The sequence below is a fragment of the Ranitomeya imitator genome, chromosome 4, assembly GCF_032444005.1.
Source record: "Ranitomeya imitator isolate aRanImi1 chromosome 4, aRanImi1.pri, whole genome shotgun sequence".
NCBI lineage: Eukaryota > Metazoa > Chordata > Amphibia > Anura > Dendrobatidae > Ranitomeya > Ranitomeya imitator.
In genome coordinates this window covers 247,592,800-247,868,205 of record NC_091285.1, presented here as the reverse complement: position 1 = coordinate 247,868,205, position 275,406 = coordinate 247,592,800, and the positions used below count along the sequence as shown (strand labels likewise).

The 275,406-nt window shown below is 43.6% G+C and overlaps 1 protein-coding gene and 1 long non-coding RNA gene across 3 annotated transcripts; one reads left to right on the top strand and one right to left on the bottom strand.

Moving 5' to 3' along the window:
* Positions 1-48,054: 48,054 nt before the first annotated feature.
* On the top strand, positions 48,055-255,959 carry SCAF11 (SR-related CTD associated factor 11). 2 transcript variants are annotated; one of them, XM_069764481.1, is made up of 15 exons: positions 48,055-48,160; positions 56,022-56,089; positions 56,729-56,883; positions 86,541-86,618; positions 96,865-96,953; positions 97,592-97,644; positions 97,859-97,893; positions 107,784-107,878; positions 140,047-140,142; positions 168,970-169,064; positions 189,290-192,205; positions 192,746-193,260; positions 245,386-245,607; positions 253,806-253,925; positions 255,239-255,959. In XM_069764481.1, exons 2-15 carry the CDS (start codon positions 56,029-56,031, stop codon positions 255,350-255,352), a joined length of 4,644 nt encoding a protein of 1,547 aa, XP_069620582.1. In that variant the 5' UTR covers positions 48,055-48,160; positions 56,022-56,028; the 3' UTR covers positions 255,353-255,959. The 2 variants fall into 2 exon arrangements, with proteins under 2 accessions (XP_069620582.1, XP_069620584.1); XM_069764483.1 differs by having other exon boundaries at positions 253,809-253,925; positions 255,239-255,499.
* On the bottom strand, positions 232,232-233,386 carry LOC138675877 (uncharacterized). The gene is made up of 3 exons (XR_011320725.1): positions 233,256-233,386; positions 233,095-233,172; positions 232,232-232,364 (listed from the first exon to the last, which is right to left on the bottom strand). It is a non-coding gene; the product is annotated as an uncharacterized lncRNA (long non-coding RNA).
* Positions 255,960-275,406: the final 19,447 nt, after the last annotated feature.

The following is a 275,406-nucleotide window of genomic DNA, read 5'->3' as shown; positions in this document are numbered from 1 at the left end:
AGCATTAATACACATCTGTTAGATGTGTTATTTCATCCTAATGTCCAGGAGACATGGTTGTATGGATTCAAATGATAAATAAGGCGCTAATCAGCAATCTCCCCAAGCAATGCCCGACGTGTTTCCCCCCCATGGATATGACGGGGGTTCATTAGGGGTTCAGCAGCCGCACATATAATAAGAGCACACAGCTATTGTTATTGTAGCTTTGCTCTCAGACTTTAGTAAACTACCAAAAAGGAGGGCACCATCCAATTTTATAATAGCAGTGCTCAACCTGCTGCATGTCAAACACAAGACATAAGAAACCAGAGGAAAAGAAACATGCAGAGAAGCAGGGATCACAAAAATATAACAAAATTTATTTTTAACATGTCACAAGCCACATATATAAGATTAAAAACACTTAAAAAGAAATTCACAAACAGAAATAATACACGTAAACCCAAGAAAAACCACACAGGATAATCTGCCCTCGCCTCCCTTTCCCACCGAGCAAAACCTTTCCTACTAATAATAAAGCGACAAATATCACCTAGTAATAGCTAACCCAAATGCATCCTAAGCCTCTATATATATGACAGAAACTAAATTTTAATCCAGGCAAAGTAGAGACAGAGCTATTACAGAGCTATCAATATAGGTGCTACATATGTAGGCCCCTAAACACAAAAGTGCAGTGTACCTATAATGGACAAGTTCATATCGCATACTCAAGGTTGAATCATACCGCTCAGGAGGCACCAAAGGGAGGGGAGGGCCAGTTCCCGTGGCCCTCCCCTCCCTTTGGTGCCTCCTGAGCGGTATGATTCAACCTTGAGTATGCGATATGAACTTGTCCATTATAGGTACACTGCACTTTTGTGTTTAGGGGCCTACATATGTAGCACCTATATTGATAGCTCTGTAATAGCTCTGTCTCTACTTTGCCTGGATTAAAATTTAGTTTCTGTCATATATATAGAGGCTTAGGATGCATTTGGGTTAGCTATTACTAGGTGATATTTGTCGCTTTATTATTAGTAGGAAAGGTTTTGCTCGGTGGGAAAGGGAGGCGAGGGCAGATTATCCTGTGTGGTTTTTCTTGGGTTTACGTGTATTATTTCTGTTTGTGAATTTCTTTTTAAGTGTTTTTAATCTTATATATGTGGCTTGTGACATGTTAAAAATAAATTTTGTTATATTTTTGTGATCCCTGCTTCTCTGCATGTTTCTTTTCCTCTGGTTTCTTTTGCTCTCAGACTTCACAGCTCTCCAGGCTATAAAATGGCTGCTGGTGGAGGAGCCTGTGATCAGACCAGTCCATCAGCCAATTCCAATAGAAAAGCAGCTTTCCCATGTGTATTCTTCAATTGGAGGAGGAAGATGGCCAGGTCTGGTCACATGCTCCTCCATTAGCTTCCATATTGTGAACAGGAGAGCAGAACTGTCTGAGGAAAGCTGCAGTAAGAAGACAAAAGAGGAAACCCTGTAATTCTTAACTATTCTTAGATACTAGTAGAAAGTGCCGCAAGTGTCCTGAATTAAATGGTTAAAATATAGATACATTTTTAATTTTCTATTTATAAATGAAAAATATAAAATATAATTAACAAAAATGTGAAATGTAAAAAAAAAAATCTTGAAAAATTATAATTGTTCTGAATGAAGCAAAGAAAACTAATGGTACAAAACAAAACATATAGAAATATACATAACTGTAGGTGGCTGGGTAAAACATTGATAGGAAATACGTAGTCTCTTTACATGGGATCTATTTCCATTTTTAGTAAAAATATACAGATAAGATATGAACATTAAATGGATTAATATAAATTTGTCCATAGATTGCACTCCAATAATACTGAATGCAGCTATCATGGTTATGGAGCACATATGTAGAAAGAAATTGTCTCTGCCCAATGTTTTATTAGACACACAAAGTAAATATTGCTCAGTTTCATTAACGTATTTCATTTATTTCTTGACTTTAAAAATGCTGTGGATATGTTGACCAATATTTTTGTGCTGTTAAGGATGGAGTATATGCTGCAGATTTTTCCAATTCTGATATTCAGCTGTTTGTACAGTGCTGCTATATTGTGTAGTATCTGAATGTTGACAAGTCCTCATCCGTAGTTTCATTGTTCTGACCAGGGCACATTCACAAAGCACAGTAGTTAGCACAAGTTCTTTTCTACGTGTATGTTATTTAAATATATTTATTATGAAATGAATGAAGAACTAAACATGAGCACAGGTTTGGGATTCAAGTGTGTACTAATCTTAGTAGTATAGTGAGCATATGTAGATATGATAATTAAGCAGTCTGGCACAAGATATCTTCAAATTCCCATATCAATAAATATTAGGAAATTCAATCACTTTACAGTAACAGGACATATAATTTAATATTCTGGCTCGCTTTACGAATAGAGTGGAGCAAAATAACGAGGACCTTAGTCTAGAGGTGCCACCAAATGTCCATAGTCACCGGACCAGAACTCTATGAACTCTCTACTAACTGCATCCAGGTGCCTCTCCTTTCTAGTAGATCTAGGAAGAACTCATGCATGCTGCAGAAATAATGCCATGTTGAGTCTAGTATCAGAAGAGGTGCCAGGGAATGACAGTAGGTAGGAGGAGGTTCACAGGGCTCTGGACTACTGACATGACTGCAGGACCAAAGTTCTTGGAACCTTTTTTGTTCAACTCCGTGTTTGCCCACAAATTTCTCCTAAGTATCATTTTGTCTTTAAGCGGACCTGCATTTCAACAGTGAAAATATTGAAATGCATTTCACCCAAAAGGCTTAGGTCTGCAATGGTCCCAACCCCTAATAATGAGCTTTCCCAGGAAAGTCTGACATCAGGAATAGATAAATGTTTGGAGGTCCCACCACCCCATTATTCCTCACTGCTTCCAGGATTATCAGCACTGCAGTGCCTTCATGCTCAGGAATCGTGGAGAAGCTAGAGGTCAGACCCACATTAAATGTTGGCATAGCCTAGTGATATGCCATCAGTTACTGAAACGAGAACACTCTTTCAAAGGAAGACTATCACCAAGACAGTGTCTTTGCAATTGATGCCCAAATAACAATAAACTAGAAGTTGCAATTTCATCAGCTAAACACCCTTCACAATGTGACATTCTGGAGATTGGACAACAGATTGCCACATGTATCTCACCTATTTCTAAAACGTCAAGGGCTGTGCTCACTCATTGTGGCCCGCATTATGCCACTTTTAGTTGCATTTAGTGAGAGCAGCTCAGTGAAAAACTTCAGGTTAATAGGGCATTATACCAAACAAATGTCCTGCTATAAAGTGACAGGTTCCCTTTAAAAAAAATTGAAATGCTATTAACAATTATTATTAGCTTGGTTCTAGCTTGTAGTAAAATATAGTATAAAATCATAGTGGGTGAAATAAATGGATTACTCCAATTTTGCCCTTATATCACTGTAATTTTTTATATCTTGGTGTCGTCTAATATATTTATGGTACTGTCATCATTATTCCTGTCTGTGAACAAGTTTTGCACTATGGTATATATATTAAAATGTCCTCCCTGGTACTTGCCCCTAGTTGTCAATAGACTTGGGGAAATACACTTTATTGATACAGAATACAAAATTTATTATATATCTGTGAAGGTTTGAAGTTTTAAAATATAAGTTTATTTGTATTCTCCTATGTGTAATGAAAAACATACAAGCTTGAATGAGGATATACCACCATTTTCTGAGTTATAATGATGAAAAGAATATCCAGGGATCCACCTTAGTACATTAGTGGCAGTTACTTTATAATTTCCCTTTTTTTCTGGTGGTTTTGTAGGCTGACAGTGATGCAGGGAAAAGGAGAAAGCATCCACCCAAACCAATATTAAAGGGAAGGTGTCACCAGGTTTGTCCCATATGAGATAAGGCCAACACCTTTCAGCCCTGATATACAGAATTCTAATATGCTATACGTTCCCCCAATATGGCCTACAAGACAAGAAAACACCTTTTATTATACTCCACTATGAGCGTCGCTGGTCATGGTCCGGTGCCTGGTCTCTTCTTGCGATGCTGCCCTCCTCCTTGCTCCGTTTGGATGATGCATCCTACGTCATGCGCATTGCAGTGCTTTACTCTGCCCAGTCAGCTCACAAAAGTACGCCTGCGCAGGAGCACAATGTCGGGGACACTGTATGGATGACGTAGGATGCGTCGTCCACATGAAGCAAGAAGGAGGACAACATAGCAAGAAGAGATGAGGCACCAGACTAAGACCAGTCATGCCCATTAGACCAGAACGCCCCGTAGGTGAGTATTATAAAATGTCTTTCTTGTCTGGCTGGCCCCATTAGGGGCATATATACGGCATATTAGAATGCTGTACAAGAGAGCTTACAGGTACTGGCCTTACCTCATATGGGAAAAACCTGGTGACAGGTTCCCTTTAAAGCAAGGTATGCATTTCAGACTGCCACAGATTCCCCATAGGCACTGTATGAAAGGTCACAGACCACAACTCAACCCTAATGAGGAAATAGAGAGGAGAAAAGCATGAGCCTTACAAATATAAAATGATAAACACACATCTGAACATGCACTTTATCATTTTAATAAAAAAAAAAAAAATAGGAGAATTTTGTTACTATAGACCCTTTCCAGGAATGTTATAAAAAGGCTTTGTTCAAATCTGCACCAGAAACCTTAGGAGAACTCAACAAACCTCATAAGTCAATAGGGTTCAACCGGAGCCTCTGACAAATCCAGCACAGAACAAAAGCCACAATGAAGTTGTAAATAGAACTTAATGTGGTTCTTATGAATTCCCATGCTGCCACCTTAAATATTTTTGAACAAAATCAACACTTAAAAATAAAAAAAGGCAAATGTGATGATCAATTCTCTATAAGTTCATGTAAGATAAATCTATGATGTTCAACATAGGGTGCAAGCATAACTAGATGCAAGGAACTATGTAAGCAGATGAATTCCAAGATAGAATTGTGTTTACTGTAACGTGATGACCCAAAAATTGTAACTCTATGCATAAGTCATTCTCTGTTGTTAATGTATTTATATGTACATATGCTGTAAATAGATAATATGCTATATATTTTTGCAATGGTTTCTTTTTAGTTGTCAATTTAAAATAACCATTTTAGGTATTTTCGTAGATGTAGTTAACGATGTAGTTGGAATTCATAGTAATACAAAATGGAATATAAAATTTGTACTTAAAATAGATGTTAAGAAAAACAATGCACAATGTGTAATCTTTAGTAAATGAACAATACCCACAGGCCTACCTGAGGTAGGAAAAAACCCTTTATTAACAGCTGCTATACATGTATGGCAAAGCAAGCAGTGTAGTTGACACCCGGTTGCAATTCCTGGGATCATAGTTGACTTAGATTCTGGCCACTATACCGCACAGATACCAAGGTCAATGGCAATGCAGAGGGACCCGCACTGTCAACTTTATATCCCTTGGATAACATTGCAGGGTATTGATGGTTGGTATGGCATTTAGGACCTCACAATGACCTTTACAGATATAATTTTAGTACTTTTTTTACATTGACGTTTACACTGCAGTACAACAAACCCTATTTTCCCCAGTGGTACTACAACCCCTGGCAAAAATTATGGAATCATCGGCCTTGGAGGATGTTCATTCAGTTGTTTAATTTTGTAGAAAAAAGCAGATCACAGACATGGCACAAAACTAAAGTCATTTCAAATGGAAACTTTCTGGCTTTAGAAACAGTAAAAGAAATCAAGAACAAAAATGTGGTAGTCAGTAATGGTTACCTTTTTTAACCAAGCATAGGGGAAAAATTATGGAATCACTCAATTCTGAGGAGAAAATTATGGAATCATGAAAAACAAACAAACAAAAAAACACTCCAAAACATCACTAGTATTTTGTTGCACCACCTCTGGCTTTCATAACAGCTTGCAGTCTCTGTGGCATGGACTTAATGACTGTCAAACAGTACTCTTCATCAATCTGGCTCCAACGTTCTCTGATTGCTGTTGCCAGATCAGCTTTGCAGGTTGGAGCCTTGTCATGGACCATTTTCTTCAACTTCCACCAAAGATTTTCAATTGGATTGAGATCCGAACTATTTGCAGGCCATGACATTGACCTTATGTGTCTTTTTTCAAGGAATGTTTGCACAGTTTTTGCTCTATGGCAGGATGCATCATCATCTTGAAAAATGATTTCATTATCCCCAAACATCCTTTCAATTGATGGGATAAGAAAAGTGTCCAAAATATCAACATAAACTTGTGCATTTATTGAACATGTAATGACAGCCATCTCCCCAGTGCCTTTACCTGACATGGAACCTCATATCATCAATGACTGGAAATTTGCATGTTCTCTTCAGGCAGTCATCATTATAAATCTCATTGGAACGGCACTAAACAAAAGTTCCAGCATCATCATCTTGCCCAATGCAGATTCGCGATTCATCAATGAATATGGCTTTCATCCAGTCATCCACAGTCCAGGATTGCTGTTCCATAGCCCATTGTAACCTTGTTTTTTTTCTGTTTAGGTGTTAATGATGGCTTTCGTTTAGCTTTTCTGTATGTAAATCCCATTTCCTTTAGGCAGTTTCTTACAGTTCGGTCACAGACGTTGACTCCAGTTTCCACCCATTTGTTCCTCATTTGTTTTGTTGTGCATTTCCTGTTTTGGAGACATATTGCTTTAAGTTTCCAGTCTTGATGCTTTGATGTCTTCCTTGGTCTACCAGTATGTTTGCCTTTAACAACCTTCCCATGTTGTTTGTATTTGGTCCAGATTTTAGACACAGCTGTGAACAACCAACATCTTTTACATCATTGCGTGATGATTTACCATCTTTTGAGAATTTGATAATCCTCTCCTTTGTTTCAATTGACAACAATTGACATCTCTGGTGTTGGAGCCATGATTCATGTCAGTCCACTTGGTGCAACAGCTCTCCAAGGTGTGATCACTCCTTTTTAGATGCAGAGTAACGAGCAGATCTAATTTGATGCAGGTGTTATTTTTGGGTATGAAAATTTACAGGGTGATTCCATAACTTTCTCCTCAGAATTGAGGGATTCCATAATTTTTTCCCTATGCTTGGTTAAAAAAAAGTAACCATTACTGACTGCCACATTTTTTGTTCTTGATTTCTTTTACTATTTCTAAAAGCCAGAAAGTTGCCATTTGAAATAACTTTAGTTTTGTACCATGTCTGTGATCTGCTTTTTTTTCTACAAAATTAAACAACTGAATGAACATCCTACAAGGCCGTGATTCCATAAGTGATTCCATAATTTTTGCCAGGGGTTGTACAACAAAATGTAAAAAAAAATAAATAACTAAAATAAAAAATGTAAAAAAATGCAAAAAAAAAAAACAAATAACATTTTTATGCTGTAAAAGATTTAAATGAGTTGTCCACGACTGGACAGCCTGTTTTTAATGCTCTACGTGTGCTAAATAAAATAAGAAAAAAAAAATACTTTGCTCGCAGACCAGCACCACCCCGCACTCGAAACACTGTGGCCCCAGGATAATTAAGCTGTTAAGTCACATGATCTCTGCTCTATATTAGCAGATGCATTCGGAGTGAATGAGCGGCATTGGTCGGACAGGTATATATGATTTTTTTTACTTCATTTAGCATATTAGTTGCAATATTTAAAAACCTTTCAGTAAAATAAAAATAATCAACGAATAAAACGACAGTGTCTTCTCTAAGGTTTTTCTCTTAATTGAGCTGCTTTTAATATCACTGTTCAATTAAATTGAACTTTAACCATTAGAAGCAGCCAGCAACTGTAACGAGATCTCCTTCATCCACATTGAAAAGATCACAAAGCATAATAGACAACCCACATATGGGTTTCAGTTAAAAAAGTCTGGAATGGATATTCCATTTTCAGCTTATACTTGAGAAAATATTTTCATTGCAGGGTTCAGACTAATAAATAAAAAAATTAAATGCCTCAAAATATTATGCTACTAAATTATATTTTTTACCTAAAAACAGACTACAATTTATGATTGTAATGTACTTGTAGGGTTGCATTCTTAAAATAAAAATCATGTTAACCCTAGAACTGCCATAATTGTAAGATGTTTTCTGATCCAAACTTGATTGATCAGTATTGATATTAGCGGTCACATGTGAACTCTGTATTTTCTACCTTTTTTCTCATATGGTAAAGAAGAAAAGTTGGGAGTTATTTCATTACAGAGAGAACATGATGTGTGGCATCAAGCTTTTGACTTTTCACAAAAGTTTTAAAAATTAATTACATTAATTGAAAAATGTTTGTAAAGTGTCTTTTTGTCTTCAGAACACCCCTTTTCTGTGCGTGCAGGGTTTTTTTTTTTTTTTTTTTAAAGCAAACTGAGTTTTAATCACAATTCTCAGGTTCAGCGCTGAGTCTCCACCTTCTGTTATTGTCTGCAGCACTGACATTACTCATCAGGAGTGATCAGCTAGGAACTAAGCTCATGGGCTCTGCCCAAGTTGACGGCAAAAGCTTAGTATTCGGCTGCGGCGCTGTCGAGACGACGTCTGTGCTGCAGACTATAACAGAAATCAGGAGCAGCAGAGGAGACTCAGCCCTAAAATCTGGGAGAATGAATAAAGTAGAGTTGTTTTTAAAAAAAAACACTTTGCAGTCATAGAGAGGAGTTTTCCAAAGCAAAAAAAAACCCTTTAAAGGGAACCTGACATGTCCTCCCTGCCCTCAACCCACCAAACTTTGTAAATATATTGCTCAATTCCCTGCCTAATAAGCCCTTTATACCCTTAGTCACCTGAATGCATATTTGAAAAAAAAGTATTTAGAAACTCAGTTTTTCTTATACAAATGGACCTTTTAACTAGTCAATGGGGCACTGTTTTCCCCGAGCTAGTCGTCCTTGTGGTCATGACAACATGATTTGCAATAACCACCGTCATCGCCGAATCTCTGCAGATCTTACACATGCATGCGGCTTATTTCAATCGTCCTTACAGATAGCTCCTCCTGGTCTGCTGATCTTTGGGTCTTCAGTGTACGTGAGCCATCTTCTGGACTTCTGATCATGCTTAGTGTGCCTCTGAAGCCTGAAGAGTACCCCCAGCTTCAGAGGCCCAATGACGTGGCTGAAGAAAGCCATAGCCATGCATGAGATTGGCAGAGAGCTGGCTATGACTTCGGCTCTTGCAAATCATGTTATCATGCCCACAGGGATAACATGCAGAAAAGGATGACTAGTCTGTGAAAGTAACCCCCATCGACAAGTCAAAGGTTCATTTGCATAAGAAAAACAGAGTTTAGGTGACTAAGGGTACCGTCACACACTGCCATTTCGATCGCTACGACGGTACGATTCGTGACGTTCCAGCGATATCGTTACGATATCGCTGTGTCTGACACGCAGCAGCGATCAGGGATCCTGCTGAGAATCGTACTTCGTAGCAGATCGTTTGGAACTTTGTTTCGTCGCTGGATCTCCCGCTGTCATCGCTGGATCGGTGTGTGTGACACCGATCTAGCGATGCGATCCAGCGATGCGTTCGCTTGTAACCAGGGTAAACATCGGGTAACTAAGCGCAGGGCCGCGCTTAGTAACCCGATGTTTACCCTGGTTACCAGCGTAAATGTAAAAAAAAAAAAACAGCACATACTTACATTCCGGTGTCCGTCAGGTCCCTTGCCGTCTGCTTCCCGCACTGTGACTGCCGGCCGTAAAGTGAAAGCAGAGCAGAGCGGTGACGTCACCGCTGTGCTGTGCTTTCACTTTACGGCCGGCAGTCACAGTGCGGGAAGCAGACGGCAAGGGACCTGACGGACACCGGAATGTAAGTATGTGCTGTTTGTTTGTTTTTTACGCTGGTAACCAGGGTAAACATCGGGTTACTAAGCGCGGTCCTGCGCTTAGTAACCCGATGTTTACCCTGGTTACCCGGAGACCTCGGCATCGTTGGTCGCTGGAGAGCTGTCTGTGTGACAGCTCCCCAGCGACCACACTACGATTTACCTACGATCACGGCCAGGTCGTATCGCTGGTCGTGATCGTAGGTAAATCGTATAGTGTGACGGTATCCTTAGGGTACATAGGGCTTGTTAAGCCGGGAATTTAGCAATAAATACACCAATGCTGGTGGATTGTAGCGCATGAGGGACTCGCTATGCTCCTTTTAAGGTGTAATTTCGTATGCTTATTTTGAAATATTTCAATATTATTATTATTTTTACAGTACCGGTGCCATTGTCCTGTTTTGATATGAGTTTTATAGATAAAGTGTCAGAAAAAAATGTCATATAGTTCAAATTAGGCTTTTATTTTAAATGTATTTTTAAATAAAGTTTTTTTTTAATTTTCATATCACTAGTCACTATCTATAGAAAAAAAATTAAATCTTGCAATTTTCACACTTGACATTAAGGATAATGTTGGATTGTTCTGAACAGATGACTTTATCATTACTAAATGAGTACAATGAAAGGAAACACCTCTATTTATGAAAAATTCAGCATGCACAATAGGTGATGTTACAGCTCCCCTCCTTCTCTTAACAATCACTTTTTCTCGGATTAGAGCATACCCAGTTTAAATTTCGTTAAAATAGGGTCTGAGTCAGTCCCTTGTTGCAAAAGTCCACGTGAAGAACAGGAGTTAGAGGTCTAATATTACGCCTGATCCCCAGAGTGAAAATTGCATCTTTTTTTTTGCTAGTTATTTGAAAAATGAAAATATTAGCAACAATTTGTAAGAAATACATTTAACCTAAAAACCTGATATAAAGAACAGATTATTTTCTGATGGCACATTCCCACTTCGAGGAAAAAATATTACATTAATGTTAATTATAAAACTCGACGAGTTATCCTAGATATCACAACTTGAATATAAATTGTTTCATTGGTGAAAATTGGATAGATTATGTATTAGTTATCTGATGTAAACATTAAATGTGATGCTTCTAAAACTGACACATTCTAATGTTTTTAATAAAGATAATTAACTAGTTCTTCAGTGTTTTATTTCATTTTCATTACATTTGTTTTTTTGTTCAAATGACTGTAGAATGGTTAAGGTAAATAAACATGGGGCAGATATGCTGCAGATTTTCCTTATTGATTTGCTTCTAGAAACTCTACAGCAGAATACAATAGTAGCCCATGTATACATTGCAAAAACCTTCTATTATAAAATCACATTTTAGGCCTCATTCAAACATCTGTGTTTCAATGCATACGCAAGTTCATAAGTGTTTGGGATGTGTTTGGTCCATGTGTCCATTTTACCATCAATGTTTTTCACAGATGGATACAAAAAAATAAATTACAAAGTCTCTCCTATCCTTTGCAATGTTAAGTATGGATAGTCCGCAGATGACACACGGATGTCATCCATGTACTGTACTTGTTTATCATGGACCTGTAGACTTGTATTTACACTTTTCATCTGTGACATCGACATATCTCCATGAGTTTTGCATGACCATAAAATCTGTGAAAAAACGCAGAGATGTGAAAAGCACTATAAATTATAATGGGTACATGCTCTATCCGTGTCAACAGATACAATAAGTACGTACAACACAGACATCTGAATGAGGCTGTTATGGACTGACCTGGGTTGGAGCAGTGGTATTGCAACCACTTGCGGTAGCATCGGCAGGTAGCGTAGCCAGGAATAGCCAGGGGTCGGTACACAGGAGCAGCAATATAGTTAAAGGATCGACAGGTTGAGTAGTCAGGAATAGCCATGAGTCAGTTCACGGTAGCAGCAGTACAATCTTGGCAAGAATCAGCAGGTGAAAGGAAAGCTTTATTAAAGGCTTTATTAAGGAGGGTGTTCAATCAGGGTGGTGCTAGTCAGGGACTCAGGGTGGAGACAATCAGAAGCAATGCAATACTAGTATCTGGGTTAGCAAGGAACTGTCCGGGAAGCTGATTAGCTCAGAGGGAAGAGCTGCAGCCTGGTGCACAAGAGCTGCTGACAGCACTCACCTCCATCCAGGATGGCCTCTGGACATCTCAGGCGCTGGCTTCTCTGGATGTCACTGATTATAAGCTCTTGTAAGCCTGGGTGCATGTATGTTACCCTCCAGCTCCCATGAATTATCTTCTGGTCCATAACCCCTACTTAAAAACGGTAATTTTTTAAATTTTAGAGTTAGGACTGTCCAAAATACGGTCACCGTGAAGTAGTGGGATGCATTTTTTTCATCAAAAACACGGGTATTACATACCTGGTAATGTGTTTTTTCATGAGACATGATGGCACCACGAGAGAGGGGATCCGCCCATCAAGGACAGGAAACCTTCAAGATAAAAGGGGCGGCTCCTCTCTCTACATCAGTTGTTTTACAGAGTACGAGAGGAACTCCGCTCGTTAGTGTACACATAAATAATACATCCTATACAGTTCTATTCACCGATACCCCAGGGAGTGTATAATACAAATAATGCTAATAATGCACCCAACTAATGACGTGATCAAAAGGGTGGGAATATAAGGGTGCCGTCATGTCTCATGAAAAAACACATTACCAGGTATGTAATACCCGTGTTTTTCCATCATACATGACGGCACCACGAGAGAGTTACAGAGATTTGTATTCTCTTCTAGGGAGGGATCACTGCTTGTAACACTCTTCTCCCAAAAGTGAGATCAGAGGTAGCAGATAGGTCTAGTCTATAATGTTTAAAAAATGTAGACGGAGAGGACCAAGTGGCCGCCTTACAGATTTGGTCGATGGTAGCATCTGCTCTCTCCGCCCACGACGTCGCCATGACCCTCGTGGAGTGGGCTTTCAGACCCTGTGGAACAACCCTGCCTGCACTACTATATGCTAGAATAATGGCCTCTCTCACCCATCTAGCTATAGTCTGTTTTGAGGCTTTAAGGCCCTTCCTTGACCCCTGGAATGAAACAAATAAAGCCCTCTGTTTCCTCCAGGATTTAGTCACCTCTAGATACTGTAGGATACATCTCCTAACGTCTAGGCAATGGAGTCTCTCCTCTTTTTTGTTACTGGGATTGGGACAGAAAGAGGGTAGGGTTATATCCTGAGCTCTATGGAATCTCGATACCACTTTGGGGAGATATGCCGGATCTAATTTTAATACAACCCTATCGTCCATAATTTGTGTGTAAGGGGGGTCAGCTGACAACGCGTGTAAATCCCCCACCCTACGGGCCGACGTAAGTGCCACTAACAAAGCTGTTTTTAATGTTAGTATTTTATCAGAAGTTGTATTTAACGGCTCAAAGGGGCTTTCCGTCAGGGCAGTTAACACTAGATTTAGATCCCATGGTGGAGGAGTAGGAGATGGGACAGAGTCAGCTCTACTACAGGCTCGGATAAACCTCACCACCCACCTATTACTTGCCAGGTCACAGTTGAATAGGGCTGCTAAGGCTGAAATGTGTACTTTGAGGGTACTAACAGCTAACCCCAGATCTAAGCCCTTCTGCAGGAACTCCAGTATTGCCACTATCGGGACCTCCCCTTCCCGTATTGGCCCTGAGCTGGACAGGAATTTCTTCCATATCCTCCCATAGATCTTGGTCGTTACTGGTTTTCTGCTGCTGAGTAAGGTGGATATTAACCCAGCTGAGAACCCTTCTTTCTCTAGTAACGACCGCTCAAATGCCAGGCTGTCAAATGAAGCCCGGAGTTCTGCGGGTGGTTGAAGGGACCCCGAGTTAGAAGGTCCTGGTCTTCCGGGAGAACCCACGGGTCCGTCACTGACATCACTCTCAGCCAGTAGAACCACGGTCTTTTCGGCCAGAAGGGCGCTATCACGATCACTCTGGCCTTGTCTTCCCTGATCTTCCTCAGAACCACTGGGATTAGACATATCGGTGGGAAGGCATACAGGAGTCCAGATGTCCATTTTATGCTGAAGGCGTCTACTGCCAACGGCCTGTCTGTAGGGTTCAGGGAGCAGAATTTTTGGACTTTCTTGTTCACTCACCACTCGGACGTTTTCAAAGTACGGGTATCGGATCCGGAGGTTGGCTGGTTTTCTCCGTGTCTCCCAATGAGACTAGGGACCCCTCCTTGTTACACCGATCCGTCCGTATACTGTCCGAGCGGCTTTTGCTGCTGACATGGCGGGTCTGGCTCTTTTCGCTTGAGCGAGACCGCCTCTCCTGCACCTCCTGCTGTGGCATCAAATGCTCTGGCGAGAAACTCTCCATTATACACACCAGCACACAACAAGAGTAGTCACCTTCAACCTGACCTGGTTTTAGTGACACAGGGCAGCACTTCTAGCTCGTTTAAATAGATTCACTTTTTTTTTTTTAATGAATCACCTGGTTGATCCTGCCTTTATTGGCTGCTCAGCACCAGGTGTATTTAATCCAATTAACTACCTGGCTGATCGTGCCTGCACCACCTCCGTGCATGTAATCAATCAAACACCTGGTTGATCCTCCATCTGCCACCGCTAGCGCAATGCTGCTGTATAAACAAAGCGTGCCCCTGGCACCACTTCCGGGGCGCGCTCTTAATCATTCACCTGGTTGATCCTGCCTCTGACCCAAGTGCCACCGCTGGGTTCTGCGCGCGCACCCTGCACTTACTTCCGGTGCGCGCTGCTCTGTCGCCCTCCAGCGTCCATGCACTCACCTTCCAGGCGCGCATCCGGCCCTTACTTCCGGTGCGCGCTGAAGATTCCTGTCCTCCTGCCCCAGTACACTGCACAAACGTTCCGAGCGCTGCTGCCCAGCGATGTGCGCACGCGCGGCCGCCTCCTGGAATCATGGCACCGGCCAGGCAGGAAACTCTGCAGTGTCCCCTCCGTCCGACACGCCACGCTCACCTCCAGATCCATGCTGTCAGATACCGCTCCACACCTCTCCGCTTGTCTCAGGTACCGATCCAGGAAGGAAGGAGAGGGGGGAAGGGGAGGGGGTGTTCTGGGGGGACCATCTGCAGTGCTCAACAGGGATGGCATAAAACCTCCAAGGAGCCTTACCTAGCCTGGGCACCGATGTGTCTCACAGGCTGCATGGCAACCATAGTCAACAGGGAGGGAGCACCTTTGTGACCTCCGAGGACAATTGGCAGGTGGATTTTTTTTTTTTTTTGGTAAAAGGGAAGGCCTCCGAGGCTCCAACTTCACCCGGGCATTCGCTTCGCGGGCTGTGGCCATGCTTCGCTCAGGGGGGGCATGGTATACATTGACCCCCGAGGCGACTACGGGTACCTGGTGACGGGTGCAGCAGACAGCGCCTGCCCAAATCCACCCGACCCAGATCCCGGCATCCTCTTCAATCTTCATCAGATGTCTTCCATCTTGAGGGTTCCCCGTCAAGGACAGGAAACCAACTGATGTGGAGAGAGGAGCCGCCCCTTTTATCTTGAAGGTTTCCTGTCCTTGATGGGCGGATCCCCTCTCGTGGTGCCGTCATGTATGATGGAAAAAATATGTTAACTAAGTACCTTATATTATTTTAATGCACTATGCTCTTTATTTATTGACTGCAGGCTATGTAATCATTATGTTTCTGTCTTTGTTTTTTGCTGCTAAGTGGCCAGTGTGAATGTGCGCTTTCACGCTACATGAACACCAGTTTATATTCCAGTTCATACCTTTGGGTTTTTTCAGTCTGTTTGTGTAACAAGGGGCACTGGGGTGGTAGTCCGGACCGAGCTCACCCACTAAACACAGTCTGCAGACACCCCAGCCCCTTGTACATGCAATTTGGGATGGATTCAGTCTTTCCCCCAAACAAAGTTACCTTCTCTCCTCGGGCCACAGCAGTCCAGGCAATTAAGAGTCCAGAGATACAGCTGTATTTTAACAGGGAAAATAACTTGTCTAATGTAACAGGATATAAGGAGTTAAAGGACAAAAATACATCACTGGATTCCTGATCTCTCCCTGACGCTGCCTACATCCGTACCCACAATGGCTGCAGAAGCCAGAGATCACAAAAGTCCACCTGCTTGAATCTGGGCACTTATAACCCCTTCAGCGTGGGGCCCACCTGAAGTCCTGGAGACCCATGGTGCAGTCCTTATTTTGTAGTCCTTCAGAGTCCAGGGCAACAGTCCCCTCCTTTCCGGAGGCCTGGCAGTGCCCTGTGTATAATGTCCGTCTGCCGTGGCCAGCGATCTGGGCAGAACTGAGGAAGCAGCAGCTTCCTCTCTCCTCGTTGCTGTAAATCCAGCCCCCTTATTTAACTTCTTCTGTCCCTAACGAGACAGGCATTAAAGGGAAAACACCCACATTGTATTACAGTGTACTACAGAGCATGAAACACATATATAACATTACTGACACATATGTACATAAGAAGTGCACAGGGAGTCACATGGCAAAAGGAGAGGGCGCAACTGAGGGGACTTGCTACCCCCTTACACTCCCCCCTCCTTAAACATGGCCATCCCCAGCTATGGCAACGTTGGCAAAACGCATAAATATAACAGAGTCCCAGTGTCTCTGTAAATGGGTCCATAGAAAAAACAGTTCCTTCCAAGAACCTCCTCCTTCCTCCTTTTAGCGGATCACAGGCCCTTTGGCAGTGGTGGGCTGCGTTTAAACATGGGGCCAGTCCAAGGGTAAGAATGGGGACAAAGTTCAGGAGCAGGCAGTCCGACAACCACAACCGGAGTCCACCGTCATTAACCCCCATGGGGTCTTGGTCCCGTTATCCAATAAGGGAGGCACGAACGGGTGCAAATAAAACTGGGAGGAGGGGACAACAAAACAAGTGTGGCCACTAACATGGGGCCACGTCAGGTGCCATTATCTTTCCTGCGCCATGCAGGGCTGACTGCCCTCTTGAGGACGCAGAACAGTCCCTAACAATATGTTGGACGAGGACCCACTAGAGGAGGAGGACTCTCCTCTATTCCTCCAGCTCCGCACTCCCTCCAGTGGTGGTCTTGTAGCTCCTTGAACCTCTGGCTCTGTTGACACATCTGCGGCCGCCTCACTGTTCTGAGGCAGCCGCAGATGAGTCTGGGAGGCTGCACTGACATCACTGATGCTGACGCTGGCAGCTTCTCATTCATTCCTCAGTGGTTTACAGCCGGGGCAGTAGCATTAGCACCGCTCCCGGTTGTAAACTATATATCCCCCAGATATGGATTACGCTGTGGGATTGACTGTACGCCAGATAGGTATGGGTATATTGTTAGTTTTTTATTTTTTAATTATTACAGGAGATCAAGGGCATTGTTTGTTTTGGCAGAAGAATAAAGATGGCAAAGCTGTGTGTTCAATCTTTCATTTCATTAAAATACTTTATTCTGCATGTCTGTATGTTTATTTAACCCTTACAAACTGTAGTATTAGTAATGGATAGGTGTCTTATTGACACCTCTCCATAGATAAGCCAGGCTTAATGTCACCTTACAATACATAGGTGACATTATCCCCTTATTACCCCATATGCCTCCACTACAGGGCAGTGGGAAGAGAGAGGCTTACAGATGCTCCTTTTCTGTGGTGGCTGGGGGCAGATGTTTTTACCTGGGGTGGGGGGGGGGGGGTAATAACCATGGTCACTTTCTAGGCTATTAATATCTGCCCTCAGTCACAGGCATTCCCTCTCTGGGGCAAAAAATTGCATTCCATGAAAACATTTTTTTGTTAAATACATACAGGTCCCAAATTTTACACACACACATACTACTAACAGTATAACAGTATAGTTACAGTCACTGACATAGAGGCTAACTGTTCTGTAATGGTTTACTGTATGTAAACTATGTCTCCTATCCTGTCGGCTTCTGCAATGATTTTACAGAAGCCGACAAATGAATTAACGGCTATTCTGCTATCTCTCTATGAAATATAAACATATATATATATATGTCTGTCATATATATGTGTATATCTGTTCTATTCTAACTTATTCTATACTGTACGTGGCATCTGCCAAATTTTAATCTATCTATATATATGTTTTGAAGATGATTTAGTTTTAAAACGATGAGTACAGTTGTATTTTACAATGCAATTTTAACATGAGCTTTTACATACAGAGAACTGCAAAACCTCATGTTAAAATCTCATTGCATACGGATTGAATACGCATGTCATACAGATGTTCCGTGGAAAAATCGCACGGAAATCGCATTACACTCGCATAGCACTCGCCCGTTTTTTCAGTCCGGAAATCTAACAGCTCCGATCCTAGGCAGGTCACAGCTAGGTCACCAGCAGTTGCAAGGGTGACCAGGAAAGATCTGATTGGTGGGATCGATGTTATGGTCGATCCCACCAATGACAGGTCACAGCAGCGGTATGACCGCTCTGTGACCTGTCGGTCCCCTGCCTGACCTGTGTATGACTGCTCTGCAGGGGTCCTCACTCTAGCTGAGGATTCCTACAGAGCGGCCATACTGCTGGATCTCCTCCCTGGTGGATCTTGTGCCTGGATCTCCCTGCTGGATCTCCCTGCTGTGCTGGGTATTGTGGTGCCACAGCAGCCTGTAGCACCACAATCCCTGCTAAAGAAATAAGACAACTAAACGTAAGTTTTATCCCTGACCCCTGCCCAATCCCCCTTCATCCACCCCAATCCCCACATCCACCCCAATCCCCCCCTTCCCCCTCTTTTTACCTCCCTCCATCCCCATTTGCGCCGCCTCCGTGCGCACATTTCGTAGCCGCCGAGCGTTAATTGGTGACGCAGTTCACCGATCAACGCTCATGCTCGCTTTTTTCCTCAGCCCCCTTTGCGCCAACTCCATACACACATCCCGCAGCCGCCAAACTTTGATAAGTGACGCAGTTCACTTATCAGAGTTTGTGCCTGCCGTTTTCCTTTTTTTTTTTTACCCCCCTTTACGCCACCTGACTATAACCGTACGTTTTGATCACTGATTCCTGCCAAATCCCCACATCCACCCCATCCCCCTTCCCCCTCTTTTTACCCTCCTCCACCCTCTTTGCACCACCTTCCGTGTGCCCATCTAACAGCCGCCGAGCATTTATTGGTGACGTAGTTCACCGACCAACTCTTGCGCTCGCTTTTTTTCACTCAGCCCCTTTGCGCAACCTCCGTACACACATCCCACAGCTGCCAAACTTTGATAAGTGACGCAGTTCACTTATCAGAGTTTGTGCCTGCGGTTTTCTTTTTTTTTTCCAACCCCCTTCCCTCTTGCGCACATCAAGCAGCCGCCAAACTTTGATAAGTGAAGCAGTTCACTTATCAGAGCTGGGCCTGCTGTTTTAGACACTTATTTTTGTCATCTCCGTGCGCACACCCAGCAGCCGCCGAATTTTGATAAGTGACGCAAGTTCACTTATCAGAGCTAGGGCCTGCTGTTTTAGACTTTTCTTTTCACAGGTATTTTTTTCTCCTTTTAGCGGTTTTTTTTTTCAGATAATAGTTTGCACAAAACACTATCCCCCCCACACATACACATACAGTTATCAATAAAGTACACCCAAGCACCATATTCACACAAAAATGTCCCGCTCGTCCCAACAGCGCTATTCATTGGAGGAGGCATATGCTTTCCTTGCCGCTGACACTGATAGCGAGGGAGAGGATCCCACTTTGTTTACTTTTCCGATTCTTCATCCTCATCCTCTTCTTCCTCCTCCTCCTCATCTACCTCTTCGGGTCCTGCGGAACTGCCACACAGACGCCCCAGGACAGAAGATGAGGCAGCACCCACCATTCCTGAACCAGCGCTCCCCACTGCGGACCCCATATGGACCTCGCCCCCCAAAAATTACGAGCCACTGATTCCTGATTTTGTGGCAGAATCAGGAATCAAGTTTGACACCCGCCGGCCTCACAGAAACAGACTTTTTCTCTGAGGATTTTATTAACCTCATGGTGGAGCAAACTAATTTGTATGCTTGTCAATTTTTGGAGCAAAACCCCTGTTCATCATTTTCCAACTGGTCTCCAGTAGATGCAGTTGAAATGATGCAGTTTTGGGGCCTGGTCCTCCACATGGGGATCATGAAGAAGCCAGAAATTCGGCAATATTGGAGTGTAGATATTTTATATAACACTCCAGTATTCTGAATGGTCATGGTTCGGAAACATTTTGAGGCCATCAATAAGTTCCTGCATTATTCCGATAATGCACAGTGTCCCGCACGAGATGACCCCAACTTTGACCGTTTGTTCAAAGTTCGGCCGGTCATCGAACACTTCAACAAAAAGTTTTCTGAAGTGTACGTGCCAAAAACGGACATCTGTGTGGATGAGTCCTTGGTCCATTTCAAGGGGCGGCTCGGATTCCGCCAGTAACTGCCCAGCAAGAGGGCCAGGTACGGAATCAAACTCTACAAGCTGTGTGAGAGTACCTCAGGGTACATCCACAGTTTTAGAGTCTACTAAGGGAAGGACATCAGAATTGAACCCCCTGAGTGTCCTCCTGTCCTGGGAGTGAGTGGGAAGATTGTGTGGGATTTGGTGCACCCACTGCTGGATAACTTTTATACCAGCATCCCACTCTATAAATCCCTCTCTACGCGAGGTACTGCAGCCTTCGGTACTGTCCGCAAAAATCAGAGAGGCCTCCCGAAGGCGCTACTTGGGCAGATGCTCAGAAAAGGTGAGAGCAGAGCCCAATGTAGTGACCACCTGCTGGTGGTAAAGTATAAGGACAAGAGGGATGTCCTTCTCTTGATCACCATACACGGTGATGGCAGCGCCCTCAGCACTGTACGGGGTACCTCTACACAGGTTAGCAAACCGAACTGTGAACTGGGGTACAACGAAAGCATGGGGGGCGTTGATCTCTCTGATCAACTTCTCCAACCGTACAATGCTTTGAGAAAGGCCAAGTTGTGGTACAAAAAGCTGGCCGTGCACATTGTACAAATGGCAATGCTCAACGCTTTCCTGCTGTCACGATGTGCACGCCACACCGATACGTTGTACCTTCAGTTCCAGGAGGTAGTGGTTAAGACCCTGATATTTGGCACTCCGGAAGGAGCAGACCCAGTACTTCTGGAACTGAAGGTGCTCGTATCGTACCAGGCCAGTATTTTCCGGGGGTGGTCCTGCCAACTGGAAGAAAGGGTAAGCCGCAAAAATGGTGCTGAGTGTGTTACAAAAGGGGAATATGCAAGGACACCATTTATCAATGTGACACCTGCCCCGACAAACCTGGCCTGTGTATGAAGGATTGCTTCAAATTGTACCACACATCCATGCACTACTAATTTACTTTACAGGAAACAGTACATTAGTTCCAAAAAGGGGGCACATCTAGATAAGTTCCTTGGGGGTCTAGGTTCCAAAATGGGGTCACATGTGGGGGGTTTCTGCTGGTTAAGCACATCAGGGGCTCTGCAAACTGAACATGATGCCCGCAGAATATTCCATCAAAGTCTGCATTCCAAAACATCACTACTTCCCTTTCGGGCCCCAACGTGTGCCCAAACATTAGTTTTCTTCCACATGTGGGTGCCAGCATACTCAGGACAAACAGGACAATAGCTTTTGGGGTACAACGTCAAGATCTGTTGAAGCGTTCCAGAGTTATTACCTCATAAAGGGACAATGGTCAGAATTGCAAAAATTGGCCTAGTCATTAATGTGCAAACTACCCTCGGGGGGGTAAAGGGGTTAAAAAGAATTTTGTCAGCACAGAATGACTATTTCCTTCTTAAACTAAATGTTCTTCCCCGAAAAAATAATAAACCTATACTTACCTCCCACACCGGCTCAATTCCAGTGGTGTTGGCAATCACGGTCTCGGGGCTGTGATGCGGTGGAATGACACGTGATGCCCGACGCCCAATCAGCACTGGCATCACTGTCTCCACCTTTGGACATACTGAACATGAAGAACCAGTCCGGGCTGCAGCTGATCCCGGTCTTCCTTTTCATGTTCAGCTTGTCCAAAGGCAGAGACACTGATGCCAACGCTGATTGGGTGCCGGCATCACATGTCACAACACGCATCACAGCCACGGGGAGAGCGAGTGCTGACAACTCAGGATTGGGACCGAACATTACTTTTAAAGGGAACCTGTCACCCCGTTTTTTGAGATTGAGATATAAATACTGTTAAATAGGGCCTGTGCTGTGCGTTACTATGGTGTATGTAGTGTACCCTGATTCCCCATGTATGCCGAGAAATACATTACCAAAGTCGGCGTTTTCGCCTGTCAATCAGGCTGGTCTGGTCAGGTGGGCGTGTTCACAGCGTTCTTTTCTTCCCCAGGTTTCCGTTGGTGGCGTAGTGGTGTGCGCATGTCCAAGGTCCGGATTCCCTGTGCCCACGTGAAGACACAGCGCGCGATCTGCGCTGTCATTCCTTTCATCGGTGCGGGCGGCCATCTTCCTGGGGCCGCGCGTGCGCAGATGTAGTGCTCTGCTGCACGGGGCTTCAGGAAAATGGCTGCGGGATGCCGCGCGTGCGCAGAAGAGATCGCGGCGGCCATTTTCCCAAAGCCGAGATGCAAACTCGGCTTTGGGAAAATGGCCGCCGCGATCTCTTCTGCGCACGCGCGGCATCCCGCGGCCATTTTCCTGAAGCCCCGTGCAGCAGAGCACTACATCTGCGCACGCGCGGCCCCAGGAAGATGGCCGCCCGCACCGATGAAAGGAATGACAGCGCAGATCGCGCGCTGTGTCTTCATGTGGGCACAGGGAATCCGGACCTTGGACATGCGCACACCACTACGCCACCAACGGAAACCTGGGGAAGAAAAGAACGCTGTGAACACGCCCACCTGACCAGACCAGCCTGATTGACAGGCGAAAACGCCGACTTTGGTAATGTATTTCTCGGCATACATGGGGAATCAGGGTACACTACATACACTATAGTAACGCACAGCGCAGGCCCTATTTAACAGTATTTATATCTCAATCTCAAAAAACGGGGTGACAGGTTCCCTTTAAGTAGAAGTTGTCCTAGTAATAGACAACCCCTTTAATGGCTCTTTCCCATTGACTTGCTTTCCTCTATTTTGATTGACAGCTCTGCTTTTATAGAGCCAGAGAAGGTCGGAGCTAGATGGGAAAACAAGTAATAATAATAAATAATAATCTTTATTTTTATATAGCGCTAACATATTCCGCAGCGCTTTGCAGGTTGCACACATTATCATCGCTGTCCCCATTGGGGCTCACAATCTAAATTCCCTATCAGTATGTCTTTGGAATCAAAAATGAAGAGAGACGTGGCAACACTCACCGATCCTGTGAAGAGGGCTTAACCTTTTATTTAAAGCAAACGTGAGACCATCTTCATGGCACGGGGGAGACAAAATAGAGGAGGTGAGCGGGGGAGAGGACAACAGCCGTTTCGCGCCCACACCGGCGCTTCTACGGGTCCACACTGGACGGGAACAACGTCAGGTGAGATAAGCACAAAGGCTCCGCCCCCTGCAACGTGTATCCCGTCCAGAGCAGGCAGAAAACAGGTGCATATCAAGGGAACAATCAAAACAGTGAGTATTAAAATCAGTTACAAAAACATAAATATAAAGATATTGAACATGCACATATATGATCACAAAATCTCTATGGAAAACGACATAACAAATACGTAAATCGTACGCAGTGTGGAAACTGTGCACAATGAGCCTTTATAGTAACACCCAAATTGCTATCCTATACAAATTTTTCCTTGTCCATCAACACTATCATTATAGAGATGTTATACTATTGGAAAAAATAAAGCATAGGGAGAGGCATATTTTAAGTGCCGAATTATATCATAAATATGACACTAGGTTGGCAATATATAAGATGCAAATATCATAAAAAAACGGACATATCAATTTTTTCATTGAGGCTAGCTGGTCCTGTGGCCTTAGTTTTCATTATCCACAGTGCCTCTCGTTGCAACAATAATTTATGAAGATCTCCTCCTTGTCTGGGTAAAAAAACCTTTTCTATTCCTGCGAATGTCAGTACATCAGGATTTCCTGCATGGCTCTCTCTGACATGTTGAATGAGTCTAGGAACACCTTTACCTGTCTCAATAGATTTTTGATGTTCTCTGAAACGTGTGAAAAGTTTTCTGATGGTCTTCCCTATATAAAATCTCCTGCACGGACAAAAAATAATGTAAACTACATAATTAGTCCTACAGGTGATAAGTTGTTTAACTTGGTGTGTATAGGGACCAATATGTAAGGTAGGGGTCTGTATATGAAAACGGCAATATTTACATTGTCCACATTTATGATTCCCTTTTGGGGTCAACTGCTCTAGCCAGGTATTCTTATCGCTAGTTATGCGGTTACGGACTAGCATATCTCTAACTCTTTTCCCCCTTCTATTGGTGATAAGAGGGCCCCCAGCAGCTATATCAGTTAATTCTCTGTCTCCCTCTAGAATATGCCAATGCTTCCTTATGGTCGATCTAATTTCCCTATCCATGGAACTATACTGGAAGCAGAAGGTGAATTGACGAGGGGGACTATCGGTAGAATTCATTAGCTGTGAGCGGGTATTAACCCTTTTGATGGCATCACCTAGAATGTCTTCAGGGTACCCTCTGTCCCGCAATCGTTCACATAAATTCTCTGACTGTTCTTTAAACCCTCTGACTGTGTTGTTAATCTTTTTTGTCCTCAACAACTGACTGTAAGGTAGTGATTTTTTGACATGGGGAGGGTGAAAACTATTGAAATGTAATAAAGAGTTAACGGCAATGGATTTACGAAACACTGAGGTACAACATTTTTCTTCTTGGATGTGGACAGCAACATCCAAAAATTCTAATTTGTCACCGCCAAAATTGGAAGTGAAAGACATCCCCATAGTGTTTTTAGTATTTAGGAAGTCGACAAACTGATTGAAAGTGTCCTCAGTGCCGTCCCAAATAAGGAATACGTTGTCTATATATCTAAGATAAACTCTAATATGTTTCAAAAAAGTGTTCAATTGCGAATATACATAGTCCTCTTCGAACACAGCCATATACAGATTGGCAAAAGTACATGCAGCCGGGGTCCCCATGGCAGTCCCGGTGATCTGCCTGTACCATTCATCCTGAAAAGTAAAAGTATTGTGGGTGAGAATAAAAAGAAGACTCTCACATACAAAATCTATATAATATTTGCTCTTATCTGTAGTCTCAAGAATTCTCCTGATAGAATGAATACCTAAATCATGAGGGATGTTAGTGTACAGGCTGATCACATCTAGGGATGCCAGGGAGAACCCCGGCTGCCAATCCAAATTCTGAACACATTTCAGAAAGGAGTCCGTATCCTTAATATATGAGGGGACGTCTTTCAATAGGGGGCGTAGGAGCCAATCGATGTATTGGGAAAGGGGTTCAGTCAGCGCTCCAATCCCTGACACAATTGGTCTCCCAGGAGGCGACGTGACTGATTTATGTACTTTAGGGAGATAGTACCAGTGAGGTTTAATGGGGAATTGTGGTAGTAGTTTTTCCGCCTTGTTCTGTGTGATGACTCTGTTTTCTACTGCTCGTCTGAGCAGAGAGCGGAGTTCCTCTTTAAATTTAGATGTACAATCCTTCTTTAACGGGAGGTAGGTGGAAGTATCTGATAACTGTCGCTGTGCTTCAGCGATATAAGCTTCTCTCGGTATAAGAACGATTTTGCCTCCTTTATCCGCTGGACGTATTATAACATCCGTCCAGCTAGTCATCTCTTTCAACGCCTCATTTTCTGCTATAGATAAGTTCGTCGATGCCTTTTTGTACAGTATGGCTTCCATATCCTTCAACACTAATGTCTCGAAAAGATCCACCACATTCCCGGGAGAAGAAGGAGGCATGTAAGTGGACGGAACACCACCTAAAAAGGGGCCATGGGATTCAGAGATACTAATGTTCTGATCAGGTGTAGTACCCGTAATACCTAAAAGAAGGGCAGCATCCTCTCGTATATCTGCCAAAGTTTCACCTGTGCCACCGGCCATGAAACCCAATGTTCCCACCTGGCACGGTTGTTCACCTTCCCATGTTACAGTGTCAGTAGTTCTAGAGGAGAAGAATTTATGTAGGTGAACCTTCCTTATGGCTTTAAACAGATCGATCTGGAAGGCAGAGAAGTCAAACGGCTCGGGTATACAATAGTTCAAACCCTTTGAGAGCAGTGATAGATGTGCCGGCCCCAATATACGTGAGGTTAAATTAACTACATAATCACTGGGGTTAGATGTAGAAGTTGTTCCTATCTCCAAGAGACGGATTTTCTCTTGTTCCGCCATCTTGGAGCGGTATTTGCGCTGGCTCCTTCGTGTCTTCCTTCTAAAGGGATAGCAGAGGTAGTTGCAATTTCTGGTGTGGCTTCCTCAGAAGAATCAATAGTATTGGGACCGTTTTCGCTCAGGCTCGAGTCTGATTCCGTGGTGAGATAATCTCTCCTCGTGTCTTGATTCCGTTTTTGGAATTTCCTTTTTTTACGTTTCATTTGAGTAAAACCTCTTTCTTGGTTTCGTGTTTCTCTGTTTTCTCTAATTTTATTTTGGGTTTTATTCCAGGTAAAAATTTTTCCTGATTCATAATCGTTTTTATCCCGCAGGAATTTGTCACGTTTCTTAGCTTTAACCCCTTAATCCCATATGACGTACTATCCCGTCCAGGTGACCTGGGACTTAATTCCCATGGACGGGATAGTACGTCATATGCGATCGGCCGCGCTCACGGGGGGAGCGCGGCCGATCGCGGCCGGGTGTCAGCTGCCTATCGCAGCTGACATCCGGCACTATGTGCCAGGAGCGGTCACGGACCGCTCCCGGCACATTAACCCCCGGCACACCGCGATCAAAGATGATCGCGGTGTGCCGGCGGTGCAGGGAAGCATCGCGCAGGGAGGGGGCTCCCTGCGGGCTTCCCTGAGACGATCGGTACACGGTGATGTGCTCACCGTGTACCGAGCGTCTTCTCCCTGCAGTCCCCGGATCCAAAATGGCCGCCGGGCTGCATCCGGGTCCTGCAGGGAGCACTTCCGGGTCAGGATCAGGCTGCAGCTGCAGCTCTAATCCTGCCCGGCTGTATGTCAGATCACCGATCTGACAGAGTGCTGTGCACACTGTCAGATCGGTGATCTGTGATGTCCCCCCCTGGGACAAAGTGAAAAAGTAAAAAAAAAAATTTCCACACTTGTAAAAAAAAAAATAAAAAAAAAATTCCTAAATAAAGCAGAAAAAAAAAAATATTATTCCCATAAATACATTTCTTTACATAAAAAAAAAACAAAAAAACAATAAAAGTACACATATTTAGTATCGCCGCGTCCGTAACGACCCGACCTATAAAACTGGCCCACTAGTTAACCCCTTCAGTGAACACCGTAAGAAAAAAAAAAAAAAAACGAGCCAAAAAACAACGCTTTATTATCATAACGCTGAACAAAGAGTGGAATAACACGCGATCAAAAAGACGGATATAAATAACCATGTTACCTCTGAAAACGTCATCTTGTCCCGCAAAAAACGAGCCGCCATATAGCATCATAACCAAAAAAATAAAAAAGTTATAGTCCTCTGAATAAAGCGATGCCAAAATAATTATTTTTTCTATAAAATAGCTTTTATCGTATAAAAGCGCCAAAACATAAAAAAAATGATATAAATGAGGTGTCGCTGTAATCGTACTGACCCGAAGAATAAAACTGCTTCATCAATTTTACCAAACGCGGAACGGTATAAACGCCTCCCCCAAAAGAAATTCATGAATAGCTGGTTTTTGGTCATTCTGCCTCACAAAAAAATTGGAATAAAAAGCGATCAAAAACTGTCACGTGTCCGAAAATGTAACCGATAAAAACGTCAACTCGTCCCGCAAAAAACAAGACCTCACATGACTCTGTGGACCAAAATATGGAAAAATTATAGGTCTCAAAATGTGGAGACGCAAAAACTTTTTTGCTATAAAAAGCGTCTTTTAGTGTGTGACGGCTGCCAATCATAAAAATCCGCTAAAAAACTCGCTATAAAAGTAAATCAAACCCCCCTTCATCACCCCCTTAGTTAGGCTAGGTTCACATTGCGTTAATGGGTTAACGCTAACGGACAGCGTTGCACGGCGAAAATGTCACAATTAACGCCGTGCAACGGGTCCGTTAGCACAACCATTGACAGCAATGTGATTTTCAGGTGTAGCGCATCGCTAGAGCGTGCCATTTTCGGCTCGCGCTAGCAAGGTGCCATTCTTTTGTGGCGCGCCTCAGACGCTGCTTGCAGCGTCCGCGGCGCGCCCGAGGTCCGATCCCCGATCTTCCAGAGCGGGGACGTTAACGCGACCACTAAACACGACACCTAAAAAGACATTGTGTTAGCGCAATCCGCTAGTGCTAAACGGATTTCCCTAACGCAATGTGAACCTAGCCTTAGGGAAAAATAATAAAATTAAAAAAAATGTATTTATTTCCATTTTCCGGTTAGGGTTAGGGTTAGGGCTAGGGTTGGGGCTAGGGTTAGGGTTTGGATTACATTTACGGTTGGGATTAGGGTTGGGATTAGAATTAGGGGTGTGTCTGGGTTAGGTGTGTGGTTAGGGTTACAGTTGGGATTAGGGTTAGTGGTGCGTTTGGATTAGGGTTTCATTTATAATTGGGGGGTTTCCACTGTTTAGACACATCAGGGGCTCTCCAAACGCGACATGGCGTCCGATCTCAATTCCAGCCAATTCTGCATTGAAAAAGTAAAACAGTGCTCCTTCACTTCCGAGCTCTCCCGTGCGCCCAAACAGGGGTTTACCCCAACATATGGGGTATCAGCGTACTCGAGACAAATTGGACAACAACTTTTTGGGTCCAAGTTCTCTTGTTATCCTTGGGAAAATAAAAATTTGGGGGGCTAAAAATCATTTTTGTGGGAAAAAAAAGGATTTTTATTTTCACGGCTCTGCGTTGTAAACTGTAGTGAAACACTTGGGGGTTCAAAGTTTTCACAACACATCTAGATAAGTTCCATGGGAGGTCTAGTTTCCAATATGGGGTCACTTGTGGGTGGTTTCTACTGTTTGGGTACATCAGGGGCTCTGCAAATGCAACGTGACGCCTGCAGACCAATCCATCTAAGTCTGCATTCCAAATGGCGCTCCTTCCCTTCCGAGCTCTGCCATGAGCCCAAACAGTGGTTCCCCCCCACATATGGGGTATCAGCGTACTCAGGACAAATTGAACAACAACTTTGGGGTCCAATTTATTCTGTTACCCTTGTAAAAATACAAAGCTGGGGGCTAAAAAATCATTTTTGTGAAAAAAAAAAGAATTTTTATTTTCACGGGTCTGCGTTATAAACTGTAGTGAAACACTTAGGGGTTCAAAGTTCTCACAACACATCTAGATAAGTTCCATGGGAGGTCTAGTTTCTAATATGGGGTCACTTGTGGGGGGTTTGTACTGTTTGGGTACATCAGGGGCTCTGCAAATGCAACGTGACTCCTGCAGACCAATCCATCTAAGTCTGCATTCCAAATGGCGCTCCTTCCCTTCCGAGCTCTGCCATGCGCCCAAACAGTGGTTCCCCCCCACATATGGGGTATCAGCGTACTCAGGACAAATTGGACAACAACTTTTGGGGTCCAATTTATTATGTTACCCTTGTGAAAATACAAAACTGGGGGCTAAAAAATTTTTGCGAAAAAAAAATAAATTTATTTTAACGGCTCTGCGTTATAAACTGTAGTGAAACACTTGGGGGTTCAAAGCTCTCAAAACACATCTAGATAAGTTCCTTAGAGGGTCTAGTTTCCAAAATGGTGTCACTTGTGGGGGTTTTTAATGTTTAGGCACATCAGGGGCTCTCCAAACCAACATGGCGTCCCATCTTAATTCCAGTCAATTTTGCATTGAAAAGTCAAATGGCGCTCCTTCCCTTCCGAGCTCTGCTATGCACCCAAAAAGTGGTTTACCCCCACATATGGGGTATCGTCGCACTCAGGACAAATTGCACAACAACTTTTGTGGTCTAATTTCTTCTCTTACCCTTGGGAAAATAAAAAATTGGGGGCGAAAAGATCATTTTTGTGAAAAAATAAGATTTTTTATTTTTACGGCTCTGCATTATAAACTTCTGTGAAGCACTTGTTGGGTCAAAGTGCTCACCACACATCTAGATAAGTTCCTTAAGGGGTCTACTTTTCAAAATGGTGTCACTTGTGAGGGGTTCCAATGTTTAGGCACATCAGGGGCTCTCCAAACGCAACATGGCGTCCCATCTCAATTCCAGTCAATTTTGCATTGAAAAGTCAAATGGCGCTCCTTTCCTTCCGAGCTCTGCCATGCGCCCAAACAGTGGTTTACCCCCACATATGGGGTATCGTCGCACTCAGGACAAATTGCACAACAACTTTTGTGGTCTAATTTCTTCTCTTACCCTTGGGAAAATAAAAAATTGGTGGCGAAAAGATTATTTTTGTGAAAAAATATGATTTTTTATTTTTACGGCTCTGCATTATAAACTTCTGTGAAGCACTTGTTGGGTCAAAGTGCTCACCACACCTCTAGATAAGTTCCTTAAGGGGTCTACTTTCCAAAATGGTGTCACTTGTGGGGATTTCAATGTTTAGGCACATCAGGGGCTCTCCAAACGCAACATGGCATCCCATCTCAATTCCAGTCAATTTTGCATTGAAAAGTAAAATGGCGCTCCTTCCCTTCCGAGCTCTGCCATACGCCCAAACAATGGTTTACACCCATATACGAGGTATCAGCGTACTCAGGACAAATTGGCCAACAATTTTTGAGGTTCAATTTCTTCTCTTACTCTTGGGAAAATAAAAAATTGGGGGCGAAAAGATCATTTTTGTGAAAAAATATGATTTTTTATTTTTACGGCTCTGCATTATAAACTTCTGTGAAGCAATTGGTGGGTCAAAGTGGTCACCACACATCTAGATAAGTTCCTTAGGGTGTCTACTTTCCAAAATGGTGTCACTTGTGGGGGGTTTCAATGTTTAGGCACATCAGTGGCTCTCCAAACGCAACATGGTGTCCCATCTCAATTCCTGTCAATTTTGCATTTAAAAGTCAAATGGCGCTCCTTCCCTTCCGAGCTCTGCCATGCGCCCAAACAGTGGTTTACCCCCACATATGGGGTATCAGCGTACTCAGTACAGATTGTACAACAATGTTTGGCATCCATTTTATCCTGTTACCCTTGGTAAAATAAAACAAATTGGAGCTGAAATAAATTTTGTGTGAAAAAAAGTTAAATATTCATTTTTATTTAAACATTCCAAAAATTCCTGTGAAACCCCTGAAGGGTTAATGAACTTCTTGAATGTGGTTTTGAGCACCTTGAGGGGTGCAGTTTTTAGAATGGTGTCACACTTGGGTATTTTCTATCATATAGACCCCTCAAAATGACATCAAATGAGATGTGGTCCCTAAAAAAAATGGTGTTGTAAAAATGAGAAATTGCTGGTCAACTTTGAACCCTTATAACTCCCTAACAAAAAAAAATTTTGGTTCCAAAATTGTGCTGATGTAAAGGAGACATGTGGGAAATGTTACTTATTAAGTATTTTGCGTGACATATCTCTGTGATTTAAGGGCATAAAAATTTAAAGTTGGAAAATTGCGAAATTTTCAAAATTTTCGCCAAATTTCCGTTTTTTTCACAAATAAACGCAAGTTATATCGAATAAATGTTACTACTAAAATGAAGTACAATATGTCACGAGAAAACAATGTCAGAATCGCCAAGATCCGTTGAAGCGTTCCAGAGTTATAACCTCATAAAGGGACAGTGGTCAGAATTGTAAAAATTGGCCCGGTCATTAACGTGCAAACCACCCTCGGGGCTTAAGGGGTTAATATCGACTTGCATCAGTGTCAATTTTGTGTCTAATTTTTTATTGAATGCTGTCCATTGATTCTCAGTCAATCTGCTTTTTAATTCAGATTGTGTTTTCAAGATCTCAGCGTTCACAGTCTCATAATTTTGTATATTGGATTTCAAGACTAATTTTAACAAATCCTGGGAGCATTGAATCATAATATTCTCCCATTCCAGTTTCAAAGCAGCATCGTTGTTAAAATGCAACATTTCTTTCCAGATGCGTAGTCCCCTAGGGACTCGTCCATTGTCTACGTACCATTGTAAAGAGTTGTTAGTCCAGAATAACCTAATCTCCCTTTCGGAGAGATTGGTTAACTTAAATTCCAAGGATTTCGTGCTCAGCATCTGCACCTCATCCACCCGCTCACACTCATTAAAGTAATTACTGGCGTCCTCCCGGCCGGCTTGTAGGCTTGACCGCACAGGAATTGGCTCAGATTCCATCATGAAGTATCATTAGAAATATACTTCTAACTCAAAGTCCGTGAACACCATACACTCACATCAAGGCGTGCATGCTAAAAAGGCAACAAGTCCAATATGTAAAAGAAGGTAGAAAGCAGCACAGCCCGATAAGGAGTAACCATATGGAGTCACCGCAGGAACTACTGAGCCCAGCGTGTACAGCGAGGTGCTCACGTCTAAGACACAGCAAACATCTAGATCAAAAATGAAGAGAGACGTGGCAACACTCACCGATCCTGTGAAGAGGGCTTAACCTTTTATTTAAAGCAAACGTGAGACCATCTTCATGGCACGGGGGAGACAAAATAGAGGAGGTGAGCGGGGGAGAGGACAACAGCCGTTTCGCGCCCACACCGGCGCTTCTACGGGTCCACACTGGACGGGAACAACGTCAGGTGAGATAAGCACAAAGGCTCCGCCCCCTGCAACGTGTATCCCGTCCAGAGCAGGCAGAAAACAGGTGCATATCAAGGGAACAATCAAAACAGTGAGTATTAAAATCAGTTACAAAAACATAAATATAAAGATATTGAACATGCACATATATGATCACAAAATCTCTATGGAAAACGACATAACAAATACGTAAATCGTACGCAGTGTGGAAACTGTGCACAATGAGCCTTTATAGTAACACCCAAATTGCTATCCTATACAAATTTTTCCTTGTCCATCAACACTATCATTATAGAGATGTTATACTATTGGAAAAAATAAAGCATAGGGAGAAGCATAATAATAATAATAATAATAATAATTTTATTTATATAGCGCCAACATATTCCGCAGCGCTTTACAAATTATAGAGGGGACTTGTACAGACAATAAACATTACAGCATAACAGAAATACAGTTCAAAACAGATACCAGGAGGAGTGAGGGCCCTGCTCGCAAGCTTACAAACTATGGGATATTTTAAGTGCCGAATTATATCATAAATATGACACTAGGTTGGCAATATATAAGATGCAAATATCATAAAAAAACGGACATATCAATTTTTTCATTGAGGCCAGCTGGTCCTGTGGCCTTAGTTTTCATTATCCACAGTGCCTCTCGTTGCAACAATAATTTATGAAGATCTCCTCCTTGTCTGGGTAAAAAAACCTTTTCTATTCCTGCGAATGTCAGTACATCAGGATTTCCTGCATGGCTCTCTCTGACATGTTGAATGAGTCTAGGAACACCTTTACCTGTCTCAATAGATTCAACATGTCAGACTCATTCAACATGTCAGAGAGAGCCATGCAGGAAATCCTGATGTACTGACATTCGCAGGAATAGAAAAGGTTTTTTTACCCAGACAAGGAGGAGATCTTCATAAATTATTGTTGCAACGAGAGGCACTGTGGATAATGAAAACTAAGGCCACAGGACCACCTGGCCTCAATGAAAAAATTGATATGTCCGTTTTTTTATGATATTTGCATCTTATATATTGCCAACCTAGTGTCATATTTATGATATAATTCGGCACTTAAAATATGCTTCTCCCTATGCTTTATTTTTTCCAATAGTATAACATCTCTATAATGATAGTGTTGATGGACAAGGAAAAATTTGTATAGGATAGCAATTTGGGTGTTACTATAAAGGCTCATTGTGCACAGTTTCCACACTGCGTACGATTTACGTATTTGTTATGTCGTTTTCCATAGAGATTTTGTGATCATATATGTGCATGTTCAATATCTTTATATTTATGTTTTTGTAACTGATTTTAATACTCACTGTTTTGATTGTTCCCTTGATATGCACCTGTTTTCTGCCTGCTCTGGACGGGATACACGTTGCATGGGGCGGAGCCTTTGTGCTTATCTCACCTGACGTTGTTCCCGTCCAGTGTGGACCCGTAGAAGCGCCGGTGTGGGCGCGAAATGGCTGTTGTCCTCTCCCCCGCTCACCTCCTCTATTTTGTCTCCCCCGTGCCATGAAGATGGTCTCACGTTTGCTTTAAATAAAAGGTTAAGCCCTCTTCACAGGATCGGTGAGTGTTGCCACGTCTCTCTTCATTTTTGATCTAGATGTTTGCTGTGTCTTAGACGTGAGCACCTCGCTGTACACGCTGGGCTCAGTAGTTCCTGCGGTGACTCCATATGGTTACTCCTTATCGGGCTGTGCTGCTTTCTACCCTCTTTTACATATTGGACTTGATGTCTTTGGAATGTGGGAGGAAACCGGAGTACCCGGAGGAAACCCACACAAACACGGAGAGAACATACAAACTCTTTGCAGATGTTGTCCTTATGTTGTGCTTGAACCCAGGACTCCAGCGCTGCAAGGCTGCTGTGCTATCCACTGCACCACCGTACTGCCCACAAGTAGGTGGGAAGCTGCACTTAAATGTTTGGCTGCACCAGAGGTGCTGCATTGAGTGCCTCTGCTTGGTTCAACAGTCATTCTGTGCAGACAGAGTCCCTTTAGAGCTAGGCACATGAGAGTGGAAAAAGAACCTGTGGTTGGAATGAGTGCTGGCGGTTGAAGCAGAATTTCACCAATAAAAAACTTTTTAATAGAGCTAGTGGAATTCTACTTTACTTGTCAGCGCTAGTTCCAACCACGGATTCCTCTTCCACTCCCATGTAATTCCTTCTGGACCTCTCGAGAGATCCAGTGTGTGGAGCAGCAGGCGTAGGAGACTCCTATTCACTTCCCTCCAGAGTTGTGCTTGCCTCGCACACCTGCCAGTTTACTCCCCACATTTCCTCCATCAGTCCCGGCTGATGTGCACATGGTGTGCTTTCTTTCCCTTTCTTTCTACATACCTTTAAGGCTATGGTCACATATTTAGTATGTAGTCAGTATTTTACATCAGTATTTGAAACCAAAAACCAGGAGTGGGAGATAAATACAGAATTGATGACGTGTTCCTATTGTTATGGTAAATATTTATACTTTTCTTTGATTATTATTTTAGACAATTAAATATACCTCTATATCTGTGATCATTTTGTATTTTAGTATTAGCTTTATAAGTGTAGTTCATTAAAGCAATAACACGGGCATTGTCTCTGATATAGGGGTGTCTGTGTGTTAAGCTTTCTTTGCTACAGAAGGCATAAAAAGGGTACAACTAGTTTGCAAGGAAATTTTGCAGAATCCATCATTTACAACCTTGTTTTTCCCAACTAAAATACTCTCTGCCTTAGGTAATATAATGTAAGAAGCTATTCCCACTTTCCTTATCTCTGTTGTTGAAATAAAGACTTGTGACTGGGGACCTGAGAACCAGACAAGAATTGTACACTGACAGACACTGGTTGTATGTTATTCTCTTGCCTCCAATGCATCGTAATTATTTAATTTGAACTAATAATGGCAGATTGGAGATCATTTGTATCTCAATCCAAATTAGCTCTTCTTGGAAGGGGCTACCACAACACTATTATACTTTTCCTCGGATTGTTCCTCTCCTGCCTTTGGCTTCTAAATACTGAGGTAAAAAAACTGACCAAATACTGATAGTGTGACCATGACCTAAGACCCTCAAACATATTAGATAACTGTCAGCTCTATATGTTTGCCTAACAGCTCTCTCTCCAAACTATCACATACACAGGAGCACTTTGAAAAACGTTCTTGTGCTGTCTATTAGAGAGCAGATGACAGGCTACTGTGGCGGCAGCTTATCTTCAGAGAAAACAAGAGCATCAACCATTGGAATTCCAACACACGGGATCCTTCCCTTAACTCACATAATGTATGGAAGGAGAGTTCAGAGGCCCCATACACATCAGATTGTAGCTGAACCTTCCGACTTTAGCCTTATGTGCATGGAAACCTTAGTGTAACCACTAGAATAGACATTATAGTGTGCCCAGAAATCATGAGCCTCAATGCAGCAACTCCGATCTACTCATCCCTGTAGTGAGACCGCTAGAATGGAGTTGCTGTACAGAGGACGTCCTTATAGACAGTGCTGTGTGCCCAGAAATAATGAGCCTCAGTGCAGCAACTCCGATCTACTCATCCCTGTAGTGAGACCGCTAGAATGGAGTTGCTGTACAGAGGACATCCTTATAGACAGTACTGTGTGCCCAGAAATAATGAGCCTCAGTGCAGGAACGCCGATCTAGTCATCCCTGTAGTAAGACAGCTAGAATGGAGTTGCTGTACAGAGGACGTCCTTATAGACAGTGCTGTGTGCCCAGAAATAATGAGCCTCAGTGCAGGAACTCCGATCTACTCATCCCTGTAGTGAGACAGCTAGAATGGCGTTGCTGTACAGAGGACGTCCTTATAGACAGTGCTGTGTGCCCAGAAATAATGAGCATCAGTGCAGGAACGCCGATCTAGTCATCCCTCTAGTGAGACAGCTAGAATGGCGTTGCTGTACAGGGGACGTCCATATAGACAGTAATGTGTGCACAGAAATCATGAGCCCCAGTGCAGGAACACCGATCTAGTCATCCCTGTAGTGAGACAGCTAGAATGGCGTTGCTGTCCAGAGGACGTCCATATAGACAGTAATGTGTGCACAGAAATCATGAGCCTCAGTGCAGGAACGCCGATCTAGTCATCCCTGTAGTGAGACAACTAGAATGGCGTTGCTGTACAGAGGATGTCCTTATAGACAGTAATGTGTGCACAGAAATAATGAGCCTCAGTGCAGCAACTCCGATCTACTCATCCCTGTAGTGAGACCGCTAGAATGGAGTTGCTGTACAGAGGACGTCCTTATAGACAGTACTGTGTGCCCAGAAATAATGAGCCTCAGTGCAGGAACGCCGATCTAGTCATCCCTGTAGTAAGACAGCTAGAATGGAGTTGCTGTACAGAGGACGTCCTTATAGACAGTGCTGTGTGCCCAGAAATAATGAGCCTCAGTGCAGGAACTCCGATCTACTCATCCCTGTAGTGAGACAGCTAGAATGGCGTTGCTGTACAGAGGACGTCCTTATAGACAGTGCTGTGTGCCCAGAAATAATGAGCATCAGTGCAGGAACGCCGATCTAGTCATCCCTCTAGTGAGACAGCTAGAATGGCGTTGCTGTACAGAGGACGTCCTTATAGACAGTAATGTGTGCACAGAAATCATGAGCATCAGTGCAGGAACGCCGATCTAGTCATCCCTCTAGTGAGACAACTAGAATGGCGTTGCTGTACAGAGGATGTCCTTATAGACAGTAATGTGTGCACAGAAATCATGAGCCTCAGTGCAGCAACTCCGATCTACTCATCCCTGTAGTGAGACCGCTAGAATGGAGTTGCTGTACAGAGGACGTCCTTATAGACAGTACTGTGTGCCCAGAAATAATGAGCCTCAGTGCAGGAACGCCGATCTAGTCATCCCTGTAGTAAGACAGCTAGAATGGAGTTGCTGTACAGAGGACGTCCTTATAGACAGTGCTGTGTGCCCAGAAATAATGAGCCTCAGTGCAGGAACTCCGATCTACTCATCCCTGTAGTGAGACAGCTAGAATGGCGTTGCTGTACAGAGGACGTCCATATAGACAGTAATGTGTGCAAAGAAATCATGGGCCTCAGTGCAGGAACGCCGATCTACTCATCCCTGTAGTGAGACAGCTAGAATGGCGTTGCTGTACAGGGTACGTCCATATAGACAGTAATGTGTGCACAGAAATCATGGGCCTCAGTCAGAGGCGTAGCTAGGGCTTCAACTTAGGGGGGGCGAAACACCTGAATGGGCCCCTAACCAGCTAACCATGATTACAAGTACGGTTGCACACTCTAATTGTGAATATAGTGGAACCTCAGAATATGACCGCACTGTTATTGAAAATAAATCTATATACAAAAACAAACATTGATTTTACTGCCATATTGTGACCATATAGTGGTAGATACCAGTTCTGCAGACCATATAAGAGATTACACTACAGTCATAGATGGAGACTTACAGCTGACGTTTTCTCTGATTGAGTCATTCACTTTCCCATCTTTTCCATCTGGCCCACACTGACATGACAACAACACATCTGACTCCTCACATTTCCTGCACTGTCCCCATCTTTCCCCAATCTGCACAAACTCCTCATCCTGCTGATATCCCAATACTGAGCCGCTGCTGCCGTATGTGTCCCTATTACTGCACCTACTGTGTGGTACAATAGCGGCTCCTCTTACCGCCCCACATAATAATACCACCACTGAGCCCCTTACATAGTAATAATGACTCCTTTTTGCTCTCTAGAGAGTAAAATTGCCTCCTAGAAAATATTAATGCCCTTTGCTAGTGCCCTCCACATTTTTGACCTAGAAAGTAATAATACCCCATATGCAACTTTGATGGTCACAATACTCTGAGTGCCCCTATAACAATAATGCTTAAGTGCCCACTTAACATTTAATAATGTCCCCTAAGTTCCATCATGTACTGCCCCATTATACACAGTATGGTGAGCTCAAAGCTTCCCTATGCACAGTATAAGGCCCCCACAGCTCCCCTATACAAATTATGATTCTACAACTCCCCTATACACCGTATGATGTTCCCACTGCTCCCCTTTACACAGTATGATGTTCCCACTGCTCCCCTATAGAAAGTATAAGCCCAATGCTCCCCTTTACACAGTATAATGCTGACAGAGCTCCACTATAGAAAGTATAATGACCCCCAGAGCCAACTATATACAGTGTAATGGGCCAACAGCTCTCATATGCACAATTTAATGCCTTCACAGTTCACTATACAAAGTATGGTGGGCCCACAGCTCCCTTATACACAGTATGACTGGCCAGCAGCTCCCTTATACACAGTATGATTGGCCCGCAGCTCCATTATACACAGTATGGTTGGCCCGCAGCTCCCGTATACACAGTATGATTGGCCCGCAGCTCCCTTATGCACAGTTTGATTGGCCCGCAGCTCCCTTATACACAGTATGATGTGTGCACAGCTTCCTTATACACAGTATGATTGGCCCACAGCTCCCATATACACAGTTTGATTGGCCCGCAGCTCCATTATACACAGTATGATGGGCCCGCAGTTCCCTTATACATAGTATGATAGGCCCACAGCTCCCTTATACACAGTATGATGGACCCGCAGCTCCCGTATACACAGTATGATGGGCCCGCAGCTCCATTATACACAGTATGATTAGCCCGCAGCTCCCGTATACACAGTATGATGGGCCAGCAGCTCCCTTATACACAGTATGATTGGCCCACAGCTCCCTTATACACAGTTTGATTGGCCCGCAGCTCCCTTATACACAGTATGATGGGCCCGCAGTTCCCTTATACATAGTATGATAGGCCCACAGCTCCCTTATACACAGTATGATGGACCCGCAGCTCCCGTATACACAGTATCATGGGCCCGCAGCTCCCTTATACACAGTATGATTGGCCCACAGCTCCCTTATACACAGTATGATGGACCCGCAGCTCCCGTATACACAGTATGATGGTCCCGCAGCTCCCTTGTACACAGTATGATGGGCCCGCAGCTCCCTTATACACAATATGATGGGCCCGCAGCTCCCTTATACACAATATGATTAGCCCGCAGCTCCCTTATACACAGTATGATGGGCCCGCAGCACCCGATCATGATTTGGCAGTCTGCAGTCATATAAAGTGACTGCAGACATTTATTCCAAGCCTTTATCAACTTTATAGTAAAAAATTGCTTATTATTAAAGCACCTCTCTAGCAGGGTTTTTTTTCTACTGCTGGAATGGGACTTCAAGTGCACTATTTTGTGGCACTGCTGCAGTGCCGCGGCTCAAACTTGTGAGCGTAGCTTCTGACTGGCCAGAAGTGAGAAGCTATGTCACAAGCGCTCAATGTAAGACTATGAGAGCAAGGAACATACCAGTACGAGGCTCCCATAGACTTACATGATTAGTGACCTCTGCACCGCTCCATGAAACACTGCAGGAGACGGAGCCGAGGTGAAAACCAATGAAAACCCCTGAAGGTGAGTATTAGACAGGGGGCAGGGGACTTGGATTTTCAGCTCCGCTCCAGCAGTGAAATAAAAAAAAAATACTGGAGTGGTGCTGTAAATGTGATGCAGCTCTTGGTTACTGTATGGGGCTTCTTATACTAATACTCATAGAAGACCCAAGTAATACTTATCAAAAGCCCCCCCCCCAGACAGCAAATATTACATGTGATGGAGTACATATAATAAAATAACATAAAACATAATATTCAGCCCCCAGTGCCCTGTCCCCCTCCCCCATTTCAGCCCCAACAATACCCCCATCACCTCACATCCACCCCCTCACTGCCCTGTCCTCACCTCACCCACAACACCCCCATGGTCTCACATTCACCCTCCAGTGCCCTGTCTCCCCTCCCCCACAATACCCCCATGGCCTCACATTCACCCTCCAGTGCCCTGTCTCCCCTCCCCCACATTACCCCCATGGTCTCACATTCACCCTCCAGTGCCCTGTCTCCCCTCCCCCACATTACCCCCATGGTCTCACATTCAACCTCCAGTGCTCTGTCTCCCCTTCCCCACAATACCCATTGCCTCACATTCACCCCCCCAGTGCCCTTTCTCCCCTCTCCCACAATACCCCCATTGCCTCACATTCACCCCCCCAGTACCGTTTCCCCTCTCCCACAATACCCCAATGGTCTCACATTCACCCCCAGTACCCTGTCTCCCCTCTCCCACAATACCCCAATGGTCTCACATTCACCTCACAGTGACATACCTGAATTTAGTAAATCTAATAAGTTCCATCCCCACTTACTGATGAAGTTTGCAGGCAGGACCAGGAAGTGTCTCTGTGTCAGTGAAATGGCACTAGGACCCAGCGTGCACACTGCACAGAGTCAAGATTCAGAGCTGCAACCCAGGAAAAGACAGGTGTAAGAGGGTGGTGCTGTTATGGACAATAAGAAACACGCTATCACTTTAAGAGGCTGCATCCCCTTGTCTGGTGTGATGGTATGTTCTGCTTTTCTCCCCTACTCTTATGGGTGTTATGAGCTGGTCGGTGCTGGGTGCAGGGAGCTGAAGCAGCGTGGAGAGAGGAAGTTTCTAGAGAGGACTGAGAGAACTTTGTGCTGTTCTGGCCGCTAGAAGGAACTTTGGCTGCAAGAAAGATTACACAGCTTGAGACGAACTGCGTTTGCTAAATAGACTTTCCCGGTTACAGCAAAGGGTGGCTGTTCTGTGCTGGTTTGTGAAGCCACGAAGATACTGAGAAGGGGACTTACAGTTTCCAGGAGCAAGGAAAAGACCACGCTTTGCAGAGCTGACAGGAATCCGTGCGCACCACCGTTTTGGACTTCGGGGGCCCCCTGGGACTGGACCTGTGTCCCCAACATCACCGTGAGTTTGTTCCTGTATGGTGCACTAGTGAGGGCCTAGTGCAGGCTTCAGTAGTTAGAGCACGGTAGCCGTGTGGCCTTCGTAGTAAAGGCCAGGGAGGTTATATGCAGAGTAGCATTGATATTTGTTTTGTTGTGTAAAGTTGCTTGTGAGACAGATTCTGAGTTTGTAATTGTTGAAGCACGGTGCTATTTCACAGACAAGATAACTCATGTGCATTATCTTTTGTTATTGTAAACCCCTGTTTGCACCTTCCTTGTCCCTTCCATTCCCTGTCTCCCAATAAATCTATCCTTTGTTGTTTGCACCTCATCTTGTGTACAGTAGTCTTCCTGCACCGTGGTGGTCCCCCGGCCATCGCTTCACAAGCAATACCATTCACTGCAGGAGGAAGACTGCAGCCGGCCACTGTGCTAGCAGGTGCAGAGTCTCCATCAGACGGGAGCAGGCATACTGCTCTGCTCCTATGCAGTGTTCTGCCTCCTCACAGAAGTGGGCTCGCCCTGGCTCCCAGTGGGCCCCTTCATGTGACCAGGCCCGGGGCGACGGCCCCCTCTGCCCCCCCAGTAGCTACGCTACTGGCCTCAGTGCAGGAACGCCGATCTAGTCATCCCTGTAGTGAGACAGCTAGAATGGCGTTGCTGTACAGAAGACGTCCTTATAGACAGTAATGTGTGCACAGAAATCATGGGCCTCAGTGCAGGAACGCCGACCTAGTCATCCCTGTAGTGAGACAGCTAGAATGGCGTTGCTGTACAGAGGACGTCCATATAGACAGTAATGTGTGCACAGAAATCATGGGCCTCAGTGCAGGAACGCCGATCTAGGCATCCCTGTAGTGAGACAGCTAGAATGGCGTTGCTGTACAGAGGACGTCCTTATAGACAGTAATGTGTGCACAGAAATCATGGGCCTCAGTGCAGGAACGCCGATCTAGGCATCCCTGTAGTGAGACAGCTAGAATGGCGTTGCTGTACAGAGGACGTCTTTATAGACAGTAATGTGTGCACAGAAATCAAGAGTCTCAGTGCAGGAATGCCGATCTAGTCATCCCTCTAGTGAGACAGCTAGAATGGCGTTGCTGTATAGAGGACGTCCGTATAGAGAGTGCTGTTCAAGATTACAGCCCCAATTCATGAAGAACAGAATGTTGTATGCCAGTAATAAAGGGTATATCCAGAACTTTATTTAAAAACAAAAAATGTGCCTAAGAACTAACAAGCAGGTAATTGCTACCTAGCTGCAGGTTGTGCTCAACGCCGTTCTTCGCCAGCACAGAGCGGTCACAAACCGCTCTTGCCGGGGATTCAGCTGCCTCTGCTGACTTCCAACTCATTCTGATTGATAGCCAAACCAAGTTAGGCAGCGGAAATTCGGCTGTCAATCAGAATGACGTCGGCAGTCCTGCCCCATCTACAGAGCCGAGCAGAGAAGTCTCCGCTCTGTCAACCGCTCTATGCTGTCAAAGAACAGCACTGTGCAAAACAGGCAGGTAAGTAGCAATTACCTACATGTTTGTGCTTAGGCACATTTTTTGTTTTTTCATAAAGTACTGGATATCCCGTTTAAGGCCGGTTTCACACGTCCTGATATTTCAGGTGCTGGAAAAACCAGTACCAGAGATGTCAGTGTCCGTGTGTGTAATACTTGGGGCATACGTGTGGCAACCATGTGCCGCATCAATACCACACGTACCGGCACCTGGGAAGCAGCAGTACAGTTAGCGTTGTTCCCCAGCGCCGTGTGCTGAACATGGCTCCCATGATCGCCGGCAGACCAGGGGAGAATTATTGGAGTTATATTCAACTGATAACAGCAAGAGCAGGTGGCAGCTGATGGGGCTATTACTCCCACCAGCCTACACCTGCTGCCACTAATAAGAGGGAGAGCAAGTGATGGCTGATGGGAGTATTCATCAGCTGCCGCCTTCGCTATAAATAAATACATTTAAAAAAGTTATGAGTTCCCCTGTATTTTTGATAACCAGACAGGCAAAACTGACCGCTGTGGACTGCAACCCTCAGCTGTCAGCTTCAGCAAGGCTGGTAATCAAGAACAGAGGTGTCGCCATGCCTTTTTTTTTAAAAAAAATTTAAATTAATAATTTTAAAAAACTGCGTGGGGTCCCCCTCCCATTCTTGTCAACCAGCCAAAGTAAAGCAGACAGCTGGGGGCTAATAATATCAGGCTGGTAGGAGGCCATGGATATTGACCCCCAGCCTAAAAATAGCAGCCCACAACCACCCAAAAAAGGCACATCTATAAGATGCACCAATTCTGGCTCTTTGCCCAGCTCTTCTCACTTGCCCTGTAGCGGTGGCATGTGGGGTAATATTTGTGGGGTTGAGGAATCTTTAGACACTTATCCATTACTAATCCTATATCTATATTGTAAATAAGGACACAGCAAGTATAATGTCTTTTACTTGAAATGAAAACAAACACTTTTCCACTTTTAATTAAAAATAAACACAGATGTACTCACCTAACACCCATTCCATTGAACACAACGTCTCCTGTAATAATAAAAAAAAAATCCCTCACCTGCCTGACGTTCTGTCCCATTCGTAATCCATCTCTGGCGATAAGTAGTTTTCAACTTGGACAGTGCCAAGCTGAGACCGTCCAGGCTGAGAACCACTGAGGAATGAACTGCTGTGAAAGCAGGATCAGTGACTAGCGGTGACCTCATCGAGGTTGCCTCAGGTCACTGTGGATACGTTCCCAGCCAGGCTAAACAGCAGTGACCTCAGCACGGTGAGAAAAAAATCACTGAATATACATCTGTGAACTCACTGAGCTGAAGTGCAGTGAACTCAGTGACTTTTTCTCACGGTGCTGAGGTCACCACTGTTCAGCCCAGCTGTGAATCCAGCTTCAGTGACCGGCAGTAACTTCGATGAAGTCACCACTAGTCACTGATGCTGCACTCACAGCAGCTCACACATCAGTGATTCTGAACTCGGACGGTCACATTTTGGCACCGTCGAGGTTGTAAACTATTTATCCCCAGACATGGATTAGGGAATGGGACAGAACGTCAGACAGGTGAGGGATATTGTTTTTATTTTTATTACAGGAGATGTTGGCTTCAATGTAATGGGAGATAGGTGAGTATAACTTTTTGTCATTTTTAAATAAAAATGGAAAAATGTGTGTTCTTTTTATTTCAAATAAAGGACATTTTACTTGATGTGTCTTTATTTACAATATAATTATAGGATTAATAATGGATAGGTGTTTTATAGACGTCTCTCCATTACTAACCCATGGGCTTGATTTCACCAGACAATACAAAGGTGACATCAAACCCACAAATATTACCCCACTTGCTACCGCTACAGGTTGTTGGAAGAGCCAGGCAAAGTGGCAGAATTGTCGCATGTAATAGATGTGACTTTTCTGGGTGGCTGTGGGCTGCTATTTTTAGGCTGGGGGGTCCAATATCCATGGCCCCTTACCAGTCTGAGAATACCAGCCCCCAGTTGAATGCTTTAGTTTGGCTGGTTATCAAAAATTGGGTGGACCCCATGCCGTTTTTTTAAATTATTTATTTAAATACGGTAAATTAAAAATATGGCGTGGCGACCTCTCTCTTCTTGATAACAAGCCTTGCTGAAGTTGACAGCTGAGGATTGCAGCCCGCAGCAGTTTTACCTGGCTGGTTATCAAAAATACAAGCGAAACCACGCTTTTTTAAATTTAGTTATAGCGCAGGCAGTGGCTGATGAATACTCCTATCAGCTGCCACCTGCTCTCGCTGTTATTAGCTGTAGCAATTGTAGGATGATTGGAGTAGTAGTCCCACCAGCTGCTGCTTACTCTCAATGTTATCAGTGGAATATAACTCTCAACAATCTTCCCTGCTCATGCTGATCGCTGGCAGAGCAGGGGAGAATGATGTGAGCTGTCTTCTGCACCCAGCACCAGGGAACAGAGCTGACTGTACTAGTGCTTCTCAGGCACTGGTTCTTGACACACTGATGACATCCATGTGTCATCAATGTGCATGATGTTTTGCTGCCTGTGCTGTTAAAAAAAACGGACATGTTAGCGTATCTTGCCCTTGGACAAACGCTCCGTGAAAACACACTGACATGTGCACAGACCTATTCGCTTGCATGGGTCTAGGTGTATAAGGGTCTCTGGTACGTGTGAAAACTGTCACCACACGTACCTGACACACTGACATCTGAAAGATGCATAACTTAAGGCCCCGTCTCACTTAGCGACGCTAAAGCGATCCCGACAACGATACGACCTGTCAGGGATCGTTGCTGCGTCGCTATGTGGTCGCTGGTGAGATGTCAAACAGTGAGATCTTCCCAACGACGCAGCAGCGATGCGGCGACCTGTACAACGATGTCGTTGGTTGTTGTGACCCTGTCACATGGCAGCTATTATGACGATTCAGACCTCGATGAGGGACGTCCTGTGTGACGTTGTAGTCACACAGGCGTGCATTTGCGTTGCCTTTTCCGCGCCCATTCAGTTCCGATTGGTGGTCGCTACTGCGTTCTGATTGGTGGCGGCCTTGCCTTATGAGGCGACACAATAGCCCTTCGGTGGGAACGCATTTGAGACCCCAAATGATACTTACCGTGCACAAAAGGTGTCAGAAGAACCGTTGAAGAATAGATAAATCGAAGAGGAGTCGCAGGCCGGAGAACTCTACAACGATCTGCAAACCACCACGCGGTCAGGAACAAAGGATGGAAGCGCTACTATGTCGCCTTCTGTCGACCGCCAATCAGAACGCAGAAGCGACCACCAATCGGAGCGGAGGGGTGCGGAAAAGGCAACACAAATGCACGCCTATGTGTCGGTGTCTGAGTCGTCAACGAGGTCGTTGGTAAGGTGTCAAACACAGCGATGTGTGCTACCCAGCGGGACCTCAACGATCAAAAAAAAGTCCAGGCCATTCCGACACGACCAGCGATCTCACAGCAGGGGCCTGGTCGCGGCTACGTGTCAAACATAGCGAGATCGCTACTGAGGTCGCTGTTGCGTCACAAAACTTGTGACTCAGCAGCGATCTCGCTAGCGACCTCGCTTAGTGTGAAGGTATCTTTAGGGTTAGAGACAGCAAGCAGCAGCCACTTTGTGCATTTTTTTAATTAATAAAGTTAGTTTTTTGATTATCGCGATTTGTAATATGTATAAAACATTAAACAGCTCTCTGATTGTTCAGTTTTAATAGAATTCAAATTTCCCTGTTTGTGCACAAGCCTCGGCCAGTGACGGAGTGCAGCCGACAGAATCACCAGAATCTACATCACAAAAGTGGCGAAAATTAACCCAGAAATGTTCTTCGGTGACCTTGGACATTCCTGTAATAATTCATATCACCACTGTGTTGCATATTATGATGACTGTCAGTTGCGCTCTTTTATAACTATCGGTGGCGCTCTCTTATGATGACTGTCAGTTGTGCTGTAATGACTGTTGGTTGCGCTCTGTTATAACTGTCGGTTGTGCTCTTTTATGATAACTGTAGGTCATGCTCTGTTGGTTGCGCACTTTTTATTATGTAGTTGCACTCTTTTATGATAACTGTCAGGGGCACCCTGCTATGATGACTGTTGGTTGCGCTCTTTTATAGCAGTCAGGGGCACTCTGTAATGGTGACTGTTGGTTATGCTCTTTAATGATGACGGTCGTTGTGCTGTAATGACATTGGTTGCGCTGTTATGATCACTGTCCGTTGCGCTCTTTTACACCTCTCCACCCACTTCTCAAAATGTTGCGGCTGCAGACAGGACCAGTGACAGACGGGAGACGTCACATTCTGGGGGACACTGAACAATCAGCGCTGAGCGGAAATATTTATATTACAAAAAGTGACACTAAATATCTTCTTTTTTTCTTTTTATATAGCACTAACATATTCCGCAGCGCTTTACAGTTTGCACACATTATCATCGCTGTCCCCGTTGGGGCTCACAGTCTAAATTCCCCATCAGTATGTCTTTGGAATGTGGGAAGAAACCGGAGAACCTGGAGAAAACCCACATAAATATAAATAATAAATAAATAAATATGAAGATTTATAAATCATGAAAACACATTTTGCCCAAATCCATAAAATATACAACAGTGTAAAGAACCTTCCTGTCTGCCCTGTGGGGTCTGCGCCATTAACACCTTCCTGTCTGCCCTGTGGGGTCTGCGCCATTAACACCTTCCTGTCTGCCCTGTGGGGTCTGCGCCATTAACACCTTCCTGTCTGACCTGGGGTGTCTGCGCCATTATAACCTGCAGCAATTCCATAAAAAAAGGCCAGCAGAGGGGGCTAGAATGGAGTCTGTACGAGGAGCTCCAGGATGTAGACGCCTCAGTGCTGAGTGCAGCGGAGGGGTTATCTGAGGTCCTCGCTCCAGCAGCTCCGGTGTAATCACCTCAGCGCTGAGCCGTCTACATGGCAGGGCCTTGGTGAGACCCTCTAATATCACCACCTCCAATCTAAACGCAACCTTCCCTGGACTGAGGGAGGCCCTGCCCCTTCCGGTGACATCATTGCCTCAAAAAAAATCAACTCCGTTCTAGTCGCTGCCATCCCAGGACGGCCTGTGCTCTCCACGCATGCGTGCCTCCTTTGGTGACGCCATTGGGCCTGATCTAGTCCATCAACGCGCGTGCGCAGCACAGTTACTCCGCTTCCGGCCGCTGCTGGCTTCCCTCCTCCCGTGCAGGCCTGATGGGCAGACTCTTCACACTGGTAATTGGTGGCTAATTCGTTATTCCGAGCCTTATTTATAGACTTTGTCACGTTTCAGCGCTGCCCCGCGTGGGGCTCTCCCCCGCCCCCGTCTCCTCACGCTCTGTCCAGCCAGGGCTCTCTCGCTGTAAGGGCCCTCATCCTGTCAGGGGGGCGCAGGGTACTGGTACTCGGATCATAGCTGCTGGCACAGTAGGCCCTCGGGGTACTTCCCATGTTATGGCCTTGCTTATATCGGCGTGTGTGGAGATGGCGGCGCTGTCATTGTCGATGTTTATGTGCTTTAATGACAATAAAGTCTGTGTATTTCCGGTGGGCACAGTCCGTATACATTGGTTCTGCCCTCCTTTTTCCACGTTTCCCTTTTCCATGCATTTGTAGCACCCAGGCTCTGATTGTGCTCTATATCTTATGGTATTCAGTGGTGCACCCTGTTTTTGTCTCAAAAATTTGACTTTAGACACATTTTTTTTATTTTAGCAAGAGTCAGGCTACTTTCACACTAGCGTTAACTGCAATCCGTCACAATGCGTCGTTTTGCAGAAAAAAACGCATCCTGCAAAAGTGCTTGCAGGATGCATTTTTTTTTCCCCATAGACTTGTATTGACGACGCATTGCGACGGATTGCCACACGTCGCATTCGTCGTGCGACGGATGCATCGTGCTTTGGCGGACCGTCGGCACAAAAAAAACGCTACATGTAACTTTTTTGCTGCCGACGGACCGCTTTTTCCGACCGTGCATGCGCGGCCGGAACTCCTCCCCCACCTCCCCACACCTCACAATGGGGCAGCGGATGCGATGAAAATCTGCATCCGCTGCACCCGTTGTACGGCGCTTACAACGCTAGCGTCGGTAACCTCGGCCCAACGCACTGCGACGGGCCGAGCCCGACGCTAGTGTGAAAGAAGTCTTACAGGAGAAAACAGACCCCAAAATGTGTGGTGCAATTTCTCCTGAACACGCTGATGCCCCATATGTGGGGAGAGGGGGGGGGACCACAGTTTGGGCGCACGGCAGAGCTCAGAAGGAAAGGAGCGCCATGGCAGGAAGCCCTTGTTAAATGCCGCTGTCAGAGTTGGACAGCGGCATTTAACTAGGTAACAGGCGCGGGTGGATGGCGACTCCACCCACGTTATTGTGGGCACATGTCAGCTGTTCAAAACAGCTGACCTGTCCGGGCTTTGATGCGGTCACACCATCGGAGCCTGCATCAAGGAGGGGGTTCTGACGTCGGACGTACTATTCTGTCCGATGGCAGAAAGGGGTTAAAGAGCCCCTGATGTGCCTAAACAGTGGAAACTCCCCAAGTGACCTTATTTTGTATACTATACCCATTATGGAACTTTTCTAGATCTGTATTGAGCACCTTGAAACCCCCAGGTGCTTCACAGAAGCTTCAAACATTGAGCCGTGAAAATAATTAAAAGGCTATGTGCACACGTTGCGTATTGGGGTGCAGAATTTTCCTGACAGAAAACGCAGGTGCCGACTTGCTGTGGAATTCATGCAGGGTTTTTCTGCGTTTTTTACCCCTGCTGATTTCTATTATGGAAGGGGTTGGAAACGCTGCAGTTTCGCACAAAAGAAGTAGCATGCTGCTTCTTTTGTTCCGCAGCGGTTTTCATGTGGATTTTTCCGCACCATTAGCACAGCTTTTTTTCTCTATTGATTTACATTGTACTTTAACCCCTTAACGACCACCGATACGCCTTTTAACGGCGGCAGATAAGGGTACTTAAACCACAGCGCCGGCACCCAGAGGATCTTTGGGGTCTCGGCTGCCGGGGGTAGCAGAGACCCCAAAGAACATGATCGGGATCAGTTTTTACCGACCTCTGTTTTGCGATCGCTGGTAATTAACTGTTTACCGGCGGTTGCAAAAAAAAAAAAGAAAAAAAAAAGTGATGTAATTCTCTGTCCTCTGATGTGATCGCACATCAGAGGACAGAGAAATAGGGGGATACTGGGACCCTGTCATACTTACCGGTGTCCCTGGATCCTCCTGCGTCCCCTCCTGCCCGCCGGCTTCTTCATCAGAAAAGAAAATGGCGGCGCATGCGCAGTGCGCCCGCCATCTGCCGGCCAGCAGGAGAGAGGAGTTGGGGCTAGGGTTAGGGTTGGGGCTAGAATTAGGGTTAGGGTTGGGGCTAAAATTAGGGTTAGGGTTGGGGCTAAATTTAGGGCTAGGGTTAGGCTTCTTTTACACTTGCATCGGTACGGGGGTGTCGCAATGCGTCGGCCCGACGTATCGACGCACGTTGTGAAAATTGTGCACAACGTGGGCAGCGGATGCAGTTTTTCAACGTATCTGCTGCCCAGTCTATGTCCTGGGGAGGAGGGGGCAGAGTTACGGCCACGCATGCGTGGAAATGGCGGACGCGACGTACAAAAAAAAGGTTACATTGAACGTTTTTTTGTGAAGACGGTCCGCCAAAATCCAACGGATCCAGTGCACGACGGACGCGATGTGTGGCCATCCATTGGCAATACAAGTCTATGGGCAAAAAAGGCATCCTGCAGGCACATTTGCAGGATCCGTTTTTTGTCCAAAACTACGGATTGTTACGGATACCACACGACGCAAGTGTGAAAGTAGCCTTAGGGCTAGGGTTGGGGCTAAAGTTAGGGTTAAATTTAGGGCTAAATTTAGGGTTGGGGCTAAAATTAGGGTTTGGGCTAAAGTTAGGGTTAGGGTTGGGATTAGGGTTAGGGTTTGGATTAGGGTTGGCATTAGGGTTAGGTTTGGTATTAGGGTTAGGGTTAGGGTTTGGATTAGGGTTGGCATTAGGGTTAGGGTTGGTATTAGGGTTAGGGTTGGTATTAGGGTTAGGGTTGGGATTAGGGTTAGGGTTGGGATTAGGGTTAGGTTTGGGATTAGGGTTAGGTTTGGGATTAGGGTTAGGTTTGGGATTAGGGTTAGGTTTGGGATTAGGGTTAGGTTTGGGATTAGGGTTAGGTTTGTATTGAGGTTAGGGTTAGGATTTGGTTTGAGGTTGGGGTTTGGGTTGGGGTTTGGTTTGAGGTTGGGGTTTGGTTTGAGGTTGGGGTTTGGTTTGAGGTTGGGGTTTGGTTTGAGGTTGGGGTTGTGTTGGATTTAGGGTTGTGATTAGGATTATGGTTAGGGTTGGGGTTAGAATTGGGAGGTTTCCACTTTTCCGCAATTCTACGTTGAAAAAGTAAAACGGCGCTCCTTCTCTTTCCAGCTCTGCGGTGCGCCCAAACAGTGGTTTACCCCCACATATGGGGTATTGACGTACTCAGGAGAAATTGTACAACAACTTTTGTGGTTTAATTTCTCCTGTTACCCTTGTGAAAATAAGAATTTGTGGGCGAAAAGATCATTTTTGTGTAAGCAAATGCGATTTTTTTATTTTTATTTTCACGGCTCTACGTTATAAACTTCTGTGAAGCACTTGGGGGTTCAAAGTGCTCACCACTCATCTAGATAAGTTCCTTAAGGGGTCTAGTTTCCAAAATGGTGTCACTTGTGGGGGGGTTTCCACTGTTTAGGCACATCAGGGGCTCTCTAAACGTGACATGGCGTCCGATCTCAATTCCAGCCGATTCTGCATTGAAAAAGACAAACAGCGCTCCTTCACTTCCAAGTTTTGCGGTGCGCCCAAACAGGGGTTTACCCCCACCTATGGGGTATTGGCGTATTCAGGAGAAATTGCACAACAAAATTTATGGTTAAATTTCTGTTTTTGCACTTGTGAAAATAAAAAAAAAAAAATGGTTCTGAATTAAGATGTTTGCAAAAAAAAGTTAAATGTTAATTTTTTCCTTCCACATTGTTTCAGTTCCTGTGAAGCACGTAAAGGGTTAATAAACTTCTTGAATGTGGTTTTGAGCACCTTGAGGGGTGCAGTTTTTAGAATGGTGTCACACTTGGGTATTTTTTATCATATAGACCCCTCAAAATGACTTCAAATGAGATGTGGTCCCTAAAAAAAAAAATGGTGTTGTTAAAGTGAAAAATTGCTGGTCAACTTTTAACCCTTATAACTCCCTAACAAAAAAAAAAATTGTTTCCAAAATTGTGCTGATGTAAAGTAGACATGTGGGAAATGTTATTTATTAACTATTGATCGGACCTGTCGAAGTGCTGCATAGCACGAAACAGCTGTCGTCCTGTATGCGTTCACTACCCTCCCTGCATCACGTAACTATGTGTTAATAAATCGCTGAAGTTCACCACCGGTGAGTGCGCTTTCATTTTTCTTTCTTTTGGACACTTCTATATGAACTGTTTTTTCTTGGAAGCGGCACCCAGGTGGAATGCCCATGGCGATTGATGTTTTATTTTGACAAAAGGCATATACGGTACATTGCTTATACCCCTGAGTCACAAGGGTCTAACTAATTACGGCAGTGCGGGTGTCATATCTCTTCAGTTTTTATTTATTAACTATTTTTCGTGACATATCTCTCTGATTTAAGGGCATAAAAATACAAAGTTTGAAAATTGCAAAATTTTAAAAATTTTCGCCATATTTCCGTTTTTTTCATAAATAATTGCAAGTAATATCGAAGAAATGTTACCACTAACGTGAAGTGCAATATGCCACGAAAAATCAATGTCAGAATCAGCTGGATCCGTTGAAGCGTTCCAGAGTTATAACCTCATAAAGTGTCAGTGGTCAGAATTGTAAAAATTGGCTCGTTCATTAAGGGGTCTGGAGGAGAGGAGACTCTCCTTCAGGCCCTGGGATCCATATTTCTGTAAAAAAAAAGAATTAAAATAAAAAATAGGGATATACTTACCTTGTGATGGCCCCCCGAGTCCTCCCGCCTCTCAGCGGTGCACGCGGCGGCTTCCGTTCCCAGGGATGCATTGCGCTAATCACCTGAGATGACGTCGCGGTCACGCGACCGTGAAGTCACAAAGGTCCTTCACGCAAAGCATCATTGGGAACGTAATGTACCGGGAGCACCGCTGAGGAGATCGGGAGCCGTCGGAAGGTGAGGATAACCATATTTTTTATTTTTTTTATTATTTTTAACATTCTATCTTTTTCTATTGATGCTGCATAGGCAGCATCAATAGTAACAAGTTGGTCACACTTGTCAAGCACTATGCATGACAAGTGTGACCAACCTGTCAATCACTTTTCCAAGCGATGCTTCAAAAAACGCTAGGAAAACGCAAGCATTCTGCAAGCTAAAAACGCTTGCAACATGCTTGTGTTTTGCGGGAAAATGCATGCGAATTCCGCATGCGTTTTAGCTGCAGCAGGGAGTTGCGGAAATGCTGCGGACATTTCTGCAACATGGGCACATAGCCTTAGACGCACTTTTCCCCAAAACAATTTGGGAGGAAAACGGGGGGAGGGGGGTACGTCTTAGGCTACGTTCACATTAGCGTTTTGCGTGTTTGCATCGGGCGACGCATGCGTCATGCGCCCCTATATTTAACATGGGGGACACATGGACATGCGTTGTGCTGCGTTGTGCGACACATGCGTTTTTTTTTTGCCACAAGCGTCGGGCGCAGAAAACGCAACAAGTTGCATTTTTCTTGCGTCCAGATTTCGGCAAAAAAGGACGCATGCGTCGCAAAACGCAGCGTTTTTTGGTGCGTTTTTATTTGCGTTGTGCGTTGCGGCGCCGACGCTGCGGCGCACAACGCAAATGTGAACGTAGCCTTAGGCTGCCGTCACGCTAGCAGTATTTGGTCAGTATTTTACATCAGTATTTGTAAGCCAAAACCAGGAGTGGAACAAATAGAGGAAAAGTATAATAGAAACATATGCACCACTTCTGTATTTATCACCTACTCCTGGTTTTAGGCTATGTTCACACTATGCCGTTTTTACCGCGGAACCGCCGCGATTTTGCCGCTGCGGGTCCGCAGCAGTTTTCCATGCAGGGTACAGTACAATGTTACCCTATGGAAAACAAAAACCTCTGTGCCCACATTGTGGAAAATCACGGGAAAAAACGCGCGGAATTGCTGCGGAAAAAAAGGAGCATGTCACTTCTTTGTGCAGAATCGCAGCGATTCTGCACCCATAGAAATGCATTGATCCGCTTACTTCCCGCATGGGGCTGTGCACACCAGGCGGGAAGTAAGCGGATAATGTGCGGTTGCTACCCGGGGTGGAGGAGAGGAGACTCTCCTCCAGGCCCTGGGAACCATATTTGAGTAAAAAAAAAAAAAGAATTAAAATAAAAAAATAATGATATACTCACCTCTCAGCGCTGCACGCGGCCATCCGGTCTCAGGTTTGCTATGCGACCAGGACCTGCGGTGACGTCGCGGTCACATGACCGTGATGTCACGAAGGTCCTGGTCGCACAGCATCTTTGGAACCGGACCGCCGCCTGCAGCGCCGAGGAGATCGGGACGTCAGAGGGTGAGTATATAATTATTTTATTATTTTTAACATTACTATTGATGCTGCATATTGCTGCATATGCAGCATCAATAGTAGGGGTAAAATCCCGCAGCGGAACCCGCAGGACAAACCGCGATAAATCTGCAGGGATAACCGCAGTGGGTTTGCCCTGCAGATTTATCAAATCCGCTGCGGGAGAACCCGCAGGACAGGACGCAACGTGTGAATGTGGCCTTAGACTATTGAAAAGATTCCGGCACACTGCTACTGAAGATAGTCTTTCATTTATTGGTCAATCTTTGTATTTAATCAGTTTTTTCATAACGGTGAATTTTCAAACAAAAGGTTTTTATCTCTGCACTCTTTGATTCGGACATATAATGTGAAAATCTTTATCTCAACGTTTCGGCTAAAAAGCCTTTCTCAAAACTGATTAAATACAAAGATTGACCAATAAATGAAAGACTATCTTCAGTAGCAGTGTGCCGGAATTTTTTCATTAGTCTATATATTTTTTCCTGAGCACCTCCAATTAAGTGAGCGCCTTCCTCATCGCTACTCCTGGTTTTGGCTTACAGATACTGAGGTAAAATACTGACCAAATACTGCTAGTGTGACGGCAGCCTTATAGTGCGAATGCAGGCTTACCGGGGAGGTTACGGCAGTGGTCTGATGATGCTGCGGCAGTGGGGAGTGCACCTGAGCAGGGTCCTTTCCTCAGGATGCCGGTGGCAGGAGAGTGGAGACACCGCGGCCCGGTGTCCACGGCAAGCAGAGCCGAGGGCATCACCGGTTTCCCTGCGGCCATCTTCCTGAAGCCATGGGCCGCTGGAGGCTTCAGGAAAATGGCCGCCGGATGCAGCGCATACGCAGATTGAGACCTCGGTGGCACTCAGATTCAGGAAAATGGCCACCGAGATCTCAATCGGCCATTTTCCTGAAGCCTCCGGCAGCCCACGGTTTCGGGAAGATTGGCCGCAGGGAAACCGGTGATGTACTCAGCTCTGCTCAACGTGGACACTGGGCCACGGCGTCGCCACATTTCTGCTGCTGGCATCCTGAGGCAGGAACCCTGCTCCATGCTCTGCCTCACCGTCGACACTGGACCTGCAGCATCGCACCCGGGACTGCAGCATTGCCCCACTTCTGCCAGCAACCTGAGGAAGGAACCATGCCTTCTGTTACCCCGCTGTACCACCGCCGGCCCTCAGGTAAGATGCATTAAATTCGGACAATAAGACAGACTCCCATCTTATGGTCCAGTGCGTCTTATAGTCCGAAAAATACGTTATCTTCCCCTTCAAGAAGAACAAGTAGTAGTCCTGGTATTTAGATGCATTGGTGCAGTCTTGAAGGCAGAGGGTGGTCACACCAAATATTGATTTTTATTTTTTTTTTTTAATTTCTATTCATTCACTCTTGCAAATTAACATTTTTTGTTTTTCAGCCCTCTGCCTAAAACTGTTGTACAGTACTGTTTGTATGTTCCCACTAATACTGTTTTTTTAATTTATTTTAGGGTTAAGATGGAGAACAATAGTTTATGCTCACCTATTACCAGAAATGAGCAACCTGAAGAAAAGGATGGTGAGCGTTCTCTATTGCCTTAGTGTGTATTGGATTAAACATTGCCTTACCGTATAAATATTGTGATCTATATATCTTATAGCTGTAGTACATGGAATAAACTTTCAACAAATGGTTTTGCATGCAATATAATTTGTGAAGCTCTCTTCGTATGTGCCTTTGGATAGTTTGTTTTATTCCACTTTAGGAAAAGACAGACTGAATAAATGATCAGTTTCATTTGTTATGAAACCGAAGCAGGGGAGCCCCATTGATTGTGAAGGCCCTTTTGATACCTGCTTTTAGGCCGGGGTCACACTTGTGAGTTCAATGCGAGAAACTCGCACATCAATACTCGGCACTGCCGCCGGTGGTTCAGATCGGAGCGTTCAGCTGCATAGAAATACATGCAGCCACACACTCCAGTCCCAAGTGCCGGCGGCAGTGCCAGGTATTGATGCACATTGTACTCGCAAGTTTGACTTTGGTCTTAGAGCAAAAATCTGAGTCTTCATAAATTTGTATGTAATAGCTGCAAATATGGCATTGCACTTGTTATTTAAGCTCAGCTTTTCAGACTCTTGTGTGATATTGACATTCTCATCATTTTAGGTAAAGTGTCTTAAATATGAATATTGCTGTTTTTATTACATTTTGCAGGTGAAGAAAATAAGGATGGTAGTTGTGCCAATGCTGAAACATCAAATACATCTGAGAGGTGCCCCATATGTCTTAACTATCTCACCTTAGAAGTTGGCTTTCCAGAAGATTGTTGTCATGCATTTTGTGTTTCCTGCATTCTTAAGTGGTCTGAAGTAAGTTGTTAAGCCACAATATTGTAAATTCCACAGCTCTGATTTTGTTTTAACGGTTATTCCCACAGTTGCAATGTTTCATAAATCCCAATTTCTGCATAACTATTGCTAGTATTCAGATCAAGGCCAACATAACATTTCTTGTGCCTTTTTATCTTCTGCCCCTCCGTGCTTCCAGTATCACAGAGCTGAATGGGCTATCCTCTTATCTGCTGAAACTACATCTCCCAGCAGCACACCGCTGCTCCTCAGTGCTGCAGTGCACCTCTCTCTGCTCTCCTGTGATGGGTGACTATGTAAATACTAGATGGTGGCCCGATTCTAACGCATCGGGTATTCTAGAATATGCATGTCCTCGTAGTATATTGCCCAGTCACTTAGTATATTGCCCAGTCACTTAGTATATTGCCCAGCCACTTAGTATATTGCCCAGCCACTTAGTATATTGCCCAGCCACGTAGTATATTGCCCAGCCACGTAGTATATTGCCCAGCCACGTAGTATATTGCCCAGCCACGTAGTATATTGCCCAGCCACGTACTATATTGCAGGGGTCCCCAACTCCAGTCCTCAAGGCCCACCAACAGGTCATGTTTTCAGGATTTCCTTAGTCTTGCCCAGGTAATAATTGCATCACCTGTGCAATGCAAAGGAAATCCTGAAAACATGACCTGTTGGTGGGCCTTGAGGACTGGAGTTGGGGACCCCTGCTATATTGCCCAGCCACGTACTATATTGCCCAGCCACGTACTATATTGCCCAGCCACGTACTATATTGCCCAGCCACGTACTATATTGCCCAGCCACGTACTATATTGCCCAGCCACGTACTATATTGCCCAGCCACGTACTATGTTGCCCAGCCACGTACTATGTTGCCCAGCCACGTACTATGTTGCCCAGCCACGTAGTATGTTGCCGAAGCCACGTAGTATGTTGCCGCAGCCACGTAGTATGTTGCCGCAGCCACGTAGTATGTTGCCGCAGCCACGTAGTATGTTGCCGCAGCCACGTAGTATGTTGCCCAGCCACGTATGTAACAGGTTAAAAAATAAAAAAGAAACATACTCACCATCCGAAGAGCCCGTTGTAGTTCCGGCGCTTGTGCGGTGTCCGGTCACAGGATTGGTATGAGCGCAGGACCTTCCATGACGCAGCATCAATAGTAAAAAGTTGGGGACACAGTGTTAATACCGGCGGTAAAGGAGTGCGTTACCCGCGGCATAACGCGGTCCGTTACCGCCGGCATTAACCCTGTGTTAGCGGTGACCGGAGGGGAGTATGCGGGCGACAGACACTGACTGCGGGGAGGAAGGAGCGGCCATTTTCTTCCGGACTGTGCCCGTCGCTGATTGGTCGCTGCAGCCATGAAAGGCAGCTGCCGAGACCAATCAGCGAATGAATAACCATGAGAGACAGACAGACAGACGGAAGTGACCCTTAGACAATTATATAGTAGATATATATACCGTATATACTCGAGTATAAGCCGAGATTTTCAGCCAAAAAAAAATGGGCTGAAAGTGCCCCTCTCGGCTTATATTCGAGTCATGGTCAGCCGGTGAGGGGGAGCGACGACTGTCAAATTCTCACCTGCTCCCTGCGCTTCTGACGCGGTCCCTGCATGTCCCACGGTCTTCGGGCGCGGCAGCTTCTTCCCCTGTTCAGCGGTCACTGGTACCGCTCATTAAAGTAATGAATATGGACTCCACTCCCATAAGGGTGGAGCTCACTACAGGAAGAAGCTGCCGTGCCCGGAGACCGTGGGACATGCAGGGACCGCGTCAGGAGCAGGTGAGTATTTCATATCACCTTTCCGCGTTCCACCGACGCTTCACCTTCCGCATCCTCTGCACTGACTGTTCAGGTCAGAGGGCGCGATGACGTATTAGTGTGCGGAGAGACGGGATGCTGAGGAGCAGCGACTAGAGGGGAGTATGTCATTTATTTTTTTTATTTTTTTTTTTTAGTGCAGCGGCAGCATTACATGTGGCACAATGTTATATGGAGCATTATATTGGGCCATACTGAACTGCATGGAGCATTATATGGGGCATCTATGGGGCCATAAAGAACTGCATGGAGCATTATATGGGGCCATAATGAACTGTATGGAGCATTATATGGGGCATCTATAGGGCCATAAAGAACTGCATGGAGCATTATATGGGGCATCTATGGGGCCATAATGAACTATATGGAGCATTATATGGGGCATCTATGGGGCCATAATGAACTGTATGGAGCATTATATGGTTCATCTATGGGGCCATAAAGAACTGCATGGAGCATTATACGGAGCATCTTATGGGACCATAATGAACTGCATGGAGCATTATATGGGGCGTATTTTAATATGGAGCATCTTATGGGGCCCATCATGAACTGTATGGAGCATTATATGGGGCTCCTGATTCAATATGGATATTCAAAAACACTTAACCTACTGATGTTTCAATTAATTTTACCTTTATTGGTATCTAATTTTATTTTTGAAATTGACCAGTAGCTGCCGCATTTTTCACCCTAGGCTTATACTCGAGTCAATAAGTTTTCCCAATTTTTTGTTGCAAAATTAAGGGGGTCGGCTTATACTTGAGAATATACGGTGTGTGTGTGTATATATGTACACACTAGATGGTGGCCCGATTCTAACGCATCGGGTATTCTAGAATATGCATGGCCACGTAGTATATTGCCCAGCCACGTAGTATATTGCCCAGCCACGTAGTATATTGCCCAGCCACGTAGTATATTGCCCAGCCACGTAGTATATTGCCCAGCCACGTAGTATATTGCCCAGCCACGTAGTATATTGCTCAGCCACGTAGTATATTGCCCATTTACGTAGTATATTGCCCAGCCACGTAGTATATTGCAGAGCGAGGTAGTATATTGTCCAGCCACGTAGTATATTGCACAGCGATGTAGTATATTGCCCAGTGACGTAGTATATTGCACAGCGACGTAGTATATTGCCCAGCCTTGTAGTATACAGCACAGAGCCACGTAGGATATTGCAGTGACGTACTATATTACAGAGCCACGTATGTCACAGGTTCAAAAAATAAACATACTCACCTAACGATCCGAGGGCCCCTTGTAGTTGAACATACTCGCTATTCTTGTCGCTGCTCCTCAGCGTCCCGTCTCTCCGCTTCCTGGGATCCAACGGCGCTGTGCAGATAAGCGTGCGGCTGCCGCCATCTTGCATTCCCAGGATGCTTTGCGAAATTACCCATATGACTTAACGGTCTCGCGAGACCACTAGGTCTTATGGGTAATTTCGCAAAGCATCCTGGGAATGCAAGATGGCGGCGGGCGTCAGCGGACAACGGAGGGTGAGTATAGCAGTTTTTATGTTTTTGTACTATTTTTATCAATAGACTAATCCGAGGACTCGAAGGTAGAAGAAACCAAAATAAAGACAGGTTGTATACCAGAAAAGGAATCTATAGCCATCAGGACATATTAACCCCTTCCCGACCCATGACGCCACGTAGGCGTCATGAAAGTCGGTGCCAATCCGACCCATGACGCCTATGTGGCATCATGGAAAGATCGCGTCCCTGCAGATCGGGTGAAAGGGTTAACTCCCATTTCACCCGATCTGCAGGGACAGGGGGAGTGGTAGTTTAGCCCAGGTGGGGTGGCTTCACCCCCTCGTGGCTACGATCGCTCTGATTGGCAGTTTCACTTTCAACAGCCAATCAGAGCGATTTGTAATATTTCACCTATTATAACGGGTGAAATATTACAATCCAGCCATGGCCGATGCTGAAATATCATCGGCCATGGCTGGAAATACTAATGTGCCCCCACCCCACCGATCGCCCCCCCCAGCCCCCCGATCTGGCCGGTACACTGCTCCGGCTCCCCTCCGTCCTGTGCTCCGCTCCCCCCGTGCTCCAATCACCCCCCCTGCACTCCGATCCACACCCCCCCCCCCCCCCGTGCTCCGTTCCACCCCCCCGTGCTCCGTTCCAGCCCCCCCGTGCTCCGTTCCAGCCCCCCCGTGCTCCGTTCCAGCCCCCCCGTGCTCCGTTCCAGCCCCCCCGTGCTCCGTTCCAGCCCCCCCGTGCTCCGTTCCAGCCCCCCCGTGCTCCGTTCCAGCCCCCCGTGCTCCGTTCCACGCCTGCCGCGCTCTGATTCCCACCCCCCCCATGCTCCGATTTCCCCCCCCCCCCCCCCCCCGTGCTCCCCCTCCACCCCATCATACTTACCGATCCTGCGGGGCTCCGTCCGTCTTCTCCCTGGGCGCCGTCATCTTCCAAAATGGCGGGCGCATGCGCAGTGCGCCCGCCGAATCGGCCGGCCGGCAGATTCGTTCCAAAGTACATTTTGATCACTGAGATAGATTATATCTCAGTGATCAAAATAAAAAAAATAATAAATGACCCCCCCCCTTTGTCACCCCCATAGGTAGGGACAATAAAAAAATAAAGAAAATTTTTTTTCCCACTAATGTTAGAATAGGGTTAGGGTTAGGGGTAGGGTTAGGGTTAGGGCTAGGGTTAGGGTTTCGGTATGTGCACACGTATTCTGGTCCTCTGCGGATTTTTCCGCTGCGGATTTGATAAATCCGCAGTGCTAAACCGCTGCGGATTTATGGCGGATTTACCGCGTTTTTTTCTGCGCATTTCACTGCGGTTTTACAATTGCGATTTTCTATTGGAGCAGTTGTAAAACCGCTGCGGAATCCGCAGAAAGAAGTGACATGCTGCGGAATGTAAACCGCTGCGTTTCCGTGCAGTTTTTCTGCAGCATGTGTACAGCGATTTTTGTTTCCCGTAGGTTTACATTGAACTGTAAACTCATGGGAAACTGCTGCGGATCCGCAGCGTTTTCCGCAGCGTGTGCACATACCTTTAGAATTAGGCTATGTGCACACGGTGCGGATTGGCCGCTGCGGATTCGCAGCAGTGTTCCATTAGGTTTACAGTACCATGTAAACATATGAAAAACCAAATCCGCTGTGCCCATGGTGTGGAAAATACCGCGCGGAAACGCAGCATATCAATTCTTTGTGCGGATTCCGCAGCGTTTTACACCTGTTCCTCAATAGGAATCCGCAGGTGAAATCCGCACAAAAAACACTGGAAATCTGCGGAAAATCCGCAGGTAAAACGCAGTGCCTTTTACCCGCGGATTTTTCAAAAATGATGCTGAAAAATCTCACACGAATCCGCAACGTGGGCACATGGCCTTAGGGTTAGGGTTGGAATTAGGGTTATGGCTACAGTTGGGATTAGGGTTAGGGGTGTGTTGGGGTTAGGGTTGTGATTAGGGTTATGGCTACAGTTGGGATTAGGGTTAGGGGTGTGGGGGGGTTAGTGTTGGAGTTAGAATTGAGGGGTTTCCACTGTTTAGGCACATCAGGGGGTCTCCAAACGCAACATGGCGCCACCATTGATTCCAGCCAATCTCGTATTCAAAAAGTCAAATGGTGCTCCCTCAATTCCGAGCCCCGACGTGTGCCCAAACAGTGGTTTATCCCCACATATGGGGTACCAGCATACTCAGGATAAACTGCGCAACAATTACTGGGGTCCAGTTTCTCCTGTTACCCTTGTGAAAACAAAGAAATGCTTGCTAAAACATCATTTTTGAGGAAAGAAAAATGATTTTTTATTTTCACGGCTCTGCGTTGTAAACGTCTGTGAAGCACTTGGGGGTTCAAAGTGCTCACCACATATCTAGATAAGTTCCTTGGGGGGTCTAGTTTCTAAAATGGGGTCACTTGTGGGGGGTTTCTACTGTTTAGGCACACCAGGGGCTCTGCAAACGCAATGTGACGCCCGCAGACCATTCCATCAAAGTCTGCATTTCAAAAGTCACTACTTCCCTTCTGAGCCCCGACATGTGCCCAAACAGTGGTTTACCCCCACACATGGGGTATCAGCGTACTCAGGAGAAACTGGACAACAACTTTTGGGGTCCAATTTCTCCTGTAACCCTTGGGAAAATAAAAAATTCTGGGCTAAATAATTATTTTTGAGGAAAGAAAACGTATTTATTATTTTCACGGCTCTGCATTATAAACTTCTATGAAGCACTTGGGGGTTCAAAGTGCTCACCACACATCTAGATAAGTTCCTTTCGGGGTCTAGTTTCCAAAATGGGGTCACTTGTGGGGGGTTTCTACTGTTAAGCCACATCAGGGGCTCTGCAAACGCAACGTGACGCCCACAGAGTATTCCATCAAAGTCTGCATTTCAAAACGTCACTACTTCACTTCCGAGCCCCGGCATGTGCCCAAACAGTGGTTTACCCCCACATATGGGGTATCAGCGTACTCAGGAGAAACTGGACAACAACTTTTGGGGTCAAATTTCTCCTGTTACCCTTTGTAAAATAAAAAATTGCAGGCTAAAAGATCATTTTTGAGAAAATATTTTTTATTTTTTATTTTCATGGCTCTGCGTTATAAACTTCTGTGAAGCACTTGGGGGTTCAAAGTCCTCACCACACATCTAGATTAGTTCCTTTGGGGGTCTAGTTTCCAAAATGGGGTCATTTCTGGGGGATCTCCAATGTTTAGGCACACAGGGGCTCTCCAAACGTGACATGGTGTCCGCTAATGATTGGAGCTAATTTTCCATTTAAAAAGCCAAATGGCGTGCCATCCCTTCTGAGCCCTGCCGTGCGCCCAAACAGTGGTTTACCCCCACATATGGGGTATCAGCGTACTCAGGACAAACTGGACAACAATATTTGGGGTCCAATTTCTCCTATTATCCTTGGCAAAATAGGAAATTCCAGGCTAAAAAATCATTTTTGAGGAAAGAAAAATTATTTTTTATTTTCATGGCTCTGCGTTATAAACTTCTGTGAAGCACCTGGGGGTTTAAAGTGCTCAATATGCATCTAGATAAGTTCCTTGGGGGGTCTAGTTTCCAAAATGGGGTCACTTGTGGGGGAGCTCCAATGCATAGGCACACAGGGGCTCTCCAAACGCGACATTTATCAAAATATGATGTCGTAAAAAAAGCTTCAGATATACTATGTAGCAATACAGTGGTCCAAAGAAAAAGAGGGAATAGACAAAATAAGACGCCCAATATCACTAGTTTATCGCACCAGTGTTCCATATACATGTGTGTGGGGTCACCTCCATCTGTGAAAGTGAAAGAAAGAAGTTACCTGTATGTAGGAGAAGGACCAGGCTATAAGGGATAAAGTAATAAGAGACAGGTAATGAAAATCAACCATACTCAGGGAGAAATAAGAAGCCCAGGACCGCATATACATACCTAAAGTAGAAAGGTGCAGGGGATATAGGCGCTGCCGCTGAGGAAATAAGGTGAGAGGAAGAACGGAGCCCGCTCTATTTATGAGAACACTGACCTATGGCCCGGAATTAGATGGACCGCACGCATGCGCAATAGCATATTGCTGACGGAAGTGGGGCAAAGGTAAGAAGAGGAAAAACAGGAAGAAGATGGCGCCCAGGCGCCAATCGCATAAACAGAGAAAGAAACAAAGTAACAGCGCTACAGCGCTGAAAACAAAACCAGCCGACCTACGTGAAACAGGGCAAAAGAGGAAAAGTGGGGGAATGTGTGCCCTGGTGCAAATAATACACCAAAAGAGAAGGGACAAAATAAATAAGGAGGAAATACAGGAAGACCACGAAAAAAAGAGCAGGCATACCATAGAATACAAACAGTACGGATTATAGCGCTGCGCTGAAAGAAAGGGGGAAAAAAAAGTAGAGATAAGCCATACCGCTAAAGAGACTGCTACCAAAGGGAGTAACAAAGCCGGTCCAGAGAAGAACAGAGTACCACAAGAGGAAGAGGAGAAAAAAGACATAACACCACAAACCTGTAGAAGGTGATATAACACCCAAGGGTGATGGACCACTGGATCAAGTCTAAAAAGAAAAAAGAAAAAGATATAACATAGTACAAAAATCTAATATGCTATAATAACATAAGGGACATGTAATAAACCCTAATGTACAGCCATCATAAAGGAGAACACAATAAAGTAAAAGAAAAACTCAGGTAGAACAAGGGATCACGTGTTACATCTCAAAGACGTGTAATATAATGGGACCTCAATAAAACGTTTCATACTCTCTATTGAGGCCATATGGTTCCAAAGTTTGGAGCACATGAATCCAATAGGACTCCCTCTGTTTTAATTTCAGAATCCTATTTCCGCCTCTTCTGGCTACAGGAATACTATCGATAATTTGGTATCGCAACTGTGCGACACTGTGATTATGTGAAGTTAAGTGCGCCGGTAAAGGCAAAAGCAATTTATTGCACCGAATGGTTGACTTATGTTGTGAAATACGGTCTCGGATATGTTGGGTAGTCTCACCAACATATCCAAGACCGCACGGACACTTAATAAGATAAATGACATAAGTAGAATCGCAGCTGTAAAAACCGCGAATCGGAAACCTCTTACCTGATCTAGGATGGGTGAACGTGTCGCCCCTAGTAATGTTTGAACATTGAAGGCAATGAAGGCATGGAAATGTGCCCTTGCGTGTTGTAGCCAAAAAAGTTTGTCTTGCCACCAATTTAGAACTTCCAATATCAGCTGCAACCAACAAATTACGAAGATTGGGTGGTTTCTTATGACACATGAGTGGGGCTACCTGGAACTCCGGAATAGTAGGATATGATAAGCCTAAAAGGGACCAGTGTTTGTGTATCAGACCATGAAATATGGGCATGAATGGATGGTAGGTATTGACAAAAGCCATCCTATTAACACGTGATTGTGATTTAGTGGAAGATGAACTATCTAATGGAAAATCTAAAAATGACTCGGGATAACCCCGGGCACGAAATTTAGACGCCATCTCGTTCAATCTAACAGTACGTCGAGATGGGTCGGACACGATCCTATTTATCCTGCTGTATTGTGATCTCGGAAGCGATCGCTTAATGTGGTGAGGATGACAACTGGTAAAATAAAGCAAACTGTTTTTATCAGTAGATTTAACAAAAAGGTCAGTGGATAGCGTCCTGTCTTCATTGATAGTAACCAAAGTGTCTAAAAAAGAAATAGATTTTTGATCGTGTTGCATCGTAAAAGTCAATTTGTCAACAGATGTATTGATGGACTGATATAAGGACAAAAGTGAGTCAAGATCACCACACCATATCATAAAAATGTCGTCAATGTATCTCTTCCAAAGTGGGCAAAACTGTTGGAAGAGTACATGTGTGTAGATGAATTTGGATTCAAAATCCACCATAAAGATATTGGCATATGGGGGCGCAACGTTACTACCCATTGCGGTGCCGTTAAGTTGAATAAAGAATTCATCTTCAAATAAGAAGAAGTTCTTAGTCAAAATCAGTGTCAATAACGCACAACAAAACGCTTTCAAATCTGGATGGAACCCGGTAGTGTCATTCAGGAATGTCTCAACAGCCTTGATACCATTATTATTGTTAATGTTGGTGTATAAACTATTAACATCTAACGTTACTAGATAACAATCCTCTGGTGCTATACTCAGACCTCGAATGGCGGACAAAAAATGTGTAGTATCACGCAGGAAGGAGGGAATATGGCCTAATAGTGGAGTTAGAATCTTTTCTAGTACCATAGCAAGAGGAGAAAGCAAAGAGCCAGTGGAAGCCACTATGGGTCTTCCAGGAGGGCATGTGAGGTTTTTATGGATTTTAGGCAACGTATACAGCACGGGGCAGATAGGGTAAGGATTAATGAGAAATTCACCTAATTTATTATCAATGACTCCTAAAGAGCAAAACCGATGAGATAATGTAAGAATTTCCTTAGTGATGTCCGATGTGGGATCATGGGTGATTCGAAGGTAAGTATCAGAGTCATTTAATTGGGAACGAATCTCATTGACATAGTATTGTCTATCCATGACCACCACTGCTCCGCCTTTATCGGCGGGTTTCACCACGAACTGTTTATTTAATCGTAAACTCTCTATAGCTCCTTTCTCAGCCTTAGATATATTACTTCTGACATGTAAGTGGCCCTGTTGAATCTCAATCAATTTAAGTCGCACATCATTTTTGACGAGAGATAAATGTCTCAACAGGATGATAGGTCCTCGGGGGAGAGAATGTACTCCGTTGAAACAGATTTAATTTCCTGAGAGAGAGAATGGTATCATCAACGACAATATCAATAGTATTATCAGAAATGGTAGAAAATGATGATGCTACGGGAATATTCTTAGAGAAATGTACCTTAAGACGAAGAGATCTAAAGAAACGATTAAGCTCTTGATCTAAGGTGAAATCATTAAACGGAGGAGTGGGGCAAAACGACAGACCTTTTTGTAGAACATGAAGTTCCATTGAAGAAAGAACATGTGATGAAATGTTATAAACAAGTTGTTCACTTGATACCTGAGAACGGGTTTGCTACCGTGTAGATGAGGATTCAGTTCCGGAAAAGTTCTGTCTGTTACCCCTATTCTTGGAGCTACGTCCGCGTCCCTGAAAGGAGCGAAAGGAGGAGCGGGAACCGTCACTTTCAGAGCCAGATGAATAAGAGGAATTCCACCGTCTAGAGGGTCTTCCCGCTTCTGAATTCTTATTAGTCCACCGGTACACTTCACCGTGCTGATAGTCGTCCGAATCGCGAATAAATTTAAGTCTTTTACATTCTTGTAATTGTGATTGAAATTCAACCATCACTTTTTCAGTTTGAGTTTTGATCTTATTGAACTCTTCCTGTGACAACGTGTTACGGAGTTGTGACTCAATACTCGCAATCTCATTTTCGATGATAGGAATTTCTTTATGTAAATAGTCAACAGTCAGGAGAATTAGGTCCATAGAACATTTGTTTTAAAATGGCCTCAAATTTCTCACAAAAATCAGTTTTTTCAGAAAAAAGAGGTCTGAGAGAAACGCGAAGACCCCTCGGTATACGCTGAACCTTATGATATTCAGCAAGTGTAACGTAGTGCAATTGTAAATTGTACTATTTTTAACATTACTTTCTTTTACTATTGATGCCGCATAGGCAGCATCAATAGTAAAAGGTTGGGGACACACAGGGTTAATAGCGGCGGTAACGGAATGCGTTACCGCCGGCATTAACCCTGTGTTAGCGGTGACCGGAGGGGAGTATGGAGCGTGCGGGGAGCGTAGCGCAGGGGACACAGTGCGGGGAGCGAAGCGCCGGGGACAGTGAGTGCGGGGAGCGGGCGCCGGCCACTGACTGCGGGGAGAATGGAGCGGCCATTTTCTTCCGGACTGTGCCCGTCGCTGATTGGTCGTGGCTGTTTTGCGGCGACCAATCAGCGACTTGGATTTCCATGATAGACAGAGGCCAGGACCAATGAATATTCGTGACAGAATATTGAAAAAATTGGAATAGCATCCAGAGTATACCTTCAGTCGCGGTGCAAAGCTCTTCCAGCCAGCAATCCAAATGGCTTCAAACAATATAAGAAAAAAAGAAAAGCAGCACCAAATAATAGAAAATGTGGACGTTATTGCCTGGTCGGCGTGGCAACGTTTCGGATATCAAATCCTTTCTCAAGCTTGAGAAAGGATTTGATATCCGAAACGTTGCCACGCCGACCAGGCAATAAAGTCCACATCTTCCATTATTTGGTGCTGCTTTTCTTTTATATATATATATATATATATATATATATATATATATATATATATATATATATATATATATATATATATATATATATATATATATATATATATATATATATATATATATACACAGTGGGGCAAAAAAGTATTTAGTCAGTCAGCAATAGTGCAAGTTCCACCACTTAAAAAGATGAGAGGCGTCTGTAATTTACATCATAGGTAGACCTCAACTATGGGAGACAAACTGAGAAAAAAAAATCCAGAAAATCACATTGTCTGTTTTTTTAACAATTTATTTGCATATTATGGTGGAAAATAAGTATTTGGTCAGAAACAAACAATCAAGATTTCTGGCTCTCACAGACCTGTAACTTCTTCTTTAAGAGTCTCCTCTTTCCTCCACTCATTACCTGTAGTAATGGCACCTGTTTAAACTTGTTATCAGTATAAAAAGACACCTGTGCACACCCTCAAACAGTCTCACTCCAAACTCCACTATGGTGAAGACCAAAGAGCTGTCAAAGGACACCAGAAACAAAATTGTAGCCCTGCACCAGGCTGGGAAGACTGAATGTGCAATAGCCAACCAGCTTGGAGTGAAGAAATCAACAGTGGGAGCAATAATTAGAAAATGGAAGACATATAAGACCACTGATAATCTCCCTCGATCTGGGGCTCCACGCAAAATCCCACCCTGTGGGGTCAGAATGATCACAAGAACGGTGTGCAAAAATCCCAGAACCATGCGGGGGGACCTAGTGAATGAACTGCAGAGAGCTGGGACCAATGTAACAAGGCCTACCATAAGTAACACACTACGCCACCATGGACTCAGATCCTGCAGTGCCAGACGTGTCCCACTGCTTAAGCCAGTACATGTGCGGGCCCGTCTGAAGTTTGCTAGAGAGCATTTGGATGATCCAGAGGAGTTTTGGGAGAATGTCCTATGGTCTGATGAAACCAAACTGGAACTGTTTGGTCGAAACACAACTTGTCGTGTTTGGAGGAAAAAGAATACTGAGTTGCATCCATCAAACACCATACCTACTGTAAAGCATGGTGGTGGAAACATCATGCTTTGGGGCTGTTTCTCTGCAAAGGGGCCAGGACGACTGATCTGGGTACATGAAAGAATGAATGGGGCCATGTATCGTGAGATTTTGAGTGCAAACCTCCTTCCATCAGCAAGGGCATTGAAGATGAAACGTGGCTGGGTCTTTCAACATGACAATGATCCAAAGCACACCGCCAGGGCAACGAAGGAGAGGCTTCGTAAGAAGCATTTCAAGGTCCTGGAGTGGCCTAGCCAGTCTCCAGATCTCAACCCTATAGAAAACCTTTGGAGGGAGTTGAAAGTCCGTGTTGCCAAGCGAAAAGCCAAAAACATCACTGCTCTAGAGGAGATCTGCATGGAGGAATGGGCCAACATACCAACAACAGTGTGTGGCAACCTTGTGAAGACTTACAGAAAACGTTTGACCTCTGTCATTGCCAACAAAGGATATATTACAAAGTATTGAGATGAAATTTTGTTTCTGACCAAATACTTATTTTTCACCATAATATGCAAATAAAATGTTAAAAAAACAGACAATGTGATTTTCTGGATTTTTTTTTCTCAGTTTGTCTCCCATAGTTGAGGTCTACCTATGATGTAAATTACAGACGCCTCTCATCTTTTTAAGTGGTGGAACTTGCACTATTGCTGACTGACTAAATACTTTTTTGCCCCACTGTATATATATATATATATATATATATATATATATATATATATATATATAGACACACACACACACACACACACACGTATATATGTGTATATATATATCACATATACACACATATATATATATATGTATATATACACACACATATATATATATACGTGTGTGTTGGTATATATATATATATATACTATATATATATATATCACATATACACACACACATACATATATATATATATATATATATATATATATATATATATATATATACACACACACATATACATATACAGTGGGGCAAAAAAGTATTTAGTCAGTCAGCAATAGTGCAAGTTCCACCACTTAAAAAGATGAGAGGCGTCTGTAATTTACATCATAGGTAGACCTCAACTATGGGAGACAAACTGAGAAAAAAAAAATCCAGAAAATCACATTGTCTGTTTTTTTAACATTTTATTTGCATATTATGGTGGAAAATAAGTATTTGGTCAGAAACAAAATATAATCTCAATACTTTGTAATATATCCTTTGTTGGCAATGACAGAGGTCAAACATTTTCTGTAAGTCTTCACAAGGTTGCCACACACTGTTGTTGGTATGTTGGCCCATTCCTCCATGCAGATCTCCTCTAGAGCAGTGATGTTTTTGGCTTTTCGCTTGGCAACACGGACTTTCAACTCCCTCCAAAGGTTTTCTATAGGGTTGAGATCTGGAGACTGGCTAGGCCACTCCAGGACCTTGAAATACTTCTTACGAAGCCACTCCTTCGTTGCCCTGGCGGTGTGCTTTGGATCATTGTCATGTTGAAAGACCCAGCCACGTTTCATCTTCAATGCCCTTGCTGATGGAAGGAGGTTTGCACTCAAAATCTCACGATACATGGCCCCATTCATTCTTTCATGTACCCGGATCAGTCGTCCTGGCCCCTTTGCAGAGAAACAGCCCCAAAGCATGATTTTTCCACCACCATGCTTTACAGTAGGTATGGTGTTTGATGGATGCAACTCGGTATTCTTTTTCCTCCAAACACGACAAGTTGTGTTTCTACCAAACAGTTCCAGTTTGGTTTCATGAGACCATAGGACATTCTCCCAAAACTCCTCTGGATCATCCAAATGCTCTCTAGCAAACTTCAGACGGGCCCGGACATGTACTGGCTTAAGCAGTGGGACATGTCTGGCACTGCAGGATCTGAGTCCATGGTGGCGTAGTGTGTTACTTATGGTAGGCCTTGTTACATTGGTCCCAGCTCTCTGCAGTTCATTCACTAGGTCCCCCCGCGTGGTTCTGGGATTTTTGCTCACCGTTCTTGTGATCATTCTAACCCCACGGGGTGGGATTTTGCGTGGAGCCCCAGATCGAGGGAGATTATCAGTGGTCTTGTATGTCTTCCATTTTCTAATTATTGCTCCCACTGTTGATTTCTTCACTCCAAGCTGGTTGGCTATTGCAGATTCAGTCTTCCCAGCCTGGTGCAGGGCTACAATTTTGTTTCTGGTGTCCTTTGACAGCTCTTTGGTCTTCACCATAGTGGAGTTTGGAGTCAGACTGTTTGAGGGTGTGCACAGGTGTCTTTTTATACTGATAACAAGTTTAAACAGGTGCCATTACTACAGGTAATGAGTGGAGGAAAGAGGAGACTCTTAAAGAAGAAGTTACAGGTCTGTGAGAGCCAGAAATCTTGATTGTTTGTTTCTGACCAAATACTTATTTTCCACCATAATATGCAAATAAAATGTTAAAAAAACAGACAATGTGATTTTCTGGATTTTTTTTTCTCAGTTTGTCTCCCATAGTTGAGGTCTACCTATGATGTAAATTACAGACGCCTCTCATCTTTTTAAGTGGTGGAACTTGCACTATTGCTGACTGACTAAATACTTTTTTGCCCCACTGTATATATATGTGTGTGTGTATATGTGTGTGTATGTATATGTATATATATATGTATATATATATATATATATATATATATATATATATATATATATATATATATATATATATATATATATATATATATATATATATATATATATATATATATATATATATAATTATTCAGTCAGTCATGGCCAGAAGTATTGACACCCCTGCAATTTTGTCAGATAACACTCACTTTCTTCCTGAAAATGATTGCAAACACAAATTATTTGGTATTATCTTCATTTAATTTGTCTTAAATGAAAAAACACAAAAAAAATTGTCTTAAAGCCAATTTGGATATAATTCCACACCAAACATAAAAAAGGGGGTGGACAAAAGTATTGGCACTGTTCGAAAAATCATGTGATACTTCTCTAATTTGTGTAATTAACAGCACCTCTAACTTACCCGTGACACCTAACAGGTGTTGGCAATAACTAAATCACACTTGCAGCCTGTTGACATGGATTAAAGTTGACTCAACCTCTGTCCTGTGTCCTTGTGTGTACCACATTGAGCATGGAGAAAAGAAAGAAGACCAAAGAACTGTCTGAGGACTTGAGAAACCAAATTGTGAGGAATCATGAGCAATCTCAAGGCTACAAGTCCATCTCCAAAGACCAGAATGTTCCTGTGACTACTGTGCGCACTGTCATCAAGAAGTTTAAAGCCCATGGCACTGTGGCTAACCTCCCTAGATGTGGATGGAAGAGAAAAATTGACGAGATTTCAACGCAAGATTGTGTGGATGTTGGATAAAGAACCTCGACTAACACCCAAACAAGTTCAAGCTGCCGTGCAGTCCGAGGGTACAACAGTGTCAACCCGTACTATCCGTCGGCATCTGAATGAAAAGGGACTGTATGGTAGGAGACCCAGGAAGACCCCATTTCTTACCCCGAGACATAAAAAAGCCAGGCTGCAGTTTGCCAAAACTTACCTGAAAAAGCCTAAAACATTTTGGAAGAATGTTCTCTGGTCAGATGAGACAAAGGTAGAGCTTTTGGGGCAAAGGCATCAACATAGAGTTTACAGGAGAACAAAAGAGGCATTCAAAGAAAAGAACACTGTACCTACAGTCAAACATGGCAGAGGTTCCCTGGATGTTTTTGGGTTGCTTTGCTGCCTCTGGCACTGGACTGCTTGACCGTGTGCATGGCATTATGAAGTCTGAAGACTACCAACAAATTTTGCAGCATAAGGTAGGGCCCAGTGTGAGAAAGCTGGGTCTCCCTCAGAGGTCATGGGTCTTCCAGCAGGACAATAACCCAAAACACACTTCATAAAGCACTAGAAAATGGTTTGAGAGAAAGCACTGGAGACTTCTAAGGTGGCCAGCAATGAGTCCAGACCTGAATCCCATAGAACACCTGTGGAGAGATCTAGAAATGGCAGTTTGGAGAAGGCACCCTTCAAATATCAGGGACCTGGAGCAGTTTGCCAAAGAAGAATGGTCTAAAATTCCAGCAGAGCATTGTAAGAAACTCATTGATGGTTACCGGAAGCGGTTGGTCGCAGTTATTTTGGCTAAAGGTTGTGCAACCAAGTATTAGGCTGAGGGTGCCAATACTTTTGTCTGGCCCATTTTTGGAGTTTTGTGTGAAATGATCAATGTTTTGCTTTTTGCTTCATTCTCTTTTGTGTTTTTTCATTTAAGACAAATGAAGATAATAATGCCAAAGAATTTGTGTTTGCGATCATTTTCAGGAAGAAACTGAGCCATGACTGTATATATCTTTCTGTCATGCATATTCATTGGTCATGGCCTCTGTCATGGAATCCAAGTCGCTGATTTGTCGTGGCAAAACGCCCACGACCATTGCCACGACCAATCAGCGACGGGCGCAGTCCGGCGGCAGCATGGCCGCTCCTTCCTCCCCGCAGTCAGTGCCCGCTCCGTACTCCCCTCCAGTCAGCGCTCACACAGGGGCAGCGCTAATGGACCGCGTTATGCCGCGGTGTAACGCACTCCATTAACACTGCTGTTAACCCTGCGTGACCAACTTTTTTTTACTATTGATGTTGCCTATGCAGCCTCAATAGTAAAAAGATCTAATGTTAAAAAAAAATCATCATATACTCACATTTCGGCGCCTTTCCCGCTCCTCGCGATGCTCCGGTAACCGCTCCATGCAAGCGGCAGGTTCCGGTGGCAAGGATGGTATGCGACAAGGACCTGCCATGACGTCACGGTCATGTGACCGTGACATCATCACAGGTCCTGCGCCCAATCCCATCACCATCACCCAACTTTCCTGATCTTCCTCACCGTGCTATTCCTTCCTGGTATGTCCGCTGACTTCTACCCCAATCCCATCACCCTCACCCAACTTTCCTGATCTTCCTCACTGTGCTATTCCTTCCTGACCTCCTCCTCTCCTCCACCCTTATTCGCTCTTCACTCAATCACCTCCAAGACTTCGCCCGAATATCACCCATCCTCTGGAATTCTGTGCCCCAACACATCCGGTTATCCACTACTTTTGGATCCTTCAAAAGAAACCTGAAAACCCACCTCTTCAAGGAATCTTACAGCCTGTAAAGACCACACGGCCACCTCAACAACATTGGAGCAACTGCAACCCTCGACCTACTGTCTCCTTCCCCATAATCCTGTAGAATGTAAGCCAGCAAGGGCAGGGTCCTCTTCCCTCTGTATCAGTCTGTCATTTTTAGTTTTGTTTACTGTAAGTGATATTTGTATTTTGATGTAACCCCTTCTCATGTACAGCACCATGGAATTAATGGTGCTATATAAATAAATAATAGCAACCCTGGGACCGGAAGCTGCCGCGTGCACTGCACACAGGGCCAGGACTTCAACGGAGGGTGAGTATATGTTTATTTTTTATTTTAAGTCTGTATACTACATGGCTCTGTGCTGTATACTACGTGGCTGGGCAATATACTACGTGGCTCTGTACTGTATACTACGTCGCTGTACAATATACTACGTGGCTCTGTGCTGTATACTACGTGACTGGGCAATATACTACGTGGGCTGGGCAATGTACTACGTGGGCTGGGCAATATACTACGTGGCTGGGCAATATACTACGTGGCTGGGCAATATACTACGTGGACATGCATCTTCTAGAATACCCGATGCGTTAGAATCGGGCCACCATCTAGTCTACTATATAATTGTCTAAGGGTCATTTCCGTCTTTCTGTCCTTCTGTCTGTCTGTCAAGGATATTCATTGGTCGCGGCCTCTGTCATGGAATCCAAGTCGCTGATTGGTCTCGCCAGCTGCCTGTCCTGGCTGCCGCGACCAATCAGGGACGGCTACAGTCCGGCGGAAAAATGGCTGCTCCTTCCTCCCCGCAGTCAGTGCCCGCTCCGTACTGCCCTCCAGTCAGCGCTCACACAGTGTTAATGGCACAGTTGACCGCGGTGTAACGCACTCTGTTAGCGCTGCTATTAACCCTGTGTGACCAACGTTTTACTATTCATGCTGCCTATGCAGCATGAATAATAAAAAGATCTAATGTTAAAAATAATTTAAAAAAATAGTTACATACTCACCTTCCGGAGCCCCCGGATCGAAGCGGCCGGTTACCGATGCTCCCCGCGATGCCCTGGTGACTGCTCCATGCATTGCGGTCTCGCGAGATGATGACGTGCGGTCTCGCAAGACCGCTACGTCATCTCGCGAGACCGTAATGCACTCCTCAGACCGGAGCGCGCGAGGAGCATTGGTAACCGGCCGCTTCGATCAGCACCGGAAGGTGAATATGGTGCATACTATGTGACTGGCCAATATACTACATGACGCAATATACTATGTGGCTGGGCTATATATATATATATATATATATATATATATATATATATATATATATATATATATATATATATATATATATATATATATATATATATATATATATATATATATGTGTGTGTGTGTTAGGGCCAGAAATATTTGGACAGTGACACAATTTTCGCGAGTTGGGCTCTGCATGCCACCACATTGGATTTGAAATGAAACCTCTACAACAGAATTCAAGTGCAGATTGTAACGTTTAATTTGAAGGGTTGAACAAAAATATCTGATAGAAAATGTAGGAATTGTACACATTTCTTTACAAACACTCCACATTTTAGGAGGTCAAAAGTAATTGGACAAATAAACATAACCCAAACAAAATATTTTTATTTTCAATATTTTGTTGCAAATCCTTTGGAGGCAATCACTGCCTTAAGTCTGGAACCCATGGACATCACCAAACGCTGGGTTTCCTCCTTCTTAATGCTTTGCCAGGCCTTTACAGCCGCAGCCTTCAGGTCTTGATTGTTTGTGGGTCTTTCCGTCTTAAGTCTGGATTTGAGCAAGTGAAATGCATGCTCAATTGGGTTTAGATCTGGAGATTGACTTGGCCATTGCAGAATGTTCCACTTTTTGGCACTCATGAACTCCTGGGTAGCTTTGGCTGTATGCTTGGGGTCATTGTCCATCTGTACTATGAAGCGCTGTCCAATCAACTTTGCAGCATTTGGCTGAATCTGGGCTGAAAGTATATCCCGATACACTTCAGAATTCATCCGGCTACTCTTGTCTGCTCTTATGTCAACAATAAACACAAGTGACCCAGTGCCATTGAAAGCCATGCATGCCCATGCCATCACGTTGCCTCCACCATGTTTTACAGAGGATGTGGTGTGCCTTGGATCATGTGCCGTTCCCTTTCTTCTCCAAACTTTTTTCTTCCCATCATTCTGGTACAGGTTGATCTTTGTCTCATCTGTCCATAGAATACTTTTCCAGAACTGAGCTGGCTTCTTGAGGTGTTTTTCTGCAAATTTAACTCTGGCCTGTCTATTTTTGGTATTGATGAATGGTTTGCATCTAGATGTGAACCCTTTGTATTTACTGTCATGGAGTTTTCTCTTTACTGTTGACTTAGAGACAGATACACCTACTTCACTGAGAGTGTTCTGGACTTCAGTTGATGTTGTGAACGGGTTCTTCTTCACCAAATTAAGTATGCGGCGATCATCCACCACTGTTGTCATCCGTGGACGCCCAGGCCTTTTTGAGTTCCCAAGCTCACCAGTCAATTCCTTTTTTCTCAGAATGTACCCAACTGTTGATTTTGCTACTTCAAGCATGTCTGCTATCTCTCTGATGGATTTTTTATTTTTTTTCAGCCTCAGGATGTTCTGCTTCACCTCAATTGAGAGTTCCTTTGACCGCATGTTGTCTGCTCACAGCAACAGCTTCCAAATGCAAAACCACACACCTGGAATCCACCCCTGACCTTTTAACTACTTCATTGATTACAGGTTAACGAGGGAGACGCCTTCAGAGTTAATTGCAGCCCTTAGAGTCCATTGTCCAATTACTTTTGGTCCCTTGAAAAAGAGGACGCTATGCATTACAGAGCTATGATTCCTAAACCCTTTCTCCGATTTGGATGTGGAAACTATCATATTGCAGCTGGGAGTGTGCACTTTCAGCCCATATTACATATATAATTTTATTTCTGAACATGTTTTTGTAAACAGCTAAAATAACAAAACTTGTGTCACTGTCCAAATATTTCTGGCCCTAACTGTATATATATTAGATTGTGGCCCGATTCTAACGCATCGGGTATTCTAGAATATGCATGTCCCCGTAGTATATGGACAATGATGATTCCGGATTTCGCGGCTCACTGTGCCCGTCACTGATTGGTCAAGGCAACCTTTATGACATCGTCGCCATAGCAACCATTATGACATCATCGTCGCTGTGCCCGTTGCTGATTGGTCCAGGCCTGGCGGCCTCGACCAATCAGAGACGCGGGATTTCTACGTCCTTTATGACATCATCGTCGCTGTGCTCGTCGCCTGGCGGCCTCGACCAATCAGAGACGCGGGATTTCTACGTCCTTTATGACATCATCATCGCTGTGCTCGTCGCCTGGCGGCCTCGACCAATCAGAGACGCGGGATTTCCAGGACAGAAAGAAAGACAGACGGAAAAACCCTTAGACAATTATATATATAGACTAGATTGTGGCCCGATTCTAACGCATCGGGTATTCTAGAATATGTATGTCCCTGTAATATATGGACAATGATGATTCCAGAATTCGCGGCAGACTGTGCCCGTCGCTGATTGGTCGAGGCAACCTTTATGACATCATCGTCGCCATGGCAACCATTATGACATCATCGTCGCTGTGCCCGTTGCTGATTGGTCGAGGCCTGGCGGCCTCGACCAATCAGAGACGCGGGATTTCTACGTCGATGCTGTGCCGGTCTCTGATTGGTCGAGGCCTGGCGGCCTCGACCAATCAGAGAGCCGGGATTTCCAGGACAGACAGACAGACAGACAGACGGAAAAACCCTTAGACAATTATATATATACTAGATTGTGGCCCGATTCTAACGCATCGGGTATTCTAGAATATGCATGTACCCGTAGTATATGGACAATGATGATTCCAGAATTCGCGGCAGACTTTGACCGTCGCTGATTGGTCGAGGCAACCTTTATGACATCATCGTCGTCATGGCAACCATTATGACATCATCATCGCTGTGCCCGTTGCTGATTGGTCGAGGCCAATCCTGGCCTCGACCAATCAGACGCGGGATTTCTACGTCCTTTATGACATCATCGTCGCTGTGCCCGTTGCTGATTGGTCGAGGCCTGGCGGCCTCGACCAATCAGAGACGCGGGATTTCTACGTCGATGCTGTGCCGGTCTCTGATTGGTCGAGGCCTGGCGGCCTCGACCAATCAGAGAGCAGGGATTTCCAGGACAGACAGACAGACAGACAGACAGACGGAAAAACCCTTAGACAATTATATATATAGATATAGATAGATATATATAGAGAGATATATATAGATATAGATATATATATAGATATATCTGCTCCCCGTTCCGGCGTCTCTCCATCTTCAGCGTCTTCTGCAGTGACGCTCAGGTCAGAGGGCGCGGTGACGTGGTTAGTGCACGCCCTCTGCCTGAACGTCAGTGCAGAAGACGCTGAAGACGGTGCGGCGCTCAGAACGAGGAGCAGGTGAATATGGAAAGTGCCGGGGGCCTGAGCGACAGAGAGGTGAGTATGTGTTTTCTTTTTTTATCGCAGCAACAGCAAATGGGGCAAGTGTTTGTATGGAGCAAGATGCCGCCGCTATTAACCCTGTGTGACCAAGTTTTTACTATTGATGCTGCCATTGCAGCGTCAATAGTAAAAACATCTAATGTTAAAAATAATAAAAAAAATAAAAAATCATTATATACTCACCTTTCGCGATGCTCGGGTGACCGGTCCATGCAAGCAGCAGGTTCCGGTGCCAAGGATGGTATGGGAGAAGGACCTGCCATGACGTCACGGTCATGTCACCGCGATGTCATTACAGGCCCTGCGCGCCTGCACAAGAAGGACCTGCCAAGATGTCACGGTCATGTGACCACGATGTCGTCACAGGTCCTGCGCGAGAAGGACCTGCCATGACGTCACGGTCATGTGACCACGACGTCATCACAGGTCCTGCGCGCCTGCGCGAGAAGGACCTGCCATGACGTCATGGTCATGTGACCGGACTACAAGGGGCCATCGGAAGGTGAGTATATGTTTATTTTTTAACCTGTGACATACGTGGCTGGGCAATATACTACGTGACTGGGCAATATACTACGTGGTTGGGCAATATACTACGTGGTTGGGCAATATACTACGTGGGCTGTGCAATATACTACGTGACTGGGCAATTCACTACGTGACTGGGCAATACACTACGTGACTGGGCAATACACTACGTGACTGGGCAATACACTACGTGACTGGGCAATACACTACGTGGCTGGGCAATATACTACATGACTGGGCAATATTCTACGTGGTTGGGCAGTATACTACGTGGGCTGTGCTATATACTTCGTGAACATGCATATTCTAGAATGCCCGATGCGTTAGAATCGGGCCACCATCTAGTATATATATATAATTGTCTAAGGGGTACTTCCGTTTTTCTGTCCTCAACTTCCATAACGGAAATCCCGCGTCGATGATTGGTATCGACAGCTGCCTGTCATGGCTGCCGCGACCAATCAGAGACGGGCACAGTCCGATTAGTCCCTCCCTACTCCCCGCAGTCAGTGCCCGGCGCCTGCATACTCCCCCTCCGGTCACCGCTAACACAATGTTAATGCCAGCGGTAACGGACCGCGTTATGCCGCGGGTAACGCACTCAGTTATCGCTGCTATTAACCCTGTGTGTCCCTAACTTTTTACTATTGATGCTGCCTATGCAACATCAATAGTAAAAAAATGTAATGTTAAAAATAATAATAAAAAAACAAACCTGCTATTCTCACCCTCCGTAGTCCTCCGAGCCGCACGCGGCTGCCTCCATCTTCCGTTCCCAGAGATGCATTGCGAAATTACCCAGAAGACTTAGCGGTCTCGCGAGTCTTACGCATACGCAGCATCAATAGTAAAAAGTTGGTCACACAGGGTTAATAGCTGCGTTAACGGACTGCGGGCATTAACCCTGTGTGAGCGCTCAGCGCTCACTGCAGGGCAGTAAAGCAGCTGCCATTTCGCTGCCAGACTATGGCCGTCGCTGATTGGTCGTGGGCGAGCGACTTGGATTTCCATGACAGACAGAGGCCGCGACCAATGAATATCCGCGACAGACAGAAGGACAGACGGAAGTGACCCTTAGACAATTATATAGTAGACTATTGGTCAGTGTTCATAGAACTTAACATATCATTGGTGGTTCATGGAGATCATCAAGCTCCATGCTGAGGCACATAGCGGTCAAGTGCAAGCCAGTTCGTAGTTAATTGGAGAAAAAAAATTCTTAAAAGCAGCTGTATACAGCATTTATACTGAATATGTAGCAGGACTACAATATTGTTTACTTTAGGTTTATTATGGATCTCTAAAAATAGAGTAGCATGGAAGAGACCAAACCGTTAATGCGCCACACTCTGAATTTGGAGCTCCTCTGTATAGCTGGTTTGAGTGCTGACATGGCAGTCAGGGGTGACTTGTGCTGAAGCTTGCTGCTCTGCGCTTAGCTCTCCTGCACCGCCAGTTCAGATACCATTGTGCAGAGCCAAAGGTAGCGTTTACAGACTGAGAGAGCACTGCCTGAGGGAGTGAAGGTCCGGTGATACAGCCAGACTACTCGTGTATAGCAGCCTTCGGACATAAGGGGAAAGGAATGGTGTATGCTCGATCATTGCCATTTTAACTAAAAGAGGACAGTGTCAATGGCAAAGGATGTTAAATAGAGCTGTGGGCATCACAGTAAAATTCCCAAAATGATCTAGTTTCTAAAATGAATTGTATTGGCATGCTTTTATAAAAAATGCTTCATAATTGAGAAGATATTAGTATATTGGGAATAGCCCTTTAACCCCTATCTGACCTCGGACGGGATAGTACGTCCGAGGTCAGATCCGCTGCTTTGATGAAGGGCTTTGCGGTGAGCCCGCATCAAAGCCGGGACATGTCAGCTGTTTTGAACAGCTGACAGGTGCCCGTAATAGGCGCGGGCAAAATCGCGATCTGCCCGCACCTATTAACTAGTTAAATGCCGCTGTCAAACGCAGACAGCGGCATTTAACTACCGCATGCGGCCGGAAATGACGTCATCGCCGACCCCGTCACATGATCGGGGGTCGGCGATGCGTCTCCATTGTAACCATAGAGGTCCTAGAGACCTCTATGGTTACTGATCGCCGGTGGCTGTAAGCGCCACCCCGTGGTCGGCACTCACAGCACACCTCCATTTCTGCTACATTGCAGCGAACAGCAGATCGCTGCTATGTAGCAGAGGCGATCGAGTTTTGCCTGCTTCTAGCCTCCCATGGAGGCTATTGAAGCATGGCAAAAGTGAAAAAAAAAAAAGTTGAAAAAAATGTTTAAAAAATAAAAAAATATATAAAAGTTTAAATCACCCCCCTTTCGCCCCAATCAAAATAAATCCATTAAAAAAATATCAAATCTACACATATTTGGTATCGCCGCGCTCAGAATCGCCCGATCTATCAATTAAAAAAAAGCATTAACCTGATCGCTAAACAGCGTAGCGAGAAAAAAATTCGAAATGCCAGAATTACGTTTTTTTGATCGCCGCGACATTGCATTAAAATGCAATAATGGGCGATCAAAAGAACGTATCTGCACCAAAATGATATCATTAAAAACGTCATCTCGGCACGCAAAAAATAATCCCTCAACCGACCCCAGATCATGAAAAATGGAGACGCTACGAGTATCAGAAAATGGCGCAATTTTTTATTTTTATTTTTTTTTAGCAAAGTTTGGAATTTTTTTTCACCACTTAGATAAAAAATAACCTAGTCATGTTTGGTGTCTATGGACTCGTACTGACCTGGGGAATCATAATGTCAAGTCAGTTTTAGCATTTAGTGAACCTAGCAAAAAAGCCAAACAAAAAACAAGTGTGGGACTGCACTTTTTTTGCAATTTCACCGCACTTGGAATTTTTTTCCCGTTTTCTAGTACACGACATGCAAAAACCAATGATGTTGTTCAAAAGTACAACTCGTCCCGCAAAAAATAAGCCCTCACATGGCCAAATTGACGGAAAAATAAAAAAGTTATGGCTCTGGGAAGGAGGGGAGCGAAAAACGAACACGGAAAAATGAAAAATCCCAAGGTCATGAAGGGGTTAATATAGTTAGTAGTTGTACTAAAGAGAATGGTGTATTAGTCAATCATGTGTGGATGTCATTACCTCTTTTCAGAATACATGTTATGTAGATTCTACATTATTGTTAACCCCTGTACCTTTTGTAATCGTTGTTTATAAAAAAAAGTTCAAGGCTGTGTGCCCACTATGCAGAATGTTTGCAGAATTTTCCTGAGCAAAACCGGACTCCTTTCGCAGGAAATCCGCTTGCGTTTTTTTTTTTTACGCGTTTTTCTTGCGTTTTTCTCTCGTTTTTTTTCCGGAGTGTCCCAATACAATTATATAGTGGCAAAATCGCTGAAGTTCCGCAAAATTAATGAACATGCTGCGTTTTTTTCCACGTTGTGTTTTTTTATCCAGAAAAAAACGCAGCATGGGCTCAACAATGCAGAATTCCGTTAAAAATAATGAAACGCAACATGTGCACATAGCCTTAGTGTTTTATTAAGAGTAACTCAACTTTATTGATTTTTCATGTTTAGCAAACACTTGAATTGCTTGCTGATCAACAGAGGTCCAGAACCCCACTGATTGCTCACTATTCCTCTGAGAATGCATGTATACAGTCCCGAGTACGGATTTAATACAAAGCATAGGCACTTGGGTCTGTGTGCAGTCAGACAGGAGCTGTGTGCTTGTGCCTGCTGAGGTGTCCACTTTTTGGAGGCCTAGTGTGTGATCACTGGATGTCTTAAGACCCGTACACACACTGAATTGCAAGGTAATTCAAGTGCCTGCTAAATAAAATAAAGAAAAACGATAACAAAGTTATAACTTTTTTTTTTTTATCCTGTCAATATGGCAGTGTGAGAGCTTGTTTTTTGTGGGACGAGCTGTACAGAGCCTTCATTCACCCGTGCTAATGCACGCGCTCCGGCCGAGAGCTTCCCTGCACTGACTGTCATCGCCGGCAGTAACAGCGGTGACGTCACCGCTGTGCTCTGCTTTACGGCCGGCACTGACAGTCAGTGCATTAGCAGCGCTCCTGCCGAAAGCAGTTTTAACCCTGTGGACGCCAGGGGATGTGACAGACATCGAAATGTATCTGTTTTTTTGTTTTTTTTGTTTTTGTTTTTTTTTTTACTTTTACAATGGTAACCAGGGTAAATATCGGGTTACTAAGCGCGGCCCTGCACTTAGTAACCCGATGTTTACCCTGGTTACCCGGGTGCTGCAGGGGGACTTTGGCATAGTTGAAGACAGTTTCAACGATGCCGAAGTCTTTCCCCTGATCGTTGGTCGCTGGAGAGAGCGGTCTGTGTGACAGCTCCCCAGCGACCACACAACGACTTACCAACGATCACGGCCAGGTCGTATCGCTGGTCGTGATCGTTGGTAAATCGTTTAGTGTAACGGTACCTTTACATTCGACTCTGCAAAAACTCTTAGGGTATGTGCACACGTTGTGGATTTCCTGCGGATCTGTAGCGTTTTTTTCTGCTCAGAAACGCTGCAGATCCGCAAGTGATTTACAGTACAATGTAAATCAATGGGGAAAAAATACTGTGCTAATGGTGCGGAAAATTTCGCACGGAAAACGCAGCGGATTAAAAGGAGCATGTCACTTTGTGCGGATCTGCAGCGTTTCTGCACCCATTCCATAATAGAAATCCGCAGGGGTAAAAACACATGAAATCCCCAGCAAAAATGCACAAAATCCACATAAACAAAATCACACAGATTTTGACCTGCGTTTTCTGCCAAGGGATGCAGAATATGCAGAGAAAATTCCACAGGCAAATCCGCAACGTGTGCACATAGCCTTACTGTTTCTCTTATCCATCTCGTCTGGACTATTATAACTCTCTACTCCTCGATCTCCCCTCTCCAATCTGTCTTGAATGCTGCTGCCAGGATCACATTCCTCACCAATCGTTACACCAATGCCTCTACATTATGCCAGTCATTACACTGGTAACCCATCCTCTCCAGAATTCAGTATAAACTTATTACTCTCATCCACAAAGCACTCCATGGCTCAGCACCACCCTACATCTCCTCCCTGGTCTCTGTCTACCACCCTACCCGTGCCCTCCATTCTGCTAATGACCTGAGGTTAACATCCTCAATAATCAGAACCTCCCACTCCCGTCTCCAAGACATCTCACGTGCTGCGTACATTTTTTGCAATGCACTACCCAGGTTAATTCGATTAATCCCCAATACCCACACTTTTAAGCGTCCCCTAAAAGCGCATTTGTTCAGACTGGTCTACCGTCTCAACACATTAATCTAACTGTGTTGCCCATTCAAATTTTTTTTCCATAACAAGGTTCCTCATATCATGTTCTCACTTGCTTTATGCAGTTAATAGCCCTCTGTGTCTGTACTGTTACATACTTAGGCTGATAACCAGTTCATGCAGCATTACATGAACACCCGATATCCTACATTATGGCTGATTTGAACAACTAAACAATTGTCACCATCCACCTTTCGTTTTTCCCTCATTTCCTCATAGTTTGTAAGCTTAATATCTGTTGATCTATGTGCTTATTGTTATGCTGTAATGTCTATTGTTTGTACAAGTCCTCTCTAAAGTGTAAAGTGCTGCGGAGTATGTTGGCGCTATTGAAATAAAATTCATAATGATAATATTATTACTTTTGAACAACACCATTGATTTTACCATGTTGTGTACTAGAAAACGAGAAAAAAAATTCCAATTGCGTTGACTTTTTTTTTTTTTTTTTTAAAGTGCAATCCCACACTTGTTTTTTGTTTGGCTTTTTTATTAGGTGCGCTAAAACTGACCTGCCATTATGATTCTCCAGGTCATTATGAGTTCAGACACCAAACATGTCAAGGTTCTTTTATATCTAAGTGGTGAAAAAAAATTCCAAACGTTTATAAAAAAAAAAAAAAAAAAATTGCACCATTTTCCGGGCTTATTTTTTGTATGTCGAGCTGATGTTTTTAATGATACCATTTTGGTGCGGATACGATCTTTTGATCGCCCATTATTGCATTTTAATGCAATTTGCGGCGACCAAAAAAAATGTAAAATAGAAAATGTTCTATTTTCTCTCGCTACGCCGTTTAGCGATCAGGTTAATGAATTTTTTATTGATAGATTGGGCGATTCTGATCGCAGCGATACCAAATACGTGTATGTTTGTTTTTTTAAAATTTTGAATGGGGCGAAAGAGGGGTGCTTTAAACGTTATTTTTAATATTTTTTAAAACTTTTTTTTTTACTTTTGGCATGCTTCGATAGTCTCCATATGAGACTAGAAGCTGCCATAACCTGATCATCTCTGCTACATAGAGGCGATGATCAGATCGCCTCTATATAGCAGAATTACACACTTGCTATGAGCGCGTACCACTGGGTGGCGCTCACAGCAAGCCGGCACTGACAACCATAGAGGTCTCCAGGAGACCTCTGTTTGTCATGCCAACACATCGGTGACCCACGATCACGTGACGTGGGTCACCGGTGTGCGCGTTTCCAGCACGATTGCCGGAAGTGAGTTAAATGCCACTGTCGGAGTTTGATAGCAGCATTTAACTGGTTACTAGCAGCGGATGGATCGCGATTCCACTTTCGGCTATTGCTGGCACATGTCAGCTGTTCAAAACAGCTGACATGTCCCGGGAAAGATGCGGGCTCACTGCCGGAGCCCACATCAGAGGGAGAGATATCGACATCGGCGTACTATTACACCCGATGTCTGTAAGGGGTTAAAGGTTTGCAAGCCACCCATTGTTTTCTTCCTTGAAAATTATATTTTGCCCTGTCTATTTTTCAGACATCATCTTCTTGTCCTGTTGACCGTAAACCATTTCAAGCTATTTATAAAACAGACCCAGTTGGATCACTGACAAAGGTAGGGTGTTTCTATTTCTTTTAAGTGTTATGTGAATATAAGCTCCTTGAAATTGCAACACCAAGAAGGAAAAGTAGAGGAATTATGGAAATCACAAAATTAATAGACATGCTAATGGTATACAAACAATGTACAAATAGAAACACTTCAATTCATCTAGATGTTATTCAGTTTTGAGTATGAGCGCTGTGGTAGCACATTTAGGCCGCACAAGCTGCTCACTGTAGCACAAGCACATAGTGGTCTAATGTTGTCTTGTAGGAAACTGTTCCGGAGACACATTAACACCTTTGCCCCGAAGCCTGTTTTCACCTTTCTGCCAGGACAAATTTTACAATTCTGACGAGTGTTGCTTTATGTTGTAATAACTCTGTAATACTGCAACAAATCCCAGTAATTCTAAGATAGTGGTTGTTTTTTTTTGTGACACATTGTACTTTGTTAATGGAAAATTTAGGTTGAAATTTCTTTTGCGTTTGTGAAAATATCATATCTTTGATGCAATTTTCAAACTTTCAAGTTTTAGTTCATTAAACTAGTTAGTCATGTTGTATAAAATATTTTATAAAGAACATTTACTTGATCTACTTTACATCAGCATCATTTTTGTGATATATATAATTTTTTTTGTTAGAAAGTTTTAAGATTTAAAAGTTTATCAGCAATTTCTCCTTTTTTCAGTAAAATTTACTTAACTTTTTAGGAACTACATCACATTTGCAGTTACTTTGAGGGGGCTTATATGACAGAAAATACCCAAAAGTGACACCTTTTTAAAAACTGCAGCTATCAAAGTGCTCAAAACAAAATTCAAGACTGTTATTAACACTTTAGGTGCTTCACAGGAATTCAACAATGTGGAAGGAAAAAAGATGAGCATTTTTCCTACAAAAATGTTTATTTAGCCACAATGTTTGCATTTTTATAAGGGTAACAAGAGAAAATGAACTTTGCAGTTTCTGAAATTTCTCCAGAGTAAGCAGATACCCCACTTGTGGTGGGAAACTACTGTTTGGGTGCACGGCAGTGCTCAAAAGGGAAGGAGCGCCATTTGACTTCTTGAGGGTAAAATTGACTAGAATAGATGGCGGACGCCATGTTGCATCTGCAGAACTCCTTTTGTTTCTAAACAGTTGAAATCCCCCCCCCCCATTTTGGAAACTACACTCCTCAAGGAACTTTTCTAGAGATGCGGTGAGCACCTCGTGCCCCCAGGTACTTCACAGAATATTATAATGTTGAACCGTGAAAATGAAAAACATTTTTTTCCCCAAAATTTTTCATAAGGGTAACAGGAGAAAATGGACCATACAATTTGTTGTGCAATTACTCCTGAGCACAAGATACCCATATGTTGTGGAAAACCACTTTTTTGGCACACTGCAGGGCTCAGAAGGGAAGGGGCACAATTTTGGCTGAAACAGATTGTGAATGCCATGTCACATTTGAAGAGCCCCTGACATGCCAAAACAGCAAAAAAAAAAACATAAGTGCCCCCATTTTAGAAACTGCACCTCTTGAGGAATTCATCTAGCAGTGTACTGAGCATTCTTCACCCTCACAATTCTGTGAATCGCCTATTACATTGGTCTCAGTCAATGCAAAATTGCCTTTTGTCCACTAAAATGTTACATTGGCTCCAAGTTTGTCATTTTCAAAACTTATAATTGGAGAAAATGGGCCACAAAATGTTAAGCAATTTCTCCTGAGTACGTCAATACCTCATGTGGTCGAAAGCTATTTTTGAGGCACAGTGCAAAACTCAGAAGGGAAGGAGCGCCATATTTTAGCACACACCTGGTTGGAATGGTTTGACGGTGTCATGTCACAGTGATAGAACCAGAGGTGCGAGAACAGTAGCAACACCCATAAGTAATTTTATCTTACAAACTACTCTGCAGAATGAATTCATCTAAGGGTACAGTGATCATATTAATATCACGTGTGTCACAGAATTTTATACCATGAGGTGGTGAAAAAATAATTACCTTTTAACACAAAAATGTTGTTTTAGCCCCAGATTTTTCATTTTTACATGGAGAAATAGGTAAAACTGGCAACAAAATGTCACACAATGTTCATTTTTGCTGAACTTGGCAATACCCCATATGTGGCTATAACGTACTGCTTAGCCACACGGCGCAACTTGGAGAGGAAGTGGTGCTATTTGACTCTTGGAGGGCAAATTATTGTACAATAGTTTGCTGAATCAATATACAGAGCCCCTAAGTGCCAAAAGAGCAGAATTCCTCCTCATGTGACCTCATTTTGGAAATTACACCCTCTGGGAGTGTATCTACAGGTGCAATGACTATTTTGACTCCTTGGGTGTATGCCAGAGACAAACAACATTGAATACTGTTGAGTGAAAATTGCAAATCTGCCATTGTAGTTCCCATTCATTGTAGTCTCTGCTTGTGCATTTGGAGACATGGACCCCTTAAATTAAGAGAACTCTCGGTGCTATAGAAAAGCAAAATGTGGTTTACACACACTATGGGGGGGCATTTGGATTGGGGGAGCAGAATTCCCTGGATTTCTTTTGGTGGGCATTGACTGATAGCAGATCTTTTTTTTTTTTTTTTGATTGAGTTAAAGGGACACTGTCACCTGAATTTGGAGGGAACAATCTTCAGCCATGGAGGCGGGGTTTTTGGGTGTTTGATTCACCCTTTCCTTACCCGCTGGCTGCATGCAGGCTGCAATATTGGATTGAAGTTCATTCTCTGTCCTCCGTAGTACACGCCTGCACAAGACAATCTTGCCTTGCGCAGGCGTGTACTATGGAGGACAGAGAATGAACTTCAATCCAATATTGCAGCCAGCATGCAGCCAGCGGGTAAGGAAAGGGTGAATCAAAAACTCCAAAACCCCGCCTCCATGGCTGAAGATTGTTCCCTCCAAATCCAGGTGACCGTGTCCCTTTAAAGCTTTTATTGGGGACATTTTACATAACATATTGGATCACATTTATCCAGTGCTTTATGTTGAGCACTTGCATCAGGGTTTCCATTTAAATTTTCAAATTGTGATTCAGATGAGACCCCTGAGGGATCTAATCACTGAGGCAGCAGAGTTACTCTAGAATCAGTCTGGCCTCTGTTCAGCGGTTTCCTTTTTCCCCCCAGAGGTGCACTGCACTTTAACCCCTTTACCCCCAAGGGTGGTTTGCACGTTAATGACCGGGCCAATTTTTACAATTCTGACCACTGTCCCTTTATGAGGTTATAACTCTGGAACGCTTCAATGGATCCTGGTGATTCTGACATTGTTTTCTCGTGACATATTGTACTTCATGACAATGGTAAAAATTATTTGATAGTACCTGCGTTTATTTGTGAAAAAAACGGAAATTTGGCGAAAATTATGAAAATTTCGCAATTTTCCAACTTTGAATTTTTATGCAATTAAATCACAGAGATATGTCACACAAAATACTTAATAAATAACATTTCCCACATGTCTACTTTACATCAGCACAATTTTGGAAACAAAATTTTTTTTTGTTAGGGAGTTATAAGGGTTAAAAGTTGACCAGCAATTTCTCATTTCTACAACACCATTTTATTTTAGGGACCACATCTCATTTGAAGTCATTTTGAGGGGTCTATATGATAGAAAATACCCAAGTGTGACACCATTCTAAAAACTATACCCCTCAAGGTGCTCAAAACCATATTCAAGAAGTTTATTAACCCTTCTGGTGCTTCACAGGAATTTTTTGAATGTTTAAATAAAAATGAACATTTAACTTTTTTTCACAAAAAATTTAATTCAGCTCCAATTTGTTTTATTTTACCAAGGGTAACAGGAGAAAATGGACCCCAAACATTGTTGTACAATTTGTCCTGAGTATGCCAATACCCCACATGTGGGGGTAAACCACTGTTTGGGCGCATGGCAGAGCTCGGAAGCGAAGGAGTGCCATTTGACTTTCAATGCAAAATTGACTGGAATTGAGATGGGACGCCATGTTTCGTTTGGAGAGCCCCTGATGTGGCTAAACATTGAAACCCCCCACAAGTGACACCATTTTGGAAAGTAGACCCCCTAAGGAACTTATCTAGAGGTGTGGTGAGCACTTTGACCCAACAAGTGCTTCACAGAAGTTTATAATGTAGAACCGTAAAAATAAAAAATCATATTTTTTCACAAAAATTATCTTTTCGCCCCCAATTTTTTATTTTCCCAAGGGTAAGAGAAGAAATTGGACCCCAAAAGTTGTTGTACAATTTGTCCTGAGTACGCTGATAGCCCATATGTGGGGGTAAACCACTGTTTGGGCGGATGGGAGAGCTCGGAAGGGAAGGAGCGCCGTTTGACTTTTCAATGCAAAATTGACAGGAATTGAGATGGGACGCCATGTTGCGTTTGAAGAGCCACTGATGTGCCTAAACATTGAAACCCCCCACAAATGACACCATTTTGGAAAGTAGACCCCCTAAGGAACTTATCTAGAGGTGTGGTGAGCACTTTGACCCACCAAGTGCTTCACAAAAGTTTATAATGCAGAGCCGTAAAAATAAAACAAAATTTTTTTCCCACAAAAATTATTTTTTTAGCCCCCAGTTTTGTATTTTCCTGAGGGTAACAGGAGAAATTGGACCCCAAAATTTGTTGCCCAATTTGTCCTGAGTGCGATGATACACCATATGTGGGGGGAACCACTGTTTGGGCACATGGGAGGGCTCAGAAGGGAAGGAGTGCCATTTGAATGCAGACTTAGATGGAATGGTCTGCAGGTGTCACATTGCGTTTGCAGAGCCCCTAATGTACCTAAACAGTAGAAACCCCCCACAAGTGACACCATTTTGGAAAGTAGACCCCCTTAGGAACTTATCTAGATGTGTGCTGAGCGCTTTGACCCACCAAGGGCTTCACAGAAGTTTATAATGGAGAGCCGTAAAAATAAAACAAAAATTTTTTCCCACAAAAATTATTTTTTAGCCCCCAGTTTTGTATTTTCCCAAGGGTAACAGGAGAAATTCGACCCCACAATTTGTTGTCCAATTTGTCCTGAGTGCGCTGATACCCCATGTGTGGGGGGGAACCACTGTTTGGGCGCATGGGAGGGCTCGGAAGGGAAGGAGCTCCATTTGGAATGAGGACTTAGATGGAATGGTCTGCAGGTGTCACATTGCATTTGCAGAGCCCCTAATGTACCTAAACAGTAGAAACCTCCCACAAGTGACACCATTTTGGAAACTAGACCCCCTAAGGAACTCATCTAGATGTGTTGTGATAGCTTTGAACCCCCAAGTGTTTCACTACAGTTTGTAACGCAGAGCCGTGAAAATTAAAAAAAAAAAATCTTTCCCCCCAAAATTATTTTTTAGCCCCCAGTTTTGTATTTTCCCGAGGGTAAGAGGAGAAATTCGACCCCAAAAGTTGTTGTCCAATTTGTCCTGAGTACGCTGATACCCCGTATGTTGGGGGAAACCACCGTTTGAGCGCATGGCAGAGCTCGGAAGGGAAGGAGCGCCATTTGGAATGCAGACTTAGATGGAATGGTCTGCAGACGTCACATTGCGTTTGCAGAACCCCTAATGTACCTAAACAGTAGAAACCCCCCACAAGTGACCCCATATTGGAAACTAGACCCCCCAGGGAACTAATCTAGATGTGTTGTGAGAACTTTGAACCCCCAAGTGTTTCACTACAGTTTATAACGCAGAGCCGTGAAAATAAAAAATCTTTTTTTTTCCCACAAAAAATATGTTTTAGCCCCGAGTTTTGTATTTTCCCAAGGGTAACAGGAGAAATTGGACCCCAAAAGTTGTTGTCCAATTTGTCCTGAGTACGCTGATACCCCATATGTTGGGGTAAACCCCTGTTTGGGCACACGGGAGAGCTCGGAAGGGAAGAAGCACTGTTTTACTTTTTCAACGCAGAATTGGCTGGAATTGAGATCGGACGCCATGTCGCGTTTGAAGAGCCCCTGATGCTGATGTGCCTAAACAGTGGAAACCCCCCAATTATAACTGAAACCCTAATCCAAACACATCCCTAACCCTAATCCCAACAGTAACCCTAACCACACCTCTAACCCTGACACACCCCTAACCCTAATCCCAACCCTATTCCCAACCGTAAATGTAATCTAAACCCTAACTGTAACTTTAGCCCCAACCCAAACTGTAGCCCTAGCCCTAACCCTAGCCCTAACCCTAATCCTAACCCTAGCCCTAACCCTAGCCCTAACCCTAGCCCTAACCCTAGCCCTAACCCTAGCCCTAACCCTAGCCCTAGCCCTAACTCTAACCCTAGCCCTAATGGGAAAATGGAAATAAATACATTTTTTAAATTTTTCCCTAACTAAGGGGGTGATGAAGGGGGGTTTGATTTACTTTTATAGCGGGTTTTTTAGCGGATTTTTATGATTGGCAGCCGTCACACACTGAAAGACGCTTTTTATTGCAAAAAATATTTTTTGCGTTACCACATTTTGAGAGCTATAATTTTTCTATATTTTGGTCCACAGAGTCATGTGAGGTCTTGTTTTTTGCGGGACGAGTTGATGTTTTTATTGGTAACATTTTCGGGCACGTGACATTTTTTGATCGCTTTTTATTCCGATTTTCGTGAGGCAGAATGACCAAAAACCAGCTATTCATGAATTTCTTTTGGGGGAGGCGTTTATACCGTTCCGCGTTTGGTAAAATTGATGAAGCAGTTTTATTCTTCGGGTCAGTACGATTACAGCGATACCTCATTTATATCATTTTTTTATGTTTTGGCGCTTTTATACGATAAAAACTATTTTATAGAAAAAATAATTATTTTTGCATCACTTTATTCTCAGGACTATAACTTTTTTATTTTTTTGCTGATGATGCTGTATGGCGGCTCGTTTTTTGCGGGACAATATGACGCTTTCAGCAGTACCATGGTTATTTATATCTGTCTTTTTGATCGCGTGTTATTCCACTTTTTGTTCGGCGGTATGATAATAAAGCGTTGTTTTTTGCCTCTTTTTTTTTTTTTCTTACGGTGTTTACTGAAGGGGTTAACTAGTGGGCCAGTTTTATAGGTCGGGCCGTTACGGACGCGGCGATACTAAATATGTGTACTTTTATTGTTTTTTTTTTTTATTTAGATAAAGAAATGTATTTATGGGAATAATATTTTTTTTTTTTTTTCATTATTTTGGAATATTTTTTTTTATTTTTTTTTTACACATTTGAAATTTTTTTTTTTTACTTTTTTACTTTGTCCCAGGGGGGGACATCACAGATCAGTGATCTGACAGTTTGCACAGCACTCTGTCAGATCACTGATCTGACATGCAGCGCTGCAGCCTTCACAGTGCCTGCTCTGAGCAGGCTCTGTGAAGCCACCTCCCTCCCTGCAGGACCCGGATCCGCGGCCATCTTGGATCCGGGGCTGGAGGGAGCAGGGAGGGAGGTGAGACCCTCGCAGCAACGCGATCACATCGCGTTGCTGCGGGGGGCTCAGGGAAGCCCGCAGGGAGCCCCCTCCCTGCGCGGTGCTTCCCTGTACCGCCGGCACATCGCGATCATCTTTGATCGCGGTGTGCCGGGGGTTAATGTGCCGGGGGCGGTCCGTGACCGCTCCTGGCACATAGTGCCGGATGTCAGCTGCGATAAACAGCTGACACCCGGCCGCGATCGGCGGCGCTCCCCCCGTGAGCGCTGCCGATCGCATATGACGTACTATTGCGTCCTTGGGAAGTAAAGCCCACCCCACATGGACGCAATAGTACGTCTAATGGCAGAAAGGGGTTAATACACGTTTTAAAAGAGGGACACCGCCGGATCATAAGCCAGACGGCGTCCACAGTATCTCCATCTGCCTCATTATAAGGAATCTTCTGCTGGGGGTTTCGTCTGAATCACGTATTTCAGAGATCTATACAGTGACCCCGGTGTAAGCGCAGAGTGCAGGATAAATGTGAGCTAAGCCTTACTCTGATCTTTCAGGCAGAATGAAGAAATCAACAGCAGGTGAAGAATTCGTTTTATCTATTATTCATGACATTTCTTATGCAGTATAAGTGATTAGACAACATTCTTCTTCGGGTCGGTGCATTACAGACATACCAGATTTATGCTGTTTTTTTTTTATGTTTGACTGCTATCGCACACTAAAGACTTGTTTGTTTTGTAAAAAAAAATAAAATCCTAAATTGCTGTTTTTTGTTCATTCTGCATCCCAAAAATCGTAATTTTGCAAGAGTCAACTTTCATTCTTTGTGACAATATGATTACGGCGATATCGCATTTTGTATCTTTTTTTTTTCTTCCCTATTTTACACTATTAAAAACTACTTTTATAGAAAAAAATGAATTGTTTTTGCATCTCTATTTTGAGAGCTATAGCTTCTTTATTTTTCCGCTGATGGGGCTGTATGGCAGCTTGTTTTTTGTGCGACTTTTAACTTTTCATTGATAACATTTTTATGTACATTCGACTTTTTGATTGTGTTTTATTCCAATTTTTTGTTTAGCTGTGTGATGAGAAAGCATAGTTTTTTGCCATTAAGTTAACTAGTGGGATAGTTTTGACAGATTGTTCCAGAAAAGGCTAAACGATACTAAGAATGTGTACTTTATTTGCTTGCTTGTTTTTTTTTTTGCATAAATGTATTTATTGGATTAATAATTTTTCCATTTTTTTTTATTTTGTGATAAAATATATAATTTTTTTTTTTTTTATACCTTGCATTGCACACTGGGAGGAGGCATGTCAGTGATTGCTCTGAGCAGGAACTTACAGATGACAATCGTGTTGTGCCCATCAGAGGGGGAGCTGTCACTATTGGCAGTGGCATCAGAGGGGTTAAACTCCCGTGATCGGCACTAGCACAGATCATGGGCTTTGCCGCAGGAAGTCGGCTCTTATAGTGCGGATGCCTACGCGGTTGTCACGTTGTACATGTACAGCGGTTTGTGCTAACCCCCCCTCCCCACCACAGTGCAGTACATGTACTCCTAATGTCATGTAGGGGTTAAACAAGTGGTCGTACCACTAGTCCCACATCCAGATAAATGAAACACAGAGCTGTCAGAGTAGATGGAATGAAGATTAGAGGGGTTCAGCTACTGTCTATTATGCCACCACACAACATAATCCTGAGAGGAAGTCTGGCGTAATGGCCCATGAAGGTCTTTTCATGGCGTTGCTCACACATTCTCTAGATCAATTTCCAGCTAATATTTTGTCTAAGAGAAAATTGTGACTCATTGCTGAAGAGGATAGACCTTCATTCCAGCCTCCATTACTTTTTGAGCCTCGAATTTCCATCTGTAGACCATGTGAGCAACATGATGCTCCCAGGATTATGGTGTCGGGGGCCATAATGTGCAGCTAGTCATCTTAAGTTTTGTTTTTTTTTTCTCGCCCCCCATTTCCCCAAGTGAGATCTGTATAAAAGATCCCACTCTTCTGTGATAATCGGCGAACAAAGCTTTTGAACGCTCAAACATTGCTAACTTTGTCCTTCCGGACAGGAATATTTGTATGTGCTTTGGCTCATTGCATTACAAGGGTTATAATGTCTCTTTAAAAACTGTTATTTTGTTTCCACCACAAGGGGACTTTTATATTTTATTATAATACTTTGGAATACGCACATCTCTTGTAAAATGCTCAGGAAGATTTTGAGGTATATGTAAGGTATGCCCTAATACAGAATCACTGGCAGGCCTGTCTTGGACCTAGAACCGTCTCTTTAAACCGTGAGCTCTCGAGAAGCTATTTCTAAAGCTGATAAGCGGTAAAAGAGAGTTATCCCTTTATGATTCTGTAGTCATTGTTGCTAAAACGCCCCATAAATGCACTCAACACCAATTTGCACGTGGTTGAACACCAGCTAAAAGTACCAAACATTTATTGTTATGGACTGGCAGGGTTAAGGCCCTATGGTACATTTAGATGAGCATATGATCAATGGACTAGCATTTGAGAGAATTCTTGTTCCCGTTTGTCAGCCTTGTGTAAATATGGCAACCATTCGATGTATGAGTGAAATGTTAATTTTTTTAAAAATTTTTTAAGTGATCTGTTCATTTATGCAAGCAAAAATAAAATAGTTATCATAAACAGGAGATATTTCCCCCCATAATGTATTATATGTGGACAGGACTGTAATCATTCTGTCCTGCCATTGTTTCACAGGCTGGTAAATGAGCGCTCTGTAAGGTGCACCAAACTTAAGACAACTCGCTTGATTTTCTTTATTACGTGGCAGTACATTGATGACTGTTTGTCTTTTTCCACTGTTAAGATCAGCGTTAAGGAAAGAAGACCAAGGGAAAACCTGAGCTGTTGCGATCAGACGTTAAAATACTGTACAAAAGAGAAACTTTGTTTCAGGTCAGTGTGAGTAAGTAATAGTGATCAAGTCTACATGACAAACTGATTTGTTTGATTCATAGTCCCGGCTTCAAATAAAGCCATAGGTAAATGATTGGCCCACACAGTAAAACGGACGTTATGCCAAAATAAATTCTAAATTACTCTGGGTCTCTTGGAGGCTTTAATTTATATTTGTTTTTTCTTGACTTGTTATTTTGCTGAAAATTGGGTAAGGAAGATTATTTCATGCTTTTACAGTGTTTGTGTAAATGGCAAACTCTCTTCAGTGTCATAGATGTTGAAAAGGGTCTGAAATGTATTTGTTGGAGGAAAATCAGTTAGACTTTATCATCACCTATGCAGTGGATACAGGATAAATGTCCTTTGTGGTAAAAAATACACAACATAGGCAGGTAGTGTCTCCCACAGGAAACTTATAACAAATGTCGCGAACACTATAGTCTGAGGTTCAGAGTATGTGAAAGCTGCAAAAAAAAAAAACAAGAAAAAAAAAACTTTTTCAGCTGTTACCTACAAACAAATGTAAAAATTTCCCTAGAAGTGGATATATGTAAATTTAAATATTTCTCCTTAAATGTGGGCTTCTATATTATGGATGGGGAGGTGTAACGATATGAACACTCTCATTTCTGCAGAGTTTGTGTAAAGGACGACGCAGGCGAGGTTGTAACTCCTAAGAAAGAACAGGGTAAGTTTTGAGAATAAGTACTAGTTGGTGTGCTATTATATTGCCATTTCATAGATGGTAGAATGCAGCATTGCCCTAAATGAGCTGACAAATTAGCCAGCAGATTAATAATATGAGGTTTAACACAAGACAATGGAAGCCACAGTCAAGTGGAGCTATCTTTTTGATTTCCTGTTGTACAGCTACTTAATTTCGCTTTTTTTTTTCCTTATAGAATGTTTGGACAATAAAGTCAAACCTGAAATGGAGGTAAGATCAATTCCACATGGTTGGTCAAACATCTACTGGCTATTCTATTCTGCCTGCTCACAACCAGTTAGAGAATAGGAAATTTGTTAAAAATGTATTGTCAATAGAATTTGTTGCTATTATTTGTTTTTCCACGGTCACCTAAGCCAAATAGTGTGACCACAAAAAAAAATAAGTCTTGAGACCATGTTCACACTTCTGTGTGACTTCAATGATCCGAAGATTGGACTCTGTAACCCTTAACGACCAGGAGGGGTATTTGAGTCTTTGAATTTGTTTTTTGCTTCCCTTCTTCCCAGAGCCATAACTCTTTTTTTATTTTTCAGTCAATATGGCCACGTGAGGGCTTGTTTTTTGCAGAACAAGTTGTACTTTTGAACGACCGCATTGCATTTAACATATTGTGTACTTGAAAACAAGACCAAAATTCCAAGTGCGGTGAAATTAAAAAAAAAAAAAAAAGTTCAATTCCACAGTTCTATTTTGTTTTTCTTTTTTACCATGTTCAGTAAATGCTAAAACTGACCTGCCATTATGATTCTCGAGGTCATTACGAGTTTATAGACACCAAACATGTCTAGGTTCTTTTTTATTTAAGTGTTGGGGAAAAAAAAACCCTCCAAAATTTGGTTTAAAAAAACCCCAAAACACATTAACAAAAAAACACCATTTTCCGATAGCCATGGCGTCTCCATTTTTTGTGATCTGGGGTTGGGTGAGGGCTTATTTTTTGCACCCTGAGCTGATGTTTTTAATGATGCCATTTTAGTGTAAATTTGATCTTTTGATCTCCCATTATTAAAGTTTATTGCAATGTAGCGGCAACCAAAATATTTAATTCTGGCGTTTAATTTTCTTTTCTCGTTACACCGTTTAGCAATCGGATTAATTATTTTTTTTTTTATTGATTGGTCTGTTCTGAACACGGCGATATCAAATATGTGAATATTTAATCTTTTTTAAAGTGTTTTATTTTGAATGTGGCGAAAGGGGGTGATTTGAACTTTTTAATATTTTTTTATCTTTAAAAACACTTTTTTTTTTTTTTTTTTTACCTTTTTCATGCTTCAATAGTATCTACGCAGGCGGTGATCAAATCTACTGTGTGTAGCAGAAATGCTCACTTGCTATGAGCGCCGACTGCGGGGCGGCGCTCATAGCAATATGGCAATGACGACCATAGAGGTCTGCTGCAGACCTCTGGTTGCCATGCCGACCCATCGGTGACCGCTGTCATGTGACGGCGGGTGTGGGCACATGTCGGCTGTATGGATCAGCTGTCATGTGCCCTGAAAGATGCGGGTTCCGGCACGGGGAGTCCGACATGGGCGTACTATTAAGCCTTATGTCGGAAAGGAGTTAAAATGAGGCAGATGTACTCATGCTCTGCCTTCACTCCATTCATTGCCTAAGTGACTGCTCAGTACACAGATTGGCTATATCTGGTGGTATCCTAGATAGTGAATGAAGTAGCAGTCGCATACACATCTGGGGCTTCACAGCAATAGGCAATACCTTGTGTTGTTTTATTTTATGGGGATGGGAATAAAATTTTCATTTTCAAAATGCGTCCTTTGATTTAGAACAGAAGAATAGGCTTTTATATTCAATTTTTTTTTCTTTCAGTTGTAAACATTGACATATAATTTATCCCAGATGGATCCCATAATCAGGTTAATCTGCCTCCTGTTTGCATCAGTAATGCTATGAATCAGTTTTTGACATTTTAAAGTGAACCTGTCGCCAAGTTTGGCTGATAAGCGATACGGCCACCACCTTTCAGGGCTGATCTACACCATTCTATAATGCTGTATATCTGCCCCCCAACCCGATCTGTAAGAGAAGAAAAATAACTTTTATTATACTCACCTGCAGTGCGGTCCGGTCCGATGGGCACCGCTGGTCTTGGTCCGGCGCCTCCCATCTTCTCTTTTCTTCTCTTACAGGTCTGGTTGGGGGCAGATATACAGCATTATAGAATGCTGTATATCAGCCCTGAAAGGTGATGGCCGTATTATCGGCCATACCTCTTGACCAGTTCCCTTTGTATTTGTCTGTTCAGAAAAAGGAATTAATATGTCCACACATTGCCCTGCCCAATTTGCAAGTTTAATTTATTAGTTTAAAGAAGCTCTGAGAAACACCTGTGTTCCACATCTGCAGTTTGCATGCCGTCCTTTTCTCACCCTCTCTAGGTCCAGCGCTGAGTCTGAGGCTGCTCCCGATGTCTGTTGTCTGCAGAACGGACATCACTTGGACCCCACTCCTACCAATAAGGGAGCTCAGCAGTTCTTGCTGAGTTGTTGGCACAAGCCACTAAAATCACTGATTGGCTACAATACTGCAGAGAATAAGACACCGGGAGCATCATTGAATGCATTGTGCCGGACCCAGGGGGGGGGAAACGAAAGCATTGTTTGTTTTTGTTTTTTTTCCTGCTGGTTAACGGGAATTTTTTTTCTCCTTTTTTGAAGCCAGAAAACCCTTTTTAACCCCTTAACGACATGCACCATACTAGTACTGCACATGTCTTGTCTCCCCATTCGATGTGGGCTCTGGCGCTCAGCCCACATCAAAGCCGCAACATGTCAGCTGTTTTGTACAGCTGACTTGTGCCCGCAATAGCGGCGGGTGGAATCGCGATCCATCCGCCGCTATTAACTAGTTAAATCCCTCTGTCAAGCGCTGAAAGCGGCATTTAACCCCTTCATGACCCAGCCTATTTTGACCTTAATGACCTGGCCGTTTTTTGCAATTCTGACCAGTGTCCCTTTATGAGGTAATAACTCAGGAACGCTTCAACGGATCCTAGCGGTTCTGAGATTGTTTTTTCGTGACATATTGGGCTTCATGTTAGTGGTAAATTTAGGTCAATAAATTCTGCGTTTATTTGTGATAAAAACGGAAATTTGGCGAAAATTTTGAAAATTTCGCAATTTTCACATTTTGAATTTTTATTCTGTTAAACCAGAGAGTTATGTGACACAAAATAGTTAATAAATAACATTTCCCACATGTCTACTTTACACCAACACAATTTTGGAAACAACATTTTTTTTTGCTAGGAAGTTATAAGAGTTAAAATTTGACCAGCGATTTCTCATTTTTACAACGAAATTTACAAAACCATTTTTTTTAGGGACCACCTCACATTTGAAGTCAGTTTGAGGGGTCTATATGGATGAAAATACCCAAAAGTGACACCATTCTAAAAAATGCACCCCTCAAGGTGCTCAAAACCACATTCAAGAAGTTTTTTAACCCTTCAGGTGCTTCACAGCAGCAGAAGCAACATGGAAGGAAAAAATGAACATTTAACTTTTTAGTCACAAAAATTATCTTTTAGCAACATTTTTTTTATTTTCCCAATGGTACAAGGAGAAACTGAACCACGAAAGTTGTTGTCCAATTTGTCCTGAGTACGCTGATACCTCATATGTGGGGGTAAACCACTGTTTGGGCGCACGGCAGGGCTTGGAAGGGAAGGAGCGCCATTTGACTTTTTGAATGAAAAATTGGCTCCACTCTTTAGCGGACACCATGTCACGTTTGGAGAGCCCCCGTGTGCCTAAAAATTGGAGCTCCCCCACACGTGACCCCATTTTGGAAACTAGACGCCCCAAGGAACTTATCTAGATGCATAGTGAGAACTTTGAACCCCCGGGGGCTTCACAAATTGATCCGTAAAAATGAAAAAGTACTTTTTTTTCACAAAAAAATTCTTTTAGCCTCAATTTTTTTCATTTTCACATGGGCAACAGGATAAAATGGATCCTAAAATTTGTTGGGCAATTTCTCATGAGTACACCGATACCTCACATGTGGAGGTAAACCACTGTTTGGGCACATGGTAAGGTTCGGAAGGGAAGGAGCGCCATTTGACTCTTTGAATGAAAAATTATCTCCATCGTTAGCGGACACCATGTCGTGTTTGGAGAGCCCCCGTGTGCCTAAACATTGGAGCTCCCCCACAAATGACCCCATTTTGGAAACTAGACCCCCCAAGGAACTTATCTAGATGCATATTGAGCACTTTAAACCCTCAGGTGCTTCACAAATTGATCTGTAAAAATGAAAAAGTACTTTTTTTTTCACAAAAAAATTCTTTTCGCCTCAGTTTTTCATTTTCACATGGGCAATAGGATAAAATGAATCCTAAAATTTGTTGGGCAATTTCTCCCGAGTACGCCGATACCTCATATGTGGGGGTAAACCACTGTTTGGGCACACGGCAGGGCTCGGAAGGGAAGGCGCGCCATTTGACTTTTTGAATGGAAAATTAGCTCCAATTGTTAGCGGACACCATGTCGCGTTTAGAGAGCCCCTGTGTGCCTATGCATTGGAGCTCCCCCACAAGTGACCCCATTTTGGAAACTAGACCCCCCAAGGAACTTATCTAGATGCATATTGAGCACTGTAAACCCCCAGGTGCTTCACAGAAGTTTATAATGCAGAGCCATGAAAATAAAAAATAATTTTTCTTTCCTCAAAAATGATTTTTAGCCTGGAATTTCCTATTTTGCCAAGGGTAATAGGAGAAATTGGACCGCAAATGTTGTTGTCCAGTTTGTCCTGAGTACGCTGATACCCCATATGTGGGGGTAAACCACTGTTTGGGCGCACGGCAGGGCTCGGAAGGGAAGGCACGCCAATTGGCTTTTTAAATGGAAAATTAGCTCCAATCATTAGCGGACACCATGTCACGTTTGGAGAGCCCCTGTGTGCCTAAACATTGGAGATCCCCCACATATGACCCCATTTTGGAAACTAGACCCCCAAAGGAACTAATCTAGATGTGTGGTGAGGACTTTGAACTTCCAAGTGCTTCACAGAAGTTTATAACGCAGAGCCATGAAAATAAAATAAAAATTTTATTTTCTCTAAAATGATTTTTTAGCCTGCAATTTATTATTTTCCCAAGGGTAACAGGAGAAATTTGACCCCAAAAGTTGTTGTACAGTTTCTCCTGAGTACGCTGATACCCCATATGTGGGGGTAAACCACAGTTTGGGCACATGTCGGGGCTCGGAAGTCAAGTAGTGACATTTTGAAATGCAGACTTTGATGGAATGCTCTGCGGGCGTTACGTTGCGTTTGCAGAGCCCCTGATGTGGCTAAACAGTAGAAACCCCCCACAAGTGACCCCATTTTAGAAACTAGACCCCGAAAGGAACTTATCTAGATGTGAGGTGAGCACTTTGAACCCCCAAGTGCTTCACAGAAGTTTATAACACAGAGCAGTGAAAATAATAAATACGTTTTCTTTCCTCAAAAATAATTTTTTAGCCCAGAATTTTTTATTTTCCCAAGGGTTACAGGAGAAATTGGACCCCAAAAGTTGTTGTCCAGTTTCTCCTGAGTACGCTGATACCCCATATGTGGGGGTAAACCACTGTTTGGGCACACGTCGGGGCTCAGAAGGGAAGTAGTGACTTTTAAAATGCAGACTTTGATGGAATGGTCTGCGGGCGTCACGTTGCGTTTGCAGAGCCCCTGGTGTGCCTAAACAGTAGAAACCCCCCACAAGTGACCCCATTTTGGAAACTAGACCCCCCAAGGAACTTATCTAGATATGTGGTGAGCACTTTGAACCCCCAAGTGCTTCACAGACGTTTACAACGCAGAGCCGTGAAAATAAAAAATCATTTTTCTTTCCTCAAAAATGATGTTTTAGCAAGCAATTTTTTATTTTCTCAAGGGTAACAGGAGAAATTGGACCCCAGTAATTGTTGCCCAGTTTGTCCTGAGTACGCTGATACCCCATATGTGGGGGTAAACCACTGTTTGGGCACATGTCGGGGCTCGGAAGTCAAGTAGTGACGTTTTGAAATGCAGACTTTGATGGAATGGTCTGCGGGCGTCACGTTGCGTTTGCAGAGCCCCTGGTGTGCCTAAACAGTAGAAACCCCCCACAAGTGACCCCATTTTGGAAACTAGACCCCCCAAGGAACTTATCTAGATATGTGGTGAGCACTTTGAACCCCCAAGTGCTTCACAGACGTTTACAACGCAGAGCCGTGAAAATAAAAAATCATTTTACTTTCCTCAAAAATGATGTTTTAGCAAGCAATTTTTTATTTTCTCAAGGGTAACAGGAGAAATTGGACCCCAGTAATTGTTGCCCAGTTTGTCCTGAGTACACTGATACCCCATATGTGGGGGTAAACCACTGTTTGGGCACACGTCGGGGCTCGGAAGGGAAGGAGCACCATTTGACTTTTTGAATAAAAGATTGGCTGGAATCAATGGTGGCGCCATGTTGCGTTTGGAGACCCCCTGATGTGCCTAAACAGTGGAAACCCCTCAATTCTTACGCCAACACACCCCTAACCCTTATCCCAACTGTAGCCGTAACCCTAACCACAACCCTAACCGCAACACACCCCTAACCACAACACTAACCCCAACACACCCCTAACCCTAACCACAACCCTAATTCCAACCCAACCCTAACCCTAAGGCTATGTACCCACGTTGCGGATTCGTGTGAGATTTTTCCGCACCATTTTTGAAAAATCCGCGGGTAAAAGGCACTGCGTTTTACCTGCGGATTTCACCTGCGGATTCCACCTGCGGATTCCTATTGAGGAATAGGTGTAAAACGCTGCGGAATCCGCACAAAGAATTGACATGCTGCGGAAAATACAACGCAGCGTTTCCGTGCGGTATTTTCCGCACCATGGGCACAGCGGATTTGGTTTTCCATAGGTTTACATGGTACTGTAAACCTGATGGAACACTGCTGCGGATCCGCAGCGGCCAATCCGCTGCGGATCCGCAGCCAAATCCGCACCGTGTGCACATAGCCTAATTCTAAAGGTATGTGCACACGCTTTGGAAAACGCTGCGGATCCGCAGCAGTTTCCCATGAGTTTACATTTCAATGTAAACCTATGGGAAACAAAAATCGCTGTACACATGCTGCGGAAAAACTGCACGGAAACGCAGCGGTTTACATTCCGCAGCATGTCACTTCTTTCTGCGGATTCCACAGCGGTTTTACAACTGCTCCAATAGAAAATCGCAGTTGTAAAACCGCAGTGAAATGCGCAGAAAAACCGCGGTAAATCTGCCATAAATCCGCAGCGGTTTAGCACTGCGGATTTATCAAATCCGCTGCAGAAAAATCCGCAGAGGACCAGAATACGTGTGCACATACCGAAACCCTAATCCTAACCCTACCCCTAACCCTACCCCTACCCCTAACCCTAACCCTACCCCTAACCCTAACCCTACCCCTACCCCTAACCCTACCCCTAACCCTAACCCTAACCCTAGTTCTAACTCCAACCTTAGTGAAAAAAAAAAAAAATTCTTTATTTTATTATTGTCCCTATCTATGGGGGACAAATGGGGGGGGTCATTTACTGTTTTTTTATTTTGACCACTGTGATAGATTATATCACAGTGATCAAAATTCACATTGGAACGAATCTGCCGGCCGGCAGATTCGGCGGGCGCACTGCGCATGCGCCCGCCATTTTGGAACATGGCGGCGCTCGGGGAAGAAGACTGACGGACCCCGCCAGGATCGGTAAGTATAAGGGGGGGAGATCAGGGCACAGGGTGCATGGGGGAGAGTGATCGGTGTGCGGGCGGGTGGATCGGTGTGCAGGGGGGGGGGATCGGTGTGCAGGGGGGGTGGTTCGGAGCACGGGGGGGGATCGGAGTGCGGGGGGGTTTGATTGGAGCACGGGGGGTGTGATTGGAGCACGGGGGAGCGGGCAGGAGGACGGGGGAGCGGAGCACAGGACGGAGGGGAGCGGGCCACAGATCGGGGGGCTGGGGGGGCGATCGGAGGGGTGGGGTGGGGGCACATTAGTATTTCCAGCCATGGCCGATGATATTGCAGCATCGGCCATGGCTGGATTGTAATATTTCACCATTTTTTTAGGTGAAATATTACAAATCGCTCTGATTGGCAGTTTCACTTTCAACAGCCAATCAGAGCGATCGTAGCCACGAGGGGGTGAAGCCACCCCCCCTGGGCTAAACTACCACTCCCCCTGTCCCTGCAGATCGGGTGAAATGGGAGTTAACCCTTTCACCCGATCTGCAGGGACGCGATCTTTCTGTGACACAGCATATGCGTCACAGGTCGGATTGGCACCGACTTTCATGACGCATACGCTGTGTCACAGGTCGGGAAGGGGTTAACTAGCGCTTCCGGCCATCGGGCCGGAAATGCACGCATCACTGACCCTAGTCACATGATCAGGGGTTAATGATTTGTCGGCATGACAACCAGACGGCTCCTTGAGACGTCTATGGTGGTTGATGCCGGATTGGTGTGAGCGCCACTCTGGTCGGTGCTCATAGCAATGCAGGAATTCAGCTACATAGGAGCGATCTGAGCATCGCTCCTATGTAGCTGAGCCGATCGAGTCGTGCCAGCTTCTAGCCTCCTATGGAGGCTATTGAGGCATGGCAAAAGTAAAAAAAAAAAAAAATGTTTTAAAAAAATATGAAAAAAAAATAAAAGTTTAAATCACCCCCCTTTCGCCCCATTCAAAATAAGATAATAAAAAATTCAAACATAAACATATTTGGTATCGCCACGTTCAGAATCGCTTGATCTATTCATTTTTTTTAAAAAAAAAAGGATCAACCTGATCGCTAAACGGCATAGCGAGAAAAAAATTTGAAACGCCAGAATTACCTTTTTTTGGTCTCAGCGACAATGCATTAAAATGCAATAACGGGCGATCAAAATAAAAACGTCAGCTTGGCGCGCAAAATATAAGCCCTCACCTGACCCCAGATCACGAAAAATGGAGACGCTAAGGGTATCGGAAAATGGCACTTTTTTTTATTTTTTTTTTTTAGCAAAGTTTGGAATATTTTTTCAACACTTAGATAAAAAATAACCTAGACATTTTTGGTGTCTCTGAACTCTTAATGACCTGGAGAATCATAATATCAGGTCAGTTTTAGCATTTAGTGAACCTAGTAAAAAAGCCAAACAAAAAAACAGGTGTGGGATTGCATTTTTCCTTTGCAATTTCACCACGCTTAGAATTTTTTTTCACGTTTTCTAGTACAAGACATGGTAAAAACCAATTGCGTCGTTGAAACGTACAACTCGTCCTGCAAAAAATAAGCCCTCACATGGCCATATTGATGGAAAAATAAAAAAGTTATGGCTCTGGGAAAGAGGGGAATGAAAAATGCAAAACCGAAAAAGGGCTCAGTTATGATGGGTTAAAGGTATTTGACAAGTTTAAAACATTATCTTGCCTAAGTATGTGCCAGACGGTCTCAAAATAAGCGGGGACCTAGCTGGATCGGGGCCTGTCTGCTTGAGGGTATGTGCACACGTTCAGGTTTTTTCGCGTTTTTTTTTCACGATAAAAACACTATAAAAACGCATTACAAACCGCAGACATATGCTTCCTATCATTTAGAATGCATTCTGCAATTTTTGTGCACATGATGCGTTTTTTTCCGCAAAAAAACGCATTGTGGTAAATAAAGCAGCATGTTCATTAATTTTGCGGATTTTTCGCATTTTTCCCGCTATTCTATGCATTTGGAAAAAACGCGTCAAAAACGCAAAAAAAACGCATGCGGATTTCTGGCAGAAATGTCCGGTTTTTGTCAGGAAATTTCTGCAAGAAATTCCTGACGTGTGCACATACCCTTACGCCTACCTGCTGGGTAGATAAAGGTGTGCAAACCAAGGAGGCGGCCACACTCCCCCAGATATACTGTACACAAGTATCCGAACCAAGAAGACGGGCAGGCCCAGGTCCACTAACTGATCTGGTTGAGACTGGCTTAAAAACTGCAAGTCACAGTTGCCAATATTTTAAGAACTGTCATGCCAGAATTCTGGCAATAACTGATTTATGAATTTGGGCCAAAATGACCAATAATGTTTGTTTCCACAGATCATGAGAATGAGCTGCTCTAACTGTAGTACTGGAGATATCATTGCTACGTGTCCGTTCACCTTTTCTGAGGCAACTCCATGTTTTAATAATCGGTAAGTACATTTTTTTCTATTTAAGGCTATGTTCACACATTGCAGTTTTAATGCAAATTTTAGCTGCATTTTACAGTACCAGCAAAAGCTATGAGGGTTCAGAAATCTCAGACTTGTTTTTTTTTTTTTCCCTTATCAATTTGGAAAACTGCTGTGTTTTTGCAAACTGCAGCATGTCACTTCTTTCAGTGTTTTCTCCAAGTTTTTGTAGCGTTTTTTCACCTGTTGAAAGCAATAAGTAAGGGCAAAAAATGCAGGTATCAGGTTTTGCTGCGTTTTTGGTACAAAAACCTTAGGGAATTTGCATTATGATTTTTGTTTGGGGGGGCGCTAACCTTTATCAGCATGTACACACACAAAATCATAAAAATGCTGCAAAATCTGCTTTTTGTAAGCGGCTTCTTTACTGCTAAGAGAGCGGATTTTGCCTTCTGAAAAGACACAGCTAAACGCAAAGGGTGAACATAGCCTTAAAACTTCACGTATTTTTTTACCATTGTGTTGACAGCTAGAGTAGCACTTAAATGTTGTACTTGAAATTTATAAGAGGTTATCGGAGAAATTAAAGTGAAAAAGTAAATCGTATAAATCACTTCTTATACTCTCTAATTATTTCTCAATGCTCTTGTTTTGGAGTAAGTGTTAGGTTATTAAAAATATCTATAGTAAACCTGAAGCAGGACAGGCTGCATGTGCTTCCTTACTGCTCCAGTTGTTGGTCATCAGGGACGTGAATGAGCAAAATGGCCCGATAGAGTATAATATAGTGTGTGACACAAGTGTTTACAAGCAGGGAAGTCGTATCGTTGGAGGTCTGACCCCTATACTTTACCAATCCAGAAAAACAAGGGTACAGAGGTCCTTTCACTGAATGAATCTATGCTCAAAACTGCCAATACCACTCTTGTATATTAAAGGTTGGAGGTCGGGTTCCTATCTGAATGCAGCATGCGGTTTGCAGATAGTTTTGATAGCTTTTTAAAGGGAACCTGTCACCCCCAAAATGGAAGTTGAGCTAAGCCCACCGGCATCAGGGGCTTATCATTCTGTAATGCTGTAGATAAGCCCCCGATGTATCCAGAAAGATGAGAAAAAGAGGTTATATTACACTCACCCAGGGGTGGTCCGGTCCGATGGGTGTCGCGGTCCTGTCTGGGGCCTCCCATCTTCATAGGATGACGTCCTCTTCTTGTCTTTACGCTGCGGCTCCTGTTGAGGGCAGAGCAAAGCACTGCAGTGCGCAGGTGCTGGGCCTTTCTGACCTTTCCCGGTGCCTGCGCACTGCAGTACTTTGCTCTGCCCTCAACAGGCCAGACAAAGTATGCCTGCGCCGGAGCTGCGGCGTGAAGACAAGAAGAGGACGTCATCGTAAGAAGATGGGAGGCCCCGGACCACGACGCCCACCGCGGCAGGAATGCCCCTGGTTGATTATAATCTAACCTCTTTTTCTCATCTTTCAGGATACATGGGGGGGGGCTGTAGATAAGCCCCTGATGCCGGTGGGCTTAGCTCAACTTCCATTTTGGGGGTGACAGGTTCCCTTTAAAAGCACAATCAAATCCAATCTACATGCTGCTAGGAACATAGAGTACGCTCTTTTTTTTTTTTCCCCCACATACTGCTGATTGACAACTCTCGCTGTACAAAAATTGTATGCTTGTACACGAAGCAGAATGAACTGTCCCAGAGTCCTGGTAGCATTCCGTTTTTATCATGAGAATACTTTGTCTTGATCCGTTCTTTTGCTTAGGCCTAGGTTTTCTGTTCTCTTGGTTGTGTGTGCGTTTACGGATTACTTTTGGCACATCGTACATCTACTGGACGTATCGGAGAAGTCTGTTGCGCCAAAAGCCTGTTGTGCCAAAAGCCTTCTGATGTAATCTGAGTAGGGGACAACCGTTTATTTCCGTGGACACTGGTGGAAACTCTGCCATATATGTATGTTGAAAAGCTATATTTTAATGATGGAGGTGTGAGGTCTATATACACTACATGGGTAAAAGTATTAGCACACGTACGTAGCTTATGTACAGGAGCTTTTGACTTCCCATTTTAAAGCCATAGGCATTAGTATTGTCTTGGTGCTACTTTGCAGGGTAAGTGCCCATGATCCAGAATAGCAGCGTTTTAAATGTAGCTGAACTGCTCTGTCCAGAATGCGGAATTCTACATGAGAAGCACAGTGGATGGGATGTATAGAAATCCTATGCCCACTGTGCTTCTATTTACTGCTGCGTAGACTCGCCCGCGGTGCAGGTTTACAAGCCGCAGCATGTCCATTGTCAGCAGTGGAGCCGCTAGTCTCTCCTGCTTACTCTCACCCATTGCCATTCATTAGATGCGTTAAATCCACATGGTATCAGTGAACACATGTGGATTTAACTGTGTGATTAGAACACAGCGGTTAGGATGCAGTGAAAGTACGCTGCATGCAAAACGCTGTTATTCCCTGATGGTGGGCACACCGCCTAACAGCTGGGAAGGCTTTCTACAAGATTTTGGATGGTCTGTGGGAATTTTTGTCCATTTATCGAGAAGCGTATTTGTGATGTCTGACACATACTAGTTAATCTAAATTTTGCTGATGGGGGTGAACGCAGGGCTTTTTTCAGAGCAGTCAAGTTTTTTCTCACTAATATCCCACAACAATGCGTACAGGAAAGGACCTCCCGCAAACCCTTCGCAGAACGTTTGGAAGCATACAATTGTCCAAAATCTCTTGTTATTCTGAAGCATTAAGATCTCCTTTCTCTGTAACAAAGGGTCAAGGCCATCTCCTGAGATATAACCCTATCGCATTCCAGCAAATTTTACAGTTAGCACCATGCAGTATGACTGGTAACCTTCTCCTGGCATTCACTATACCCAGATTCGTCCATGTAGATCAAATGTCTATTTCTCCAAGCCCCGTGACAGCAAGCTAAACCACTCCACCGATCACAATCCCAAGCATCAGATGAAGTAAAGCTTGCATGCAGCTGCGCAAGCCATGGAAACAGATGCCTTGAAATTCACGGCCCTCAAGGTTTTTTTTTTTTTTCCCCGGATGACTATAATTCCACTGAAGGTTTTGAGTTATACATAGTGGACCCATCTGCACCTGCACATCAATGAGTGGAATTTGGCTCTTGTTGCCAAAAATAAATATGGATTTTATGAAAATGACTGCAAGAAAGTGACCCGTCACTGGAATCGGTTGCCTCCACTTTGTGTTGCCCTTGCACAGCGCAACAAAAAGGATTTGGCAAAGGATTCAGCTTCTCCAAGTTGAAACTGTAAAGTTGATGCTCTTTGCATAATGTAGTATTGTACGGTGACCATATGAAAAAAAAAACTAATCTGGTAGAGCTGATTTCCATAAAGGGTCATAAAAGTAGGAATTGTTCAGGAGTTTTCAGAAGTTCCCAGCTATATACCATGTTGGCTGAAAAACAAAGAGCGAAGGCACGGAGAGCGAGAAAGGTTGCAATACCTGTGAATTTCAGAATCATTGTGAACAGCAGGGATATCCAAAACCTCTAACCTTGCAAGATATGGGATAGTTTTTCCTACTTATTCAAGGAATATTCATCATTGTTCATAGGTACTCTGTGGCAAATGGGTCTGGAATATTTACTTGGTAGAACAAAAATCTTAAAGATAATTTAAAAATAGTTTATCCAGATTCGGAAGCGATCTTAACAGAACAAAACTTGGATCCTGCTGAAAATTTGTGAAGAAAATGTTAAAAATCTTGCAACGGCAGTGACTAGCCTCCATGGGATTATCATGAATAAAAAAAGACTTCTAATAAAGGAGAACTAACTCTAGCTATGTAGGACTTTAAAACCCTTTTTAATAGGCCATTTAGCCACATCATCACATATAATATCTTGGCTGTTTGGAAAACCATCAGACAAAGTTTTGCGTTGTGCAACTCAGGCGAAACACACAGAAATGGTTGTTTCAAAGTGAGCTATAACAGACCAAGTAACAAACTGAGCTCAAAGAAGTGTTTCTTGGGAGAGAGAAAAAAAGGACTTTAATGTTATTTTCCTTTAAAATGATAAGGGCCCATATCGTTCAGAAAGTAATGGTTAGGTAGCACAGCACCATGCAGTGTAGCTGGTGTAAGCAACCTTACTGGTACCCTATTTTTCAGAAGAACGCTTTTGGATTCTAATAATAATTCCAGATGGATTTTCAGAATAGGCAATCGTATACTCAGCTATGAAATATTTTTAACCAGTAATGTTGCCTTTTATATCGAGCCAGCAGAAGGGTAAAATCAATCCGTTTTTCATGGACTCTGTTGTGGAAAGAGTGGATACTACTTGCAAACAAATTCACTTGACTGTTTCGAGGGGTCTGAATACAATCAATGGTCAACTGGAATGGGGGGATAGGTTCTGGAGACATAGCAGACATTTGTGGCATATGATATAAATGTATTTCTCGGGACAACTGCTTTAAAGAGGTCCGTAACATGTTCCCTGGGTCCTCAGTCCTGGGTCTGATTCTGAAGAACTCTCCATATTTTCCCAGCCTCAATGCTATGATTAATCTTGTATTTCATGAGGCATGAAAACTGACAACCACTGCAGATCCTTATCCTTCCTTGTCCTACAGACACCAAAGTGTTTAGCAACTATTTTACACTGAAAAGGCAATGGTGCTGCATTTAGCACCAGTGAAGGTTGATCTAAAGTTGACCACGCGCCTTAGCGGTTTGCTGGACACCTTCAGCCTACATTTATTCATCCCAACCCTCCTGTCGATGCTTGGTTGAGCATGCATGCATTCTCTTCTGGTTGTAGCTCTTTTCTTCACTAAGAGGGAAAGAATCTGAAATCTGCGTCCCCCCTACCCCGTCGTGTTGCTCCTCAAACACTCTGCTACTCCGTTTAGTGTAATATAAATAGCCACTTAGATGCCTTGAGGATTTATATGCTTCTGTGAGTGCAAAGAGTATGAATAATGCAACACCAAAGTAGAGAGGAAAGCAACATTTTCATTTAGCAGGATATATACCATCTATATACTATTTTTGCATACAAAGTTTTTTTTGGGGGGGGGGTGGGGGGAATAAATGTACCTTCACACTAAAGGGCTAAAAGTTAAGGATTCTGTTCTGTTAGCCTGGTGTATTTGCTAATCAAGACGTCATTTCATCATATTAGTATTTTGGCATGACTTAAGTAAAGGCTTCTGTCAGTATCTGTGTTGGAGATAAAAGAACTGTCATAACTTGGCTACTCATATTTTGTAATCTTTGGGTTAATATAAAGCGTGCCACTTATATTGTGGGTTTTCGGCATGTTATGGCAAGTTTTAAAGTTTATTAGCTTGAAAAGTATTGCCTTTGTGGTGAAACTCCAACTTCATTTCCTTGTAACTTTGGAAGATGCCTGCAAGTTCTGTAAATTTGAGGCATTAGTCAAAATAGTAAATGCTGGTTAATTTTTGACATGCAGAATGATTGCCTTTTAATACACCTTTTTCGAATTGGTTTACTGTTTGATATGTTAGCACAGGGGTTTTTGTGCTATGCTTTTGCATCTCTGCATGTTTATATCGGTTAGGTTGCTTTATTAGGATAAAGTGGGACCTGCAAGACGATTGAATGTAATATTGACAGCCTGCAATTTGAGAATTTATAGATTAAATGCTTTTACAGCAGAATTTACCACATTATTGGTTGCTTTTATTTTTTTATAGTAAAGAAATTCAGATTTCAAGTCTGTTACTACAGCGGGTTTTAAATCTGTTTTGCAGGCATTAACCAGGCCAACACATGAGCTTCTTGATGATTATTGAAGACTCCCTCGCACTTAGCGCTCTATTCGGTTGTGAGCAGATCCTCAAGAGTGTGGAAGAGATTACATGCTTTTAATTTGCAGCTCATTGTAGAATTATTTTTTTCTTCTAATAGCTGAAGTAAGAATCCAACTTTTTCGAGAGCACCTGTGGTTATCCATGGATACCTTGCCAGAAGCCTTGAACCAAAAACTTATGCAATGCCAACATATTAACAAATGCATGCAATAAAAAAGCATGTCTTTATACTTTTTTTTTCCAGTTGTAGGAGTAGCAGTTGCTTGATTTCTATTGCTTCTATCATTTTGTCCTGTATGTCTACACTCATGGGAAGTAAATGGAGCAGAAAAGGTCCACAATACATCTACATGAGTAACAGCAGAATTGTCATGGATTTTGCTGCAGATTTGCTTCAAATTTCAACACAGGCATTGCAAGGGGTGGACTTCAATAATTGCTTTTGCATCATAGGTGTGGAATTAAAAATCTTATAATACCGTGGATTTTTCAGCTGGTGCAACTGGATGGAAAATCTGCAGCATATATTCCTTGAGTGAATATGCACTACTCTTGCTTCAACAGATGCCACATAAAGCAAAAACATTTGCAAAACAGCGCAAAACTATAGAAGCTTGTAAGTTTGTTTTAGATTTTATACTTTACAGGTATAAGGCTGAGCAGGATCGGAATGATGACGCCCGAGACAAGGGCCTCAGGCTCCTCCAATTGAAAACTGCTTTCCAATGTGCAGTAAATTTAAGTTGACGTTTGATGGACAGGTCTGGTCACATGCGATTTTTAAAATAGTTGATGATGGAGGAGCATCTAGAAAAGAAAAGGGGGAAAAAACACAGGGCACTACATAGTTCAGAATTTCTGTTTGATGAAGCTTGGCATTTGGCAAACATGGGTTCTTAACATAGTATGCTCATTTTGAAGAGATATTGCCACAACTCTGTTTTAAGACTTTATCCTGAGAATCTGGGCTGCTGGTGTTCCTATACACACAGATTAGTCAATGCACTACAGTGTAAGATCGGTTTCACACGTCCTGATATTTCCGTAAAAAAACGGTACTGGAGAGATCAGTGTCCGTGTGTAATACTTATGACATACGTGTGGCAACCGTGTGCTGCATCTGTACCCACACGTACCAGTGCCTGGGGTACTGTCAGCGCTGATGCCGGATGCTGAAGACTGCTCTCATCATTTTCCCCTGCCCTATGCGAGCTGGGGAGAATGATGAGCGTTTTAATCAACCGATAAAAGTGCAAGCAAGTGGCGGCTGATGGGAGTATTAATCAGCCACCACCTGCGCTATAAATACATTTTTAAAGAAACGGTGTGGGGTCCCCTAGATTCTTGATAACCAGCTAAGCAAAACTAACAGCTGCGGGCTGCAACCCTCAGCTGTTAGCTTGAGCAAGGCTGGTTATCAAGTGCAGACAGTCACCACACTTTTTTTTATAATTAAACAATTTAAAAAAAATAAATAAAAAACAGCATGGGGTCCCCCCATTTTTTTTTTACAACCAACCTAGTGGCTGGTATTTTCAGGCTGGTAACTGGTCATGGATATTGACCCCCACCCCCAGCCTAAAAAACAGTTATACTCTCCTAACGCCCATTCCATTGAAGCCAACATCTCTTGTAATAAAACAATAATATGCCTCACCTGTCTGACGTTCTGTCCCACGCCATAATCTGTCTGGGGGATAAATAGTTTTCAACCTGGACGGTGTCAAGATGTGACTGTCCAGGCTGAGAACCACTCATGAATGAGCTGCTTCAAACGCAGCATCAGTGAGCAGCGGTGACCTCATCGAGGTTACTGAAGCGGTTTTCCCAGCCGGGCTGAACTGCAGTGAACTCTGCACCGTGAGAAAGAGTAACTGAGTTCACTTCAATTCAGCTCAGTGAGTTCACATCAGATCTTTGAAGCTGTTCTCGCAGCAACTCATCCATGAGTGGTTCTCAGCCTGAACTGTCGCATCTTGACACCATCCAGATTTAAAACTATTTATTTATTCCCAGACATGGATTACGGTATGGGACAGAATGTCAGACAGGTGAGGGAGGGATATTATTTTTTTTTTTTCTGTTACAGGAGACGTTTGCATTAATGGAATGGGCGTTATACCCACCTAACTCTGTTTGTAATTTTTAATTAAAAATGGAAAAGAGTTTTTTTGTTTTTATTTCAAATAAAAATCGGATAGACTACTTATAAGACACCTCTCCATTACTAAGCTGTGGGCTTGATGTCACCAGACAATACAAAAGTGATATCAACCCCACAAAAATTACTCCACTTGCCACCGCCACAGGGCAAATGGGAAGAGCCGAGCAAAGCGTTAGAATTGGTGCATCTAATAGATGCGACTTTTCTGTCTAGCTGCACGCTGCTAATTTTCAATTTTAGGCTGGGGGGGGATCAATATCCATGGTCCCTTACCAGCCTTAGACTACCAGCCCCCAGCTGTTTGCTTTAGCAAGGTTGGTTGTCGAAAATGAGGGGGGCGCACACACTGTTTATTTAAATGATTTAATTCATTAAAAAAAAAAAAAGCATGGGGACCCTTCTATTCTTGATTACCAGCCTTGCTGAAGCTGAAGGTTGCAGCCCGCAGCTGTCAGTTTTGCCAGGCTGGTTATCAAAAATACAGGGGAACACACAGTTTTTATTTATTAATGGATACAGGCAGCAGCTGAATAATCCCATCAGCCAGCGCCTGCTCCCACTGTTGTTAGCAGCAGAAGGTCTTTGGTTCGTGTGAAAACGGTCTCCTCACGTACCAGAGACCTCACAATGACGTGTAAAAGAGACATTATAGGAATATAGTTGCGCAAAAAGATAAAAAAAAAATGGGAATAAAAATGCTGCTAATGTAGCGAATCGGTCCAGGGTTTCAAATGCTACTTTTATTGGATCAACAAAATCGGGTTACAAGGCTAAATGTTTCATCGTCGTACTGACATGGACAGCGAAAGACAGTAGCAGTTAAAATTGGGTAAAATGTGAGTGAAAACTGTAAGAACAAGGGGAGGAAACATGCAAAAATCATGTGACATAGTGAAAAAACATAAATACAGTGGTAATATGACCATTGCTAGGGATTCTACAATAATTATAAATAAATAAATTGTAGAATCTGTAGTAATGGTCCTCTGCTTTTACAGTATTTTCTCCCCTTTGCTCCTTTTTAACCTGCTCACTTTACCTATTTGAACGGCTCCTGTCCATTGCTGTTCATGGAAGCTTGAAGAAGTGTCGGTATGACACTGAAACAAGTAGCCTCATAAAATGATTTTATTCATCCAGTGGAAGTGGTGAACTATACTTGCATTGGTTCTCTATTTCAGCAGGGCTTTTATTAACACTTTACTTTTTTCGCCGACTACATTTTGTGAATAGGAAAGCTGTGCCGTCTAGGAAGGCTGTAGTAGCAAGTGCAGGAGGAGAACCTGGTATATGAGCAAGTGCCGCAAAATCATATCCTCATCAAATCTCTAGACATAAAGATATGATGTACAACTTTTTAGGTAGTGGTTGACTTGCTATCAGTAGTTTTTGTAGGCGGCTGATTTTTTTTTGAGACTTGTGTTTCATATCACTCTTGAAGAAAAATTTGCTAGAGTGAGATGTGCCAAACTTATTAAAGGAGTTTTTCCCACAAACAAAGTACATTTTAATCAATAGATCTTATAATAAATATCTGGTTGTGTAAAAAGAAAAATAAAATTGCTGAGAATCTTTATTACTGTATATACTTGAGTATAAGCCGACCCAAATATAAGCCGACCCCCCTAATTTTGCCACAAAAAACTGGGAAAACGTAATGACTCGAGTATAAGCCTAGGGTGGGTAATGCAGCAGCTACCGGTAAATGTCAAAAGTAAAAATAGATACCAATAAAAGTAAAATTAATTGAGACATCAGTAGGTTAAGTGTTTTTGAATATCCATATTGAATCAGGAGCCCCATATAATGCTCCATACAGTTTATGATGGGCCCCATAAGATGCTCCATATTAAAATATGCCCCATATAATCCTGCATAAAGGTTAATAATGGCCCCATAAGATGCTCCATAGACACATTTGCCCAATATAATGCTGCACAAATGCTGATTATGGCCCCATAAGATGCTCCATAAAGATACTTGCCCCATATAATGCTGCACAAACCTTGATTATGGCCCTATAAGATGCTCCATACAGACACTTGCCCCATATACCGTAATGCTCAACAAACGTTAATTATGGCCCCATACAGACACTTGCCCCATATAGTGCTGCACAAACGTTATGGCCCCATATAGTGCTGCACAAATGTTATGGCCCCTGAGGGTCTGTGTCCACGTTCAGGATTGCATCAGGATTTGGTCAGGATTTTTCATCAGTATTTGTAGCCAAAACCAGGAGTGGGTGATAAATGCAAAAGTGGAGCAGATGTTTCTATTATACTTTTCCTCTAATTGTTCCACTCCTGGTTTTGGCTACAAATCCTGATGAAAAATCCTGAGCAAATCCTGATGCAATCCTGAACGTGGACACATACCCTTATAGTACTGCACAAACGTTATGGCCCCATATAGTGCTGCACAAACGTTATGGCCCCATATAGTGCTGCACAAATGTTATGGCCCCATATAGTGCTGCACAAATGTTATGGCCCCTTATAGTGCTGCACAAACGTTATGGCCCCATATAGTGCTGCACAAACGTTATGGCCCCATATAGTGCTGCACAAACGTTATCGCCCCATATAGTGCTGCACAAATGTTATGGACCCATATAGTGCTGCACAAATGTTATGGCCCCATATAGTGCTGCACAAACCTTATGGCCCCATAGATGTTCCATACAGTCACTTGCCCCATTTGCTGTTGCTGCGATAAAAAAAAATAAAAAAATTACATACTCACCTCTCCGTCGGTCAGGCCCCTGGCACTTTCAATAGTTACCTGCTCCTTGTTCCGGGCGTCGCTCCATCTTCAGGACTGAAGTTCAGCAGAGGGCGCGCACTAACCACGTCACCGCACCCTCTGACCTGAGCGTCACAGCTGAAGACAGAGCGACGCCCGGAACGAGGAGCAGGTGACTATCGCGCAGCGCTCCCCTCCCCGTTATACTCACCTGCTCCTGGCGTTGTGCAGTCCCTGCTTCCCCGACGCCGCAGCTTCATCCTGTACTGAGCGGTCACCGTTACCGCTCATTACAGTAATGAATATGCGGCTCCACCTCTATGGGAGGTGGAGCCGCATATTCATTACTGTAATGAGCGGTACCATGTGACCGCTCAGTACAGGAAGAATCTGCTGCTGCCGGCGCCGGGGAAGCCAGGGACCTGCAGGGACCGCGCCAGGAGTAGGTAAGTATAATTTCACAGCCCCCGCTCCCCCTCCCCTGCGTATGACTCGAGTATAAGCCGAGAGGGGGACTTTCAGCCCAAAAAAGTGGGCTGAAAATCTCGGCTTATACTCGAGTATATACGGTAATACAGCATGTGCACACAGAACAGCACAGGATCACAGATGATGCTTTCTCTGGAGTAAACATGATTAAAAACTGGCAGGAATTGTATTACTTTACAGACAGAGGAAGGGATCACTGTAAATTCAGTTCTGTTTACTCATTTGCTTCCTCCCCTGCTCAGGAGCTGGGGTATGATCAGACCATGTTCCTGCACGGTCAGACTCGGCAATTACACAGTACACAGCAGCGACACATTTATAAGATTATCTCCCCATAGGAACATTATTACGGTATTTTTTTATTTTTTTTACAAGACCTCCAATTGTGGAGATTATTATTTATATTCCAAGATGTATAGATTAAGATGTACTTTATTCGTGGGACAGCTCCTTTAGAAGAGTCTGTCATTCCTGAAATGCAAATTTAACTAATTAAATAGCTATATAGAGCATTTAGCCCCTATAAAAATCAGTATAAATTTGATTGTTGTAATTAGTTTGCATATGGAATATGAATTTTCAAATGATCAGGATTTGCTGCATCTGTTGCGTGACAAAGAGCTTTAGGCTATGTGCACACGTAGGCCGGTCCTCTGCAGGTTCTCCCGCAGCGGATTTGATAAATCTGCAGGGCAAAACCGCTGTGGTTATCCCTGCAGATTTATCACGGTATGTCTTGTGGTTTCCGCTGCAGGTTTTACTCCTGCACTTGTTTTACTATTGATGCTGCATATGCAGCATCAATAGTAACGTTAAAAATAAAAAAAAAATGGTTATACTCACCCTCTGACGTCCCGATCTCCTCGGCGCTGCACGCGGCGGTCCGGTTCCAAAGATGCTATGCGAGCAGGACCTTCGTGACGTCACGGTCATGTGACCGCGACGTCACCGCAGGCCCTGCTCGCATAGCAACCTGAGACCGGACAGCTGCGTACAGCGCTGGGAGGTGAGTATATCATTATTTTTTATTTTAATTCTTTTTTTTTTTTTTTTTTTTTTACCACAAATATGGTTCCCAGGGCCTGGAGGAGAGTCTCCTCTCCTCCATCCCGGGTATCAACCGCACATTATCCCCTTACTTCCCGCATGGTGGGCATAGCCCCATGCGGGAAGTAAGTGGATCAATGCATTTCTATGTGTGCAGAATCGCTGCGATTCTGCACAAAGAAGTGACATGCTGCGGATTGTAAACCGCTGCGTTTCTGCGCGGTTTTTCCCGCAGCATGTGCACAGCGGTTTGCGGATTCCCATTGGTTTACTGTAAACGCAATGGAAACGGCTGCGGACCCGCATCATCAAAACCGCAACGTGTGCACATAGCCTTATGGATCATTATGCCTCCCACAATCTGCATACTGAGCAATTTCCTGACTGACAGCGCTCTCTTAGCCAGGGTGATTGCTGCACTTTGATGTACTGATGACAGGCGTTGCAAAAAACTGATCCCTGGTCCTTTTTGAATCCTCGCGCTACACTACTGGGTGGAGAAGCAGCAATGCCAAGGCATGAATCAATTATGAAAGGAGGACTTTTGCATTGTCAGTGTGCACACAGCATCGTGCTTAGGGTTCAGGCAGCGCTCCCTTTGGCCAAGACATCACTGTCAATCAGAATTGGGTAATTGCTCCGTATGCAGATTGAGTGAGGCGTAACCGTATACCTAGCTCTTGGACATGCCAAGCGTGCACCAGACAGTACAAAGGTGACATCAACCCCACAAATATGAACCCCACTTGCCACTGCTACAGGGCAAGTGGGAAGAGACAGGTAAAGCGCCAGAATTTGCCCATCTAAAAGATGTGCCTTTTCTGGGCGGCTGCGGGCTGCTATTTTTAGGCTGGGGGGATAAATATTCTTGATAACTAGCCTTGCTGACAGCTAAGAGTTGCAGCCCTCAGCTGAGAGTTTTGCCTGGCTGGTTATAGAAAAACAGGTAAACCCATGCTGGATTTTTCATTCATTCATTCACTCACTCATTTATAGCACAGGCGGCGGCTGACGAATACCCCCATCAGCTGCTCCTGCTGTCACTATTATTATTGGCAGCAGGGGTAGGATGAAGGGAGTAATAGTCCCATCAGCCGCCTTCTGTTTCTTTTATCACTTAAATATAGCTCTCATCATTCTCCCATGCTCGTGCCGATCGCCGCCAGATCAGCGGAGAGTGATGAAAGCCATGTTCAGCGCCGGGGAGCAGCTCTTACTGTAATGCTTCTTCCCTGGCGGTAGTCCGTGTGGTTCTGATGCGGCACACAGATGCCACAAGTATCACACACACGGACACTGACATCTTGTACCGGAAGTATCAGGACGTGTGGAAGAGGCCTTATAGCGGTTTTTATGTTTGGCTGCTGTCACACACTAAAAGATGCTTTTTATTGCAAAAAAGTTTTTGCATCACCACATTTTGAAAGCTACAATTGTTTCCAGATTTTGGCCCACAGTCATGTGAGGTCTTGGTTTTTGAGGGATGAGTTGACCTTTTTATTGGTACCGTTTTTGGGCATATGACATTTTTTCGATTCCGATTTTTGGGAGGCAAAATGAACAAAAAACAGCAATTTATGAATTTCTTCTTGGGGGGGTTATGCCGTTCCGTGTGTGGTAAAATTGATAAGGCAGTTTATTGTTTGGGTCAGTGCGATTACAGCGATACCTCTTTTATATAGTTTTTTGTGTTTTGGTGCTTTTATACAGTAAAAACTATTTTATAGAAAAAATTATTTCACTTTATTCTGAGAGCTATAACTTTTTTTATTTTTTTTATTTTTCCACTGATGGTGCTGTATGACAGCTTAGTTTTTGCAGGACAAGATGACTTTCACCGGTATCATGTTCATTCATATCAGTCTTTTTGATCGTGTGTTATTCCAGGCATTTTTTTTGCCTTGTGTTTTTTTTTTTTTTTTTTATGGTGTTCAGTACGACAGTTAAATAGATGGGGTCGTTGCCCAGTGATGTAGTATATTGCCCAGCCACGTAGTATATTGCCCAGCCACGTAGTATATTGCCTAGTGACGTAGTATACAGCACAGAGCCAAGTAGTATATTGCCCAGCCACGTATGGATCTGGCGCGCAGGACCTGTGATGACGTCGCGGTCACATGACCGTGATGTCATGGCAGGTCGTTCTCTCGCAGGCGCGCAGGACCTGTGATGACGTCGCGGTCACATCACCGTGACGTCATGGCAGGTCCTTCTCGAATACCATCCTTGCCATCGGAACTTGCCGCTTGCATGGAGCTGTCACCGGAGCGTAGCAAGGAGTGGGAAAGGCCACGGAAGGTGAGTATATAATGATTTTTTAATTTTTTTCTAATTATTTTTAACATTAGATGTTTTTACTATTGACGCTGCATAGGCAGCATCAATAGTAAAAACTTGGTCACATAGGGTTAATAGCGGCGGTAACGGAGTGAGTTACCCGCGGCATAATGCGGTCTGTTACAGCTGGCATTAACCCTGTGTGAGCGGTGACTGCGGGAAGTATGGAGTGGGCGCTGACTGCAGGGGAGTAGGGAGGGACTAATCGGACTGTGGTCATTGCTGATTGGTCGCGGCAGCCATGGCAGGCAGCTGGCGAGACCAATCAGCGACTTGGATTCCGTGACAGACAGAGGCTGCGACCAATGAATGTCCGTGACAGACAGACGGAAAGACGGAAGTCACCCTTAGACAATTATATAGTGTATATATGTGTGTGTGTGTGTGTGTGTGTATATATATATATATATATATATATATATATATATATATATATATATATATATATATTAGCAATAGAATATAAAATACATTTTGTCTTGGATTTTTTTTTAACCCCTGCATGACCCAGCCTATTTTGACCTTAATGACCTTGCCGTTTTTTGTAATTCTGACCAGTGTCCTTTTACGAGGTAAAAACTCAGGAACGCTTCAACGGACCCTAGCGGTTCTGAGATTGGTTTTTCGTGACATATTGGGCTTCTTGTTAGTGTTAAATTTATGTCGATAATTTTGGGGTTTATTTGTGAAAAAAATGGAAATTTTGCAAAAATTTTGAATATTTCGCAATTTTCAAATTTTTAATTTTTATTCTGTTAAACGAGAGAGTTATGTGACACAAAATAGTTAATAAATAACATTTCCCACATGTCTACTTTACATTAGCACAATTTTGGAAACAAAATTTTTTTTGCTAGGAAGTTATAAGGGTTAAAATTTGACCAGCGATTTCTCATTTTTACAACGAAATTTACAAAACCATTTTTTAGGCACCACCTCACATTTGAATTCAGTTTGAGAGGTCTATTTTGCTGAAAATACCCAAAAGGGAAACCATTCTAAAAACTGCACCCCTCAAGGTACTCAAAACCACATTCAAGAAGTTTATTAACCCTTCAGGTACTTCACAGCAGCAGAAGCAACATGGAAGGAAAAAATTAACATTTAACTCTTTAGTCACAAAAATTATATTTTAGCAACTATTTTTTTTATTTTCCCAAGAGTAAAATGAGAAACTGGACCCCAAAAGTTATTGTGCAATTTGTCCTGAGTACACAGATACCTCATATGTGGTCACAAACCACTGTTTGTGCACACGGCAAGGCTCGGAAGGGAAGGAGCACTATTTGACTTTTGAATGAAAAATTAGCTCCAATCGTTAGCGAACACCGTGTCGTGTTTGGAGAGCCCCTGTGTGCCTAAACATTGGAGCTCCCACACTTGTGACCCCATTTTAGAAACTAGACCACCCAAGGAACTTATCTAGATGCTTAGTGAGCACTTTGAACCCCCAGGTGCTGCATAAATTGATCTGTAGTTATGAAAAAGTACTTTTTTCACAAAAAATTTATTTTAGCCTCAATTTGTTCATTTCCACCTGGGAAGCAGGATAAAATGGATCCTAAAATTTATTAGGCAATTTCTCCTGAGTACACTGATACCTCACATGTGGGGGTAAACCACTGTTTGGGCACACGGCAGGGCTCGGAAGGGAAGGAGTGCCATTTGACTTTCAATGAAAAATTAGCTCCAATCGTTAGCGGACACCATGTCACGTTTGGAGAGCCCCTGTGTGCCTAAACATTGGAGCTCCCCCACGTGTGACCCCATTTTGGAAACTAGACCTCCCATGGAACTAATCTAGATGTGCGGTGACCACTTTAAACCCCCAAGTGCTTCACAGAAGTTTATAACGCAGAGCTATGAAAATAAAAAATCATTTTTCTTTCTTTAGTAAGCAATTTTTTATTTTCACAAGGGTAACAGGAGAAGTGGACCCCAATATTTGTTGTCCATTTTGCCCTGAGTATGCTGATACCCCATATGTGGGGGTAAACCACTGATTGGGCACACGTCGGGGCTCGGAAGAGAATTAGTGACGTTTTGAAATGCAGACTTTGATGGAATGGTTTGCGGGCGTCACGTTGTGTTTGCAGAGCCCCTGATGTGCCTAAACAGTAGTATTTTCGCAAGGGTAACAGGAGAAATTGGAGGGTAAACTACTGTTTGGGCGCACGTCAGGGCTCGGAAGGTAGGGAGCACCATTTGACTTTTTGAACGCAAGATTGGCTTGGATCAGTGGTGGCGCCATGTTGCATTTGGAGACCCCAGATGTGCCTAAACAGTGGAAACCTCTCAATTCTAACTCCAACACTAACCCCAACACACCCCTAACGCTAATCACAACTCTAGCCATAACCCTAACCACAACCCTAACCCCAACACACCCCTAACCACAACACACCCCTAATCCCAACCCTAACCCTAATCCCAACCCTAACCACAACTTTAACCCCAACACACCCCTAACCATAACCCTAACCATTTTTGAAAAATCAGCAGGTAAAAAGCACTGCGTTTTACCTGCAGATTTATCGCAGATTTCCAGTGTTTTTTGTGCTGATTTCATCTGCGGATTCCTATTGAGGAACAGGTGTAAAACGCTGCGGTATCAGCACAAAGAATTGACATGCAGCAGAAAATACAACGCGTTTCCGCGCGGTATTTTCCGCACCATGGGCACAGCGGATTTGGTTTTCCATAGGTTTACATGGTACAGTAAACCTGATGGAACACTGCTACGAATCTGCAGCGGCCAATCCGCTGCGGATCCACAGCCAAATCCGCACCTAATTCTAACCCTAAGGCCGGGGTCACACTAGACCGTAATACGGACGAGTGCAATGCGATAAAAAATCGCATTGCGCTCGTCCCAATGATAATCTATGCGGCAGCTCCCATCATCCGATATTTTCTCGCCTGTATTCCGGATCCGAGTGAAATCGCAGCATGCTGCGATTGTCAGCGTATCTCGGCCGAGACTCGCCAATGCAAGTCTATGGGGGCCAGAAAAATACGGATTATACACGGACCAGCAGTGTGACTTGCGAGAAATACGCAGCAGTGTTCTATAGAAAAGTCGGCAATTCAGTGCGGTGTACAGTAACATCACACTGACAGGTTAGAATAGACTAGCTAAAATAAATGTCTACACATAGTATAGGGGTGTGTGTATATATGTGTATATATATATATATGTATATATATATGTATATATGTATATATATATGTATATATATATATATATATATATATATATATATATATATATATATGTATATATATATATGTATATATACATATATATATATATATACATATATATATATATATATATATATATATGTGTGTATATATATATATGTGTATGTATATATATATGTATATATATATATGTGTATGTATATATGTGTATATGTGTATATATGTATATATATGTATATATATATGTGTGTGTATATATATATATATATATATATATATATATATATATATATATATATATATATATATATATATATATATATATATATATATCTATATATATATATATATATATATATATATCTATATATATCCAATATATAAAGCTGAATGTGTGTGTGTGTGTGTATGTCCGGGATTGGCATCTGCACCGTCACCGCTACAGCCACAAAATTTTGCACAGTCACACGTCTGGACCCTGAGAGCGTCATAGGCTATGTTGTGAGGTGAAATTTTAACCCCGTGCTTTCCAATTCACCAAACAATTTTGCCCCTATCTACATAATGGGAAAAAATGAAAGGAAAAGTGTAGGAGGCAAATTGACAGCTGCCAGATGTGAACAAGGGGGACTTAAAGAATGAGAGCGATGGCGCCAAAGAGTATATACCGTACAGTTGCTAAGGTGGGGCCCCGACATGGGATACTCACCACACACGGGGATATGAACACCCACACAAAATGCGCCACACACTACCACGTGCTTGAACACATATTACCCTCAGCACACATTTCACCACAAATACACCAGCCTCGCCACATAAAAGTCGAAACACAAAAGTCGCCACTCAAAACTCGCCACTCGCAGAACTCACCACATGCAAAAACTAGGCTCTTGCAAAACTCGCCACAAGTGCAAAACTCACCTCATGGAAAACTCGCCACACGCAAAACTTGCACACGCGGAAAAATTGCCACATGCACAAAAGTTGCAACACATGCAAAAGTTGCCTCACAAAACTTGCACATACTCAAAAGGCACCACACATAAAACTCGCCACGCGCAAAACTCACCATGCGCAAAACTTGCTGCACACAACTTGCTACACTAACCTGTCACATGCAACTCGACACACAAAGTTGCCACACACAACTCAACACACACAACTTGACAAACGAAACTCGCCCTAAAACACACACAAGTCTGGTATTATACTTCAAAAATAAAAATCTGAATAATAAGCAGACAAACTACAACAAATGTACCATATAGGAAATACGGCAGCTGTCAGTCACATGACCTGTCTATTATGTGTATTTGTGAGCTAATATATACTGCCAGGGGGAGGGCTTCCTGTTGGCTGGGGATTTATCAGGCTGCCAATTTAGCTTACAAATACTGAGGTAAAAATACTGAGCAAATAATGTGTGAACGAGGTCTAATACAGGAGGAGATGACACACAGGTATATACTATATACAGGGGAGGTGACACACAGATATATACTATATACAGGAGAGATGACACACAGGTATATACTATATAGAGGAGGAGATGACATACAGGTACATGTATATACAGGAGGAGATGACATACAGGTATATACTATATACAGGAGGAGATGACACACAGGTATATACTATATAAAGGAGCAGATGACCTACAGGTATATACTATATACAGGAGGAGATGACATACAGGTATATGCTATATATAGAAGATGACATGCAGGTATATACTATATACAGGAGGAGATGACACACATATATACTATATACAGGGGAGATGATACACAGGTATATACTATATACAGGAGGAGATGACATACAGGTATATACTATATATAAAAGGAGATGACATTCAGGTATATACTATATATAGGGGAGATGACACACAGCAGGTATATACTATATACAGGGGAGATGACATACAGGTATATACTATATACAGGAGATGACATACAGATGTATACTATATATAAGGGAGATGACAAACGTATATACTGAGGTGATGAGGTGAAAATGAGGTGTGAGGTGAAAATGAAAAGGTATGAGTGCAAAATGAGAGGAGTGAGGAAAAATAGTGGAGTGATCAGAAAATGACAGCTGTGAGGTTAAAATGACAAGTGTTAGGGGAGAAAATGAGAGGTGTGAGGGAGAAAATGAGAGATGTGATTGGGAAAATGAGAGGCGTGATGGGAAAATAAGAGAAATGAGGTGCTATAACTAACCACAGATATTTTCTATGCCCAGGCAACGCCCGGGCTCTTCAGCTAATATATATATATATAATTTTTTTTTTTTTTTTTTTTTTTTTTTCATACAGCGCTAGATAGCTTAAAAGCCGGTAAGTCGATTGCCGGCTTTTGCTATCTCCTTCCCAAACCCGACATGATATGAGACATGGTTTACCGGCTTTTGCTATCTCCTTCCCAAACCCGACATGATATGAGACATGGTTTACATACAGTAAACCATCTCATATCCCTTATTTTTTTTTTTGTGCATATTCCACACTGCTAATGTTAGTAGTGTATGTGCAAAATTTGGGCGCTGTAGCTATTAATTTTAAAGGTTAAATCGCGGAAAAAATTGGCTTGGAAAATATTCTGAAAAGTTCCCAGGCTCGAGTTCATATGAGGACATCCAGCAGAGGGTGCCTCACCGCAACTGAAGGGAACTACAGGTCATTGACCTACTTTCCATTCAATCGCTGGGGTTTTACTGGCATGAGCACAGCTGCATTAGCAGAGCTCCTGCTTGTAAAATTAGATAACCCCTTCAGATGGATTTACAGCGTGGGACAAGACAAATCATCGGAAGGTATGGGATATTGTTGTTTTTTTATTTTACCTTTTTTACAGAGCGAGGGTCTTCAGGTGGATTACCAGTCTAATAAACTATTCCAACAACCTGTGTTTTTATTTCATTAAAAGACTTTGTAATAATGTGTGTGTGTGTTTTAACCATTTCAGACAATTGGATTAATAATGGATAGGTGTCATAATTGACGCCTCTCCATTATTAATCTGGCTTAATGTCACCTTACAATAGCAAGGTGACATTAATCCTTCATTACCCCATATCCCACTGCTACATGGGAATGAGAAGAGAGTGGCCAAGTGCCAGAGTAGGTGCATCTTACAGATGTGCCTTTTCTGGGGTGGCTGGGGGCAGATATTTTTAGCCAGTGGGGGGGGCCAATAACCATGGACCCTCTCCAGGCTATTAATATCTGCCCTCAGTCACTGGCTTTACCATTCTGGCGGAGCAAATGGCGCGGGAGCCCACGTCATTTTTTTCCGCGATTTAACCCTTAAAATTAATAGCTACAGCGCCCAAATTTTGCACATACACACTACCAACACTAGTAGTGTGGAATATGCAAAAAAAAAAAAAAGGGATATGAGATGGTTTACTGTATGTAAACCATGTCTCAGATCATGTCGGGTTTGGGAAGGAGATAGCAAAATCCAGCAATTGAATTACCGGCTTTTAAGCTACAATATCTAGCGCTGTATGAAATATTAATTTTTTTTTATGATTTTTTTGAGAACATGGATCCATTGTATGTCCGTATGTCGGTTTTGCAAGCCTGCGTGAAAATCTCGCCATGCGGATTCCTTACGGATGTCACACGGATGTCAAATGGATCATTTGATGTGAGAAAAACGCATCCTCGCACTGCACACGGATCACTGTTTTGTTAACATTTGTGCAATTCTCGCCGTGAAAAACAGACCTTTTTTTTTTTTTTTATACGTTGTGTGTGTCCCCGGCCTAACCCTAGTTCTAGCCCTAGCCCTAGCCCTAACCCTGTAAAGAACATGCCTATGGCTGTAAATATTTAGCTTTTCTTTTTATTGTGAAGCAATCGACTGAAAACTTTATTGTGCATATATATTCACCCCCTAAAGTCACTTACACTCAATTACAGCTGCAAGTCACTTTGAATAATCCTTTATTAGCGTTCCACAATTTGCCACTGGGATTTTTGGCCAATCCTCAAGGCAAAACTGCTCCAGCTCTTTCAAGTTAGATGGTTTCCTCTGGTGAACAGCAATCTTCAATTCTGAACAGATTCTCAGTTGGATTAACGTCTGGACTTTGACTAGGTCAATCCAAAACATTTACATGTTTACCCATAAACCATTCTAGTGAGTCATTGTCTTGTTAGAAGGTGAGCCTCCGTCCCAGTCTCAAATCACTGACAGACTGAAATAGCTTTTGCTCAAGAATATCTCTGTATTTTGCACCATGAATCTTCCCTTCTACTCGAACCATTTTCCCTGTCTCCACTGCGGAAAAACATCCTCACAGATGGTCTTAAGGCCCCGTCACACATAGCGACGCTGCAGCGATACCGACAATGATCCGGATCGCTGCAGCGTCGCTGGAGAGCTGTCACACAGACAGCTCTCCAGCGACCAACGATCCCGAGGTCCCCGGTAACCAGGGTAAACATCGGGTAACTAAGCGCAGGGCCGCGCTTAGTAACCCGATGTTTACCCTGGTTACCATCGTTAAAGTAAAAAAACAAACGCTACATACTTACCTTCCGCTGTCTGTCCTCGGCGCTCTGCTTCTCTGGTCTGGCTGTGAGCACCGGCCGGAAAGCAGAGCGGTGACGTCACCGCTCTGCTTTCCGGCTGCCCGGCGCTCACAGCCAGACCAGAGAAGCAGAGCGCCGGGGACAGACAGCGGTAGGTAAGTATGTAGTGTTTGTTTTTTTTACTTTAACGATGGTAACTAGGGTAAACATCGGGTTACTAAGCGTGGCCCTGCGCTTAGTAACCCGATGTTTACCCTGGTTACCAGCGAAGACATCGCTGAATCGGTGTCACACACGCCGATTCAGCGATGTCTACGGGGAGTCCAGCGACGAAATAAAGTTCTGGACTTTCTTCTCCGACCAGCGACAGCACAGCAGGGGCCTGATCGCTGCTGCCTGTCACACTGGACGATATCGCTAGCCAAGACGCTGCAACGTCACGGATCGCTAGCGATATCGTCTAGTGTGACGGTACCTTTAGAGTTACGAGCTTTGTTGGTTTGGTGCCACACATAGCGTTTACCTTTGGTCTCATCTGACGACTTCATCTGACCACTTCTTCCTCCATACATTTGATGAGTCTGCCACATGTCTTGTGGCAAACTCAAAACAAGCCTTACAATTTTTTGTGTAAGTAAAGGCTTTTTTTTCTTCCCACTCTTCCATAACGGCTAACTCTATGGAGTGTTCGGTTTATTTATTATTTATTTCAAGTGTTTATGTTAACGTTGATGATTATGGCTTACAGCCAATGAAAACCCAAAAGTCATTATGACCAATAGATAATGCCAGAGACATCTTACCTGGACCAAGGAGAAAAAGAACTGGACTGTTGCTCAGTGGTCCAAGGTGTTGTTTTCAGATGAAAGTAAATTTTAAATTTCATTTGGAAATCAACGTCCCAGAGTCAGGAGGAAGAGTGGAGAGGCACACAATCCAATGTGCTTTGAGGTCTAGTGTGAAATTTCCAAAATCGGTGATGATTTTGGGAGCCATGTCATCTGCTGGTGTAGGTCCACTGTGTCTTATCAAGACCAAAGTCAGTGCAGCTGTCTACCAGGAAATTTTAGAGCACTTCATGCTTGTCTTCCAACAAGCTTTTTGGAGATGGAAATTTCATTCTCCAGCAGGACTTGGCACCTGTCCACACTGCCAAAAGTACCAATACCTGGTTTTAAAATGTCATTATCACTGTGCCGGATTGGCCAGCAAACTCGCCTGACCTTAACCCCACAGAGAATCTATGGGGTATTGTCAAGAGGAAGATGAGACACCAGACCCAACAATGCAGAAGAGCTGAAGGCTGCTATCAAAGCAAGCTGGGCTTCCATAACAGCTCAGCAGTGCCACAGGATGATGACCTCCATGCCACGCCGCATTGATGCAGTAATTGATGCAAAAGGAGCCTCAACCAAGTATTGAGTGCATTTACTGAACAAACATTTTAGTAGGCCAACATTTGGGATTTTAAAATAATTTTTCAAGCTGGTATTATTATTATACATTTTTATAGCACCATTTATTCGATGGTGCTTTACATGTGAAAAAGGGGGCAAATATAGACAAATACATTAAACATGAGCAAAAAACAAGGCACACAGGTACATAAGGAGGGAGGACCCTGCCCGCGAGGGCTCACAGTCTGCAGGGGATGGGTGAGGACACATTAGAGGGTAGAGCTGGTTGTGTGGCGGTTCAGTAGGTTGAGGATCACTGTAGGCTTGTCGGAAGAGGTGAGTCTTCAGGTTCTTTTTGAAGGTTTCAATGGTAGGCGAGAGTCTGATGTGTTGGGGTAGAGCGTTCCAGAGTATGAGGGAAGCACGGGGAAAGTCTTGGATGCGGTTGTGGGAAGAAGCAATGAGAGGGGAGTAGAGAAGGAGATCTTGAGAGGATCAGAGGTTGTGTGCAGGAAAGTACCGGGAGATGAGGTCACAGATGTATGGAGGAGACAGGTTGTGGATGGCTTTGTATGTCATTGTAAGGGTTTTGAACTGGAGTCTCTGGGCGATAGGAAGCCAGTGAAGGGCTTGGCATAGGGGAGAGGCTGGGGAATAGCAGGGAGACAGGTAGATTAGTTGGGCAGCAGAGTGTAGGATGGATTGGAGTTGTGCCAGAGTGCTAGAGGGGAGGCCAGAGAGTAGGAGGTTGCAGTAGTCAAGGCGGGAGATAAGGGCATGCACTAGTGTTTTTGGGCAGAAAAAAGAAAAAAAATATATACCAGCTCACCTGTCGGCATGTGTTGTGGGGAAGCACGGATAACGTGTAGTCCTCACGTGAGCAAGCAATCCAAAAAAAGAGAAAAAAATCCAGCTTCCAAAAACTTACAAATTTATTCAGGATAAAAGGCAAAGTCCAGTCCAATCCAATAAATTACATAGTGAAGAGTAGCAAGCTACGCGTTTCGAACAATGGTATGTTCTTTCTCAAAGCTTTAGTAGGCTTTGAGAAAGAACATACCATTGTTCGAAACGCGTAGCTTGCTACTCTTCACTATGTAATTTATTGGATTGGACTGGACTTTGCCTTTTATCCTGAATAAATTTGTAAGTTTTTGGAAGCTGGATTTTTTTCTCTTTTTTTTGGATTACTAGTGTTTTTGTGGTGTCGCGGTCAAGGTATGCGCTGATCCAGGAAATATTTTTGAGTTTGAGATGGCAGGAGGAGGCAAGGGCTTGGATATGTGGCTTGAAAGAGAGGGCAGAGTCGAGGATCACCCAGAGGCATCGGGCGTGTGGGATTGGGGAAAGTGAGCAGCCATTGACATTGATGGCTAGGTCTGGTGGAGGGGTAGAGTGAGATGGGGGAAAGATGATGAATTCTTTTTTGTTCTTGTTCAGTTTTAGAAAATGAACAGAAAAGAAGGCTGAGATAGCAGATAGACAGTGGGATTTTGTTAAGTAAGGAGGTGAGGTCAGGTCCGGATAGGTAGATCTGCATGTCATCGGCGTAGAGATGATGCTGCATACCATGGGATTCTATGAGCTGTCCCAGGCCGAAGGTGTAGATGGAGAAGAGTAGGGGTCCTAGAACAGAGCCATGAGGAACACCGACAGACAAGGAAGTGAAGTGAGGAGGTGACGTGGGGGGAGGGAGACACTGAATGTTCGGTCTGTCAGATATGACGAGATCCAGGATAGGGCCAAGTCTGTGATGCCAAGAGATGAGAGGATCTGTGGCAGAAGAGAGTGGTCCACAGTGTCAAAGGCAGAAGACCGGTCCAGCAGGGGGACAGAGTAGTGTTGTTTGCTCTTGGCAGTTAGTAGGTCATTGGTGACTTTAGTTAGGGCAGTTTCAGTTGAGTGATTGGGTCGGAAGCCAGATTGTAACCAGTCAAAGAGGGAGCAGGAGGAGAGGTGGGAGAAAATTTCAAGATGGACGTGTTGTTCCAGTAATTTTGAGGCATAAGGGAGAAGAGATATTGGGCGATAGCTAGACACAGAGGATGGGTCGAGGGAGGGCTTTTTGAGGATGGGTGTGATCTTGGCATGTTTGAAGGCAGAGAAGACACCTGTTGTGAGTGAGAAGTTGAAGAGGTGTGTTAGGGTTGGGATGAAGACTGGCAAGGTTAGGGATGAGGTGGGACGGGAGCGGGTCAAGCGTGCAGGTGGCGAGGTGTGATCTTGACAGGAGGGTGGAGAGCTGATCTTCTGCCATGGTGGAGAAGCTGGTTTTAGAGGAACAGGGTTAAGCAGCTAAGAGGGGCGTTGGGCGCTGTGAGCCAAAGCTTTCTCTGATCGTATTGATCTTCTGTTGAAAGGAGGAGGCAAAGTCTTCAGCAGAAATGAGAGGGAAGGGAGGGGGTGTAGGGGGAAGGAATAGAGAATTGAAAGTGTTGAAAAGCTGTTTAGGGTTGAAGCAGGGAGGATATGAGAGATAAGTAAATTTGTTTTGCGTCAGTGAGCATGGACTTCAAGCTGGCGAGGGACTGCTTGTATGCAGAGAAGTGGTCGGCAGAGCCGGATCGCTTCTAGCTCCGCTCGGCGATCCTGGAAGCCTGTCTCAGTTCTTTGGTCAGCCAGGGCTGACTGTTGAGTGTACAAGTTTTGCTATGCATGAGCGGGGCAGCCGAATCGAGTATTGCTGTTATTGTGGTGTTATAAAAAGTGGCAGCAACATCTGTGTCATGAAGGGAGGCTATGTCGTAAGAGGGAGAAGGGATTCAGAGTGATTGTAAGTTGAGGTGTTTGAGATGTCTACGAGGGTGAGTTTGTGGAGCTGGGGTTGCACACTAGGAGAGGAGAGGGAAGAGAATGTCAGTAGATTGTGGCCAGACAGGGGGAGGGGTGAGTTAGTGAGATTAGTAAGGGAGCAGAGGCGGGTGAAGATGAGGTCCAGCATGTGGCCATCTTTGTGAGTGGCCTCAAGGACCATTGAGTGAGGCTGAAGGAGGCAGTTAGCGATAAAAGTTTAGAGGCAGCTTAGGTGGAAGTGTCAATGGGGATATTGAAGTCACACATGATGATAGTAGGGATGTCAGCAGAGGGGAACTGAAGTAGCCAGGTGGTGAAGTGGTCGAGATAGGTGGAGATGGCTAGTTCTTGTTGCTGGGGCAAGGGGGTGTGAGAGAGGTGGAATCCGCCATAGGAAAGCACAGCTGGAGAGGCTGAGTCAGAGGGGGTGAGCCTGGTTTCAGTGATGCCAAGGAAGGAGAGTTTGTTGGTGATGAAGAGGTCATGGATAAATGGCAGTTTGTTGCAGACAGCGTGCGTTCCGTAGTGCTCCAGGTATGGGGGAGTGGGGGGCTGGATGGATGGGTATTAGGTTATCATGGTTGGGAAAGCGTGCAGAGGATCGTGACAGGGGGTTAGAAATGAGTGTGAGGATGTGTTGAGGAGGGCCGGGATTTGGGGATAAGTCACCAGAGATAAGAAGTAGCAGACAGAGCGTTAGGCCGGCTTCACACTTGCGAGTTTTACGGACGTAAGAGTGCAGAAACTACGTCCGTAAAACTCGCAAAAAATACGGCACAATTATTCTCTATGCCCCTGCTCCTATCTGCCGTATTTTACTGATCAGTATTATACGGCTTTCTACGGCCGTACAAAATCGCAGCATGCTGCGTTTGTCACCGTACTGCGCAAGAAATACGCCAATGAAAGTCTATGGAAGCGTGAAAAATACGGATTTCACACGGACAAGCAGTGTGACTTGCGAGAAATACGCAGCGCTGTTAGAGAGAAAAGCCGGTAATTCAGTGCGGTGTACAGTAAAATCACACTGACAGCTTACAGTCCAATAGGTAGAATAAATGTGTACACATAGAATAGGTATATATATATATATATATATATATATGTCAGTGAGACACATATATGTATATATATTAATATTTATTCCAGCGCTATACAGCTTGAAAGCCGGTAATTCAATTACCGGCTTTTTCCTTCTCCTTCCTAAAACCCGACATGATTTGAGACTTGGTTTACATACAGTAAACCATGTCTTCTCTCCATTTTTTTTTTGCAGATTCCACACTACTAATGTCAGTAGAGTGTATCTGCAAAATTTGGCCGTTCTAGCTCTTAAAATAAAGGGTTAAATGGCGGAAAAAATTGGCGTGGGCTCCCGCGCAATTTTTTCCGCCAGAGTAGTAAAGCCAGTGACTGAGGGCAGATATTAATAGCCTGGAGAGGGTCCATGGTTATTGGCCCCCCCCCTGGCTAAAAATATCTGCCCCCAGCCACCCCAGAAAAGGCACATCTGGAAGATGCGCCTATTCTGGCACTTGGCCACTCTCTTCCCATTCCCGTGTAGCGGTGGGATATGGGGTAATGAAGGGTTAATGCCACCTTGCTATTGTAAGGTGACATTAAGCCTAATTAATAATGGAGAGGCGTCAATTATGACACCTATCCATTATTAATCCAATTGAATGAAAGGGTTAAATAAAACACAAACACATTATTTAAAATTATTTTAATGAAATAAAAACATTGGTTGTTGGAGTATTTTATTGTACGCCCAATCCAATCACTGAAGACCCTCGTTCTGTGAAAGAAAAAACATAATAAACCAACAATATACTTACCCTCCGCAGATCTGTAACGTCCAACGATGTAAATCCTTCTGAAGGGGTTAAAACATTTTGCAGCAAGGAGCTTTGCTAATGCAGGCTGCTCCTCGCTGCAAAACCCCGGGGAATGAGTCTAAATATAGATCAATGAGCTATATTTAGCTTCATTTGCGGTGAGGCGCCCTCTGCTGGATGTTCATAGATCGTGGGAAATTTCCTAGAAAGCTCCCAGGCTTTCTAGGCAAGTTCCCACGATCTATAAAATGGAGAGAAGACATGGTTTACTGTATGTAAACCATGTCTCAAATCATGTCGGCTTTTAGGAAGGAGAAAGAAAAAGCCGGTAATTGAATTACCGGCTTTCAAGCTGTATAGCGCTGGAATAAATATTAATATATATACATATATGTGTCTAATTATATATATATATATATATATATATATATATATATATATATATATATATATATATATATATATATATATATATATATATATATATATATATATATATACACAGTGGGGCAAAAAAGTATTTAGTCAGTCAGCAATAGTGCAAGTTCCACCACTTAAAAAGATGAGGTGTCTGTAATTTACATCATAGGTAGACCTCAACTATGGGAGACAAACTGAGAAAAAAAAATCCAGAAAATCACATTGTCTGTTTTTTTTTACATTTTATTTGCATATTATGGTGGAAAATAAGTATTTGGTCAGAAACAAAATTTCATCTCAATACTTTGTAATATATCCTTTGTTGGCAATGACAGAGGTCAAACGTTTTCTGTAAGTCTTCACAAGGTTGCCACACACTGTTGTTGGTATGTTGGCCCATTCCTCCATGCGGATCTCCTCTAGAGCAGTGATGTTTTTGGCTTTTCGCTTGGCAACATGGACTTTCAACTCCCTCCAAAGGTTTTCTATAGGGTTGAGATCTGGAGACTGGCTAGGCCACTCCAGGACCTTGAAATGCTTCTTACGAAGCCACTCCTTCGTTGCCCTGGCGGTGTGCTTTGGATCATTGTCATGTTGAAAGACCCAGCCACGTTTCATCTTCAATGCCCTTGCTGATGGAAGGAGGTTTGCACTCAAAATCTCACGATACATGGCCCCATTCATTCTTTCATGTACCCGGATCAGTCGTCCTGGCCCCTTTGCAGAGAAACAGCCCCAAAGCATGATGTTTCCACCACCATGCTTTACAGTAGGTATGGTGTTTGATGGATGCAACTCAGTATTCTTTTTCCTCCAAACACGACAAGTTGTGTTTCTACCAAACAGTTCCAGTTTGGTTTCATCAGACCATAGGACATTCTCCCAAAACTCCTCTGGATCATCCAAATGCTCTCTAGCAAACTTCAGACGGGCCCGGACATGTACTGGCTTAAGTATTGGGACACGTCTGGCACTGCAGGATCTGAGTCCATGGTGGCGTAGTGTGTTACTTATGGTAGGCCTTGTTACATTGGTCCCAGCTCTCTGCAGTTCATTCACTAGGTCCCCCGCGTGGTTCTGGGATTTTTGCTCACCGTTCTTGTGATCATTCTGACCCCACGGGGTGGGATTTTGCGTGGAGCCCCAGATCGAGGGAGATTATCAGTGGTCTTGTATGTCTTCCATTTTCTAATTATTGCTCCCACTGTTGATTTCTTCATTCCAAGCTGGTTGGCTATTGCAGATTCAGTCTTCCCAGCCTGGTGCAGGGCTACAATTTTGTTTCTGGTGTCCTTTGACAGCTCTTTGGTCTTCACCATAGTGGAGTTTGCAGTCAGACTGTTTGAGGGTGTGCACAGGTGTCTTTTTATACTGATAACAAGTTTAAACAGGTGCCATTACTACAGGTAATGAGTGGAGGAAAGAGGAGACTCGTAAAGAAGAAGTTACAGGTCTGTGAGAGCCAGAAATCTTGATTGTTTGTTTCTAACCAAATACTTATTTTCCACCATAATATGCAAATAAATTGTTAAGAAAACAGACAATGTGATTTTCTGGATTTTTTTTTCTCAGTTTGTCTCCCATAGTTGAGGTCTACCTATGATGTAAATTACAGACGCCTCTCATCTTTTTAAGTGGTGGAACTTGCACTATTGCTGACTGACTAAATACTTTTTTGCCCCACTGTATATATATATATAGACAGTATATATATATTTTTTTTTCTTTTTGGGACACATGGATCACTTCTATAGCGGTATGTTGGTTTTGCAAGCCTGCGAGAAAACCACGCAGTACGGATGCCATACGGATTACATACGGAGGATGCCATGCGCAAAAAACGCTGACACACCCTGCCTACGGAGGAGCTACGGACCACTATTTTCGGGACATTTCAGCGTATTACGGCCGTAATATACGGACCGTATTTTCATACGCTGAGTGTGAAGCCGGCCTTAGAAGGTGGGAGCAGGATAGAACATGATGGGGCAGTGTGTGTCTGGAGAGAAAGGATTGTATGTGGAGAAACAGTTCTGAGGAGAAGGTGAGATGGCTGGGGAGGATGGAGGAAGAAATGACTAGTTCTTTACTAGGTGGAGGGATTGCAGGAGATAGTAAGAAGGAAAGTAGTATGGGGGTGAAAGAGAAAAGAAACCGAAACATTGTAGTGGTTTGGTATTCTGTTACCTTCCAGTCAAAACTCGGAGTTTTAGTTTTTCTTGCAGCAGCTGAATGATTTACATCTGTTAGCCAGCATAAGTACATGTGGGGGTTGCCTGGTTGCTAGGGAATCTCCACATGTAATCAAGCTGGCTATCATGTAAATCATTCAGCTGCGGCAAGAAAAACTAAAACTCCGAGCACTAAAAAACACTCGGAAGACACCCGAGCATGCTTGAGAAATCTTGAGTAACGAGTATATTTGTTCATCATCACTAGTTTTGATGTGTGATCTATGAATAGGCACAATATTGTATTTAGTGTTTGTAACTAACATATACTTTATGATTTGAGTATTCTGGACAGTAAGATGTCAACCTATTGCTAAAACAAAGGAATTAAGAATCTGTGCCTTGGCACCATGCAGAGTAAGGGTCCTGGAAAGTTAGCTATGCAAATTAGTCTAAGACAGATTTAAGAATTGCAGAGTTTAGAACGTCGCAATTCTACCTCCTTTTAAGGGTATGTGTTCACGTTCAGGATTACATCCGGATTAGCTGCGGATTGAACGCTGCGTACAGCCGCAGCGTTCATCCCGCAGCATCCAGGTAGTACAGCATAGTGGAGGCGATTTTATGAAATCCCATCCCCACTATGTGTGTGAACACGCACCCGGCGGCCCTGCGTTTACAGAAATGCGGCGCGTCTTTTTAGAACGCAGCATGTCTGTTTACCTTGCGGCGACGCTCCGTTGCCGCAAGGTAAATAACAGGGCCCTATGTATGGGGTGTGGAGATTTCGGATGTGTACAATGAACACATCCGGAATCACCGCACATACAGAAGGGGGCGGCGCATTGGGCGCAGAGGATTTTCCGCTCCATCCAAAGCGCCGTCATTGCGGACCGCGGACACGCACCCTAAGGGTCGGGCATAAAAATTTAAGACCCCACTCCTGATGAGCAAGATTTATCAAACCTTATGAAGCACTTTTAATTAAGCTAAAAATGGCATTGCAGCCATAAGCAAATTTCCCCCCCACAGCTGCTCAGTTTTAGCATTGAGGGTCTCTGCACATAGATCACAACTTCTGACCTGTCTCTTTAAAGTGTGTAAAATGATTGTGACCTTTTACTTGTGGAAATAATGCATGCCATGCCTTTCTTACATGTATGAGTTACTGGTGATTACTCAATATAAATTTTGCTTCAGGACAGAACAAGAGGAAAGTGAAGTATGTTTGATGCGGCGTAAGAGAGAAGCACTGAAGCACTTGAGGATTCCATTTGGTGCTGATGGAATTCAAAGGTAAGAGATCGACCATCTGTAAATATTGATCTTTTTATATCTTTACTATGTTTGCACAATAGTGTTTTCTTAAAAAAAAAAAATAAGTTTTTTCGGCATCCATAATTTGTATTTCTGAAGCTTTATGATTGCGGTATTCTTTCCATAATAACTTGTGTAAAGGAACAATATATTTTTTTACTCCAGGTTATTTAAAGAATAACTGTAATATTTTTGTTTTTCATCAATGAAAATAAGCCACTTTGTTATATAGTTTTTCAGAAACATTTGCACCTCCTGGGTTGATCTTTCACTCTCAATTCATGGATAAAGTCTGTATTCAGTGAAAACAAATGTTCACATTGCTGAGATTGACAGTTCTTGATAAAGTTCTATGGAGAGCGGCTAGTGGAAGAGGTAGAAACGGACGTTCTGCTGCATGTTTGCTATCAATGACTGTTACACGTTAGGTTTTATTACACATTTTATTTTTTACTTTAGGCCTGCAACTGCTATGCCAGCACACTTCGTAGCGGGGTACCCAATAGGCTTACAGAAAAAAACATTCCCTATCTTTTATTTCAGAAAAAGAAGCCACAGCAACATCTGGTGGGCTATACATCTGGTTTAGAGTTAATTACTATATACACGCTGTATACATATACATTAATACATTTATTTTGTTAATTTGCTTCCCAAATGCAAAATTTAAGAATCTCTAGAAAATCCGGCCTTTCATTAAACTATAATAAATGTCAGAGCACCCTCCTTCATCTTAGTGTTTAGATAGCAGCAGGGAAGGTGAAAAGGTTATACACAGATATCCACTGTGTGGAGAGGGGTGGAAACATCTACATTCTCAGAGAGGGCAGAGACAATAGGAGAAGCAAATGGAGATGAAATTGGTCCTGTATAAGAGCTGTGCTGACACATGAGTGCGTAAAGACAGCAGCACCCTGGATACACAAACAGCTCGCATCCAGCCTATATTACTGGGAGGCATTCTGCCACAACAGGAAAATCTATATATAATGGGGTTTGAAAATGAATGCAGATTGTTGACGAAAACTTACTACAATTTTATTAACTAAAGGAAACCACGAATGTGTGAAAAATACTCTATTTTGGTTGAATAAGGGTCAGTAGCTGGGGTGTCTACTAAAGAGATGGTTTTGAAGGCAAGAAAACCTTCACTGTTCAAAATTCTAGCCATGGTGTGGTGTAACTGCATATTGTGTTCATAGTTTTCTCGCGTCCTCTAATATTTTTTTTAATGTACAAATAAAAGACCTTGGGTCCACCTAAAATATATTTTTTCCAGGATTTCAACAGGAATTACCTATTTTTAAATTTGATAATAAATTGTCTGGTGTATGATCATCCACCAAAGAATTTGCATACAGCTGGTAAAATATTGATGACACCTCTATATCGTAGGTCAACAATATCAGAAGCCTGGAAAATCTAGTTTAATATGAGCCTGCTACGCGAGTGTTTACTCTGGCCGATTTATAATGAAGTAGCCTTCTCAAAAATTCCCTCTTCCCAGTAATAAACCAGTGGAAACAAGTCGGTGGGGGAAATTATTTTCTGTCACTCATTGGCCTGTGTAAACAAAAAGTGCCTACTTAATGATCGCCATTGCGTTCAGAACAAGCTTTTAGGCCATGTTCACACGTTGCAGCTTTTGACGCTACGGATCTGCAGCAGTTTTTCATGCGGTCTACAGTACCATGTACTATGGAAAACCAAATTCACTGTGCACATGCTGCGGAAAAAAAGTGCGGAAACGCAGCGTTGTTTTTTCCGCAGCATGTCAATTCTTTGTCCTGAACTGTAGTGTTTCTGCACCCTTTGACTTGCATTGAGTCGGGCACTTCCGCAGCAAAACTGCAGATGTAAAAAAGATCTGCTGTTTAGCTAAGGAGGAAACGCTGCAGTTCGGGAGGGGGGGAAGAATGTGGGTGGTGACTGTGTGTGTGTGCGGGCGGGTTCTGCCGGCTGTCCGGGTGGTCTGTGGCAGCCCGGTGGTCTGCGGGCTGTCCAGGTGGTCTGCGGGCAGCCAGGTGGTCTGCGGCCTGTCGGGGTGGTCTGCGGCCTGTCCGGGTGGTCTGCTAGCTGTCCGGGTGTGCATTTGTGTGTGCATGTATCGTCCAGTGGGACTACAAGTCCTATCTGGCTATGCCTGCTACAGTGACAGTGAGTCACACATTAGCCAATGGTGGGACAGTAGTAGTCCCATCATCTGGCTAAAGTGTTGAATGTAAAAAAAAAAAAATACATACAACATAATACATACATACATACATACATACATACATACATACATACATACATACATACATGCAACATGCATACTACATACATGCTACATGCGTGCAACAGGCTACATGCGTGCAACAGGCTACATGCATGCAACATAGAGTACATACTCACCACCACTTGTCACTTTGATCCCCGAAGCCAGTGTCACCTGTAAAAATATTAAAATAATAAACAAACAATATACTCCCTGATCCGCAGAAATCCAATTAAAACGAGTGTCCCACGACGATCTCCCGTGGAGAGCATCAGCTGATGTGACCGCTCTCCAGGGGCTCCAGGAATACAATGATGGAAGGTATCCTTCCACACTGCATTCCTCCGCCACTTGAAAAAATAGTCCCTAGTCTCACTTGTGGCACTGCTGTGTGAGAAAGTTCCCACGCAGCAATGCCATAAAGTGAGACCAATGAACTCAGGTAACCTCAGTAATACACAGCAGGAGCCATTGTCTCCTGTCAGTGTGTCACTGGAGGTCTATAGAGCAGTGACATCACCCGATGTCACTGTTCTATAGGGTATATCGTCGTGGGACACTCGTTATTAATTGGACAGGTAGTATACGGTTGGTTTATTAGTTTAAATTTTTTGCAGTGATCGAGTATGTTAAGTATGGTTAAATTAAGAATATTAAAATACTTTTTTCTGGCTGTCTTTTTTTTTTTTTTTTTTTTTTTTACGCTTTCACTACTATAGGATTAATAATGGATAGGCGTCTTATTGACGCCTCTCCATTATTAACCCGGCTTAATGTCACCTTACAATAGCAAGTGACATTAACCCCTTATTACCACATATCCCACTGCTACACCCACCCGAGTGGAAGAGATGGGCTAAGTGCCGGAATTGGTGTATCTCACAGATGCGCCATTTCTGGGGCGGCTGGGGGCTGTTATTTGTAGCCGGGGAGGGGGATGGGGGGGCTATATCCATGGCCCCTCTCTAGGCTATGAATATCAGCCTGCAGCTGTCTGCGTAGCCTTTCTGGCTATAAAATATAGGGGGACCCCATGTCATTTTTTGGGGGTGGTCCCCCTATTTTAATAGCCAGTACAGGCTATGCAGACAGCTGCGGGCTGATATTCATAGCCTGGGAGGGGGCCATGGGTATTAACCGCTTCCCTACAAATATTGGCAACCCGGCCGTCGGCTTTCCCCCTCTGGCGCAGAAAATTGCGCGGCAGCCCATGCCTTGTTTTCCGTTTTTTTTAATTTTATTAAACGTTCATTAAGAAACATAGGCCTCACTATTATATATCTACAGTCATGGCCAAAAGTATTGACACCCATGCAATTCTGTCAGATAATACTAATTTTCTTCCTGAAAATGATTGCAAACACATTCTTTGGTACGATTATCTTCATTTAATTTGTCTTAAATGAAACAACACAAAAAGAATTGTCCTAAAGCCAAATTGGATATAATTCCACACCAAACATAAAAAAGGGGGTGGACAAAAGTATTGGCACTGTTCGAAAAATCATGTGATGCTTCTCTAATTTGTGTAATTATCAGCACCTGTAACGTACCTGTGGCACCTAACAGGTGTTGGCAATAACTAAATCACACTTGCAGCCAGTTGACATGGATTAAAGTTGACTCAACCTCTGTCCTATGTCCTTGTGTGTACCACATTGAGCATGGAGAAAAGAAAGACGACCAAAGAACTGTCTGAGGACTTGAGAAACCAAATTGTGAGGAAGCATGAGCAATCTCAAGGCTACAAGTCCATCACCAAAGACCTGAATGTTCCTGTGTCTACCGTGCGCATTGTCATCAAGAAGTTTAAAGCCCATGGCACTGTGGCTAACCTCCCTAGATGTGGACGGAAAAGAAAAATTGACAAGAGATTTCAACGCAAGATTGTGCGGATGTTGGATAAAGAACCTCGACTAACATCCAAACAAGTTCAAGCTGCCCTGCAGTCTGAGGGTACAACAGTGTCAACCCGTACTATCCGTCGGCGTCTGAATGAAAAGGGACTGTATGGCTTTTTGGGCAAAGGCATCAACATAGAGTTTACAGGAGAAAAAAGAGGCATTCAAAGAAAAGAACATGGTCCCTACAGTCAAACGTGGCGGAGGTTCCCTGATGTTTTGGGGTTGCTTTGCTGCCTCTGGCACTGGACTGCTTGACCGCGTGCATGGCATTATGAAGTCTGAAGACTACCAACAAATTTTGCAGCATAATGTAGGGCAAAGTGTGAGAAAGCTGGGTCTCCCTCAGAGGTCATGGGTCTTCCAGCAGGACAATGACCCAAAACACACTTCAAAAAGCACTAGAAAATGGTTTGAGAGAAAGCACTGGAGACTTCTATGGTGGCCAACAATGAGTCCAGACCTGAATCCCATAGAACACCTGTGGAGAGATCTAAAAATGGCAGTTTGGAGAAGGCACCCTTCAAATATCAGGGACCTGGAACAGTTTGCCAAAGAAGAATGGTCTAAAATTCCAGCAGAGCATTGTAAGAAACTCATTGATGGTTACCGGAAGCGGTTGGTCGCAGTTATTTTGGCTAAAGGTTGTGCAACCAAGTATTAGGCTGAGGGTGCTAATACTTTTGTCTGGCCCATTTTTGGAGTTTTGTGTGAAATGATCAATGTTTTGCTTTTTGCTTCATTCTCTTTTGTGTTTTTTCATTTAAGACAAATTAAATGAAGATAATACCAAAGAATTTGTGATTGCAATCATTTTCAGGAAGAAACTGAGTATTATCTGACAGAATTGCAGGGGTGTTAATACTTTTGGCCATGACTGTACAGGTCCTTCTCAAAAAATTAGCATATAGTGTTAAATTTCATTATTTACCATAATGTAATGATTACAATTAAACTTTCATATATTATAGATTCATTATCCACCAACTGAAATTTGTCACGGCTTTTATTGTTTTAATACTGATGATTTTGGCATACAACTCCTGATAACCCAAAAAACCTGTCTCAATAAATTAGCATATCAAGAAAAGGTTCTCTAAACGACCTATTACCCTAATCTTCTGAATCAACTAATTAACTCTAAACACATGCAAAAGATACCTGAGGCTTTTATAAACTCCCTGCCTGGTTCATTACTCAAAACCCCCATCATGGTTAAGACTAGCGACCTGACAGATGTCAAGAAGGCCATCATTGACACCCTCAAGCAAGAGGGTAAGACCCAGAAAGAAATTTCTCAACAAATAGGCTGTTCCCAGAGTGCTGTATCAAGGCACCTCAATGGTAAGTCTGTTGGAAGGAAACAATGTGGCAGAAAACGCTGTACAACGAGAAGAGGAGACCGGACCCTGAGGAAGATTGTGGAGAAGGACCGATTCCAGACCTTGGGGAACCTGAGGAAGCAGTGGACTGAGTCTGGTGTGGAAACATCCAGAGCCACCGTGCACAGGCGTGTGCAGGAAATGGGCTACAGGTGCCGAAATGGGCTACAGAGAAGCAGCACTGGACTGTTGCTAAGTGGTCCCAAGTACTTTTTTCTGATGAAAGCAAATTTTGCATGTCATTCGGAAATCAAGGTGCCAGAGTCTGGAGGAAGACTGGGGAGAAGGAAATGCCAAAATGCCTGAAGTCCAATGTCAAGTACCCACAGTCAGTGATGGTGTGGGGTGCCATGTCAGCTGCTGGTGTTGGTCCACTGTGTTTCATCAAGGGCAGGGTCAATGCAGCTAGCTATCAGGAGATTTTGGAGCACTTCATGCTTCCATCGGCTGAAATGCTTTATGGAGATGAAGATTTCATTTTTCAGCACGACCTGGCACCTGCTCACAGTGCCAAAACCACTGGTAAATGGTTTACTGACCATGGTATTACTGTGCTCAATTGGCCTGCCAACTCTCCTGACCTGAACCCCATAGAGAATCTGTGGGATATTGTGAAGAGAAAGTTGAGAGACGCAAGACCCAACACTCTGGATGAGCTTAAGGCCGCTATTGAAGCATCCTGGGCCTCCATAACATCTCAGCAGTGTCACAGGCTGATTGCCTCCATGCCACGCCGCATTGAAGCAGTCATTTCTGCCAAAGGATTCCCGACCAAGTATTGAGTGCATAACTGAACATTATTATTTGATGGTTTTTTTGTTTGTTATTAAAAAACACTTTTATTTGATTGGATGGGTGAAATATGCTAATTTATTGAGACAGGTTTTTTGGGTTATCAGGAGTTGTATGCCAAAATCATCAGTATTAAAACAATAAAAGCCGTGACAAATTTCAGTTGGTGGATAATGAATCTATAATATATGAAAGTTTAATTGTAATCATTACATTATGGTAAATAATGAAATTTAACACTATATGCTAATTTTTTGAGAAGGACCTGTATATCTATCCATATATCTATCTGGCTACTTTCACACATCAGGTTTTTGCCGTCAGGCACAATCCGGCGAGTTTTGAAAAAAACGGTCCGTGTTTTTTTTTTTTTTCCCCCCACTGGATCTGTTTTTTTTTCTCAGAGTTGTATTTGCGCCGGATTGCGCCTGATGACCACACGTTTCATTCATTTTTTTGCTGGATTCGTCAGAAAAGCTGTTTCCAGTGGAAGAGAAAACGTACAGAAGAACGGTTTTTCTGTCCGGCGAAAAAATGCATAGCGACGAATCCGGCGAAAAACGTATCAAACTGAGATGTGAAATGATGAATCCGGCCTCCGAATCCGGTTTTTCATGCATTTTTTCCATTGAAATCATGCACATTTTCCGTTCTCTCTCTCTCTCAAAAAAAAAAAAACGGATCAGTTGCATCAGCTTTTCACTATTTGCAACGGATCCGTTTTTTTCAAAAATTCACAGGATCCTGCCTGATGGATAGGTGTAGATAGATATATGGGTAGTTAGGCTACTTTCACACATCAGTTTGTTTCTGTCAGGCAGGATCTGGCGAATTTTTGAAAAAAACTGATCCGTTTAAAATAGTAAAAAACTGATGCAACTGATCGTTTTTGTTTTTTTTTGGTTTTTTTTTGAGAGAGAGAGAGAGAGAACGGAAAATGTGCATGATTTCAATGGAAAAAATGCATGAAAAAACGGATTCGGAGGCCGGATTCATCATTTCACATCTCAGTTTCATACGTTTTTCACCGGATCCGTCGCTGTGCATTTTTTCGCTGGACAGAAAAAACTTTCCTCTGTACGTTTTCGCCGTCCGCTGGAAACAGTTTTTTTTTTTTTTTTTACAGATCCGGCAAAAACGGATGAAACGTGTGGCCATCAGGCGCAATCCGCCGCTAATACAACTCTATGAAAAAAAAAACGGATCCGGCGAGAAAAAAACCGATCCGTTTTTTTTTCAAAACTTGACGGATTATGCCTGACTGCAAAAACCTGATGTGTGAAATTAGCCTAACTATCCATATATCTATCTACATCTATCTCATTCCATCTATCTATCTGTCTGTCTATGTGTGTAAGGCTACTTTCATATATCAGGCCTTTTGTTTCAGGCACAATCCGGCAATTTTTTGAAAAAAAACGGATCCTGTTTTTTAAAAAAAAATTTACGTCGGATCCGTTTTTTCCCCATAGAGTTGTATTAGCGCCAGATTGTGCTTGATGGCCAGACGTTTAATCCGTTTTATTCCGGATCCGTCCAAATAGTCCTCTCTTTCTCTCTCTCTCATCAGTTTTCCATAATTTACGTCGGATCCGTTTTTTTTAAAACAGCCTGAAAACAAAAAGCTGATGTGTGAAGCTAGCCTAATGGAGTGTGGGATGGACAAGACATGACATCACAAATCTTTTTTTTTTTTTTTTTTTTTGGGGGGGGGGGGCCAATAATACATCTTTATTTAGCTTTCAAAAACGCACCTGCATTTTCTGCCAAGAGCTGCGGATTTAGTGTAGAAAAATCCGCAGGCAAATCTGCAACGTGTGCACATACCCTAAAGCGTCTATCTTTGCTTCACAAGTGGGGTCGGCCTGTCTAAGCAAGCTTCTTTGTATATTTAAACTCTTGCAATTTCACGAGAACCTAGTTTGAAGAACCAGGGACTAAAAAAGAGAAACATGAATACCGGTATGTTGGCTATTCCAATGGCCACCTTCTCTTTGCACCATCTACGTGCACACACTAATGTGGAAGAAGCCAGCAAAGGGCAGCGCTGCACTATTCATGTCCCTCCGTATGGTTCCTGGCTCTTCAAATTTGTTATTTTTTTTAAACATACGAGTGTTTCAATGTCAAACATACGTGGTTGCAGTCGTACAGCCAGGCTCTGATTCAGGATGTTCATGGCTTGGACCTCATGAATGGAGTGACACGTTCCCATAAAGAGAATCTGTCACCAAATTTTTTTCTACCCTGTGTGAGAGCAACATAATGTAGGAGCAGAGACCCTAATTCCAGTGATGTCACTCTCTGGGCTGCTTGCTGTAGTTTTGATAAATGTTTTATCAGTGGTATATCACTAAGAGGACAAGTAAATCTGCCACAGCACTTTGCTTATGTACAGTGTAGAAGAAAAACTTTAATATAAATCTTTATTATAAGATTAAAAAATACCATGGGTACACATAAAGGGACGACAAACAGCTGGAGGAAACGTGCATATAAACTTATAGACATTTATTCACAAGTTTAATCCATATAAAGTGCATAGTGCAGATAATGAATAAATTGTAATGAATAATTCTATTTGTATTTATTATTTAAAGACCACATGAAACTTTTCATTTGATGGGCACTATGCACCAAAAGGTGGAATTCCATGTTATATATGCATAGGAGTAGCAGCAAAGCTCATAGTGTAATAACTTACACATTCATGTGTCTGTGCGATAATAGCGTAGTATAGCAATTAGATTGTAAGTAGTGAGTCTAACCTAAATTCATCCCATCCCGCTGGAATGGGGCCAGGTCCCGACATGCGTTTTGGCACCAGCCTTCGTTGTCGTCACGTAATGTGGGACTTTCTGCCTGCTCCAAATTAAATTGTAAAATCCAAATATGTGCACGGAAGAGCCCACTTGTACTTAAAGCATGATCTGTCTTTATTACATCATTGGTCAGTGTTTATACAGGCATTTTCTGGACATAAGCTGAGCCAATTATATTGCTACAATGCATCTCTACATATGTGCTGGCATACATACATATTATTACAGATTAGTGTACTTGTTTTAATTATGTATACCCCTCCTCACATGTAAAGCGCCATGGAATAAATGGCGCTATAACAATAAATAATAATAATACATCTCATTGGCTAAAGTTAATACTGGCTACACCCAGCTCAAGAGTTTAGGTGTGGCTCTATCTCTTACTTTCACTTTGCTATGTGTTATCTCCAAGGCAAAGAAATTCCTGAAACTCCTCATCTCAAAACATATATACTGGCTCCGACTCCACTTCACAGAAGAGGAGATGCACATAGAATAACCAAAATGGAGTTAAGATAGATAAATAAGTCCTGCTCTCACAATTCTCTTCTCTTGTAGCAGTGGGTGGCTGTTCCAGCTGAAATTCACACCTACAGACTCCCCTCAGATACATTATATTCTCCTAAAAGAAGAAGCTGGCCTTCCTAAATTGTTTCACTGGGTTCTACAGATCGGCCTGTGTGTCACAACATCGGATGGACAAAAACGTGCCACAACGATCAAGGAAACTATACGGTTCACACATTCATATGCTGGTCAGAGTTGGCATCCAACAGTTGGCCATAGTAGATATAATTTATCCAATCCTGCTGCTACTTGATCTCTGGCTTTGAACTCAACTGGTACTCCTTGGGACTCCAGTAGTGTCGATATACACATGAAGATCGAATCGAAAGAAGAAGGAATGCAGGAGTCGCGCTTGTGTCTGGTTTTTCATTGCATATTCATGGAGCTCGTCTGTATTCAGAGTCACAATCTGGAGTGGCAGTACTGGATTAAAAAAATCACCATTTCCACACATCCACCACAAGTCAGCCCTATCTACCGCCTGACCCAGGAGGGCATGGCCTCTTACCCAGTTAGTGTTGGTGGTGGGACTGCAGTATAAGGAACTAAATGCTTAGGTCAATGGTACCTTTTAAACTCTGGGGAATTCCCAGGATAGGGGCTAGCTCCATTGGCCTTTACGTGTTTAAGGTTTATGGGTACAACTGCTGGCGCGGATTACGCTCTGAAGTATTTTCTACTTCTGTTAGAAAAACTAGCTGAATTAAACAGGAGACAGCAATGGGGTTTGTTTGGTTGCTTATAGGGAATGGCACTGTTCCTGGATGAGGTCTAACTAGGGCGCAGACTATTCAATTACTCTTGTTCATGGCAAGTGCAGAGTATTTTACCCATTCTAACCAATAATTTGGTCTGAGTATTTTTTCCACAGATCATTTATCCTCCTAGATTAGGGGCACTAGGAATGAATCTTTGGAAGTATCGGGTTGCGGGGTCTCCGTTTTAATTAAAATAGGTCGGTCCCTAGTATCTTTAAGGGAAGTGTCCTAATTTATCAGTGCCCCCCGGGATATTTATGCCCATCACATATAGCCCTGTGCCCATAACAGAGGGGTTCTCTATTGTTAAGTATAGGGGAAGACAGTTGCCAGACTTACGACCTGCTGTATAACATTTCTAGAGTTATTCAGGTTGTACCAGTCATTCTAGTAAAGAGGTTTCTACCCTTGCTGTCTGTCTTTTCTCGGGCTATGGATGGGTTGTGGGCTCAGTCTTCTCCAGTGTTCCACTCCACCATACTCCAGGATTCACAAGCAGACCTAAAGCCAGTATTGGTGGTGTTGACGCCTATATAATTTTGGGTTGCGTCTATAGGTGTCCCCATGCTACCACTCCACCCTAGGGCAGGGAACCATGTTACACTGGTCAAATTTAGAAATGTCTACAGGGTCTGAGGTATTAAACCAGAAGGTGGTAACTAGCTCCCCATTCTTTCTCTCTTGGGACATAGCCCTCGATGAGCCCCCATTTATCAAGGCAAAAAGAATAAGGCAAGAGTGTGCGTCAACATCATTTGGTGGCTTTCTTGGGCTCTGCGATCTTCTTGCTGTGAGGGGCGTGGATCCAGTTGGGCTTTCCCTCAAACTTTACAACTGTCTCTATTGTCAGCAGAACGTGGACGGGCCCATCAAATCGAGGCCTTAAAGGGTCTTCTGATGTGTTTTGACCACCACCCAGTGGTGATTGTTGGGTATGGCCGTGGGTGGATTGAGCCATCATGGGATACAGAACACGCAGAAGGCAAACTTTGTCCACGTACCAAGGTCCCTTCTGGTGACTGCACAGATCCCTTGTCTTGCCATCTAGCAAATTCTTCAACACCAGCCTGTTAGTCCATGCCGGAGGCAACCTGTGCAGCTGCCACCCAGGTAGGGTTGTCTCTTGGTTGATAAATTGAAGATTTTGTAGCCTGGAAGGCCACGTGTTTGCCTTTAGCTGTGGTTGAGTTGTCCTTTGCATGTCCTTTTGACTTTCATCACTTTAACTTTCTTGGGTAAAAATAGGGTCTCCCTCATGGATTGGACGGATTTATCATTCTTGATACGCTTACTTGCCACTCTGAGTAAAGATCAAGTTTCCATATAGGTCTCGTGACACCCACGTTTTCCTGTGAGACCTTGCTATACATTTTATGCCGCAATAAAGATTGAACATTTCTTCTGGATGGTGAGTGCTCCTTTCTACTTCTACTTCATTGTACTGAATTTTGGACCCTGTTTTTTCACAAGGAGCACCCAAATCCATAATACTGGCTGAAGAAACGCATGTTTTGTGGTTTTCCACCCAGTATCTCTGATTTAACCTGCTGTGAGTGCGGACTTTGATTTTTAGTTTTGGGTGCAAGTTTCCATATAGGTCCAGAGTCGTGAGCTATGCTAAAATCATAGAGGCTGTCTGTATAAATTGCATCAGTTTATTTTTTAGCATGTCTGCAGGATTCTAGGGCATGGAGTTTGGCTTCCTTGGCGGACATGTGTGGAGGCATTGGTTCTGCTTTTATGGTTTCATGGAGGGAAGCGAGAGCATACCCAGTGTAGAACCAGCCGTCCACACCAAACCGCAAAATCCATCCTCAAAAATTTAAAGGTTTGGGTTATGTAGTGGGACATTGGTAACATGACTGAGCCCCCACCCCTGTTTACTGGGACATTAGTTGTATACAGTCATGATCCCCTCGTGGCTCAACAAGCAGGTTACTGCTACCACCCTCCTCCCCCTCCAGACATAACAGGGTGGCTGGATAAAAGGTGAGGGAGAAAATCAGGACAATTTCAACAGACTCATCAAGAAAGAGCTGCACAGCATTTATGACTTAGTGGGACCCTGACTCCCTCGCCGGAGGAGGGGGTTATTGTGCTCTCCTCTGAGTCTAGGAGGGCTGCAATTTCTGTGTCCAGGTTTGCACAATTATAACATGTCAAATTTATTTGTCCTTGCCTAGTATGATCGTACATAAGAGGGGCTCTGGACCGGGCCCTTGCATTGTTATTCAAGGTATCTGTTGCTTCCACGCTCTTGGATACTTGGAGTATCGTGGCCGGGGACATGGTCTCGTACTCCAGAACACTTAGTGTCTCTCTAATTATGGGCTTTAAACATTCATCAAAAGCACAGGACAGTGAACTGCGGTGGTCGGCGCTCATAGCAAGTCTGCAATTCTGCTACATACAGGCGATCTGATCATTGCCTGTCTGCAGTAGAGCCGATCGGATTATGGCAGCTTCTAGTCTCCCATGGATAATATTGAAGCATGCCAAAAGTTTTAAAAAAATAAAATATAAAAGTTCAAATCAACCGCCTGTCACCCCATTCAAAATAAAACAATAAAAAAAACTTCTACATATTTGGTATCTCCGCATTCAGAATCACTCGATCTATCAAGCTATCAAAAGAATTAATCTGATCGGTAAACAGCGCAGCGGAAAAAAGTCAAAATGCCAGAATTATGTTTTTTTTGGTCGCCACAACATTGCATTAAAATGCAATAAAAGCTGATAGAAAGATTGTATTGACACCAAAATGGTATAATTAAAAACGTCGGGACGCAAAAAATAAGCCCTCACCCAACATCACGAAAAATGGAGACGCTACGGGCCTCTGAAAATTACGCATATTTTTTTGTTTAACAAAGTTTGGATTTTTTTTCACTACTCAAATAAAAAAAGAACCTAGACATGTTTGGTGTCTATGAACTCGTTATGGAAAATGTAACCGTGAGCACTACTAGAGAAGGGGTGCTAAGGACAGGTTCCCAAACCATATAGATTAATAGTAAGAGACCTAGCACTCAACTTTAGGTAAGATGCAGCAGGAGAAATTTATTGTAGTAAATACAGGAAAACGTTTCGGTCAATTGTGACCTTCATCAGTTACAGGAGGTTGTTAAATAAAAGCCGGTAACGGGAATTATAACCCCTTCATGACCCAGCCTATTTTGACCTTAAAGACCTTGCCGTTTTTTGCAATTCTGACCAGTTCCCTTTATGAGGTAATAACTCAGGAACGCTTCAATGGATCCTAGCGGTTCTGAGATTGTTTTTTTCGTGACATATTGGGCTTCATGTTAGTGGTAAATTTAGGTCAATAAATTCTGTGTTTGTGATAAAAATGGAAATTTGGCGAAAATTTGGAAAATTTCGCAATTTTCACATTTTGAATTTTTATTCTGTTAAACCAGAGAGTTATGTGACACAAAATAGTTAATAAATAACATTTCCCACACGTCTACTTTACATCAGCACAATTTTGGAAACAAAATATTTTTTTGCTAGGAAGTTATAAGGGTTAAAATTTGACCAGCGATTTCTCATTTTTACAACGAAATTTACAAAACCATTTTTTTTAGGGACCACCTCACATTTGAAGTCAGTTTACGGAGTCTATATGGCTGAAAATACCCAAAAGTGACAACATTCTAAAAACTGCACCCCTCAAGGTGCTCAAAACCACATTCAAGAAGTTTATTAACCCTTCAAGTGCTTCACAGCAGCAGAAGCAACATGGAAGGAAAAAATGAACATTTAACTTTTTAGTCACAAAAATGATTTTTCAGCAACAATTTTTTTATTTTCCCAATGGTAAAAGGAGAAACTGAACCACGAAAGTTGTTGTCCAATTTGTCCTGAGTACGCTGATACCTCATATGTGGGGGTAAACCACTGTTTGGGCACATTGTAAGGCTTGGAAGGGAAGGAGCGCCATTTGACTCTTTGAATGAAAAATTATCTCCATCGTTAGCGGACACCATGTCGCGTTTGGAGAGACCCTGTGTGCCTAAACATTGGAGCTCCCCCACAAGTGACCCCATTTTGGAAACTGGACCCCCCAAGGAACTTATCTAGATGCCTAGTGAGCACTTTAAACCCTCAGGTGTTTCACAAATTGATCCGTAAAAATGAAAAAGTACTTTTTTTTCACAAAAAATTTCTTTTCGCCTCAATTTTTTCATTTTCACATGGGCAATAGGATAAAATGGATCCTAAAATTTGTTGAGCAATTTCTCCCGAGTACGCCGATACCTCATATGTGGGGGTAAACCACTGTTTGGGCACACGGCAGGGCTCAGAAGGGAAGGCACGCCATTTGGCTTTTTGAATGGAAAATTAGCTCCAATTGTTAGCGGACACCATGTCGCGTTTGGAGAGCCCCTGTGTGCCTATGCATTGGAGCTCCCCCACAAGTGACCCCATTTTGGAAACTAGACCCCCCAAGGAACTTATCTAGATGCATACTGAGCACTTTAAACCCCCAGGTGCTTCACAGAAGTTTATAATGCAGAGCCATGAAAATAAAAAATAATTTTTCTTTTCTCAAAAATGATTTTTTAGCCTGGAATTTCCTATTTTGCCAATGGTAATAGGAGAAATTGGACCACAAATGTTGTTGTCTAGTTTGTCCTGAGTATGCAGATACCCCATATGTGGGGGTAAACCACTGTTTGGGCGCACGGCAGGGCTCAGAAGGGAAGGCACGCCATTTGGCTTTTTAAATGGAAAATTAGCTCCAATCATTAGCGGACACCATGTCGCGTTTGGAGAGCCCCTGTGTGCCTAAACATTGGAGATCCCCCACAATTGAGCCCATTTTGGAAACTAGACCCCCAAAGGAACTAATCTAGATGTGTGGTGAGGACTTTGAACCCCCACGTGCTTCACAAAAGTTTATTACGCAGAGCCATGAAAATTAAAAAAAAAAATTTCTTTTCTCAAAAATGATATTTTAGCCCAGAATTTTTAATTTTCCCAAGGGTTACAGGAGAAATTGGACCCCAAAAGTTGTTGTTCAGTTTCTCCTGAGTACGCTGATACCCCATGTGTGGGGGTAAACCACTGTTTGGGCACACGTCGGGGCTCAGAAGGGAAGTAGTGACTTTTGAAATGCAGACTTTGATGGCATGGTCTGCGGGCGTCACGTTGCGTTTGCAGAGCCCCTGGTGTGCCTAAACAGTAGAAACCCCCCACAAGTGACCCCATTTTGGAAACTAGACCCCCAAAGGAACTTATCTAGATATGTGGTGAGCACTTTCAACCCCCAAGTGCTTTACTGAAGTTTACAACGCAGAGCCGTGAAAATAAAAAATCATTTTTCTTTCCTCAAAAATGATGTTTTAGCAAGCAATTTTTTATTTTCTCAAGGGTAACAGGAGAAATTGGACCCCAGTAATTGTTGCGCAGTTTGTCCGGAGTATGCTGGTACCCCATATGTGGTGGTAAACCACTGTTTGGGCACACGTCGGGGCTCGGAAGTGAGGGAGCACCATTTGACTTTTTGAATACAAGATTGGCTGGAATCAATGGTGGCGCCATGTTGCGTTTGGAGACCCCCTGATGTGCCTAAACAGTGGAAACCCCTCAATTCTGACGCCAACACACCCCTAACCCTTATCCCAACTGTAGCCGTAACCCTAATCACAACCCTAACCCCAACACACCCCTAACCACAACCCTAACCCCAACACACCCCTAACCCTAACCACAACCCTAATTCCAACCCTAACCCTAAGGCTATGTGCCAACGTTGCGGATTCGTGTGAGATATTCCCGCACCATTTTTGAAAAATCCGCGGGTAAAAGGCACTGCGTTTTACCTGCGGATTTACCGCGGATTGCCAGTGTTTTTTGTGCGGATTTCACCTGTGGATTCCTATTGAGGAACAGGTGTAAAACGCTGCGGAATCCGCACAAAGAATTGACATGCTGCGGAAAATACAACGCAGCGTTTCCGCGTGGTATTTTCCGCACCATGGGCACAGCGGATTTGGTTTTCCATAGGTTTACATGGTACTGTAAACGTGATGGAACACTGCTGCGGATCCGCAGCCAAATCCGCACCATGTGCACATAGCCTAATTCTAAAGGTATGTGCACACGCTGCGGAAAACGCTGCGGATCCGCAGCAGTTTCCCATGAGTTTACAGTTCAATGTAAACCTATGGGAAACAAAAATCGCTGTACACATGCTGCAGAAAAACTGCACGGAAACGCAGCGGTTTACATTCCGCAGCATGTCACTTCTTTCTGCGGATTCCGCAGCGGTTTTACAACTGCTCCAATAGAAAATCGCAGTTGTAAAACCGCAGTGAAATGCGCAGAAAAACCGCGGTAAATCCACAGCGGTTTAGCACTGCGGATTTATCAAATCCTCTGCGGAAAAATCCGCAGAGAACCAGAATACGTGTGCACATCCCTAACCCTACCCCTAACCCTACCCCTAACCCTAGTTCTTACCCCAACCTTAGTGGGAAAAAAAAAATTCTTTATTTTTTTTATTGTCCCCACCTATGGGGGTGACAAGGGTGGGGGGTCATTTACTATTTTTTTTATTTTGATCACTGAGATAGGTTATATCTCAGTGATCAAAATTCACTCTGGAACGAATCTGCCGGTCGGCAGATTCGGCGGGCGCACTGCACATGCGCCCGCCATTTTGGAAGATGGTGGCGCCCAGGAAAGAAGACGGACGGACCCCAAGAGGCTCGGTAAGTATAAGGGGGGGAAGATCAGGGCACGGGGGGGCGTCGGAGCACGGGGGGATGGATCGGAGCATGGGGGGGTGGATCGGAGCATTTAGGTGGTGGATCGAAACACGGGGGGTGGATTGGAGCACGGGGTGGGGTATCGCTGTGCGGGGGGGTGGATCCGAGCACGGGGGGATCGCTGTGCGGGGGGAGATCGGAGTGCGGGGGGGTTTGATTGGAGCACTGGGGGAGCGGAGCACAGATCGGAGAGCTGGGGGGGCGATCGGTGGGGTGGGGTGGGTGCACATAAGTGTTTCCAGCCATGGCCGATATTGCAGCATCGGCCATATCTGGATTGTAATATTTCACCAGTTTTTTAGGTGAAATATTACAAATCGCTCTGATTGGCAGTTTCACTTTCAACAGCCAATCAGAGCGATCGTAGCCACGGGGGGGAGGGGGGGGGTGAAGCCACCCCCCCTGGGCTAAACTACCACTCCCCCTGTCCCTGCAGATCGGGTGAAATGGGCGTTAACCCTTTCACCCGATCTGCAGGGACGCGATCATTCTGTGACACAGCATATGCGTCACAGGTCGGATTGGCACCGACTTTCATGACGCATACGCTGTGTCACAGGTCGGGAAGGGAATAATCTCTGCACGATTATATATCAAAATTAGTTCAACGTGGTTGTTGTCTGGCTTGTCAGACAAGCGGTGGATGCCGCGTCGGGTAGCACTACAGCTCCAGGAATCTTCCTATTTGCTCATAGCAGGTTTGCCTACAACAACCACGCTGAACTAATTTTGATATATAATCGTGCAGCGATTATAATTCCTGTTACCGGCTTTTATTTAACAACCTCCTGCAACTAATGAAGGTCACAATTGACCGAAACATTTTCCTGTATTTCCTACAATAAATTTCTCCTGCTGCATCTTACCTAAAGTTGAGTGCTAGGTCTCTTACTATTAATTTATGAACTCATAATGACCTGGAGAATCATAATGGCACGTTTTTGAGTACGCGATATGGTAAAATCAATGGTGTTGTTCAAAAGTGCAACTTGTCCCTCAGAAAACAAGCCCTCACATAGCCATATTGACGGAAAAAGTTATGGATCTGGGAAGAAGGGGAGGCGAAAACCAAAAACTTAAAAGGGCTCCATCATGAAGGGGTTAAAAGACTGCTCATAAAGCTTGTTGTAAAGAACGGTCTACCATTCATTATTTGCACCATCAGCTTTTACAGCTCCTAATGGAGAAATGACCCGCAAACTTGGTGTTTCTCTGAAAAGAGAAAGTATTAGAAAATTTGTGATTGGAAAGATCTTAAAGACTCTCTAGATGCTTTACATTTCTTAAAATGGACACATCACAGAGTGAACTATTTTGCTATCAATGTTCGATTTGTTTGTGATAACAAAAAAATTGTTCCCAAGACACTGGCAGTAAAAGATACTGAAGCTCATCACATCAGCCAGTTTCTCCAAGCCTTACTGGAAAAAGTTATACAAGATTATGAACTTATGATAAGTACAATTAAACTGATAAATGAGAATGGTGAACTACAGCTTGAAGAAAACTTCAGATTCATGTTTGAGATGGAAGGGCCACAGTCATGTAACCGAGGAACAAACATAATACTACAGAACAACAGCAAAATGATACTTTACAATTAGACTTGCTTGTTGAAGCGTCTTCAAACCTCTCTCGTATTAAACATATGCGCTGTGTTATTTACATGCTACAGGTGGCAATAAGAGATAGTGTGCAAGAGCTAAATGCTGGAACTCTGGCAAAGTGGGGAAATTAGTTATTGCTACCATACCCCCTAAAATAGATTCAGTCTTGAAAAGACATACTGGAAAATGGGCAATTGTGGATAAAGCCAGTCGGTGGAACACAACCTATTTAATGATCGATCAATTGCTTGAACCAAAACCCTTTCCTGTAGACATAGCCAACCCTCAGGTAACACTAAATGAAGGTCAAGGGACACAGGTGGCTGACTTGAAGGAATTGCTTCATCACCCATTTGCAGTGACTAAAACGTTACAAGCTGAGGATTTAACTCATAGTATTTTCATAAAGGATTGGAAGAACTTGCTGTTTTGCTTGTCCCAAAGAGGAAGTTTAATCGCAGATGGCATTGCTGCATCAAAGAAATGGAGAGAAAATGAGGATCTGGAAAATAGATCCAGAAGAAATAATATACGTATAGTGGGGCTGCCTGAAAAGACTGAGGGGAGAAATCCCACTGAGTTTGTGGAGAACTGGCTGCTGGAGAAGATTGGGAACACAGTGTTGACAAAAGTCTTTGCTGTTGAACGGGCTCATAGGGTCCCGCCGCAGCCCCCTGCCCCAGGAGCAAATCCCCGTACCATGCTTGCTAAAATACTCAATTACAGAGACAGAGACATTATCCTTAGAAAGGCTAGAGAGATGGAGGATCTGACGGCTGGAGGTCAGAAAATCGCCATTTATCCGGATTATTCCGCTGCGGTTCAGAAACAGCGGATGAAGTTTACTGGAGTCAAGCGGCGACTGAGGGAGCTGGGAGTGCAGTACTCAGTGATGTTTTCCGCCAAGCTGAGACTGGTGGCTTTTAATAAGACCCACTTTTTCTTGACACCGGAGGACGCTACCCAGTGGCTTGATACTCATGAGAAAAAACTTAAGGGAATGGGCGACTGACATTTCGGCGAGATCCAGTTGGGATTTGTTTTCTCTGTCGATAGAGGAGAGTTCTGCGCTCGTTAGCAATGGTTAAAGAGTTGAGCAACTGTTGGGGGTTTTGCTGGGCCATATTGAAGGAATGGCCGGAGGGGACAGTACCAACTACTAAGTACGGGGGAGGAGGGTTATGCTGGGTACTGTGAACTGGTTTGGTACTTTTTCTATATGTTAATATAAGTTGAAATGTTAAGATACAATAAAGTGAAAGTTGGGGGGGAAATTGTGATTGCTATGGCACCGGGACACGAATGGAGAGGGTTAAGTAAGGGAGAGTGTTCGCAGTGGGCAGTGGAGCCCCACTCTTGATGAGAGGAAGAATGCGTTATATTGGCGTTAGGGGGGTAAGTTATTTGGGGCAGCTCATACTTGGGAAATTGGATACTTTAAGAAATGATGAGCCACATGATGGGAGATTGTATTAAAATATTGAGTTGGAATGTGAGAGGTCTGGCGGATAAAACACGGCGGGCGGCAAGTCTGCAGTATGTCCGAGAACAGAAAGTCTCAATGATATGCCTGCTGGAGACACATTTAGTGCGGGAGAGGGTGAACATATTGAATAGGCGCTGGATACAGAGGGCGTATCATTCTACTTTCTCGACGTATTCTAGGGGTGTGTCTGTGTTAATACCTGCGGGGGTGCAGTATGAGGAGGTAATGGTAAAAGAGGATGTCGATGGTCAGTATGTGGTGGTGAAATGTAAAATGAATGGAGTATTGATGTGTATAGTGGCAATGTATATTCCGCCCCCATACTCAAGCAAGAAGATAAGAGAGGTGCTGGAGAGGGTAGAGCGCTGGGGACTGTTACCATTACTAATTATCGGCGACCTTAATAATATATGTGATGACTTTTGGGATAAGAACAAAAAACCCCAGAATAGGACGGCGGGACATATCACTACGTTTGGGTCTTATGTCGGGAAAGTGGGCATGGTTGATTTATGGAGAGTTAGGCATATCGGGGAAAGGGCGTATTCATGCTACTCACCAGCTCATGGTACGCTGTCTAGGATTGATCTGGCACTGGGTAACCGATTACTAGATACGATGGTAAGGGACGTGAGATATTTACCTAGGGCTCTCTCAGACCATAGTCCAGTTGAAGTGGAATTTCGATCAGTGGGGACACGGAACGGGAGCAGAAGGGAGTGGAAAATTCACCCTAATTGGCTACACAGTATAGACTTGGAGAAGATTAAGAAGGAAATGGTGGAATTTTTTGAGATTAATGAGGGTAGCGTAGATGTGCTTACTGTGTGGGAAACCATGGAAGCGTACTTGAGAGGGCTGTTGTTTAGGGATATTAGCAGGTGTAAGCGGAAATCGAGAGAGGCAGAGAGGCTGGCGATAGATGGGCTGAGGGTGGCTGAAGATGAGATGGTAATAATGGGTACTTTGGAGGCTGGGAGGAGGTTAAAGGCAGCTCATAGCCAGCTAGAGGCGGTCTTGCTGAGTAAGGCTGAAAGGAAGAGGGAATTCATGAATTTGGCCTATTACCAGGAAGGTGAATCAGTGGGTCATTTGCTGTCGCTGGTGGCATCTGCCCAGAGAAATACTTCCTTTGTTCACTCTTTGGTGACTGGGAGTGGTGTTGCTGTTTCTGAGACTTCAGAGATTTTGGAGACTTTTGCAGATTTTTACGCAGACTTATACTCCTCTCGGGTAGATGGGTCAATGGAGGACACGGTGGTGTTCCTTGAGGAGTTGGAGCTCCCGAGGCTGAGTGACACAGCTAGGGAGGATTTGGAGGCTCCCATTACGGAGGAGGAACTGGGACGGGCATTGCAGTCGATGGCTAATGGGAAGGCGCCTGGCGTAGACGGATTTCCTGCCGAAATTTATAAAAGCTTGGGGGAAGTGTTGATCCCTAAATTGAAGGCGGTCTTGGAAGAGGCTACGAATGGTGGAAGGCTACCGGCATCTATGCGGGAGGCCACAATAGTGGTGATTCCAAAGGAGGGGAAAGACCCGACACAGCCGGATTCATATCGGCCAATTTCTTTGCTTACTATCGACGTTAAACTCCTGGCTAAGGTGTTGGCGATGAGGTTGACAAGTGTTATTTCTGGCCTGATACACTCAGACCAGTCTGGCTTTATGCCTGATAGGTCAACTGCGATTAATCTACGAAGGCTGTATATGAACTTGCAACTCAAAGCCGATAACTGTGGCCAGAGAGTTATTGCATCTTTAGACGCTCACAAGGCATTTGATAGTGTGGAGTGGGGGTATCTCTGGCAGGTGTTGCGAAGAATGGGGTTTGGACCGCAGTTCATATCATGGATTCAATTAATGTACTCGATGCCGATGGCCAGGGTTAGGGTAAACGGGGAGTTGTCACGGACCATACAATTGGCTAGAGGGACGAGACAGGGGTGTCCGCTTTCCCCCCTTTTGTTTGCTCTGGCGGTGGAACCACTGGCCGCTACGCTTCGACAGTCTGATGAGATGACGGGGTTTAAATATGGGGTGATTGAAGAAAGGGTGGCGTTGTATGCGGATGATATTTTGTTGTTTCTGGCTGACCCGGTTGCATCCTTGGAGGGAGCCATTGGGATTATTGAACGATTCGGATCAGTGTCGGGACTTAGGATAAATTGGAGTAAGTCTATCTTGTTTAAGGTGGACGATGTGGATGGGGAGCCATTGGAGGACGGGCGACTGGAGGTGACGAGTAAATTTAAGTACCTGGGAATATGGGTATCTGCCGGTCACTGACTATATACATGAGAATCTGACTCCAATCTTGGGTGCCCTCAAGGCAAAAGCGGATGCATGGCTTAAGCTACATTTGTCTGTGGTAGGCAGGGTGAATCTTATCAAAATGATTCTGATGCCGAAAATATTGTATATTCTTCACAATGCGCCGGTTTGGATACCACGTGGGAAATTTAGACAGATCAACTCTCTGTTTAGGAATCTGATTTGGGGGAGGCAGCATCCGCGTATCAAACTGGAGACACTTCAGCGACCCAAGGATGATGGGGGTCTGGCATTGCCTAACCCTGAGTTGTACTTTCTTGCAGCCCAGAGTCAGCATTTAAGGGGCTGGGCGCATGAAGGGTCATCTGGGGCAGTACAGCGGTTGATGGAGGTGGTGACAAAAAGAAGGCCAGTGGTGCAATGTTTGGAGGATGGATCCTTGGAGAGTTTGGGGAAGCTATATCCGACTTTGCTGTTGATACGCAAGCTGTGGAGTAGATTGAGGCACATACGTGGGATCACGGACTTGACTAGATACTCGCCGCTATGGCATAATAGCAGTCTGAAAGAATTTGAGGCATTGGGGGTACTGATAGAGTGGTTGGGCAAAGGGATTCAGTATGTGTATCAAATAATTGAACAAGGTGAACTGAAATCATTTTCCCAATTGCAGGCGGAATTTGGTCTTGGGTCTGCAGGGGAGTATCAATATTTGCGGATGAGGCATGCCTTTGGAGCTCAGAGTAGGAACGGAGGTATTAGGATTCAAAGGGATATAGTACTGGAGTATGTGTGTAATGATGGGACGACTGGAGGAGTCATATCCACTCTGTACAGGGATCTGTTGCACACTTTTCTATTGGGGTTTCCAATAATGGCAAGAGCTAAATGGGAAAGGGATTTGGGCCCAATAGATAACGAGACTTGGGAGTCGGTGTTGGAATGGATCCCAAGACTGTCGCTGAGTGAACCGTATAGACTGTCACAGCTCTATGTGATACACAGAGTTTATAGGTCTCCGATGGTGCTATATAAGGCAGGATTGCGTAATGACTCTGAATGTCCGAGGTGTAAGTCTACGGATGCAGACATTTTCCATATGATGTGGACATGTCCGAGGTTGGCTGCCTTCTGGGTGGTAGTTTTGAGTCGTATGGAAGGTGCGTATGGATGCACGGTGCCAAGGGATCCAGTTGTCTGTTTGTTGGGATGTGTGGATGAGATTGGAGTGGATAAACACCTAAAGATAGCTATAGCCAGATTGTTGTATATGGCTAGGAAGGTGATAGCTAGAAACTGGATTAGGGAAGAGCCGCCGTCAAGAGGAGAGTTCCTCCAGTATGTGAAACAGGGCCTGACACTAGAAAAAGGGATTTATAAGAAGAAAGGGAAAACTGAAATGTTCAATAAAATGTGGTCTCCATGGATTGCTATGGGATAGTAATGTGAAGTGTGGCTTATACGAATGGTTGAGGGATTAGATACTCTATTGTTTTAATGATGGTAGTAATTAACAAGATGAGCTGCTTTGTGGGGTGGGGGTGGGGGGCTTTGGGATCGAAGGGGGCTGTTTGAAGGGGGAGGGGGGGGAAATACTCTATATTGAAAATGTAAATGTAACATGTTAATTGCCTTGTTATTCTTAATAAAAATTTATTTGAATAAAAAAATAGAAATGGAGAGAAACACTGCTATTAGAAAATAAAATTCTTCTGGCAGCTGTTTGTGGACCCAAGTCATCATAAATTGCTGGATGATCAACAGCTTTCTAAAGGAAAATAAGGTCTGACTAAGGTAGCAATTGGGATTACTGGGCTACAGGACGGCCAAGAGCAAGAGGAATTTGGTCTTGCTACTGTTACTGTACCATATCTTCAGCTTCATTAGATGAGGAGTTTAATTTTGAAAAGTATTTGGATGACGTGGAGCAGGCAAAGCATTGCCGCAGGAAAAATATTTGACCATATTTCAGCAAAATGTTTCACTTCCTCTCGAAGTAGAAGAGTTCAACCGTTCATCACAACTGACTGCACGAGGCAATTCCTTTATACCCTGAAATTGTTTGAGATGTTGCCCATGTGATTACCGCTTTGCCACCAACCCAAGTTATTGTAGAGACTTTGTTCTCTCTGATGGATTAGTAATTATTATTGAATATGACTTATACTACATATATACATGAGTCTTTATATCCCCATAGCACTATATACAGCTCTGGCAAAAATTAAGAGACCATTGCAAAATGTTCAATTTGTCTGATTTTTCTCTTTATAGGTATATTTTTGAGTAAAGTGTAAATTGTTCATTTATTCTGTAAACTTCTGACATGTCTCCGAATTTCCAAGCAATACATTTTGTATTTTTTTTCTAAAGAGGAGAAATGGTCAAAATATAAAAAACAGTGCTTTCAGACCTCAAATAATGCAAAGAAAACAAGTTCATGATCATTTAGAAGCAAAAATACTAATATTTTAACTCCGGAAGAGTTCAGAAATCAATATTTTGTGGAATAACTATGATTTATAATCACATTTTTCATGCGTCTTGGCATGCTTTCCACCAGTCTTTCACACTGCTTCTGGCGCAAAAATGTAAGCAGTTCTTCTTTGATGGCTTGTGACTATCCATCATCCTCTTGATTAGATTCCAGAGGTTTTCAATGGGGTTCAGGTCTGGAGATTGGGCTGCCCATGACAGGGTTTTGATGTGGTGCTCTCTTAATTTTTGCCAGAAATGTATATTTGATAATGTCATCAGTATATTTCTATGAGACTAATTGTCTTGCACTAGACTCTATATGTATTAACATTACTATGCACTAGCACTTTATATTTTATTGATTTATTCATTACCAACTATTGGATTGCGATTTTTGCACTAGAACCCTATGTATTTCTTTTTGTCCTTTGTCAATATTATTTACACATTATATGGGACATGTATTGTGCAATTTCCATTAGCTCCATACACATAGACCTTATCATTTGGCACTATAATAAAATCCCTTTTTCCCTCTGGATATTGGTCAATTTTATTCCATGGATGTGCGCCCCTTTTTTTCATCCTGATTTTTAATTTTATGCTTATGTCATTGTTTTGTGATCTTCTTGTCACCTGATTTAAATAACATTAATTTAACTTGCCTTGATATACTGGGACTTTTATGGTGTGTTTTCTTTCTCTTTCTCTTACAAATGTTTTTCAGTTTGTTTTTTGTTGAAAACTGTTTTCTCCCACTTACTGCATAGAGTATTGCATATTTAAGTTTTTTTGTTCTAAAGTTGTATTCCAATCAATATATTGTGTTCCATCTAAATAGCGTGATTATTGTATGACAATGGTGATTAAAAGCCTGATCACCATTGTACTACAGTAAATTTCACTTAAAGGGAACCTGTCACACCCTCCCCTCCCCCATCCTGGCGTTTTTAACTAAAAGCCACCTTGGGCAGCACTAATGCTGCATTCTGTCAAGGTGGCTCTTTTATTAGAGGTCCCTTCCAACGTTGCAATATTAGTATTTTGAATTTGCCCGCCATACCTGTAGTTTGTCAGGGGGCCATGTCTTTTCCCTCTGGACACAAACGCCTCCCAGCCATCACTCGGCCCCTTCATGCGCCGGGCGCCGCCTCCTGTGCTTTCATTACCGTCCCCGGCGCCTGCGCTGTAAGTTCCCATCATGTGATGTGAGTCGAAGGGCAGCGCAAACTGCGCATGCCCAAAAAAGGAACTCACAGCGCAGGCGCCGGGGACCTTAATGAAGGCATAAGAGGCGGCGCCCGGAGGGGCCGAGTGATGGCTGGGAGGCGTTTGTGTCTGGAAGGAAAAGACATGCCCCCTGGACAGACTACAGGTATTGCGGGCAAATTGAAAAAACGAATATTGCAGCTTTGGAAGGGACCCCAAATAAAAGAGCCACCTTAACAGAATGCAGCATTAGTGCTGCACAAGGTGCCTCTTTTGGTTAAAAACACCATCGGGGGGTGACAGGTTCTCTTTAAACATGAGCCATGTATGAGGAAGTGAGTCGGGGACTTGGCGATTTAGCTTACTGGCTTCAGCCCTGCCCAGAACCATATGGGTTTCTTTAGCATTACAAAAGGTTGCTTCCATCAATCACAAACGTCCGCTCCACTGGATACAATCGGCTAACAAACCAACCTCAGGAACAGATGTCCAGTAAAATGTCAAATTCACACTCCCCATACAATACACAAGCATTCAACACCGTACACAAGCTCTGCCCTGGGTTCTTGGTCTACCAATAATGGACCCACTTACTATGAACAGACACACCTTACTTTCACTTTGCTGTGTGCTATCTCTAAGCGTCTAAGGGTACCGTCACACTATACGATTTACCTACGATCACGACCAGCGATATGACCTGGCCGTGATCGTAAGTAAATCGTAGTGTGGTCGCTGGGGAGCTGTCACACAGACAGCTCTCCAGCGACCAACGATGCCGAGGTCCCTGGGTAACCAGGGTAAACATCGGGTAACTAAGCGCAGGACCGCGCTTAGTTACCCGATGTTTACCCTGGTTACAAGTGTTAAACTAAAAAAAAACAAACAGCACATACTTACATTCTGGTGTCCGTCAGGTCCCTTGCAGTCTGGTTCCCGCACTCAGTGACTGCCGGCCGTAAAGTGAAAGTGAAAGCACAGCCGCTGTGCTCTGCTTTCACTTTACGGCCGGCAGTCACAGTGCGGGAAGCAGACGGCAAGGGACCTGACGGACACCAGAATGTAAGTATGTGCTGTTTGTTTTTTTTTAGTTTAACGCTTGTAACCAGGGTAAACATCGGGTAACTAAGCGCGGTCCTGCGCTTAGTTACCCGATGTTTACCCTGGTTACAAGCGAACGCATCGCTGGATCGCATCGCTAGATCGGTGTCACACACACCGATCTAGCGATGACAGCGGGAGATCCAGCGATGAAAGAAAGTTCCATACGATCTGCTACGACGTACGATTCTCAGCAGGATCCCTGATCGCTGCTGCGTGTCAGACACAGCGATATCGTAACGATATCGCTGGAACGTCACGAATCGTACCGTCGTAGCGATCAAAATGTTATAGTGTGACGGTACCCTAAGACAAAGAAATTCCTCAAACCCCTTATCTCAAAACTTACCTACTGCCTCAGAATCCATTTAGCAGAAGAGGAGATGCACATAGAATAATTAAAATGGAGTTAAGACAGATAAATAACTCCTGCTCTCACAGCCTTAAGGTACCATCACACTCAGCAACATTGCAATGAGAACGACAACGATCCGTGACGTTGCAGCGTCCTGGATAGCGATCTCGTTGTTTGACACGCAGCAGCGATCTGGATCCCGCTGTTATATCGCTGGTCGGAGCTAGAAGTCCAGAACTTTATTTGGTCGCTAGATTGGCGTGTATCGTCATGTTTGACATCAAAAGCAACGACGCCAGCAACGTTTTTACATGGAGCGAGAACGATAAGTGAGTCGCCGTTACATCACTGGATCGCTCCTGCATCGTTCTGGAGTTGCTGTGTTTGATGTCTCTACAGCGACCTAAACAGCGACGCTCCAGCGATCTAGCTTAGGTCGGATCGTTGTCTATATCGCTGCAGCGTCACTGAGTGTGACGGTACCTTTAGTCAGGGGGGCTTGATTTTCGTGAGTTGCCTGTACCCTTCGACCAACACTGTACATAAGCAGAAAGCGGTCAATCAGGGGTTATACAAAGCTCATCATTTTTTATTTTTTTTAAATAAGGAAATTGTCATCATCAATTAAACAGTGATATATCCAAACTACAGCAAGCAACTCAGTAAGTGACATATTGCTGGAATTCAGATGGGGCAACAAAAACCTGATGACAGATATCCATTTTGATGCTAAGGTTGCTAACAAACATTGTTCATGTTCTCACTTCCTTTTGTAATTTGTATATGGTGCAATTTCACAGCTTTCTTTGTATGTAAAGCCGGTAAATTGAAGGGTGGGTGAGAGGTGTCTAAACTTTTTAGCAACATGCAAACATTTACTTGTTTTCTCAGCAACTAGTATGTGATTTATCGAACGATGGTCAGGTATCTTTGTTACAATAGGATAAAATTGTAGAAGAGAAAAACATGAGCCGAGCACTGATTCTCACTGTCATTTACTTGAAACTAGTTTTACCTTTCTAACTTGTTGTTTTCTAGCAATTCCGCTCTACCTGCTGAAATACTTATCCATCCACCATCATTCTTGGATGAATATATCTTCCCTTTAAGTCCTATTCCTTTTAAGAGTCAAGGTAACTATATTGGAAAGTTTGGGTTTTTTCCCTAGAAATTGACATGGCATTTATGTGTGAAATTAACTAATAAAAGCATTACCTTCCTATTAAAGCTCCAGCACCACTATTCACATGTTTCCTTAGCTATCTGTATTATTGATGTCATGATGACACTGGTGACTAGGGCCCGTTGTTTTTGCATGGGAAAACTGCATAGCCATTCATATGGCTGCAGGTTTACCAGGTAAGGCTTTATAAAATAATGTTGTTGCAGCTCAAAAACATCCACGGGTAGCAGCAGATGCTGTAGTGATATTAAATGAGACCAATTCATGTATGAACGGATTTCTAAAACATATACTTTTTAAATGTAATCAACTAAAAAAATTGTGATTTGCATATCCATTCAATATCTGCATGCATGATGTGCAAATTGGCAACATTCTGTGGAAATTTGCTGTTTGGCAACCAAACATTTTTGGCCTAGTAGCACGATTTCTCTGCCCAGAGCTGAATATGATCTTCTAATAACTTGCTTGAGCTCACTAATCACTAGGTCTCACTGCTTAGTTCTGTTTATTGAAGGCTGAGGGCTGTTTCTTCGGATTATTATTATTTATATAGCACCATTGATTCCATGGTGCTGCACATGAGAAGGGGTTACATGCAAATTACAGTTATCACTCACAGTAAGCAAACTAACAATCAGGGGTCTTCACTACCACGGTCGCAGCAGTCGCCACTGCGACCGGGCCCGGGGGGGTCAGGGGCCCGGCAGGTCAGATGAACGCCAACATCAGCAAAAAGTTCAAAACTGTTGCCGCGCAGGTGATTCCTCCCACACTGCAAAAGACAGACCTGCCCTCCACATGACCTGCTGGGCGCACACATCAACTCAGCAGCCGACACCTGAACTGTTAGAAAGGAAGGGCTGAAGGACCTGTGGTGACGTCATCATTATCATAGGTCATTCACCCTTTATCAGCTCCGCCTCCTGATCACATGACAATGACGTCACCACAGGTCCTTCAGCTCTCAGCAGCAGCTCAGTCCTGGTTGTGTGCAGCTCGTGTTCTCTGGTATCAGCCAGCAGCAGATTTCTGGTTCCTGCTGTTCCGATGAGATGTGTATTCAGATGGGGCAGAATATGGAGTCCAAATAGGGCAGAATGTGGAGTCCAAATGGGGCAGAATGTGGATTCAAGTGGGGCAGAATGTGGAGACAGATGGGGCAGAATGTGGAGGTAGATGGGGCAGGATGTGGATTTGGGTGGAAAATATTTTGGCGGGGGGTCCATTTGAAAGTTCGCACCAGGGCCCATAACTTTGTAGTTACGCCACTGCTAACAATTACAGACTGATACAGAGGGGCGAGGACCACGCCCTTGCGGGCTTACATTCTACAGCATCATGGGGAAGGAGACAATAGGTTGAGGGTTGAAGGAGCTCCGGTGTTGGTGAGGAGGCAGCAGGGCCAGTGCAGGCTGTAGGCTTCCCTGAAGAGGTGGGTTTTCAGGTTCTGTCTGAAGGATCCGAATGTGGTTGATAGTCGGACGTGTTGGGGCAAAGAATTCCAGAAGATGGGGGATATTCGGGAGAAGTCTTGGAGGCGGTTGGGTGAGGAGCGAATAAGTGTGGAGGAGAGAAGGAGGTCTTAGGAGGACAGGAGATTACGTGAGGGAAGATATCGGGAGATTAGTTCAGAGATCTATGGAGGAGACAGGTTATGGATATCTTTGTAGGATTAATTGAGAAGCAAGAGATGTAGTAGGAATCTTTCTCTACTGATTTCTCTCAATATCTCAATTTGTCTTGATGCATCTAAAGTGAAATGAAAACAAAGAGAAATCTTAATAGAATTTTGAAGCACTGTCTGCTTGCAAATTTTTTGCATGCAAGTGACCTTGCTGATTCACTAGAACTACCGTATTTTTCCCTTCCCCCATGACGGTACACCTGAGAGAGGGATCCGCCCAGCCAGGACAGGAAACCTACTGAAATGAAAGGGCGGTCCCTCGCTTCAGTTGGGTTTCCTGTCCTGATGGGAGCCCTAGTTCTGAAATCACGGCGGTTTTTTGAAGATTTCCACTTACCCACTCCTGTCCCAGCACTGGAAAAACAGGCAGTGTTCCGTTCGCAGGTCCTGTGGGGCTTTCGCGCACGGTCGGGGGTAGGTCCAGCGCAGTCCGGGATCCTGAGGCTTTTCTGCCACGCCGCTCTCTCCCCCCTCTGCTGGCCGCCTTTGTCTCTAGGCTTAACTTCCGGGTGCGCGGCAGGCATCATGCGCAAGGCACGCTGGGAATGAGCATGCCCGCGTGACGTCAGTGCTGCGTGTCGGATCCAAGATGGCGGCGCCCATGGACGGACGCCGGCCGGGATTCAGGGCCTTTTGGCGGTTCTTGGTGGGGTGCAGAGGCGGGGGAGGAGCGAAATGATTACCGGAAGAGGCGGTGAGCAGGGTGGATCACCCTTTAAAAGGTGGTGGATCCACAGAGTAAGCGCTCACATCTACAGAGCTCTCCATTATGGAGGATGGTATGGAGCAGCAGCAACAGCAGCAGACATTACTGCAGCAGCAGCAAGAGCCCTTACGAGGTGCTATGCCTGGTCACATACTAAGAGAAGTAGACGCTCAAGTGGAAGAAGCGGCAGTCGCCCTGACCGGAGGTCGCTGGACTCCTCAGCTTCTAGGAGAGACATTGTCCGTGCTCCTGACCAGCCTCAAATCCGGTACCCTTGATTGTCAGCGGTTGGTGGGTGATCTTCGTGAATGTCACCTTGGTGGTAATGGGCTACATTTTCTGCTTACTTGCTAGGCGCCGAGGAAGACTAGCACCAAGTCAAAGAACAAAGAATGTGCCCTCTGTAAAATCCCGCTAGCAGTCCAGTGGCAGAAAAACCTCTGCGTGGACTGTATCCAAAAGACTATGAAACCCCTGACTTTGACTCTAGCCTCAGGGCCATGATTAGGGCCGAAGTGAAAGGCTCTTTAAAATAAGTCCTTAACCCCTTAAGCCCCGAGGGTGGTTTGAACGTTAATGACCGGGCCAATTTTTACAATTCTGACCACTGTTCTTTTATGAGGTTATAACTCTGGAACGCTTCAACGGATCCCGGTGATTCTAACATTGTTTTCTCGAGACATATTGTACTGCATGATAGTGGTAAAATTTCTTTGATATTACCTGCGTTTATTTGTGAAAAAAATGGAAATTTGGCAAAAATTTAGAAAATTTTGCAATTTTCCAACTTTGAATTTTTATGCCCTTAAATCACAGAGATACAGTACAGACCAAAAGTTTGGACACACTTTCTCATTTAAAGATTTTTCTGTATTTTCATGACTCTGAAAATTGTAAATTCACACTGAAGGCATCAAAACTCTGAATTAACACACATGGAATTATATACTTAACAAAAAAGTGTGAAACAGTTGAAAATATGTCTTATATTCTAGGTTCTTCAAGGTAGCCACCTTTTGCTTTGACTGCTTTGCACACTCTTGGCATTCTCTTGATGAGCTTCAAGAGGTAGTCATTAGGAATGGTTTTCACTTCACCGGTGTGCCCTGCCAGGTTTAATAAGTGGGATTTCTTGCCTTATAAATGGAGTTGGGACCATCAGTTGTGTTGTGCAGAAGTCTGGTGGATACACAGCTGATAGTCCTACTGAATAGACTGTTAGCTGCTTTTTTCTTGCCATAATACAAATTAAGTAAAGAAAAACGAGTGGCCATCATTACTTTAAGAAATGAAGGTGAGTCCGAAAAATTGGGAAAACTTTGAAAGTGTCCTCAAGTGCAGTTGCAAAAACCATCAAGTGCTACAAAGAAACTGGCTCACATGAGGACCACCCCAGGAAAGGAAGACCCAAAAGTCACCGCTGCTTCTGAGGATAAGTTTATCCGAGTCACCAGCCTCAGAAATCACAGGTTAACAGCAGCTCAGATTAGAGACCAGGTCAATGCCACATAGAGTTCTAGCAGCAGACACATCTCTACAACAACTGTAAGAGGAGACTTTGTGCAGCAGGCTTTCATGGTAAAATAGCTGCTAGGAAACCACTGCTAAGGACAGGCAACAAGCAGAAGAGACTTGTTTGGGCTAAAGAATACAAGGAATGGACATTAGACCAGTGGAAATCTGTGCTTTGGTCTGATGAGTCCAAATTTGAGATCTTTGGTTCCAACCACCGTGTCTTTGTGCGACGCAGAAAAGGTGAACGGATGAACTCTACATGCCTGGTTCCCACCGTGAAGCATGGAGGAGGTGTGATGGTGTGGGAGTGCTTTGCTGGTGACACTGTTGGGGATCTATTCAAAATTGAAGGCATACTGAACCAGCATGGCTACCACAGCATCTTGCAGCGGCATGCTATTCCATCCGGTTTGCGTTTAGTTGGACCATCATTTATTTTTCAACAGGACAATGACCCCCAAACACACCTCCAGGCTGTGTAAGGGCTATTTGACCAAGAAGGAGAGTGATGGGGTGCTACGCCAGGTGACCTGGATTCCAATCACTAGACTTGAACCCAATCGAGGTGGTTTGGGGTGAGCTGGACCGCAAAGTGAAGGCAAAAGGGCCAACAAGTGCTAAGCATCTCTGGGAACTCCTTCAGGATTGTTGGAAGACCATTCCCGGTGACTACCTCTTGAAGCTCATCAAGAGAATGCCAAGAGTGTGCAAAGCAGTCATCAAAGCAAAAGGTGGCTACTTTTGAAGAACCTAGAATATAAGACATAATTTCAGTTGTTTCACACTTTTTTGTTAAGTATATAATTCCACATATATTAATTCATAGTTTTGATGTCTTCAGTTTGAATGTACAATTTTCATAGTCATGAAAATACAGAAAAATCTTTAAATGAGGTTTGTCCAAACTTTTGGTCTGTACTGTATGTCACACAAAATTCTTAATACCGTATATACTCGAGTATAAGCCGACCCGAGTATAAGCCGACCCCCCTAATTTTGCCACAAAAAACTGGGAAAACTTATTGACTCGAGTATAAGCCTAGGGTAGAAAATGCAGCAGCTACCGGTGAATTTCAAAAATAAAAATAGATGCTCCATACCGTTCATTATTGCCCCATAGATGCTCCATATACAACTGTGCTATATAGAATGCTCTGCACCGTTGATTATGGCCCCATAGATGCTCCTTATAATGCTGTGCCATATATAATGCTCTGCACCTTTGATTATGGCCCCATAGGTGCTCCTTAGAATGCTGTGCCATATATGCTCTGCACCTTTGATTATGGCCCCATAGATGCTCCTTATAATGTTGTGCCATATATGCTCTGCACCTTTGATTATGGCCCCATAAATGCTCCTTAGAATGCTGTGCCCCATATATGCTCTGCACCTTTGATTATGGCCCCATAAATGCTCCTTATAATGCTGTGCCATATATGCTCTGCACCTTTGATTATGGCCCCATAAATGCTCCTTATAATGCTGTGCCATATATGCTCTGCACCTTTGATTATGGCCCCATAGGTGTTCCTTATAATGCTGTGCCATATATGCTCTGCACCTTTGATTATGGCCCCATAGGTGTTCCTTATAATGCTGTGCCATATATGCTCTGCACCTTTGATTATGGCCCCATAGGTGCTCCTTAGAATGCTGTGCCATATATGCTCTGCACCTTTGATTATGGCCCCATAGGTGCCCCTTATAATGCTGTGCCATATATGCTCTGCACCTTTGATTATGGCCCCATAAATGCTCCTTATAATGCTGTGCCATATATGCTCTGCACCTTTGATTATGGCCCCATAGGTGCCCCTTATAATGCTGTGTCATATATGCTCTGCACCTTTGATTATGACCCCATAGGTGTTCCTTATAATGCTGTGCCATATATGCTCTGCACCTTTGATTATGGCCCCATAGGTGCTCCTTAGAATGCTGTGCCATATATGCTCTGCACCTTTGATTATGGCCCCATAGGTGCCCCTTATAATGCTGTGCCATATATGCTCTGCACCTTTGATTATGGCCCCATAGGTGTTCCTTATAATGCTGTGCCATATATGCTCTGCACCTTTGATTATGGCCCCATAGGTGCTCCTTATAATGCTGTGCCCCATATATGCTCTGCACCTTTGATTATGGCCCCATAGGTGCTCCTTAGAATGCTGTGCCCCATATATGCTCTGCACCTTTGATTATGGCCCCATAGGTGTTCCTTATAATGCTGTGCCATATATGCTCTGCACCTTTGATTATGGCCCCATAGGTGCTCCTTAGAATGCTGTGCCATATATGCTCTGCACCTTTGATTATGGCCCCATAGGTGCTCCTTAGAATGCTGTGCCCCATATATGCTCTGCACCTTTATGGCCCCATAAGTGCTCCTTAGAATGCTGTGCCATATATGCTCTGCACCTTTGATTATGGCCCCATAGGTGCTCCTTAGAATGCTGCCCCATATATGCTCTGCACCTTTCATTATGGCCCCATAGGTGCTCCTTAGAATGCTGCTGGTGCTGCCATTAAAAAAAAAAAAAAAAATCACATACTCACCTCTCTTCTCAGGACGCCGGCGCTTTCAATAATTACCTGCTCCTCGTGCGGCTCCGTCTCCAGCACTGACGCTCAGCAGAGGGCGCGCACTGACTACGTCACCGCGCCCTCTAACCTGAGCGTCACTGCTAGAGGACGCTGCAGACGGAGCCGTACCGGAGCGAGGAGCAGGTAATTATAGCGCTGCGCTCCCCTTACCTGCTGCGGCGCGGTCCCTGCAGTCCCTGGCTTCTCCGGCGCTGCAGCTTCTTCCTGTAATTGAGCGGTTACATGGCACCGATCATTTACAGCAATGAATATGCGGCTCCTCCCCTATGGGGGTGGAGCCGCCTATTCATTTCTGTAATGAGTACAGTGCCATTTCTGTAATGAGTACAGGAAGAATCTGCAGCGCCGGAGAAGCCAGGGACTGCAGGGACCGCGCCGCAGCAGGTAAGTATGATTACACGGCCCCCGCTCCCCCTCCCCTGCTGACACCCGGGTATATGACTCGAGTATAAGCCGAGAGGGGGACTTTCAGCCCAAAAAAATGGGCTGAAAATCTCGGCTTATACTCGAGTATATACGGTAAGTAAAATTTCTCACATGTCTACTTTATATCAGCACAATTTTGGAACCAACATTTTTTTTTTCTTAGGGAGTTATAAGGGTTAAAAGTTGACCAGCAATTTCTCATTTTTACAACACCATTTGTTTTTTAGGGACCACATCACATTTGAAGTCATTTTGAGGGGTCTATATGATAGAAAATAACCAAGTATGACACCATTCTAAAAACTGCACCCCTCAAGGTGTTCAAAACCACATTCAAGAAGTTTATTAACCCTTCTGGTGCTTCACAGGAATTTTTGGAATGTTTGAAAAAAAATGAACATTCAATTTTTTTTCACAAAAAATTTACTTCAGCTCCAGTTTGTTTAATTTTACCAAGGGTAACAGGAGAAAATGGACCCCAAAAATTGTTGTATAATTTGCCTTGAGTACCACGATACCCTATAAGTGGGGGTAAACCACTGTTTGGGCGCATGGCAGAGCTCGGAAGGGAAGGAGCACCATTTGACTTTTCAATGCAAAATTGGCTGGAATTGAGATGGGATGCCATGTTGCGCTTGGAGAGCCACTAATGTGCCTAAACATTGAAACCCCCCCCCCCACAAGTGACACTAATTTGGAAAGTAGACCCCCTTAAGGAACTGATCTAGATGTGTGATGAGCACTTTGACGCACCAAGTGCTTCACAGAAGTGTTTAATGTAGAGCCGTAAAAATAAAATATATTTTTTCACAAACGTGAATTTTTCACCTCCAATTTTTTATTTTCCTAAGGTTACCAGAAGAAATTGTACCCCAAACGTTGTTGTGCAATTTGTCCTGAGAACGCGGATACCCCATATGTGGGGGTAAACCACTGTTTGGGTGCATGGCAGAGCTTGGAAGGGAAGGAGCTCCGTTTGACTTTTCAATGCAAAATTGGCTGGAATTGAGATGGGATGCCATGTAGCGTTGGGGAGCCCCTGATGTGCCTAAACATTGAAACCCCCCACAAGTGACACCATTTTGGAAAGTAGACCCCTAAGGATCTTATCTAGATGTGTTGTGAGAGCTTTGAACCCCCAAGTGTTTCACTACAGTTTGACACAGAGCTGTGAAAATAAAAATGCTTTTTTTTTCCACAAAAATTCTTTTTTAGGGCCCAGTTTTGTATTCTCCCAAGGGTAACAGGAGAAATTGGTCCCCAAAAGTTGTCCAATTTGTCCTGAGTACGCTGATACCCCATATGTGGGGGGGAACCACCGTTTGGCCGCATGGCAGAGCTCGGAAGGGTAGGGACACCATTTGGAATGCAGACTTGGATTGGTCTGCAGGCGTCACGTTGCATTTGCAGAGCCCCTGATGTACCTAAACATTAGAAAACCCCCACAAGTGACCCCATATTGGAACATAGACCCCACAAGGAACTTATCTAGACCCCCAAGTGTTTCACTACAGTTTATAACGCAGGGTCGTGAAAATAAAAATTATTTTTTTTCCCACAAAAATGTTTTTTTAGCCCCTCAAAAATATTTTTCCTAAGGGTAACAAGACATATTGGACCCCAATAATTGTTGTCCAATTTGTCCTGAGTATGCTGGTACCCCATATGTTGGGGTAAACCCCTGTTTTGGCGCATAGGAGAGCTCGGAAGGGAAGGAGCACTGTTTTACTTTTTCAACGCAGAATTGGCTAGAATTGATATCGGATGCCATGTCGCTTTTGGAGAGCCCTGATGTGCCTAAACAGTGGAAACCCCCAATTCTAACTGAAACCCTATCCCAAACATACCACTAACCCTAATCCCAACCATAACCCTAACCACACCCCTAACCCTGACACACCCCTAATCCCAACCGTAAATGTAATCCAAACCCTAGCTTTAGCCCCAACCCAAACCCTAACTTTAGCCCCAGCCCTAACTTTAGCCCCAACCCTAACTGTAGCCCTATCCCCAACCCTAACCACACCCCCAGCCCTAACCCTAGCCCTAATGGGAAAATGGAATTACCGTATTTTCCGCTTTGTAAGACGCACTTTATTTCCCCCAAATTTGGGGGGGAAATGGGGGTGCGTCTTACAAAGCGGATATACCGCTTACCGTTACAGGCTGGGATGAGGGGGTGTCCGCCGCTGTCGCCCGCCGCCGCGGTTGTCCGCTGCTGCCCTGGGAGATCCTGGAAACTCCGGTGCTGTGGGGGGCTCTGGCGACATTTTGTGAAAGACCAGAGCCCCCAGCAGTTCGTCCATGCGTTCCTGTATGACTGACTTCGGGAAAATGGCCACCGGAATCTCAGGAGATGAGATTTCAGTGTTGAGATCTCATCTCTCGAGATTCTGGCGGCCATTTTCCCAGAGTCAGTCATACAGGAACGCACGGACGAACTGCCGGGGGGCTCTGGTCTTTCACAAAATGTCGCCATAGCCCCCTGCAGCCCCGGAGACAGGCCTGCAGCCCCGGAGACAGGCCTGCAGCCCCGGAGACAGGCCTGCAGCACAGGAGCCCCCCTGCAGCACAGGAGCCCCCCTGCAGACCCCCTCATCCCAGCCTGCAGCACAGGAGCCCCCTTGCAGCACAGGAGCCCCCCTGCAGACACCCTCATCCCAGCCTGCAGCAATGCTCCACTCCTGCCTCCAGCAACGACCCTGGGACCCTGATCCACTGCAGCCACAACCCCTGGTGAGTAATAAGACGCATGGATTATAAGACGCCCCACCAATTAGGAAAAAAACTTTTTTTTAATAATTTTTCTCCTCAAAATTTGGGGTGCGTTTTATAATCCGGAGCGTCTTACAAAGCGAAAAATACGGTAAATACATTTTTTAAATTTTTTTATGTTTCCCTAACTAAGGGGGTGATGAAGGGGGGTTTGATTTACTTTTATAGCGGGTTTTTTAGCGGATTTTTATGATTGGCAGCAGTCACACACTAAAATACGCTTTTTATTGGAAAAAATATTTTTTGCGTTACCAAATTTTTAGACATAATTTTTCCATATTTTGGTCCACATAGTCATGTGAGGTCTTGTTTTTTGTGGGACGAGTTGACGTTTTTATTGGTACCATTTTTGGGCATGTGACATTTTTTTTTTCGCTTTTTATTCCGATTTTTGTGAAGCAGAATGACCAAAAACCAGCTATTCATGAATTTCTTTTAGGGGAGGCGTTTATACCATTCCACGTTTGGTTAAATGGATAAAGCAGTTTTATTCTTCGGGTCAGTACGATTACAGCGATAGCTCCTTTAGATTTTTTTTTATGTTTTGGCGCTTTTATACGATAAAAACTATTTTATAGAAAAAATAATTGTTTATGCATCGCTTTATTCTGAGAGCTAGAACTTTTTAATTTTTTTTGCTGATGATGCTGTATGGCGGCTCATTTTTTTGCAGGACAAGATGACGTTTTCAGCGGTACCATGGTTATTTATATCCGTCTTTTTGATCACGTGTTATTCCACTTTTTGTTCGGCGGTATGATAATAAAGCGTTGTTTTTTGACTCTTTTTTTTTTTTACAGTGTTCACTGAAGGGGTTAACTAGTGGGACAGTTTTATAGGTCGGGTCGTTACGGACGCGGCGATACTAAAAAATATGTGTACTTTTGTTTGTTTTTTGTTTAGATAAAGAAATGTATTTATGGGAACAATATATATATTTTTTTCCTTATTTAGGAATTTTTTTATTTTTTTTTACACATTTTAAAAAAAATTTTTTACTTTGTCCAAGGGGGACATCACTGTATAGTGACAGATCGCTGATCTGACACTTTGCAGAGCACTGTGTCAGATCAGCGATCTGACGTGCACTGCTCCTGGCTTACCAGTGCCTGCTCTGAGCAGGCACTTGGTAAGCCACCTCCCTGCAGGACTCGGAAGTAGCCCCGAGGCCATTTTGGATCCGGGGCCTGCAGGGAGGAGACGCTCGGTACAAGGTGAGCACATCGCCTTGTACCAATCGTCTCAGGGAAGCACGCAGGGAGCCCCCTCCCTGCGCGATGTTTCCCTGTCCCGCCGGAACACTGCGATCATGTTTGATCGCAATGTGCCGGGAGCGGTCCGGTGTGCCGGATGTCAGCTGCGATAGTCAGCTGACACGCGATCGCATATGACGTACTATCCCGTCACTAGAAATTAAGTCCCAGGTCACCTTGACGAGATAGTACGTCATATGGGATTAAGAAGTTAAAAAATAAAATTGTTTACTTTGCATTATTTTTTTCACGCCTGCCTAAAGTGTGTGTGTGTGTATTTTTGTGTATGTTACTCCTGCATACTACTTTTTTAGGCTTTTATAATCATTTAAACTAAATCTTTTTATTAATATATGTATATAAATGATATTACAATGTGTTACTGACTGAGGAACCCGCACCCCGACTGGCTTCAATATTACGTTGGAGGGATCATGCAGTACGGTGTCCCCAATTCCACCAATTTGAAGTTCCGCATCCCCTGGGGGCACGTAAGGTCAGTTTGGCACAGGTTTACACACACCCCCTTCCACACAGGCATGGAGAGTGAGGTAATGTGGCCCACGCTGATGTGACAAACGCTCACAACTCTGACAGGCTTAGAGGCCCCTTTCAGTAGCACCAGTGAAACAGCCTTATCAGCCCAGTAGGACTGCCACCAGTTCCTCATTAGATATAAGCCTGTTCTGTTAACGGGATTATATCCAGCCAAAAACCCACCCTGTTAGCATGTGAAGTTAAAACTGAGAACAAGGACATGTGGACTGAGATAAAAGAGCAGCCCAAGGTTAAACAATATATTTAATTGCCTTAATGGCACATTAGACAAAGCACTATATACGCGATGGTTATACTTATAATGGTCAGATATGCAAATACAGGAAGTAGTACAAAAAGTATAAGCAGAGGAAACATGTAAATTACCGGTTTGATGTTTGGCATGAGGTGGTGGCTTGATCCTGGTCATTCCAGCATATTGCTCCCGTCCCACCCACCCCCTTTTAGAAGTGAACAGCAAGCGTTACAGAGAGCACATAGCCATACCCAAGCTTTTAACCCCTTGGTCAGTCACACCCTCCCCCTCCCCCCCCCCCCCCCCCACCTCCCATGGCGTTTTGTGGCTAAAACTTCAAAACCTTTGAAGGATCATAACTTCCAAACAGAAAGTCATAAGGCAGCAGTTTAGTGCCAGCGGATCTGGCTGGGCCACTATTGCGCGTGGAGACCAAGCACGGCTTTGCTACCTAGCTTCTACTAGCCATTCTGCTGTTTTCCCACCATGGCATGCTAGAACAGATCGAGACCCTGGAAGACATTTAACCCATTCCAGAGATCTCGAAATTGTAACTGGTGTGTGGCTAAGACGTGCGATAACTCCATATTCTTCTTAAATCTCTTTATGAAATCCAATCTGACTGGATACTGGATGAAACAGTTTCACAGGATGACTCCCTGTGGATACTGTTAAGGTACCTTCACACATAACGATATCGTTAAGGATATCGTTGCAACGTCATGCTTTTTGGTGACGTAGCAACGATCCCGCTAACGATCTCGTTGTGTGTGACAGCGACCAACGATCAGGCCCCTGCTGGGAGATCGTTGGTCGTGGGGAATGATCAGGACCTTTTTTTGGTCGCTGATCACCCCGCTGTCATCGCTAGATCGGCGTGTGTGACGCCGGAACTAGCGATGTGTTCACCCGTAACCAGGGTAAACATCGGGTTACTAAGTGCAGGGCCGCGCTTAGTAACCCGATATTTACCCTGGTTAGCATTGTGAAAGTTAAAAAAAAAAAAACAGTACATACTCACATTCTGATGTCTGTCACGTCCCCCGGCATCCACAGGGTTAAAACTGCTTTCGGCAGGAGCGCTGCTAATGCAAGCTCTCCAGCCGAGAGCTTCCCTGTACTGACTGTCAGTGCCGGCAGTAACAGCGGTGACGTCACCGCTGTGCTCTGCTTTACGGCCGACACTGACAGTCAGTGCAGGGAAGCTGTCGGCCGGAGCGCGTGCATTAGCAGCGCTCATGCCGAAAGCAGTTTTAACCCTGTGGACGCCGGGGGACGTGACAGACATCAGAATGTGAGTATGTAGTGTTTTTTTTTTTTTACTTTTACAATGGTAACCAGGGTAAATATCGGGTTACTAAGCGCGGCCCTGCACTTAGTAACCCGATGTTTACCCTGGTTACCCGGGGACTTTGGCATCGTTGAAGACAGTTTCAACGATGCCGAAGTCTTTCCCCGGATCGTTGGTCGCTGGAGAGAGCTGTCTGTGTGACAGCTCCCCAGCGACCACACAACGACTTACTAACGATCACGGCCAGGTCGTATCACTGGTCGTGATAGTTGGTAAATCGTTTTGTATAACGGTACCTTTAGGCTGTGAGTTTTCACTGTGGAGCTGGTGAGGCTGGACCACCTGCTGAGCTAGGTGTCCTGTTGCAGCTACTCTGAAAGAGGATTGTAATCTGCCATTAAATCCTTCCATATCCTTCACACACATCACATAAATATGTAAAATTAACCCCCTTCTCACAGTGGATTTTAGTTTTTATGCTTTTAGCATTTCTTACTTTTACTAGGAGCCTTAAGTTTTCTTTTTCTGTTGACAAATCCTTCTAAGGCTAAGTTCCGACAATGCGATTTTGTGAGTGTTTGAAGTTGCAGATTTTCTGCAGCATTTCTGCTCCTATCAAGTAAGATAGGTTACATGCATTTTGTCAGAAAATTCACTAAAAGTGCTTAGTGTGAATATAGCCTCAGAGCTTGTTTTTTGCAGAACAACAACTTGCAGTTTTTAATACCATTCATTTTCCCAAACAATGTACAAGAAAGAGCAGTAAAATGGTGAAAACAAGACAATTTCAGAATTGTTTTTTGTGCTTTGTTGTTACAGCATTAGAGGTAAAAATGACATAACATGATTCTTCAGGTAAGTACGATTATGGCGATACCAAACTTTAAGTAGTGGTTTTGAGTTGACTCAAGTTCAGAAATGCGTAATATTACAGATTGTTTGTAAAAACAACCAACTGTGCACTTTTGCTTTTTAAGTAAAAAAAACACCTTTCCGTTACGAAAGCAGCAAAATTCAATTGTATATTATTTATTATTTTTCCGACCTTAAGACGCACTTTTTTCCTCCAAATTTGGGAGGAAAGTGTGGGTGCATCTTATGGTCAGAATGTAGCATGTGGGGAGGGGGCAGCAGCAGCTAGTGGAATCGCACTGTGATCCCACTTGCAGGAGGCAGAAAAATGTCCCAGCTGCCCAGAATCCAGTGCTGGGGAAACCACATGGTCCCGATGATTAAAATGCAGTGAATATTCATTAGCCGCTTCCCCATCTGTCAGCTGAGCAGTGAGGGGGGGAGCAGCAAATGAATAGGCCTTCATTGAAACACACATGGTTTCCCCAGGGCTGGATTCCTGCAGCAGCTGGGGAGATCTGTGTGTCTGGGGAGGAGGGGGCAGCAGCAGGGGGCCAGAGGAGACAAGATCACTGCATTCCTGCCTGCCTGTGCTGGATGCTGAGTGCATAAGGACCTGTGTGATGTCATGAAGTGGGTGGGCTGGAGCGTCACATGGCAGCACAGAGCCCTCCCTCTTCTGATGTCATCACAGGTACTTCAGACTCCCCACTAAAATCTGCTGGGTTCCTCTTATGACCTGTGCTGTGGAGAGGCAACAAGAGAGAGGGCTCTGTGTGTGCAGTCATGGGATGCTCCATGTGGGTGGCTGGCACAATTACATGGTTAGTCTTTACAACACACAATAAAGCACTCTGCCACTTCTGTGTTGAACTATAAAGGTACCGTCACACTGAACGATATCGCTAGCGATCCGTGACGTTGCAGCGTCCTGGCTAGCGATATCGTTCAGTTTGACAGGCAGCAGCGATCTGAATCCTGCTGTGCCATCGTTGGTCGGAGCAGAAACCGTGTGTGACGCCGATTCAGCGATGTCTTCACTGGTAACCAGGGTAAACATCGGGTTACTAAGCGCAGGGCCGCGCTTAGTAACCCGATGTTTACCCTGGTTACCAGCGTAAACGTAAAAAAAAAAAAAAAACACTACATACTTACATTCCGGTGTCTGTCCCCCGGCGCTGTGCTTTCCTGCATTGGCTGTGAGTGCCGGCCAGCCGTAAAGCACGTCACCGCTCTGCTTTACGGCTGGCCGGCGCTGACAGTGCAGGAAAGCACAGCGCCGGAGGTCAGACACCGGAATGTAAGTATGGAGTGTTTTTTTTTTTTTTTTACGTTTACGCTGGTAACCAGGGTAAACATCAGGTTACTAAGCGCGGCCCTATATCTTTTGCTGGTTCCTCCACTCACCTTTCCCTTACTTTAGGGGTTCCTCAAGGATCAGTCCTAGGCCCCCTCCTCTTCTCTTTGTATACCGCCCCTATTGGACAACCAATCGGTAGATTTGGTTTCCAGTACCATCTCTATGCTGACGAAAGTCAATTATACACTTCTTCTCCTGATATCACGCCAACCTTTTTAGAAAACACCAGTGATTGTCTTACCACTGTCTCGAACATCATGTCCTCCCTCTAGCTGAAACTGAACCTGTCAAAAACTGAACTCCTCGTGTTTTCTCCCTCTACTAACCTACCTTTGCCTGACATTGCCATCTCCGTGTGCGGTTCCACCATTACTCCAAAGCAACATGCCTGATGCCTTGGGGTCATCCTTGATTCTGACCTTTCATTCACCCCCCACATCCGATCACTGGCTCGCTCTTCTTATCTGCATCTCAAAAACATTTCTAGAATTCGCCCTTTTCTTACCTTCAACTCTGCAAAAACTCTTACTGTTTCACTTATTCATTCTCGACTGGACTATTGTAACTCTCTACTAATCGGCCTCCCTCGTACCAAACTCTCCCCGCTCCAATCTGTCCTGAATGCTGCTGCCAGGATAATATTCCTCACCAACCGTTACACCGATGCCTCTACCTTGTAGCGGTCATTACACTGGCTACCCATCCACTCCAGAATCCAGTTCAAAACTACTACCCTCATCCACAAAGCACTCCATGGCTCAGCACCACCCTACATCTCCTCTCTGGTCTCAGTCTACCACCCTACCCGTGCCCTCCGCTCTGCTAATGACCTCAGGTTAGCATCCTCAATAATCAGAACCTCCCACTCCCGTCTCCAAGACTTTACACGTGCTGCGCCGATTCTTTGGAATGCACTACCCAGGTTAATACGATTAATCCCCAATCCCCACGGTTTTAAGCGTGCCCTAAAAACTCATTTGTTCAGATTGGCCTACCGCCTCAACGCATTAACCTACCTATCCCTGTGTGGCCCATTCAAAAAAAAAACTTAAACCATAATCAGGTTCCTCGCATCATGTTCTCATACACTGTATACAGTTAATAGCCCTCTGTGTCTGTACTGCTACATACTTAGGCAGTGAACTGGTTCATGCAGCTTTACATGAACACCTGAGCTTACACTATGGCTGGTCCGAATAACTAAAGCAAATGTTACCATCCACCTCTCGTGTCTCCCCTTTTCCTCAGTTTGTAAGCTTGCGAGCAGGGCCCTCATTCCTCCTGGTATCTGTTTTGAACTGTATTTCTGTTATGCTGTAATGTCTATTGTCTGTACAAGTCCCCTCTATAATTTGGAAAGCGCTGTGGAATATGTTGGCACTATATAAATAAATTATTATTATATATAATAACACCACATATAATAGTATGTTATTCAATTTTACCAAAAAAATTTTTTTTTGTTTTTGCTTCAAATATTTTTTTCCCTATTTTACACCTCTAAAACCTGGGTGCGTCTTATAGTCCGAAAAATACGGTATACAGCTTGTTGCCTGGATTACCAGACACCTTTCAATCCCAGCCTTACTTGTTACCTAGGTAAGGAGCACATGTATGCAAGCTCCAGGCTTTACAGCCTGTTAAAGAACCAGAAGCTGGATTGGTCACTGGATCTGCCCAGCTTCTGTCCCCCTGCGCTGCTGCAAGCCTGCAGAGGCACAGCCTGGACTAGTCACTTGAGACAGACCATAACTCGGACCAGCGGTGCCACCATGCTGCTGGTCTGAATTGTAAATCTCCTAAAGATTCACTTTGAGAAAACGTCCTATGTGCCATTGGGGTTAACAACAGCAATCGCTCCTACAGGGAGCTACTGGCTATGGGGAAGGGCTCTGCTCCTGACCCCACTCCTAATATGTGCTGAACAAGTATGGTGGATCTCAGGAATGGATCAGTGCACTGTGATTAATTGGCACATTGTGATAATTATATATACTTTAACATAAACACACAAATTATAAAAAGGAAATATATACAGCTCACATTATTTATACTGTTAGGAGAAAGTGTAATGTACTATCCATTAGTATATCAGTGCTGTTAATACTATTACACTAAAAGATTTTTATACTGTATTATATATTTATATATTTACAACTTGTGACTCTTCAGCTATTGAGAACTACAACTGAATGCTTGGCTAATAATCTACAGTTGTTCAGGCATGCTGAAAGTTGTAGATTTGAAAAAGTAGAAAGGCCACAAGTAGGGGTATAATGGTTTATACCCTGTCACATTTAATACACCAGTTTACCCCTACAGTATTAACACCACTGCAGCATTTGTTTTATTTATTTCAGTGCTGGAGTGGTAGCCAAAGCACTATATTAATTTAAATCTAACAGCATAACATATGTTCATCTAGGAGCTTATACTATTTATTTGCCCACTTGGCTTGCTCCCTTTACACTGTGTGTGCATATTTCCAACAAGGTGACTATGTATTAGTTTACACGTGTATATATATAGGAACTTTTTCTGATGTGATTTCAGGGTGCTTTATCTTCTCATTGTATATCAGCTAGGTGTTTTATAGCTATATTGTGGTCTCGGCATACTTTTTTGCATAGGCACATAACTCGATTATTTATAGGTATATGGTGGTGTATTTCTGGTGCAGACAGCATATTCTGCATACGTATTCCCATTGATTGACACACAATTTGTAAGGTTTTTATTTGTTTGTTTTTTTATTAATAAAATATACTTGTTTTTATTGGCATAAAGCTTCCTTGTTTCTCTATGATGTAGTGTGCATTTATGGAAGTGCTTTATATTAGGCCTGGTATAAGTGAAAGTTTAACCCTAGAATGCGTAACCCGGGCCAAAAGCCCGGTAGCTTACTTTTTTTTTACATTTTCTGCAAAATTACTTTAGTGTAAGCAGTCATGGATTCAAATCTTGCAGGGCACGCAAGGTCCCCCTGCCCATGCCAGCACATGTCCATGCCCATTTTAAGTTCACCAGTGACCATCTGTATGATCCATAGGAGAATGTCAGGTGGTCAGATGAGACCAAAATTGAACTTTTTTGTATCAACTCCTCTCTCTGTGTTTGGAAGAAGGATGAGTACAACCAAAAGCACACAGTCCTAACCTTGAAGCATGATGGAGGAAACATCATACTTTTACAGATCTTCTTTATGGATGCAGCAATACAATTTTTTTTTAATGAAGGAAGAGGAAGGATTGTGATATATATGTATGTTGTGGAACAGCATCACCTAATTTCTACTCACTGTGGGTGCCAGGCCACGAGAAAAGCCCAATCTGTTCCAGGATATGAAGCAAAAAAAAAAAAGGCAGCACTCCAATTCAAACGCGAAATTGAAAAAAGTGTACTTTATTGAGCCCAAATGCCATATATAGTGAGGAAAATAAGAATTTGAAACACTGACGATTTTGTAAGCTTTCCCACCTTCAGAGAATAGGGTGGGCTGTCATTTTTATCGTAGGTACACTTCAACTGTGAGAGAAAAAAAATCCAGAAAATAACATTGCAAGAGTTTTACATAATTTTCATTTTATTGCATGAAATAAATATTTGATACAATAGAAAAGCAGAACTTCGTATTTGATACGGAAACCTTTGTTTGCAATTGCAGAGGCCACACGTTTCACATAGTTCTTGACAAGGTTTTAACACACTGCAGCAAGGATTTTGGCCCACTCCTCCATACAAATCTTCTCCAGATCTGTCAGGTTTCTGGGCTGTCGCTGGGCAACATTGAGTTTCAGCTGCCTCCAAAAACTTTCTATTGGTTTCAGGTCTGCAGACTGAATAGGCCACTCCAGAACCTTGAAATGCTTCTTACGGAGCCCACTCCTTAGTTGCCCTGCCTGTGTGTTTCGGGTCATTGTCATGTGGGTAGACCTAGGCATGATCCATCTTAAATGAAGGGAAGGAGGTTGTTGGGCAAAATCTCACGATACATGACCCCATCCTTCCTCCCTTCCATATGGAACAGTCAGCCTGTCTCCTTTCAGAAAAGCACCCTCAAAATATAACATTATTTAACCCAATTGGTAAACTCCATAAGGAGAGAGCAAAAAATCAAAGCACAAGTATTGCATATTTTTAGGTCACCGCAACACTGCAAAATTTTTATATTTTTTTCGCTCAATTTTACCTTTTCCCCATTTTCCAGTACATTGGTAAAATAATGGTGCAATTCAAAACTGCAGCTTATACCACATAGTATAGACCCTCATAAGGCTATATAGCTACAGAAAAATAAGTTATAACTCTTGGAATATGAAAAAAGTGATGGGGATGGAAAAAAGAATGCAAAAAAAAAAATAGGAAAAACACCCGGTCGAAAAGCTGTTAAGCTGCTAATCAGTGGAAAAAATCTATTGGACATTTCTTAAGAGTATTTATTGAGTGAATATGCTCTTAGGAAGAGTCAGACTTGCTCGGACTGGCTGTCAGCTCTGTGAACACGAGCATGACCACATTTATTTCTATGCAGCTGTCACACTCTGGTGGGAAAAGCTGACTACCAGATCGTTGCGGTGATCATCCGATATACACGCCGTCTGACTTCCTTTACTGTGTATAGTTTCGGCTCAGGGCAGGGATTGTTAAAATGTTGATGGAGCAGAGAGAAGTGCATCTGGCCATATCTAATAGACCTTTTTTTTCCTTACATGCTGATTTGCACAACTAAAAATACAAATATACATTCTAACACAATAAATGGTATACTGTTACAGCTTTGTGAATAAATTATATTTATCCACTAAGTGGATTTTGTTCATGCATTAGTAGGACCACAACATTTAAAAATAATTAGGTACATAAGTGTGCAATTCCTTTAATTATGCCATCTTTTTTATATTTGGCTATAGGTTCTTCAACCAGAGTGTGTGCTCACACTGGTGGACATGACGGCATTGAAAAAAAGCAAGCTGCGTCTGGCACATCGACCAGCAGAGGAACGAGAAAAAAATCAGTACAGTCCAGCACTAGACGGAGATCGACACGAAATAGCAAATCTAACACTAGCAACCTTCAGAGCTCCCCAAAATCCTGTAGCTCTGATCACGATACACCAAGTCATAATGCTACTAATGCTACAAACACGTCCCCATCGGAAGACTCTGGTAAACGGTCTTCAAAACAACAAAAACAAGCTCCTAAGAAGGGCTCTCGGACTAGAAAAAGAGTCTGCTCAGCAACACCGTATCAAGCTGAATCTAAAGACGAGAATGATTCTGAAGGGGAGGCAGAGCAGGAGAAAAAATGTAAACTGTCAGATGATAATGTGTCAGAGACAGAACTGAATAAACTACATTTGTCTCCCAACAATAGCATTGCAAAACAAGACGAGCATACAGATATGTCCTCTCCTCTGAAACATTCGGAGGAGAAACTTTTGCTAGATTCCTCACCTGCCCACGCTGTGCAGTCTATCGATAAGGAACGGGCGACTAGTCCTGATTTTCATAACAAGCATCAATTTAATGAAGAACACTCATCTTCACCAGTTTTCAAAAATGGTCAGACTGATTTGGAGGACAGTCATGTAGATTTCCAAAGATCTGCAAATGAGACAAGCGATGAAAATTCACCAGGAAATCAGCTGGACATTGAAGCAGAACCCTCTTTATTGTCTGAAAATCTGAAAGTTTCAGATGAAGACAGGTCTAACTCCTCTCCACAATCAGAAAAGCACATAATTTCTGATCATACAGAATTGCCAACTTTGACATGTGATAAAGTAGAACCATGCAGTGTTGAGGAATATGCGTCTTTGCCTTCATCTCCTACAGAAATTAATTCTCCTATAAAATATTTACCGGAGTCGCCAACATCTGAAGAGATTGATATTAGTGCAGGGAATCATTTGCACCCCAGCCAATTGAAACGGCAGTCAAATGAAAGCCATTTTCAAAGTGAGGAATCAAGCTCCACAGAGTCTATGCTTCCACCAGTGTTGGTAAAATTTGATTTCAACGATGCCCCAACATCCCCTGTTAACGAAGAACAAAGTATCCAGAAACCTGAAAGCATCCCAAACCTTGGGCCTGATGAGTCTTTAAAAAGAGTGCACAAACCAGATGAGCTGGAAAAAGTTTTAGAAGTAAGTTTGCAGGCAGAAAACCAGGAAGAGTGCATGAGGGCCCAAGATGCTAAAACAAGTATGACTTCTGAGTTAAACAATCAACACAGTTCAGAAAGTTCTTGTTTATTAACAGAACAATCCGAGCAGTCACTGGAATTATCAGTAAAGTCTGCTGAGGAATTATCTAATACTATAGATATTTGTGGGAATATCTTATGCAAGGAAGAATTACACAGTCCTACTTTAGGGGATGGTCAAATCAGTCATACTGATCGAAAAACCAATTTAAAAAATGACCATCAGAAGACTTCCTGTGATGACACCACTGAACCAATAGCAAAGGAGTGTGATTCATTATGTAGTGTTCCAAATGATTTAGAATTTGAGCAATCTGTGAACATTATTGAACCTACTAAAACTGAAACTGATAATTTGGCTGAAAAAAAAGTGTCTCCTTCAAAGCAGCCTTTACCTCCTGAGGATGCATCCAAAAAGGAATCGCGGACAAGAAAATCTAGATTTCATTCCCCATCAACAACCTGGTCGCCTAGTAAAAATGATGTTAAAGAAAGGCAAAGATCACCGTCGCCTTCTAAAACTAAAGACTCTCCTGTTAAACCTAAATCAAGCTCACCCAGTAGAGACAAAGATGGGGAACGCAGTCATGGGGCTCAATGGAAAGGGAGGAGCAGAGAAAGACACAATCAAAGGCATTCAAGATCTAGGAGCAGACATTCCCAATCAAGAAACAGACATTCAAGATCTAGAAGTAAGCATTCTAGATCTAAAAGCAGATCACCATCAAGGTCTGGATCTAGTACCAGATACAAAAATAGACTTGTTACAGTTGATAGAAATGAAAAAGATTGTGGTTCCCCACCATGGAAAGAGCGGCGTTCAAATGAAAATTGGAAAAGTCCCTGGGGAAGTGAAAAATATCGACGAAATGAACCTGATAAACATGAACATTTCAGAATTGATAAATATGAGGCAAGAGATTCTGCTGAAGCATATCCGGGCAACAACAATGATTACCCTGATTGGGTGGTAGACAGGATAAAAGCCGTAGACAGCAGAAGAAGAGGCGATTCTTGGATGAGGGGAGAGGGCAGAGGAGGAGGGGAACGAGGAGGAGGGGAACGAGGATGGGGGGAACGAGGATGGGGGGAACGAGGATGGGGGGATCCCAGAGGAAGAGGAGACAGAGGTAGAGGAAGAGGTGATTTTAGGGGAAGGGGAGAGACTAGAAGTAGGGGTGACAGAGGTAGAGGAGGGAATAGAGGAAGAGGTTACCATTGGAACGATGGGCAGTATGGTTCAGGGGACTCATGGAACAGAAATGTAAACATGGACTGGAACTCTCCTAGAAGTCGTGGTGGACGTGGTCAAGGAGGTTTTAGAGGTGGATTTAATTATGGAGACCAACATGAGAATAATTGGAACAATAGACAGCACTACTCAGGAAATTCGGCTCCTCAAGGGCCAGAATGTTCAAGGTTTATGGAAAGTAAAAATAAACCTAAATATGAAGATATGTTTGACTCAGCTGTCGATCGATCAGGTTGGTCTTCTGCATCAAGTTGGGCTGTTCGAAAAACCCTTCCTGCTGATGTACAAAATTACTACTCAAAACGAGGAAAGAGCACCACAGGCTCTCAAGGAGGAGTATGGCCTAGACAAGAAGAGACTCAAGATCAAGGTTTGTTGATTTAATAGATTATCTTTTGGGTTAAAATATGCTTGATTTGAAGGTATGGTATCTTGCTATAGTGTGGAGACCAGACAAATACCTTGTATTTCCTAACTTTTAGAATAGAGTGTTAGATATAATCTGTCTCTACTCACCTCTGTATCAGGAGGTGAAAAAGGCTGGTGATGGCATGTCTATATAGATTTTAGGCTCATACAGGCCATGTGTGCGATCGCTAATGCTTGTGCACAATAAAAGGCAGATATCTGTAGAGATGATGTCACCGTCCCTGCTCACCTCAGAAATTAATGGCGCTTGATTTCCCTTTAAGGATTGTAAGAGAAGTCAGAGTTCAATAGATCACATCACTAGTTAAGTCTTTTAAATTTATTTGCGTGATTGCTTTTTTTGTTTGTTTGTTTGTTTATGAACAAACTAGTTTGTATGTTGTTTGAAATTTCTGTCTAAGTTCTAAACTTTTGAGTAGGTGGTTTTCATGAATAAACTCTTGTATTTAAATCCATTTTTGTTTTTTAAAAAAACAAACAGATCAAGCGGCTACTGATCAAGCAAGTCAACAAAATGAAAGTGCTCCAGTCCCTGTCAACATGGTGCAGGCTCAAATGAATGTTGTGCAGCAACCAGTTGCTCTCCCCCCTCAACCAATGAGTTTTGCTGCCCCCCCTCAACCAATGAATATTTCTGCACCTCCACCCCCTCAACCAATGAATATTGCTGCACCCCCTCAACCAATGAATATTGCTGCACCCCCTCAACCAATGAATATTGCTGCACCCCCTCAGCCAATGAGTATTCCTGCACCCCCTCAGCCATTGAATATGTTCCCCTATTCAGTGGGTGTCCACCCTCCCGTGGTGAACATCCAACACAATCCTTATAATCTTCATCCGCAACTTCCTATTCATCTCCACCCAACACTACCTCCAGTTCAGATGTCTGCACCATCTACTGTGCCTCAGGGATTACCTCCACCCCCACCACCACCTCCTCCATCCCAGCAGATCAGTTATATTGCTCCACAGCAAGATGCAAAACCACTGCAGGTACCTTTTTTATTTGTATAATACTTATGCTACTATGGTTCTTGTGCTACAGGTTTCTTACTCAGACATCTATATTCGTTTGTTACGTTTTGGGCCAGGCTAAATTATAAACTGATGGGTTAATGTATTCTTTGAGTGATCTTTGTAGCACTGTCAAAACCAAAATAATAACCTTTTTGTTTTCCGTTTGGTTGAACAATTTCTAACTGCTTTTTGTTAATTTGATGCATATAAGGGAATGTGCCATGAGGCATCAATCTATCAGTAGGCTCAACCCTCCTAAACGGTCTGTATGACCATGTAGGTAATGGGAATGTTTTTCTTATGTCAATAAGTTGTTTCGGGCTATGGGCAAGACACTGATCTTCCTTCAGACCTTGTTTTAAATAAAAGGAGACGTTACCAGTGTGACACGTTACTAATAGAGTACAGTAGAACTGAACTTGTCTTAAAAACATATTGTCTGCAGCTATCACAGCTATGCTGTATTACACTGATTGCCTGTGAGATGAAAGCTAAAGCACTGAGAAGATACTGCACATGTGAGTTATAGGCTGGGATCACACTTGCGAGAAACTCGCCCGAGTCTCTCACATCAATACCCGGCACTGCCGCCGGCACTCGGGACCGGAGTGTGCGGCTGCATGTATTTCTTTGCAGCTGAGTGCTGCGGTCTGAGTGCCGGCGGCAGTGCCAGGTATTAAGATGCGAGTTTCTTGCAAGTGTGATCCCGGCTGTAATCACACACTCCTCTGCAGAGAGATCAGGAGAGCAGCCATTACATTTCACATTAGTAACACATGAAACCATTATACCGGTAATGCCCTGTTATTTAAAATAAGCTCTGGAGGCAGATTCTCATCCAGATCAGTGTTCTGCCCACAGCCTGGAGCAACTCATTTACATATCATGAAAACATGGATTTTTCTTAAATAAGACATCAAATGCTGGATATGAAGGCATCCTATTACTCAGCTTCCTATGACCTAGCTGCCCATATAGACTGCTTAGAAGGGTGGATCCTACTGACAGATGCATTATAAAGTTGATGGTCACAGTTCACCTTCTCCCATTCTCTGCTCAGTGACATCTTCACAGATCTTTGAGCTTGTGTAGAATGCAGTCTGTTCCCTGTGGTTCATGTAAGCTAAAATAAAGCACATCTGTAAATTTTGTTACAACAGTAGCTTGGTAAAGATGCTTGACCCAATAATAACATACAGCAAATAGAATAAAAGCATCTACAGTCAGTAAATAAAAGATTAGCAAAAAAAAGTCTCTGATTTTCCTTAAGGCTAAGTTCACACTAGACGTTTTTTCAGCATTTTTTAATGCAAATTTTCAGCTTCGCTTTGCAGTACCAGCAAAGTCTATAAGATTTCAAAAAATCTTCACACAACTTGCTTTTTTTGTCTTTCGGATTTTGTTCTTTGTATGGTTTTGTTTTACAATGGAGCATGTCTGGATAAGTTGGAAACTTGGGCTGAAAGGTGGCAGATGAGGTTTAACAATGATAAATGTAAGGTTATACACATGGGAAGAGGGAATCAATATCACCATTACACACTGAACGGGAAACCACTGGGTAAATCTGACAGGGAGAAGGACTTGGGGATCCTAGTTAATGATAAACTTACCTGGAGCAGCCAGTGCCAGGCAGCAGCTGCCAAGGCAAACAGGATCATGGGGTGCATTAAAAGAGGTCTGGATACACATGATGAGAGCATTATACTGCCTCTGTACAAATCCCTAGTTAGACCGCACATGGAGTACTGTGTCCAGTTTTGGGCACCGGTGCTCAGGAAGGATATAATGGAACTAGAGAGAGTACAAAGGAGGGCAACAAAATTAATAAAGGGGATGGGAGAACTACAATACCCAGATAGATTAGCGAAATTAGGATTATTTAGTCTAGAAAAAAGACGACTGAGGGGCGATCTAATAACCATGTATAAGTATATAAGGGGACAATACAAATATCTCGCTGAGGATCTGTTTATACCAAGGAAGGTGACGGGCACAAGAGGGCATTCTTTGCGTCTGGAGGAGAGAAGGTTTTTCCACCAACATAGAAGAGGATTCTTTACTGTTAGGGCAGTGAGAATCTGGAATTGCTTGCCTGAGGAGGTGGTGATGGCGAACTCAGTCGAGGGGTTCAAGAGAGGCCTGGATGTCTTCCTGGAGCAGAACAATATTGTATCATACAATTATTAGGTTCTGTAGAAGGACGTAGATCTGGGTATTTATTATGATGGAATATAGGCTGAACTGGATGGACAAATGTCTTTTTTCGGCCTTACTAACTATGTTACTATGTATGTTACTATGTCAGTTCTTTCAGCATTTTTTCAGCATTTTTTCACCCATTGAAATGAATGGGTGGTGAAAAGCGCTGAAAAAATGCACCAGAAATGCAGATATCAGGTTTTGCTGCATTTTGTGCGCCAAAACCTGATTGTATAGAATAGGACTTTTTTTTAAAACACTAAACGTTATCAGCACACACAAGATACAAATCTAGCGTGTCAAAACTGCAGCAAAATACTCAAGAAAAACCAAGGAAAAAAATTCTGTAAAAATGCCACGTGTGAACATTGCCTTAATAGTGTGCGCGATACATTTACTAATTTTACTTTGTGTTTTGTACAGCACGCTGGTAAAGATTCTGAAAATGCTAAGCTAGAACTGCTTCCCTGCTTGTCATTATTACCTTTTTTAATGTGTGTGACTAAAAATGTTTTGTTGACATTATGGGAAAATTGCAGCTGCAGTGCAAATTCAAGAATACTGAAATTGTAAGTTTAATAGGAGAGGATATTGACTGTTCTTGTTTGCTGCAGCTCATCTCCCCTTTACTTTAATAGGTCAGCTGCTGCTGATTGGGGCTGCCCAGGTTTTTGGACCCCCTCCAGTTTGATATTAGTGACCTTTCTTGAAGATGGGTTGTCTGTACTGGACAACTGTTAGCCCTTTCCTATTCCATGAATTACTATTACATTTTGGGGCACACTGTTATACCGGCAGCACTTGCCTCTGACAGCTGCAATCAGTGTTTACTATGACTGCTGTTTATCCATTTTCATGCAATTATCAGTCTCTGATAGCTGCATTGAAGTTATGCGATTCCAGTGGCATATCAGTTCGGGTGCCCATCTGCATACACACCAAACCCTCGCGACAAGTTAATGGGAACCCAATGGCTTTCTATGGCATTTATCCCCATCGCCGCCATCTTAAGTATTAGGCTACTTTCACACTAGCGTTTTCTGCAATCCGTCACAATGCGTCGTTTTGCAGAAAAAACGCATCCTGCAAAAGTGCTTGCAGGATGCGTTTTTTCCCCATAGACTTGCATTGATGACGCATTTGCGACGGATTGCCACACGTCGCATCCGTCGAGTGACGGATGCGTCGTGCTTTTGCGGACCGTCGGGAGAAAAAAACCGCTACATGTAACGTTTTTTCTCCTGATGGACCGCCCCCACCTCCCCGCACCTTACAATGGGGCAGCGGATGCGCCGGAAAAATGCATCCGCTGCCTCCATTGTGCAATGCAGCAAACGCTAGCGTCGGAATCTCTCCCCGACGCATTGCGATGGGGAGATTCCGACGCTAGTGTGAAAGGAGCCTTACTGTGAAGCTTAGCCTGTATTGTTCACTAACAACTGCAATACTTAAGGATTGTACTTGCAATCAACTGATCACAGGGGCTAACACTGTGTGTAATTATTTGTGTGTGTATGTATGTGTATGTATATGTATATGTGTGTGTGTGTGTGTATATATATATATATATATATATATATATATACATATATACATATACAGTACAGACTGAAAGTTTGGACACACCTTCTCATTTAAAGATTTTTCTGTATTTTCATGACTATGAAAATTGTAAATTCAAAACTATGAATTAACACATGTGGAATTATATACGTAACCAAAAAGTTTGAAACAACTAAAAATATGTCTTATATTCTAGATTCTTCAAAGTAGCCACTTTTTGCTTTGATGACTGCTTTGCACACTCTTGGCATTCTCTTGGTGAGCTTCAAGAGGTAGTCACTGGAAATGGTTTTCACTTCACAGGTGTGCCCTGTCAGGTTTAATAAGTGGGATTTCTTGCCTTATAAATGGGGTTGGGACCATCAGTTGTGTTGAGCAGAAGTCTGGTGGATACACAGCTGATAGTCCTACTGAATAGACTGATAGAATTTGTATTATGGCAAGAAAAAAGCAGCTAAGTAAATAAAAATGAGTGGCCATCATTACTTTAAGAAATGAAGGTCAGTCAGTCCGAAAAATTGGGAAACCTTTGAAAGTGTCCTCAAGTGTAGTTGCAAAAACCATCAAGCACTACAAAGAAACTGGCTCGCATGAGGACCGCCACAGGAAAGGAATACCAAGAGTCACCTCTGCTTCTGAGGATAAGTTTATCCGAGTCACCAGCCTCAGAAATCGCAGGTTAACAGCAGCTCAGATTAGAGACCAGGTCAATGCCACACAGGGCTCTAGCAGCAGACACATCTCTACAGAAACTGTTAAGAGGAGACTTTGTGCAGCAGGCCTTCATGGTAAAATAGCTGCCAGGAAACCACTGCTAAGGACAGGCAACAAGCAGAAGAGACTTAATGGGCTAAAAAACACAAGGAATGGACATTAGACCAGTGGAAATCTGTGCTTTGGTCTGATGAGTCCAAATTTGAGATCTTTGGTTCCAACCACCGGGTCTTTGTGCGACGCAGAAAAGGTGAACGGATGGACTCTATATGCCTGGTTCCCACCGTGAAACATGGAGGAGGAGGTGTGATGGTGTGGGGGTGCTTTGCTGGTGACACTGTTGGGGATTTATTCAAAATTGAAGGCATACTGAACCAGCATGGTTACCACAGCATCTTGCAGCGGCATGCTATTCCATCCGGTTTGCGCTTAGTTGGACCATCATTTATTTTTCAACAGGACAATGACCCCAAACACACCTCCAGGCTGTGTAAGGGCTATATGACCAAGAAGGAGAGTGATGGGGCGCTACGCCAGATGACCTGGTCTCCACAGTCACCAGACCTGAACCCAATCGAGATGGTTTGGGGTGAGCTGGACCGCAGAGTGAAAGCAAAAGGGCCAACAAGTGCTAAGCATCTCTGGGAACTCCTTCAAGATTGTTGGAAGACCATTTCCAATGACTACCTCTTGAAGCTCATCAAGAGAATGCCAAGAGTGTGCAAAGCAGTCATCAAAGCAAAAGGTGGCTACTTTGAAGAACCTAGAATATAAGACATATTTTCAGTTGTTTCACATTTTTCTGTTAAGTATATAATTCCACATGTGTTAATTCATAGTTTTGATGCCTTCAGTGTGAATTTACAATTTTCATAGTCATGAAGATACAGAAAAATCTTTAAATGAGAAGGTGTATCCAAACTTTTGGTCTGTACTGTGTGTGTGTATGTATATATACGCTCCCAAAGTGAACAGATGCAAGCTGTATCATATAGATATAAAAGAACACAGCAGGACATGTACATGAAACTAGGCCTTGTGAAAACTCAGACAAATGTTCGATATAAATCATACTTCTCAAAAAGATTTTTTCATAAAGATTTTTTAAAAAAATTTTTTTTTATAAAAACTTAGTTATAGATAAAATGAAGATTCTTCGCGCATAAATTGGCCAATTCATGTGTGCCCATCAACCACGGCAAGGTGATCTCCCTCTGATGGATCCTACTCTTTTGTACGGTAGAGTAGGACCCATCAGAGGGAGATCACCTTGCCATGGTTGATGGGCACACATGAATTGGCCAATTTATGCGCTAAGAATCTTCATTTTATCTATAACTAAGTTGTATGAAAAAAAAAAAATTTAAATTTTTTATGAAAAAATCTTTTTGAGAAGTATGATTCATATCGAACATTTGTCTGTGTTTTCACATGGCCTAGATTCATGTACATGTGCTGCTGTGTTCTTTTATATATATATATATATATATATATATATATATATATATATACATACATACATACATACATACATACATACATACATACATACATACATACATACATACATACATACATATATATATATATATATATATATATATATATATATACATACATACACACACACACACACACACACACACACACACACACACACACACACACACACACACACACACACATTTTGCACAGTCACACGTCTGGACCCCGAGAGCATCATAGGCTGTTGTGAGGCGAAATTTTAACCCCGCGCGTTCCAATTCACCAAACAATTTTGCCCCTATCTACATAATGGGGAAAAACTGAAAGGAAAAGTGTTGGAGGCAAATTGACAGCTGCCAGATGTGAACAAGGGGGACTTGGAGTGAGAGCGATGGCGCCAAAGAGTATATACCGTACAGTTGCTAAGGTGGGGCCCCGACATGGGATACTCACCACACACGGTATGAACACACACAAGTCTGGTATTATCCTTCAAAAATAAAAATCTGATTAATAAGCAGACAAACTACAATAGCAACAAATGTACCATGTAGGAAATACGGCAGCTGTCAGTCACATGACCTGTCTATTATGTGTATGTGTGAGCTAATATATACTGCCGGGGGGAGGGCTTCCTGTTGGCTGGGGATTTATCAGGCTGCCAATTTAGCTTACAAATACTGAGGTTAAAATACTGACCAAATAACGTGTGAACGAGGTCTAATACAGGAGGAGATGACACACAAATATATACTATATACAGGAGAGATGACACACAGGTATATACTATATACAGGGGAGATGACACAGGTATATACTATATACAGGAGGAGATGACACAGGTATATACTATATACAGGGGAGATGACACACCGGTATATACTATATACAGGGAAGATGACACACACATATATACTATATACAGGGGAGATGACACACAGGTATATACTATATACAGGAGGAGATGACATACATGTATATACTATATACAGGGGAGATGACATACAGGTACATACTATATACAGGGAAGATGACACACAGGTATACAGGTCCTTCTCAAAAAATTAGCATATAGTGTTACATTTCATTATTTACCATAATGTAATGATTACAATTAAACTTTCATATATTATAGATTCATTATCCACCAACTGAAATTTGTCAGGTCTTTTATTGTTTTAATACTGATGATTTTGGCATACAACTCCTGATAACCCAAAAAACCTGTCTCAATAAATTAGCATATTTCACCCATCCAATCAAATAAAAGTGTTTTTTAACAACAAACAAAAAAACCAACAAATAATAATGTTCAGTTATGCACTCAATACTTGGTCGGGAATCCTTTGGCAGAAATGACTGCTTCAATGCGGCGTGGCATGGAGGCAATCAGCCTGTGACACTGCTGAGATGTTATGGAGGCCCAGGATGCTTCAATAGCGGCCTTAAGCTCATCCAGAGTGTTGGGTCTTGCGTCTCTCAACTTTCTCTTCACAATATCCCACAGATTCTCTATGGGGTTCAGGTCAGGAGAGTTGGCAGGCCAATTGAGCACAGTAATACCATGGTCAGTAAACCATTTACCAGTGGTTTTGGCACTGTGAGCAGGTGCCAGGTCGTGCTGAAAAATGAAATCTTCATCTCCATAAAGCATTTCAGCCGATGGAAGGATGAAGTGCTCCAAAATCTCCTGATAGCTAGCTGCATTGACCCTGCCCTTGATGAAACACAGTGGACCAACACCAGCAGCTGACATGGCACCCCACACCATCACTGACTGTGGGTACTTGACACTGGACTTCAGGCATTTTGGCATTTCCTTCTCCCCAGTCTTCCTCCAGACTCTGGCACCTTGATTTCCGAATGACATGCAAAATTTGCTTTCATCAGAAAAAAGTACTTGGGACCACTTAGCAACAGTCCAGTGCTGCTTCTCTGTAGCCCAGGTCAGGCGCCTCTGCCGCTGTTTATGGTTCAAAAGTGGCTTTACCTGGGGAATGCGGCACCTGTAGCCCATTTCCTGCACATGCCTGTGCACGGTGGCTCTGGATGTTTCCACACCAGACTCAGTCCACTGCTTCCTCAGGTTCCCCAAGGTCTGGAATCGGTCCTTCTCCACAATCTTCCTCAGGGTCCGGTCTCCTCTTCTCGTTGTACAGCGTTTTCTGCCACATTGTTTCCTTCCAACAGACTTACCATTGAGGTGCCTTGATACAGCACTCTGGGAACAGCCTATTTGTTGAGAAATTTCTTTCTGGGTCTTACCCTCTTGCTTGAGGGTGTCAATGATGGCCTTCTTGACATCTGTCAGGTCGCTAGTCTTACCCATGATGGGGGTTTTGAGTAATGAACCAGGCAGGGAGTTTATAAAAGCCTCAGGTATCTTTTGCATGTGTTTAGAGTTAATTAGTTGATTCAGAAGATTAGGGTAATAGGTCGTTTAGAGAACCTTTTCTTGATATGCTAATTTATTGAGACAGGTTTTTTGGGTTATCAGGAGTTGTATGCCAAAATCATCAGTATTAAAACAATAAAAGACCTGACAAATTTCAGTTGGTGGATAATGAATCTATAATATATGAAAGTTTAATTGTAATCATTACATTATGGTAAATAATGAAATTTAACACTATATGCTAATTTTTTGAGAAGGACCTGTATACTATATACAGGGGAGATGACACACAGGTATATACTATATACTGGAGGAGATGACACACAGGTATATACTATATACAGGGGAGATGGCACACGTATATACTATATACAGGAGGAGAAGACACACAGATATATACTATATACTGGAGGAGATGACATACAGGTACATACTATATACAGGAGGAGATGACACACAGGTATATACTATATAGAGGAGCAGATGACACAGGTATATACTATATACAGGAGGAGATGACTTACAGGTATATACTATATACAGGAGGAGATGACACACGTATATACAATATACAGGAGGAGATAACATTCAGCAGGTATATACTTTTTACAGGGGAGATGATATACAGGTATATACTATATACAGGAAATGACATACAGGTGTATACTATATAAAAGGGAGGGGAAAATGAGGGGTGTGAGGTGAAAATGAAAAAGTGTGAGTGCAAAATGAGAGGAGTGAGGGAAAATAGTGGAGTGATCAGAAAATGACAGATGTGAGGTCGAAATGACAAGTGTTAGGGGGAATGAGAGGAGTGAGGGGGGAGTGAGAGGGAAAATGAGAGGTGTAAGGTAGAAAATGAGAGATTTGAGGGGAAAATGAGCGTTGTGATGGGAAAATGAGAGAAGTGAGGTGCTATAACTAACCACAGATATTTACTATGCCCAGGCAACGCCGGGCTCTTCAGCTAGTGTATATATGTATATGTGTGTGTATATGCATGTGTATATATATATATATATATATATATATGTGCATATACAGTACAAGAGCAAAAGTTTGGACACCCCTCATTGAAAGATTTTTCTGTAGTTTCATGACTATGAAAATTGTACATTCACACATTGCAGCTGGCAACACTGAGATCCATTGACAACATGGAAAGGAGTCTTCTGCTCACTGAGCAGACGCTCAATGGGATAGAGGAGGCGGGGGATGGTAGGATGGAGCTGGGGGACAGTGAAGTAGCAAGCTGTGTAACAGTTAGAAGGCCGGGTAGAGGGAAGAGTGCCAGGGAGGCTAGTTCTGATCTGGCACACCCCAATAAGTTTGCTAAGTTGGCAGATGAGGGGGGTGCCAGTACAGGGGCTGCACTGCTGCAGCCAGGCATGTCCTCTGAAAGCCGGAGGAGTGACTGCTCCAGTAAGGAGCGAAATAGAGCAGGGCAGGTCAGACAGGTTCTGGTAGTGGGGGACTCAATTATTAGGAGAAAAGATAGGGCAATCTGTCACAAAGTCAGGGATCGTCGTACGGTGTGCTGCCTACCTGGCGCTCGAGTCCGACACATCGCTGATCGGGTTGACAGATTACTGGGAGGGGCTGGGGAGGACCCAGAGGTCATGGTTCACATTAGCACAAATGACAAAGTTAGAGGTAGGTGGAAGGTCCTTAAAGATGATTTCAGGAAATTAGGCTGCAAGCTGAAAGCAAAGCCCTTCAACGCAGTATTTTCCGAAATACTGCCTGTGCCACGCCAGAAAGGCAACGGGAGATTAGGGAGGTTAATAAGTGGCTCAAGAATTGGTGTAGGAAGGAGGGGGTTTGGGTTCCTGCAGAACTGGGCCGACTTCTCAGTTGGCTACAAGTTCTACGCTAGGGACGGGCTGCACCTCAATGGGGAAGGTGCAGCTGTGTTGGGGGAGAAAATGGCTAGAAGGTTGGAGGAGTGTTTAAACTAGGGATTGGAGGGGAGGGTATTGATTTTATAGGAGGGGAAGATAGTGCAGATAGAGACCTGGGCACAAATAAGGAAGATGGGGGTGGCGGTGGCATGGGGGTTGGGGTTAGAACAATTAATAATTTAAGAAAGAATAGAGGTACAGAGAGGAACATCAAGTGCATGTATACTAATGCCAGAAGCCTCACCAACAAAATGGACGAATTAGAATTAATGTTGTTGGAGCATAATTATGACATGGTGGGGATATCTGAAACGTGGCTGGATGAGAGCCATGACTGGGCTGTTAACTTGCAGGGTTATAGTCTGTTCAGAAATGACCGAATGGATAGGCAAGGGGGAGGGGTGTGTCTATATGTAAAATCGTCCTTAAAACCCATCCAGCGTGATAATATACGTGAATCTAATGAAAATGTAGAGTCACTGTGGGTGGAGATAAGGGGAGGGGGAAAAAATAATAAATTACTGATAGGGGTTTGTTATAAATCTCCAAAAATAATGGAAGCAATGGAGAATATCCTCGTAAAGCAAATAGATGAAGCTGCGACTCAAGGGGAAGTCATTATTATGGGGGACTTCAACTACCCTGAAATAGATTGAGGAACGGAAATCTGCAGTTCCAGCAAAGGTAATCGGTTTTTGACAACTATGAGAGACAATTACCTTTCACAACTGGTTCAGGACTCATCAAGAAGGGGGGCACTGCTAGACCTAAAATTAACCAACAGGCCAGACCGCATATCAAATATAATGTTTGGGGGTCACTTCGGGAATAGTGATCACAAAATAATAACTTTTCATGTATCCTTTAATAAGATGTGTAGTAGAGGGGTTACAAGGACACTAAACTTCAGGAGGGCAAATTTCCAACGGATGAGAGAGGATCTTGGTGCAATTAACTTGGACGATATCCTGAGACATAAAAATACACAAAGAAAATGGGAGACATCTATTAGCATCCTGGATAGGACCTGTGCACAGTATATACCATATGGGAATAAACATACTAGAAATAGGAGGAAACCAATATGGCTAAATAGAGCTGTAAGGGGCGCAATAAGTGACAAAAAGAAAGCATTTAGAGAATTAAAGGAAGTAGGTAGTGAGGAGGCATTAAATAAATACAGAAAATTACATCAATTCTGTAAAAAGCAAATCAAGGCAGCAAAGATTGAGACAGAGAGACTGATTGCCAGAGAGAGTAAAAATAATCCCAAAATATTATTTAAAGGGACACTGTTACCTGAATTTGGAGGGAACAATCCTCAGCCATGGAGGCGGGGTTTTTGGGTGTTTGATTCACCCTTTCCTTACCCGCTGGCTGCAATATTGGATTTAAGTTCATTCTCTGTCCTCCATAGTACACACCTGCGCAAAGAAAGATTACCTTGTGCAGGCATGTACTACGGAGGACAGAGAATGAACTTCAATCCAATATTGCAGCCAGAGGGTAAGGAAAGGGTGAATCAAACACCCAAAAACCCCGCCTCCATGGCTGAAGATTGTTCCCTCCAAATTCAGGTGACAGTGTCCCTTTAACTACGTAAATAGTAAGAAACTAAAAAATGATAGTGTTGGCCTCCTTAAAAATAGTCTGGGTGAAATGGTGGATGAGGATGATGAAAAAGCCAATATGCTCAATGACTTTTTTTCATCAGTATTTACACAAGAAAACCCCATGGCAGACAATATGACTAGTGATAAAAATTCCCCATTAAATGTCACCTGCTTAACCCAGCCGTAAGTTCGTCGGCGTCTAAAAATCACTAAAATTGACAAATCTCCGGGCCCGGATGGGATACACCCCCGAGAACTGCAGGAATTAAGTACAGTCATTGATAGACCATTATTTTTAATCTTTAACCCCTTAATCCCATATGACGTACTATCCCGTCCAGGTGACCTGGGACTTAATTCCCATGGACGGGATAGTACATCATATGCGATCGGCCGCGCTCACGGGGGGAGCGCGGCCGATCGCGGCCGGGTGTCAGCTGCCTATCGCAGCTGACATCCGGCACTATGTGCCAGGAGCGGTCACGGACCGCTCCCGGCACATTAACCCCCGGCACACCGCGATCAAAGATGATCGCGGTGTGCCGGCGGTGCAGGGAAGCATCGCGCAGGGAGGGGGCTCCCTGCGGGCTTCCCTGAGACGATCGGTACACGGTGATGTGCTCACCGTGTACCGAGCGTCTTCTCCCTGCAGTCCCCGGATCCAAAATGGCCGCCGGGCTGCATCCGGGTCCTGCAGGGAGCACTTCCGGGTCAGGATCAGGCTGCAGCTGCAGCTCTAATCCTGCCCGGCTGTATGTAAGATCACCGATCTAACAGACTGCTGTGCACACTGTCAGATCGGTGATCTGTGATGTCCCCCCCTGGGACAAAGTGAAAAAGTAAAAAAAAAAATTTCCACACTTGTAAAAAAAAAAATAAAAAAAAAATTCCTAAATAAAGCAGAAAAAAAAAATTATTCCCATAAATACATTTCTTTACATAAAAAAAAAACAAAAAAACAATAAAAGTACACATATTTAGTATCGCCGCGTCCGTAACGACCCGACCTATAAAACTGGCCCACTAGTTAACCCCTTCAGTGAACACCGTAAGAAAAAAAAAAAAAAAAACGAGCCAAAAAACAACGCTTTATTATCATAACGCTGAACAAAGAGTGGAATAACACGCGATCAAAAAGACGGATATAAATAACCATGTTACCTCTGAAAACGTCATCTTGTCCCGCAAAAAACGAGCCGCCATATAGCATCATAACCAAAAAAATAAAAAAGTTATAGTCCTCTGAATAAAGCGATGCCAAAATAATTATTTTTTCTATAAAATAGCTTTTATCGTATAAAAGCGCCAAAACATAAAAAAAATGATATAAATGAGGTGTCGCTGTAATCGTACTGACCCGAAGAATAAAACTGCTTCATCAATTTTACCAAACGCGGAACGGTATAAACGCCTCCCCCAAAAGAAATTCATGAATAGCTGGTTTTTGGTCATTCTGCCTCACAAAAAAATCGGAATAAAAAGCGATCAAAAACTGTCACGTGTCCGAAAATGTAACCGATAAAAACGTCAACTCGTCCCGCAAAAAACAAGACCTCACATGACTCTGTGGACCAAAATATGGAAAAATTATAGGTCTCAAAATGTGGAGACGCAAAAACTTTTTTGCTATAAAAAGCGTCTTTTAGTGTGTGACGGCTGCCAATCATAAAAATCCGCTAAAAAACTCGCTATAAAAGTAAATCAAACCCCCCTTCATCACCCCCTTAGTTAGGCTAGGTTCACATTGCGTTAATGGGTTAACGCTAACGGACAGCGTTGCACGGCGAAAATGTCACAATTAACGCCGTGCAACGGGTCCGTTAGCACAACCATTGACAGCAATGTGATTTTCAGGTGTAGCGCATCGCTAGAGCGTGCCATTTTCGGCTCGCGCTAGCAAGGTGCCATTCTTTTGTGGCGCGCCTCAGACGCTGCTTGCAGCGTCCGCGGCGCGCCCGAGGTCCGATCCCCGATCTTCCAGAGCGGGGACGTTAACGCGACCACTAAACACGACACCTAAAAAGACATTGTGTTAGCGCAATCCGCTAGTGCTAAACGGATTTCCCTAACGCAATGTGAACCTAGCCTTAGGGAAAAATAATAAAATTAAAAAAAATGTATTTATTTCCATTTTCCGGTTAGGGTTAGGGCTAGGGTTGGGGCTAGGGTTAGGGTTTGGATTACATTTACGGTTGGGATTAGGGTTGGGATTAGAATTAGGGGTGTGTCAGGGTTAGGTGTGTGGTTAGGGTTACAGTTGGGATTAGGGTTAGGGGTGTGTTTGGATTAGGGTTTCATTTATAATTGGGGGGTTTCCACTGTTTAGACACATCAGGGGCTCTCCAAACGCGACATGGCGTCCGATCTCAATTCCAGCCAATTCTGCATTGAAAAAGTAAAACAGTGCTCCTTCACTTCCGAGCTCTCCCGTGCGCCCAAACAGGGGTTTACCCCAACATATGGGGTATCAGCGTACTCGAGACAAATTGGACAACAACTTTTTGGGTCCAAGTTCTCTTGTTATCCTTGGGAAAATAAAAATTTGGGGGGCTAAAAATCATTTTTGTGGGAAAAAAAAGGATTTTTATTTTCACGGCTCTGCGTTGTAAACTGTAGTGAAACACTTGGGGGTTCAAAGTTTTCACAACACATCTAGATAAGTTCCATGGGAGGTCTAGTTTCCAATATGGGGTCACTTGTGGGTGGTTTCTACTGTTTGGGTACATCAGGGGCTCTGCAAATGCAACGTGACGCCTGCAGACCAATCCATCTAAGTCTGCATTCCAAATGGCGCTCCTTCCCTTCCGAGCTCTGCCATGAGCCCAAACAGTGGTTCCCCCCCACATATGGGGTCTCAGCGTACTCAGGACAAATTGAACAACAACTTTTGGGGTCCAATTTATTCTGTTACCCTTGTAAAAATACAAAGCTGGGGGCTAAAAAATCATTTTTGTGAAAAAAAAAAAGAATTTTTATTTTCACGGGTCTGCGTTATAAACTGTAGTGAAACACTTAGGGGTTCAAAGTTCTCACAACACATCTAGATAAGTTCCATGGGAGGTCTAGTTTCTAATATGGGGTCACTTGTGGGGGGTTTGTACTGTTTGGGTACATCAGGGGCTCTGCAAATGCAACGTGACTCCTGCAGACCAATCCATCTAAGTCTGCATTCCAAATGGCGCTCCTTCCCTTCCGAGCTCTGCCATGCGCCCAAACAGTGGTTCCCCCCCACATATGGGGTATCAGCGTACTCAGGACAAATTGGACAACAACTTTTGGGGTCCAATTTATTATGTTACCCTTGTGAAAATACAAAACTGGGGGCTAAAAAATTTTTGCGAAAAAAAAATAAATTTATTTTAACGGCTCTGCGTTATAAACTGTAGTGAAACACTTGGGGGTTCAAAGCTCTCAAAACACATCTAGATAAGTTCCTTAGAGGGTCTAGTTTCCAAAATGGTGTCACTTGTGGGGGTTTTTAATGTTTAGGCACATCAGGGGCTCTCCAAACCAACATGGCGTCCCATCTTAATTCCAGTCAATTTTGCATTGAAAAGTCAAATGGCGCTCCTTCCCTTCCGAGCTCTGCTATGCACCCAAAAAGTGGTTTACCCCCACATATGGGGTATCGTCGCACTCAGGACAAATTGCACAACAACTTTTGTGGTCTAATTTCTTCTCTTACCCTTGGGAAAATAAAAAATTGGGGGCGAAAAGATCATTTTTGTGAAAAAATAAGATTTTTTATTTTTACGGCTCTGCATTATAAACTTCTGTGAAGCACTTGTTGGGTCAAAGTGCTCACCACACATCTAGATAAGTTCCTTAAGGGGTCTACTTTTCAAAATGGTGTCACTTGTGAGGGGTTCCAATGTTTAGGCACATCAGGGGCTCTCCAAACGCAACATGGCGTCCCATCTCAATTCCAGTCAATTTTGCATTGAAAAGTCAAATGGCGCTCCTTTCCTTCCGAGCTCTGCCATGCGCCCAAACAGTGGTTTACCCCCACATATGGGGTATCGTCGCACTCAGGACAAATTGCACAACAACTTTTGTGGTCTAATTTCTTCTCTTACCCTTGGGAAAATAAAAAATTGGTGGCGAAAAGATTTTTGTGAAAAAATATGATTTTTTATTTTTACGGCTCTGCATTATAAACTTCTGTGAAGCACTTGTTGGGTCAAAGTGCTCACCACACCTCTAGATAAGTTCCTTAAGGGGTCTACTTTCCAAAATGGTGTCACTTGTGGGGATTTCAATGTTTAGGCACATCAGGGGCTCTCCAAACGCAACATGGCATCCCATCTCAATTCCAGTCAATTTTGCATTGAAAAGTAAAATGGCGCTCCTTCCCTTCCGAGCTCTGCCATACGCCCAAACAATGGTTTACACCCATATACGGGGTATCAGCGTACTCAGGACAAATTGGCCAACAATTTTTGAGGTTCAATTTCTTCTCTTACTCTTGGGAAAATAAAAAATTGGGGGCGAAAAGATCATTTTTGTGAAAAAATATGATTTTTTATTTTTACGGCTCTGCATTATAAACTTCTGTGAAGCAATTGGTGGGTCAAAGTGGTCACCACACATCTAGATAAGTTCCTTAGGGTGTCTACTTTCCAAAATGGTGTCACTTGTGGGGGGTTTCAATGTTTAGGCACATCAGTGGCTCTCCAAACGCAACATGGTGTCCCATCTCAATTCCTGTCAATTTTGCATTTAAAAGTCAAATGGCGCTCCTTCCCTTCCGAGCTCTGCCATGCGCCCAAACAGTGGTTTACCCCCACATATGGGGTATCAGCGTACTCAGTACAGATTGTACAACAATGTTTGGCATCCATTTTATCCTGTTACCCTTGGTAAAATAAAACAAATTGGAGCTGAAATAAATTTTGTGTGAAAAAAAGTTAAATATTCATTTTTATTTAAACATTCCAAAAATTCCTGTGAAACCCCTGAAGGGTTAATAAACTTCTTGAATGTGGTTTTGAGCACCTTGAGGGGTGCAGTTTTTAGAATGGTGTCACACTTGGGTATTTTCTATCATATAGACCCCTCAAAATGACATCAAATGAGATGTGGTCCCTAAAAAAAAATGGTGTTGTAAAAATGAGAAATTGCTGGTCAACTTTGAACCCTTATAACTCCCTAACAAAAAAAAATTTTGGTTCCAAAATTGTGCTGATGTAAAGGAGACATGTGGGAAATGTTACTTATTAAGTATTTTGCGTGACATATCTCTGTGATTTAAGGGCATAAAAATTTAAAGTTGGAAAATTGCGAAATTTTCAAAATTTTCGCCAAATTTCCGTTTTTTTCACAAATAAACGCAAGTTATATCGAATAAATGTTACTACTAAAATGAAGTACAATATGTCACGAGAAAACAATGTCAGAATCGCCAAGATCCGTTGAAGCGTTCCAGAGTTATAACCTCATAAAGGGACAGTGGTCAGAATTGTAAAAATTGGCCCGGTCATTAACGTGCAAACCACCCTCGGGGCTTAAGGGGTTAAAGACTCCATAATAGCAGGGTCTGTACCACAGGACTGGCGTATAGCAAATGTGCCAATATTCAAAAAGGGGACAAAAACTGAACTCGGTAATTATAGGCCAGTAAGCTTAACCTCTACTGTGGGTAAAATCCTGGAGGGCATTCTAAGGGATGCTATACTGGAGTATCTGAAGAGGAATAACCTCATGCATATCAGCATGTGTTTACTAGGGACCATTCATGTCAGACTAATCTGATCAGCTTCTATGAAGAGGTAAGTTCTGGACTGGACCTAGGGAACCCAGTGGACGTAGTGTATATGGACTTTTCAAAAGCTTTTGATGCGGTGCCACACAAAAGGTTGATACATAAAATGAGAATAATGGGGATAGGGGAAAATGTGTAAGTGGGTTAAGAGCTGGCTCAGGGATAGGAAACAAAGGGTGGTTATAAATGGAGCACACTCGGACTGGGTCGCGGTTAGCAGTGGGGTACCACAGGGGTCAGTATTGGGCCCTCTTCTTTTTAACATATTAATGTCCTTATAGGGGGCATACAGAGCAGAATTTCAATATTTGCAGATGACACTAAACTCTGCAGGGTAATCAATACAGAGGAGGATAATTTTATATTACAGGATGATTTATGTAAACTAGAAGCTTGGGCTGATAAATGGCAAATGAGCTTTAATGGGGATAAATGTAAGGTCATGCACTTGGGTAGAAGTAATAAGATGTATAATTATGCGCTTAATTCTAAAACTCTGGGCAAAACCGTCAATGAAAAAGACCTGGGTGTATGGATGGATGACAATCTCATGTTCAGTGGCCAGTGTCAGGCAGCTGCTACAAAGGCAAATAAAAAGAGGCATAGATGCTCATGAGGAGAACATAATTTTACCTCTATACAAGTCACTAATTCGACCACACTTAGAAGACTGTGCACAGTTCTGGTCTCCGGTGTATAAGAAAGACATAGCTGAACTAGAGCGGGTGCAGAAAAGAGCGACCAAGGTTATTAGAGGACTGGGGGGGTCTGCAATACCAAGATAGGTTATTACACTTGGGGCTATTTAGTTTGGAAAAACGAAGACTAAGGGGTGATCTTATTTTAATGTATAACTATATGAGGGGACAATACAAAGACCTATCTGATGATCTTTTTAATCATAGACCTGAGACAGGGACAATGGGGAATCCTCTACGTCTGGAGGAAAGAAGGTTTAGGCATAATAACAGATGAGGGTTCTTTACTGTAAGAGCAGTGAGACTATGGAACTCTCTGCCGTATTATGTTGTAATGAGTGATTAATTACTTAAATTTAAGAGGGGATTGGATACCTTTCTTGAAAAGTATAATGTTACAGGGTATATATACTAGATTCCTTGATAGGGCGTTGATCCAGGGAACTAGTCTGATTGATGTATGTGGAGTCGGGAAGGAATTTTTTTCCCCAAAGTGAGCTTACTATTTGCCACATGGGTTTTGTTTTGCCTTCCTCTTGATCAACATGTTAGGGCATGTTAGGTTAGGCTATGGGTTGACCTAGATGGATTTATTCTTCCTTCAACCTTAATTACTATGTTACACTGAAGGCATCAAAACTATGAATTAACACATGTGGAATTATATACTTAACAAAAAAGTGTGAAACAACTGAAATTATGTCTTATATTCTAGGTTCTTCAAAGTAGCCACCTTTTGCTTTGATGACTGCTTTGCACACTCTTGGCATTCTCTTGATGAGCATCAAGAGGTAGTCACCTGTTTCTTAGGCATCGGATCATGTGACCTGGGCACACAGTGATGTCATCGCTGTGCTGTGCCGATCACATGATCAGATGTTCGCACAGACACAGGAAGAGCAACTGAGGAGCTGGGAGCATTGAGCCGTCATCCGAAGGCGAGTTGTGTTTGTTATTTTATCATGTGCCTGCCAGCAGCACAGGGGAGGCATATAAGAGTGACCGGGGGGGGCCATATCCACGATGGGGGGGATGCAGGCACATGTAATATTTGCTGCTCCCCTGTGAATCAACTCGCACAGCTTCAGCACCGAGGTGATGGACAGCAGGTGCAGTGAATATTACGAGTCTAATGAGCGGGAGCATGAGACCTGCTGGCTCAGCAGTCCGCAAGCAGCCCACCCAAGCCCCCTGACACCACTCCAGAGCTGCCTCCCCTCCTCTACAGAACAGCACACAGATTCGGATTATAAGACGCACCCCCCTCTTTCACCCATACAGTTGTGGCCAAAAGTATTGACACCCCTGCAATTCTGTCAGATAATACTCAGTTTCTACCTGAAAATGATTGCAAACACATTCTTTGGTATTATCTTCATTTAATTTGTCTTAAATGAAAAAAAACACAAAAAGAATTGTCCTAAAGCGAAATTGGATATAATTCCACACCAAACATAAAAAGGGGCTGGACAAAAGTATTGACAATGTTCGAAAAATCATGTGATGCTTCTCTAATTTGTGTAATTAACAGCACCTGTAACTTACCTGTGGCACCTAACAGGTGTTGGCAATAACTAAATCACACTTGCAGCCAGTTGACATGGATTAAAGTTTACTCAACCTCTGTCCTGTGTCCTTGTGTGTACCACATTGAGCATGGAGAAAAGAAAGACGACCAAAGAACTGTCTGAGGACTTGAGAAACCAAATTGTGAGGAAGCATGAGCAATCTCAAGGCTACAAGTCCATCTCCAAAGACCTGAATGTTCCTGTGTCTTCCGTGCGCAGTGTCATCAAGAAGTTTAAAGCCCATAGCACTGTGGCTAACCTCCCTAGATGTGGATGGAAAAGAAAAATTGACAAGAGATTTCAACGCAAGATTGTGCAGATGTTGGATAAAGGACCTCGACTAACATCCAAACAAGTTCAAGCTGCCCTGCAGTCCAAGGGTACAGCAGTGTCAACCCGTACTATCCGTCAGCATCTGAATGAAAAGGGACTGTATGGTAGGAGATCCAGGAAGACCCCACTTCTTACCCCGAGACATAAAAAAGCCAAGCTGGAGTTTGCCAAAACTAACCTGAAAACCTAAAACGTTTTTGAAGAATGTTCTTTGGTCAGATGAGACAAAAGTAGAGCTTTTTGGGCAAAGGCATCAACATAGAGTTTACATGAGAAAAAAAAGAGGCATTCAAAGAAAAGAACACGGTCCCTACAGTCAAACATGGCAGAGGTTCCCTGATGTTTTGGGGTTGCTTTGCTGCCTCTGGCACTGGACTGCTTGACCCTGTGCATGGCATTATGAAGTCTGAAGACTACCAACAAATTTTGCAGCATAATGTAGTGCACAGTGTGAGAAAGCTGGGTCTCCCTCAGAGGTCATGAGTCTTCCGGCAGGACAATGACCCAAAACACACTTCAAAAAGCACTAGAAAATGGTTTGAGAAAGCACTGGAGACTTCTAAGGTGGCCAGCAATGAGTCCAGACCTGAATCCCATAGAACACCTGTGGAGAGATCTAAAAATGGCAGTTTGGAGAAGGCACCCTTCAAATATCAGGGACCTGGAGCAGTTTGCCAAAGAATAATGGTCTAAAATTCCAGCAGAGCATTGTAAGAAACTCATTGATGATTACCGGAAGCGGTTGGTCGCAGTTATTTTGGCTAAAGGTTGTGCAACCAAGTGTTAGGCTAAGGGTGCCAATACTTTTGTCTGGCCCATTTTTGGAGTTTTGTGTGAAATGATCAATGTTTTACTTTTTGCTTCATTCTCTTTTGTGCAATCATTTTTAGGAAGAAACTGCAGGGGTGTCAATACTTTTGGCCACAACTGTGTGTGTGTATGTGTATATATGTGTGTATGTATATATATATATATATATATATATATATATATATATATATATATATATACACATACACACACACACACACACACACACTAGATGGTGGCCTGATTCTAACGCATCGGGTATTCTAGAATGTGTATGTAGTTTATGAAGATTTCAGAATAATGCAATGAATACACAGGATCCGGCCGGACGCGACCTATTAGCGAAGCGTGGTTCAAATCCCGCGCCAATTCGCGGCCGGACTGCGCCTGTCGCTGATTGTTCGCTACCGGCCGCGACCAATCAGTGAAGCCAGGGCAGCTTCAGGTTTTTCAGGGCCCCTTGGCAAAAGAGTCTCACAGCCCACGTAGTATATAGCACAGGCACATAGTATATAGCACAGCCCACGTAGTATATAGCAGCCCACGCAGTATATAACACAGCCCACGTAGTGTATAGCACAGCCCACGTATATTACACAGCCCACGTATATAGCACAGCCACGTACTATATAGCACAGCCACGTAGTATATAGCACAGCCACGTACTATATAGCACAGCGACGCAGTATATAACACAGCCCACGCAGTATATAACACAGCCCACGCGGTATATAACACAGCCCACGCGGTATATAACACAGCCCATGCGGTATATAACACAGCCCACGCGGTATATAACACAGCCCATGCGGTATATAACACAGCCCACGCCATATATAACACAGCCCACGCAGTATATAGAAATGTGGGCACCATATCCCTGTTAAAAGAAAAAGAATTAAAATAAATAATAGTTATAGACTCACCTTCCGGCGGCCCCCGGATCCAGCCCAGACCTTTAGCGATGTTCGCGACGCTCCGTTCCCAGTAATGCCTTGCAGCAATAACCCGTGATAATGTGTGGTCTTACGAGACCGCTACGTCATCATCTCGTGAGACCGCTACGTCATCACGGGTCGTTGCCGCAATGCATTCTTGGGACCGGAGCGGGAAAGCCTGGCGCGGACGACGGAAGGTGAGAATATAATGATTTTTTTTATTATTATTTTTAACATATGTTTTTACTTTTGATGCTGCATAGGCAGCATCAATAGTAAAAACGTTGGTCACACAGGGTTAATGGCAGCATTAACGGATGCGTTACACCGCTTTATGCCGTGGTGTAACGCAGTCCGTTTAACGGACTGCTAAAACGCTATGTGGGCACTGACTGGAGGGGAGTAGGGAGGGGCCAATTCACATCCGGACTGTGCCTGTCGCAATCAGCGACTCGGGATTTCTGTGACAGACAGACTGAAGTGGACCTTAGATGATTATATAGATATATGTACAGTACAGACCAAAAGTTTGGACACACCTCATTTAAAGTTTTTTTTTGTTTTTTCATGACTATGAAAATTGTACATTCACACTGAAGGCATCAAAACTATGAATTAACACATGTGGAATTATATACTTAACAAAAAAGTGTGAAACAACTGAAATTATGTCTTATATTCTAGGTTCTTCAAAGTAGCCACCTTTTGCTTTGATGACTGCTTTGCACGCTCTTGGCATTCTCTTGGCACATCTTTTCTGTGTCACACAAAGACACGGTGGTTGGAAACAAAAGGTTGGATTCATAGTTTTGATGCCTTCAGTGTGAATGTACAATTTTCATAGTCATGAAAATACAGAAAAATCTTTAAGTTTAAAGGTGTCCAAACTTTTGGTCTGTACTGTATGTATGTATGTATACACCAGATAACCACATTGTCACAAAAAGAAGCACCAAATTGTGCAAAGCACAACCCCAAATGGAAAAAGAGTAACCAACTCCATATGATTATTAAAGGACTGGAAGAAAACTTAAAAAAGAGTATTTTATTATTAATACATCACAATGAAGACTAAATACAAAACACATAGTAGAGAAAAAGGATGATGTATAAGATCACCGGTGACAGGTACCCTATCATAAGGTGCACATAAATGGGAAACGTTTTATCAATAAAGTGCAAAGATAATGTGACCGAAATGGTCTCAAGTAAACATCTGGAACAACACTTATCAACAAGTAGTAGATAGGGTGGATGGCACCAGAATGGACCCAACAGAGCCCCCAACATACGTTTTGCTTCTTTTTTTGTAGCTTTCTCAAGGGGATAACTGTTAATCTCGGCAAGGACCCGTATATATCTGATTGGTGGTTAGTGGTATGGCCGGTCACATGATGCGAGCCGGCCCATCATATCGGCGCTTATGGCGCATGCGCCCTGGAACCTGCAGGTTCTACACCAGCCGCCGGCGTCGAGCACAATTGCGCATGTGCTGGAACCTAGATTCACCAGCCATGTGTGGAATGCTATTGAGACGCCGCGACAGGAGAGGAGCCACTGAGCTTACAGCGCGCACACGCACTGCTGTTTAAGCTTCTGTAGAAGGTACTGATTCCAACCAGACATATCAGCATATCAAAGAGGTGCCACGCAGTGCACAATTGTTACAAAATACTTGTCAATGATGACCCAAAAGCAACTTGCATTACATAGTAGATTCTATAGAAAAGACATGCAGTAAAGGAGGAGGTATACAGGTCCTTCTCAAAAAATTAGCATATAGTGTTAAATTTCATTATTTACCATAATGTAATGATTACAATTAAACTTTCGTATATTATAGATTCATTATCCACCAACTGAAATTTGTCAGGTCTTTTATTGTTTTAATACTGATGATTTTGGCATACAACTCCTGATAACCCAAAAAACCTGTCTCAATAAATTAGCATATCAAGAAAAGGTTCTCTAAACGACCTATTACCCTAATCTTCTGAATCAACTAATTAACTCTAAACACATGCAAAAGATACCTGAGGCTTTTATAAACTCCCTGCCTGGTTCATTACTCAAAACCCCCATCATGGGTAAGACTAGCGACCTGACAGATGTCAAGAAGGCCATCATTGACACCCTCAAGCAAGAGGGTAAGACCCAGAAAGAAATTTCTCAACAAATAGGCTGTTCCCAGAGTGCTGTATCAAGGCACCTCAATGGTAAGTCTGTTGGAAGGAAACAATGTGGCATAAAACGCTGTACAACGAGAAGAGGAGACCGGACCCTGAGGAAGATTGTGGAGAAGGACCGATTCCAGACCTTGGGGAACCTGAGGAAGCAGTGGACTGAGTCTGGTGTGGAAACATCCAGAGCCACCGTGCACAGGCGTGTGCAGGAAATGGGCTACAGGTGCCGCATTCCCCAGGTAAAGCCACTTTTGAGCTACAGAGAAGCAGCACTGGACTGTTGCTAAGTGGTCCCAAGTACTTTTTTCTGATGAAAGCAAATTTTGCATGTCATTCAGAAATCAAGGTGCCAGAGTCTGGAGGAAGACTGGGGAGAAGGAAATGCCAAAATGCCTGAAGTCCAGTGTCAAGTACCCACAGTCAGTGATGGTGTGGGGTGCCATGTCAGCTGCTGGTGTTGGTCCACTGTGTTTCATCAAGGGCAGGGTCAATGCAGCTAGCTATCAGGAGATTTTGGAGCACTTCATGCTTCCATCGGCTGAAATGCTTTATGGAGATGAAGATTTCATTTTTCAGCACGACCTGGCACCTGCTCACAGTGCCAAAACCACTGGTAAATGGTTTACTGACCATGGTATTACTGTGCTCAATTGGCTTGCCAACTCTCCTGACCTGAACCCCATAGAGAATCTGTGGGATATTGTGAAGAGAAAGTTGAGAGACGCAAGACCCAACACTCTGGATGAGCTTAAGGCCGCTATTGAAGCATCCTGGGCCTCCATAACATCTCAGCAGTGTCACAGCTGATTGCCTCCATGCCACGCCGCATTGAAGCAGTCATTTCTGCCAAAGGATTCCCGACCAAGTATTGAGTGCATAACTGAACATTATTATTTGTTGGTTTTTTTGTTTGTTATTAAAAAACACTTTTATTTGATTGGATGGGTGAAATATGCTAATTTATTGAGACAGGTTTTTTGGGTTATCAGGAGTTGTATGCCAAAATCATCAGTATTAAAACAATAAAAGACGTGACAAATTTCAGTTGGTGGATAATGAATCTATAATATATGAAATTTTAATTGCAATCATTACATTATGGTAAATAATGAAATTTAACACTATATGCTAATTTTTTGAGAAGGACCTGTATATGGAAGTATTCCAGTCCTTGCCAAAAGTTGAATTGAGGGTCAAAGATACAGTATATTCTGCCAGGATGACACACGATGTGACCGAAGATGTATATAGATGTATGTAGATACCAGCCAGTCCTTGCCAAAGGTTATATTAAAACTGTAAAGATAATAGATAGAAAATGATTAAAATAGCATAAAAAAAAAACAAATACATGGATCCAAATATGATCAAGGAGGTACAGAAGGATAGTAATCAAGGCAAGCAACCAATCTCAGAAAGGAGGCTGCTAGTGTAAATTATTTATAAAAAAAAAACCGCGAAGCTTAATTCTTCATTTAGCCCCTTTGGTACCATAGTGTCTAATTGCACTATCCAATTCGCCTCCCATTGTGCTAGCAGTCTCTTATAATTTCCTCCCCTGATCCCCATGTGTAAACTCTCGATTCCCCTGACCCGAAGAGACCCCGCGTCACAATTGCGATATGTCTTAAAGTGGCGCTTGATACTCTTCAGACCAGAGGGATCGACCACCGTCCTGGCATGCGCAAATGTCCCAAACATGTTTGCGCACTCCAACTCTAAGCTCCCTGGAGGTAAGGCCTATGTAAATCAAATAATAAGTACACGTTGCATAATAGATGACTCGTGCTGCAAGTAATGTGATTTTAAATTATTTAAGGCCATCAGATGACTCGAAGACCGAGCTGCACTAGACATTTGCGCAGGCCTGTCAGTGGCCACACTGAAAACAACCCAAGAGAGGGCCCCGAGTACCAAATATGTTCTTATTTGGTGGAACGTAATGACTTCTAACTAGTAGATTGCCAATGTTGGGTGCTCTTCTGGAGGTCATAGCAGGAAAATCCCCCAACGTGACCCCCAGGGCGGGCTCAGTCTTCAATATGGACCAATGTTTATTCAAGATGTCCCTGATATTTTGCCACTCGTGATTATAAGTGCTAATAAATCTGATATTATCATTGTTACCCTTTTATTGCATTTTTTTTTGTGCATATAATAGATCCCTACGCAGAGTCTTCCTAGCCCTGTCAAAGCCATGCTTGATGCTCCTGCGGCTGTAACCGCGTGATTCAAATAGAGACTGCAAATCTGCAGCTTGAGTAAGGAACCTTTGATCAGATGAACAGATCCTTTTTTCTCTCAGGACCAGGACAGCTCTGGTGGCTGGATTATGAGCTGAATCAGCATGTATTAGTGCGTTAACGGAGATGGACTTTCTAAAGACCTCAGTCTGGATGCATCGCATGGTATCAAGCTCCAGAGTGACGTCCAAGAAGTCCACCCTTGTAGGATGATATTGCTAAGTCAGCTTAATATTGTACGAATTAGAATTAAATTGGAACATAAATTCCTCGAGCTGCCGTGCTGTCCCCCCCCCCCCCCACATAAGAAAGATGTCGTCAATATATTGGAGCCAACACAGCACATGTTCGGCAGCCTCTTCGCCCCGTTTGCCAAACAGGAATCTCCCACTATCCTAGGAAGAGATTAGCATGCGAGGGCGCACAGGCCGCACCCATGGCTGTACCACTCTTCTGCAGATAGAATATGTCTTTGAAAACAAAGAAATTATGGGTAAGGACAGAGCACAGGAGCTCAGGGATAAATTCGCAAAACAAGCTGTCCAGGTTGGAGGTCCCCAAGAAGAAACGGACCGCATTAAGACCGTGGGTGTGATCAATACATGTATACAGGGTTTGGACATCCAAAGTGACCAATAAAACGATCTGATCGACCGAGACACCATCGACCCTCGTGAGGACGTCCGTCGTATCATGTACTTAGGATGGCAGATTTTCCACCAATGGCTTAAAGGGAACCTGTCACCCCCCTGGCCGTTTTAACTAAAAGAGCCACCTTGTGCAGCACTAATGCATTCTGTCAAGGTGGCTCTTTTAGTTGGGGTCCCTTCTAATGCTACAATATTCGTTTTTTTACTTAGCCCGCCATACCTGCAGTCTGTCCGGGGGGCATATTCCCCCCCCATCCCCCAGACACAAACGCCTCCCAGCCTTCCCTCAGCCCCTCCGGGCACCGCCTCCTGTGCCTTCATTAACGTCCATGGTGCCTGCACTGTAAGTTCCCATGATGTGATGGGAGTCGAAGGGCAGCACAAACTGCGCATGCCCGAATAAGGAACGTACAGGGCAGGCACCGGGGACGTTAATGAAGACACCGGAGGCGGCGCACCAAGGGGCTTGAGGGATGGCTTGGAGGTGTTTGTGTCCGGGGGGAATTGACATGCCCCCCGGACAGACTACAGGTATGGCGGGCTAATAAAACGAATGAAGGGACCCCAACTAAAAGCCACCTTGACAGAACGCAGCATTAGTGCTGCACAAAGTGACTTTTTTGGTTAAAAACGCCAGGGGGGGTGACAGGTTCCCTTTAGAAAAAATGGACTATGAATTTACATATCGGATCAGATAGTCCTTTAATGCCCGACACTATCGGACGCCCAGGAGGGTCGACTGCGTCCTTATGGAACTTGGGTAAGAGGTAAAATGTTGGTATCTTTGCTGGTTTATAAACTACGTCTTTATAAGACTGTAGTTTGATAGCCTGCCATTGTGTCAGGTTGTCAAATTTGCGTCTAGAAGATAATTTTTTCCAATCTTCAGACACCAACTTTGTGAAAATCTCAACGGCAGGGCATAATGCTAGGGGGGAAACCTCGTGGATCTGGGCATGATAGATGACGGGAACCTACCTTGATGAGATATAAATTGTTCATCAAGGAGGTCCTGAAGATTCCGCAGCGCCTCCCTTTCCAACTCGGTGACTCCTGTAGAGGTTTCTTTGTGATGTAATTTCCTCAAAATGAACTCCTGAGAGAATAGATGCAAGTCTTTTAATGCTAAAAAATAAAAGTAGTTAGTGAGGGAGAAGGTCAGGCCCCTCCCAAGAACATCCAGTTGAATTTTTGAAATCACATCGGTAGGGCGGTAATGTCACGATGGGGCAGGCTTTGCAACGTTGAGAATCTTTCCCACCATGTGCTCACCCACCTGTCCACTCTTTCCCCATGTGCTGACTTCTTCCGTCTGTGCGCTCTTCTTTGACCTGTCTACCCCATACCACCTTTCAGGATTTACAGTGATCACCCTCTGATGACTACAGTGGAAGTTTCCCACATGAGGGACAAGTTTGCTGCTTACTTTGCATATTCCAGGTGCCTTCTGGGAGAAGCGAAGTCTCCCTAAGCTAGAAGATCGTTGGGTACAGCCGGGACCAGCTGCTTCGAAAGCATCACCAAACCAGGGATTCAAGCTTCAGGAGGCTAATTTGCATATTCCAGGTGCCTTCTGGGAGAAGCGAAGTCTCCCTAAGCTAGAAGATCGTTGGGTACAGCCTGTAGGACATTATTGCAAGAGAGCTTGGCTGAGTAGATTACACAAGAAGGAAAACACACAGCAAGTCAGCAGGATCTAGGAGCAACATGGCAGATGTGACAACCTACATGGTGAGCTGCAGCATGTGCTACATGTTCACAGATCGACCAGAAGAAGAATCCAATTTCACCTGTCAGAAGTGTAGACTAGTGGCCCTTTTAGAAGAAAAGGTGCGGGGTCTGGAAGAAAGAATAGCAACTTTGAAACTCATCAAAGAGAATGAAGACTTTCTAGACAGAACAGAAGCATCTCTACTGGTCACAGAAGGTGCAAAAAGTGTCAGAGAACCTCCAAAAGCAGATGAGTGGAAGCATGTGACCAAAAGAAGCAAGAAGACCATGGAGAAATCACCAACCATACAACTGAAGAACCGATATCAAATCTTTGTAGAGGATGAAGATGGCACACCTAAGAATGAAGCAACCAGGGATTCAAGCTTCAGGACGCTAATTTGCATATTCCAGGTGCCTTCTGGGAGAAGCGAAGTCTCCCTAAGCTAGAAGATCGTTGGGTACAGCCGGGACCAGCTGCTTCGAAAGCATCACCAAACCAGGGATTCAAGCTTCAGGAGGCTAATTTGCATATTCCAGGTGCCTTCTGGGAGAAGCGAAGTCTCCCTAAGCTAGAAGATCGTTGGGTACAGCCGGGACCAGCTGCTTCGAAAGCATCACCAAACCAGGGATTCAAGCTTCAGGAGGCTAATTTGCATATTCCAGGTGCCTTCTGGGAGAAGCGAAGTCTCCCTAAGCTAGAAGATCGTTGGGTACAGCCGGGACCAGCTGCTTCGAAAGCATCACCAAACCAGGGATTCAAGCTTCAGGAGGCTAATTTGCATATTCCAGGTGCCTTCTGGGAGAAGCGAAGTCTCCCTAAGCTAGAAGATCGTTGGGTACAGCCGGGACCAGCTGCTTCGAAAGCATCACCAAACCAGGGATTCAAGCTTCAGGAGGCTAATTTGCATATTCCAGGTGCCTTCTGGGAGAAGCGAAGTCTCCCTAAGCTAGAAGATCGTTGGGTACAGCCGGGACCAGCTGCTTCGAAAGCATCACCAAACCAGGGATTCAAGCTTCAGGAGGCTAATTTGCATATTCCAGGTGCCTTCTGGGAGAAGCGAAGTCTCCCTAAGCTAGAAGATCGTTGGGTACAGCCGGGACCAGCTGCTTCGAAAGCATCACCAAACCAGGGATTCAAGCTTCAGGAGGCTAATTTGCATATTCCAGGTGCCTTCTGGGAGAAGCGAAGTCTCCCTAAGCTAGAAGATCGTTGGGTACAGCCGGGACCAGCTGCTTCGAAAGCATCACCAAACCAGGGATTCAAGCTTCAGGAGGCTAATTTGCATATTCCAGGTGCCTTCTGGGAGAAGCGAAGTCTCCCTAAGCTAGAAGATCGTTGGGTACAGCCTGTAGGACATTATTGCAAGAGAGCTTGGCTGAGTAGATTACACAAGAAGGAAAACACACAGCAAGTCAGCAGGATCTAGGAGCAACATGGCAGATGTGACAACCTACATGGTGAGCTGCAGCATGTGCTACATGTTCACAGATCGACCAGAAGAAGAATCCAATTTCACCTGTCAGAAGTGTAGACTAGTGGCCCTTTTAGAAGAAAAGGTGCGGGGTCTGGAAGAAAGAATAGCAACTTTGAAACTCATCAAAGAGAATGAAGACTTTCTAGACAGAACAGAAGCATCTCTACTGGTCACAGAAGGTGCAAAAAGTGTCAGAGAACCTCCAAAAGCAGATGAGTGGAAGCATGTGACCAAAAGAAGCAAGAAGACCATGGAGAAATCACCAACCACACAACTGAAGAACCGATATCAAATCTTTGTAGAGGATGAAGATGGCACACCTAAGAATGAAGCAATACCAGCAAGCAAAAAAGAAAAGGGCACACAGCAACAAGTGACAGCAAAAAGTACAGCCAAGAAGCAACGAAGAGTGGTGGTGGTGGGAGACTCACTACTGAGAGGCACAGAAGCAGCCATCTGCAGACCGGACATAACTGCAAGAGAAGTATGCTGCCTTCCAGGTGCGATGATCAAGGATGTGACCGATAGGATACCAAAGCTCTTCAGCTCCAAGGACGTCCACCCATTTCTTCTGATACATGTTGGCACCAATGACACGGCAAGGAAGGACCTACCGACAATCTGCAAGGACTTTGAAGAGTTGGGGAAGAAAGTAAAGGAACTGGATGCACAGGTAGTTTTTTCTTCTATCCTTCCAGTAGACGGGCATGGCACCAGGAGATGGAACAGGATCCTTGATGCAAACAACTGGCTAAGACGATGGTGCAGACAACAAGGATTCGGATTCCTGGACCACGGTGTGAATTACTGGTATGATGGACTCCTCGCCAGAGACGGACTACACTTCAACAAACCTGGGAAACACACATTCGCCAGAAGACTCGCTACACTCATCAAGAGGGCGTTAAACTAGAAGAAGAGGGGACGGGAAGAAAAACATTAGACTCAAACAAAGACGACCCAGGAAAACATACTCAGAAGGGAGGTAAGAACATTTCTAAAACAATCCACAGTGAGGAGATTGGAACAAAACAAAATCCTCTAAACTGCATGCTCGCAAACGCCAGAAGCCTGACAAACAAGATGGAAGAACTAGAAGCAGAAATATCTACAGGTAACTTTGACATAGTGGGAATAACCGAGACATGGTTAGATGAAAGCTATGACTGGGCAGTTAACTTACAGGGTTACAGTCTGTTTAGAAAGGATCGTAAAAATCGGAGAGGAGGAGGGGTTTGTCTCTATGTAAAGTCTTGTCTAAAGTCCACTTTAAGGGAGGATATTAGCGAAGGGAATGAGGATGTTGAGTCCATATGGGTTGAAATTCATGGAGGGAAAAATGGTAACAAAATTCTCATTGGGGTCTGTTACAAACCCCCAAATATAACAGAAAGCATGGAAAGTCTACTTCTAAAGCAGATAGATGAAGCTGCAACCCATAATGAGGTCCTGGTTATGGGGGACTTTAACTACCCGGATATTAACTGGGAAACAGAAACCTGTGAAACCCATAAAGGCAACAGGTTTCTGCTAATAACCAAGAAAAATTATCTTTCACAATTGGTGCAGAATCCAACCAGAGGAGCAGCACTTTTAGACCTAATACTATCTAATAGACCTGACAGAATAACAAATCTGCAGGTGGTTGGGCATTTAGGAAATAGCGACCACAATATTGTGCAGTTTCACCTGTCTTTCACTAGGGGGACTTGTCAGGGAGTCACAAAAACATTGAACTTTAGGAAGGCAAAGTTTGAACAGCTTAGAGATGCCCTTAATCTGGTAGACTGGGACAATATCCTCAGAAATGAGAATACAGATAATAAATGGGAAATGTTTAAGAACATCCTAAATAGGCAGTGTAAGCGGTTTATACCTTGTGGGAATAAAAGGACTAGAAATAGGAAAAACCCAATGTGGCTAAACAAAGAAGTAAGACAGGCAATTAACAGTAAAAAGAAAGCATTTGCACTACTAAAGCAGGATGGCACCATTGAAGCTCTAAAAAACTATAGGGAGAAAAATACTTTATCTAAAAAACTAATTAAAGCTGCCAAAAAGGAAACAGAGAAGCACATTGCTAAGGAGAGTAAAACTAATCCCAAACTGTTCTTCAACTATATCAATAGTAAAAGAATAAAAACTGAAAATGTAGGCCCCTTAAAAAATAGTGAGGAAAGAATGGTTGTAGATGACGAGGAAAAAGCTAACATATTAAACACCTTCTTCTCCACGGTATTCACGGTGGAAAATGAAATGCTAGGTGAAATCCCAAGAAACAATGAAAACCCTATATTAAGGGTCACCAATCTAACCCAAGAAGAGGTGCAAAACCGGCTAAATAAGATTAAAATAGATAAATCTCCGGGTCCGGATGGCATACACCCACGAGTACTAAGAGAACTAAGTAATGTAATAGATAAACCATTATTTCTTATTTTTAGTGACTCTATAGCGACAGGGTCTGTTCCGCAGGACTGGCGCATAGCAAATGTGGTGCCAATATTCAAAAAGGGCTCTAAAAGTGAACCTGGAAATTATAGGCCAGTAAGTCTAACCTCTATTGTTGGTAAAATATTTGAAGGGTTTCTGAGGGATGTTATTCTGGATTATCTCAATGAGAATAACTGTTTAACTCCATATCAGCATGGGTTTATGAGAAATCGCTCCTGTCAAACCAATCTAATCAGTTTTTATGAAGAGGTAAGCTATAGGCTGGACCACGGTGAGTCATTGGACGTGGTATATCTCGATTTTTCCAAAGCGTTTGATACCGTGCCGCACAAGAGGTTGGTACACAAAATGAGAATGCTTGGTCTGGGGGAAAATGTGTGTAAATGGGTTAGTAACTGGCTTAGTGATAGAAAGCAGAGGGTGGTTATAAATGGTATAGTCTCTAACTGGGTCGCTGTGACCAGTGGGGTACCGCAGGGGTCAGTATTGGGACCTGTTCTCTTCAACATATTCATTAATGATCTGGTAGAAGGTTTACACAGTAAAATATCGATATTTGCAGATGATACAAAACTATGTAAAGCAGTTAATACAAGAGAAGATAGTATTCTGCTACAGATGGATCTGGATAAGTTGGAAACTTGGGCTGAAAGGTGGCAGATGAGGTTTAACAATGATAAATGTAAGGTTATACACATGGGAAGAGGGAATCAATATCACCATTACACACTGAACGGGAAACCACTGGGTAAATCTGACAGGGAGAAGGACTTGGGGATCCTAGTTAATGATAAACTTACCTGGAGCAGCCAGTGCCAGGCAGCAGCTGCCAAGGCAAACAGGATCATGGGGTGCATTAAAAGAGGTCTGGATACACATGATGAGAGCATTATACTGCCTCTGTACAAATCCCTAGTTAGACCGCACATGGAGTACTGTGTCCAGTTTTGGGCACCGGTGCTCAGGAAGGATATAATGGAACTAGAGAGAGTACAAAGGAGGGCAACAAAATTAATAAAGGGGATGGGAGAACTACAATACCCAGATAGATTAGCGAAATTAGGATTATTTAGTCTAGAAAAAAGACGACTGAGGGGCGATCTAATAACCATGTATAAGTATATAAGGGGACAATACAAATATCTCGCTGAGGATCTGTTTATACCAAGGAAGGTGACGGGCACAAGGGGGCATTCTTTGCGTCTGGAGGAGAGAAGGTTTTTCCACCAACATAGAAGAGGATTCTTTACTGTTAGGGCAGTGAGAATCTGGAATTGCTTGCCTGAGGAGGTGGTGATGGCGAACTCAGTCGAGGGGTTCAAGAGAGGCCTGGATGTCTTCCTGGAGCAGAACAATATTGTATCATACAATTATTAGGTTCTGTAGAAGGACGTAGATCTGGGTATTTATTTATTATGATGGAATATAGGCTGAACTGGATGGACAAATGTCTTTTTTCGGCCTTACTAACTATGTTACTATGTTACTAATACCAGCAAGCAAAAAAGAAAAGGGCACACAGCAACAAGTGACAGCAAAAAGTACAGCCAAGAAGCAACGAAGAGTGGTGGTGGTGGGAGACTCACTACTGAGAGGCACCGAAGCAGCCATCTGCAGACCGGATATAACTGCAAGAGAAGTATGCTGCCTTCCAGGTGCGATGATCAAGGATGTGACCGATAGGATACCAAAGCTCTTCAGCTCCAAGGACGTCCACCCATTTCTTCTGATACATGTTGGCACCAATGACACGGCAAGGAAGGACCTACCGACAATCTGCAAGGACTTTGAAGAGTTGGGGAAGAAAGTAAAGGAACTGGATGCACAGGTAGTTTTTTCTTCTATCCTTCCAGTAGACGGGCATGGCACCAGGAGATGGAACAGGATCCTTGATGCAAACAACTGGCTAAGACGATGGTGCAGACAACAAGGATTTGGATTCCTGGACCACGGTGTGAATTACTGGTATGATGGACTCCTCGCCAGAGACGGACTACACCTCAACAAACCTGGGAAACACACATTCGCCAGAAGACTCGCTACACTCATCAGGAGGGCGTTAAACTAGAAGAAGAGGGGATGGGAAGAAAAACATTAGACTCGAACAAAGACGACCCAGGAAAACATACTCAGAAGGGAGGTAAGAACATTTCTAAAACAATCCACAGTGAGGAGATTGGAACAATACAAAATCCTCTAAACTGCATGCTCGCAAACGCCAGAAGCCTGACAAACAAGATGGAAGAACTAGAAGCAGAAATATCTACAGGTAACTTTGACATAGTGGGAATAACCGAGACATGGTTAGATGAAAGCTATGACTGGGCAGTTAACTTACAGGGTTACAGTCTGTTTAGAAAGGATCGTAAAAATCGGAGAGGAGGAGGGGTTTGTCTCTATGTAAAGTCTTGTCTAAAGTCCACTTTAAGGGAGGATATTAGCGAAGGGAATGAGGATGTCGAGTCCATATGGGTTGAAATTCATGGAGGGAAAAATGGTAACAAAATTCTCATTGGGGTCTGTTACAAACCCCCAAATATAACAGAAAGCATGGAAAGTCTACTTCTAAAGCAGATAGATGAAGCTGCAACCCATAATGAGGTCCTGGTTATGGGGGACTTTAACTACCCGGATATTAACTGGGAAACGGAAACCTGTGAAACCCATAAAGGCAACAGGTTTCTACTAATAACCAAGAAAAATTATCTTTCACAATTGGTGCAGAATCCAACCAGAGGAGCAGCACTTTTAGACCTAATACTATCTAATAGACCTGACAATAACAAATCTGCAAGTGGTTGGGCATTTAGGAAATAGCGACCACAATATTGTGCAGTTTCACCTGTCTTTCACTAGGGGGACTTGTCAGGGAGTCACAAAAACATTGAACTTTAGGAAGGCAAAGTTTGACCAGCTTAGAGATGCCCTTAATCTGGTAGACTGGGACAATATCCTCAGAAATGAGAATACAGATAATAAATGGGAAATGTTTAAGAACATCCTAAATAGGCAGTGTAAGCGGTTTATACCTTGTGGGAATAAAAGGACTAGAAATAGGAAAAACCCAATGTGGCTAAACAAAGAAGTAAGACAGGCAATTAACAGTAAAAAGAAAGCATTTGCACTACTAAAGCAGGATGGCACCATTGAAGCTCTAAAAACTATAGGGAGAAAAATACTTTATCTAAAAAACTAATTAAAGCTGCCAAAAAGGAAACAGAGAAGCACATTGCTAAGGAGAGTAAAACTAATCCCAAACTGTTCTTCAACTATATCAATAGTAAAAGAATAAAAACTGAAAATGTAGGCCCCTTAAAAAATAGTGAGGAAAGAATGGTTGTAGATGACGAGGAAAAAGCTAACATATTAAACACCTTCTTCTCCACGGTATTCACGGTGGAAAATGAAATGCTAGGTGAAATCCCAAGAAACAATGAAAGCCCTATATTAAGGGTCACCAATCTAACCCAAGAAGAGGTGCGAAACCGGCTAAATAAGATTAAAATAGATAAATCTCCGGGTCCGGATGGCATACACCCACGAGTACTAAGAGAGCTAAGTAATGTAATAGATAAACCATTATTTCTTATTTTTAGTGACTCTATAGCGACAGGGTCTGTTCCGCAGGACTGGCGCATAGCAAATGTGGTGCCAATATTCAAAAAGGGCTCTAAAAGTGAACCTGGAAATTATAGGCCAGTAAGTCTAACCTCTATTGTTGGTAAAATATTTGAAGGGTTTCTGAGGGATGTTATTCTGGATTATCTCAATGAGAATAACTGTTTAACTCCATATCAGCATGGGTTTATGAGAAATCGCTCCTGTCAAACCAATCTAATCAGTTTTTATGAAGAGGTAAGCTATAGACTGGACCACGGTGAGTCATTGGACGTGGTATATCTCGATTTTTCCAAAGCGTTTGATACCGTGCCGCACAAGAGGTTGGTACACAAAATGAGAATGCTTGGTCTGGGGGAAAATGTGTGTAAATGGGTTAGTAACTGGCTTAGTGATAGAAAGCAGAGGGTGGTTATAAATGGTATAGTCTCTAACTGGGTCGCTGTGACCAGTGGGGTACCGCAGGGGTCAGTATTGGGACCTGTTCTCTTCAACATATTCATTAATGATCTGGTAGAAGGTTTACACAGTAAAATATCGATATTTGCAGATGATACAAAACTATGTAAAGCAGTTAATACAAGAGAAGATAGTATTCTGCTACAGATGGATCTGGATAAGTTGGAAACTTGGGCTGAAAGGTGGCAGATGAGGTTTAACAATGATAAATGTAAGGTTATACACATGGGAAGAGGGAATCAATATCACCATTACACACTGAACGGGAAACCACTGGGTAAATCTGACAGGGAGAAGGACTTGGGGATCCTAGTTAATGATAAACTTACCTGGAGCAGCCAGTGCCAGGCAGCAGCTGCCAAGGCAAACAGGATCATGGGGTGCATTAAAAGAGGTCTGGATACACATGATGAGAGCATTATACTGCCTCTGTACAAATCCATAGTTAGACCGCACATGGAGTACTGTGTCCAGTTTTGGGCACCGGTGCTCAGGAAGGATATAATGGAACTAGAGAGAGTACAAAGGAGGGCAACAAAATTAATAAAGGGGATGGGAGAACTACAATACCCAGATAGATTAGCGAAATTAGGATTATTTAGTCTAGAAAAAAGACGACTGAGGGGCGATCTAATAACCATGTATAAGTATATAAGGGGACAATACAAATATCTCGCTGAGGATCTGTTTATACCAAGGAAGGTGACGGGCACAAGGGGGCATTCTTTGCGTCTGGAGGAGAGAAGGTTTTTCCACCAACATAGAAGAGGATTCTTTACTGTTAGGGCAGTGAGAATCTGGAATTGCTTGCCTGAGGAGGTGGTGATGGCGAACTCAGTCGAGGGGTTCAAGAGAGGCCTGGATGTCTTCCTGGAGCAGAACAATATTGTATCATACAATTATTAGGTTCTGTAGAAGGACGTAGATCTGGGTATTTATTATGATGGAATATAGGCTGAACTGGATGGACAAATGTCTTGTTTCGGCCTTACTAACTATGTTACTATGTTACTTTGTTTCGAATATTGGACGTCTTGCATGGCAAGACGATATGGTTTAATACACTTTAAGTAAATGTTATATGTTTGCTGACTTACTACATGTTTGTTGACTTTACTACTAATAAAACACCTCCAGTTAAACACCCTTAACAACTTGACTCAACAATACAGTACACACATGTGTTTTCACATAAAGAGACAAAACCGGAATTGTGCAAACAAAATAGAAATTTTATTTAACAACAAACAATGGGTTTTATGTTCGGGGTCTGTATGATATATTGTGGACCTTGGGGGTGTTGAGCTGGGATGATTGAGTTGCATTTGATTATGAAGGGGTTACAGGGGAAGGGGCAATTAATTGAAGGATTGGCCCCTGGATGGGACTGGACATATTGGGAGTAGACGACACATTAGGAGTTCAACTGTGGGAAGAGATAGGCAAATTGGAAGGTGGACAACCAAGGGAAGATAGTGACATATTCAACAACAGAGACACATTGGGAGGTGGTAGGAGCATTTTTGGCTGAGATTTCTTGCTCCTGCTTTCACGGTGCGGCGCTAAGTCAATAGTTGGAGTCCTTCTGGGTTTCTTTGTTTTGGCCTCTGTAGCAGCGCGTGGTGCTGGAGAGTGCAGCGTGGTGGATGCTGCTTGCTGCAGGGGTGCTGCAACCTGGAGCGTGGTGGATACGGCTTGCTGCAGGGGTGTTGCACTCTGGATCGTGGTGTAGCTGTGAACTGGGGGAACAGGCCAGTGATGCAGTGCTTGTTGATGCTGGTAAAATCTGGCCTGCGTCTGATAGCTTCTGGACTGCTGCTGCTGTAATGCCTGGCTGTAGGCAGCTTGGCAGGCCTGCATGACGTTCAGCTGGAGTTCAGGCGTAAGGTTTTCCGACACGCCCCGCTCTATTGCTGAAAAAAAATGTCTCGCCGGTCTCTGAAGGTCGGCTTCCAGGAGGTCAAGGCATCTGTGGACATCCTGGAAAAGTGTGTTCACCTGAGTGAACCCACAATCCAGTCTATCTCCAGTCACCTGCATCCCATCCTGGAAGACCGAGCTTAAGTGAATAAACAGGCATGACTGACCTCTCCCAAGCCCTCTGCCGCTGTCGAGCAGTTCCAACAAAAGCAGTGTGAGAGGGGAAAACCTGATGGACCGGCTGCTTGTTCCCCAGCCTGTGAAACCTGCCCGCTTGCTACATCGCTGGTGGATGATTGGGACTGTTGAGACTGTTCGTTGGCTGGTCGATGAGGGGCCGCTTTATTAAAGAAAGATCCAGGTTCTATAGTGCTGCTCCAGGTTCTGAGTGGAAAACAAAAGAAAAATATTACTACTTTTTTTTTTTTAAGTTTATATCATAGGCAGCAGAAAAGATACTCATGTTCACTGAGCAAGCGCAGGCCTCAGAAAAGTCAGCATACGATTATATTTATAATTCGAAAGCTTTGGAGCAGCACTTTAAGGGTAAGTTCACACAGGGCATTTTTGCTGCGTTTTTTTAACGCTAATTTTCAGCTGTTTTTTACAATACCAGCAAAGCCTATGAGATTTCAGAAATCTCATGCACAAACATTGTTTTTTTGTGTGTTCTGTATTTTGTGCTTTGCTGCGTTTTTTGGACATAGAGCATGTCACTTCTTTAAGCGTTTTGGCTGCGTTTTTTCACCCATTGACTTGAATGGGTGTTGAAAACAATGCAGGTATCATTATTTGCTGCATTTTTGCTGCTGAAAATCCAAGGACATTAGCATGGACAAAGAGAAAAAAAACGCACCAAACACGCACTAAATACGCAACAAAAAAAAGCACCAAAAATGCACGTTTTCATCGCAGCTTCTTTCCTGCCAAGATGATCCGGTTTTGCTGCAGAAAAAAAGCAAAAACGCCCTGTGTGAAAAAAACGCCCCAAACACGCACTAAATACTCAACAAAAAAAGCACCAAAAATGCACGTTTTCGTCGCAGCTTCTTTCCTGCCAAGATGATCAGGTTTTGCTGCAGAAAAAAAGCAAAAACGCCCTGTGTGAACTTACCCTTAACCCACGTCTCCTGTCTGATATCCTTATTGAAGCGATCCTTCATTGAACGCCAACAAACTTTTACTCTCTTTTCTGTGAAGGGGGGAAGAAAAACAACTGGATTATAAAAAAGGACAACATTTACAGCAAAACAGAGACCACATTGCAATACTTACAAAAATCCTTTCTGACTTGTGGCCTTGCATGGTCCCAATCATTCAACAGCGATCTGGCCACTTCTTCCCACTGTAGTCGAATCAATACTGGGTCGGAATGATTACGATTACGGGGGTCCAACAACACTACATGCTCTTGAACCAGTGGAATGAGTAGGTCATTATCAATAACATGTTGACCTTCCTCACGTTGTTGAACCTATAGATGAAATAAAATAAGAGAAAAAAAAGTACAGTTTTAAATGGACAAAACTGAAAAAAAAAATCCAATTACAAGTCTGATAACTTTCCTCCTCACAAATTTGAACCCTACAACCCTGGGAAGATTCATTTCCACTTGACTGCTCCTGCTCTTTCTCACTGGAAGGTTCCTGTAAAGAAAATACATGATTTACCACATGTGTAGTATTGGCAGTCAATACATACCAATCATTATATCCAATGTGATTACATAATCAATGTTATGTCCACCCTGGGAAGCAGTCAGGTCTTCACTGGAGGACATGTTTGAAGAGCAGGCTGCAGTCAAGTGAAACCCTACAGAAAAGAACATAAAATCTGAACATGTTTAAAAAAGACAAACACAATGTAGTGTAAGCAAAAAAAAAAAGAAAAAAATTTGAACGACAATACTTGTCCCCGCTCAATAAGGTAATGATTATTCACCTTAATGAGTGGGCACCCGTGAGACCCCGGCAGCTGCTGGAAGCCGACGGTTGCAGCTGTAACTGTGCACGCGCTATAAGAGAAATTAATATTCATTGCCATTTCAGTGAATATTATTTCTCTTTAGCAGCGGACACAGGCTTTAGCCGCAACCAACGGCTCCTGCCTCCTTGTGACCCGCTGCTCCCCCAACCCGCCGTAAACTGGGATAATGACTCGTGTATAAGCTGAGGGGGACATTTTCAGCACAAAAAAAATGTGCTGAAAAACTCTGCTTATACATGAGTGTATAAGGTACTAGATGGTGGCCCGATTCTAATGCATCTGGTATTCTAGAATATGTATGTAGTTTACAGCCACGTAGTATATAATACAGCCATGTAGTATATAGCACAGCCACGTAGTATATTGCCCAGGCACGTCGTATATTGCACAGCCACGTATATAGCACAGAGACGTAGTATATAACACTACTCATGCAGTATATAACAGGCCACGTAGTATAGAGCACAGTGATGTAGTATATTGCCCAGCCACTTAATATATACCACAGCCACGTAGTATATAGCACAGCTCATATAGTATATAGCACAGAGATGTAGTATATAACAGCCCACGCAGTATGTAACACAGCCCACGCAGTATCTAACACAGCCCACGTAGTATATAGCAATGTGGGCACCATATTCCTGTTAAAAAAAAAAAAAAGAATCAAAATATAAAATAGTTAAATACTCACCTTTCGGAGCCCCCGGATCCTTCCGAGGCGTTTACCGATGCTCCGGTCCCAAGAGTGCATTGCGGTCTCTCAAGTTGATGACGTAGCGGTCTCGTGAGACCGCAATGCATGGACCGGTCATCGCAATGTCGCGAGGAGCGGGAAAGGCCTCGGCTGAATCCGGGGGCCCACGGAAGGTGAGTATATAATGATTTTTTTTTTTTTTAACATTAGATCTTTTTACTATTGATGCCGCATAGGCAGTATCAATAGTAAAAAGTTGGTCACACAGGGTTAATAGCAGCATTAACGGACTGCGTTACACCGCAGCATAACGCGGTCCGTTAACGCTGCCGTTAACCCTGTGTGAACGCTGACTGGGGGGAGTATGGACTGCGGGCACTGACTGCGGGAAGTAAGGAGCGGCCATTTTGCCACCGGACTGTGCCCGTCGCTGATTGGTCGTGGCCGTTTCTGTCTGTCCTTCTGTCTGTCTTTCTTTCTGTCAAGGAAAGACGGAAGTGGACCTTAGACAATTATATAGTAGATATAGCTTTGCATAATATGAATGGAAGACAGCTGCAATTTCAGGTGTGGTATGAACCAATTTATCTTGATTAATCTTAATACAGGGAACGTTTGTTTGGGTTATTTTATAATTAAGGGCTTTAGCTAACATTCTTCCTGGTTTGTTACCAAACTCATAGAACCTACTTTGACCTAACTGAAATAAACATTTACATGAAGGATCAAGTAATTTTTTAGCTTCTAATCTTGCTTTAAGAAGATCTCAGGGTTGCAGTAGATAGCGCCTTTTTATGAATCTACTCCAAAGTAGTGACTCTCTGTAAGGCTAGTTTGATTGCCTGACCTCTTTGATTCTGGACCCATGTTTGATAAATACCCCTCTTAAGTACACACTTGAGGGCTTCCCATTTAAATGTAGGAGCTGCCTCATCATTTCCGTGATCAACAATAAAGTTAGATATGGAGGCACGTATGTCTGAGACACATAATGTAAGTAATAATTGAAGTGCAAGGACCCTGATGTTTTGGTAAGGGATGGTACTTTTAGTGAGCAATATACAGGGGTGTGATCTGACCAAAGTATGCAACCAATACTAGAACCTGAAAGCCAAGGTAAGGCATTTTGTTGGAGGAGAATATAGTCTAACCTGTCTAACTGACTAGAAGAATTATGCGGATGGAAGTAAAAACTATAGTCCCTATCTGATGGGTACTGGAGCCTCCAGATGTCATAAAGCTGCATTCGCAAAAAAGGCCATCCTGATACACTTGATAACAGCATAAGAGAGATGCGATTTATCTAACACCAGGTCAAGGGTATCATTTAAGTCCCCACAAAATATTACGTCACCCTGAATTAAGAGAAAGTTATTGTCTACTATCAATGAAATTGGCTTGTTCCTGATTATTGGTATATACACTTATGATTGTAAATAGCTTACCACTGATAACTAACACTAAGATAATATATCTCGCCTCCTTATCTATCACACACTTAATGACTTGATGCGTTAACGATTTGTGAATCGCTATAGCAACTCATTTTAAGCTAGATTCAGGGTTATGAGCAAAATGTGTAATATTTGTGTCTAAATTGTAGGAGCATGGTTCATGCTAAAGTGTCTCCTGAAAACATGCAATGTTTACCTTTTTCTTGTGGAAGTGATGAAGGATTTGCACATGTTTTTTTGGGCATGTTAAATCCTTTCACATTCGGAGAAGCGATATTTAAGTCCCCCATTCCGAACCAATATGAGATTCTTCATATCTATAACTATCGTGTAAGATAGCTGTGCTGCCAGGTCCTCATGCTCAGAGATAAAGAGCGGGAAAGATTAGGGAAGAAAAATTCTTAACCAGAGAGATGACAAACATGAGCAGAGGAAAAACATCTGCAAAAAAGACTATGAAACATTCCTAACCAGGAGTGTGCGAGTCCGCATTGGGCACAGCAGAGGCTCCCACCCTATATGGGGGTTACTGAAGCTAAACATCATATATAGCTACTCCTTAAAGGGACACTGTCACCTGAATTTGGAAGGAACAATCTTCAGCCATGGAGGCGGGGTTTTTGGGTGTTTGATTCACCCTTTCCTTACCCGCTGGCTGCAATATTGGATTGAAGTTCATTCTCTGTCCTCCGTAGCACATGCCTGCACAAGGCAATCTTCAATCCAACATTGCAGCCAGCATGCAGCCAGCGGGTAAGGAAAGGGTGAATCAAACACCCAAAAACCCCACCTCCATGGCTAAAGATTGTTCCCTCCAAATTCAGGTGACAGTGTCCATTTAAGTCAGTTGCTACAAAAAAGTGATAATAGCAATTGGCAATTTAAATCTAACGGTTATAAACATGTTATAGGCACCATATGTTCAATTAAACCTCCAGAGTCCAAAGGTTCCTTGGAAACGAAAAGAGAAGGGGGTCTTGGATGTTATTTTACCATGGACAAAAAAAAGTCAAGTAACGTTTCTTGCATCCTGATATCCGGAAGGAGGATAGCCACCAGCTCCTTGGCGCCCCGTTCTAGGAGGTAAACTTGAACGAAATGAAGAATAGAATGAATGTGGGGAAAAACCACTAAGTGTTTTTTCTTGCCTCCAGGGCCAGCGGAGTTTAATCCTAAAGTAGGCCAGTGAGGCACAACAAGCTGGATAGAAATGTTGGTAGATCTTCAGGTGATCGCAAAATAATGACTTTGACCCTCTTTGGACAGACTTAGGCCGGCTTCACACTTGCGAGTTTTACGGACGTAAGAGCTCAGAAACTACGTCCGTAAAACTCGCAAAAAATACGGCACAATTCTTCTCTATGCCTCTGCTCCTATCTGCCGTATTTTTACTGATCAGTATTATACGGCTTTCTACGGCCGTACAAAATCGCAGCATGCTGCGTTTGTCACCGTACTGCTCAAGAAATACGCCAATGAAAGTCTATGGAAGCGTGAAAAATACGGATTACACACGGACAAGCAGTGTGACTTGCGAGAAATACGCAGCGCTGTTAGAGAGAAAAGCCGGCAATTCAGTGCGGTGTACAGTAAAATCACACTGACAGCTTACAGTAGAATAGGTAGAATAAATGTGTACACATAGAATAGGTATATATATATATATATATGTCAGTGAGACACATATATGTATATATATTAATATTTATTCCAGCGCTATACAGCTTGAAAGCCGGTAATTCAATTACCGGCTTTTTCTTTCTCCTTCCTAAAACCCGACATGATTTGAGACATGGTTTACATACAGTAAACCATGTCTTCTCTCCATTTTTTTTGCAGATTCCACACTACTAATGTCAGTAGAGTGTATCTGCAAAATTTGGCCATTCTAGCTCTTAAAATAAAGGGATAAATGGCGGAAAAAATTGGCGTGGGCTCCCGCGCAATTTTCTCCGCCAGAGTAGTAAAGCCAGTGACTGAGGGCAGATATTAATAGCCTGGAGAGGGTCCATGGTTATTGCCCCCCCCCTGGCTAAAAATATCTGCCCCCAGCCACCCCAGAAAAGGCACATCTGGAAGATGCGCCTATTCTGGCACTTGGCCACTCTCTTCCCATTCCTGTGTAGCTGTGGGATATGGGGTAATGAAGGGTTAATGCCACCTTGCTATTGTAAGGTGACATTAAGCCTAATTAATAATGGAGAGGCGTCAATTATGACACCTATCCATTATTAATCCAATTGTAGTAAAGGGTTAAATAAAACACAAACACATTATTTAAAATTATTTTAATGAAATAAAAACAATGGTTGTTGGAGTATTTTATTCTACGCCCAATCCAGTCACTGAAGACCCTCGTTCTGTGAAAGAAAAAACATAATAAACCAACAATATACTTACCCTCCGCAGATCTGTAACGTCCAACGATGTAAATCCTTCTGAAGGGGTTAAAACATTTTGCAGCAAGGAGCTTTGCTAATGCAATGCTACTCCTCGCTGCAAAACCCCGGGGAATGAGTCTAAATATAGATCAATGAGCTATATTTAGCTTCATTTGCGGTGAGGCGCCCCCTGCTGGATGTTCATAGATCGTGGGAACTTTCCTAGAAAGTCTGGGAGCTCATGTCGGGTTTTAGGAAGGAGAAAGAAAAAGCCGGTAATTGAATTACCGGCTTTCAAGCTGTATAGCGCTGGAAAAAATAGTAATATATATACATATATGTGTCTACTGACATATATATGTATATATATACAGTATATATATATATTTTTTTCTTTTTGGGACACATGGATCATTTCTATAGCGGTATGTTGGTTTTGCAAGCCTGCGAGAAAACCACGCAGTACGGATGCCATACGGATTACATACGGAGGATGCCATGCGCAAAAAACGCTGACACACCCTGCCTACGGAGGAGCTACGGACCACTATTTTCGGGACATTTCAGCGTATTACGGCCGTAATATACGGACCGTATTTTCATACGCTGAGTGTGAAGCCGGCCTTAGAGAGGGGGAAACTCCAACAAAAGGGAATCTCCTTTTTTCCAGGACATCCAGCAACGGTTTAAGCGCTGTGTCAGGGTATGGCACGAGAGATCAGGCATAATTCAGATAGATTTGTTTTGGTATGTAAGATTGGCCTTCCTCTTTGCAGCTTGAAGAATGGATTCTATAATGGCATAGAAATGAACACGACAGATTATGTCCCTGGGGCAAGATTGAGCCGAGTGTGGGGGCGCAGGCTCTGTGCACTTTATCCCTTGAGGACGTCTTGAAAATAGTTAAAAGTACAAATGGGATATCTTTGGTACTGATTGATTCTAGTAATCCTCTGAATCAGAGATTATTTCTCCTGTTTCTGTTTTCTAAATCATCCAGATTTTGTTGGAGTATAATTACAGGGACTGCTTGTGCACAGTGTCCTGTAAGACCTGTATAGCGGACAAATTGTTCTCCTGAGTTTGGGTTTTTACATCAACTCTAGAATTTAAGAGATGAGAGATCTGACCTGAATTGTGCAAACTGCTGTTTACACTCCACCACCACCTGAGAGGTCAGGGCTGCAATGTCCCTTTTAGTTGGGATTGACTGGAGAAGAGCCCGTAAATCTACTAAGGATGCAGGCCTGTCATCATCGCCATAAATGTATTTTAGGGGTGGTGGCTTTTCTGTATGGGATTCACTTTGTGTTGTGGAGTTGCCGAGATCAGGCTTGCACAAGGTTGATGTCAAGCCCACTGTATCCGTAGTTACAGAGGGTAAAGAGTGGTGTTAAATTGGTAAAATGTCCACATCATTTAACCCCTTTGCGAGATGCACCGTACTAGTACGGCACACGTTGCTTCTCTCCCTTTGTTGTGGGCTCTGGCAGTGAGCCCACATCTTTCCCGGGACATGTCAGCTGTTCAAAACGGAACAGCCGCAGGTGGAATCGCGATCCACCTGTGGCTATTAACCCGTTAAATGCCACTGTCAGGCTCTGACAGCGGCATTTAACAAGCGTTTCCGGCAATCGGGCCGGAAATCTGCCCACCGGTGACCCCCTTCACATGATCGCAGGTCGCCGGTAGGATGGCATGACAACCAGAGGTCTCCTGAAGACCTCTATGGTTGTCACTGCCGACTTGCTGTGAGCGCCGCACGGTAGCAGGCTCTCATGGCAAGTGAGGTATTTGGCTACATAGAGGCGACCTGATCATCGCCTGTATGCAGCACATCTGATTGGCAGTTTCTAGTCTCCCATGAAGACTATTGAAGCATGCCAATAGTAAAAAAAAAAGTTTTTAACCCCTTTCTGACTATCGCAGCTGACATCTGGCACTACGTGCCAGGAGCGGTCACGGACCGCTCCTGGCACATTAACCCCCGGCACACTGCGATCAAAGATGATCGCAGTGTTCCGGCGGTATAGGGAAGCATCGCACAGGGAGGGGGCTCCCTGCGTGCTTCACTGAGACCCTCGGAGCAACGCAATGTGATCGCGTTGCTCCGAGGGTCTCTTACCTCCTCCCTGTAGGCCCGGATCCAAAATAGCCGTGGGGGCCTTCCAGGTCCTGCAGGGAGGTGGCTTCCAAGCGCCTGCTCAGAGCCTCCCTGCTGTGCCTGTGTGATTACTGATCTGACACAGTTCACAGCAGAGCATCAGATCAGCGATCTGACCCTATATAGTCATGTCCACCCCTGGGACAAAGTAAAGAAAAAAAATTTACATGTGTAAAAAAAAAAAAAAAAAAAATCCTAAATAAAGAAAAAATATATATATATTGTTCCAATAAATACATTTCTTTATCTAAATTTAAAAAAAAATAAAAGTACACTTATTTAGTATCGCTGCATTCGTAACGACCCGACCTATAAAACTGTCCCCCTAGTTAACCCCTTCAGTGATCACCTTAAAAAAAAGAGGCAAAAAAATACACTATCATACCGCCAAACAAAAAGTGGAATAACACGCGATCAAAAAGACGGATATAAATAACCATGGTACCGCTGAAAACGTCATCTTGTCCCACAAAAAATGAGTCATCAGCAAAAAAAATAAAAAAAGTTATAGTCCTCAGAATAAAGCGATGCAAAAATAATTATTTTACATATAAAATAATTTTTATCGTATAAAAGCACCAAAACATAAAAAAATATAAATGAGGTATCGCTGTAATCGTACTGACCCGAAGAATAAAACTGCCTTATCAATTTTACCAAACGTGGAATGGTATAAGCGCCCCCCCCCCCCCCCAAAATAAATTCATGAATAGCTGTTTTTTGTTCATTCTACCTCACAAAAATCGGAATAAAAAGCAATCAAAAAATGTCACGTGCCCGAAAATGGTACCAATAAAAACATCAACTCGTCCCGCAAAAAAACAAGACCTCACATGACTCTGTGAACCAAAATATGGAAAAATTACAGCTCTCAAAATGTGGAGACGCAAAAACTATTTTTTTCAATAAAAAGCGTCTTTTAGTGGGTGACGGCTGCCAATCATGAAAATCCGCCAAAAAAACGCTATAAAAGTAAATCAAACCCCCCTTCATCACCCCCTTAGTTAGGGAGGGAAAAATAATAGAATTTAAAAAAAAAGTATTTCCATTTTCCCATTAGGGTTAGGGTTGGGGCTAAAGTTGGGGTTGGGGCTAAAGTTAGGGTTTGGATTACATTTACGGTTGGGGTTAGGGGTGTGGTTGGGATTAGGGTTAGGGGTGTGTTTGGCTTAGGGTTTCAGTTAGAATTCGGGATTTCCACTGTTTAGGCACATCAGGGGCTCTCCAAACGCAACATGGCGTCCGATCTCAATTCTAGCCAATTCTGCGTTGAAAAAGTAAAACAGTGCTCCTTCACTTCCGAGCTCTCCCATTCGCCCAAACAGGGGTTTAACCCAACATATCGGGTATCAGCGTACTCAGGACAAATTGGACAACAACTTTTTGGGGTCCAATTTCTCCTGTTACCCTTGGGGAAAATACAAAACCGGGGGCTAACAAATAATTTTTGTGGAAAAATAAAGATTTTTTATTTTCACGGCTCTGTGTTATCAACTGTAGTGAAACACTTGGGGGTTCAAAATTCTCACAACACATCTAGATAAGTTCCTTGGGGGGTCTAGTATCCAATATGGGGTCACTTGTGGGGGGTTTGTACTGTTTAGGTACATCAGGGGCTCTGCAAATGCAATGTGATGCCTGCAGACCAATCCATCTACAGTATGTCTGCATTCCAAACTGCGCCTTCCGAGCTCTGCCATGCGCCCAAATGGTGGTTCCCCCACACATATGGGGTATCAGCGTACTCAGGACAAATTGGACAACAACTTTTGGGGTCCAATTTCTCCTGTTACCTTAGGAAAATACAAAACTAGGGGCTAAGATATTTTTGTGGATAAAAAAAAAGAATTGTTATTTTCATGGCTCTGCGTTACAAACTGTAGTGAAACACTTGGAGGTTCAAAGTTTTCACAACACATCTAGATAAGTTCCTTAGGGGGTCTTCTTTCCAAAATGGTGTCACTTGTGGGGGGTTTCAATGTTTAGGCACATCAGGGGCTCTCCAATTACGACATGGCGTCCCATCTCAATTCCAGTCAATTTTGCATTGAAAAGTCAAATGGCACTCCTTCTCTTCCAAGCTCTGCCATGCGCCCAAACATTGGTTTACCCCCACATATGGGGTATCAGCGTACTCAGGACAAATTGCACAACAACTTTTGGGGTCCAGTTTCTTCTGTTACCCTTGGGGAAAAAAATGGGGGTGAAAAGATCATTTTTGTGAAAAAATGAGTTTTTATTTTTATGGCTCTACATTATAAACTTCTGTGAAGCACTTGGTGGGTCAAAATGCTCACCATACATCTGGATAAGTTCCTTAGGGGGTTTTCTTTCCAAAATGGTGCCACTTGGGGGGGGGGGGGGGGAGGGTTTCAATGTTTAGGCACACAGGGGCTCTCCAAACGCGACATGGCATCCCATATCAATTTCAGTTAATTTTGCATTGAAAAGTCAAATGGCGCTCCTTCCCTTCCGAGCTCTGCCATGCGCCCAAACAGTGGTTTACCCCCACATATAGGGTATCAGCGTACTCAGGACAAATTGGACAACAACTTTTGTGGTCCAATTTCTCCTGTTATCCTTGGTAAAATAAAACAAATTGGAGCTGAAGTAAATTTTTTAATGTTTTTTTTTTTTTTTTTTTTTATAAACATTCCAAAAATTCCTGTGAAATACCTGAAGGGTTAACCCCTTCCCGACCTCCGCCATACTATTACAGCGGAGGTCGGGTCCCCTGCTTTGATGTGGGCTTCGGTGCTGAACCCATCTCAAAGCCGGGACATGTCAGCTGTTTTAAACAGCTGACATGTGCCCGCAATAGCACAATTCACCCGCCGCTATTAACCAGTTAAATGCCGCTGTCAAACGCTGACAGCGGCATTTAACCGGCGCTTCCGGCTGTGCGGCCGGAAATGATCGCATCGCCGGCCCCCGTCACATGATCGGGGGTCAGCGATGCATCAGGATGGTAACCATAGAGGTCCTTGAGACCTCTATGGTTATTGATGCCGGCCTGCTGTGAGCGCCCCCATGCGGCTGGCGCTCATAGCAAGCCTGCATTTCAGCTACATAGCAACGATCTGATGATCGCTGCTATGTAGCAGAGCTGATCGAGTGGTGCTAGCTTCTAGCCTCCCATGGAGGCTATTGAAGCATGGCAAAAGAAAAAAAAAAAAAAAAATTTTAAAATATGAAAAAATAAAAAAATATAAAAGTTTAAATCGCCCCCTTTCGCCCCATTCAAAATAAAACAATAAAAAAATCAAACCTACACATATTTGGTATCGCCACGTTCAGAATCGCCCGATTTATAAAAAAAAAGGATTAACCTGATTGCTAAACGGCGTAGCGAGAAAAAAATTTGAAACACCAGAATTACGGTTTTTTGGTTGCCGCTACATTGCATTAAAATGTAATAACGGGCGATCAAAACATCTGCACAAAAGTGGTATCATTAAAAACGCAAGCTCAGGACACAAAAAATAAGCCCTCACCTGACCCCAGATCACGAAAAAAGGAGACGCTACGGGTAACGGAAAATTGCACAATTTTTTTTTTTTTAGCAAAGTTTTGAATTTTTTTTTACCATTTAGATAAAACGTAACCTAGACATGTTTGGTGTCTATGAACTCGTAATGACCTGTAGAATCAAAATGGCAGGTCAGTTTTAGCATTTAGTGTACCTAGCAAAAAAAGCCAAACAAAAAACAAGTGTGGGATTGCACTTTTTTTGCAATTTCACCGCACTTGGAATTATTTTCCCGTTTTCTAATACACTACATGGTAAAATCAATGATGTCGTTCAAAAGTAAAACTTGTCCCTCAAAAAATAAGCCCTCACATGGCTATATTGACGTAAAAATAAAAGTTATGGCTCTGGAAAGGAGGGGAGCGAAAAACGAAAACGCAAAACTGAGAAAAGCTGGGGTCATGATGGGGTTAAAGGGATCCATTGGCTTATGTTTTAATGAGCTGCACAATCATATTACTGATTTGAGGGTGGGGGGTGGTTAAAACTTGACGGTTTCCCTTTAAGTTTTGGCTACCCGCTATCATATTGTGGAGGTGCTAATGGGTGACAGATACCCCTACTCTCTAGCCATTGGCTTTTGACCCCAGAATTTAAGAGGTAAAACTGCAACTAATTGCAGCTGTTATAAACAGATTCCAGCTGTAAAATACAGTTAAAGCCCCGACATTTAGGGTACGTGCATACCTCAGGATTTCTGGCAGAAATTTTCCTGACAAAAACCTGACATTTCTGCCAGAAATTCGCATGCGTTTTTTTCGCGTTTTTTTCCCGCGGTTTTGATGCTTTTTTTGCACTTTTTTATGCGTTTTTGATGCTTTTCTTCTTGTGTTTTTTCCAAATGCATAGGATAGCGGGAAAATTGCAGAAAATCCGCAAAATTAATGAACATGCTGCTTTTTTTTTACCGCAATGCGTTTTTTTTTGCGGAAAAAAATGCATCATGTGCACAAAAATTGCAGAATGCATTCTAAATGATAGGATGCATATGTAGGCGTTTTCTAATGCGTTTTTCTCACGAAAAAAATGTGAAAAAAACCTGAACGTATGCACATACCCTTATTCAGGGAATTTCAGGAAGGAAATGGTACTTTACGTAGCTGATAACATTAAGTTTTTAGTTTTGTCACTGTGTGATTGTTTTTTTTTTGTTGTTTTTTATTTTAATTCTTGATATTGTTAACTTTTTAACAGGGTAATCCTGGTGCTAGCTATGTACGTAATAATGTAAATGCACCACTCTTGCCTGCTCCAGCATCAGTCCAAGGAACAGTCGGGGTTGCTTTAGGACTACGTTCTGCCACTGTGGCAACATCGAGTTACAACAAAAATTCATACACTTCTTCTGTAAAATATATCACTCGAAAGGAAAGTGTGACAGTGGAATCAAGTGCAGACAGCTCCAAAAAAGAAAAGGTAAGCAGAACTGTGATTTCTTAAATTTTGTAACAAAGATTTGTTTTTATTTTATTTATTTTTGTTCCTCTCATTTACAGATGTGTGGAGGTCTAGTATTTTGAGAATCTTGTGTAAAATAATCAGCTCTAATATCGCATGGATAATTTTTAACCCCATTTCTGTTTTTAGTGCAGCTTGCCGGTCCCTTCCACTAAAATGCTGCATTTTCCTGTTCATGCCAAACTATTGTTTGTCATTATCATTCAGTTGGATACCCTCTAACCAGGGCTGTGGAGTTCGTAAGCTGAAACTCTGACTCCTCAACTTCCCTGACTTCCGACTCCACAACTTCCCTGACTTCCGACTCCACAACTCTGACTCCTCAGCACTGCCTCACTACTGAGCATGTACATAAAGTGCAGCACAGATTCATCTTAATTAACAGCTGAGATACTTAGCTCAGTAATAGAGATGGGCGAACCCGAACAGTAAAGTTTGGCATCCGTACCAAACACCTACTTTTTGGGCACGGACAACAAACACTGACTTACTGTTTGGGTTCGGCTCCCTGAACACCTTGTGTTTGTTGCCCTGTCATATACGTGACAACGCGGCAAATCATTACCGCCGGTCAGACAGCCGTGGTTCCCACGCTGTCAAAAGACAGCATGATCTGAAGTATAAAGTTTACCTCCGGTCAGATGACGCCTGCTGCCACTAATAACCGTGAGACAGGAGCAGTTTATGGGAGTGTTCTGTCAAAGCGCCAGAATTGGCGCACCTAATAGATGCGCCTCTTCTGGGTAGCTGGGGATGGCCAATATTCATGGCCCTTTACCAGCCTGAGAATACCAGCCGCCAGCTGTCTGTTTTAGCAAGGCTGGTTGTCAAAAACTTTTTTTACTTATTTAAATAATTATAAAATACAGCGTGGGGACCCCTCTATCCTTGATAACCAGTCTTGCTGAAGCTGACAGATAAGGGTTGAGTTTTGCCTGCCTGGTTATCAAAAATACGGGGCGGGAATGAGCACCATTTCTTTTTATTATTATTTATTTACAGCGCAGGCGCGCTGATGAACACTCCCATCAGCCGCTCCTGCTCTCACTGTTATTAACGGCAGCAGGCGTGGGCTGATGGGAGCAGTAGTGCCATCAGCTGACACCAGTGACCAGAGGTAAATTTTATATCTCGATCACAGCTGTAGGCTAGCGCTGTATTGTGACAGCATCGGAACCGCGGCTGTTTGACCAGCGGTGATGATTTCACTGCCGTTCAGAAGCGGTGCTGTCATGCACATGACAGTGTGGCAATCACTGGATGTTCGAGCCCCCCATTCAAGTGAATCGGGTCCAGGAACTGTTGATACCCAACCTTTCTCCTTTGCCTCATTGGGTGACACAGGACTGTGGGTGTATGCTACTGCCGCCAGGACGCTGACACTAAGTAAACATAAAAAAAGGTTTAGCTCCTCCATCGTATACACCCTGACACAGGCCTAAGGCAAACCCAGTTTATGCGTAGTGTCTGAAAGAGGCACAGGTCTGGTTTCCAGACTCTCCATATGTTCTCTCTTCACATGGAAATGAGAAAGGTGCGACGAACTTTTGAAGGGGTCCGATCTCCCCAAACCAACAACGGGCGAGCACGTGGAGTGTCGCCTCCATGTATCCTCTCCCGCAACGTGGGACGCCTTGCTGGACTCAGCCCTGACCACCCTATGGTAACGAAACCCTAGGCTGTACAGGTGCCTATGGACTGTCCATGCGGCCTCCACTGCATCACCAATGCGTAGACAGCGGTGATAGGAGGTGGACGGTCCCTCTCCTCATCCCCTGAAGAGAAGATGGAGTTAGGGTGCCTGCACCGTCCTTTCTAATAGCCCCCCTCTGACCTTAAGCTCCATCGTGTGGTGGCGGGCTGAGAGGGTTCCTGCAGCAGCAGCATCCCGGGAACAGCAGGCGCTGCGGTTTTTTCTGCCATTGGCAGCGCCACTCCGCGGGGATCCTGGTCGCCTCTTCATCCTCATGCAGGTCCGGGTAAATTTTGTGACTGGCGTCTACCGAGTCAGGCCACGGGTGGAAGTCCCGCCCCCTCCGGTCACATCATCGGCCGGCGGGTCCCGCATCCCTCTCCCTGGGCGAACGCTGGGGGGGAGAAAAATCTAGACCCCGGCTTCTGCCGTGTTAGACCGTGGGTGGAAGCCCCGCCCCTTCCAGCCGCGTCATCGGCTGTAAGCCCCGCCTCCCACAACCCCACAGTGAACATGGGGGAAAAATATAGGCCGGCTTCAGATCTCCATAGGCAGTGGACTGAAAATGCCGCCATTTCCTGCGGGACCACCCACCAAGGAAGTGCTCCTTTTAAGAGAATAGTGCGGTTGCGTCGCCCTGTGACAGGTTCCACAGGATGGACAGGGACACAGGACTGGGGTAAGTGCTACTCCCCCCAGCCTGACAGCTGCCATATCTGTTTTCTAAAACGCTGTTTATAGCATCAGTAGGGTCACCATGTCTAGAAGGACCAAGTCTCACACAGTTTTATATACTGCATGTGTAGCCTGTCGTTCCGCTTTCCCGCATGCCCAGAGTAATCGTCTCTGTGAGGCCTGCGATTCCAAACACGCTCAGGAACCCTCCCCTGCGACTCAGGCAAAAACTGTAGTTTCTCCCTGGATGGGTCACTTCCTTGTCGCAATCTATGGCACCCCTAACCAAGGCAATCGAGTCCCTTCAAACCCCGGCTGGGGCCAGGAACAGCAGTTCTACCTTGGAGAGGTCTTCCTTCTCACTGGGGTAGTAGATGAGAGGAGTATATATAGACTCAGAGAAGCGTATATTAGGCTTGAGGTAGTGACCTCAGACGGCCAGATATGGGACAGGGGCTGGAGGGAAGCCGCTGTGTTATGTGAGATGTCCTATCAGACGCGGAGTCCACCGCTAGTCTCTAGCCTAATATACGCTTCTCTGAGTCTATATATACTCCATCTACTACCCCACTCCTATATAGGCGGTTACTACCTTGACTGATGAAAGTCCGCTTGGGCTGAAACGTTTCCAGTGCTACCTGTAGTACTAATCTACAAATATAAATACTTAAGTTGAGTGCGAGACTTTTTCATATTTTACTATACGGTTTGGGTACCTAGTCTCTGCACTGGACTATAGCAGTGCACACGGTGTTTATTCTCATATTCCTTCTCACTGGAACCTCCGGCCTGCAGGGGCCGCGCTCTCACTAGGTAGATGTGGGGGAAGCAAACCCATACAACGTCTCCCGGTCGATCAGGTGCATCTGCATCCTTCAGTTCCGCCTCTCATTCACCCTCACAAGCAGAGGTTAGAGAACATGGTTCAGACTACGATTCTGAAGGATCCCTCGATTTTGAGGTACTTGATTATCAGGAGTCAGTAGACAGCCTAATTGAGGCCATCAACCAAACCTTGGATATAGAGGACGAATCTACCTTGGCCTCAGGTCATAAGGTATCGTTCAAGAAGATTAAGCAGCCTCATAGGGTGTTTTCCACTCACCCTGAGTTTGAGGACTTAGTCCAACGTCATAGAGAGCATCTGGACAGGCGTTTCTCGGGACAAAAGGCTCTAAATACAAGATACCCTTTTGCCCCTGAGCTGCGTAAGAAGTGGGCAGAATCCCCGTCGGTAGATCCACCGGTTTTTCGTTTGGCCTCTAACACGCTGTTATCCCTTCCCAACTGCTCCTCTATTAGGGATCCAACTGATCGGCTCATAGAAAGTTTGGCTTGTTCAGTTTTCGAGGCTTCAGGTTCTGCCCTCTCACCCTCTTTTGCGGCGACTTGGGTAGCTAAGGCCATGATATCTTGGTCAGAATCTTTAACTAAGGCTCTACAGGAGAGGAACCTACTGGTGGAATTGACAGAGATATCAAATGAGATAGCTCTAGCTGGGAACTACCTGATCAATGCATCTTTGGATGCAGCGAATGATGCGGCATTAGCTGCCGCAAGCGCAATTGCCATTAGACGGGCTCTTTGGTTGAGAACATGGCAGGCAGATTCCACCTCGAAAAAATCCCTTACAACTCTCCCATATCACGGTGGTCGATTATTTGGGGAAAAACTGGATCAGCTCATTTTTGATACCACAGGGGGGAAAAGCAATTTTCTCCCACAGCAAAAGATTAACCCTTTTGTCACCAGTTTCAGGCTTGTTTCAAATCCTTTCTTAACTTCAGGTGGACCCCAGCGTCAAACCCCGCTGGCCCAGGTCGACCTAATCAGGACAGAGATCATCAGATCTCCTACAGGGCCAACCCGTTGGGAAGAATGTGGTCCCACCTACCAAGGTCAAGGGAATCTCGGTCCCATAGGTTTTCGGCCAAATGACTGGAGGTGGTGTCCGATCGCCACCGACAGAGTAGGCGGCCGTCTACTCTTGTTTCATCAGTCCTGGCTCACTGTGGTTCACGACAGGTGGGTAAGAGAACTAGTGTTCTCAGGGTACAAAATAGAGTTTTTCAGTCACCCCCCATGCCTGTTCTTTCCCTCCCGTCTTCCCAGTTCAGAATCCCAGGTACAAGCCCTGTTCAGAACTGTAGAATCACTTTGGCTCCGCGGGGTCATCACTCCAATCCCGAAGGAAGAGAGATTTCAGGGGTTTTATTCCAACCTGTTTATAGTTACCAAAAAAGACGGATCTGTAAGGCCCATTCTGGACCTGAAAAGTTTAACAGGTTTGTCAACATTCGTCACTTTCGAATGGAATCTCTACGGTCGGTCATTGCGGCAGTGGAAAAGGGAGAATTCTTAGCCTCAATAGATATTCAAGATGCTTATCTTCACATTCCCATATTCCCTTCGCATCAAAAATGTCTACGTATTGCCATAGGCAGCCTACATTTTCAGTTCACAGCCTTACCTTTCGGGCTGGCCATTGCACCCAGGGTATTTACAAAGGTCATGGCAGCAGTGGTGTCCATCCTGCATTCCCGGGGCATACTCGTTTTGCCATATCTAGACTACCTCCTTATCAAGGGGCCATCTTTTCGAGCCTGCGAGGAAAATGTCAGCATTACTCTGAATACTCTTTCTCGCCTAGGGTGGCTGGTGAATCTAAAGAAATCGTCCCTTGTACCATCTCAGAAAATATCTTTTCTAGGGATGATCTTCACCTCACAAGGGTTGACAATCCTACCCCGACACAAGGTCCTGACCCTCTGACAAGAGGTGAGGATCCTTCGCCAGCCGATCTACCATACAATCCGGTTCTGCATGAGGGTCTTAGGAAGGATGGTGGCGGCAATAGAGGCAGTAGCTTTTGTGCAATTCCATCTCCGTCCTCTCCAACATGCACTGTTGGCAGCATGGGACAAGAATCCGTATTCTCTCAACCTCAGGTGCCGTCTGTCTCTCCAGGTCAGACAGGCTCTTGCATGGTGGTCAATGAGCCCTTCTCTACAACAAGGGAAACCCTTTCCCCCAGCCCATTGGCTGGTAGTCACGACAGACACCAGTCTTCTCGGTTGGGGAACAGTGTTTTGACACCACACAGCCCAGGGACGCTGGTCCTCGCGGGAGTCAACCCTCCCGATCAATCTATTGGAGATTCGGCTGGCGCCGCAACATTTTCATCATCTTCTAGCAGGCCGCACTGTCAGGATTCAATCGGACAATGCCACAGCAGTGGCCTACATAAATCAGCAAGGGGGTACCCGCAGCAGGGCGGCCATGCACGAGGTAAAACAGGTCCTCAACTGGGCCGAGAAGAACCACTCTGTGATTTCGGCAGTCCACATCCCGGGCGAGGAAAACTGGGCTGCGGATTTTCTCAGTTGTCAGGGCCTTGCATCCAGGGAGTGGTCTCTCCATCCTGAGGTGTTTCAGCAAATATGTCATCGCTGGGGCACCCCGGACGTGGACCTGATGGCTTCCGGAATGAATGCCAAAGTACCCAGGTTTGTCTCCCGGTATCAAGATCCACAGGCAATCGCCGTGAACGTGTTGGTTCTACCTTGGAACCAGTTTCGTCTCCCATACCTGTTTCTGCCTCTGGCACTGCTCCCGAAGGTAGTCAGGAAGATCAAGACAGAGGGAGTCCCAGCAATCCTGCTTGCTCCAGATTGGCCTCGTCGGTCATGTTACGCAGACCTAGTGCAGCTGCTCACCGAGGTTCCTTGGCGGCTTCCAGAACACCCAGATCTACTGTCTCAGGGCCCGATCCACCACCAGAACTTAGGGGCCCTGTGTTTAACGGCCTGGCCATTGAATCTTGGATAATGATGCAGGCCGGGTTCTCACAAAAAGTTGCCGCTACCAAAATTAGCGCCCGCAAATCCGTCTTAGCACGTATTTATCATCACACCTGGAAGGTTTTCTTTTCATGGTGCAGAAAGCATGGGCTTCCCCCACTACATTACTCCATCCCTAACATTCTTGCTTTTCTCCCAGCCGGCCTGGATTCGGGGCTTGCACCAAGTACTCTCAGAAGACAGATATCATCCTTGTTGGTTCTTTTTCAGCGCCGTCAATTTACAGGTGAAAACTTTTCTACAGGGAGTCGCACACATGGTGCCACCTTACAGGGCCCCCCTGGATACTTGGGACCTTAATTTGGTCTTTAGTGCCTTGCAGGAAGCTCCTTTTGAGCCTCTTCAGGACGTCTCTCTGACCTACCTTTCCTGGAAAGTCGTGTTCTTGGTGGCCATAACTTCCATTAAGCGGGTATCAGAGCTGGCGGCTCTATCCTGCCGGGCTCCGTTTCTACGGTTCCATCAGGATAAGGTTGTACTCAGGCCAGCACCCTCGTTTTTGCCACAGGTGGTTTCCTCGTTTCACATTAACGAGGACATTGTCTTACCTTTTTTTTGCCCGGCGCCAACGCACTGTGTGGATAAAGCTTTCCATAGGCTAGACCTAGTGAGAGCTCTTAGGAGGTACATTTCACGGACGGCGCCTTTTCGGCAGACGGATGCGCTGTTTGTCATTCCTGAGGGTCGCAGGAAGGGACTCGCTGCTTCAAGATCCACCATGGCCAGGTGGATACGATTGGCTATTCAGGAGGCCTACCGCGTCAAGGGCATGGTCGTTCCGGCCAGAATCAGAGCACACTCCACTCGAGCAGTGGGGGCTTCCTGGGCGCTTCGGCAGAACAGGTTTGCAAGGCAGCAACCTGGTCCAGTTTGCATACCTTTTTACAAACACTATAATGTCCATACACAGACTTCTGCAGATGCAAGTCTGGGTAGAAGGATTCTTCAGGCAGCGGTAGCGCACCTATAGGCGGCAGATGCCTGGATATTACTCCGTTGAGTCAATTTCCCACCCAGGGACTTCTTTAGGACATCCCACAGTCCTGTGTCCCCCAATGAGGCGAAGGAGAAATAGGGATTTTTGTGTTGCTCACCGTAAAATCCTTTTCTCCGAGACGCTCATTGGGGGACACAGCTCCCTCCCTGTTAGCCAGATGGCTCTTTTTTGTTATTTTACTTTATCAGTCGGTAGGGTCGTTTTCTAGACATGTTGTTTCTGTATTAATGCTGACTTTTATATTTGTTCTCCTACTGCTTTTTGCACCAACCTGGGTTTGCCTTCGGCCTGTGTCAGGGTGTATACGACGGAGGAGGAGCTAAACCTTTTTTTTTATGTTTACTTAGTGTCAGCCTCCTGGCGGCAGTAGTATACACCCACAGTCCTGTGTTCCCCAATGAGCGTCTCGGAGAAAAGGATTTTACGGTGAGTAACACAGAAATCCCTATTTTTGTAACTGTTTGGCCGAACCCGCCGGTCCCGAACATTCAGGTGTCCGCTCATCCCTCAGGAACAGAACAGACATTTGTAGGACATTATATAATGTTCCCAAATTCTTATGAAAACATTTACAGCACATCCTGCACTGAACTACTGAACCCAATTTATTATATATTTTAGGAGTCTGAACTGGACTCACTCCACAGCCCTGCCTCTTCCTGTGAAAATATGCAACCTCTGTGGCTATCTGTTGACAACACTGTGACCCATGCTCATCCTTTTGCTCTTCTGGAGATTATTTGCATTACATTAAAGATCCTGCATAAGAATTTGTGCTCCAAAGCCTTTAACTGTTCAGGATTGTGATTTTGTTGCAGAGTTGTTAAGATGCTGTTAAATATACCACCTAAAAATGTACTACTGCATGTCTGCTTAAAAATGTTCCATAATGAAATTTTTTTTTTTTAATGACTTCTATTTTTAATCCTAGAAGATTCAAATCCAGGAGAGGGCAGCACATGAAGTTAAAGTGGCTATAAAACAATACTATCAAAATAAAGAGATAACAAAGGATGAATATAAAGAGATAGTGAAGAAAGCGGTTGACAAGGTAAGATGAATATCAGATAACTGCCTAATGGTGACCTTGCAGGCGCGATGTGCAGCGTTAAACCACCGCTGACGTCTAACAAGTTTAATGGCCTGTTTTCACAGTTAGAGCGCACTTCAGATATGCACGGAAATAATCAGTAATACTTTGTTGGTTGGGCATATGCTGACATTGCTCGTGGCATTACAGGTCCTATTTAGGATGATATACTGCAAAAAATAGACATTTGGGGCCAACCAAAAGATAATTCCACCCAAATTTTAAAAATATAACTAGAGATGGGAGAACCCGAACAGTAAAGTTCGGCGTCCGTACCAAACACCTACTGTTCGAGCATGGACACCGAACACGGACTTCACCAGGAAGTCCATGTTACTGTTCAGGTTCGACTGTCCGAACAGCGGGTGTTTGTCACGCTGTCATGTGCATGACAGTGCGGCAAACACTGCTTCTGATCGGTGGTGAAATCATCCCCGCCGGTCAGAGAGCCGCGGTTCCCATCACTGAACATAATGTATAAACTGAGGATCCTGTTCCAATTTTTGTTTTGCCTATTCTGCAAATTCAGCGTGCTGATCTGGGTCATCCTCTTTGAGATGCTGCAGCAGCCTGGATTTTTAATGGTGCCATTTTTGAGTAGGTAATATCCGCCGAAGGGATGTTCGACTGATGCCAGATCGGTGTGCTGAATTTGCAGAATGGGTAAAACAAATCGGAACAGAACCGTCCGTTTACACCGAACATTATGTTCAGTGATGAGGCAAACTTTTTTGGGTGGGCCATTTATATTCTGCACCTAAATAACATGGGAATTGTGACAATTTTCTTGCGTAGGGTGTCTTGCATTGAAATCTGCTGCAATTACCTGATACTGCGTTCACCAGACATCAACACAATTTCTCTCTGTTCCTCACGTGTCAACCCCTGCGACATGTTAATGACCGTAAACAAAGAGAAACCTAAAAATAACTCATGAAAGAATAAAGTTATGTTAAAACCAAGCACACCATTGTTTTTCTGGTGAAATTCTCAATACGTTTGATGTGTCACATGACCCTCTTCCCATATGAAAAAATAAAGTTGGATCCAAAATGGCCGACTTCAAAATGGTCACCACCCATCTTGAAAAGTTTTCCCCCTCCCATATACTAATGTACCATAAACAGGAAGTTGATATCACCAACCATTCCCATTTTACTTAGGTGTATCCATATACATGGCCCACCCTGTTTATATTATGTATGCCTAGTCTATGGTAGAAGTTATGGGACTGTACATGCGTTTTATAGTATAGATTTTCTCTTTTTTTCTAGGTTTGTCACAGTAAAAGTGGAGAAGTAGATTCAACTAAAGTGGCAACTCTTGTAAAAGCGTATGTTGATAAATATAAACACTCTCGCAAAAAGGGGGATGACGACAATCTGTGAACCACAGGCCATCACTGGAATAAAAGAAAACTAAGGACTGCTACATTAATTGTCCAAGTGCAATTTCAGTGTCTCCACATAAATGGTCGCAACTGTGATTAGACCGGGTTTTGATAAATAATTTTTCAATGTAGAAACCTTTTTGATTTAGAGCTCTTTACCCCTCTTACCGCAGAAGACTTAATGGATTTTTTGTTTTATTAGGGTAAACATATGAATAATAATGTACAGCGTTTTGACCTTCTCAATGATGTGTGTAATATTAGAGATGTTAATCTCCATACTTGGCTATCAGCTGGTTATTGTGTGTACAGTACATGTAATCTGTTGGTTATGAAGTCTGATCATAAGAATCTATCTTTGATTGTGTTTTCTTCTCTTAATACTAGTGAGATGTTTTTCTTGGCTCCTTTATAGTCTAACTGGACACACTGGTCTTTAAGTGTACCCAATGTATGCAGGTGTCTGTACCTTGATATAGAATCTGTTTAGAAATAAACTTTCAGAATAACAATATGCCTACTGCAAAATATGTCCAACAAATATATATATTTTTAACATGGACATGATCTATGGAAACACCAAATAAATAAATATGCTGCTTGTTTGGGTTGTTTCTCTTTTGTGAAATTTGTACTCTATGTACTCACAGGCTTGCCCTCCTATATTAAGTCTTTTTTAAACTGTTGTGAAAAAAATGGGAATAACCGCCACATACTTTATTTTTTATTTAGATAAAAATCTCCTTTCCAAATGTAATGTAGCTATTTTATAGTTTCCTTGTAAAAACAGATAAGGACTGTATGCCGTAAAAGGAGAGTTGGTGAGAGGTGAGTGGGATGGAATATCTTCTATTTCAAGGCAGAGAAAATTGAACCTGTTCAGTTTGGCAAAAAAAGATAACTTGGATTAGATCGTATTAGGCCTTTATTAAGATGGCTGTATTTCTGTGTCATTATTATGGGCGTTCAGCCTGAACTTTAAGCTGTTTAAGTGAATCTATCTTATCGCCACCAAATTCTATTGGGTCATTTCATCCCAAGTGATCCAAATCAGAATTTTTTTTTTTACCTGTTATCTTAGGATATTTACCGTATATACTCGAGTATAAGCCGAGGCACCTAAATTTGCCACGGAAAACTGGGTAAGCTTATTGACTCGAGTATAAGCCAGGTATGTATTGTCCCCTCATTCCTATCCCAGTATGTGTTGTTCCCCCTGTCCTGCTCTGTGTGGCTCCCCCTGTTGTATGCATGGCTTCCCTGGTCACATCTTGTAAGCATGACTCGGCTCCCCCCCCCCTCCCATCTTTGTATGCATGGCTCCCCTGTCCCATCTTGTATGCATGGCTGGGCTGCCTCGTCCTCCCCCGTCATATTCGCTCTCCTCACGTGGTCGCTGAAAGTTCCCGCATCTCTGTTCCAGCGCCGCAGCTTCTGCTTGTGCTGAGCGGTCATGTGGTACCGCTCATTAAGGTCATGGATATGCACTCCACGCCTATGGGAGTGGAGTCACGTCCATATTCATGACTATAATGAGCGGTACCACATGACCGCTCAGCACTGGAAGAAGCTGCTGCGTCGGGATAGAGATGCAGAGACAGAGATACAGCGACGGAGGGTGAGTATTATGGCTTTCTGGAAGCCGGCGGCTGCAGCTGTCGCTGTGTTAGTCGCTGGCTACCCGCTCCCCCTCCCCCGCTGTCTTTCTGGACCATGACTCATGTATAAGCTGAGGGCGGCACTTTCAGCACAAAAAAATTTGCTGAAAATCTCGGCTACACGCTATTTTCTTTGGTGGTTTTTCAAGTGCTACTTTAGTGAATTAAAATGAGTTTTGCATTTTTATCTTCATTAGTTATCTTTTTTATAGATTTTTCTAAAGTTTTTAAAAAAACCTTACTTTTGGGCTTGCATGACTTTACAATTGTTATCATATGTCCGGCTAGCATTAAGATAAAGATATGGGGGATGCACCATTTTGTTCAGAACTGTACAGGCTTTAATTTGATATGTCTCCACACGGTTTGTTGATTATTTTGTTTATGAGGAATCAACTCTAAATTTTGATAGATTTCTGGAAAACTACGTTAGAAATTTCTCAAAAAATGCATATATGTGTTGCTTGTGTTCTTGGTTACATTTGTTCAGAGATTCAAGTTGAGATCTCCGTAGGATCTTATTTCGGAGTATGATTTTCTAAATACAGTGTCATCCTAATATGTTTAATGCTACATTAAAAGAATCAACATTTTTAACACCATTTTAAATATGCATGTAACAATTTTTCATCACCAGTCTTGTACTTTTTTTCAGGTTTTTAACAAGAAAAGTACAGTAGTTAAATCATCACGCTATAAAATAAAACAATATGAACTAGTCTTAAAAGCTCAATGTAAAGACTTACTATTAATTGTTTATCATCAATCTGTCTCTTCTACTGGGAAATGTAATTTTGTCCACAATCTAACGATGGCAGACTCCTTGTGTCAGTGTATGTACAGCTGCTATGGGGCTTGGCTCCACCTGAGATAATATCTGATTTTTCTTTACTTTTATAATGTCTGGTTTTCTTGGATACACAAAAAGGATGGTGGTGGACCAAAAGGTGCAGAAAAGTCACTTCTACTTCATTATCACAATCTGTGGAGAATACATTAGCCATACAGCAGTGCCTATCATATTTACAGGTAACCTAACCAGTTCTGTCATTCATTGCCAATTTTGTGCCACCTTCAATCACATCATGGACTTCACTGTAATTGCTGAATGAAAAAAATCCTTGTTTTTTTTTTCTGTTTCACTACATTGAATGAAAGTGTCGTATTGCGCAGTCCCTTTGATGGGTTCTGCTTCCTGTAACCGATGTTTTAACAAACTAACTCTCGCCTTCTTCATAGTTCTGGTTTGTACAGTACGTGAAATCTAAGTTGGTATATTTTTCTCACTCCAGATGAAAAGTAGCATTGGTGTTAAGATTTGGTCAAAATATGTCCTCTGAAGGCTTGTTCGAGCTGCAAGACATTTCATGGTGCTTCCTAAACATCACAATAACCTTTGCCTTGAACTGTGACAAAAAAGTGCCATTCGGCTTCCACTCCAAAATCCTTCCTGTGATGGCATACATTTATAAAGTTTTTCCTTTTTTTTTTCTTTTTTTTTTTTAAACTGTGCAGAAGAGCCATCGAAGAAGTAGTAGACCTTGCTCAAACTTGGTATGATACCAGTTTTTTTATCATGGAAATTAATTTTATGGGGAATAAATGAACATTTATTGAATCATGAAGTAAGCACTCATATCATAACTACACTTCTGTATTTTATTTCTGACTGTAAGCAGAGCTTGCTAATTACTATTCATCTAAGCAGCCAACAGACAGGACGCTGCGCTCATCGCACAGGCCACTGGGGGAGACATTGCACAAGAGAGACCAACACCCTGAAATGAATCATAATGACTCTTTGTTTCAGGGCCGCAAACACCGAATGGGGAGTGTCACGATGTTCCAGCCCCCTTCCCCTTGGATGATGCTTCGTTTCAGGGCAGAAGGGGTAGTGACAGCAGTTTCAGCCAGTAGATTTTATTTGAAAATACTCATACAAATAATAAAGTCATAGGCAGAAAGTAACATAGGAAGTAAGTAATATAAACAGAACCCCAAGTTGCAGTACACAGTGAACGGTAGGGAATTTTATCATGACTTGAATTGCAAAAATTATTAGTTTTTAAAGAGTTATTAGTCCGAAACCCAAAAGTAAATTTCAATTATCAGTTGGTTACAAAAACGTTCTCCAAAGTCTTTTGCACTTTTAGAAACGGTGTGAAAAGTCCATCTGTCTCCAAATAGCCACTGTTTATAAGTTATACTATCTACCAAAGCCGCTTCAAAATGATTTACCATATTTTTTGGTCTATAAGACACACTTTATTTCCTCAAAACTATGGGGGTAAATGGGTGATGCGTCTTATAGTCCAATTGTAGCTTACCGATGGTTGCGGCGGTGGAGGATCGGGATCACAGGAGGCAGAGTCCCTTCCTCAGGAGGCTGGCAGTGACAGAAGTGATGCTGTAAGCCTGGTGTCGCCAGTGAAGCAGATCGGAGTGCATTGCTTTCCCGGTGACCATTTCCCTGAAGCCATGGGCTGCCGGAGGTGGCGCATGCACAGACTGACATCTCTGCCCAGCCAGTCTGTACATGTGGCTCCTCCAGCGGCCCACGGCTTCATGGAAATGGCTGTCAGGAAAACAATGTACTCTTCTCTACATCACCGCTGAGATCGGGCTCGCAGCTTTGCACCGCTTCCGCCACCGCCGGCCAGCTGAGGAAGAGACCATGCCTCCTGTGACCCCGCTCCATTGCCGTTGCCCCCTGGTAAAATGCCTTAAATCCAGCCTATAAGGTGGACCCCCATCTTTTAAAATATAAATAAATATTTGTTTTCCTATTTTCCTCCCAAACATTTTTGGTTCGTCTTATGGTCTAGTAAATCTTATAGTCTGAAAATTATATATTTTTTCTTGGTGAGCCATTACTGGAGAACATGTTTTGCAGATATTTAGGCAACCGTTTGAACTCTTTTCTGGACACATTATTTGAGACACATACTTTATCACCAAGGTTGAACTCTCCAATCTGAATACCTTTTAGCTTGCCTGCTTCAATCATAAGATCTGTGTTCTGCTGTACTGTACTGTACATACACATACTGAGTGTGTACAACTACAACCAGGCAGGACACAATTCTTAGGTCGCAGGGCAGCACATTTTGAAAATCCTATTTTGACAAAAGATGAATTTAAAAAATAAATTAAATAATAGACCTTTCAAATAGGCAAGAACCATCCTCTTATGGACATGAGTTTTCACTTTCATTGCCATCTATAATTGGGCTCACGTCATCACTGTTGTAAAAATCTTTCACTTTATCCATTATAGATTTGCCTGGTTTAAAGGGGAACCTGTCACCCCCAAAATCGAAGGTGAGCTAGGCCCACCAGCATCAGGGGATTATCTACAGCATTCTGTAATGTTGTAGATAAGCCCCCGATGTATCCTAAAAGATGAGAAAAAGAGGTTAGATTATACTCACCCAGGGGTGGTCCCACTGCAGCACGGTCCAATAGGCGTCACGGTCATGGTCTTCTTGCGATGATGTCCTCTTCTTGTAGTCATGCTGCGGCTCCGGCGCAGGCGTACTTTGTCTGCCCTGTTGAGGGCAGAGCAAAGTACTGCAATGCGCAGTCGCCAGGAAAGGTCAGAGAGGCCCGGCGATCTGTGCTGATAATCGCCATGTTTTTGTTTCTTCATTTGTTGTCTTTTTTGGTATATCATGCTTTAAATGAGGGTGGGAGGGGAACCTCAGGCCTTCGAGACATTTACAGATCGCGACAACAACCTTTTCTCCAGCCCCCTTGCAGCTTCCCGGCCTGCGCTCTAGACCAATGCAAATCTGGAAAAGCAGTTACAAGTAGCAACATTATCCATACCACCTAACGTCACAGCCGCACCAAAGAGAAGCCGTTCCATCCACCACATTAGGGGGAGGTAATTTAATGTTTGACCAAATATTGCAGGATCATTTTCAAGTTGATAATTTTGTACTGCCCCGAAGGATGGTGTAAATATCCAAATGGCCCATGACAAGAAAAAAAGGTTCCCTTTTTTGATACTTCCTCGTAATTGGCATTGGCAAAACTTTTGATATACTAGGTGTGAATTCAAGGGATTTTTTATGCGTTTGTCATGGAAATGCACTTAAAACGTATGTTTTTTTTACCTGCGGATTTTCTACATCTAGTGCAAGTCTATGGACTGAAAACTCTGCACTGAAAACTCAGGATACCCATATGAGAAATTGACATGCTGCAGATTTGAATAACACACCGCAGGGTCAGTTTATACTGAATAAAATAAAAGCACTGTAGGCATGAGATTTCTATAGATCCCATCCACTTTGCTAGAACTGTAAGATTCTGAGTTTCTGATGCAGCAAAAACACAATGTCATAAATTAACCAAAAAGCTCATTGTGGGAACTTGACCTAAATGGGCATGTACACTGCAAGATAATCGTATACTAGCATTGTAAAAAACACTCTTCTCACGATTATCCTGCCGTGTTAACAGGCTGCTTATCACCCAATGAGCGAACAAAACAATCTTATCTGGAGAAATGCTTATGCAGGCTATAAGATCTTAGTTCTTGGAGCTGCCTTTGTCCTGTGTAAACAGGATTCGAAGTGCCGAAAACCATGGCACTCAAAGGTCCGTCAATCAAAAACCGTTTACTGATCGGCGGTCATGTCGTGCAGTCGGTCTGTTTCTCTAAATGGACCCAAACTTCAGGTTTGAGGAAATCCACATGTCAATACCACAATGAACAGACTCTAACCCTATGGCCAGCGTCACACTACCGTAGAATATGGGCGAGTGCTATGTGAGAAAACGTTGCATAGCACTCAGGCCAGTGTTAATCTATGGGGCAGCTCACATCAGCGTTCATTTTCTCAGGTGTATTCAACGTCCATTTAAAATCGCAGCATGCTGTCATTGTCACCGAGACTTGCCTATGGGTGCGAGAAAAAATTGCACAGCACTCGGACCATGCGCTGTCTGATAATTACGCATTGGCGTCCTTTGAAAAGCCAGCAATTTATGTGCCGCTTACAGTAAAATCACACGTTAGAAAATTGACACGTTAGAATAGAATAGATATACATAGAATACATAGATATATAGATGTAAGTGACAAACACATATTTGTATGTATTTATATTGCACAGATAGGTAGATTGAAGAAAAGCCGGTAATTCCTATCACAGCGTGACAGGTTAGAATAGAATAGGTATATACATTGATAAATAGATGTCCGTGACAATATATATGTGTGTGTGTGTATGTATATATATATATATATATATATATATATAAGAAAAGCCAGCAATCCATCTGCTGTGTACTATAAAATCACAGCAGGAGCCAACAGGATAGGAGGGATGGATTACATACAGTAAATACAAATAGAATAGGTAGATATACAGATGTCTGACCAATACAATTAGTATAATGTGTGTGCAGCTTACTGTACCTGTATTTAATCCATAAAAGATTTTTCTGAAGAAAAAAAAATGGCGTGGGCTTCCGCGCAATTTTCATAGCAAGCAGAGGGAACACCAATGACTGGGGGCAGATGTTTATAGCCTGGGAAGGGAGCTTACTAGTGATGAGAGAATATACTCGTTACTTGAGATTTCTCGAGCATGCTCAGGGGTCCTCTGAGTATTTTTTAGTGCTCGGAGATTGTTTTTCTTGCCGCAACTGAATGATTTACATGTGTTAGCCAGCATAAGTACATGTGAGGGTTGCCTGGTTGCTAGGGAATCCCCACATGTACTTATGCTGGCTAACAGATGTAAATCATTCAGCTGCGGCAAGAAAAAATAAATTTCCGAGCACTAAAAAATACTTGGAGGACCCCCGAGCATGCTCGAGAAATCTCAAGTAACGAGTATATTTGCTCGTCACTAGAGCTTACAAGTAGTGCAGCAGGAGTCGGGCGATTCTGCGGCAGTCCCGGTCGGACACTGCAGGGTGATGATCACATTCCTTTCCCAGGCTGGTGCGGCAGGTTCGGTGCTGCTCTTTGGTGTGGGGAGCTTTGTTAAAGCCCGGAGACCTCCACACATCCATTGCTGCAATGCGATGGCCTCTGGCAATGGATGTGTGGGGGTCTCTGGGCTTTCACAAAATGTCGGCAGAGCCCCCCGCACCTCAGGGCACCGCCGAACTTGCCGAACCAGCCTGGCATGGGATTTCCTGGAGGCCACTGCATTACAGCAATGGATATGTGGGGCTCCGGGCTTTCAGAAAATGTTAGCAGAGCCCCCGGCACCACTAGCACCGCTGAACCTGCGGCACCAGTTTGGGATGGGAGTCATATCGCCGGACTACCGAACACCCCCTGTGACCACGCTCCACCAGTTCTGCCGATCCCTCATGTTAATTCGGACTGTAAGACAGACCCCCATATGACACTTTTTTTTCCCCCTATATTCCTTCTAAAAATTTGTGGTGCATCTTATGGTCCATTGAAAAAGTCAAATGGTGGACCTTTTTTAAATGCTTAGGAAGCCTTTGCGGGTGTTTTTTGTTAATTATTCTAATTTACTGAGATAATGACTTTTGGGTTTTCATTGGCTGTAAGCCATAATCATCAGCATTAACAGAAATGAACACTTGAGATAGATCACTCTGTTTGTAATGACTCATATAGTTTCATTTTTTTTGTATTGAAGAACTGAAATAAATTACTTTTTTGACGATACTCTAATTTTGTGAGAAGCACCTGCATATGATATAGCTAGAATCAGCTTAGACACATAAAAAGAAAATGGATTTGGACAATAGCACTACAAGAACTCACATAAAAAATATGTTGTAAATAACAGGTAGTTTGTATCACAAAACAAAAAAATGTGGTCACAAACAGACAATATGTAGTATGCTGTTACAGACAGACAAGCAATGTGCATAGTATGCTGAACTTGATGTGTTTCTCCTTGAAAATAGGCTCGTCATCAGGAGTACATACTGTGTAAGTTCATTTGAAAAATATCCTTCAATAAATTGTATATAAATAATTCATGCCACTTGGCTCATGGGTATAGCAATGATGCAGCATGATGGGAACAACTTCATGAATTGCTATTAAGCAGATTTCCTTTTACCTGGACACTGAATCCATGTCATGCACGAGGCACTCTATCAAGGGGATCCCATTTGACAGAGGAAGCTCAGTTGGAAGCACAAGGCGAAGATGGAGGAGGAAGTTGCCAACGCAGGTGGGGCACCGGCACCACCTCGGAAGAGAGAGTTAGCATGACTTAAATGTGGAAAACCTTCCTCAGCATGCCACAATAGCCGGCATGACCATCTGATATGTTTCATATTAGTAGGAGGCAGCGTTACATTTGCATAGTGGAAGAGTACGTGTCCACACATCTCCATGTACGAACAGATGCGTCTACCCCATTTAAGATTTGAGTCTCCAAATTGGACATACAGGTGCTTCTCACAATATTAGAATATCATCAAAAAGTTAATTAATTTCAATTTTGCAATGCAAAAATTGAAACACATATATAGAGTCATTACAAACAGTGATCTATTTCAAATGTTTATTTCTGTTAATAATGATTATGGCTTACAGCCAATAAAAACACAAAAGTTATCTCAGTAAATTAGAATAATTAACAAAAACACCTGCAAAGGCTTCCTAAGCTTTTGAAAAGGTCCCTCAGTCTGTTTCAGTAGGCTCCACAATCATGGGGAAGACTGCTGACTTGACAGATGTCCAGAAGACAATCACTGACACACTCCGCAAGGAGGGTAAGCCACAAAACGTCATTGCTATAGAAGCTGGCTGGTCACAGAGTGTTGTATCCAAGCATCTTAATGGAAGGTTGAGTGGAAGGAAAAAGTGTGGTACAAAAAGGATAACCAGGATAACCGCAGCCTTGAAATGATTGTTAAGAAAAGGACATTCAAAAATGTAGGCGAGATTCACAAGGAGTGGACTGCTGCTGGAGTCATTGGTTCAAGAGCCACCACACACAGACTTATCCAGGACATGGGCTACAAGTGTTGGATTCCTTGTGTCAAGCCACTCATGACCAATAGACTGCCAGAAGTGTCTTATTTGGACCAAGGAGAAAAAGAACTGGTCTGTTGCTCAGTGGTCCAAGGTGTTTTCAGATAAAAGTAAATTTTGCATTTCATTTGGAAATCAATGTCCAACAAGCCAACAAGTGCTAAGCATCTCTGGGAACTCCTTCAAGATTGTTGGAAGACCATTTCCGGTGACTACCTTTTGAAGCTCATCAAGAGAATGCCAAGAGTGTGCAAAGCAGTCATCAAAGCAAAAGGTGGCTACTTTGAAGAACGTAGAATATAAGACATATTTTCAGTTGTTTCACACTTTTTTTGTTAAGTATATAATTCCACATGGGTTAATTCATAGTTTTGATGCTTTCAGTGTTAATTTACAATTTTCATAGTCATGAAAATACAGAAAAATCTTTAAATGAGAAGGTGTGTCCAAACTTTTGGTCTGTACTGTATATTAAATATTTTCCTTTTTTTTTTTCATTCTGAAAGCTTTTTTACCACGTCGATCAAATGCACTCCTGCTGCATCATTAATGTAATTAAGTTTGTGATGTTTGTTTGATTGGATCATTTCCTCTATATTTGTTTGTATTACTATGCCAACATCCGACGACTAAGGGCGCATCTATTCACCAGAAAAGCGTCAGGTGTTGTTTATTTGTTGTTGTAAATATGGCTTAATCATGCCTGAATACATTTTTTTCAATCCTCTCCTTTTCCACTGATATGGCTGCGCTTACTAGCGGGATCGGCACCTACCTCTGTTTTTCATCAAGAATCGGCCTCATTTGGACAGAATTGCTGCTACGTTGAAGCTCCCTGATCCTCTCTAATGTTTGGATACTCTGCCCCATGGTCTGTGGGTGAAATTTGTAATCTGCTAATGTACGGGTACTCTGCCCCATGGTCTCTGGGTGAAATTTGTAACTGCTTCTTAGGAGGTACTCTGTCCCATGGTCTGAGGGTGAAATTTGTAACTGCTTCTTAGGGGGTACTCTGCCCCATGGTCTGAGGGTGACATTTGTGATACAGTTACCTTCTGCAGCAGAGCAGGGAGAATCGATCTCCCTACTCTGCCGCTATGGGGCCCCTGAGCAGGTGGGGGGCCCGGTGCCAGCAGTGGGCCCCCCACCTGTCATCGCAGGGTCAGCTGTACCGGCATTTAGCCGATACAGCTGACCACAATGATGAGGGAAGGAGCGCTGCACTCCTTCCCACATCATCCCCCTGTCAGCATCTGACATCGGCGACGCTGACAGCGAGCGCGATGACGTCACTGCCCGGCGCCCGCTGTCAGGAGACGAGCGGGAGCTCAGAGCAGCGCAGAAACCAGGGAGAAGAGAGGTGAGTATTTTTTAAAGGGGTGCTGCTTATACTACAGAATCTGCCTATGGGGGTCTGCCTAATACTACAGAGTCTGCCTATGGGGGATCTGCCTTAATACTACAGGGTCTGTTTAATACTACAGGGTCAGCCTATTGGGGGGTACATTATACAATATAGAGTAGGCCTATGGGGAGTGCATTATACTATATTGAGGACTATCTGGTACATTATACTATATTGAGGACTATCTGGTGCATTATACTATATTGAGGACAATCTGGTGCATTATACTATATGGAGGCTATCTAGCGGGCATCATACAGTGTTGAAGCCATCAAACAGTTTGGAGGCTACTAAGGCTACTTTCACACTAGCATCGGTACGGGGCTGTCGCCATGTGTCGGCCCGACGTACCGACGCACGTTGTGAAAAAAATGAACAACAGGGGCTGCGGATGCAGTTTTTCAACGCATCCGTGGCCCCATTGTAATGTCCGGGGAGGAGGGTGCGGTGTTTCGGCCATCAAAAATGGCGGACGCGACGCACAAAAAAAGTTACATGGAAAGTTTTTTGTGCCGAGGGTCCGCCAAAACACGACGTATCTGTCGCACGACGGATGCGACGTGTGGCCATACGTCGCTAATGCATGTCTATGGAGAAAAAACGCATCCTGCGGGCAACTTTGCAGGATGCGTTTTTTCTCCAAAACCACGCATTGCGACGGCTGTCACACGACGCTAGTGTGAAAGTAGCCTAAGGGGTCAGTATACTGTGTATAAGAGAGCATCCTGCTGTGTATAGGGGAGCTGTACAGGGTCAGACTTGGGACATTATTAAATAAAGTGGGCATTTATTGTTATAGGGGAACTCAGGTTACTATGACTATCAAAGAGGCACACAGAGGGCAATTTTACATTTTAGGGGGCAAAATATGGGCACTGTTTTCTAGGGCACTTGCACCCGGCATTACTATATTACAGAGGGGTGCCTTAGAATTTAGAGGGCACACAGAACCACACAGCAGGTGCAATAATAGGGCCACATACAGCAGCAGCTCAGTATTGGGGTGTCAGGGGCAGTAATAGGGACACATAGGTCAGTAGCGGCTCAGTATTGGGGTATCAGGTGCAGTAATAGGGACACATACGGCAGCAGCTGCTCAGTATTGGGGTATCAGGTGCAGTAATAGGGACACATACGGCAGCAGCAGCTCAGTATTGGGGTATCAGGTGCAGTAATAGGGACACATACGGCAGCAGCGGCTCAGTATTGGGGTATCGGGCAGTAATAGGGACACATATGGCAGCAGCGGCTCAGTATTGGGGTATCAGGTGCAGTAATAGGGACACATACGGCAGCAGCGGCTCAGTATTGGGGTATCAGGTGTAGTAATAAGGACACATGGCAGCAGCAGCTCAGTATTGGGGTATCAGGTGCAGTAATAGGGACACATGTCAGTAGCGGCTCAGTATTGGGGTATCAGCAGGATGAGGAGTTTGTACAGGTTTGGAATAGATGGTGATGGGGCTGGAATATGAGACGTGAAATACAGTGGGGCAAAAAAGTATTTAGTCAGTCAGCAATAGTGCAAGTTCCACCACTTAAAAAGATGAGAGGCGTCTGTAATTTACATAATAGGTAGACCTCAACTATGGGAGACAAACTGAGAAAAAAAAATCCAGAAAATCACATTGTCTGTTTTTTTGCCCCACTGTATGTCTTTGTTGTATTCTCTGCAGCCGAGCCGTTGCTGGAAGAAGTTGTCATGTCAGTCTGGGCCAGATGGAAAAGACGGGAAAAGTGACGACTCCATCATAAAGAACGTCAGCGGTAAGACATTATCTGTAACTGTGCAGTGATCTCTTATATGTTCTGTAGGACTGGTATCTACCACTGACCATATGGCGGTAATATCCATGTTGGTCGTTATATAGAGACTAGATTGTGGCCCGATTCTAATGCATCGGGTATTCTAGAATATGCATGTCCCCGTAGTATATGGACAATGATGATTCCAGAATTCGCGGCAGACTGTGCCCGTCACTGATTGGTCGAGGCAACCTTTATGACATCATCGTCGCCATGGCAACCATTATGACATCATCGTCGCTGTGCCCGTCGCTGAATCAGAAACGTGAGATGTCTACGTCCTTTATGACATCATCGTCGCTGTGCCCGTTGCTGATTGGTCGAGGCCTGGCGGCCTCGACCAATCAGACGCGGGATTTCTACGTCCTTTATGACATCATCGTCGCTGTGCCCGTTGCTGATTGGTCGAGGCCTGGCGGCCTCGACCAATCAGAGACGCGGGATTTCTACGTCGATGCTGTGCCGGTCTCTGATTGGTCGAGGCCTGGCGGCCTCGACCAATCAGAGAGCCGTGATTTCCAGGACAGACAGACAGACAGACGGAAAAACCCTTAGACAATTATATATATAGATTATCTTCAGTAACATCGCTGTCATCTGCTGAGGTTCTCCTCCACTATTAGGGTGCGTCACCCAGTTATAATCAAGGTTACCTGGTTAGGGGCCCACTCAGAAGCTTCGCCCCCCCCCCCGCGCCCCCCCCCCCCCCCCCCCCGAACCAAAAACCCTAGCTATGCCTCTGCTGCTAATGTATGGGTACTCTTCCCCATCATCTCTTGGTGAAATTTGTAACTGCTCCTTAGGGCTCATACTCACTTGCGAGAAACTTGGATGAGTCTCGCATGTTAATACCCGGCGCTGCTGCCGGCACTCAGATCGTAGCGTGAGGACGCATAGGAATACATGCAGCCGCACGCTCCGCTCCTCTGTGCCCGTGAAGTGCTGGGTATTGCCGTGCGAGACTTATCCAAGTTGCTTGCAAGTGAGTATGAGCCCTTAGGGGGCACTCTGCCCCATGGTCTGAGGGTTAAATTTGGAAGCTGCTGCTAAGGAGGTACTCTGCTGCACGGTCTGTGGACGAAATTTGTAAAATGCTTCTTAGGGGGTACTCTTCACCATGGTCTGTGGGTGAAATTTGTAAGCTGCTAATGTATGAATACTTGTGGATGAAATTTGTATGCTGCATTTTAGGGGGTACTCTGCCCCATGGTCTGTGGGTGAAATTGTTAACTGGAATGGAAGTAATTAGCCTCAGTCTCTGTGAGGGCACTGTTAAATTTTTATGTTATTCATTTACTTCCTATTTATGCAATGATTGTTATGGTGCCAGAACCCCTTTAAGTCATTTTCCTACTCACATATAGGCTGCCGTCACACTAGTAGTATTTGGTCAGTATTTAACATCAGTATTTGTAAGCCAAAACCAGGAGTGGAACAATTAGAGGAAAAGTATAATAGAAACATATGCACCACTTCTGTATTTATCACCCACTCCTGGTTTTGGCTTACAAATACTGATGGAAAATACTGACCAAATACTGCTAGTGTGACGGCAGCCTTATTTGCAGGGCAATTGTCCTGCTCTTATTCCCCATTTAGCTTCTTTTTGCAGCCCATTAGCCTTCACTATGACCATTTACAGCTGTTTTAAAGGACTGAAGTTCAGGTCGCCACAAACTTCTACTGAGTTTGGATCCGAGGCCAAGTTCGGACCCAAACCAAACTTTTTACTGTATGTTCATCAAAGCCGGCGAGCCCAAACATCCCCTGGTTCGCTAATCTCTACTTATCAGGCATGATGAAGGCGCATTGAAACCTAAAATGGCGAGTAGTGATGAGCGAGCACTAAAATGCTCTGGTACTCGTTACTCGAGCAAATCGTAATACTCAGGTTCTTGACCCGAGTAGCGAGTATAATGGAAGTCAATGGAAAACTCTAGCATTTTTCCGACGCCCCCCACCCCACCCCACCTTGAAGTCTGGAGGGGGTCTAAAAATTGCTGAAATCCATAGAAATAGCGCTGAAATGGCATGGAAGCAGCATGGGGAAGACCACTGGAAGCATCTCTGAATCCAAGGTCGCTGCTGGTAACGATGTTCTAAGAGTATTACGCCAATTTTACTGACAATAACACATACAAAACTGAAGATAAAATCGATATTACTGGAAAAAATGTTAAGAAATATTCTTTCCAAGGTAATGACTTACATATAAGGCAAAATAAATAAGAGAAAAAAAATGCTCCTCCACATCTTGGGCTATGTACACATACATTTTTTTGTTTCTTTTTTGCACATTTGTATTAATTCAATGGTGAAAAAAACATTCACCAGGGAATGTAATTTTAGCAGTTTAATACCTTATCTGGCCATTGTGGTGTGTGGACATGATCAGACACATCCTGTTTAATTTATGAAGGACTCTGAAAGTCACAAATTTTTTTGTCACAGCCATCAGGCGGCCCTCATTATTGTCAGAGGGCCATCAGGCAGCCCTCACTATAATTGTAGAGGGCCAGCAGCCAGCCCTCACTAAGCATTTTTGGAGGGCCAGTAGCTAGCCTTTGCATAGCCATATATTCCTATTGCAATATATTTTATCCATCTGAGGTGGGCACATTTTTTTTTTTTCATTTTAATATTGTAAAGTTTGAAACTTGGAGGGACAGCAGGTGGCCCTCCCAATTTATAAAGGGCCAGCAGGCATCTTGTGGACAGGTGAGACCAAGATAGACCTTTTTGGTAAAGTGACAGGATCAACTCCTCGACGGCACTCACCGGCGGCTGTGCAGGGGGTTAGCTTGGACGTCTGGTGCTGAGGACAGCCTTGTGACACCGGGGAGACATGAGATCGGTACCCAAGGCGCTGGTAGGAGCTGGCCGCTCTCCAGAGAAGGCAAACCGGACCTGCGGTCACGTGACCATGAGTCAATGGGGGTGGGCAGAGCCTAGCGCCGCTGTATGAGCCTACAGCGCAGGGCTGCAGAGGCTCTGGGGGGAAAGAGCAAAAGGGAGAGGAGACCCCAAAGTCAAACAGGGAGGTTGGCGCAGTACACAGGAGCAGTCAGAAGAATAGTCATGACCTAGCAAGAGATCAGTAAACCAGAACGGGCAATAGACGGTACAGAAACGGCAGGCAAGAATCACAACGGGGTCGGAACCAGATCAGAAACCAAACAGACAGTAGTACATGCACAAAGCAGATGGAAATAAAAACTTGCAGGAAAAGGATAAGCGAAGATAAGGTCTTATCTCACGATTTACAAGTATCGTATTAGCAAAGAGCTGCTCACTAGTGATGAGAGAACATACTCGCTACTACTCGTTACTCGCCCGAGTATCCGTGTACTCACCGAGCATTTCCTTGATTATTTGGCGGTAACTGGTGTCTCCACCCAGCATTTTTGGCAGACTTTAGAGACCCAATCACGCTGCAGGGATTGTCTGCCAGGCCATGAAACACCGCAGCCGTCTTTGTTGTGGTCGTGCAGTGATTGGCTTGGCCACACAGCATCATCCCAAGTATCAGAGACCTGGCGCCGCCCTGCTCGTTGTATTCAGCTCCGGATTCAGTGCGAGAGTAGGGAGAGCTGCTGCCGAGAGGGTCAGAATCGTGGTTTTTATAGTTAGTGTAGGTCTGCAACTGTTGAATCCACAACTCCTGAGAAACCAACAGTCCTTTTTAGGGCTAATTCGTAGGTCCCAATATTGCAGCGCTAGGTAGGCAGGGCACAGCATATCAACATCAGTGCAAGGCCCGCAAGCACTGTATGTGCGTACATAGCTCCCACTGCATCCCTCCCAAAGCTCCATAACTGTCTGCTGCTGCTACTTATTTACTATATACCTAGTTGCAGTTTTCATTTTCTTTTTTTTTTTAAATTTACCCCCCCAAAAAAAATATACAGTCTGTAATGTCAGACTGAGGCCTGGTGCATCTGTTTAAAAATCAGTTTGTCAGGCATACGTAGCATAGTTGTGTATGCTAGCCTTGTTCTACAATATATATTTTTTGTTATAAATTCACCCAAAAGGCCCCCAAAAATTAATACAGTCTGTTATGTCAGGCTGAGGGCTGCTGTTTCATTTTTTGAAAAATCGTATTTCCGCAGGCATACGTAGCATAGTTCTGTGTACTAGCCTTGGTCAAATTTTGTTTGTTCACATTCACCAAAGAGCAAACAACGCATTAATACAGTCTGTTAAGTCAGACTGAGTCCTGGTGCATCTGCTTTTGAAAAATCAAATTTCTGCAGTAGCATAGTTCTATATGGTAGCCTTGTGCCACTTTTTTGGGGGGTTTAAATTCACCATAAAATAAAAAAGGCCTCATATATCTGCGTGCTCCAAGTTTGGGCATTTTAGTATGGTTTTCCACTGTTTTGCTATCTCTTACTCTACTTATATACAGCACTTTTTTGCATTTAAAAAAAAATACAGGCCACATATTTGGCAGTGTGGTATTTCCGTGACAGACCTCATATATCTGCGTGCTCCAAGTTTGTGCATTGTAGGCCAGTTTTCCACTGTTTTGGTGTCTGTTACTCTAGCTATATACAGCACTATTTTGCATTTAAAAAAATACAGGCCACATATTTGGCAGTGTGATATTTCAGTGACAGGCCTCATATATTTGCATGCTCCAAGTTTGGGCATTTCAGGCCGGTTTTCCACTGTTTTTGCTGTCTGATACTCTACTTATATACAGCACTATTTTGCATTTAAAAAAACATTCTACAAACCCCCCCAAAAAAATTTAAGACAGTCTGTTATGTCAGACTGAGACCTGCTGAATCTGAGGTGGAAAAATCGTAGCTTGACAGGCATAAGTTTCATAGTTCTGTCTGCTAGCCTTGCTCTTTTTTTTTTTAAATTATACAAAACCCTAAAAAAAAAAGTTAATACAGTCTGTTATGTCAGGCTGTTCTGTTGTATCTGGTTTAGAAAAATCGTTTTTCAGCAGGCATACGTAGCATAGTTCTGTGTGCTAGCCTTGTGCCACTCTTTTTTTTTGGGGGGGGGTTAAATTCACCAAAAAAATTTAATACAGTCTGTTATGTCAGGCTGAGGCCTGGTGTTTGTGTTTGAAAAATCGTAGCTTTGCAGGCATACTGAACAGATATCATTTAGCTCCAAATAAATACATTTGTGTTGAGCTTTTGAAATAGTGCAGTAGTCCATTTAAAATGGGCAAGGCAAGGGGCACGGGACGGGGAAGTAGATGTGATGCTGATGGTGCATGCAGAGGACGAGGCTGTGGCCAAGGTGAAATTGGGCCACAACAAAGACCCACATCTTCTCGCTCGACCTTTCTGTCCCACTTTCTAGGGGACCGCAGCACAACACTATTGAAGCCAGAGCAGTGTGAAACGGTTGTTGGTTGGATGGCGGATAATGCTTCCAGTCACTTAGCCATCACCATGTCTTCCACACGGTCAAGTCTGAGTAGCCATGAGTGTGGCCCGGATATTCCTTACCCTGATCATCCTTCCGCCCACCATGCCGAGTACCCTGAGACAACTGATCCCACACTTGGATACTCTGAAAAGCTGTTCAGTTTTCCATTTCAAGATTCCAGACTCTCGGCCGGTCAACTTGAAGTGCAGACAGATGACATCGCATGTAGAGCTGCCCAAAGCTTTGACCAGCCCCGGTCACACAAAGGCGATGGTAGGAAAGTGTCACAAGAAGTGGACGATGATGAGACACAATTGCCAGAAAGTCAGGAGGAGGAGCAGGGTGCGGATGTGGAAGATGAGGTGGTGGATGACATAGTGACTAACTCCACCTGGCAGGAGGACATGCATAGCAAGGACAGCAGCACACATGGGGAAGGAGGCATATCCCCCCAACAGGCAGGAAGAAGCAGTGTGGTGGCCACAGACAGAAAGCGTGCATCCGTTCCCCGTAACACCAACATGAGTGAAGTTGCCATTCCAACTGTTAGATCTTCTCGAGTCTGGTTATTTTTTAAAGACTCTGCCGATAATCCCAAACAGGCCATTTGCAGCACCTGCCATGCCCGCATCAGCAGGGGTAGCAAAACAACCAGCCTGACCACCACCAGCATGATCAGGCACATGGCAGCAAAGCACCTGACTTTGTGGGCCAGGCTCCAGGAACACTGTCTGCAGGTGACACCACTGCTTCTTCCACTTTTTTGCATACAAGCCTATCCCCAGTACGCCGTGCATGTGAAGATGCCTCTAGCCCTGCACCTGTTGTAGCCCACAGTCAAGCAGCATCAAGGTGCAATCTTGCCTTGCGCAGGCGTGTACTATGGAGGACAGAGAATGAACTTCAATCCAATATTGCAGCCAGCATGCAGCCAGCGGGTAAGGAAAGGGTGAATCAAACACACAAAAACCCCGCCTCCACGGCTGAAGATTGTTCCCTCCAAATTCAGGTGACAGTGTCCCTTTAAGGGAGCTCTGAATATATACTCATTGCTTGAGTATCTTGTTCCTGACTTGTGATCAAGCTGGAAGAACTGCTATCTTGCTGGTTTCTTCGTTACTTTGGTATACCCCACCTGTCTCCAGTTCTACATCTCTTCATTGCAAAGACTTGCTTCCCTGGATCTGCTCTGCACTCGTTTCTGCCACTGGACTGCTCCCTGCTAGGAGGCCTGGTCTGGTCTCCAGGTCTCTGGATCTGACATACTTGGACTTCCACGGTCTTACTGCCTATCCAGCTCTGTCTGCTACTAACCTGCTGTGTCATAGCTGTTTACCTGCATATCATTATAAATATTCTTGAACTCTTAACCTATTGTCTCTCGGCCTCTTTTCTGACCCATGATACTGATCTCCACTACACTTAGCACTAAGTTTATTACACTCTGTTTTGGTGAGGTGTGTTCTCATGCACCGATTCACAACCACACATGGGTATACCCTTCTAGATTTGGTCTGTTTGTTCTTATCCTCCTTATCCTCATCATCTAGAACCACTAGATGACCAGAGTGAACGTGCTCTGTACTTTTATAGGTCGGTGAATTTTGGGCAAGGGGGCTGTAATGGCACTAATTTATTTATTTAAAAAGGACCCCCCAATTGGGGAATTATTTGCCAGCTCATGCCCTTAATTACAAGTCTCAGAGACCCACACCCCTACATTGGGCCTACTTCTTAACTCTTTATCCTGCAATGTCTCTTCTTTAACTGCCCCTAGATGACCAGGGAGAACGTGC

Excerpts from the sequence above, each read along its gene's own strand:
- SCAF11 (XM_069764481.1), top strand. The coding sequence starts at position 56,029 with ATGGAGAACAATAGTTTATGCTCACCTATTACCAGAAATGAGCAACCT. Across the intron at positions 97,645-97,858 it reads AACTCCTAAGAAAGAACAGG|AATGTTTGGACAATAAAGTC; the intron begins GTAAGTTTTGAG and ends TTTTCCTTATAG. Across the intron at positions 193,261-245,385 it reads AAGATGCAAAACCACTGCAG|GGTAATCCTGGTGCTAGCTA; the intron begins GTACCTTTTTTA and ends ACTTTTTAACAG.